Source organism: Anolis carolinensis, chromosome 1 (assembly GCF_035594765.1).
Source record: "Anolis carolinensis isolate JA03-04 chromosome 1, rAnoCar3.1.pri, whole genome shotgun sequence".
NCBI classification, from domain to species: domain Eukaryota; kingdom Metazoa; phylum Chordata; class Lepidosauria; order Squamata; family Dactyloidae; genus Anolis; species Anolis carolinensis.
The window spans coordinates 266,497,045-266,785,402 of record NC_085841.1 but is presented as its reverse complement, the minus strand read 5'-3'; the positions used below and the strand labels follow the sequence as shown (position 1 = coordinate 266,785,402).

Genomic DNA, 288,358 nt, shown 5'->3' with positions numbered 1-288,358 from the left:
CCTCCACTTTCCCCCATATGATGGGGAATAGGGTGGCTGGACAATGTGCATTGCCACACGTTGCTGCCCTTTCTCCCCCATCTGATGGGGGAATGACGGAGGGTGAATGGGGCACCACGAGGTACCCTACATGCCTTCTCTTTTGCCAGCAACTGCCGGCACAACAGCACGGCCCCCGTGGTCCGTGTGAAGAGATCCCTAGTCTTCTTCTGATTTCTTGGCTGCCTTATTATTATAGACCTCTTTTTATTATTAATGTTTTTATTGTAAACACAGGTAAAATATCAAAATCAGTCACCATTTCAAAATGCATACAGATTATTGTTCTCTTAATTTTCTTAACATTGCTGATTCCACATTTATATCCCAACTGTGTTTATCAATATTTCTTCCCTTCCCCCTTTCTTTCCCTCCGCCCTCCAAGAACAGTACTTTCCTTCATTCAAATATTATTTAACTGATCAATTGTGGAGAAAGTATGGTTTAATTCTTTATATTTTCCTTTTCCTTTGACTTTATCTATCAATCTTCCACATTTCGGCAGATCTCTTTATACTTACATTTCATTTAAATTATACTGAGGCATGCAGGTGGTGGCACCCATCGGGGTTCAGATATATCTACAATATCTACAAGGAAATGTCTAATGTGTCAGTGTGACAGGCCTTTATTACCTTAAATATTTTTTTCTGCTTACTGATAGGCAAAAACCAGGCTAGTCCATCTGAAAGATAGAAAATAATCTCACAAAAGGACAGCCAGAAGAGAGTAAAAATCTGAGCATATTGAAACTATTACCTGCTCAGCAGCTAATTTTACAGGAAATCCATTTCAAATGTGTGGAAAAGGGGAAATAGAACAGTAGGCCAGATCTTCCACTTCTGCAAATTGAGTGCTAGTACATTACATAGCCCAAATGATGTTCCATGTGTACAGCTTCCTTACCTCTGGACCACCTGCTTGTACATCCTAGCCAAAGGTGCACAGTTTAGTTTTGGGTACACCCAGAATTCTATCTTTCTTTTTGGAACCTTCACCCTTCCAGACTTTCCAGGCCTCTTTTTTTCTGGCCAAAGAAAATGTGAGTCAGCTACCTGGGTCCCTTTTGCACAATATAATTATAGTGCTATGATTCCACTTTAACTACCATGACAGCTTCATATGGAATCCTGGGGAGAGCTATGATAATTCTTGGTCAGAGAGCAAACAGTGTCACTAAACTACTCTTTCAATGATACCATAGGCTGCAGCCTGCAGTCATAACCATAGCAGTTACAGTGGTAATATGCAAGGGTCCTTAGAAATGGAGAATCGTCTTTTAAATAGGTTGCCCCCACCCCCATACACTATTACATAAAATGAATACCCAAACTTTTTGCCAATTCCATTTTTATTTTTTGACATTTTGGTCCAGCAAGTACCCAAGGTAAAGCACTGGACTCCAGACCAGCTAAAATTCTCCATTGCATAAGTGAGGGTGTAAATGTGACATATTTTTTGTTGCTGTTGCTACTACTGATGGCAAATACCCACAGTCTTGAACCTCAGTCTTGAAAGCATGAGTCAATTAGTGGAGGATTGCCAAATTTGGTAAGCAGATAAAGACTCTAGAGTGTTAAAAGTGCTCCTGATATGGATGAAAAGCAGAGGCAAAAATAACTAGTGTAGAACTTGCTAGAAAGGAGGGGCATGAAGTGAGGAAAACACAAGGTTTTGTTTACAAAGTCAGAAGAATTGGAGAGTAGCAAATAGCAAAGGCCAATGTTATTTCAGTTTCTTTCTTTTCTTTTCCTTTCTTCCCTCAAAAAGTCACTAAGACTTGGATACTTGACTGCACTGAACGTAAACAAATGAGGAAGGACACAAAGAAGCAGGGCAACTTCAGGGGTTATAAAAATATCATTTTGTATAATTAGATTGAATCAAAACACATGACTCTCCATTTGGAAGCAACACTTGTTTTTCTCTCATTTTTTAGTCTTTTTTTAATTTGCAAAAAAGAAAAGAAAAGAAAAACCAAGATAAACACAAGCCCTAGGATATTGGATGGCTATTGCCACATTGTTCCAAAAGTAACCAAACAGCAAAAGCACATAGCTTTGGGGTTTTGTGCTGACTGCTTGGTGTACTCTTGTTTTCGTCATCTTGCTGTGCCACACACAGGACAGTTTCATTTCATTAGTTCTTGTCCAGGTTGCTTTTGCTGGGTGCTTTTCAACCTCACCTCAGTTATCCAACTGCAATCGTATTTTGGTGGTGAGTGAAAGGCTTATACTATTCTACTCCTACAGTCCAGGCTTTTGCCAAAAGCAAGCACCACTTTTGCCCTCCAAAATGCCTGCATGGCCTTGCAGTATTCATTCCTTTAGTATTGAATTACCTTTGAATCGGAGCTGGTTCTGGTCCATTTAAACACATGTCCTGGAAGATGCCAAAATAAGGGGTGGTAAACAACTAACCTGGACTGCCTGCTCTCCAGTTTTAGACATGCTGACCACAATCTAGAGATGTTTTCATGCAGTAGTTGGCTGCTTCAGATGCCAGTTGGAAAGAGATGGTAGCAGGAACCTGATTTTCTCTTGTGCCTTTAACAGAATTCAGACTAATTGGTGAGGCTTTTCATAACACAGAGTTGGATTCTTGGTGTAGCAATACTATACAATTATTTCAGTATTTTTAGTAGTTCTGCTCAGTGATGTGGAATTTTGGTTTGTTTGTTTTCTCATCATTTTGAGATTTCTTTGCTAGAGAGTATTATTAATGCCATACTATAGGGCAGGGGTCCCCAAACTAAGGCCTGGGGGCCGGATGCGGCCCACCGAAGCCATTTATCCGGCCCCTACGGCACAAGGGCTGAAGGGGGTTGGGCTAAATGACCTAAGGGTTCTCTTCTTCTCTTACAACCATTATTATTATTATCATCATCATCATCATCATCATCATAAAAGCTGTGTGGCCATCTGTCAGGGTGATGACCGAAACCCCGGCTTTTAAATTAATTTAAAAGCGCAGCGGAGAGTTCCGCAGATCACTCACCAAAGGAACGGAGCGGGACCGCAGCAGACTATTATTAAAAGATTTTTTTTCTTTCTTCACTTTCCCCTTCCCTGAACTATGTAACAAATCCCCCAATAAAAGTAGCATTTATTTTAACAGTAACACTCTCTATCTGGTTATTTTGTGTCATTCTCTGACTCCTTCCTTTGCATGCAATTTCTCTCTCTCTCACTAACCCGTCTGATCTTTAAAAACCCTGGCGGAGGCTTCTCCGCCATTGATTAATACGGCGGGCGGTACAAATTGGCTCATATCTTTATCAAAACTACCCCTAGCATGCTCTTCTTTTAGTCCTAATCCTTTCTAAGGCTCCTGACTCAAGGACCACCAGCGGAACCGAAATCGGTCCAGTTCTCGGCACCTCAACAGCTGACTGTCAAACGGGACCGACTGCTCCTTTCAAGCCAAACTGCTGCCTTATCCCGGACTTTCCTCTCCCCGCGACCCGCGGAATGGTTTTAAGAGATCCCTAGCCCCTTTCTGTGAACTGGGGATGGGGGGATCGCTCTCTCGCTGGGGAGACATAGTTCTCCAAGGACCCTCACCCTCTCTACAGCTGCCAGGGGGTGCCCGGACGGGCGCCCTCCACGTTTCATTCATACCTTCATAATTTTATGAAGGAGAAGAACACTCTTCCCCAGACCTACCCCTGGACTTATGAAATCCTATACTTCCAAAGACTGCAACCCACATGTGCCCCTTCCCCATGCCATCTCTATGAATTCCTTCCATCACAGATGAACTCTTTTTCCTCATGTATCCGTGAATTTTCATATTCTATGTACCTGGACACCCTCATGACTCACTGTTGTATGAATTTCTAATCGTTGGGCTAACTTCATGAATTGTGAAATCATGCTGCTAGAACTCCACTCCTATGACTTTCCATATTGGGTTCCCCAGATGTTGTGAACTTCGTTCTTATCAAATGTTTTCAATTGTTTATATCATTCATGATCCCCCTTTATGCAATGTAACCCACCTTTATGGATTCTCCCTTACTTCCTTGAAATCTATCTATCTGCCTATATGTATTTGTACTCTTTGGGATCCCCGGAAAATATGTGTTTTTCCCAGCTGGGTTTACGCTCCAACTTTATTTTATTTTTCATTTTATTTCACATAATTGGCAAATCATGAAATCAAATGGGAAATATTTTGACCCCAACATGAACCCCAGCTCCTATGACCCAGGTTTACTTCCCCCAAAACAAAAGGTTAATCCGCTGCCGCATAACCTAATCAGAATCAGATTGCATGGACAATATAGGGCTTGGGTCGCCGAATAAAAGGTGATTCGCCCTCAAGGCAAACATTGTCATATCTCCTCCAAAGGGAAAACCAGGACGTCTCAGGAAGACGCCCTGCTGCGCCCATTGCCACCCATCCTTACTTCCCCCCTGACACCTTAAGGCATATCTGAAATCAGTGTACATGACAGGAACCCCTGATGACTGTCATTAATCCCTTTAGAAATCGGCCGGGCAAGGACTAATCTGATATTTCCTGCCCTGTCACTTCATTGTTTCAATAGCTCCCGCCTCCTCCTCTCTGATTGGCCCGAGTGGGGACAAAAAGCGGCTCCCCACTGGGCCAGCAGAGCAAGGCGGGAAACGAAAGCCCGCCTCGTTCAACCTTCTAGCCTATCCGCGATCAGATGGGCGGGGGAGCGGGGCGGGAAATTCAAAGGGCTGTCAGACCGAAACATTGTATAAATATGGCTTTATTTGAAACATATGATACGCTAGTAGACTGAATGATCGCTACTAGTGTCCTTTTCAGCTGAATCGCTCAATAAAGACTCCTTGGCGGATTTTCCTTCAACTTTGGCGGACCTTCTTCATTTCGGCTCCAGGTTGTATTGCGGTTCATATTCTCTTATTGGCTCCGCCAAGGTCCGTTCTCTCAGGACCGGATCGGCTCTCCCCTTAAGGGGCCCGATCCCCTAGAAACGCGGTCGACAACAAGGGGTGCTTTGCTTGTGCTTTTGGTCCACACAGGCAGAAGGGGGTTGGACAAAATGGCCCAAGGGGTCTCTTCCAAGCCTCTTTATTATTATTATTATTATTATTATTATTATTATTATTATTATTTATTAACATTGAGGCTGGGTGGCCATCTGTCAGGGGTGCTTTGCTTGTGCTTTCGGTGCACAAAGGCAGAAGGGGATTGGACTCAATGGCCCAAAGGGTCTCTTCCAACCTTCTTTATTATTATTATTATTATTATTATTATTATTAACATTGAGGCTGGGTGGAAATCTGTCAGGTATGCTTTGCTTGTACTTTCGGTGCACAAAGGCAGAAGGGGATTGGACTCAATGGCCCAAAGGGTCTCTTCCAACCTTCTTAATTATTATTATTATTATTATTATTATTATTATTATTATTATTATCATCATTGAGGCTGGGTGGCCATCTGTCAGGGGTGCTTTGCTTGTGCTTTTGGGTGCACAAAGGCAGAAGGGGATTGGACTCAATGGCCCAAAGGGTCTCTTCAAACCCTCTTTTTATTATTATTATTGCTATTATTATTATTATTATTATTATTATTATTATTATTATTATTATTATTGCTTGGTGGCCAACTATAGTCCGGCTCTCCAATGGTCCGAAGGATTGTGAACTGGTCCACTGTTTAAAAGGTTTGGGGGCCCCTGCTATAGGGAATGAGCAACATACCGGTAGTCTAGTTATAAGTCCTCAACTAGACTACAAATCACAAGATTCCATAGGGCCCAATGACAGTGGAATCAAATTGCTATAATTGTGCAGTGGGGATACAGGCATTATCATTTACTAACTGATGGTGATCAAACTAATTTCATAGTAGCTGATTGTACAGCTGGCATGGCTGCATTCCTACTGCCATGCTTAAGAATGGACCAAAGATTAGTTCTGACAGGTCTGATTACCTAGGAGAAAGGGAACCTGTGCACTCCCCTCTTAATACAACAGACACATCAAAATCATGATGGAGTGCTTTGATTGTGTGTTCCTGCAGGACAGGGGATTAGACAAGATGGCCCTTGTGGTTTTTTTCAACCATATGTGTAGAAAGGATGCCCTGTGTCTGAAAATTCTCCAGTAAACCAACCACATTCATCCAGTCTTCCTGCTGGCTTCCCCTGCTGCATTTTCAAGCTGTTTCTTTCTGTTGGAGGACAGGATTGTGTATGCCCTACAACCTGTTCTGTATTTCTTCAGCTATCCTCCTGGTTCAGATGTGCTAGAAAAGAGCATCTCCATGACAGTGTGGGAATCTGATTCAATGGCCAGGCCAGTCTTCATCTCTACATCAGCTGGAGACTTCTGTCTCAGGACGTAAAATATCTTGGGCCTACCCTGCATAAAAGAGGCTATGTGTATGCCTCTTGGAACCAATGCAAGAAAGGAGGTGATGTAGCTTTCAGAAACCAGGAATGAGCTGGAATGTGGGTGAGTAGGATTAGGATTTTCTGAATCAAAGCAGTGAATGTGTATTCTATTTTTATATGAAGACACAAGCTATTTCCCAGCATTACTATTTCTATTTCACAAAACGATGACCAAGAACTGAACACTGTGGACTGGAAGGTTCGGGAATGAATTTCCTCACTTTTCACCTCATTTAGGATCTCAATGGATCAGACAATGAGGAGACGGTTATCTCTCCATTCCTAATAGTGGTACATACAAACATTTTGTTGAAAATGTAAACATAGATCTATATGCCAATCTGCATTCCTCTTGCTTTCTGCTTTTCAAAAGCACTCTTTCCAACACAGCCTCCTGCATATATTCATCCATATTTCATGGATGAAAGTGTGTGTGTGTGTGTGTGTGTGTGTGTGTGTGTGTGTGTGTGTATGTGTCCAATTAAGCTGTAAGGCTATATAAATAGGATCTGGATTAGTTTTCACAGTGTTAGTTATTTCCCATTGACTTCTACAGCACCAGCTCAAAAGGGCAGTTTGGAAACATTAGTTTTGGCATTACAACTCTCCAAATCATCCAGACAACATAGCTAGTGTCTAGGGTATTCTAAGAATTGTAAGCCAAAAAATACTTTTGCCCGTTATGCCAAAGTGAAGTAATTATTTTGTGGCATGGCTGAGAAATCATAAATCTTGGTATTACCAGAAAGAATATGTTTGGTTTCCACAAGCAGAATTAGCACATGGCTTTTGCTTATTTTCTTCCATTAATGGCTACAGCTACCAGTTGCTGAACAGAAAAGTGTGATGATTACAGAAACTTGGTAGCAATTAAATTCACATCCCTCCCACCCAGCTACAGGTCTGGAAGTAAATTGATACCACAGCCCAAAGTCTACAACCCATTGCAGCAAGATTTCGCACCCATAAGAAGTAGGGCATTGGATGAGACCAAAGACTTATCTAGTCCACTTGTCTGTTCCACACTGGCCCACTAGATGAATGGAAAGCCCACAAGGAGGATGTAGTGTCTTGGAGTCCTCCTGATGGTAAAGGGGAAACAAATAATCCTGTTCTGCCTCTTTTTCATGGATCCTACTTGTTAATAATGATGGTGTCATGGAATTAAAATGATGCTAAAGCATGACGAAAATTGTAAATGGGGAGGTAAAAGGGAAAATCTCCTAGCATTTACCTAACCTTTCAATATTCTTCATCATTAAAATCTGAGCCAGATTGTATACTCATTTTCCTATACCCACAAGCAACTGCAGCCTTTTCACGGCCACACGTGCCCACAATGATGTAGCACATGCTTATGGGACTATGCATCATGGCATACATTGGTACAGCCAACAGCGATTCCCACTGTTTCTGCAACACTGCTATTCCAGGAACTGCCACCACAAGATTATTGTAGAGATCCAATACCCATTAATATTTCTCCTGCCACAAGAGCAGCATTCCAAGGAAAATCAAGAGAACTACTTATAGAGGGGGGGGGGGGGGGTAACTGTATATGAATCAGTCCTCAGTGGGTATGTTTACTGATGAACAGTCAGGACTCCTTGCCACAGCATTTACATCTCACACGTTATTTAAAAAGCACTACATTTTGGCTGCCCTCTGCCGACAAAATTAGAGAATGTCAGTTGTTGGAGAGGCTCATTGGCTGAAAATATTCTTCACCCATTACATCTATGCCAGTCCAAGGAAAACATGAAATAAAAAGTCAGGGAGCTGAGTGGAAAATGTTACAGTAGTCAAAGCGGTTGTTCCAATAATGCTTTTCTACCCACAGGTATTTCTAATGAGGATGAATGAAAAAAAGAAAAGAAAGATAAATTGAAAGTGAGAGTGTATAAGAGAGAGCGCTCAGTGTTTTAAGTGCTGCTCCCCACTCCCCACACCTATAAACAAACACAGGCATAAATGTCCCTCCTGCAGGGAGTGCCTGAGGCTCAAGAAAGACGTAGATGAAGGATTTGGGTAAAATGGCTCATTAAATATTCCTAGTGCATTTCCAAGTAAAGCGAAGAGTTTGGACAGAATTTGTAAGCAGTAAAGAAACAGTGATGTCTATGTGCTGTGAGGTCATTTGCTCAGTTCCTACCACATGTTTGTATGAAATCCTTCACCCAAAAACACAAGAGGAATTCAAAAGTCACCTTAACAGCAAGTCTGGGGTTGAAAATTGGGCCTGCACAGCCACTGCTCTTCACAGCTGGGGAAACAGGATCAATTTCTCCTTGTGGGTTAGATGGATCATATGCCTATGCTCCCTGGTGGGCAGATTTATTTAGTTGGTTCAGATGCTCAAATGGAGTTCACTTTCTCTGAAAGACCAGGTTTGCAACTTGGGGGCTGCTCATGGATTGCTCTTGCAAGGCCAAGCTGTGCCAGGAGTGCTTTTGTTCTTCATCTGCAATGCCAGTCAGCCTTCTTCCTAGGAACGACTGATTCATGACTTAATTCCCTCCTGACCCCTGTTATGCACTCTATGTGGGAATACTCTTGCAAAGTGTTCAGAAACTAGAGATAAATGCTGCAGACAAAGTATTGCCTGGTGTGTGCTGCAGTGCAGTGCAAGTCAAAATTGTGGTCTGTGGTTTGGTGCTGGTCCTCAAATCATCTGCTGCCAGTCCCTGGAGAACTTCCAAGAAAAAGAAACAACCAGAGACAATGGGCTCAAATATAGTATTAGTCCCTGACATATGGCAGAGTTGGGGAATGCTAAGCTTCTCAGATAAATCTGTCCAGAATCTGAGATCTTCAGTCGAGGCCTTGTTGCATACCTTAAGACATCACTACTCTCTCTTACTTCTACCTTCTTGATAGCAGCTGTGGGTCATTTCTTTCTGTGCAATTTGTCTGCTAGCTTGAGTTGCTGTTCTGAGGCTTAAAGTCATGTTAATTGTTATTAATGTTTTCTGTCATCCACCTGACTCCAGAAGATGCCTAGACATGTATTAAAGCAAATGAACATTTTTGAGTTCATGGCAAAAAAATAATAAAAAGCCAAATATTAAAGTCCAAGGAGGCAGCAGATTGAGAACCATTGCAGCAGCTGGTACTGATGAAGACCCCAGAACAATCACACCGGGACTATAGGTGAAAACTGAGGAAACTGGAAACTGAGGTGTCTACAACTGGTTCAACTAATCCAGTGGTTCCCAACCTTTGGGCCTCCAGGTGTTTTGGACTTCAACTCCTAGAAACCCCAGCCAGCCTACCAGCTGTTAGGAACTGTGGGAGCTGAAATCCAAAACACCTGGAGGCCCAAAGGTTGGGAACCACTGATCTAATCCAAGTCCTACCAAAGAAACCATGGAACAGGAGCAAAGACAAGAAGCTGTGTCATTATTAGACCTTGGACTTTAAATGAACAAGATTGTTTCTGATGATCAAGTGAAAGCTCAATTAGTACAAAATCCACATACTCCATTGCCAGGATATGTATTTCCTGTGGATAAGAAGAGGCATCTAAGTTTTCAACCCAAATGGTTCAGCAGATTTTCCTGGTTAGCCTACTCAATTCATCAAGCTGCACTCTGTAAGTACTGTGTGGTGTTTGGAGGAGAAGTTGGAATAAAGGTGGTCATCAGAAGCTTGGTGCATTGGTTGCATTTGCGTTATTGAAAAATGGAATAGAAGTCTTCAATTGATATCAAAACGCAAAGTACCATCAGAACAACTTCTGCTTGGCCGAAAACGTCCTGCTAATTCACAGTGGAAAACATTTTGTTGTAACCTGTCATCACAATAAAGGAAAGCTGAAGAAAGCAGAAGAAAACGAAAAGAAACATCTGCTAATGATGGATACTATTGTCCTTTGTGGCCAACAAGAACTGTCTTTAAGAGGGAGCAATGATTCAGGACCTATTACTTATGAAGAACCTTTGCACAGTGATGGTAATTTCAGGGCCTTTTTGAGATCTCATGCCAGATTAGAAGACACTGACCTGAAAAGTCATCTCAAAACTGCAGCTATGAATGCATAATACACTACTCCTCAAATACAGAATGAACTAATAGACACTTGTCATGACAAGATGGTCCAAAACTTGTTGAAAGATGCAATGCATCACAGTGTTTCTCTATTTTGGCAAATAAAACTTTGGATGTGAGTACATTAGAACAGTTACCACTCTCGGTAAGGCATGTTGATTTCTAAGTTGCAGAAATAAGAGAAGACTTTATAGACTTTTTGAAGATAAGTGATGTGACAGGTGAAGGACTTGCAAACATTATTTTGAAAACACTGGAAAAATGCGCTGAACTTGCAATATTTGTGTGGACAGAGTTATGATGGAACTGCTAGTATGAGTGGTCATATCAGTGATGCACAGACAATTATATCGTAGAAGTATCCGATTACTGTCTACATCCACTGCAGTACTCACTCACTAAATCTAGCCTTAGCAAGACTTGTAGCATCTCACCTGTCAGAAACTGCCAAGGAACAATATCATCTGCGTGCAATTTCTTCAGAGCATCATTCATCAGACTGGAACTGTTGAAGAAAAATATAAAAGACAGTTTTCCTGAATCAAGAGCAAACAGACTGTTACTGCTTTGTGAAACCCATTGGGTTGAGCAACATGATATAGTTTTATGTTTTGTTGGACTGTACAGTGTGGTGGTAAGAACATTTGAAAAACTAAAAGAGAGTCCTCTATACAACAATGAAACTTCTTCCCAGGCTGGACACCTTCTTTTAGCTGTTCTGAATGCTGAATTTGTAGTAACCATACACATCCCAAGAAAGCTTCTGTCATCATTTCTTCAGCTTAGCAAAACATTACAAAGAATAGATATGAACATTTTGGTAGTCTGCAACATGTCAACAGTCTCTTAGAAAAAGCCAGGGAGATGCGCACGGAATCTGTGAAAGAATTTCAGGAGATCTTTGATAGAGCAAGGTGAGTGGTGGGGTCTATTGGTGGAAAAGTTAGGATTCTTTGCATCTGTTCAAGGAACAACAATTTAGCATATATGGAACACTTTGAAAAACAAGCCCTAGAAACAGCACCAAAAAAGCCAACTGTTTGGTTCAGATACGTAGATGACACCTTCACAATTTGGAGCCATGGAGAAGAAGAACTCAGCAAGTTCCTGGACCACCTTAACAGCATCCACCCAAACATCCAATTCACCATGGAAAAAGAAAAGGAAGGAAAACTGCCATTTCTAGATGTTTTGGTCATCAGCAAACCCAATCAACAATTAGGCCACACAGTTTACAGAAAACCTACACACACAGATAGATACCTTCATAAAAACTCCAACCATCACCCAAGTCAAAAAAGAAGCACAATCAAAGCCCTGACAGACCGTGCACAAAGAATCTGCGAACCTCACCTCCTCCAAGGTGAACTAAACCACCTAAACTGGGCTCTACAGGCCAATGGATACTCCACCACAGACATCAGAATAGCTGCAAGGCCAAGAACAAGCCATGAGAGTCAAGACAAAGATCCACCCAGAGGAAAGGTGTTCTTACCATACATCAAGGGAACCACTGACCGCATAGGCAAACTGATGAAGAAGCACAACCTACAAACTATCTACAGACCCACAAAGAAAATCCAACAAATGCTACGGTCAGTGAAAGACAAGAGGGATCCTCTCTCCTCTGCAGGAGTCTACCAGATACCATGCAGCTGTGGACAAGTCTACATAGGGACCACCAAACGCAGCACCCAAACAAGAGTCAAAGAACATGAAAGGCACTGCAGACTAATTCAGCCAGAGAAATCAGCCCTAGCAGAGCACTTGATGAACCAACCTGGACACAGCATATTATTTGAGAACACAGAAATGCTGGACTACTCCAACAACTATCATGTCAGACTACACAGAGAAGCCATTGAAATCCACAAGCATGTGGACAACTTCAACAGAAAGGAGGAAACCATGAAACTGAACAAAATCTGGCTACCAGTATTAAAAAACTCTAAAATCAAAACAGTAGATGGGAACCAACACTCTGAGGGCAGAGGGCAGCTAATGACTGAACAAAGGATGCCCCCAAGGCAAGAGACAAAACCTTTCCAATGCTAATTAGGGTGATTAACTGAAACATTAATGCTGGCTTCCCAATGACAAAGGACTCTTGCCACACCCTGGACTCTCCACAGATATATATATATTTCCTTTCCTTGCCTAGTTTATCCATGCCACACAGCCTCTGAGGATGCCTGCCATAGATGTGGATGAAACGTCAGGAGAGAATACTTCTGGAACATGGCCACACAGCCCGAAAGACATACAACAACCCCGATTTAGCATTTCTCTGGATGTGACGATACTCCTGAGAAGGCAGCAAACAGGGGACAATGGGAAGATTTCCTACATTTACTGTGCTTGTAAGCTATGCTGAGTTTCTGTCTTGAATCATCTACACAAGAACAAGGGAATAGAAATCTCATATTTCCTGGTTGATAATTGTATGTTCCATTGCTGTCCAGTTTATGGACAGCTTACAAAAGACACCCTTAAATTTGCAGTCAAGATTGTAAAGAAGAATTTCCAACAATAGATGTATGAGGGTTTTTTTTTTAATTACATATAAGGAGATGCCATTTCAATAGGAGAGTCAACACACCAGTGATAAGGTAACACAATCCTTACTGTGCACAGTCCTCTGAAGACATCCTCCATCTGAAGGGCTGTGCAGTTCAAACTTTTTTCAGATAAACAACCACTTTAAAAGGCTGTGTAGTATATGAACAGATGTTGTGTAATTAATCCATTAATCTGTTCTTTTCATATGAATAAATAAACACCAGCAACAAGAGCTTTTGGGTCTCCTTGGTTGTCATATCATATTTTGGGTGTTTAGTTTTTACATTTGCAGAGCTATAACAGAAACAAACACACAAATACTTGCACACATGTTTTCCTTTAAATAAATGCTAAGTACACACACACACACACTTAAAGTCCCCTTAGTATCCATGCAAACTCTCAGGAGTCTTGTTACCTGCTCTCTTAGTTACGGCTGAGAGAGATACAGATTGGAGTACGGTCTTCTTATTATAGATGGGTGACAGAGAGTATTATGGCAATTTACAAATTTGAACTAAAATGTATGATTCATGTTGGCATATATACACCTTGTTACACGGGTGTTATAGCTAGTAATTGGTATGCTTAGTGCGTGTCCCCAAACACCCACATACATTCACCAGGGAGGGAGGAGGACGACCTAATCAGTTCTTCTGGAGATCTGTCTGTTTAATTTATGGACCCATGTCTGTCATTCAAACAGTATGAGTTTCCTTTAAAGAAACATTATTTTAACGTTTGTGGCTAGTGGCCAGCATAAGGGCTGCACAAAGAGGTGTTGAATCACAGTCAATCACGACTCCATCTTGAATGCTGCTTCCAAAGATTTCTAAGAAGTCTATGGAGGTAATATGAGAATTATCTAGTTTTTTAAAAATAGGAAGCAAAAATAAAATCTTCAAAACTGTAGAGACATTGTGGCTGAAACGGGTTCAGCCCTGCTCAAGGAAGCAAGCTCTGGTTGTTATTAGTTGTGCTGAGGATACAGAAGAGAAGGGCAGGCATGCCAAATCCTACTGCAAAGCATAGTGATCACACACTCACATCTGGCCTTCATTAATTTTAAATACTCTGCTGTGGGCAGAAGAATGAACAGCAGGGGGAGGGAACTAAACACCCTACTGAATGCTTTGGCTTGCAGGCTGCTGCAATAGGTTTTGTAGAAACTTGTTTCTTCCTGAACAAATCTATTTTACACGCGTATTTTACAAATATATGTTGACTGGTTGCCTATATTCACACATAAGGTTACATCCATGCTGCTTATCTATGGAGGTCAAATTTTTAGTTGAAAACCTAATCAGTATTCACACCGATATCTCATAAAGGCTTTTACATGGTTGCCTTAATAAACAAAAGATGTGTTCTTATTGTCACTCTCTGAAATGCAGTCTTTTACAATTCACTTTTTACTTCATTATAATTTTGAGTGTGTATATTTCCCACAGGGGTATCACAGGCATGTAGACATATGTAACAAGGAACCTGTGAAAATGTGTAAATGAATTAATTCTGGCCGTTGCCAATTTAGTTGACAAAATAGATTAAACTATTTTTTTCTCATCTTCAGATGATATCTTGGCAATATGGGCTAAGATTGTCTCACACCATGATGGAGAACACAAAAAACACATCAAGATGTGCATTAAAGCATTTTGACATGTAAAAACTTCAAATGCCAGATACGCCTTTCGAAGAGCAACGTATGGTAAACAGCTGAGAACAATTTGTGGTATCTTCTTATATAGACCATGCGGATCAGGTAAAATGAGTATAAATTTAGGCCTCCTGAAATGAATGTGATACACAACTACTTAAAAAAATGAAACATGTTTATAATCTATATTTGCAAAACATCTGTAATTGAATAGTATGACCTCAAGTATTCTAAAACATATAAACATTTCATAGAATCATGGAATCATAGAATAGTAGAGTTGGAAGAGACCTCATGGGCCATCCAATCCAACCCCCTGCCAAGAAGCAGGAAATTGCATTCAAAGCACCCCCGACAGATGGTGACAAGTGGAGTGCCGCAGGGTTCCGTCCTGGGCCCGGTTCTGTTCAACATCTTTATTAATGACTTAGACGAAGTGTTAGAAGGCACGATCATCAAGTTTGCAGATGACACCAAACTCGGAGGGATAGCTAACACTCCAGAAGACAGGAGCAGAATTCAAAACAATCTTGACAGACTAGAGAGATGGGCCGAAACTAACAAAATGAAGTTCAACAGGGACAAATGCAAGATACTTCACTTCGGCAGAAAAAATGAAAATCAAAGATACAGAATGGGGGACGCCTGGCTTGACAGCAGTGTGTGCGAAAAAGACCTTGGAGTCCTCGTGGACAACAAATTAAACATGAGCCTACAATGTGATGCGGCAGCTAAAAAAGCCAATGGGATTTTGGCCTGGATCAATAGGGGAATAGCGTCTAGATCCAGGGAAGTCATGCTCCCCCTCTATTCTGCCTTGGTCAAACCACACCTGGAATACTGTGTCCAATTTTGGGCACCGCAGATGAAGGGAGATGTTGACAAGCTGGAAAGCGTCCAGAGGAGGGCGACTAAAATGATTAAGGGTCTGGAGAACAAGCCCTATGAGGAGAGGCTTAAAGAACTGGGCATGTTTAGCCTGCAGAAGAGAAGGCTGAGAGGAGACATGATAGCCATGTACAAATACGTGAGGGGAAGTCATAGGGAGGAGGGAGCAAGCTTGTTTTCTGCTGCCCTGCAGACTAGGACACGGAACAATGGCTTCAAACTACAGGAAAGGAGATTCCACCTGAACATCAGGAAGAACTTCCTCACTGTGAGGGCTGTTCGGCAGTGGAACTCTCTCCCCCAGACTGTGGTGGAGGCTCCTTCTTTGGAAGCTTTTAAGCAGAGGCTGGATGGCCATCTGTCGGGGGTGCTTTGAATGCGATTTCCTGCTTCTTAGCGGGGGGTTGGACTAGATGGCCCATGAGGTCTCTTCCAACTCTACTATTCTATGATTCTATGATTCTATGTGCCTAGCCATTTCCATACAATGTTCCTGTTTAGAAAAATCTGACTTATGGTGACTCTGGTATTTGACTTATGGTGACTCTATGAATGGAAGACCTTCAAGGCATCCTGTTGTCAAGCACCCTGATTGGGTCCTGTAGACTCAGAGCTGTGGATTGTATGATTGAGTCTATCCATCTGTAATGCCATCTTCCCCCTTCCTATTGCCTCGCACGTTACCAAGCATTATCAAGTTTTCTAATGAGTCATGTCTTCTCATAATATGTTTAAAGTATGGCATTGCTCTCCTACCAGTGAAACCAAGAGACAACACAACACATGAGGGTTTACTAAGGGCAACATTATTATATGTTACCAATCAATATCTGTGTGATCTACCAAACAAAAACAAGGGTGTGAGCATAAACTTGAACTTGCCCTTAAACGTGAACTTGACTTTGATAAGCAGTAAACTTAAGGCCTTGACCCTCCAAGGCCCACTCATACACCAATGGCATGACACCACACTCCTCGAATGCAACCCACTTGTTGCGCCTGATGAGACAAGTACCAGTGACCCACTGGAGACCTCAATATCGACCTCCACCCTCCTGTGGTGCACATCGCTATGTACCTAACCTTGTTTTAACTCGTGATGCCTAATTATACCCATCCTACACCTAATTTGCCATGTGCTAAACAGTGTAGGGTAGGCGGGGGAAAAACCAGCATCATGGGGGGGGGGGGGATTCCTACCTGGCCCCTATAGGCAACCCTCACAAGTGCACTGTTTAAGAGGCAGGTGGATGGGTCAACATCCTGGAAAGAATTAGCTGGGCGGGATGAGCCTCACCTGACTCACCCCGCCCACAAGTAGTCCCAGCTGGGACTATTTGCCTCTCCCTTCACTGGGAGGGAGCAAAGCGCTTCCCTGCCCCCATGCTGGGGGTGGGAAAGGGAATTGCTCTCCTACCAGTGAAATCAAGAGACAACACAACACATGTTGTCTACATGTTTACTAAGGGCAACTTTATTATATGTTACCAATCAATATCTGTGTGATCTACTAAAAATAAGGGCATGAACATAAACTTGAACTTGCCCTTAAACTTGAACTTGACACTTGACCCTCCAAGGCCCACTCCTACACCAACAATGGCATGAAACCAAACTCCTCGAACGTAACCCACTTGTTGTGCCTGGTGAGACAATTTGTCAATCAGGGGTGGGAAAGGGAAGTCTCAGTGTAGTCACTTTGGTTTTGAGGTAGAGGTCAGATTTGATTTACTCTAGGAAACATTTTTTGGCCATTTTGGCTGTCCAAACTCTATTCCAGCAGCAGGTTATGAGTGACTGGATTTTTTTTCTGCCATCTTTTTTTCACTGTTGAGCTGTCACAATCATACATAGACATTGGAAATGCTATGGTCGTTTCATCAATCCATTTTTCACAGCTGACCTGAGAGAAGAACCTATAGGGATACAGAAACCTGGGTAACTATTTCATCTCAGAACCTACAGGCAAAAATGATATATTAGACCATCTGTTCCAGAAGTCAAGGTTTCCCCTTTGGGAATTCATACAAGCTCAGGGATAGAAAAGATGGAATAGTATGACAAGGATATGAAGATCTCAATAACAGAGTAGTGGTTATTCCACTCTATTCCCAAACACAACATTTTTGGAATCTGAACCGCACTTCTGTTCATTCTTAGGATAATATTTGTTGTTATGTATTCCAGTAGTTCAAAAACTAATGACTCAGAGTTCTGGCTGTCCCTCTCCAAGTTCACTTTAGCACATTCTAATATAGCAAATGTTCATTCTACAGAGTTTGTAGAAATACAAAATATAGATATTTTCCCAGTGACAGTATTGTATTTCAGTCTTACATAAAACTAGGACTCACACAAATAATAAGTTTCAATTCTGTTTATTTCTGAAGGTCTTTTAAGGATTCTGGCAGATTTTCCGCTGAAATAACATCTTGTTGATACCAGTCGTGACAACAAACAACTAGACTGTGTTAGGGCTGTGCTATCGGTCAATAAAATGTTTCAAAGTTCATTACAAAATTAGGGGGTGCTGGCATTTCATTTCTAATGTGTTTCTAAAGTATTGTTAGTAAAAGTTTCGTCACTATAACAAGATCAATGAAATTTTGTTACTTTTTTAGGTAATTGAGCAAGTGGGGAATCTTCAGGGCTCATTTCTCCCTCATTTTTAGAACTATTGTGATGAAACTTGCTTTAATTGTACCACACAATTTCCACTGTTAGCTCATCAAGTTTCAGAATGTTACACCTATCCTTGTTAAAATGTTGTTGCCCAACCTCTCCTTCTCCATCCGAATCTGGTGGCCAACTGATCTCTGTTGAATCCATAGCCATAATATTCTCTCCCTTTAAAATATCATGCTGTGTAGAGGTTTTTTTTACCAGCAACGAGATCCCTTTAAAAAGGGATCTATTTTCTCATTCAGTATTACCAATTGTGACAGAACGAGACTAAAGGACCTGCCCATAAAATGACACAGCTGAGACAGTTCATAATTCCCATGCGTTTCAGTCTGATTCATTTTCTAATATCTTCCCAAAACTCTCAAATAGTACCACTCAAGTCCTTTCCTAAGCTTGACCTTCCTGATAATCTTCTCTTTCTCCCTTCCTAGAAACTTCCCATCCTACTCTCTGCTATTTATATACTTTCCACCAACATTCTTATTCACTATTCTAACCCTCACACATCTTCCAGAAACCATCAAATAAACCATATAGCTAGCATACAGGGACTTATGAGGAGTAATTATAATTTTGCACAGCCCTAGTTCTCATGTTGTGTACAGGTCTGTATGTGGACCTGTTGTCAGGTCCCTGGATTTTTTGCTTCAGTTATAAAATGCAGATTTTTGCACTGCCTGGAAGTACCCCCTGTCTCAAATCCTTTCTGAGCTCTCTTTAAGATGCTGCTTCAACATCCTATAATACCGAATATGGCTTAAACCTAAAATATGTGACTGCTTGTTGTCATCCCAAAGTTTTCTCCAAACAAATAATCAACACAAATACCTGCCTAAGCCTAACAACATTGAGCCAAGATAGGGCCAAATGAGTTTGCAGAGATATTTTGTTTTTCTAGATATTTGTTCACTATGGAAGACCTTTCCTTTCAACTGTCTGGTCAATCCTAGCTATAAATCAATTTTTCATGTTTGCAAGATTTTTGCGAAATTTGTACTATGTGTTGGTTACATGTTTTTAATCTGTTGTTGTTTGTCCTGAGAGTTTTGTAGGAAGAAACAACTTTAATATAGACAAAAAATAATTTAATATATGAAATGGCATTTAAGCAACTGTACATGATCAGTCTAGGGTGTTGCCCTCACCATCTTTTTGGTCTCTGAGTAAGTAACAGAAGCTGTGTAAATGTCAAAGACATCCTAAATACCAACATCCCATGTGCTAAAGGGCAATTATTCTTGGCAGTATTACCACTGACCACATTTTCAACATTATTTACTGGCTGAGGAAGTCAGTTTTACAGGAAGAGAGCATAAGAGCACAAGCCATTGATTCCATTGTGCTCAATAATTTTCCGGAAATAGTAGGCCTGCTGTCTTTCATATGTTTTCTGTACCAAAATGTTTCTTTGCACATCTCATAATAGAGAACTACAGCCATGAAGTAGCAGAAGAATTAACAACCAAGGGGTATATGTGTGGTATTAAAGCTTTAAATGGAATAAAGACTCCAAGGACACACTGCATGTGCACCAAAGGCATCATTACCGAACTCTTTAGTGTTCCAAGGTAAAAGAAGATGTTGTAAATGTCTTCCATGGTTTATTTTCAAGCTCAATTAACATACGTTTTCCTGTTATAGGAAAAAGAATATTTTAATACTGTCCAGTTCCTAAAGAGTGGTCAAACTCTTTTTAAATGGACTACTTCAGTAGCCAAAATGGCAGGTGTAAGAGGGACTTGAAGGTGCTATTCCTTGAAAACCAGACCCCTTGGCATGCCACCCACCAGTTAAAGAAAATAGTAATAATAATAAAACTTTATATACTGTCCTATCTCCCAGAAGGAACTCAGGGCGGTTTACAACAATAATACACAACATACAATACATAACAATATAAAAAACACATTATTACACAAAATAAAAATTTACACTAAAAATTAGTCAAGTAGGTTGCTTATCTGATGAATCATTGTATTTATGAACAGATTTGCAAGACAGGAGTGGACACAAAACCCTCTTCAGCCAATCCATCAGAGAACTGTGTTAGCAAGCTGCTTTAACTACCTCTTGACAGCTATGTAGTCTCCAAAGAGAATAAATAGCCCTTCATAAAAATATATATGTGGTGAATGTTTCTCCATGATAATTGGAGTCATCTAGTAAACTCCATTCTCACTGTGATCACATGTGTAGACTAACAGAGGTGGTGATGTACTTCTTACAAGTAACACATTACAGTTATAGTTTCCGCTTCCCAAAACTAGTTATTTATCATGTAACTATAATTTGAAAGAAACATTTGCATCCTTTTTTCTCAAAATTAACAAAATTAAAAACATCTGCTATGTGACAAGCTGCTAGCCTCTGGTTTCGTTTTAAATCAACACGAACACAACCATCTAAATTTGCTGTTAGAAGGGAGTGGGTGATGATGACAAACAGCAATTGTTGTGTTGTTTCCCTGTATCAAAACAATTATTTTTAAAGCAGTAACAGAACAATTTTGGGGTGGTGGAGGAAGGGTTTGCTAAATAGCCAAAGGAAGTTTATTCAAACCAGTTAGCAGTGACCCTAATGTGAACTGGATCATACAATCATAGTTGGTATGAGCACCATAGACTATGAAGTTCCACCCCCTCACGTTATTACTTTGATTTTCTTGGCAGCTATGATCCACTTAATACAGGCTAAAAACCATTTTACTTATTTGCCACATCATCACATTGGTGGGTCATATTCAATTGATGATCAACAATAATCTCAATGTTTTTGCACCAGAATTTACCATCCTATAAATGTGCATTTGGTTGTTATGACCTAAAATGTAGAATTTTTCATTTTTCCTTGTGATCTAGAACTTCGGGCTCTGTTGCCATGAGCTTCAGAAATGGAGCCCCACGGAGTCCCATGGAGGCCATCACATGACGTAAGGGCACTTCTGGTAGAACTCTATGGGGCTCCATTTCAGGAATAAGTAATGTGCATTGTCTTTCTCTATAAATACCACACCATAAGATTTATAGATTTCTGTGTCTGCTTTCACTATACCTTTCTCAGTGGAAATCTGGATTTTAAAGGCCATTTTAGTGTATTTATTGTATTTTAATTCTGTTTTTACCACACTGTTACCATTTAATTGTTTTTTTAAGTTTTGTATTGCATTTTAAACTTTTCTAGTGTAGATTGTTAGTTGCTTTGAGTTCCCATGAGGAGAAAAGTGGGGTAGAAAAAAATAATCATCATCATCATCCTCTTCCTCCTTAGGAAATCAGAATGCTACTGTATTTTCAGAAATCACAATGCTGTGGTATTTTCAAATGTAAGAACACCACTCTAATATTTCATGCATCCAGCATGTGAGGTGGTAGAATTTCATTACTTTACCAGTTTGGATTCACACTATTAATATATCAATAAGAAGGCTGAGTCATTAACACATTTCCCTGACATCTGCTTTTTTGATTGCAGAGAGTTTATCAATTGAGATAGATATTCATCCAGTCTTTACCAGCCACCATGATCTCATCCAAGAATGTATTTATCACTTTGGCTGTTTTTTAGAGTGAACAGGGCCTGAGAAAGAAATGAGGATGAATATACTATTCACATTTTTATAAGAGCTGAACAAATTGACACTTCCTGAATCAGTGTGTGAACCTTTTTACACTTCTTCATTAATCCCACTTTTCTTTTCTTTCTTTTATTTTGCTGTGCTACAAGCAAGACAGAATACAATCACTTTTGTTTTAAAGGAAAGTGAATATAAAAATATATGCATCAGTGAAAAATGTCTCAAAAACAAAATTAAATTCAGAGAGAAATGGCTTGCAAGGAAATGTGTACGTGATGTTGTGTATAAACACTGTGTATGAGAGGAAAAGTTAATCCAAAGCTTTCATCCCAAAAAGCATATGCATTTTTGGTTACACTCCAGACTCAAAAAATGGTATGGAAATGAGACAGGCAAACAAAAGATAAAAGAGAATTCAAATTTCTTAGCTCTAATACCTATCTGAAACTTCTGTCTACAACGGGTAACAATAAAAATAAAACTAGCAGGGGCTTCATTACAAAGACAGAAAGGGGCAGTGAGGTAAATCTGTTCTCTCTCTCTCAGCAATGCTTTCCCCATCACACAGGGAAGCATCGGCCTTCCAAGGAGGACCTGTGCTGGCTCTTGTGTTGTGGAGGAAGCCTCTGCGATGCTTTCATCCCTGTTGGGGGCAGAGCCGTCACCAGAAGTCAGATGATGTTGTACGATGGCCAGCATGGACTCCATCCAGAAGACATGGTGAAAGCCTGTGAGTGTGATGAGCTCATAGGTCTGTATCCTAAGACAAGCTGCATTGTATTATCTCATTCTCCTCAAAAAAGCTTATCTCTGTTTCACTATAACCAACCTACACATATTGCTATTAAGAAACATGGCAAGTTAGGTAGAACAGAATCATATTTCATTACGGCAAGCATGGCAGTGACACAAGTATAAGGATGTGTGAGTCAGAAAATGAATCCAGTTTGTTCTAGGGTAGGGCAAACTTGTTTTACCTAATTTAGGGGCTCCCCAAACATTGTGGGCTTGACTATTACTAGGTTACTGTTTCATTGAAAAGGAAAATATTTATGGGGGAAGAGAAAAGAGCACAGAAAAATATTGAAAGGAAAAATAAATATTGTATAGAGTGAATATGGAACCCACACACATTTGTACAGGGTGGTTTTTTTTTTAACTAGGTCTGATTCAAAGCTTTTTCTTAGCGAGTGAACACTATTTTAACTGAAGGACCCCTTGAAATAGGAGTGAAGTCATATGTCAAGGGAATGTGGTTTGAAATTCCAAGAATATATAATACTAATATTTCCACGGAGGTGTGCAAGAGAGGGATAGGGTGGAGAGATTAATTAGCTCAAAGCGGTTTTGTAAAATATGGATGGAAATTGTGATTTGAAAGGTACCTTATACCAAATACATATACAATTAGATGAAATACCTTCTCTGATACACAATGATGAATGGATTCTCATGTTGATGAAATTAAAAATGCAATAAAACAACACAGTGAACTGTATCAATGCACATCACAATTTGAGAATGAATATAGACATACTCTGCAGAACTGTGCAAGCAACACCAAATTGTTAAAATCTGCACACAATTTAGATAATGATTCAAGACTCTACATAATGTATTTAATCAATTCCAAGACTCCATCAGTTGTAAATCACACTAATTTCAGTACCACCAACAGAAAAAAATGTATCTATCTACCCAATTTTAAGATGTACCCCATTTTTAGAGATGTTTTGGGAGGCTGTCTTAGAATCAAGAAAATGCAGTACTTTGGTGTCATAGTACAGTTGTAACTTCCTAGTCCTGGAATGTGTAGTTTGGCAAGACACTAGAGACCTGTGTCTAAGAATTCTAGATACTCTTCCCCTAACTACACATCCCAATATTGCATAGGACAAAACTATGGCAGTTAAAGTGGAATCAAAGTACTACAATTGTGCAGGTTAAAATGGCAATGATGATGATGATGATGACGATGATGATTGTTATTTGTTATTTGTTTGCTGCCTCCCCTCAAGGTTCAATGGTAGGATTTAGAAGAGAAGACAATCTGTATCATTTGCAAATCTTTTCAAACTGTATTACCACAAACGAATGAGATTTTGATCGAATAATAAGAGGTGCTGCTTCAAATAACCAAGTCACTTTTCCACATCCATGCAATCATAGTTGGAAAAATGCTTTGGAACATTGATACAGATGTTAGATACTGTTTGCAGCAATATTCATAGCAAGTCGCCCATCTCCTTCCATAGTGTTACACTATTTCAGATGTATTTGTGTTCAATTCCAAGAACAAATTTGAGCCCAGAAGAGTTGATAACAATAACAATGCTTCAAAACATGAAAACATTCCAATCTGTATCAATTTGATATCAAAATTATAGCAAATGTATCCAAGAAATGCAACAAAGACTCAACAATTCTGCCATCAATTCAAAGTACAAGTACTAGAAGAATTCAAAAATAGTTTCTCATCAAACAAATACTTAATACAAACATTAGCAATTAAAATAAACTACATCCGCAGTTTAATAATAATAACCTACCAAATACAAAAATGCAGAATGTAAATTGTAAAGCCAATTAAATGCAGAGGAAGAAAAACTAAAACATTGATCACTTTGACTTAAATAATAAACATGGCATATGGAATGGACCATTCGTCTTCATTTTTTTTCCAATTGATGATATGTGTTACTTGAAATGATTAAGTATAGTTACAAGGTCTTTAACCTTCTTTGCCAAAGAGCGCTGGTGCCAAACTATAAATCCCAGGATTTCATGACATTAAACAATGGCAGGTAAAGTGGTGCTACACTTCAGAAAGTTACTGAGTTAAGGAGGGGAAAATCACCATTTTTATGCGCACACCTTGCATGGAACCTAGGATAGTTTCTTCTGGGCAAGTGATTTCTATCACACTCTACAAGGAAACACTATCTTTATCAAATAGGAATTTTTTGATCCTCTTGGCCAAGCAAGACATAGGAGCAAGACATAGCATTATTTAAACATTTGGAATTAGTCAACAGGGAAGCCAGGTTTGAAGTAGCCCTTTAATGACTAAAAGCACAGCGAATAAATAACTCAGCTGAGAATATCCAGTTTTTTTAATAAAGAACTATGACTACTTAATAGAGCATTTATCAGGTGGGTGGGAAGTGTAGGATGTTTAAAGAAGGAATAGAATGTTAAACAACAGCTCTCTATGAAACACCAACGGCTTCTTGGAACGTGATTCACCAACCTGCTCCCATAGGCATTTCTGGCCATTTTTTAACTATATAGAGAGCTGAGATATCCAAATGTATCCCAAAATAATGTATTCCTCTTACTCACTCTCCAATGAGATTAGCTCATACATTTCTCAATTACAGAAAAATGAGATTGGAGAAAATATTGTTATGGAAACAAGTGAAGTCACAGATGTGTAATGCTGTATTGACTAGCCATCTTCTGAGAGCCACAATACTTGAGACACAATTGCACCACTTTTATGGCAAGACAAACTGTTTTTGCTTTACTCTCCTACTCATTCTTCTCTTCCTTGCCATGGAAAAATAGAGCATTGGTGGCCTAAAGCAACACATACTTGCTTGTGCCCCTTCCTCATTTCTTAATACCCTTGTCTTTATGCTGTGGACCTATCAGTCACAGCAGGCTAATGAATCAAGTGAGCCAACACACAACTGATATAACAAGGAATGCCTACCTATAGCTGTATTCTGCCTACAGTTATTCAGAGCCATTGGGGCAAGAATTGAAGCTCTTGGGGTTATTCTCAGGGGTTTTTTTTGCAACTGGTTACATAACACATACAAATGAAGTGGTAGAGTTTCTGCAATGGAAGAGTTTGTGCACATTTTGCAATGAGGCAGAGTTAAGTATCCCAGAAAGACTATAACTGAATGCTCATGCTGTTCAGCTGCATAGATCTGCCTGGCTGGCACAGAGAAGGGCAGCAGGTGATAGTGCTTGTGCTATAGGGTATATAGAGTGGCAGTTCGGATTTGGTCTTTGTTGAGATCAGCATTTGGAACCTGCTACAGCTTGGAGCTCTGATTTCTTTGTGTGCCTTATCGTGTTTTGGACCTTGGATTACACATAGTCTTGGATGATTTGGTGCTTTGGAATGGACTATTGACTACAACTTTTGGATTATCCCTGCATAGGTGTTGTCTGAATCTGCACTGGCTTGGATCCCAGACTGGCTGACAATGAGAATAGTGAGTGGCTGCTTATACTGAGAGATGCTGTGCAGAGTTGTGACAAATGGACTGAAATGGGATTTGATATCACAGCTCCAGTTATTATAATGTGTGACAGTCGGGTATACAAAAGGGTGCTCAAGGTTGGAGCATTTCATTGGAAGCCTCAGGGGTCAAACTTGGTGACAGGGATGAGGAAACATTCCCAGGAATAAATCAGATGATATCATATCAAGAAAAATAGGAAATAACCTGAAGGATTTTGCATAATCCCATTGTGTGTCCCATATGGCTTCCTGAAGAATTGTGAGAAGATTAAGTTAACAAAAGTGTTGACATCCCCTGAGGTCTAAGTTGTGTAAGGTGTGCACAACATTCTGGGGTGAAGGGGGTAATGAAAATAACTCTAAAAATTGGGTTCATCATTTTGGGGTCTGGTTTAGACAACATAATTAAAACTTTTTAATGCAGAAAATAGGTTTTTGTACAAATGAACTATTTTCTTTGTTCTTAGTTATTTTGTGATAAAAAAACATTTTCTGCTCAAAAAGTGTTTTTATACAATTGATCTTCTCTGCAAAAACAAATTAAAATGTGTTTTTTTTAAAAAAAAACACTCAAAACCTATGCCCGTCCATGACCTCACTATGAGGGCTGTGAGGGAAAAAGTGGAGCCATTTTTGGCCATGGCTGGGTTGTGGGGGCTCTACAAGGTGTCTGAGGGAGTCCCAAAAAGTGGGACCCCCAATCAGATATATGTAATCTTCAGACATAAACATCAAGGCAATATCTGGAACAATATAACTGTCGTCATGTGCTCTTTAAAGGAGAGGTAATTTGGATGTGCAGGGCCATAGCCAGAAAAAAATTTCGGGAGGGGTTTTGAAAATTTCGGGGGGGTTGAACCCCTAGCACATACCCCTCCTCGCTACAAACCTGTCAATATCTGCTTGAGATAGTGCCTGGAAGGACTCTTAATGTTTTGCATCTCATAGACTTAGCATGGGGATTTGGTTAACCAGTTAAAATTCATGAGTAAACGAGATTTTTTTTATAACTTGAAAAATTTCGGGGGGGGGGGGGTTGAACCCCTAACCCCCCCCCCCCTCGCTACAGGCCTGTGGATGTGAGTTGTCTTTGCCACAATCTACTTAAAGTAATTCTTAAGTGCCAATGATTCTCTTTTCTTGTTAAAAATTTGGATGTATTCTGAACTTAAGGTTTGCTTTATGTCATGAACATATGATTCAGATATCCAGAGGTACATGCTTCTTGATTATCATTAGAAATACAAAACACAAAAATGAGACAACTAAAACATTTTTCTCCTTCTCATAATGGCTTAAAATTTGCAGCTGTAGTTACAATTAAACTGGCTGAAGCCACACACAAAGACGTTTGGCGTGTTTTCTGCAGAGTTCCTTTAAATTTTAATTATTTGAAGGGAACTATCAGTAACATGGAACCAAATAAAATTTGGAGGGATATTTGTCCCTAGATTAAACCTGGCAAAGTTCATTAAAAGTGTCCATGGAGCTTTGCATAAGATCATTCTTTTCTATTAAAAGGTTTCATTAAAAAGATTGTGATGATCCCATTAGGTTTCCTGAGGACCAGGAAATTTCTAAAGCCAAGACCATTTACTTTATTGTCCTGTTTTGTGTGTGCATGTGTTTATGTAAGATAGTGAGTGTATTATCAGTTTTAACTCTTATATGCACTTTATTCTACAAAAAAAAGAAGACAGAACAGAGGTGGCCTTAAAGAAGAAAGTGTCAAAGGGATAAGTGTGGTGGTTTATATTGCCAAGGGATGGAGGGAAAAATAATTCAGTTCTCCTTCCCTCATTTCTTAGGGAAATTGTACAAGATTTGCACATGTTATACAGTTGTCACCAGAAAACAAAGATGATTTTAGAATAGGTGCAAGGTCAAGGAGGTTGTGGTGTTTTAAAATCGTTTCAAAACTTTTTAATAGTGAGATATGGTGGCATTGGTGCAATGACCAATGTCCCCATCATTGCCCCTCCCTTCAAATAAAACACAGAAATTTAGCAGCCTATCATAAAATGGACCCTAGAATTAGCAGGTGAACCTGTCAGTCAGTAAACACTGCCCACTCTTCTACCTCATCCTGAGAATTTTCACAGAAACGAATCCTAAAGGAGCTTTCTAAAATCTCAAGCCATAACGAAATTTCATTTTGGAGTACAGTTTGTATTCTACTAGCTTCAATGAGATGCCAGCTTTGCTTTGAGAAATGCCAAAGCCAGTCAAAACGGACATGATGCACGTCATCTAGGATTCATCTGAATGCAATGCATATCCCTATTAAAATGTGTTTGGCGAATCACAACATTATAAAAAAATACAAAAGTAAAAGAATTATTGAGAAGTTTTGCGACACCAAATATGTTTTGTGTTGCTTGCTTGTTTTTATAACCACCTGCCTAGGACAACAAAGGTGTCGCCAATCCATCTTCATCAAACAAATAATTTGGATTCAAGATAAAAAAAGCCCAAGAGATGTGATTTCTGGGAGCCTGGAGTCAATCAAAATGAGATGAGTCCAGCTTTTGCTTCCATGCCCCCATTTCAGGGTAAGATTAAGTTAATTCCAGGAATGGGCTTGGATGATACCTCTGAGGACTTGGAAAAATACTTCCTCTGGCTATGACAATTCAGTTATAGTTGCACTTAAAGACAATGGGGCTCTTCAAAAGGAAGTGGGGAAGAAATACAAAACAAGGCCAGGATTAGAAACTTGAGACCATGGGGATTTCCAGAACAGAGTAAATCAGTGGATTGAGTTGTTTGGTATTTTCTTTCCTAAATAGTTATCTGTTTTACTTGGCTCTGCATACTGAAATGATTAATTTCCTTGACATCACCAGCAGGTTACCTGCCAAAGAGTTCCATGGAAAATGGCACCTTTCCCCATAGGAGTTTGATCACCTACAGCTTAGAGTAAAAACACCTGTGGATTGTGCATCTGGAGCCTTCCTATTGACTTTGGATTTAGATCAGAGCCCAAACTGCTTATAGAAGGAGTGGGGTGAATGAAAAGACTTGAAATGGCTCACACACGCACAAACACACATGCACTGATATACACACCCTCTAGTTTGGAAGGCTTCAGGCCTGGAAGAAAGCCACTGCATCCCAGAATAATGAATATGTTTTTGGAAGGTAGAATGGACAATAAAGACATTTGCCCTGAAGACCCGAGGCTCGAAACACATGAAAAATAATAAGTAAGAAAAGAAACAGAGAAAGGAAGTGTAGACTGGTGAGGAAGGTCAATAAAAGGGGGATTTCTGGGTCCCAATTTTTAAAATTTTCTTTAGATAAACAGAAAGGCAAGACTTGAGCCTGTAGGCAATTCTACACTGATCAATAACGCAGGGCCAGAGTTCTCACAAGAGAGTAAGAAGAGGTACTGCAGCTGGCGACAGCCATCACACGGGATGGGAATGACAAGGGAATGCCATTCCATGTCCCTGGGCCACCAGAGCCCAGGTAATGCAGGATGGTAGTCAAGACAGCTGCCACCAGTTCCAGTTAGGGACTGGACCAGTTCTCTTGATTGTTCCTAACTTGGGGAAGAACCCAACTCCTGGTACAATATTCGGGTTTTCCCCCAAGTTAACTTACACCAGAATTAAGGCAGCCTTGCCCTAAGTTAAGCAGGATCAGCCCCAAAAGGCACTTAGCCTTTGCTGACCTGATCTGCACACACCCCAACCTGAGTAATTAGTGTAGATGTTCCCTATGTTTTGGTTTTTCTGGTAACAAGATAAGACCTTCCATGCTTTTTAGTTCTTTGTTCTATATAGCCCATGTTTATACTGTTCAGATCAGGGGTCCTCAAACTTTTTAAACAGGGGGCCAGTTCACGGTCCCTTAGACCATTGGAGGGCCGGACTATAGTTTTTTTTAAAAAAAACTGAACAAATTCCTATGCACACTGCACACATCTTATTTTGAAGTAAAAAAAAACAAACGGGAACAAATACAGCCTCAATGTTAATTATCATCATCATCATCATCATCATCATCATCATCATCATGAAAATAATAAAGAGGGTTGGGCCATGTAATCCAACCCCCTTCTGCCTTTGTCCACTAAAAGCACAAGCAAAGCACCCCTGGCAGATGGCCACCCAGCCTCAATGTTAGTAATAATAACAATAAAAATAATATCAAGGGTTGGAAGAGACCCCTTGGGCCACTTAGTCCAGCCCTCTTCTGCCTTTGTGCACCACAAATTAAATAATAATTAAAATACCTTTGTAAACACAAGCAAAGCTCCAACTCCAGGCAGGCACGGGGTGAGGAAGGAGGCGGGAAAGGCTTGTGCAGGGAGAGGGAGGAGCCAGGAATGGCTGCAAACGCTTTTGCAGGGAGAGGGCAGAAAGGGCTGCAAAGGCTTGTGCAGGGAAAGGACGGAGCGGCAGCATGCACCTTCCTCCAGGGAGGAGGAGGAAGCCACTGCCGCGATGGCTGGATAGATGCCTTCCAGGGGCCGCCTGTGGCCCACGGGCCGTAGTTTGGGGACCCCTGGTTTAGATCTTTCAATACTCTTCACCTTACTTTCTTCTTATTATCTATCTGTTTAAACTTTTTTAGTGTTTATTTTATGTTTTGTTAACATTTGTAGTTTGTGCAGTTTATGACCTGTCCAGACAACATCAGTTGTTGAATGATTCTGAAGGTAACACACAAACATAAAATAACAGCATCATCACTATTTTCTAAATTGATGGTTTACAGAACATGATATAATTTCACCAACAAAAGTATATTTCTGTCATATGTTAAAGTTACCGAATCAAATAAGCTATCTTGGCCAATGTTTCTCAGACTTTCTGATGTGTGGCAGGGGAGAGGAGTAATTTTAACCCTCAGGATCAGTATCATATTTGTACTTGTTTGCGATACTGTAATTGTTTCTTTAGACCTCTTCACACAGTAATTTTGGGCCAGGTTATTGTACCAGCAATCACCAACGAAAGGGAAGGTGCTCAGGGTGGTTTGTGGCACCCCGTGTGCACTCCCTCCTCCCCTTATCATATGGAGGAGATGGGACAAGGTGCATTGGCACCCTTTCCTTCCCCCTATCAGATGGCAGAAAGAGTGGCAACACACATTGCCCTGCCACCCTTTCCTCCATAACACAGGGAAATGGGGAGGAAAGTGCAGGTAGCTCTGTTGGAGCTACCGAAAATACACTTTCCTCCTCGTAACTGTGGAGGAAGTGCCTAATGGAGAGAAAGGTGGGCAGGGTCTGCCATGCGTTGTGTGATGGTACATGGCGGGCCCCATCCTTGCCATGAAGCAAAGCGGCAAAACGAGGTAAAAATAACCCATGTGAAGAGGTGGTTTCTCAAAAACTCACCGAAGACAAACAGCTGAAAGCTCACAGACCGCCATCAATTTATCAGCCTGCTCTTTGAATACCACCGGGTTTTTTTTTCATGTCAGGAGCAACTTGAGTCGCTTCTGGAATGAGAGAATTGGCCGTCTGCAAGGACATTGCCCAGGGGACGCCCGGATGTTTTGATGTTTTTACCATCCTTGTGGGAGGCTTCTCTCATGTCCCCGCATGGAGCTGGAGCTGATAGAGGGAGCTCATCCGTGCTCTCCCCGGGTGGGATTCGAACCTGGCAGCTTTCAGGTCAGCAACCCAACCTTCAAGTCACGAGACTTTTAGTCCACTACACTGGCTCACCTCCCAGCCCCCGGCTCCATCATAGCTATATCACCAATACATTTTCCTGCTACCATTTGTGGAATGAACTTCTGAATCTGCTCTTTGGAGCCATAGTTGGCAATGTAAGGCATGACAATGTCAGAGTGTAAACTGAATCCTGGTCCAGTACAGTTAGCATACATTCTGGAAAAGAGCAAAACTGGGGAGAAAAATATTAAGAAAAGCACCTTCACAATGGCGTGGGGCAAAATTTTGCATACATTCTTGAAACACACATAGAAATCATAACTATGAAATATTCCATACTTTCAGGTAACTGGAATTTTATATATTTTGGCTGATAAATGAATCAAGGGAGCAGAGTTACTTATCCCAAGATAATGCTCAAGAAGACCTCCCGGGGCCTGGGAGGTGAGCCACAGATCAAAGTGATACATGAACTAAACATTAGGGTTGCGCATGGTATCAGCTCAGCATTCCGTATTCTTTTCTTTCTGTTTCTGCCTTCTTACATATTTTCTTGCTTATCTCATTGAAAATAGAAGTCTGAATGCTCAGTAAGATTGCAGAATCCCAATCAGCAAAACAAAGACATGTGCACTAGTTTCCTTTTTGGCTTGTCTAATAATTTTATACCAAATATCATACAAATGAATCTTTTTTTAAAAAAAATTATATATACTTCTTCTCTTTCATCACAATTATTTTGGTACTGTTGCAAATAATGAGGAAAAAACTTTATAAGTTATGGACAGAAAAATTGTTGCCAAATATCAGTGTCTGAATTTTATGTCTGGGTTTTACTCCCCTGCCTCGACATCCACCTCTGAAATTTATGATCTGGAAACAGCTGATATAGCTTGGGGCTAGGCTCTAGGCCAAACCATGTCAGTTGTCCTGATAGCTCAACACAGCATCAAGGAATTTATAAGAGTAATATATTGTGAACAGCACTTTGTGTTACTGATCCAACCAGTAAAACAGCATTCTGGCAGACATCTAACATTAGACTCTTAAAAGCCAATAACCAGAACAAACCTGTCAATATTTGCTTGCTATGGTCCTATTTCCATCACAATGATGTCCAAAATACGCCACTGGATGGGGAAACCTTTATTTTTCTTCCTTCCCAATTCCTCATCCTTAACAAAATCAGTATGGAATGGGATTTTCCTTGAATTATAGCACCCTCAGAATGCTACACAATTTTCTCTCTGTTTTACATACACACAGAATTCTCCCATGAATCATTTTAGATTCCCTTTTAAGTTTTAACTTTCCAAACGTATTGCAAAGAAGCTATCCTGGCTTGTAAATGTTGGATGGTAGGGAATGGGTTTGAACACTATGGGGAGGAAAATATTATTTGGGTAGCTACAATGGAGCTACCTGCACTTCCTCCCCAAATCTCCATGTGATGGCAGAAAGGATGGCAGGGCAACATGCGTTGCCATCCTTTCTGCCATCTGATGAGGGAAGTGAAAGGATGCCAAAGCACCTTCTCCCACCCCTCCATGTGATTAGGGCAGGAGGGAAGGCGGGTAGGGTGCCACGAGCCAACCCACGTGCCGTCCTTTTTGCCGGCGATTATTACAGCAATGGCATGGCCCGAAAGGGCTATGTGAAGAGATCCCAACATTCTTTGGAGGAGAAGGTGAATGATCTTGTAAAACTATGATTCCCAGGATTCCATTTCATTGAACTTTGGCAGTTAAAGTGGCCAAACTGCATTAATACTATAGTGTGTGTACCCCTCATTAACAATTAATATCTGCATACTTATTATGACCACACTCTGGAGCTTTTTCAGCCACATGTACCCAAGTATTTAACTATGAAATACTGGAAGCTATGCATCACTATCTGATCTCTGTTATATTCTGTTTCAACCATTCAGTTGCTATCCTGGCTGCACTGGACCTAGCCTGCTCAATTTTGCTCCTTGCCAGAGGAGCAACCTTACTGAATCCATTTCAAGAACCATGGCATCCATTTCAAGAAAGTCAGGAGACTTTCTGGCTCTCCAGCATCAAAGTGGCCAAACTGCATCATCAAAGCACCTACATTTCCAAAGGTGCCCAGATGCAAAGAATCTAATTCACTCCTGATTACTATACTTCCTTCAAATATATTGCACTATTGATTGGAGGAGGTATCTGACACAGTGTTTCCTCCTTTTATGAAAGGCATTACTTCTTTTAAATTGGGAGTTTTCCATTAGAGTTGTTTCCACTATTTACGTTATACATTCTGGATTGTAAAACAGGCCTGTTGCTCCCTTGTTTATATATTATGCATTGCTTTATGGAGATCCTTTTTATGATACCATTGGAATTCCAAACTGACTGCCATGGCATTAGTTATATACTACACTTCATATTGTAGAACACACTTCTTCCTAAGTCACAACATTTATGTTTTAAGTGGAGCTACAGTACGATCCAGCATTTGACTGAAAAGAGAATTTGGCTCACACCTAAGAGTTTCCTAACACAACAACAACTGTGTGTTAAGAAAAATCTAAGATCCCTGGAAAATACTAATGGCCACAAAAATATTTTTTTAAAAAAAAAATCTGAACAGTTCGCTTTGCTTTCAAATTGTGAAGGGCATTCATCACAGGATATAGGAAAGTAGATTTCAAATCTTGACAAGGAGGTAAAGGCAACAGTGGGAATTGCAATCTACCAAAGAAATTGACATGGACTATGAAATAAACTCTGGGATGTGGATGGGGAGAGATTTAAAACACAAAAATAGACAACCTGTCAGGATTGATAATTATAGCCATTTTCAATAGTATGATAGTTTCTGTGCAATCTTAATGAGCAAGTATACATGCATAAAACTGGGAAGATCACTTGGGAAAGTACATGGAATTAAGGACCTCTTTGCTTTACCTGAAAAATGTTGAACAAGCTATCACCCCTACCCCCTTCATGTGAATTCATAGCCTGGAGTAGACAACCTTTGGAAATGGCAGAGTTCTAGAGTTATGAAAGTTTCAACTTTTATTATTTCTGTTACTGTAATGGACACCTTTGTTAGATCAGTAGTATTAACGTGTTGTCGAAGGCTTTCATGGCCGAGATCACAGATTTGTTTTGTATATTCCGTCACAACCTCTGAGGATGCCTGCCATAGATGTGGGTGAAACGTCAGGAGAGAATACTTCTGGAATATGGCCATACAGCCCGGAAAACACACAACAACCCAGTAGTATTAACAATTGTTAGATCAGAAGCTATTGGGGGGACAATTTATTTATGAACTGATATAAACTCTTGAGAGTTGAAGCCAGCTCATATTGAGGTTAATGGAATACAATCTATTGACTTGAGAGGAAATTAGCTTGTAATTCATGGCAAACCATTGACTTGAGGAAATTCTAAACTATAACATCTTCCTCTGACTAATATCCTTTGGAACACAAAATTGAAAACATCAAATAAAACAACCTCCCAAGCCTTTGGCAAACTTAAATCATATTAAAGACTCAGGGGAAAACAATAGAATATCATGATGTAGCAGCTACAAGGTTGGAAAGGAGAACTGCTCCCCTATATTCAACTGTCTTTCCCACATTTTAAAAGATAGCACATCCAGGGGACAAGTCCTAGCCAGGTTTCTTCTCAATGTACTAGTTTTCATATGCGAGGAAGTTTCTTTTTATCATGTGGTAAGAAAATAAAATGTGAAGTCTTTCGCCTACATTTGGAAGCCTTAGTTCACCAAGGGAATAAAGCATATGATTATTAGGCAGGCCTGATTAATATTTGGACAAAGCTGTGAAAAAATGCCAGGTAATGTAGACTATATTTCAGAGGAAGGCTATACAAACCACCTATAAGTACTTCTTGCCTTTGAAGTGCTTATGAATTTCAGGAATCAAAAGACAACCTGAAGACCAGGGCCATAGCCAGAAAAAAAATTTGGGGGGGGGAGGGTTGAAGTAGTATGGTTTATTCTATATTTTTATATAGACTTAATTAAATCAATTTTCTATTTTAATGTCCACAATGTATGTTGGAAACACTTGAAAACTGTGTAAATAATACCCTATGACATAAATAAGGCTCCATCGATAAACTTCAGTGGACACTCAAGGGTGAAAGTCCAGTTGTTCCCTATTGTGCTTCTTATGTATGGTTTCAAACATTTAAGAATTGAAAACGACATATACTAGCTTTGCCCAGCCACACGTTCAAATCAGATAACCTGTATTTTACAGGCAGTGTGGATCAGGCCTAAGTGCACTCTGCCTCTGCCCTGGGTGCCATTTTGGCTGAGGGAGTTGCTATGATACGAAGAGGGCGGGGCCTACAGGTAGCCGGGGGGGGGGGGCTAAAGGCAGCAGAGCCTACCTTTCTAACTGGCAGTTAGGGGGAGAAAGGCTCTTCCTCATCCTCTGTAATTTGGGCTATTTTTCTAGAGTTTTTTATCGAAAGACATTTTTTGGATGACTGTCTTTTGTGGCCAAATTTGGTGTGATTTGGTTCAGTGGTTTTGTTGTTTACTCCATAGTAAAACAAACATTCCATTTTTATATATAGATAGATATACATGTATACACACATTTTAAATTGGCATATATAAAAATCAAGATCAATAACCCATATATATATTATCACATTTTTGGAAACTACATAAAATACCTTTAATCTGGTACCTAATTATTACTTGATAATTTAGGAGAGATTAAAGTATAAATTTTTAAAGCAAGCACAAATTATCACAATTGTTATATTCCTGGAAACATCATAACGTGTGTTTAAACTTACATTTTTCTTCTGGAGTTTTTTGTGATTACAATCCCCCAAATGGATGAGGTTTGGCATAAGACAAGAACACAGCCCTAAAAGACACTGCCAGGATATTCACCATAATGAATATAAGTAATATAATGAAGATTTAGATTTAATCTGAGTGTATGTATCTTACTCTATGGCTGAGAGAGTTTCACTGTGCCTTTCAGGGGATTAGACTATGAGCCTGGACAAGTAGGAGCTGCCAAGTCCTCTCAAACACTGTAGAAAATGGTAGCAAATCGAACTGCCTCTTCCAGGAAAGGCCCAACATGCAGCCTAGCATGAGGTAAAAATACAGTGAAATATTAACTATGAATATTTAAATATGAAACCCTATATAAATATATATTTATAACTAGGTAAGGTAAAGGTTTCCCCCTGACGTTAACTCCAGTCGTGACCAACTCTGGGGGTTGGTGCTCATCTCCATTTCTAAGCCAAAGAGCCAGCGTTGTCCGTAGACACCTCCAAGGTCATGTGGCTGGCATGACTGCATGGAGCACCGCTACCTTCCCGCCGGAGCGGTACCTATTGATCTACTCACGTTTGCATGTTTTCGAACTGCTAGGTTGGCAGGAGCTGGAGCTAACAGCGGCCGCTCACGCCGCTCCCGGGGCTTGAACCTGTGACCTTTTAGTCTGCAGCTCAGTGCTTTAATGCACTTTGCCACCAGGGCTCCTGAATATATAAATATGTAACATAGCACAAGGTGAAAATCCCACCCCAAACCAGGCAGTTGGCCACATAATGAAGATTTATATTTTCCATAGTGTGTTCGTACCTTGCTTTGAGGCCAAGAGAGTATGACTGCACAGCTTCCAGAGCAGACCATATCTGATGCCTTCTAGTTTGTTAGGCCATGAGCCTAAGCAGACAAAACCTGAAGGGCCTCTCAGATACAGGGAAAGACCACATGGCCTCCTCCAGAATGGTCCCAGCCGGAGGCAACCTCAGCCCAAAGGCATGGAGCCTGACATGAGTTCTGAACAAAATGGAGACCTCCAAATGAAGGCTTCCTAATATATTGGCAAAGGCAATAAAGCTGAACATGAGGCCTAAAACAAGATGGATGCTGCCCAATATAATGGCAAGATTTAAAGTGTGACGGCGCGAGTGGCGCCATCTATATGTCAAACTATAAGTTGCAAGATTTGAATTGTTGTATCATGCCTGATTTTGCCCTTACCCTGTAAATGTAGTTGGATTGGTTATTTATATCTGTCAATCAATGTTGTTTGCACCTGTTATATTGCTCACTCAGCTCAATTGTTTGGCTCCACCTCTTCCTGGAGTAGTACAGTGTTTCCTCTTTTCATTCCACCAGCAAGCTCTCTACCAGATGGACGTGTGAGAGACTTGGCTCTATAAGCCCTTGAAAAGTTACCTCTCAGCACCAATTCTGAGGTTCTTACCCTTGAGACCTACGCTTCATGTTCAGGGCCAACCTGAACGACGTTGAGGAGTCTCAAGCGCCTTCATATCAGTCTTTTGGCAACAGAGGAAGACTGTGTCTTCAGACATAGGTCATTGGACTGAGGCTGAGTTTGCTCCGGCATTCACAGCCAGAGAAAGACGGAACTGGAAAAGCTTCTCAGCTTCAGAGCTCCTTGGACTTAAAACAACCAAAGACTGTAATGTATATTTTCTTTTACCCCTTTGTGAACAATAAACCCAGTTTTTGAGTTATCTACAGTGTTTTGGTCCTTGGGAGTTCCAGTTTCCCTAAAGGAGGGCAAGAAGCAATCCCCTGGGGAAAGATGTCACGTCCATGCCTCTTTCACAAAGAGTTATAGCCCCAGGCGCGACGGCACATAAAGCCTAACATGAGGCAACAAAAGAGAGCCTCCCAAATACAATTGCAAGAGCTTAAAGCCTAACATGAAACCAAAGCTTAACTCTTAACATGAGGCATGCAATAAAATGTAGGCCTCAGTATGTGATGACACAGTTAATGAGTCGAATTGCCTGTGCCTTCCTAGGGCTGAGAGAGTGTGACTCCTTCCAGACAACAATTCATTAAGTGTTATTTTAAAGGAAGGAGCTATCTGCAACCTTCTTCTGTGGCCTAGAAATGATGACTTGAGGCTTGAGGAAGCAGTGTGACTCATTCAGGCAACAACTTAATAAGTTTATTCTAAAGAGAGAAGGGAGGGCAAACCTACTCTGCGTGCCTTCCTTCTGGAGGGGAACTCTGCTTAATGCAGCCACCCAAACCTACAGCCCAACCCTTATGGTCTGCTGGAAAATCCCTGCAGAAACTGCCCAAATTGTAGGATGTCTCCCAGGAGCAAAGGCATAGCAATGGGAACCCTACTATCCAGAAAAGGGGAGGGGAGAGAGAAAGCAGGGAAAAGCCTAATTCCTCATTAGGAACCTGCCTCCCACGTCACGCTGAAGCAAAGAACACAGCAGGGAAGCGGAGTAGCCTCAAATAGACTGCAGCTCTGCCCCTGTCAACGTCTCCCACCAAATCTGGCCTCCTTCATGAGGGCCTTCAAATTCCCCCATGCCATAGGTTTTGCTTGCCAGTTATTACTTCCACTATATCAACTATTACTGCAAGTTATGATAGTGTGAATAAATTGTCCAAATTTGCTTGGGATAATGCTTGCAGTTCTGGAGGGACTCGTTTAATTTTTGTTTCTCATAGACTTAATATGGGGATTTGATTAACCGGTTAAATTTTATGAGTAAACCAGGTGTTTTTTAACCTGAAAATTTGGGGGGGGGGGTGAACCCCCCTTGGCTACAGCCCTACTGGAGACATATTGCATACATCAGTAGACAATCCTTCTGAAGTTTCTTGGATTCACATAACAGAGATGGAAACAGAATTTTGGGAATTGAAAGATTGGTTTGATGTCAGTTATAAAACTTCCATCCTTACAGCAAAGCTTTGATTTCCAAATTCAAAGAATCCTAACTGACAAACATATGACACAAATATTACACAGAACACACCATGGGCGAGAGCAGCTAATCATATCTCATTGTGGATTTCCCAGAAATAAGATGCAGAACATGCTTAATATCATTATTACAATCCACCATTTTATTCATCTCCACAACCTACTGAGGGCAAATTCCTTCAGCCACCAGCAAGCAAACATGAGTGGCAATGGAGAAAGGACCAACGGGAACATGGATTTTTGCCACAGCATCTGGTAACTTACTGCAATGAAGGAATGAAAACCTGGTCAACGTGCCCTGAGGAAGAAAAGAAACAAAAATGCTGAATCAGAATGAGATAAGTAAAAGCAAACTAGGTTGAGTAGTATCCTTCCAAGAGGCTCTTCCTGACACTGATCCAGGCCTACTGAAAACCCTTCCCTACCTTATGAAAGGAAACTTGGGATTATTTAACAGACAGTGCCACTATAACACAAATACTCTTGTGGCTGTCCCACCAGTTGCCAATTTCCAGTGATTATTTTTATAACACTGTCCCATATATGTCTACTCTATATTCCGGGACCTGATCCCAGGTTTTCTGTTTATCCCAGATTATCTGGCAGTTCGGACTCATATAATCCAGTTTAAAGCAAAAAACCTGGGATCAGATCCTGGTCCTGTCTGGAAGGGTCTTAAGTAAAACAAATATGTACATCAAATAATTCTAAATGGACCCTAGCCAAGTGTGTTTTTTCTCCTTCATTGGATTTTTATTGTTGCAGATGGACATAGGGTACTGTTTGTCTAGGAAGGCATATTGTAATACAGATTGTTTTCTTGTGGGGGTACTCTAGTCCAGATGACCATTAAAACACTAAAAATAATTTAAGAGTCAATATGAGAACTAAGCCAAAGAGAACACATTGAAATAATAGGAGCATTTGTCATTGCAGTGTTCAATTTAACCCAAGTCAGAAACATTGAATTAATTAATACACATGGCACATGTTCTGCTCTACACAAATAATTCATTTGTGCACAGCGGCAATATAAAAGGTCCTTGAAGTACTTCCATTTCAAATTCCCTTTGCACAGAGAGAACTGTAGAAAAAGTGTACCAGAAAGGCCTAACAGTGTTGGATAGCAAATCTGTCTTCACTTGACCTCTATTCATCCCCACATAGCTTCTCCTTCCCATATTTTCCACCTTTTTTAAAATCATACCTGAGAATTGTAATGCTTCTGCTCTAAGTTCTCCATCCCAGTCACTTTCCTAAAAATCTCTAACATCTCAAGGCTCATATTCTATTTTTCTGATTGAAAGCTTCAAATACTTCAACTATCCCATGGCTGTCAATATATTTCCTTACTGCTGACTATATGGGAGACATGAGAAGGGGTGTATCCTCCCCCCAGACTGAAGCCAATATATTGTGAATACAAACAAAGAAAACCAAAATGTAATAGTGTGAACTGTACAAGAACTCTAAAACCCATTTGCCTGGTGGCAGATGCTGAGTTCACTGCAGATACATATATGATCCCGCCTGCGTCGCAAGCGCGGTTGGTGGGGACACGAGACAGGGCCTTCTCCGTGGTGCCCCCCCGACTCTGGAACACCCTCCCCAAGGATCTCAGACAGGCCCCTACATTGGCAGTCTTCAGAAAGAACTTGAAGACCTGGCTGTTCCAATGTGCCTTCCCAGATTAATAGGAAATCTCCAACACCAAGTCCCATAAGCACTTTATTAGAATTAAGATCGCATATCACACTCTGCACTTGCCCTATAAGCCTTATATATCACCTGTCACATCAGCACTTTTAATCTTGCACCCATTACTCTGGCCCGGCCCAGTTCTATTGTATTCTAGCGTATTGTTATTGCTTGTGGTTTATACTGTTTTAATTCTTTTAATTGCCTTTGTTTTGTATTGTTATATTGTGTGTTGAGGCCTTGACCTTAGTAAGCCGCATCGAGTCCTTCGGGAGATGCTAGCGGGGTACAAATAAAGTTTAATAATAATAATAATAATAATAATAATAATAATAATAATAATAATAATAATATGGGAATATCCAATAGAATTCACTTCTGAATAGACATGTATGGGATTGTACAATGTAAGAGAGCTAGGATTTCAGGAAGTGGTGATTGATATGTTTCCTGGGAAGCCCTAGAACTAATGAAAATAGTGCAAAAACATCTGTGACTTATTCCTATCATTTTGGGAGGCAATTTACTATTTTTTACTTCAAACATCCTAAGAAAATATATGCAAGACTTACTGATTTTTATAATTAAAAACCCAATGGTGGCTAGTGGTTTCCTCTGAGGTTTACTTTGATTTTAAATGCACTGTCCAAAGTACTGAACCAAATTAGGCATGGGGTTCACCACCTTGCAGAGTTCATTGAAAGTTCAAATTAAATCTTGGATTGGAGTCACTACTCTAGTGACATAAGAGTATAACACATGAATCCACTTCCACTGTAGTTGCACTATCACTAATAGTGGACACATACCAGGTTGAGCACTTTCAATAGAGCATCTGTCTTTCGTTGCACAATTTCACTGATTTGACCATTCATGGTCCTGTAATCATGTTTCCACATACCCTTGTAACTCCAACTTCCAGCACTAAAAATATTCCATTTTTAATTTTTTACTGCAATTTTTAAATTTCAATTTTGAAAAACAAAATAAAAAGGCAAATATGAATATAAAATAAATGGAAAATCGACAGTTTAAGGATAGCGAGGGAACTAGGAGGAACATCCTGTCCTGAGATTACGTTACTTTATGTGAAGTAGTCACTAGCTATTTTTAATTCCACAAACATCACCCTACCTAATGTAGTCATCTTTCTAATACTAGTTTAATGTCTGCTGTTGAAAATCTTTCCCCTGCATGGTTGTAAACTCTGCAGCACAACATCCAAAATCAGAACTGAGTTGAAATTTCTCAGAAGAAATGTCTCCAAGCAAATCTCTAAGTACAAGTAGTTGGTATATTTTAACTGTAACAGATATATATATATATATATATATATATATATATATAGAGAGAGAGAGAGAGAGAGAGAGAGAGAGAGAGAGAGAGAGAGAGAGAGAGAGAGAGAGAGCGCTAGATAACTTTGGATAGCATAGGGGAGGGTTAACACCCTTGTGGAGTTTGCTGTCTGTGCCCCTATTCAGAAGATCTCGCCTCACTTTCTGTCCCTGTGATAATTGTATTTGGGGGGAAAATGGCTTGCTATGGAAACAAGGACTGGTGAGAAAGCTTCAGTGGAGGCATCTTTTCCTCATGATAACTCTTCCAGGAGTGGATTTCCCTTCCTTGGGGTAGATTTCTCTAACTTCCTGTTGCCTCACCCCCGTAAGCAATATTACATGGATATAGCCAAAGGTCAGTAACAAATGTGACGTGAGAGATTAAATCATCAGTGAATCATCCCAGAAGGATGTGCCTGGCTTGTTTATTGAGACCATGAAATTAATATGTCTACAAAAAATCAGGTAAATATCTGGAGGACACAGACTGAGCTATCGTGTCACTAGTAATGTCTGTCCTCTGTGTGTGCATTAAAGGAAGAAAGGACACATTCATTTTTCACCTTTTCTGCCCCATAAATATATTTTTAAAACTTTTTTTCTGGCTCGGATGCATTACATTTCATGAGAGCTACAAATCAAGGCATGTTTTTCGTTTAGCAGAAAACTGTGTTTGTTTGTTTTTTAAAGAAGTCCCGTAGCAGAATGGAAAGAAGCAGGCAGGGAATCTCTGCCATAATGATTGCATCAAGTACATCAATGAATGATGCAAAAAAAAGAGGAAAGAGACACAGGAAAGGAGAAGATCTGTGGATAAATTAACATGCAGAAAATAATTTAAACATGAAAAATGGTGGGGAGGGAGAAATATATTGTTATTCAGTCTACAGTCTGACTTCCACATTTGCTGAGGTTAGGGGCACTGGTTACCTGTGCAAGTGAACAAAATGTAAATATTGCTACTATTTACCTGAAAAAAACTCAGTCAACTTCTGCAAGATGTGATCTATAGAATCACATTGGATAACTTAGAGATTCCTAGAAAGGTGTTCTCTCTAGAAATCTTTAGGTCCTCCAGCATGAGGGAAGGAAGTTGACCATAGAGTCACACTGGGGGACCTAGAGATTCCCTGAGATAATGTTTTAAAACAAATCTATGAATAATCAAATCCACAAAGGTAAAAAATGCAAATATAGAGGGACAATTTTGCTGACATTTGAATTACCAATACATTGGCTCACAAATATGTTAGCAAATGTCAACAGATGCATTGAGCAAGTCTAATACGTACATATGGGGGTGGAAAATGAGAGATGGATAAAACTTTATTTTATGTCAGAAGACATAATTTGACTATCTTAGCTTTATTATCAAGCTGGCTGAATTTCTACTAGAAGTCAATACAGGCAGTCCCCAAGTTGCGAACAAGGTAGATTCTGTAGGTTTGTTCTTAAGTTTAATTTGTATGTAAGTCTGAACAGGTACATTTTTAAGTGTAACTACAGCCATTTTTGGATAGCATAGGGAAGGGTTAATACCCCCATGGGGTTTGTTGTGTTGTCTGTGACCCTGTTCAAAATTTCACCTCACTTCCTGTTGTCTCACCCACGTTCTTAACTATAAGTCAATTGTAAGTCAAATGTGGCCCTACCTTTTAGTCTGATAAACTAAAACCTTTTAAATCGGGCAAGAGTGCAATCCCACCCTTTGATGCTCCTCCTTCACTCTCTTTACACACTATTTCACACACATCCTTTACACGCATATAATCTGGTTTTCTCAATGATTGTTTTCCAACTGTGATGGCACATCTTCCTCCAGATGAAAATAGCAAATGGAAAAGAGCCACAAATAAATACAGAACAAAGCAAACAAACAGGTGAGTGTTCCTGTTAGTCTGGGACAGCCCAATCAACCCTTTACAATAATAATAATAATAATAATAATAATAATAATAATAATAATAATAATGTCGCCATCCCAGGTGACAGTCGCATTGACGAAAAACAACAGGAAAAACTCAGCCGCTATCAGGACCTCAAGATTGAACTTCAAAGACTCTGGCAGAAACCAGTGCAGGTGGTCCCGGTGGTGATCGGCACATTGGGTGCCGTGCCAAAAGATCTCAGCCGGCATTTGGAAACAATAGACATTGACAAAATTACGATCTGCCAACTGCAAAAGGCCACCCTGCTGGGATCTGCGCGCATCATCCGAAAATACATCACACAGTTCTAGACACTTGGGAAGTGTTCGACTTGTGATTTTGTGATATGAAATCCAGCATATCTATCTTGTTTGCTGTGTCATAATAAAATAATAATAATAAATCCAGCATATCTATCTTGTTTGCTGTGTCATACAATGTCGTTGTGTCAACAACAACAACAACAACAACAACAACAACAACAACAACTTTATTTTTGTATCCCGCCTCCATCTTCCCAAAGGGACTCGGGGCAGCTCACATGGGGACAAGCCCAACCATCACAGTTAAAATAAGGCATAAAATGTTAACCCACCCACGCAATCAACAAAGAAGGGTACCCTTTCTTTTTGTGTTGATCAGGAGGTGCAACTGTGATGGACAGGCTTTTGCAAGAAGCCATAGTACTAATACAAGGATGACCCAACTTCTTCCCGGGACTGATCAGCAGAGGGGAAGGGTAATGACAATGTTGTGCTTCTAGATTGAGCCAAAACAAACCCAATCCAGCTGTCCAGATAACAACAAACTCCAAAGATACTCTGGAGTTTCCTGCAAACTCTAGAGCACTGGTTCCCATACTTTTTTTTTTTTTGATGTTTTAGGTTTTATCCCCCAGGATTCCTGGCTCTTACCTATGCTGACTGAGGCTTCTGGAAGCTGTTCAAAACTGCTGGATCTAAGTTTGGGAACCACTACTCTAGAGCAGCTGTTTCCAAACTATGCTCCGTGGAACCCTAAGTTCCACAAAAGCAACATAGGGGTTCTGTGGAAAAAATCTTTAAATTATTTTTTAACTTTTTTGAAAGTCTGAGACAGAATATGAAGATCTTATTAAAATTCAATGTACCTGTGCTTTAAAAACAAATTTCGAATCTCTTTATTTCTAAGTCTACTTTATACAAAACATCCAGGCAATAGGAGTAGATGAACAAAAGAAGAACTTTATGGATTCACAGTGTTTAGAGACAGAGTTAGGGTTCCACGGGACGAGGGGCTTCTTCTGAAAGGGTCCATCACCAAAAAAGTTTGGAAACCTTTGCTTCAGAGTATCCTCCGACTTTGCTTACTGCAGTGCAAAATCAGGTTTATGGCTAAAATGTATGGATTTTTTCCAGAAGCCATTGTGCATTGCAAAGACTACCAGTGCCAGCCTCAGGGTGATATGATTCTTTTTTATTCATGTAGGCATGGCATTTATTTGTTTTAGGCTGCTTAGCACTCTGTTGCAACTGTGATTTAATACTCAAGAACCACGTTAAACACTTGAAAATGAAGCCACTATAAACCAGTATTTCTAGCAAGGGTTTTAGTGTTCTGAGAAAGATAATCATTCTTGAATAACTGGAAAAGATTGACCTGGATTTCATGGCCTAGTTCAGCCTGGGAAATAAGAAAGGCAGAAGAAGAAAGGCTCCAAGGAGTTTTAAGCCAAGATACACACTGAGATTTTGGACCTATTTTAATTATCCTTTCATTTCTGTACCTCATTGAACAGAAACATGTAATAAGCTGTTAATATGTCCTGCCCCTGTAAACAAGCAAAACTGACTTTTAAAAAATCAATATTGTGCCTTCTAGATACTTCTTATAACATACCTCAGCTTTATTTGTTGCTTTGTTATTCAAACAAAGACAAATAAATCTAATAACCTATGCTTTAATTCAAGCATTTAGTCCATATGACTGTGAAATAAATGTAGGTTTGGGGAAAATTACTGAGAGAAGCTTTGGGAAAACAAATTAGGTTATAGTAAGATTTCTGTGGGTTGTCAACTTCATGATTAGAAGAAACAAGATAAACTGTGCAAAATATGTGGTTATATGCAAAATATTTAATTTACATAAATTATAAACACTTCAGGATACACTTTTTTAGATCCAGTATTTCAGATACTTTAGTAAACCATTTTGTTTTGTGATTTTCTTTCTCCTATTCTGGGTATATAGCACAGACCACATAGGAGATGGTTTGAGTGAACATTTAAAATGCTAATATCCTTCATACTGATTATCATAAAAGCAACAAAGCATAATAGATTGAATCCACTCTTATGGCTCTTTCACACTACACGTATAGCATTATGGTTCCATGTTAACAGTCACGGCTGTATCTTATGCAGTTCTTGGATTTGTAGTTTAGATAGGCACTAAAACTTTTTGGATAATTTTTTTTAATTCTCCTCCAAACATTACTCTAAGTAATTGGAAGAGATTCGACAGCTAAATCAGCTGTCAGAATTAAAAACTCATCTGAAGACCTATTTCTTCTGGCAGGCCAACCCAGTCAATTTTGACTTGTAAAATTTCACTTGTGAAATTTAACTTGCATTTTATCTGTGAATTTTAACCTGCATTTTTTCTGTGTGTATAGTGCTATATGTATTTAATAGTCTGGTATTCAACTCTCTGTTTTAACCCTGTTGTACCCCGCAGAGGTGGATAATAAATTATTAGTATTAGTGTTATCATATAATGCAGTTTAACAGCATTGAACTGCATTATTATTTATTTACTTTATTTATATCCCACTCTTCTCATCCCGCAGAGGACTCAGAGCATTGACAAGGTCATTTAGCCAAAAAAAAAAAAAAGGTGAGCATTAGATTCGTGTAAATTCAGTATTTTACATACTGCGCCAAATCATTTTGCTTTCACTGAAACATACAACAAATGGTACCCCATTGATTTTGTTCTAGAAGTTCAATGAAATTTGTAATAACTGTATTAAATTAAGGCCAGGGCTTTCAAAAGCCAAAAAAAACCCAACACCTTAAGTATGCAAGTTTCTGCATTTACCTGGAGATCTCATAGGACATAACTCCGAATAGACATGTTTATGTTTGATCTGTAACTAATAGATATGGGATGAAGAACATGTTGGACTATAGCTCATAGCATCCCTCACCATTGATTGTATCCGGTGGGCCTCTTGGAGGTTGCAGTCCAACAACATCTGGGGGGAGCAGGGCATGAGTCCTCCACCTTGCGTGTTCATGCAACTTTCCTTCAGGTATTGGTTTCCAACAACAACCCCCAATCCAGAACAGCCCCATCACTGTAGTATATTATGAGCTGCATTTTCCACTGTTATGCTTCCTCACTCAGTATCCACAAAATGTGAAGGACCTGCTCAGTCCATTTTTTCTCCCCCACATTACACACAACATTGGACTTGATATAGCTTAGAAGTAGGAATTGTATGGCCTTTCAGAACTTGTAGCATTCCTCAACAAAGACTGGGAGTACAACAACATCTGGAGAAGCACATAATTCCCACCCCTGATAGAAACGCTGCAATTCATAAGCTAGTTTTCTCATGTGGGTGCAACAATGATGCCTCTGTGCATGTGTGGAAATCTTGTATATACAAACTAGGTCTGTGAGCAAAGGCCTTTTTTGTAATCAACCTTGATATATATATATTTAAAAATAACAACAAAAACTTGTTAAATAACTAAATAATCAGGGGTCACTGCTCAATTATCTCTTTCAAGCACAATAGCCGGAAATGAATTTGTCTCCTGAGCCATACTTCGCTGCTTCAAAATCAATAAGTTCTCATACGAAAACCAGGCAAATTTGAAACTGCATTGAATGAAGTTAGCTGGCAAGCTACTGTTTCCTTTTCCCCTTTTGGTGAAAACAGCCTCCACAGCAAAGAAAAACTCTTTTGCCTTCTTTCCCCCCTTTCTCACTCTCTTTCACAACCATAAGTAGCATCTGCAGAATGAAACCAATCAAAGCCAGATGTGGGAAAGGTTGCTTGTTATGACTAGGAGAAACACTATTGAAATAATAAAGAAAGGAGGAAAATGATAAAACAGAAATAAAAGGGATGAAAATGCACTACAAATGCAAAACAGGCTGTTCCAAACCATATGTGTTCAAGCCCATTTGAGGGGGTTCTTATGTGTTTTGCAGAATTTTAAGGCCTCTGGGAGTTTTTCAAGAAGAACCCTTTACAGTTTACTATAGAAGGCCAATGATGAAGGCAAACATATTCCTGTCTGTTGGATCACACACTCAAAACCAACAATTGAAAGACAGGCAGTTAAAACCTTACTGCTAAATACTTTCCCCCTTACTACCTCCTGTGCTAATAACATAGAAGTGCTTTTCCTTCTGCTAAGCTTAATTTTCCTGTCTGAGCACCTTTTTGCAATTCTTGAGGTGAACATAAAGCTTTGCGCTGCTGTGTTTTAATTTTCAGCTACACAACAGTGTGGAAACATAGCCTACAAGAATGTCGTTGTCTTTCCCCATTTTCCACCATAAGGTGCATCTACAACAGACATGGGCAAACTTTTTTGCCTTGGGGCTGCATTGTGGGCCTGGCCAGGAGGGCAGGGCCCCTGGGAGAGGGAGGGGACCAGGCGGGACAGGGCCAGGAGGGGCAGGGCAGGGCCCGGGTCATCCTCAGGTTGTCATCCCATCCTTATAGCGGGAGGAAGGCGGGGCATAGGGTGACAGCCCCAATCCTCCCCCCCCCCCCCCAATCCTTGCGCTGTCCTCTTGGCATTATGCTGGAGGAGGGTGAGACAGGTGGCAGCCAAGAGTGCTCCAAACGGCTCTCAGCTGCCGTGTGCCTCCTTCAAGCTGTCCTCCTGGCATAAGGATGGGGCCGCTCACACCGTCCTTATGCCGGGAGGAGGGCAAGACACAAGATGGCTGAGAGCATTTCAGAGGGCTCTCAGCTGCTAGGTGCCTTCCTCTCCCATCTTTTTGGCATAAAGACACAGCGGGCTGCTGTATACTTCTGCCAAGAGGACAGGGAAAATGAGGAGGGCCTGAGGTAAGCATCCAAGGGGACGCATCCGGTCCCCAGGCCTTAGTTTGCCCATGCCTGATTTACACTGCAGTTTGATATCACTTTCACTACCATGACCCAATTCTATGGAATCCTGGAAGTTGTCATTTTGCCAGGTCTTTAGCCATCTTTGCTGAAGAGTGCTAGTGCTTCACCAAACTACAACTTCCATGATTTCATAGCATTGAGCTATTGTAACGTCAAACAGATTGTGAGCTATTAACAACATTCCAGAAAAGAAATTTACCATTGAAGTCAATGTGCATAAATATGGCGCCAGTTCCTGACTACGGGGGGGGGGGGGGGGAATCCTGTCAGTCCCCCTACCTCACAGCACATTATATAACTTAAGAAACATTGGCCTAGATTGTCCTGCTACCTGGTCTTTCTCTAGGAGCCAGATTGCTCATTTATTAAATTTTACTTACAGTATATATATCCTGCCTTTCTCAAGCAGCTTACAATTCAATAGAAATGTTAATTTTAAAGCAATTAAAGCACATTCAAAGCAAAGCAAACACAGCAAAGCACACTGCTAAATATCCTTCTGCCTCAACCAAGGGACTGTTTGACTAAAAAGCATCCAGCGACCTCTTTTGTTCTTTATGAGGTTAAAGCAGCAGAAGCAATTTCTTACTGGCCTTTTATTATCAACCTATCCAATCTCTAAATGTGAGGTTAATGGGAACACTATATGAAATGCATAATATTTTGGGGAAATGATTGAGGTGAGAAGGGAAGGTCTTGGGGCAAGTAATACATTGACTAGCACTAAGTGTTCCAAAAAAACACCCACCATGTTTGACTCCAGAGTTCCCGGAGCCTACTCTAAGCAAGAAATTAATCATATTTTCACTTCCTAAGCCAAGATAAGCAAAGGGAAAATTCTAAGTAGAAAACAAATGATTAGGCTTGAGGGAGTATTTGTCCTTACGAGACTCAAGACTGATGAATATAAGCAATGATAACTTCTAGCACAGGTAGTCCATAACAGCCTGTAAACATGTAGAAGGAGCTGATGACCTTAGTTTGCTATCTTAAATACTGTTTCAAAAGAAAGGCAAAGGTCATACTAACTCTATCTTTCATGGCAAAAGAAAACACTCAGTTAAGGGAATAAAAATTAAAAAGCTTTACTGTTGGTTAGAGTATTTAAGGTCAAATGATCAAGAAAACCCACTGTAGCCATTCTCTGGGCCCATTTGATAAAGAGAGATATTTACTTGTGATTGGTGTCCTATATTTGGGATCTGAGAGGGAAAACAGAGCAGAAACACATCTTGAAGGGATTAATAAAATTCAAATTGCAGTTTGATGCCAACATTTGCTTTCACAAATTGACATCTAGCTTCTGAAATACAATAAGGCATCAGAGGTTAATCTTTTTCTATCAAAATTGTGAATGAATGAATGAATAGGTGCATTGTATTATATTCAGTTGCCTTTCAGTTGTCTGATGCTGCTAATTTTTAATTTACTTTAGAATTATTTTTATTCATAATACATGCTGGGTATAAGAAATAAAAACAGCTCCATCCCGACAATAACAACACCAAAGGATCAGCAATCTACAATCAGAGCTGGATATAACAAATTTAATGCCATTTTCATAATCAATACCAAATCAAATAATCATACTTGTGATCAATATTTAAAAAGTTAAACCACACACAAAGTAAATGGTGACCAAACTTCAGCAAATTTGCTGTCTTTAATTTCACATCTGACCTGTTGTAATTCATAAATTAATATTGCGGTTAATGCAGTAGTCTATAACCTGTTCAACCATCATCTCATTGAAAGCGTTTGCAAATCTTGTTGCCTCCATATTCACTGAACACAAATTCATACCATGTATATGAGTTGTTATTTTTCCTACAAATATGGATAACACTAATCATACATCACACAACCGTATGCTTTTTCTTGTAATTAAATTTCACAACTCAGCAACCTCTTTCGAGAAATCAGCAACTTTAGGGTAATGCAGCTACATATTTTCTAAGAACTTTCTAAGATTTTTAGGATCTTTCACCAGCAACTGCAGAAAAATTCCCAATTAATTCTATGATATTTTACATGAATAATGAAACCAGCTTTGAAAAAATAGTGACCATTGCTTACATTGTGCTGACACAAATGATGGTGGTGATAAAATGATGGTGACAATGAAGTTAATTTATACATAAAATTTGCCCCAAAACTGTATATGGGGTTTTCCATTGTAGGTCAGTAATATAAACTGCTAAATCCTGGTCAAAATGACCTTTCAATTTAGATGTTCACCCAAAACTCTATCTGCAATTTCCTTAAAATTCAGATACTTGTCCTTTGATACTGTTGTCATTCCAATGCAACATAGTTCAAGATTTGGTATGGTTGGAGGTGATCCCAAAGTTCTATATAAAGTAGTTAGAAATGAAATAATGTGAACTGAGCTACCTATGATATCCTCCTACTCTTTAATTGATAGCTGTTTTAACATTAAAAGCTTCCCCCTCAAGCAGAAATCCCAGATCTTATGCAAATCTTTGTTTTTCCATGGTGCTAATTTTTTGAAGTCGTCATCATGTTTACATTTAGAGTTTAAGAAGGGATAATGTAGGGAAATGGCAAATGACAAGATCCTCACACATTGACATCAAATTCTCAAGATTGCAGTGATACTAAATATTGCAATACACAAGTCTGTTCATTTTTCTCCTTCCATCTCTGTCAATGATACCATTACATCTGTTCTGTGGGGCTGAATCAGCTATTTAAGATGAAAACATATGCAATGTTTTTTCTAAGCTTAGAATTATCAATTTCTTCAAAAAGTTGGTCCAGATGGACAGACTTCTTAAACCTTTCCACCTATGACCCCTTTATGACCTACTACATTTTTATGTGACTCTGGGAATATAGGTATATAAAATAAGTATAAAAATCAAAACTGTACTGATAACAAATCAGCATTTGCAAAGCTTTCTAAACATGCTGACCCTTTTTTATGAAGTACAGCTGACGCATCTTCTGCAGGTGGGTGCTGCTGCAATCCAGTGGAGCGGTGGTGGCCACAGGTACATATATCTTTCTGTTTAATTGCTATTAAAAAAAATTTAAAAATTAATTTCCAGGATGGTGAGTAATATTTTTTCTGGAAAGGGGGCAGTAGGCCAAATAAGTTTGGGAACAACTGAGAGTGTCACTGTGGGTTCAAAAGGATATGTGTGGCTACTTCTGGATTTACCAACCAATGTAGGCACAATGTAATAGTAGGTATTACTATATCTCCAACAGCATTCTTTTAAAGTTTAATTAACATCACAACCACAAATCATGTTTGCATTGCATACTGGATACAATTGTATATCAGTTAAGAGATTATCAAATGCACAGTCTCAAATCCAGACTGCTTTGGAAAGCTAACTTCAAAATGTCCTGTTTTGAGTGTTACTAGAAATTCCTTATGGGTCAAAAGTAATGCTAAATACCAAATATTCCGGGAAAAATATTCTCCACCAACATTAGTAGCGAGGGGAAGACAATTTAGAGTGAAAATTAGTTTCAGATCCAGAATGAGTTTTACAACACTGCCTTTCCCCCCCCCTCTCTCTCCCCCCCCCCCCACCACACACCCCATGGGAAACAGTAATCACTTATGTTCTTTATATTAGACTCCTAGACTCCTTTTTACTGCTGCTTCATTGCCATCTCAGTTAAGTGGGTTTTGCATGTTTTCCATCTAGAAATAGTTTTCCATTTTTATAGGATACAATCACTTTACATGTACAATTTTTGAATGCTCAAATTGGTTCCCTCCATATAACTAAATGAAGGGCTTCCACGTGCAAAGTAACTACGCATGCACGGTGAACACTCTCTGAATTAAGGTGCATTATTTGTCTAGATTTCACACTGCTGTTATGTCCAAGAAACCAAGGGAAATGGTTTGGTATTCAGAACAGGGCAGTATACAGAAAACCATTTCAATCTTGTTGCTATATACGTATGATGTTGCAGCTTGCTGTACTGTACTTTTACTGTATTGTTGTTCTGTATTTTTAACAAGCAAAATGACAGGCATCTGGATTTTTAGGATCTTTCACAAAAGATTTGGAATGCTCCTAGTCTCCCTACTCCTCCTTTCCCTAACCTTTTAATAAAATCTTTGCATGCAAAGCAGCTTCCCATGCATCTGGACTTCTCTCTAGCAAAGTAAACAACTTTCCTTGTTGCAACCAACTAACAGCAAACAAGTGAAGTTGGTGAGGCGGTGGGAATTGCATATCCCTGCCAATTCATTTACAATCTGGGTTATTTTGTGACAGACATAAATTATGCCTAGGATCGAAATCCCTTTCTTTTATTTTCCTTTTTCCAATCTCAAAATATTTTCAGTTCCATACCCTTCTGTACCACATGGTATCATGCAGATGTGTCATGTTCCTCGTGAGGAAAAAAGGGGTTGGAAGTCCATGTGTCTTGCAGAAGTATGGTTTTATTTTTGTTTGTAATCTAGAACAAGAGAGAGTATTCCAAGCCAAAACCTTTGTATTTATTTATCTTTCAAGTCAACTGTTCTCTCACTCTAGGATAAACAGGATGTTTCCAACTTTGCCCACTATGTTGACCAACCAATTTGTGATTGTCAGGGGGCTATGAATTCCACATGGTATGACCCAAATAGGAAACATGAAAAAGGAAAAAGTAGGACCTCAAAAATGCAACTGCTTCCATCTGAATCATCTAGTGATAAAATATATTTACATATTTCAGACAAACAGAGCTCTTCCTTGCCTTGTCGTTTGCTTCTTTGAACAAAGAAAATGAGGCATTGCTCAGTGAAGCTCTGGACCACAATCCATTGCAGAGTTAAGGGCTCCGGATTCTTCGTGAATGGGATTCAAGTGCATTTAATTTGGTCTACTAGTGACTTTGGAATGTCATTTTATCACATCTTCCCAGAGACTGGTTACAAAACTAAAATGGGAACCAAAAGACCTGTGTTTGTACATTTATTTGATTTTTACTGCTGCTACTATTACATTATTTTGGTAGCTATGACAATTAACAAAGAGTAAAAATTAAAACTTGAGAACATAGGTTATAGATCTAAATTATGTTACTGACTTTTTGCATGATCTTAGGAAATTTAGGGTCTCATCAGATGGGGTAAATTTAGTGTCCTTGGATACTTCCACATGTCTTGGGGACAGAGCCCCACAGTGGATATCACACAACATTGTGTGACTTCCTACAGAGGCTCTGCCCCAACCAGGGTGAAATTGGAAGCTTCTCCCACCACACAGGAGCTTGCCCATGTTGTCCTTGCTCCAATGGATCCAGCACAGGTCCTTGCCGAGAGGGCGACTTTTCCCATGTGTTGTGTGGGAAGTGTTGTTGCAAGGGAGCGCCAAGCGGGATGACGCGGGGCACTTTTCCGGCCTTTCTGATGAAGTCCTTAGTTTGTTTTCTAGGTGTGTTTGTCTTCTCCATGTAATCATGAAATGTCAAAGGTTTTGAAAAAAGAGCCCCTTCCCCCACTTCTGTGGACACAAGTACAGTAGAGTCTCAGTTATCCAAGCTTCACTTATCCAAGGTTCTGTATTATCCAAGGCAGTCTGCCTTTTAGCAGTCATTGTTTTTGTAGTCAATGTTGGAATGTTTTGGTGCTAAATTAATAAATACAGTAATTACTACATAACATTGCTGTGTATTGAACTGCTTTTTCTGTCAATTTCTTGTAAAACATGATGTTTTGGTGCTTAATTTGTAAAATCATAATGTAATTTTTATGTTTAATAGGATTTTTTCTTAATTCCTCCTTATTATCCAAGATTTTCACTTATCCAATGTTCTGCCGGCCCGTTTATCTTGGATAAGTGAGAGACTACTGTACAAGGACAACTCCTTAATCACACCAGTTAGTATTTGTTACAATTTTGGTGCATAAATACTGCCAATCTTTCTTAGAGCCTTTTCCATCACACTACCACCCAAGGCTTCACAAAAAACCAGCCAGATCTCATAATCTATGACATAAATAGGTGGTGGAAATAAGATTGGCTCTCAACTCTGGAATCCTTTGCTCCACAATGGTATGTTAGTAGCCTTCTTGACTGCATTTCATCTTATGGCAAAAGCTTTTTTGTTTAAAAGTGCATTTCTTTCATGAGTTTTAGCAATAGTTCCATGATTATGGTTTTCATTATATTGTTTTGTAAAGTTTGTGCATTTATTATTGGTGTAAACTACTGTTAACTATACTGAGTTGTGGACGAACACTAGAAGAGTAGGATATAAGGAAAGAAAGATAGATTATTGGATCTTGTGGGGCTGCAGAGCAGATCCTGCTGCTTTACCCAAAACTATTTTACTTAAATTGGTTTTTTAAAATATATATCACCACACACCTCTCTTTTGTGATTCTTACTGTACCTATAATTTCCACCTAAGAAACATTACGTGGATTACCAAATGTGTCATACCATTTGGTCATCCAAATTACCAAAAAAAAATGATTTCCAGAATTTACTATGATGAGCTTTCCCAAAAATCTGGTGGGACATTGGCTCTTGATCCAGAAAAGAACAATTTCTAAATACCAAACATTGGAAATCTGAAAGAAATAATGAGGCCAGCAACCAAGAATGAGACAAGAACCTGGCAACTCAACTACCTGCCATATGTGGTTTAGCATAAATGAACTCCATCTGAGTATCCAATTGGAAAAGCTGTTGCAACTGGTACCTGATGTAGATGTGGAAATGGAAATGTAGGACAGCAAATGAAAGCTAAGTAATCCAGACTTAATTGTCAGCTCACCACAGCCGCTCCTGAATGAACACACGAGACTCTCTGTGGTATCACCAGGAACTTTTACTGTAGGAAACATGAACATCAGAAAAGCCAAGAATGGGAGGCTCCGGCCAACCCTCCTTTATATACCCTCCCCCTCATTTGAACAGTCTCTTCCCGCTCAGTAAAACCCCGCGCAAATTCCCCGCCAAGTCCATCAGCCGTTTCTCCTCCGAGTCCTGGGACGCAGGTGTCTTATCAATGTCAGTGACCCTGAAACTCAGAGCCACATCCAGGCTCTAGTAGCAGGGTTCTGACATGGCGTCCTCCTCCCCTTCGTCCTGGAAGGAAAAGATTAAACACAACTATTGTTCTCCGCTGTCCAGAGTTCCTTTATACTTTTTTAACAGGCTGCAATGGAATACCGGGTGTACCTTTCCTAGGTCCTTTGGTAGCCTCAGCTCATAGGTCACTTCGTTTATTCTTTTTGCTACCCTGAATGGCCCTATATAGCGTGGAGCCAATTTCTTGGATGGGAACCCCAATTTCAGGTTTTTTGTGCTCAGCCAAACCAGATCTCCTTCGCCCAATTTGTCCCCCTCTCGGCGCCTACGATCCGCAAAGAGCTTGTACTTCTTTTGTGTTTCCCGCAATGCCTCTACCACGGTTTGCCACCCTTGCTTGATTTTGGCCGGCCATTCCTCGTCGGTCTGGCCCTCCCCTTCCTTCCACTCGGGTAGCCTGGGGAAAGGTGCCACCTCCTGTCCGTATACTATTTCGAATGGGGCACGACCTGTGGCCGAATGTACGGCCCCGTTAAAAGCCATCTCAGCAAACGGAAGAAGGTCCGCCCAATCATCCTGTCTATAATTGGTGTACATCCTTAAGAATTGGCACAGTGTCTGTTGGGTACGTTCGACCCCCCCGTTGGTCGCGGGATGGAAGGCCGAGCTCAGGTTCCTTTCTGCTCCTAACAGCTGTAAGAATTTTCCCCAAAATTTTGCAGTAAATTGGACTCCCCGGTCACTAATTATCTTGTCGGGACACCCATGTAGGCGATATACATGCTTCACATACAAATCAGCGAGCTTTTCAGCCGAGGGGAGTTTTGGCAGAGCCACAAAGTGTGCCTGTTTTGAGAATAGGTCCAATATTGTCCAAATGTATCTGTGGCCTCTGCTGGGGGGTAGTTCGCCTACAAAATCCATGGCTACGCATTCCCATGGCCTCATGGGCTCCACCACCTTCTGCAATAGCCCCTGGGGCTTCCCCGGTGGTGTTTTTCCCTCTGCACATAATTCACACTGCGTGACGTATCCCCTGGCGTCTTTCCTCATTCCGGGCCACCAGCATTGTTTGGCCAACAGTTTAATAGTCCTGGTGGGGCCTAGATGACCCGCACCCTTGTTATCATGGTACTTCCTTAACATTTCTCGTCTTAAACATTCAGGAATATACAATTTCTTATTTACAAACACCAAATCCCCACACAATTCTCCCTTTTCTTTGTTTGTTTGTAACCATTTGTCCATTCCATACGCTCGCTTCAACTCTTCCTCCCATATTTCTCCTCCCCCCGTGGAAATGGCAGTACGTTTGTTTTCTTTGGCCGCTTGTGCTCGAGTTAGTACTGCCAGGCCCCATTGCTTATCAAGAAAAATACTCCCTTCAGATTCCTGAATTCCTCCCCCGTGCTGAGGCATCCGAGAGAGAGCGTCAGCGAGTATATTATGTTTCCCCTGGAAGAATCTGAGTCTGAAATCAAAACGGCTGAAATATTGGGCCCATCTAATTTGCTTCGCTGATAGTTTACGAGGGGATCTTAGATACTGTAAATTTCTATGGTCAGTCCACACCTCAAACGGTGTTCCACTTCCTTCCAGAAAGTGTCTCCAGCACTCTAGTGCTTTTAGAATCGCTAAGGCTTCTCTCTCCCAAATCGGCCAGTTTTTTTCTGTATCGCTAAACTTTTTTGACAGATAGCCACATGGCTTCAGGTTCCCCCCCTCGTCTTTCTGTAGCAGAACTGCCCCATATGCCCGGTCTGACGCATCGCAATGTAATACAAAGGCTTTAGACATATCAGGGTGCTGTAGGACAGGCTCCTCAGTAAAACGCTTTTTAAGGGCTTCGAAAGCTTCCTGGCATTCTATTGTCCAGGTCAGTTTGGCCCCTGGGGCCTTCACTTTGGCTGTTTCTCCCCTACCTTTAGTCTTTAACAAATCCGTTAATGGCAAAGTGAGGCGCGCAAAGTCCTTGATAAATGTTCTATAGAAGTTTGCGAACCCTAGGAAGGATTGCAGCTGCTTCCGTGTTTTGGGGGCTTCCCACCCCCTCACGTCTTCTACCTTCGCAGGGTCCATCGCCACTCCCTGGGAGGAAATCCTATACCCCAGAAAGTCTATCTGGTCTTTATTGAACTCGCACTTGGCAAGCTTCGCATACAGTTTTGCTTCTCTCAACTTTTGCAGGACTTCCCTGACTAGTTCTATGTGTTGCTCCTTAGTCCGAGATACTAACAATATGTCATCTAAAAAAACAAAGACTCCCTTGTACAACAATGGATGCAACACTTCGTTGATTAATTGCATGAACGCGGCGCCTCCGCCGCACAAACCGAAAGGGAGCACACGATAATTGAATAATCCGAATGCACAGGAGAAGGCCGTCTTCCACCTGTCCTCTGGTTTAATCTGCAATTTATGGTACGCTTCAATTAAGTCCAATTTAGTGAATATCTGTCCCTCCGATAACTGGGCGATCAAGTCCTTCACTAAAGGTAGGGGGTATTTATTTCCAGAACTGATTGCATTCAGGCCCCTGTAGTCAATGCAGAGCCTCAGCGTTTGGTCCTTTTTGCGCCTGAACAACACAGGCGCCCCTAGAGGGGAATTTGAAGGCTCTATGAAACCCCTCGCTAGGTTTTTATCAATGTATTTTCTCAGTTCCTCCTTTTCCCTAGCCGACATTGGGTATATTTTTGCCTTAGGAAGCTCTGCTCCTGGGACTAGCTCTATCTTCACTTCAACTCTCCGCTTCGGTGGGAAACTGTCTGCTTCCTTCTCATCAAATACGTCCACAAAATCCCGATACTCTGGGGGTAATTTATCTGCCAGTTCTGCTATCCTGATAGAGTCTTCCTCCCCCCTTTTCCCCGGCTCCCTTTCCACTTCCTGGCTCCCTCCTTCCAACTTCATCCTGAAGATCATGCTCTTATCCTCCCAGTTGATTTGCGGGTTGGCCTGCCCCAGCCATGGCATGCCTAGTATAACATTATAGCTGGCTATTTGTGATATCACAAATGACACCTTTCCTTCCCAACTCCCTATCTTACACTTTACATCTTCGGCACTGTACTTAGCTAATGATCCCGATGCTGTGGATCCGTCCAACTGCGAAAAAGCTATTGGGGATTCTAGGTTCGTTCTTTCGCATCCCAATCCCTCGGCTAATTCAGGGGAGATGATGTTCCTGGAACATCCACAATCCACAAATGCTTTGCAGGTTGCTTGTTTGCTGCCACTTTCCAGCTGAATGGGGACCACTATCATGGCTTTGTCCTGACTTACCAACCCCCCCGAGTGGTGCCTCATCGGTGGTTCTTCCTCGGCGCGTTTCCCTGCCACGGCTCTTGGTTTGGGCGGGCCTCCGCCTTCCCCTTCTCTCTGCCAGCACTCGGCAGCCCTGTGGCCCAAACGGCCGCACACGAAGCAGCCCCTCCTGCTGGTGCTCACGTTCCCTGTCGGCTCCGTTCTCCTCCCGGCTGGGGTTGATCCCTCCTTCCGGCTCCCCTCTTTCATCTGCGGCCGCTGCTGTAGCCCTCCTCGGTGCCTCCTCGCCTGGGCCAGCGATGTCTCGATGCGCCCCGCCAGCTGAATCCATCCGCGCAGTGTGTCAGGCTCATCACGATGCACCGCCCAGGAGAGGATCTCCCGCCTGAGCCCCTCTTTGAAGAGTTCTATCTTTGTCACTGCAGACCATTCCGGCACCTTTTCAGCGAGGCATTGGAACTCCTCCGCATACTCAGATACCGACCTCTGCCCCTGGGAGACGGTCTTCAACTCCTCCCTCGCCCGGATCTGCTCCAGTGGATCTCGGAAACGGGTCTCCAGGGCCCCCATAAAGCGTCGGAGTGACCCCAGACATGGGTCGCGCCGCGCGTGTAGTTGAACGTACCAGCTGGCCGCTCCCCTCTTCAACACTGCACCAATGGCCCGTACCCGGCTGGATTCCGTTCTAAAAGTGTGGGCATTGTCCTCCATATAGCCCCTCACCGTGGTCAGGAAAAAATCCAGTTCAGAGGACTCTCCCCCAAACTCGATCCTTAGTTCCTCTCGTCTCGGTAGGGGTCCCTGTGGTGGCAATCCCCAATTCTCCGCCCGTCGCAAGCCCCCTTGCGGGCCAGTGGGCCCCGCTGCTGCTTCCCTTTGTCCTGTGCCACGCCCGGCATTCGCCAGGGGCACCAGGGTCTCAGTTGGGAGCGTAGCCGGGATTCTCGGAGGCTTTTCCCCTTCGTCGTCACTCTCCTCCACCCGCGTCAGGCTCGTTTGGATCTTGGGCCGGGCACCGGGCTCCTTTCGCATTTCCCTTCCCTTCGGTGCTGGGAGGTCTGCAAAGCCCTGGCTGCTTCCCATGCTCACGTCCCACATTGAGCTAGCCCGGAGTTCCCTTCCTCGCTCCGGCTCCGCCAAAACCGCCAGGCGCTCCATCGCCCTCGACATCACTGCCAGGGTGGTCTCCATCGCCGACATCCTCTCCTCCAGAAACACCATCTTTTGCGGGCCTGGGGAAGGTGAACCTTCCTCTCCTCCGGTGCTATCTCCCCGCACCACTCCGCGCCTCTGGGTTACCCCATTTGGCTGGGCATAAGCGGTGGATGACGCCAGGGCCGCCAGCTGGTGGAACTCAGCGTCCGTCTCGGGAGTGGCCCTTTCCGACCTTCCTCCTCCGGCGCCCAAGAGCTCTTCATCCTCCACTTGCATGTTACACCTCACCGCTACAGCGGGATGGTGTCCGTATTCTTGGCTTAGTGTCAGCTCACCACAGCCGCTCCTGAATGAACACACGAGACTCTCTGTGGTATCACCAGGAACTTTTACTGTAGGAAACATGAACATCAGAAAAGCCAAGAATGGGAGGCTCCGGCCAACCCTCCTTTATATACCCTCCCCCTCATTTGAACAGTCTCTTCCCACTCAGTAAAACCCCGCGCAAATTCCCCGCCAAGTCCATCAGCCGTTTCTCCTCCGAGTCCTGGGACGCAGGTGTCTTATCAATGTCAGTGACCCTGAAACTCAGAGCCACATCCAGGCTCTAGTAGCAGGGTTCTGACACTTAATTGCTTTATTGTGTCATGAGAACATGTTGCTGTGAAAAAGTGCTCAAAGTCTCCCATAGGGAGCTCAAGTTGCTATACAGAAGAACTGGCTACCAGAATGAAGCATAAAGCAAGGATTACTTGAGCAAATACTATGAGCTGACTTAATAACCTCACTGCCCTTTCTTGGTCTTAAAGATGTGCAGACGCAGAGTCATCTGGCCCATGTAGGCAAAGCAAGACACCATAAATCCCTTCATGTTCGCATTGGTTCACTTTCTATCAAGGTTGTGTGTCTGGAGAGCCAGAGGGGGAAAGGATCCATTCTGAAGCTATGCTACTTGACAGGAAGGCCAGCAGCTGCATCCCTCTTGGTGCCAAATGGAAGAAACGGCTTTGTGCGTCACTCCAGAAATGGGATTGCTTCATTCCAAGTACTTCTGTGAAATAATCATTTTACTCCCTGGAGACATGCACCCATTTCTGTGTCCAGAGCCTGACCTTTTAAGGTTCAGCTGCTGGCCTCCTGGGCCACCAAAAGGCAGCCAAATACTAACTAGCAGCCGAGTTGCTTCTAATCTCCCACAAGGTATTAGCATGTTTGGGAGTTTGGTCCAAAAAAGTAACTTCCACAGCTCCTGTAAATGGATGTAGCTGGGGCCGGAATGTGTGGCAAAGAGCTAGATGACCTAGGGTAAATCACCCCAAACATAACTGTTTCAACCTACTGCATGTAAAAGGGGAGGCCAGGGTGGTATAGTGATTTGAGCGTTAAATTAAGACATGGACTTTTGGGAGATCAGGGTTTAAATTCCACTTGGCCATGGAAACCCACTGGGTAATTCTGGAGGTCATACTCTCTCAGCATCTGAGGAAGACAATGGCAACGCCACCCTCTGGACAAATCTTGTTCTGAAATCTCTATCACTGGTTCACTTTACGTTCACCATTAGTCAGAAACAATTCCAAGGCAGACAAAAACAAATTGAGGAGTGGTAGTTGTGCTTGAAGAGAATACATGATAGTAGACAGGCTGTCACTCTAAGTCATCCTGTTAACAAACAAGCTGTTACAATTTGTACCATAATTCATTTTTTTTCCTAAAAGGGTAAGGAACTCCAGGGATTTGATCCCATTTTTTGCCATGCTTTGGCAGACAGCTGTACAACTTTCTACATTATGCTACCTAAAGCTTTGGGGGAGAGGGGGAGAACAGTGAGACTGGAATTTGCAAAAATGTTTGAAGTACCTAGTGTCAGCAAGCAAAATCCAGTTCATAAAAATGATGAATATCTTCTGGCAGTGTCTGCATATCTTATTTCTATGGAGAAGGGGGCTCGAAAGAGGGGGAAAATGGAATGTCAGTTTGGTTCCTATTCAGCTTATATTTGCATTTGACCGCTAGGATTTCTTCTTACCAGTGGACTTTTTATTCTATTAGTCATTGTATTTTAATCAGTTATTTTGTTCAGTCTGTACAACTCGGGGCCCCTTTTTTAAGGAGTCTCATGATTTTTCTAAAAATCTAGATTTTTCTTTCTTCCTGCTTATTCAGAAATATGAAATATCAGGCAGAACTTGAAAATATTGCTGTTTTTTTTGGGGGGGGGTTAGGGGATGGGGGGGGGGGTTGGATTGGAACTACAACTCCCTGAACATCCCACCTGGCAGGGTACTTGTGTAAGATGCAACCTAAAATATTTTTCTAGCTCTACCGGGAAGGACATGGCAGACCCTGTTTCTAAATTAGAACATCTGTGTTTTGATGCAAAGCTGATGTTGCATTCAATAAATAAAACTCCTTGTTGTTGTGTGCCTTCAAGTCATTTCCTTGACCCTAAAGCAACCCTATCATGTTTTTTTGTCTTGACAACGTTTATTCAGGAAATCTTTGCCTTTGCCTTCTTCCAAGGCTGAGAGAGTATGACTCGACCAAGGTCACCCAGTGGGTTTCCATGAGTGAGTGGGGATTTCCACCCTGGTCACTACAATCATAATCCAGTGCTCAAACCACTTCACCACAGGTGCTCATACATGAGAATTCTTTGGACCTTGGGTGCATGGCTCTGGAGTGAAAGTTCCCTCACACCACCTCTTATTGTATGGGAGAAGCAATTTGCAAATAAAAACCTGGTTTGGGGGCTCAAAATGACAGGAATGTTTTTTAGGTATAAAAGACTATGGAGGATAATCCATGTGAGCCATTAATTTGTCTGAAGTGATCTGCAAGCCCTGAAGAGAGGAAAAGACGCAGATAAGACAAAGGCTTCAGTTGCCATCTTGGCCCATCTGCAAATATTGTCTCCGCTACATAGCTGAATATCTCCAAGATAAAATGTCCTTCAATTAGCATTTAAAATCAACTTTACTGCAGTGTGAATAGTGGGAACCTTCTCAAAATAAGGCAAGCTTGCTACTTTTCATTTATAGCTGTAAAATTCAATCAAAATATTTAAGAACTTGTTAAGCTGAGGTAGACTTCCTCCTGCTCCTTTATTATTCCAATTGGAGGGCAGCAAAACCCAGCTAACCCTGAATGGGAAATTGGATGGTGCTTTTAGATAAACCCCAAAGCTAAGATGCTCTGAGTGATAAAGACTGTAATTAAAAGCCTGCAGTCCAGCAGATGTGATAAGAGAATAATTTATGACATCTTTCCATAGGAAAAGCAGAAATCCAAAATCTGAACAGGACTAAACTATTTCAACAGCAACTAATTCATGTTAGCTATTAACCAGAAAGGCTGTAATTAACCCCTTCCTTGCTCAAATATGTCACAGATTTTAACAAATTTTAACAGTTACAAAACTGGAATAAGAGAAGGGAATAACAGGCCAAACAACAGAAAAGAGTAAAGATATAAGAGACCAGATTGATCAAAGATAGTCAGATCATAATAGAAAGCCAGCATTTGAGCAACCAGCCTTCTATAAACAAATTGTGTACATAAATGAAATTGAAATGGAAGCAGACAAGTTGATACAAATTCATCTTCATCTTCAAAATGAGGAAAAACAAAGAATTCCACATAACATTACAGAGAAGAAGACGTTTACGTTTACTGATTTTACCAAAGGAAACAGACAAAAGTTAGTATAAAAAGTACCATTTGCAAGAAAGCCACTGTGTACCTTTTGAAAGTTCCCTTTTATAGGAGAAACATGTTAAAATCAAATGGCCATATTGCCAGCTTAAGAATGGCTTGATTTACAAGAAAAACATTGAGACTGGGCTGTGGAAATGAATGGAGAACTCTAGAAAGATTGAAATAACCTAAGGGCTTATTTTTATTGATGAGAAGTTGTTGGAAGATGGCAAATTGATGAAATAAGTAAAAGGAAAATGAAATATGAAGATAAGATTACAAGAATTGATCTTTTGATAAAATGTTTAAACTACTGATAGCAATTTGATCTTGAAAAAATGTTGGACTATAATAAGATTAATTGAGATCAAAAGGAAAAATGAGGAATATTATAATAATAACTTAATTTTTATACCCTGCCAGACCTGGAGCGGCTTACATGCGAGACCAAGCCCAGAGCAAACAGCAGAGTTTACCAGCTAAAACAGTTAAAAACACAATAACATATCACAGTCTAATCAAACCAATTAAAAACAGCAGGGTATAAAAACATCATTGAAATGGATCAAAAGCAAACCTCCATAATCAGTAACTAGTAATATAGTGGGCATAGGCTTGTGCAAAAGTAGACTATAGGTTCAGGGCTGGGGGCAAAGTGCTGAGTGAAATCAGACATGATGAATCTAAATGTATTCAAAGTAATACATTTGGTGGAGGTGAGGGGATATTGTGTGATGGACCCATCTATTTCTCAACTGGCTGGTAAGCATCCTAGGATGCTTATCTGGTAAGTGTAATGTGCTAATAAATCTACAAAGAATGTAAATTGCACAACAATGCACACAAAATTGTATGTATTACAAGAATTCATAGTAAAAGGAAATAAAATTGGGTGAGATATTAAAGTACTAACTAAAAACAAATTGGAATTCTAGTCGAAATAGATATATTTTTGATACAAACATTACTCGTGGTTATACACAAATTTTAAATATTTTGGTTCATATTTAGCAGAATTTGAAATGCAATTATATAGAACTAGAAGTTTGATAGTCGCCTTAGCTTGAAGAGGGGAAAAGTCAGTTGTGTGTTTCCATTGTGGTTTTTATTTATTTGTTTTAATTAATTTATTAATTAAAAGTGATATGAATAAATAAATAAATTTATTGTTTTATTTTCATGTATTCTATTTTAAATAGGAGGATGGAGGTTGGTTGTCAGTGTGTGTTGGTCAGGATGGATTGTGTCGTTCAATATCATTTGGTCTTTGTTTTGGAGTTTGTAATAATATACAGTGTTCCCTCACTTATCGCTGGGGTTAGGTTCCAGGACCACCCCCAATAAGTAAAAATCCGTGAAGTAGGGATGCTATATTTATTTTAATATTTATACATTATTTTAATAGTTATACACTACTTTAAGTCTTTATCAACCAATTGTGTGTTCATACACAATTCTCTTCCCGTTGCCGCTTGGGCTCCTTTTCTCTCCCTTCGGCTTCTCCTTCCTCCCTTCTTTGGGCAGTAAATTGTAATCTTTTATGATTTATAATAGTCTTTTAGAGTTTATTGAAAAACCGCGAAACAGCAAATCTGTGAAACGTGAACTGTGAAGTAGTGAGGGAACACTGTGTGTGTGTGTGTGTGTGTATGTTTTATATTTAAATAAAATAAATAAATAAGATTTTTTAATGTTCAATATTTTGATAGTGCTCCTGTGAGTTCAAAGCACTATACGTACAGCACTTTCGCTATACAAGGGTAGACACTAGGTATTTATTCAACTAACTAATTTCTATCCTGTCTTCCTCCCAATAAGGGATCAAAGACTGCCAACAATTTACATTTAAAACAATATACAGTTAAAACTATAACTAGTAAAACATTTAAAAAATCTAAGCCAAGCCACATTAAAAACATTAAGACATAGTTAAAATATAGACAACAGGAGCCCTTCCACTGGTGTTGGACCAACAGAGTTGTAGGGTTATGGGAGATACAGCTCCACAACGTCCCCAGGATCACAACCTGCAGGTTTTTGCCTTACAACAATCTACTCAGTAGCTCAATATTCATACCATGCTGCAGATGAGGAGAAAGGTTGAGGAGGAATTATTTCCCAAGGACCACACAATGGCAGACCTGAGATTTGAATGACTGACCTCCCAAGATCCACCGCACAGTCTTGCCTACTGCTTTATGCCAGATATCTTCCATACTTAGCACCAGCTCTACTAGAAAGCAGACTGGGGTTATACATTTGAGTGGCAGATGCTATCATGAGGGGGAAGTAATTAAATGAATAAAAAGTAATGGTAAATTGTTGGAGTACAAATCTATGTCCACCGTTTGGGCTACCCTGCACCCCTTGAGATAAAATGTCATTTTCAGGTATAATGAGAGGAGTTTTGCAGTTACCAGTGCTGAACCGGATTGCCAGAAATTTCAGTGCCCAAGCATAAGATATAAGGACGACCCCTTGTGATGTCATTGAAGGCAAGCCCTAGTGATGTTGCCGAGGCAGTCTCTGGTGATTTCATTAGCCATGAAATATTAGGTATCAACCACTGTATGCCATTTAGATTTTAAAATACATAAAGTCTAACAAATAAAGAGTTTTCAAGGAAGTGCATGTGTGATAAAACTTCTCCCCATTCCCTCTGGAAGAAGGCAAGCCCGGACTACTGGGAACCGTAGTGCTGAATTAAGATTCAACTGCCCATTCACATCCAACAATAAAATGCCTTAGGCTAGCCTTGCAGAAGATATGACTATGCAGATATAGATATTTGGTATCTGATACAGGATTCTACTGTATAGCTCTGACTATGCTCATCCATGGCTGCCCCACGACACGTGTTTTAAGATTCGCTGTGGGTGGACTTAGGACTTTTCTCGTTAACTGCTGTGTGGCAAGATCCTCTGATCACACTCTGTTTGTGATCAACCTGCTCTCTTAAGTGGATCATGACGCACTCTGAAATATTTGTTTTGGTTATTGGACACGAAGGGGATACGCAGCTCATAAAGAGTTGCAAGCAACAAACTACACATCGGGCTGTCAAAAGGGGAAAGGGGTGTGGGGAGCAAAAGGCAGCTAATGAGCAGAAGGGGTGTGCGTAAAGTCCTATTTAGAGTGCCTCTCAGGGGAACAGCTGTCTCCTTGTAAACATTTTATGAGTTGCTCTGATTTCAAGTTTCAATGAAAAACATTTGTTGTGGCCAAGGGCAGAAGGGTTGGGGAGAAAAAAAGGTGTCCGTGGGGAAGATTTGCTGCTTTTCCAAATAGTAGTCGGGCAACTTCAAGTTGTATATATAGTCAAGTAAGTCTCCTTAAGTTCCCTCTTCAGGGACCAGAGAAAGAAAGCAAAAACAGTGTAGCTGGGCATTATTCCAGGCAGCGTAGAAGCAGGGCCTGAAGACAGCTGCTCTCCTTCATTGTTTGTTCCTAGAAGATATTATTCAAAGACTGAATGTATAAAAGTTACATTGCAAAAAATTCTAAAATCATCTTGTCAGCATGGCCACCAGGCCATGATTTTACTGGATTTGGGGTTCTGGGAATTGTGGTCCAAAGTAACTTTTCCAAACTCTGTTCTTCTTTCAAAGAATGAGATGTCATGTCTACCAAGCCATAACACTGAATATTGATGGGATCTCTTCATCTTACAGTATTAGGGTGTTAGCATTGCTTTTGTTCCTATTCAAAATGAGGTTATTTCCCTTACAACTCAGTATTACAAGCGAGAGAAATCTCCATCTACTCTCTGTATGATTCATAATTTTATGAGCCAATATTATGTCTCCCACTCAACATTACATCAGTTTTCCCCAAAACTAAAAAAAGGCTCAAATGATGTAGACTTTCCTAGTAAAGACAGTGCTCCCACATCACCCTTTTCTATTATGTTGCTTTGGGGGTTGAAGAGTCATGCCTGAACTTTGGCGATCATGCCTGAACATGATGAGGCAGAATTGTATTTGCACCTCCCGTTTCCTTCCTTTTTTCTTCTCAGCCCTTTAAGACACTTTACATGCATGAAGGATGACTAGAGGCTTGCACATGAATATGTAAACTGGTTCTCTTGAAAGAAGCTGTGTTTAAAGTGATGTAGGAAAACAGAGAAATTTATTCCGTGGTTGTTAGCCAAGTCAAGAGCCATTTGCAGACATGCTTTGAATACCCGGTGATAAGCCCTTATTCTCATTTGTATAAAGAATTTTGATTCTGTCTCCTACCCAGTTGGGATAAGGACAATATCATTCCATTTGCAGCAACTTGCCAAATTCATAATTTCCAAAATCAATATTTACAACTCTCATTTTTTGGTGCAATTCTTAAAACCAAACCCACAAAGATAGTATGAGTTACAATATGCAAAAATATGCATATTTTAATAACCACAATATGCCGAAAGCACACTAGAGACCTTATCACATGCCCCCCCCCCCCGCCTTTAGCCAGTACACGTGGCAAAATGGCAGGCACTTCCCCCATCACATGGGGGAAGCATTGCCCAACTGGGGAAGAAGTGTGAATCCTGGCTCAGAAGTGTACATTCCGTGCCAGTTAGGGGCAGGGCCTCTGCCGGAGGTGAAGAGATATTGTGTGATGGACTGCGTGTCCATCCATCCCTCAATAGGCTGGCAAGCATTCTAGGATGCTTAAATTGGTATGTGTGATAAGGTCCTAATAAAGAGACAAAGAATATATATTGCACAAAAATGCACACAAAATTGCATATACAGTAGTACGAGAATTACCAAATTATATTACCAACATGCAATGTAAATTACCAAATGAAATATAAATACATTTTGGTCCATACATTTCTTTAAAAGTCACAAACTTGTGTAGAAATGAGGCAGAACAAACTGAAACGTGGAAAAAAAGAAAAAAAAAACAGCAGTTTGAGTTTCCAAACAAGATGATATGGAAGTTACTCCTATACACATTGAATGAGACCTGATGATGGCAAATGATCTTTCACAGTTTACTACAGCAAAGTCTAAAGAGGCAAAGATATCAAATAAACTGGACCAGACATTTTCAATGTATTACAGTCAAAGAGGTCCTATTGCATACTTTCAAAAATACTGCACCACTGACTTCATTCTTGAATTCAGGGCTATATTTACTATGATAGGAAGGGATAGTTAATATGCTTGCCTATTTGTACAAAAGTAAATGAAAATGACAACACACATTTGTGTATATTCATGTTTCTAGATATACTGTCTTTGCATCTGAATTTTTTTTGTACTAGAACTTTTTATACCTGCAGCAACAGTACTTTTTAAAAAGAATAAAAAAGGGTTATCCTCCACAGAATTAACTTGAAGGAAAGACACATCATCTATTCTGAAATACAAATTGCACTTCACTATTTGGAAATTTTCATATATTGGAGGCAAGGAAAAACAGGAATGGAAACAGTACTATTCTCACCCCTAAAATTACCCTCAAAAATAGAAACTCTGCCCACTCTATGCATTTTTAAAAAGCTATTTGTAGTTTACATGCATATATGTTTTTTCAGACTGAGATCCAAGGCACTTTGATCTGTTCTGTACCATCTGGACAAACCAAAGCCTAGCAGTTAGCAACAAATATTGATTTCATTGTTTAATTATAGCTTCCAGGACACAGTGAAGTTATATTCAGGTCCTTATCAAGTCGAAGCAGAATGCTGTTGTAGCATACTTCAGGAATTGAAACTAGCAACAACATTCAATAAATGTCATCCCCAAACAATCTCCACTCCAGCCATCCAGGCTCCTGTATAAAACCTATGGGTGTAACCAAAGCAAACTTTTTGGGGCTTAATATTCTTTGCTCATTGAATAGTCCCTTCCACCACCTTCAGGTCAGAATCACTCTTTATATTAGTATGTTTTCTTTCTGACATATGTTCACCTGAAATAGAGTTTATATCTTATGTAAAAATGAAAACTAAAGCAAGCTGTTGATTTAGTTTCATTTTCCTATTACATGTGGTCTAGGAGAAATTTGCGGTAATTGAATTCCCAGGTCTAAAGCCTTGCTATAGAGAAGGGAATGAAGGAAGACAGATGTTCTCATGACGCTAAATATCAGACGTTGGGTATATCTTTCTTCTATCTAAGCTGAATTCTTAAAGTTTGTTCAATTCAAAATAAAGGAAAATTGAGGCATTCCTTCCACTTATTATTTGTGAAGGAAAAACACATTTGTAAAGTGAGGTTGTGTGAATTAATACTAAAGGTCGTGTCCCGGTTATGAACAAGATAGTTTCTATAGGTTTGTTCTTAAGTTGAATTTGTTTGTAGGTTCGAACAGGTACATTTTTAAGTATGACTCCAGATATACACATATATGGGTTCCCTAATATATAACCACTTTTTTTTTCAAAATCCAGTTATCACAGGGACAGAAAGTGAGGGGAAATCTTCTAAACAGGGCACAGACAGCAAAACAAACGCCACAAAAGAAGAGTTAACAAACCTTCTTTATACACACACACACACACACACACATACATAAAGGAAGGGTTGTAATAAATAATAATAATAATAATAATAATAATAATAATAATAATAATAATAATAATAATAATAAATGTGCCTTGACCAGTCTGTTTTTTCTCATTTTGTTGCATACTGAGCAGAGGCATAGGCGGTGTTAAACTAAAGAGATCTGGTGAAAGCAAAAACTCATGTTTACTAAAATACACTGCTGGTTGAAGTAGTAAGATATACCTCTGGGATATCCAACCACAGACCACTACATCTGAGCTAGTGTTTCTCCAAAAAACAACAGAGCTAAAGTTCCACACAGAGGCTGGTTCCTGATTCACTGTCGATTAAAAACAGACATGTGAGCCAGAAAGCAGAGAACAGAAATGACCCCCACTCCCATGAATGAATGAATGAATGGATGAATGGATGGATGAGCAAAAGGGGGTTAGGCTGATTGGGTAAACATATGCCTAGACTGGATCTAAGCAAAAAACAATCCTTCCTCTGAATTTGCTGGAAGTGGCTATCACATCTGAGATAAAGTACAACTTCATACAAGAATTGCAGAATCTCTGCATATGCTATTACGCAGGTATTTGAGAATCAACACACAAATGACCAAAAATAGGGAAGGCTAGGGTCTTTTATTGGTGTAGGTTCCACTGGTACATTGACATGTTTTGAAGCTTCAGATATCTCTTTCAGACTACAAAGACATGCAACTTCTTTCTCAAACAAAGCACCATTATCCTTCTAAATGGATAACCGTGTTTTTCCAGAAAGACTGTGAAACAACAACTTTAGTCACTCTAACAAATGAGAGGTAACCTGCCAATTTGATTGTTATAGTGCCCCCACAATAGTAAACATCAGACTCATTTTATTTTGCCTGTGAATGGAATTTCATCAACCTATCCAAAGCTGGAAGAGACAAAAAAGATGATCTGGATAGTATACCCCTTATATGGATACAAGAGGACAAGTTCTGTTTCACATATGAAAACATGATGATCTGAAAATTTAAAGTACTAGTACTGATTTACCCCTTTTTATGATTTCAAACTTCCTTGCTAACAACAAGGTATTTGCTACCAACAAGGCCACACAGCCTGAAAGACATACAACAACCCAAGGTATTTTTAATTGGCTTTTGAAAACGGGATGGAATATACTGCAAAATGTGCACCCATCTTAGATGTAATGATTAAAATTTCTCAAAGCTACCTAAAACGAAACAGCATGTTTATTCCATCAAAGTCCAAACCAGCGAGAAATTCCCCCTTGTCTCGGATCATCTTTCTGCCTTTGCTTCTCATCTTCCATAAATTTCTTCTGGATGTCTTCAAAAGACCCAGGTTCAATGGTTTCTTCTGTTTCTGGAAACAAGTCTGGAAACTGAAAGGTCTGTCCCCCAGCCTAAAGAAAAAAACAAATGTTTAATTCCATTAGTAGCTGCAACACACTTTGGACAGTTGTGCGAAGTTTCAGCTGGTCCAGCTCTACTGCCAACCTCCATGTGATTCAGCAGAAAACTGAGGAAGTGAAGCGCCAAATACGTACAGTCTGCTCTCAGTATTCATTGGTTCTGCATCCACAGATTCAACCAACCATGGCTTGAAAATATTAAGATTTTTTCACCCCCCAAAAAACCCTTAATTTTGCCACACACTTAGCTAATGTGTAGGGACACACTGATGTAGCCTCCCACCACTTCACAGGACCCCAGTTTCTCTCCAGCATTTGTTTGAGTTCAGCCTGTCTTACTACGGCATTGTATATAATGACAATTGTGTGTCCACAGATTCTGGGATCCACAGAGGATCCTACAACTGAACTCAATGAAGGGCCAACTATATATGCATATATACATACATGTGTGTGTGTCTGTGTAATGAGCTCAACACAGAGACATAAACAAGCTTTAAATGATCCCTCTGCATTCTTTCCTAGCAATCTTACTGAAACAGCAGCTGGCTCAAAAATGAACTTCATGTTTAAGTGGAGCTTTAGATTTGGGATTAGCTGGTCACTGTCTGACACTCTCAACACTGTGATGCACTGACTCCCGCCAAGCTGCAAACTAAACAAAAGGCAGATAGGGTAAACTCCCAGTAATTGTACTCATGTTGATGCATGTGTCCATGTAGGAAACAGAAATATGGTACAAGTGTCTGTTGTGCCATCTTAAGAAGTAATTCCCAAATCAACATTAAAAGCAGCCCTTAACTATACAGAAGATCAAGTTTTGGAAAGAGAAGTAGTAACTTATATCTGCACAACATCAGCAGCAAGTGTGAGGCGATTGCGTGGATCTAGCTGAAAGTTATTTGATCATTACAGAATGTTATTCAGCTTCTGAGGGAGAATAGAGAAGCCTTAAAGAACCATCACATTTTCATATAATGACTACCGAAAGACAGCATTTGCAAGGAAGTGGTGGGGGACAGCACAGTGCTCCTAAGTGTCTAGGTAGTCTGGACACTCACTTATGGGTTATTGTTGAACTCATCTCCAATGAATCCATCAACTCAAAGGATAGATCCAGTCCACCCCCAAGCAATCAACTGGAAAATAAATGATTGACTCGACAACCTTTTCCTGCCAATACTAATATATTTTGCCTTCCTCTAGGCTGTTGGGTCTTGAAACCATTTCCAGCTTGCCTCTTTCCTGTCCATTGAGAGAATGGCTATCGCAGTGCAATCAAGGAGATTCTAGCCAAACAGATGGAAGGAATAACAACTGAAGGAACTCTGGAATGGAGACAGGTGAAGAATACATCAGGAAGGTGCACTTTCATGGATGTTTCAATTGTCTATAAAGAACCTTTCTTCATTATGATACAATATGACCCCCATATCCTATGAAGGATACCCATGGGTACCTGAAACTGTGGATAATGGCAAACACTTTATACTTGGACTGGAAGCATACCATGGAATCACAGTGGAAGGGCTAGAAAGACCCATAAACACTTCCAAGATTTTGAAGCATGGATAAGTAAATCTGTGGATATCAAATCTGTTGATAAAGGGATCTGACTGTAATTACAAAATGAGGGGAAGACAGCTACAGTTGAAAAAAAATCAATGGAGATACAGCTCAATGATCTTAGGGATGCTTGTGTACTTGTTAAAGTATTGTCCGTAAACCTTTTAGTGCCTCATAGGCTGCTGAGCAACAGACTGAAAAAATGACATACTAGGTAAAGCTTTATACTGATATGGAATAAAAAGTGATTTGTGTAATTCACGTAATTCCTGAAATGCAGCATTAAAATTTACAGCAATCATTCTCCATAATGAAGAACATTACTGCCAACACAGAGCATTGCCACAGACTCAATGTCTCCCATTTGGAAAACAATCATCAGCTGACCTTTTAGCTTTTATTTAACAGCAGGAACCTATTATTCGAGGATAGCATTCTATTCAGTTGACATTATCTCTTTATTTTTCCATATTGTGTGCTGTGTTGACAACCTCATTAAAATCAACCCTGTCAGCTTTCCATTCACCTCAGGTAGAAGATCCAGTATAATAAAATTATCAGACAATAACATGGCAGAGAAATATGTGTTGTAAAAATAATGTCTGGAGCTATTTTGAAACTTATTTTTAATTGTTTTAGTTCACCCGAAATATCTTGGAAAGAAACAACATATTAAACTCAGAAAGCACAAGTATTTTTTGCTGCCATTCTACAAATCACATTTTGCTTTATAAGCTAACCAGCTTTTTTCAGTTGTCAAAATAGTGGTTATTTGTTATTATTTTGGAATGAGAGTATGTGCAAGACATTTAGGTCAACAGAAGAGTAGGTAAATTATTCATTGTGTTTGTTGATGCACTCCAATATAACAGGTCTTGTTTCCTAAACTTTCGCAAAATATATTAATTTATGGGATGCCATAGCATTTAATTGAATGCATTAACAGGAGATGGATTAAATTATCTTTGAGGTGTCTTCTTATTAGAATTAAAAGGAACTAAGTCTCAATGTACTACGAATGATCATGAAAAGTTCTAATTCTGATCCAGAACAGTTCTGACAAACTCTGGTTAGAAGCATTTGTTAAACTGCAATTCCTATAAGCCTTCATTAGCATACTCAAGGAAGGATTGGCAAAGGGGATTATTGGAGCTGCGGTTCAACATATGGATGACCACACAATTCCCATCTCTGATCTAGCTGGCACAGTCCCTATATAACTTGATATCATCTTCACCTCTGACTGAATACTGCAATCTACAAAAAATGTAATTTCTTGACATTTTCCAATAAACTTCCATTAGGAAAGACCAAACAACATTCTAATAACTGTTCTATAGCCTCAAAGTCTCTTCTCCTGGAAGACTATGCCTGGACGTTTTCTAGAAGTCACACAACATTACTTGTTTGTTTTGTTTAAGGGGAAAATCTGAAGTGGCTATTTTATTTTGGTGGTTATTTTATTTTACCTTAAAGCAGCAGATGCCTGTTTTATTTCTAAGGGATCAGGCAGGGTAGAAACCTTTTCAAAATATTACTAAAACAACAAAAATAACTCCAACATCTCACCAAGGGCAACATTGGAACACCATCAAGCAATGTTTGCATGGTTGCCATCTGCCCCCTTATACTTGCATGTACAACGTGGTCATTGAGTGGTGTTGCTACACATACTGGGACTGGGGTAACTGCCAAGCAGAGAACTGGGAGGCCTTGTCTACCATAGACACAGCCTTTCTGTCCTCAAAGGGCAAGGATACGGCTTGCAGTGATGAGCCAAGGTGCCAGTCCTTGCACCTTTCTTCTACATTTCCAACATTTGTCACTACAAGTAGAGCCTGAAGGCAAAAGAATTTTGAGCAGATGTTTTGATGAATTCCTACATGTTTTCCATCCTCTTTTTGTTTTGTTTTAAGGATGAGGGCATGGAGAGTGCTCAGACATGACAGTGATACTCAACAAAATACTCTTTCAGCCCTCCGATGAAAAGAGCTCCCAGGTCCCCTTTTCAAGGCTGGGCAAAATTAAATCATGAGCAGAAGTCAATCTGTATCTGGAACCTTTTAATAAATAAAAGTCAGTGCAGACAAGTTGGCTCTTTCCACCTCTTGTTTTGCCGAGAAATGCTGATCTTGGCTGTCAGCCAGACAGGCTTTGAAAAAGCCAAGACATTACATTGAACTCTCAGAACTGAAAGCCTTATAAATCCTCCACAATACCATGCAGTAATTTTGCACTGGTCAGATTCTCAAGTGTTGAAAGCTTTATGAAAAATAGTCACCATGCATGTTCAGTAGCTAATGTGTCTCGACCATTTTGTAATTTCAGCCATATCCAGGAATAAAGATCTATACAAAGACCCTGCCTGCTAGCATACCAAAGGCTTAAAAACAAAAACTCGTTTCAAGTCAGATCATAAGATCTGCTACTTTTACAAGTATTTGGCTGTGTATAGAAAAATCCAGAATTAACTGAAATTCTTCATTTCAGTTAATATCTATAGTTACTTGACATTAATCCCTTTAAAAGTACATGCTGCAAAAGAGGGAGATATGTATACAAGAGGGTACATTTTGCTCTTATGTGGTCCTAGCAAGCCATAATTGACAAGAGATGGGCTGCTGTGCTATATGCCAGCTGGAATTCCCATTAAGCCATCAAGGGCACTTTACCAAAACCAGTATTTAGGGAAGGGATGGCTGTAACTCGGTTTAATTCAGGGGGAAGCATGTCAGCTTTTCCATCAATGGAAGTTACGAGTTCTACAGTAATTTGATGAGTAACAACTCTGTATCAGAAGAAGCAGGTTGCAAAAAATGGATGCAGGTGGCAATGTTGTATGTAGCCTGGGAGCCCCTTCTCCTATGTTGAAGAATTCAGTGAACCACTCAAATGTAACAGGGTTCTTAGTACTATTCAGCATGGCCATTAGCCTCCAAGTCATCCACTTCAAGTGATTTAGCAGCAGTATGCATCCATAAGTACACCAGAGTTCAACAATATGAAAAGGAGAAGAAATTCAAGGCAAAGAACAGAGGTCTCGAAGGCACAGAAACTTCTTTCACAAAGATAAATAACCCAGCTCTAGCTTTTTGAACATGAGGAGAAAGCAATAATTCTGTATCATAACCAAGGTAACAAAATGTTTTCTCCTTGGGAGCGTAGGGGACATCTCAAGAACAGACTGAAACTACAGAAGGTGAGACTGACCACATACACAAATTTGAGGTCATTTGTGATGGGAGATAAATACCACCTGTGCCGAAAAACCTTGTTTGCCAAGTCTGGAGAAGTCTTCAATCTTCACAACAACTCACTTCTCGAGCATAAAAGTCTATTCTCTACTCTCACCCATAGAACTGTATGTTATATGATGTCCAACACATCAACCTTTTCATCTTCCAACTCTTGAATGCAATGATTAATGAGTGCATATTATATTGCATAAGTTGGCCTGGAAACCAGAAGCTGATGATTTCCAGAGTAGGGAAATGTAACTGCTGCCTTCAAGACAAAACAATATTTCTCTGATATATAAGAACACTGGTTAGTGACAAAACTAATGCAAGGAAGAATAATGCTGCCACCTACTGATCCTTTGTGGCAGCCAGCATGAAAACCATCCCAAACAGATGGTTTCCTTTCAGGATTACCTGAAACTTGCAACAAACATGAACTTCCTCGAACTCTGGATTTGTTTACGTCAACCAACGGGTGAATTGGAGGATGAAGCTTTGAAAAAGGAAGGCAAAGAACCTCTGAATGACCAAATATTCTGAACTAATTCTTTCTGAAAATGATACCATAGTATAGTAGGTAAACAGTGGACCAAAGGCATGGGCAAGGGTTTATGCTAGAACATCCTGCTCACCTACGTAAAGAAAGTCTAGGTGAGGCTGTTGATTTAGGATAACCACCTCTGTTTGAAAAAGCACAGTATCCCAAGTAATTTAAAACAGAGCCTTGAAATGTTTTCCCTCTCACCTCATTCAGAAGTAATATTAATTTTATGTAATATTGAATTACAGGTTACCCAGATAGAAAAACATAATAGAAACTTTCAGGGATTAGCAACTGATTAAAAACTAATCAGAAGTGGCTTCTGGGGAAAAACTGGCTATTACTTCAAAGGCTTCCCATGAGAAGCCAAAGAAGGCTAGTCATTTTGTATAATAGTGGCAAGAAACTTTTGACCCTCCAGATGTTTTGGATTTCAACCCTCATCAGCCCCACCCTGCACAACCAGGGATTATGGGAGTATGAGATAAGGGATTATGGGGGTTGAAGTCCAAAACATCTAGAGGGCAAAAAGTTATACTTTTCTGGTTTATAACAGTATCAAGGCCAACCAAGAAATGTTGAACAGATTAGCAGAAACCAAATAAAATTGGATATAAAATGTTCCTTTCCTCTTTCAAAATGTTATTGTGTGCATATGTCAAAAGATAGTTTTAAAGCCATTACAGATGCCATAAAGATATAATGGCAATGCCTTAGGGAACAAACAGATGCAGACAGGTCACAATACCCAGAGGGACTTCCATTCTGCACTGCTAAATCAAGCTTAAAAAAAAGGCAGCAAAAAAAGTTAAGTGAAACCTTTAAAAATTAAAATATGATTGACCACAATTCAGAAGTAAGAACGTGAAGAACTCCAAGAACGCCCTGTAAAACTAAGGATATTTCCAGATATGAGTATTTCCTTCTCCCAAATCTCCCAACCTTCCTTGAATGAAGGAGAAAGCTCAGCCTTCAGTCACACTAAGCTTCAAATTAAGTGCATGGAAGCATGATTTCTCACTACTTCTGAAGCCTTATGAAACTCAATACATTCAGCTCTCTTAGGAGTCGGTCAGTGACAACTAAAAAATTCAGCTAATCACTAGGGATACCAGAAAAATTAACAAGGTGTATAGAACAACAACTACCAATATTACTACTAAATTTAAATTAATAACTTCTTTTCTTTTAAGGTTTCTGTGTTAGTGACTGCCAAGGGATCAGAATCCTACAATGTGACAGACAAAAAGAACCTACTCAGTTCTGGAAGAACTCAAGACAAATTAATATATCAATTCACCATGGGCCCATGAGCTAAAATACAAATACAGAAGCACATAGGAATGGATGTCCAGACTGTAGTACCAATTCCTGCCATCCTGTTACCACAACAGCTACCATTTGATTTATTACTCCAATGGCAAAAAATTGCCTGTGGGCAAAGGTACCTAAAAGTAATTTTTACTCTGGACTGGAGTAACTAAACCCAGTCTCTCCTCTCAAGAACATAAACAAACAAACAAATGTTTGCTTTTTAAAATTATTTTATAAAGATTTAACAGGAAATTGTACTATGGGAATTACAAACATTCTGTGGATTTATCTAAAAGGAGTTTATGAAGTTAATTATTCCATTTATAGAATTTTCTGTTTTGAGACTAAGAGTCTGTAGACATTATTTGACAAAAGGAAAGGTAGTGGCTCACCACACCCTGAAGATACAAGAACTAATGGGAAACTTCAAAAACAAAACAGAACAGTATTACAGAATTTCATAATATCTTGTGAAGTCTGGAAAGAAGTCGGTACTAGTTTAGTATTTTAGTCCAGGTCACTCAAGAAGCTTTTTCTTGAGCAATCTTACTGGGCCCTTTTGTTCTGATAGACAGAGAAGATCTAACTTGCAATATGATTAATACAAACAGAGAAAAACTTTTCAGAACTTGAAAATGGCTTTAACCAGTTCTCATAATTCACACTCTCTCGGCAACAGATTCCTACAGACTCAAGAGGACATATCTACTTATCGGAATAACAGCAGCCATGCCAATTCAAACCAAATGCCTATCTGTCTGTAATCCTATTTCACACAGCAGCCAAGCAGTAGTATTCAGTGCACTTTAGACTAACCAGTGGCATCTCAACACACACATATGTTTATACATACAATTCAGAGGATGAATGCAATCATCCTGGCTAAATAAATGTCCTCCAATATCCTTCCTTTTCCAGCTTGAAAAGAATGCAATTACTCACCAGTTGTACATAGGCAACTTTGTAGTCTGGCTTCTTGATTGGTCTATTTTTGTGGTCTCTCCGCTTGTTTGAACCTGTTAAAATAGATTAAAGCTTTTCCTGATTTTTCATAAACCAACCATTGCCCTCTCCCCTTCCTTGCAAAGGGTCTTTCGGGTAAGATAAGTTTTTATTTGTGATGGAGATCAGCCTTGTAGTTAAGGTAGGCATATTTTCATGATACTCCAAAATGGTTCCATGGCTATTTCCACCCAAATGTAGAAAACAACAGTTTCTTCTTTTAACCTTCATTCAAGCAGAGTATTTTCTGTTCATGGGAGTATTACAAAGTTGTGAAGCTTAGATATAACCAAGGATTGATTTCACATGCTTTGTATGTCCTAATTGCAAAAAGTCTAAACACACACACACACACACACAGCTCCCCAAAAGGGGGCAGATCTACTGACTACCAAAATATGTCACTTCTGCTTTTCAGCATCATAGTTTACCAAAAAATAAAACAAACAAAAAACATGGGTTTCTCTCTCTTTTTGTCTTAATAAATTTCATTGGCTATGGGAAAATGAGCCCATAGGGAAAAAGTAAAAGATTTTCTAGAAAAGATTCCATGCCAGATCATTTTTGTCTAAAATATCTGTATCTATATCTCATATACAAACATACAAATGGCTGAAACCCAGATACTCAATTAACAGCTTTTCAAGTGACAAATATCACAAAATGCTGCTGTAGGTTTGATTAATTCTGTGTGAATTCTGCAACAAGATTTTGAGGAGCTAGTGAGGATGAGTGGCATGCAGAATCATGATACTGATAAAACACAGAACATACAGAACAATTTCAGCTAAATTTCCATTTACTTTTTATTGTAATTTCTCAGTTCCTACTCTTTCTGTTTCCTTTCTTAACTTTAATTCTATTTCTTCTTTAGTTATAAGTTTTCTGATGTTATTATTTTGATTTGTGTGAATTTGATTACGGCATTGAATGTTTGCTTTTTTGTATGTAAACCACCCTGAGTACCCTTGGATTTATACATAAAGTATTTATTCCACCCACCTGACATCACTTGACTTGCAAGCAAAGCCAGCAACTAGTGGCTCAAGATTCTAAAGAAATTAAGACATCAAATGCAAATTGATGGTTAGCAGTGATAAAATTCATGGAATTGCTATAAGGATTAATAAGAGTAACACAAACTAGAAACCTGTTTAGGGCTTTTGCACAAGTCCTGTTCACCTCTATTGGCCTTGGCAATGGTTATAGCACAAAAAGCTTTGTGTGTGTGTATATAAAATTTTAGTTGGCATTATGTGTTTTCAAGGCATTTACAATCTACTGCAGGGTTTTACTGGCAAAATTTGTTTGGCTGAGAGAGAGTGACTTCACCAAGGTCACCCAGTGGGTTTCCATAGCAAAGTGGAACTGCAGAGTCCTAGTTCAACACTCAACCCATTAAACCACACTGGCTTTCATGTTTTCTTTTATTCAATTAATATGTTTTAATGCAGATTTTGTTTTATTGTTTTACTTTGTTAATTGTTATGTACACTAGCATGGACTAACATCACCTGGCTGTGGCGCAGCTGGTTAGCAGCCAGCTGCAATAAATAATTACTGACAGAGAGTCATGCGTTCGAATCCAGCCCGGGGCCCCGTGAGCTCCCGACCATTTAATAGTCTAGCTTGCTGTTGACCTATACAGCCCAAAAGACAGTTGCTTTATGCAGGGAGGCTAATTTAACTAATTTACAACACCATAAAACCTTCCAGCAGCATGTGGAAGAATGAGGAAGTACTCCAAATGGACTTGGTGTCACAAGTGGCTGGAATCGAGCATACCCTCCTGAAACCAGAAGCTGGAATGTTAAATTGCTTTTTGTCTGTCTATATATGTCATGTTGTCTAATGGCATTGAATGTTTGCCATGTATATGTGCATTGTGATCTGCCCTGAGTCCCCTTTGGGGTGAGAAAGGCAGAATACAAATACTGTAAATAAATAAATAAATAAAATAGATTCAATTGTAATCTTCTCCAAAAAGTGTCAATTGTATCAAAGTAGGTCGGTTTTTCAAAATCCTAATTATCTCTATTGGACTATGCTGAAAGATAAAACAACTTACAACATTTAGTAGTGGTGGAATAATTAAAAATGAGTTTTGGAGTATTTTCTGTTCTTTTGGAAATTCCAATATAATGAAAGTTAGATAGTCAAAGACTTAACTTTAAATGTTGAGACCTCACCTACTTGCTACATTATTTATAATTTATTTCTCTAATTTATTTATTCCAATCATTTTACTTTTTTTCTTTCTTCGCTTCAAAATCTAAAGATTTCTATCTTCTTTAGCTGATTTGCTTTTTAAATTAACTTTGCTGTATTTATTCTGTATGGCTGGCTTGTGCATATACTATGAATATTGCTCAATGAGTATTAAAGCCATTTCCCTTTTGTTTTTAGTCTACTGTGATCAATATAGCTAATTTATTTTTTAAACAATTGAAGAAATATCAGCAATAGTTGGAATGTACTGTCAGCCTTCCACATTCACTGGGATTAGGGGAGGAATACTCTGCATGAAACTGGGAAAACAGCAAATAAGAAACAGTCTTTTTTGTACCTGAGAGAAGGACCTCTGCTTGAGGCTGACCACAGAATCACTATGGAGGAGCTACAAATGCACATAAAAGTGCCCTCTCTGGGAAACTGTAGGCCCTTCAACAAGGTCCAATTTACAAAGAAACTGCTAACACCTCAGTGCATACTTTTGTTGTTTTCCTTATTGTATAGAATCCAATAATTCCTAGCAAGCAATGGTCTCTCCTAATGAAGAATTTTGAAAGAAGGAAATATCACTTAAATGAGGAGTTAGTCTTTTTTTTGAAAAAAGAGAAATGTACATATTCTTCTCATGGAAACTTAAAAGACTCACCATGCTGTATCCTGGTTCTTATAGCTGCCACAGGGATACTATATATACTTTCAAGGTAATCCTTCAGTTCCACTCTGGTCATCCTGTACCAATTACAATACAGGCAATTAAAACAAGAAGAAATAATGCATACATTTAAATTTTAGGAAGGTCAAAAGAGATAGACAGGGAATCATATAAGCCATGATTTTTGAAGATAAGTATTGCTAGAGGCGGTTAATTGTTCTAATAAAGAAGTAATACATAATGCAAGCTTTTAAACCAGATAAGACAACCCAGGAGAAAATATTTAGCCTAAAATTATCACCACCACCATTTCTTTCCTTTAGGCATTAATGTTTCGAAAACTTCCTTGCTGAAATGAAATGTCTTCTCCAGCTAAGAGACAGTCAACAAGGAGGATATGGAGTCTGTACTCCCTTAGAAATAGCAGGCTTATGATTTGGAGCCAATCCTGTTCCTAGATACGGAAAAGGATCCAATTGCTTCAATTGGCCAGAATACCATGACTAAGGTTCAATCTGGAGTAATTCAATTTGATCATGGTGTAGTGGTGCCACTGGAGTACTCTAAGAGCCACCTCTGGGCTCTATTCAAAGTGATGGTTCTGATACTTAAGAGGCCTAAATAGCCTGCACCCAGAATATTTCAAAAAAAAAAATATCTCTCCCCTGCCACAGCAGCCTTCCAGAATATTCAATTTCATCTTTGAGAGGAGGGAAGTTTCTCTGCCACTACTTGTACAACAGCCAAGCAACCATAAAAAAGTATTTTGGGTTGCAGGGACTTTAGCTCCACCATTGTCCATTTTTAGGCAAGCAGTGGAGGCAATCTGTCTTCAGCAGACCTTTTTAGAATTTAGATTTCCTGACCAGAGTTTTTACTGCTGTTCCTGTTGTTTGTCTGTTTTAGACAATAACTTGTTTTTGTCTTCTTTTTTGTTATTGTGAAGCTGCTCTGCTGATTTTTCACGGAGCTGTTTTGCTTCTTGTATGCCACCTTGAATGCTCCTGTGGAAAGGCAGGGTGGACATCAAAGGACATTTACACTACAACAACTGAGGTCCCAGAGGGCCCATTCCAATCACACCATGACACAAAAATTCAAGCAGCAATCCTTGCAGCAAGTCCAGGACATCTGCTAGAACATGACTTCAGAGCAAATCTTAGCCACGTTAAAGAACAGCCACGGGCAAAAGTATCACACTGATTAAAATAGCACTGAGTGTGTTTACTTTAAGCAAACTACCCTTGTTGGCTAATAGCTATTGGCACTTCCAAAAACAGGCTTATGACATGCAGAACAAAATTCCACATTCTTGCTATTTCATCTAATGCTGACCACAAACACTTTTATTTTGTAGCATGCCCTACTGAAATCAGTAGTTTACTTTCAAGAAAACATGGCTAGAATCACTGAACAATAGCATCCTATGAGTGTCATGTAAGAAAAAGGCTTCCATGTTAGCTTTTGATGGCAAAGAGAAATTTAAAGAGCTTTTCAACTGACATAAAGCATTAATGTACAGAACTCACACTTTAGTTTCCATAAGAATATTCACACTGAAATACCAGTTCTTGCCCACCTCTCTAGAGTCTAAGCTGATCTTGCTTTTTTTAAAATGCTCAATTTCATTCCTTACAATGATTTTTACCCCACTTTTCAGAACATAAATACTTCAAAACCACTTTACAGCTAATGTTAGTGTACACTATTGTATGTATTAATTTAGAAGATGAATGGTCCTCAAGACAATGTATAACAAACTACTATAAACAGACACACCCACAAAGTTTACACTCACAAACTTTACACCTTCCCTCATATGACAAAAGTGTGGAGATTGTTCCACATCCCAGGCAAAATGCCAGCAGGAAAACCCTGGAGACTTAATGACACTGGAGGGTACCATACCCCTATGTCACTCAGCCATTCCCATTCCCCACCAGCCTGCACTCTTGAAGCCTACTTCCAATCTCTGTTCAATTTTTTTCATGGTTCCCATTCATCCCTTGCCACATCTAGACAAAAAATAAGACTGGTCAGCATCCCTTTTTTCTGAAAACCATGTGACTTATGGTAAGCAACATTTTGACTTTTATATCCTGAAGGATCTGGTGAAGAAATAGTCTTTCACATTTGCTCAGGTTAGGGTACAAGATCCTTATGAAAGTGAAAATGCAACAAATAAAAAATATGCTTTCTTAAAAAAAATCTGAAAGAACACCCACTCTAGGAATCTCTAGGTGCTCCAGAAATACCCTATGATCAACATTGACCAGAAGTTGGCCATAGAGTCACACTGGAGGAACTAGGGTTTCTTAGAGAGAACATATTAATTAAATCTGCAAATGTGGAGGCCCAAGTGAATCAGATTTGTTAATGAAGTAAATGTGTCACAAGTGATGCAAAGTATTACTGTCCAAAACAAGAGAGTCCCCTAAGTATTTTGGGTCACACCAGTAGAAAGTAACTGAATTCTTCTGGAGAAATGTTTTCCTCACCCTCATTTTAGTGGAGATTCTGCAGGGATTAAAGCAGGGGTTCTTAACCAAGGGTCCCCATTTGAGGTCTGTGGAAATATTGTATGTGAGCTGAAGAAATATATACAATATATTGTGAACTTAGTGTGATTGTTATTTTCATGTAACTTGTTCTAGATGCAGTGGATAACTGCCTGCAAAAAAGTTGATAAGGATGCCAAAGATGGCTTTAGGATGCCACAGGAAAACTCTAATTTCTAAATGTTTGCCAAAAATGACAATTTGAACAGAAGTTGCACCAGACATTGAAATAATGGAAAAGTTGTACAAAGTAATTTTGAATAATTCTAAAATTTAATTTAAAGACATGACAATGTGGAGTGCCATGAAAACTATCTGCCACTACATTCTGAGAAAGGATCTGTGGTTTTTGCCTGACTGGCAAAAGGGTCTGTGGAACAAAAAAGGTTAAGAATCCTTAAGGGGATACATATGTTAGAATACTCTCTCCAATCTACCATATTGTACAGCCAAGAGGGAACAGTCATCTGAGATCGGGGTACTGGGCTGTGTAAGTGTTGGCAAGGAAAGTTCTTGATCATGGACTGGGACACTCTGGGGATGCAGAGGTCATTCTGCTGAACAAACAAACATATTTTCCCTGTATGTACTTACTCCATGGGAATGCGGAATTGCACAGTATCTTCTGGTTGTGGAATACCAGGCCTCACCAACGTTAAGAAGTAATCTGTCCGAAAAACCCGCAGTTGAGGATTTCCATACTGGTATATGGGATAACTGTAGATAAAAAGGAAAAGAAACAACAACTCAGAACAATACACTAAAGGTTACAGTTAGCTTTGGAAAAACTTGCTTAATCCATTCATTACCAGTATGTTAAAATCAAATGGTCTAAGTGAAAATGTTTTAAATAAGCATGCTCTGTAGTCTTATCCGTATTTCTCAACAAAAGTGAACATATTGTGTTCACAACAATCTGATATGATGCCACAAGATATAGATATCTCACAAACTTCATTGCCTGATTGAATTTATTTTCTATTGTGCAATGTATTACAACACAAAATGGCAGATACAATCAGCCATCCGTATCCATGAATTCAATTATCCACTGCTTGAAAATATTACAAAGAAAAGAAGAAATCCAAGAAGCAAATGTTGATTTTAGCCATTTTTATCTAATGACACCACTTTACTATGCTGTTGTAAATAATGGGACCTGAGCACTCATGAATTTTGGTATCCAAAGGGGGTCCTGGAACCAATGGTAAAACCACTTCACCATGCTACTGAGACATGTGGATGGCACTTACATTTCAAATAAATTTCAGTGTAGTTTTTAACTTTGAATATTTTAATGTATTTTAACTGTGAATGTTTTAGTGCTGTTTGTGTTTGATTCTGTTTTAATATTTGCATATTGGCATATTTTAAATCATATGCTGATATTTTGTAGCAAGCTGCTTTGAGTCCCCTTTGGGGAGCTAAAGCAGGGTATAAATATTATAATAATGATAATAATAATTTAAAAAAATACAGGTGATGCTTGCTTTATAAATTACTCTCTTATTGTATTTTCCAGAATAAACCCTGATGTGTTGCTGTGAGTTTTCCGGGTTGTATGGCCATGTTCCAGAAGCATTCTCTCCTGACGCTTGGCCCACATCTATGGCAGGCCTCCTCAGAGGTTGAGATTACAACCTCCTAGGATGCCTGCCACAGATGTAGGCAAAATGTCAGGAGAGAATGCTTCTGGAACATGGCCATACAGCCTGGAAAACTCACAACAACCCAGTGATTCCGGCAGTGAAAGCCTTCAACAACACATTAAACCCTGATGCATGACTAATGTCTCTGGACCACTGTGACGATGCTGTAAATGGAGTTGGTAGCAACATCATAGGAGCATTACTGAGCTGAGGAAAGTGAATTGTTTTTTTTTTTTGGGGGGGGGGGTTGGTGGGTAAACAGTTTATTAATGAAATGTTACATAACAATCATTTTGAAATGTACATGCATATCTACATTAGTCAATCAGCCTGTTAATTCTAACACTGAGTACATATTATTATCTGTTACTCAAAACATATAGAATTGCTCTTTCTACATGTTATCCACTATTTTCAATCTAGGTTTCTACTCTTTTTTTAAAATAAATTAAATATGAGTTCACGCTAACATTCAAACAAAGACATACAACGTATTACACACAACAAACCCTGCACGCACCCAAAGCCCCTATCCCACATAAAATAATATAATAATAATATAATAATAAACTTTATTTATACCCCGCCACCATCTCCCCAACGGGGACTCGGGGCGGCTTACATGGGGCCATGCCCAGAGCAATACAATATAACAGAACATAAAAACAACATATCATAGTACAATTAAAACAATACAATAGATAATAATATACATTACAACAAGAAGTCAAAGAAACAGTAAAAACAAGGGCGGGCCGCATGAACACAAAGATAAAAACTCGGGGTGAGAGAGACAAAGGAATAAACCACAGGGAACAGGGACATATGAAAGTGGAACAGTCTAGAGCAGGGGTCCCCAAACTAAGGCCCGGGGGCCACATGCGGCCCTCCAAGGTCATTTATCCGGCCCCCACCCTCGGTTTTAGACTTAGGTTTGCCCTAAGTCTGAAATAACTTGAAGGCACACAACAACAACAACAACATTAACAACAACAACCATCCTAATTAACTTGACTATCTCATCAGCAAGAAGCAGGCCCACGCTTCTCATTGAAATCCTGGTAGGTTTATGTGGGTTAAAATTGTTCTTATTTTTAAATGTTATATTGTTCTTTCGTGTTGCGCATTGTAGATGGTAAACGGAAGCTCTTACGTGTGCCCATGAGCCCAGAGTCACCCTGCAGAACAATGATGCACCACTCAGATTTGCAGAACAAATAATACAAGGACTTTACTAATTCTAAGAGATCCAAAGAACAATAGTATTCACAATGGTCCCTCTGATTGCTTACAGAAACCCAGCAGTCATAAACAGTCCTTTTTCAGTCCATAAATCTGCTTCAGTGAAGAATACAGTCCTGGTTCTTCGTCCTCTTTTCCCAGTAGCAAACAAGGCCTCAGAAATAGCAAGGACTCTCTGAGTACAGAGCCATCTTCCCCAGGCAGTACTTAGTCACCACACAGACTCACACTGAACAAAAACTTGTTCAAACCGGTTCTCCAGCAGCAGAACAGAAACAGTTTCAAATCAAATTACAGGTCTTTGCAGGTTCAGCCAATCGGCTTCATGCACTTCATTTTCCAGTTAACACACAAATATAGCACAGTGCCTTTGCAAACCATAACATTTTGTTGGCCTTTTTTTTGCACTACAAATAAGACATATGCAGTGTGCATAGGAATTTGTTCATATTTGTTTTTAAACTATAGTCTGGCCCCCCAACACTCTGAGGGACCGTGGACTGGCCCTCTGCTTAAAAAGTTTGAGGACCCCTGGTCTAGAGGATAGATGTTGGAGGGGAGTAACAAAGGAATATATGACAGTTACTCTCCAAAAGCACAGCGGAAGAGCCATGTTTTTAAGTCTTTTTTAAAAGCTAACAGAGTGGGAGTTTGCCTAATCTCAATGGGCAGTGAATTCCATAATTGGGGGGCCACAGCAGAAAAGGCCCTCCCCCTTGTACCCACAAGGCGGGCCTGGGATATAGGCAGTGGCGATAAGAGGGCCTCCCCAGACGATCACAGAGATCGGGCAGGTTTGTGGTAGGAGATACGGTCACGAAGATAGGTGGGTCCCAAACCGTTTAGGGCTTTATAGATGATGGTCTGCACCTTGAATTGGGACCGGAAGATGAACGGCAGCCAGTGGAGCTCCTTAAACAAGGGAGTAGATCTCTCCCTGTAACTTGCCCCGTGCCCCTTCACCATGACTTCCAACCCTGAAGCACTATGAAGCCTTTAAGCCAATTTACCTATCCTTGTTAATAGTAACCCTAAATTCCTAATAGAACTCCTCTATGTTACTGACTCCTTATTGAGATATGATATGGCCAGCTTCCATGTTTCTAAAAAGTCCTCATTACTTTTGTTCTTCCTATTATTGGTAAGTTTGGCCATTAGCATATATTCCTGCATTCTTTCTCTCCAATCCTTTTTAGTTAAACCTTTTTCCCCTTTCCAGTCTTTGGCTATGGTCAATCTTGCTGCCGCAAAGCTATATTGGTATATTTCTTGGTCCTTTCGATTATTGTTTTCTCTATGTAGACCTAATAGACACAATCCTGGGCTTTTTTAAATCTTATTATGTAGCATTTTATTTGTCTCTTTAATTACCTTGTCCCAAAATGCCTGTATGGTCACACACGTCCACCACATGTGGATGAATGTCCCTTTCTGTTTCCTACACCTCCAGCAAATACCTTGTTGTGATTTATCTATTTTTGCCAATGTTGCTGGGATGATATAGCATTTATAAAACATTTTATATTGATTCTCCCTAACTGATCCAGATATTATGAATTTGAATTCTTTGTTCCATAGGTACTCCTAGTTATCCAATTCTATTGGCCTACCTAGGTCCTTGGCCCAGGATATCATTACTGTCTTGACTGTGTTGTCCTCCATATTGTAACTTAATATGTATTTGTATAATCTGGATATTAACCCTTTGTTTCCCTTTTCCCATATTCTTTCCAGTTCTGATTTTTTAGCTGTGAAACTAACCCTCATATCTTTTTATAGCTTTCATGCAATTGGTGATATTGAAACCAATCATTAATCTCCAATTCTTCCCGCCCTTTTAATTTCCATTCTTCATTTTCTCTAATAAGGTATTCTTTATATGTTCTTGTTTCTACGCTTAAGGTTGGTCTTATAACTTCTAGTGGCCTCAGCCAAAAGGGTGTTTTCGGTTCCATACCTTTTCTGTATTTTTTCCAAATGTCTAATAGTCCCCCTCTAATTATATGTTTATTAAAGTCTTTATTTAATTTGTCTCCATCATACCAGACATATGCGTGCCAGCCAAATCTTAATTCATATCCTTCCAAATCTAATAGGGTCTTATTTTCTAATTTTATCCATTCCTTCATCCAGGAGAGCGCTGCAGCCTCGTAATAGGTCCTTAGATAGGGTAAGCTTAGCCCCCCTCTTACTTTACTGTCAATTAAATTTCGGTATGTTATCCTCGCTCTTTTTCCTGCCCAAATAAAATCTGTAATCTCTCTTTTCCATTTCTCAAAAAAAAATTATTCCTTTGATAATGGGTATATTTTGAAACAGGAATAGCATTTTGGGGAGTACCATCATCGAAAGTGAATTGTTTAAGACTTTCAAAAGACTGTTAACAGCATCCTTAAAAGCAAGCCCTATGGAGTTTGTGTCCTACTAGCTTTACCAAAGCTTAATAAAGGTCAGGACATTTGTAGTGCATTTACAGCCTCTGTGATTTCCAATGGAAATGGACTACCTGAGAAGACAGATGAACCATTGGAGTGATTTTCAGTGGGATGGTATTAAGAACTATAAAGAAAGAAGATGAGAAATTAAAAAAAAATGGAGAATGCCAGTCGGAAGGCTTCCTCACAACCTTGCTGACCCTTCTGGCTTCAGTTTGTTTCAAATGTCACAAAACTGCAACACTTAAAATGATCTAGTAGAGAAAACAATGTGTAATCTAGTCTGACTATCCTAAACTTTTTTATCATGTCAGAAGCGACTTGAGAACATACTGCAAGTTGCTTCTAGTATGAGAGAACTGGCCACCTACAGAGACATTGCCAGGGGATGCCCAGATGTGTTACCATCCTGCTGGGAGGCTTCTCTCATGTTCCTGCATGGGAAGCTGGAGCTGACAGATGGGAGCTCACCTCATCTTGCAGATTCGGACCAGCAACCTTCAGGTCAGCAACCCAACCCTCAGGTAAGCAGTCCAGCCAGCACAAGGGGTTTTTTAACCCACTGCGCTACTGTGGCTCCCTATCCTAAACTGTTCCCTGTGTTATCATGGAGGGTTCATTTGTTACAGTTTGTTTTGGACCAGGATGGATCCAATTCACATCTCACATCTACCCCCGAACGCAATGTATTTCCAATAAGAAATCAATGCATTAGCAAACTTGTAATTGGACATATGAAAAACAAACAACGACCAATGCATTAAGTGTATACATTTGAAAATAAAGACATATTTTCTAAAATGTAGTACACTGAGGGGAAATGCATCCTTTCCAAATCATGGGAGTTTTGGTTTGGTGAGGCCCCAGCACTTTTTGGCGGAGAAGGCAAAAGACCTTGTGAAACAACAATTCCTATGATGGGTTGCTGTGAGTCTTTCAGGTTGTATGGCTGTGTTCCATAAAGCCCGAAAGAGTCACAGCAACCCAGTGATTCCAGCCATGAAAGTCTTCGACAACACCATTCCTATGATCCTTTAGTATTGACCCATGGCAGTTAAAGTGTAACGAACTGCAGTGATTCCAGTGTAGATCAGGCATGGGCAAACTTCGGCCTTCCCTCCCTCCAGGTGTTTTGGATTTCAACTCCCACAATTTCTAACAGCCTCAGGCCTCTACCTTTTCCCCTTCAGCCGCTTAAGGGGCTATTCACACTGCACAATGACACCTTGACAGGAGAAACACTTGAGAAGCTCTCTGCCTGAGACTTCTAAATGCCCCTGCCTTTAACTTCTCGGGGATTCCATGGGATAGAATCATGCCTGGGAAAGCAGGATCATAGCGCTATAAGGCTGCAGTGTGGACGCCCTGTAGCTCGACATGCATTCCCTCCCCCCTCCCCCCTCCCCGAAACCTGCAAAAGGAACCAAAGCTAAAAGGACCCGAGGAAGGGCTTGCACCAAGCATGGAACAAGAAGGAAGACTCCTCCTGCGCTACTCACAGGATCCGCCTGGCCATCGCAAACCCCGGCCGCAGCTTCCTGAGGAGGACATCCGGCGAAGGCGGAGCCTAGCGACGAACCCGGAAGTGAGATACAGTCTTGGAGTCTCTATAATAAGTCTGTGAAAAGGAGGCTCGCCATCTCTGCACGCCTCTGAGTTTTGGAACTTCAACTCCCAGAAGGCTCAGCTGCCTCGGCCAGTGATCAGGAATTCTGGGAGCCGAAGTCCAAAACACTGGGCAAAACAGAGTTTGGAAAACTCTAAAGTCTTTCTCAATAACTGAGGATAGGAAAGAGGTTCCTATTCGCAGGTGAAAATGCACAGAAGGGGAGGGGGATCCTCCTAACCTGGTGGATAGCCCTTCCTGTCCCTTTATTGATCCTTTTAATGTAATTTATTATCCACCAGCCTTGCTTTCACCCGGAAGGCATCCTAGGCTCACGTGCGCTTCCCCCCGCGTCGGACTGCATCTCCCACCCGCCTTCTCTAGCATGGCACATCCCGCGGAAAGGAGTGGCACACGTTTCCCATCCTTGCTTTATACGAGGACTAAGAAAGGAATTGGGGAAGCGGGAAAGAGTTTTTTCCCCCATAAGTTATTGATACTTCTCTATCTCTGGATTTATTTTTTAAGAAAGCAACACAGTTTCATCACGTTCTCTTGTGATTGTGAGCTAAAATCATTATGAAAACTATGTAAACTTCAGGGCAAGCTGAAAGATGGCGTCAAGCAGCCATTTAACTGCAGACCAATAAGCTATTCACCAACTTTGTTTCTTCGGCAAGAATGTAAGAAGTGAATGTTGACTCAGGGTGCATCTACACTGTAGTATTAATGCAGTTTTCTAGGCGCGAAGATGGCTGCAGACATAGACTTGGTTGTGCCATAGGTTTCTGGAAAGGCATTTTTGTTTTTGATTTCTGCCTGTGCAATAGAAGCATACAGGTCTGGTCATTCAACCACCTAGCTTGGTATTGTAAATTCTCTAGGGCTTCAGGCAGGATTCTTTCCCAGCCTTATTTGGAAATGCCATATTTTATATATTTATTTTGTATATTTAAATCCCTCTCCTCTAATTTGAGCGGTTTTGTTAGTATACTAGCTTTGCCCGGCCACGCATTGCTGTGGCTTAATGGGAATCCTTTGTTGGCCAGGTGGAATAGCAGTGAATAGCCTTGCAGTCTCAAAGCCTGGCCGTTTTCTGGTGTAGCTGGAGCTTTTTGTTGTATGAACGTAGAGGCATGGATGAGGGGTTGTGCTGCCAAGTTTAGTGTTTCTGGGATGTGTAGTTTTGTTGTTTTGTCCTAGGCCGAAATTTCATTACCCTTATATATATACAGTAGAGTCTCACTTATCCAAGCTAAACGGGCCGGCAGAAGCTTGGATAAGCGAATATCTTGGATAACAAGGAGAGATTAAGAAAAAGCCTATTAAACATCAAATTAGGTTATGATTGTACAAATTAAGCACCAAAACTTCATGTTATACAACAAAATTGACAGAAAAAGCAGTTCAATACGCAGTAATGCTACGTAGTAATTACTGTATTTACGAATTTAGCACCAAAATATCACAATATATTGAAAACATTGACTACAAAAATGGCTTGGATTATCCAGAGGCTTGGATAAGCGAGGCTTGGATTAGTGAGACTCTACTGTATATAGATTCTGATGTCCTCTATATGATGTTTATTATGTGACGTGCTTTGTTATGTTATGTTTTATAGGCATTGAATGTTTGCCGATCTTTTTGTTCTACACCGCCCTCAATCCCTTTTGGGAGATAGGGCGGTATAGAAATAAAGCATTGTTGTTGTTGTTGTTAAACCTGGGATTTTCTACTTCTGTTGTACCATTCAGTAGTGACCTTCCCCTACAATCTTTTTCATAGCAGCTGCACACTGGGGAAAATATTTTCATTTGTTTATCAACATCTACCAAGATCAGTGCTGGGCTGTGGCACAGGCTGGTTAGCAGCCAGCTGCAACAAATCACTCTGACCAAGAGGTCATGAGTTTGAGGCCAGCCCGGTGCCTGCGTCTGTCTCTGTTCTATGTTATGGCATTGAATGTTTGCCTTATATGTGTAATGTCAGTCCCCTTCGGGGTGAGAAGGGCGGAATATAAATACTGTAAATAAATAAAATAAATTATGGGCTAGTGGCCATCAGCGTATATGTGAACATAGGGGTTTTTTTTATCCCACTTTACAGTCACATGTGTCATTCTGATATCCATTTCATCTCCTTGGAGAGATCCTATTGGAATTTTTGGTATTCCCTTTTTGTTTGACAAAACCATACAACCCTCACCATGTCCACAGAGGAAATGTTTCTGGACTTTGCATGGATACTTGAGACTGCAGATAGTAGCAAACCCTATTATTGAGAATAATTCATACAAGGGGCCCTAAGTGAATAAGTGAAACTGTGGATAAGTAACACATGTTTATTGGTTCTGCAGATCCAGGGGTCCCTATAGTTCAATGTTGTAAATGGCAAACCTGACAACCTTGCTATCCATAATAGAAAGCCCACATCGGCTTTCTGTTCCTTAACAATTTTCAGTTGTAATTCCATCACAATTACATTTCCTTAGGGCCATTCAGTGAGTAACTTTTGTCAAAGGCCTTTTGGAAACTAAGACTGTAAGCAATTTAGTAGGGTCCAGTCCATCCTGATGTTTTTCTACATCCATCTGGAAAATCAGTTAACTCAGTAGCAAATAGCTAAGCCTTCAAGAATTTTAGAAAGAATAAAAGCTCTCAATGTGTCATTATGTTCAATGTATGTTATGATTGAGCCTCATGGCTCTGCTTCTGGCAGACGTGGACGTAAGACTCCTCGAGAGTCAGATACTCTCGAGGAGCGAGAAAGAAAGAGGCTGCGAGATATCTTTGCAGAACCATCTGACGAAGAATCTTTTAAGGGGTTCACGGAAAGAATGGAGGAAGAGCTGGTTAGCTCGGAAGAGGATGAGATGGATTGGTCTCGGGTAAGGGAGGAGTTGGGTGCCACTGGCAATGATGGGATGGAGGATGATTGGGGACCTTCAGGATTAGACCCATGGACAAGCTGGAGGAATGGGACGGGATCCACAGCTGGGGATGCTGTGGGGCGTAGTCAGAGGTGTTCCAGCTCTGATGAGGAAAGTGATGAGGAAACGCCCGGGTTAAGGAGGGCAGCTGATAGTGATGAGGATTTGTAACTGGCATAAAATGAGGCTTGGGAGCAATTGCAAATTGCGTTGGGCAAGGTAATCTGGACGAACGCTTGGGATCTGTGTGGGACGCTTTCCTGAAGACTGGTGTGTTTTCGTGTGCTGATACGTAAGTTGTTTTGGAATTTGGGTTCAGACGGCGGGAGGAATTGTGTGGGCTTTTGTTTGTGCAAAACCTCTGCTTAATCTCAATAGCTTTGACCTTCCGTCGTCTTCTTGACGGACGCCATCTGCTACTCTGGATTTACGGACTGAAAACTGACTACGGGCTCGCTTTCTCCTATTGGACTTGGAAAACTGCAAACGTCTGATTCTGCCTCTCGACCTTCGGAACGAACTGGGACTACGCTACTGCTTCAATCCTTGGCTGCTGAGTTTGTATTGGAAATTTGCCTTGCTGTGTGAAGGAGTGACTCCTAGTTACTCAAAACATAGTGCTGGCAGCAGAGAGGCATCTGCTGCCAATTAGTTGCATTCTTTTGAACTCTTTGTTTCCCAGCTTCTGTTTGTTTATCCCCAGGCTGAAGCAAGCTGTTTTGATTTTACCCGGATTAAACTCCGGTTTAATCCGGTTTATCTTTTGAACGTTTTTCTTGCCCCTTTTTGTTTTTAAAGGCTAAAGTTGCCTTGCCCTTGTCTTTTACGGGCATTTTGAGTTCTGTAAATCCAATAAACTCTGTTATCTTTGATCTTGTGGCGTTCTGTCCTTGACAATGTATGCTATGTTATTACACACTATTAAATCTCTCACTGAATTTTAATGGCAACTGGAAAAGCGGATTGACAATATACTTTATCTTTGTATTTTTAAAGACTGCGGCCATGCCAAAACGTATTTCTCAATGCTATTTAGTTAGAGCCCTACAAGTCTCTGTTTCATCTCAGGCATTCCAACAAATATTTTCTGTTCCAATTGTTATCCAAGGTAACTGGAAGCACTATATGGGTAACTACTTTGAATTTAACCGTTTCAAATTACTCTTCAAAATGACATTTTGCATTAGAGTTGACATTCTCTGCCCTTTGTTTTAGTATATTCCTTGGTTTGGCCATTGGATTTAGTATCTTTACAGCAGAAAGATTTGGCTTTCATCCATCTTCCAAGAATCCTGAAGCTGCTTTCAGAATCATATTAAGATCAACTTGTTTCCCTTTCAATATTCCCATCTATGGTGGTTAGACTGTATGCATGGTGTAGTGGTTTGGGTATTAGACAATAGCTCTAGAGACTAGGGCTGAATTCCTCACTAGCCGTGAAAATCTACTGGGTGACCTTGAACAAGTCCTTGCCAATAAATCTTTGGAAAAATATATATCCTTGGTCAATTGTAAGAGAAGGCAAAGAACAGCTAACAATGAAATTTATAGCTGAAGTATCTCGGTCACACTTTATTTACAAAACCAAAGGACTCATACACTGCAATCTACAGGGCAGCGTAGGGTTGGGAAAATAAAGGACACAACGCAGCAGGTAGTAAAAGGTGTCAGCAGGGAGTCATCTCGATTCCAGACCAATGGTTCTAGAAGATGTGTGAACCCTTGAAATAAGCAGTAGGCAATCCAGGCTGTTGTTACAACTATGGTTTTGCTTAGGAGAGGGAACGCATCCACATTTGAAAAGGGAAAGAGAGGCCAGCGATCTTTAACCATGCCACCGCCAGTGATGATTCTGCCTGCAGGCACCTTCCCGGTCTTTACTTCCAGCGCCCTCCAACTTTGCCTTTGGCTCCGGCCTTCTTGCTGCTGTAATGCAGAAAAGGAGAAAAAACAAGTCAGTGTACCTGCCACAGTTATTTCTTTTACTGCCCTTAAGTCTGCCATTTCATTAAGAAGCTTGGAATTTCTTATTAACAGTACAGACTGACCAGAAATCCCTTCTGTGGGCTTCATTGGCATTAAAATGGATGAAATAAACTCCAATTTTAAATGTTTTCTGAAAGCCACTACAGTTTTCGTTTGAGTGATCCCTACGGCCAAATTCAGCTCCTGGAGCAATTTTATCTCAACCCAAGTCATCCTATTTCATGGATGATTCCTGATCTATGACCGTAATAATACAATTCATTCATATATCAATTCCCATATTGTTGACCACAACACCAATGTGAATGCTGGCTATAGTTTCTGGCACTTCAAGTCCAAGAACATCTGGAAAGTAATATGATTTCTACCCCCTTCCTGTTATAAACCTTTGATGGTCACCATGTGGTGTTAAAAACTGGCCTGTGGTTTCACTAAAGACTTGTAAAAAAATAAAAACACCCCCATAGGGTATTGTCTCATATTCTAACAATGATTCAAATCGTCTCCATATTGCTCCATTTGACATGCAAATGGGAGAGTACCCCAAACATGCATAACACTTACCTTCCTGCTGTGAGGGAGGTATATGAGTGAGTTCCAGATGAGTAAATTAATCTGTTAGAATTTCTGAACTGCAGCAGCAACAGATTCCTCTGGCTGGGTAAATATTTGCATGCTGTTTAAATGGTATTACCTTGCCCAGCCCGTATACAACCACAGGTTTTGTGACCTGTGCTTTGAATATAGGCTCCTCGAGAAGATTCCAGTAGGAAAGGGAAGGAGTTCATATTCAAGAGCAATAAGGAATATCTGAAAGCCTTACATGGTTTCCAGCGCCAATGAATCTGTTCAGCAGTAATTTCATGTACAGGAGGAGCTGTCTCAGTGGCATACACACATGAGCACAGACACACGCATACACAGAGTGCATACTTTACCTGTCAAGTTAACTTAGTAGGGCAATTCGTTCTGAAATCAACCTTAGACGTGCAAGACAAGCAGCTGCCATGTCCTTTTCAGAGTACACAGATTACTGGAACCCTAATCCTATACTTTTTCTGCTGCCATAGGTAGTAGTAATGTCTACATAAGCATGGCTTATTGTTACAGTGAAGTTACACTGGCACAGAAGGTAAATTATATGTGCCTTGTTTTGAGCACACTTTGCAAGACCAAAGATCGTGCTGATAGGATTCACAAAGTTGAAAATCTGTACCCATCATCATCCTGCTGCACAGTAGGTTTCTGTTTACATTCAAATACAGTGTAAAACCCTTAGTACCTGTTTCAAAATTGTCAGATAATAGCTGCTATCCTGTATGGTTCCACATAGCACTGAAATTTTGCCAGAGGAACTGGGCTACAGATCAGGGTTCATCAATTCATCAATTTCTAGACCTGCTACAGAGTTGTTGCAGCCCCTCTCACACCATGGCTATTCTGTGCCTTGTGAGAGTCGAGGGGAGTTACAAAAACATTTGGTTATGTCCCTATAGCAAGACATGAAATGATTACATCATCCACTGATCTCAGACATAATCATTTTGTGTTTGGCTATAGAGCATAGCCAGATGTTCAGAATGGTCATGGAGATAGGTGCAGCAACTCAATAGTAGGTTTGCTGGGGATTTTGTCAGTGTAGAAGGAGGAAGAGAATTCCAACCTCCACATAAACCAAAGACCATACACAGGCATTAAGAATGACTGTGCCTTAACAGGATGCTACCCAACCTGTGCTATATCTGTTTCATGGTAACAGACTGTTTTTCTCTCCAGAATATCACAGCTTCTTAAATCATTTTAAACATCAGACAAGTACTGTTTTGTCTTTAAATTCTAGATAACATTGATCCCTTTGAATGACCCTGCAATATTCCTTTATACCAATAAGGTATTACTGTTTAAAACATTGTCTGTTAATTAGAAGGGCCACACTGTAAGACTTAATACACATTAAGTGCATCTTCAAACATCTTAAGCTCCATGTACTGATTTAAAACAAACGAGCAAAAAAAAAATTCCCTATTTGTGATATCTTGGTTGTTTTTCTTCCCTTGGTGAGAAAATAGTGTGTGTTTTATGGATTTTTATGGATTGCATGTGGCAGATCTCATTACTCCCTTGGAACACAATGCTCCGGTCACCAGAAAACACTGGCAGTGCTATAATGTTCTACTGATAGGAAAACAAGCCAGCGTTTTTCTTGCCTTTCCGAGTAATACTCTGTGACCCTGGACCTTGAACTCTTGCTGATTTTGCATGAACCTAATGATTTGTGGGAGTTCTTTCCTACTTCCTTTCCCCCCAGAAATGTATGCTCTAAAATTCCCCTTTTTGTTGGACTACATTTCTCTTCCCAGTGCCCTTTATCTCTGATGCATTAATGGGCACATGCAACAACAAAGACACAGAACAAAACAAGCAGGGAGAAAACTAAATTAGATAGAGAGAAGGGAAATGGGAAGGTCATAGGACGACCTGAAAAGAACCAATCAGCCATGGCCACATGGTACAATTGCATGTGGCAGAAGCAAACCTGGATGTGATTAGTGTTTAGGTGGTATCCTGTTGCTTCCAATCTCAAAAGTGGCTCACACTTTTTGATAAACGTTGCTTTCATTTCAAAAATACCCAGCAACATAGTAGTGTACTGTACTGACAGGTGAGCTTTTCAGAGATCGACCAATAAGACTGGGTTCTTTTGCATGAGGGTTATAGGTTTACTTCAGTTTCACCAACATTTTCTTAAGGGAAGGGAATAGGGTAAAATTTGTACCCCTGTCGGTACCTTTTCTCCTTCCATGAAGAAAACAAGGGTAAGAAGACTGAAGTGTCTTCTGCAAAAACCCGAATAGTTATTCCAGATACATTGGGCTGGCAAAGGGATGTGGGTTAGAGTTACTCACTGTTTCTGGGCCTGATCAATCCGGTTCCTGAGGGTGGTGATCTGCAAACAACATATATGACTAGGTTTTTAAAAGTGATCTAGTTTCCCAGAGTGGAGGGAAGGCTTTTACCTGGGAGGAGAACCACTTCAGGTGGTTGCGATGAGATTCTAAACTCTGTCTTTTTGGACTGAGAGACACAGACATTACTAACTGGCAGTAAACTTACCAGAAAATGTATTATTTTCATGACATAAATGACTGAGTAAACTAGGGACCCCAATAAGAGAGAAAGATGATTTATCCTGTCCAGAGCTTTGAAAAATTATCATGCTGGCTGGAGGATTCAAGGAATAGCAATCCACAAAAATTTTCAAGCATTCAGTTGATCCTTGATTTAAAAAATTCTTATTTTGTATATTTCATAGAACTATATTTTCTACAATATGACTACTCAAATTGTAACAGGGAAATCAAAACTGATCTTTTTGAAAACTCTAAATTTGAATTAACCACAATAGAAGTATCATGATAGGGATTCTTTTAACCCAGAGGTTGTCTATTACATGTAGATATGTATGCTATCAAATTAGGCTTAGCCCATTTTTCCTAGTGGTCATTATCTTTCCTGGAGATTTACCAGCCAGTTAGAAAACACTTATTGAGAAGACAGAAATTGACCTGTATTGTTGATGAAGACTGAAAAACAGAAAGATGTTAAAGCCAAAAGGCTAACTAGTTAAGTTTGCTCAGCAGCAACAAGTTCCAGGTTTCCCTTACTAAAGGGACATAGAGATTTGAATACCCGCATTTTCAGGCCAGAACCAGGATATTCCCGCAACTGAAAATCTTGCGTTTTTTTGGCCTTTGGAGCAATTCCTCCTGTGTCCTCAGGGAATGTCATCTGGCCACCCACCATTTTGAAGTGGGAGCTCCTAGGATAAAGGTACTGTCTGGATGGGCCCTAAGTTACTATATTGGAAGAAAACTGCATTGGTTTTGACTCTTCAGAACTCAAATGTCTTCAGAAGGGGGCATTTGGAAAGAAAAATAGTTGGCCAATATTAGATTGAGAGGATTCTTAAAAAAAAACCCACAATGACAATGGAAATTCTTTGGTGCATATATAGACACATTTCATAGTCATTGAAACTGCCCTCTACACAGTTGAAACTGAGGGTCTCTTCATATATTACCACAGCAATACAGTGGCAGTTTCACCAACGCTTCCTTTCATGACTATCTCAACACAACAACATTTATATACACTATGTTTCCCCGAAAATAAGACCTACCAATTTCTAAGCATGTGTGTAAAATAAGCCATACCCCGAAAATAAGACATAGGCATGCGGACCGGTGCGAAGCAGTAAAGAAGGCAGCTTCCCCTTCCCTCTGCCATGGCCACAGCTGACTTACCAGCTCACACCAGCACGCCCTCCTCCCTGCCCAAGCAAGGGAGAGGAGCAAGGCACTCCAAAGTCTCCCAAACAGAGGGAGCAGGAGAAGTGGCAAGCCACGATAAGGGGAAATGCTGCAAATGGAAATGCCCCCACCCTGCCTACATTGCAGCTGCAGGGCTCCTCCCCAGCGCTCTTGCTGCCAGAGGAGGATGCCGGAATGGTACTCGCTGGGCCACCTCTCTTGCTGTTGTAGGGCTTGGGCGCCACAGCGTTCCCTCCCTCACAGAAGCAACAGCCCCCTCTGCATGGAAAGATGCATCTGGCCATCAGGCCATCTGAGCACTTGAGCACTAGACATGGATATAAAAATAAGACATCCCTTGAAAATATGCCATAGTGTGTCTTCTTGAGGAAAAATAAATACAAGAGAGTCTTATGTTCAGGAAAACATGGAAGAAGCATATAAAAATATAAACCTTGTAGGCAAGGACATGGCTCCTTCTTATCTGAGTGATATTTGGTTAGGAGTAGACAATGTGATTGAAAAACTCATGACTGGCTCAATGTGTATGGTTCCAGTTGCCAAACATGACTGTACAACAGCATAGGAAGAAGCCAAAGAAAACCAGCTCTTCTATCCCTATGGTAACATATGAATGGGTCCCACATAAAGGGACAAAGCGTATGATTCTTGTGAGTCTTGATCAGATGCTCTATCTGTTAACCATGACTAATTACTTCCTGAGCAAACTTGAACCCTGGTAAACAGATCCCCCAACAACATACTCTCTGATACTTGGAAAAATACACTTTCAAATTGAACCAGAGTTCACATTTTGGCCGTTTCTGCCATCTTGGATTTGCATAATGTTGGTTCTTTCATGGGAAGCAAAAACAAGAGACTCTTGACACCAGAAGTAACAGGACAACATGAAAAAGGAAAGCTCAGTCACCTGATATACTTACTTGTTGATTTAAAATCTGTCTTGTGGAATTGAATTCACTAATGGCTCTTGATAGTTCCTCTCAGATGAGGTATTTATTAAAGAACCAGCTTGGTTTTGCTCATCAGTTTACTCTCCTATAACTTACCTTCATTGCTAAATTTGCATTTAAGTTGAAGACAGCAGGCATGGCACTCATTCTCCTGATCATCAAAGACTGGCAAGAAAGAGGCAAGCACTTGAGTTTGCTTGCTGTTTCTCTAAAAGCAAAGCTTTCTTTCCATAATTATTTTATTTCTCATTGTGTCTTTTGTTTGTTTTTATGGAGTTGCCCCTATACCTTGCTCATGGCTTTACTGTGATTGATATACTTGCCCATCTCCATAATTCTCAGGTCAATAACAATTCCTCCTTTTATCTTTAGAACTTGAACAATTTAAGAGGCAATAAAGGAAGAAGTACCTTCTGGGATCAAGCCCAATATTCCTCATTAAGTCCAGGGGTGGAAGACCACTGGTGGCCTCCTTTTAGCTCCAGCTAAACTTATGAGAGCTTTTAGCATGCCACACACCATTTGAGAGATGGTGACCCTCCAACTTCTGTTTTAGGAAACCAACAAGCCAATATGAAAGTGATGGCTTTTGACCAAATCTCAGTTCTGGATTATTGATAAGGTTGTGGGCAAATCAATGAGCCTTCTGAACTAGTCGCTGCCTTTCATTAGTCTTTAAATTTCAAACATATGGAATACTCCCACAAATAGCATCTATACTGCAGATTTGGTTCAACAGAAATAATACTATTGATTATTGTTTCCCTCATCACAATTAGGTCTTTTACATCTGTGCTCGGATTCTATTAAGCATGTATTTAATATGACAGGTGATTGTAGAGACCAGACTCATGTGTTCATGTCTTTGATGATGTGGCCGTCATTCTCCTATTTTGATAACATTATTTAGTTAATTTAAGGCATGGTCATATAACAAGTCTAGAAGTGCAGAGGATGTATTTATGAATGAGTAGCCATGCAGCCCTGTTGTATTGCTTCAGCTGCTTTGAATGAATAGAAGAATCATTGGTATGGAGAGGGCAAAGCAGTTCGAGATTCACTTTCTTGTTCTCTTTGTCAGGAACTGAGTGCCAGCTTGCTGTTCATCTCTGTGAACTTGAACTTGCAACATGCAAGAGTGTCATGCATGTAAACTGTTTTTGCTTTTCAATTTTTTTGGTCACTTGGGTGAACTCTTTGTACTTACAACTTGGACAGTGCCTCCACCCTGCAACGTAGTGATAAAATCTAAGAGAGATCAAGATAATTACATTGGCTTAGGGGTACTTCACAAATCCAGATGTTTGCAATATGTACTCAGAACAGTTCCAAACAGCATTTTAAGGCTCTCAAGTCCCTGTTTTATCTGTCTGTTATTTGATTTAAAACTGTCTTTTTGGGAACGTATCCTGCAATGATAGGTTACTCGTTACAAATTTTAAAGGTATCCATTGTGTCACCTATAAAAAACAGCTTCATACTATCATTCTAGGGAAAATTCGTAGATACATGTGTCACTGAAATCAAAGGTGCCTTACAAATGCAGATGTTTGCAATCTGTATTTAAACCAAAGCAATCCAAAACAACAAAGCTTTTGATTTCCTGTCCTAGAATACTCTGTGAGAAAATTTCAGAAAAAGTCTTATTAATGTTCTGGGTCCAAGCAAATGTTTAAAGAGGAATGGCCTCATTGTCTTATAACCCCAGAACAGACTCCAAGCACAATAGAAACATGGCAGGAGACTTTTTATATATTTGTCAGTTTATCTGCTCTCCTCTGTTTAAAGGTTCAGCTTACATAGATGCATTGAGTATAAAGTATCGATTGCCTCCATATGTTCATAAGCTTGATCATGTGTGACCAGTCTGCATACTATGTGGATTTATGCAGATTAGATTTTTACATATAGAGAGAATAAATAATCCCCCCTTTCACATTGCTGGAGAGGGGAGACAAAGTTCACACTTTGTAGAGCAAACTGGATTATTTTCTTTTGGCCAACATGAAGCAGAGGTCTCCTATATTCTTTTAGTCATGCATCTAGATACCATACAAGGTTAGGAAGACAACAAAACTGCTATCCATGAGAAGAAATGAAGCAAGAGAGGCAAAATAATAGGTTTCAACATAAGACCCATTACCCATCTACTACCCCACCAATATTTCAGCCCAGTGCTGGTTTTGATGGACGGATGAGGATTCTGAGCAAGTTCTGTTGGTTTCCTCTGATGGAATACAAAATCGTGAAGTTAGGCATCTTATTCGTTATACTTTATGGTAGAGGCTGGCTATTTCATGTGTTTTAATGAGACATTAAGAAGAAATAAATCTTCCTTCTTGGAAAGCTAGGTTTGTTCTGAGTATATAGATCAGACTGGGTTATATTTCTCCTGAATGAAAATGTAAATTCTGTTGACAATTATTTTTAAATGATTTGTTGGGCCATGCCTCTCCCAGGAGGACCATAACTGTTGGGCTTGACAACAAGAAGAATTACAACCTAGATCTCATTTGCTACTCACATCATATTTTTGCCTCTTGATCTTCTCTAAGTACTCATACTTCTCAGTTTCCAGTGCATATAACCAGTCCCATAGCTCCTTTGCTTTTTCCCTGTATGTTTATGAAAAAAGAAGCAGAAAAGCAGTGTGCGGAGTGAGTGGAAAGGAAAACTGAATATCACTTAACAACATTATGTAGTCCTCATATCACAAGAAATCCAACTTCATGGAGTACAACTGGAGAACATAAACAAGTCTGAGGTAACATCTAGTGCGAGATGGAGTAAATAGCCATTTACCTCAGTTTGTCTTCACTAAGGTGGTCAATGTTGAGGGGTTTGCGTCTTTCTGCCAGAACCTTCTTCTTAAGTTCTCTTGCAGTTTGTTTCTTTCCTCTCTTCTGATCAGCCTGTGAAGAGAGGAGTTTTCAGAATACCATAGAACATATATCTGTGTAAATACCAACCTATGAAGCGAAGGTTTGCTCCTTTATGAAGGAGAAAGTCAAACTATGGAGCACCTTACAACTAACCTTAGAAGACATTTAGGGCAGATATACTTGAGGAAAGATACAAATTCTTTCTCTTGTTGCATTTCTTGATTCAGACATTTACCAGCATTTTATTCCACATTGAACTTGGTGTAGGGAATCCTTTGTTGAACCACTAAAATAGTATGTTATTACTAAACAAATACCAAGATACTGGATAGGGTTCTGCAAAGCATGATCAAAGGGGTGTATCTACACTGTAGAATAGATACAGTTTGAGGTGACTTTAACTGCCCTGGCTCAATGCTATGGAATCTTGGGAGTTGTAGTTCACAAGGTTTTTAGCCTTCCCTGCCAGATAGAAGTGGTACCTCACCAAACTATAAACCCCAGGATTCCATAGCATTGAGCCAGGGCAGTTAAAATAGTGTCAAACATTAATTCTACAGTGTAGATGGACCCCATATGAACATGGTCTTTTACTCCCTCAAGATAATTTCTTCTGTATGTTTTTCTTCCTGAATACAACAGGACTGTTTACAGTACAAGAATATGACTCAGAAACTGCCAGAGCCAAAATGAGAATATCTTATGGCAACATGTCTACATAACAAAGTACTCTAAGCCACAGACTGACCTCATTCCAGCAGGCCGATTATTAAAGGATTAAAAACCTTTCATTGCTGATGAAAGTTCAATAATATTTCTTGGGAGCCAAGTATTTTTTTCCCCAAGCTTTTCCTAGGATGGATTGAGGGAATGGGCGAATTTCTAGAAATGAATGAGACTGTTCATGAGGTTTTAGGATCTTCTAAATTTTTTTAAGTTGCTCATCTATTATTACATTCCTATTTCCTCAATGAATGATTTGATTTTATTTACCTTAGCCAGGTAGCTGCTGTATGAGGCACCCATGGAAGAGAGAGCCTTCTTCTTCTTCAGGTCATCTTCAGCCCGTCTCTTGGCATCATCTTCCTCTCTTTTTGCCTTTTCTTCCTATGAAATGCAAAAGATAAAAATAGTCTTCATAAAATTTGGAGATCACAAATGCAGAATACACAATTGGAACTTGAACATCCTTTTTAGCAGAGAGGAAGCTAGAGTGAAAAGTATGAGAATAATGCCCCATGAAGAAGATATTTTATTGATAGAGCTCCTTGTGCAGGACAATGAAATATGAAGGAGAACAAGATGTGGCGAGACTTACAGCAAGCCTGGATTGACGCTCCTTTTCCTTCTCAGCCCGGATTCGTTGCTGCTCTGCCCTCTCAGCTCTACGCTTCTCCTGTCCGTTGCAAATAGAAAGGAAAGAAACAGTAAGTGGTTTCATTATCACTCTGTTAATGCTGTTAGCTAAAACAAATTGTCTTTAGCAACTTCTGTCATTATTTTGGTTACCTATAGCCTTTTTTATACTTGTATCTAGTCTCTTTCTTGAAATACTGAAGGCTTCTTTCTCTTTTCATATTACACATCATATCTAGTCTTGTGAAATTAATCAGAATTTATTTCCCATGAGTCCTTTTTCATAGAATCATAGAGTTGGGGGAGACCACATGGGCCATCTAGTCCAACCCTCTGCCATGAAGGAAAAGCACAATAAAAGTATCCCTGACAGATGGCCATCCAGCCTCTGTTTAAAAGCCTCCAAGGATGGAGCTTCCACCACACTCCAAGGCAGAGAGTTCCACTGCTGAACAGCCCTTACAGTGAGGAAGTTCTTCCTAATGTTCAAATGGAATCTCTTTTCCTCCGAGGGCAGCAGAAAACAAGACTGATCCCTCTTCCTTATGACATCCCTTCACATATTTATACATGGCTATCATGTCTCCTCTCAATCTTATCTTCTGCAGGTTAAATATACCCCACTCTTTAAGATGCTCCTCATAGGGCATGGGCTCCAGACCTTTGATCATTTTAGTCGCCCTCCTCTAGACTCCTTCCAGCTTGTCAATATCTCTTTTAAATGTGGTGGTCAAAATTAGATAGCTACAATTTTCTTTTAGGACAAAGTGTTGGAGCTTGTGTAATAGTCTCATATCTCTAGGGTTTCTGGATGAAACAGATTATCTAGATCCATCTCAATCAGGCTTGAGGCCTGGTAATGGGACAGAAACAGTTATGACTGCCCTGGCAGATGACCTATGAAGGAAACTAGATAAGAGGAGTGTGTCCCTGTCTATCCTGCTGGACCTCTTAGTGGCTTTCATTACCATTGATCATGGTATCCTAGTGAGAAGGGACTTGAGGGCCCTGTTTTTCAGTGACTTTAGTCTTTCTTGGAGGGGCAGACACAGAAAGTGGTGCTGGGGGATGCCTATTTAACATCCTGGCCACCACTTTCAAGGAACCTGTTTCTGTACTAAATCAGTATCTGCTGTCACTAATAGACAATCCTAAAATGGCACAATCAGGCTTGGCTGAACATGTGATCACTCATAGGAATCTTCTCCTTGCGCACTTTTTTGTGAGAAGGAAATGTACTTTGTATTTTGTGTCCATTAAAGCATTACTTTAAGAATCTTAAATAGCCATTGCATACTACTCCTTTGAAGATAATCTTGGACAGATCACATCAGTGCAACTTACAATTCTTTCTTTGAGAGCCAACAGCTCCTCCTCTTCTTTCTTCCGGCCTTCAAAGTGATTATCAATCAAGGCCTGAAGCTCAATCAAGTCCTTGTTCTGCCTCTTCTTTTGGATGTCCTGGAGAAAAGACAGAAGATGTTGTGGTGGAAGCTATGAAGACAATGACAATGATGATGGTAGCAAAGCAATCATTCAGTTATTATAGATCCTTCCATTCTGGAATTCTTTAGTGTTCCCATTTATTACATCTCAAAAGATTAATGTCTTCTCAGAATTAGAGGGGTTACTTAGAAAGGTCTTCAAGACTGAGATTTTTTTAAGTTAAATTACTTTCAAGGTTGGGAGGAGATAGTAGGAGAACAAGACTTTTGTTGGAAGGTGACAGCAATACTTACATCGAAGTCTACTTTCTCACCCTCTGGGATCTTAGGTGCACTCATCCTTTGCAGAAGGGGCAAAAGGAAATAAAGATATATAAGCATCAGTAACAATTATTTTCAAAAAATTAAGTGGTGGGGCTGTTTGGGTAAAAGATACCCCCCTACACACAGGAATATGTAATGGAAATAAAGTTTGACTAAGCTTTGAAAAACCTAAGTAGAAACGCTCAATTTAGTGTTACATTGTGACAACTTAGAGCTCTGGTTGTCACATTCAAAATATTGAAGAGCCAAGTTATCCAACCAAATTTCTCTTTCTATAAAATGTCATCTCTTCTCAAATTCAGCATCAACTCCATTTCAGTTTGACACAGCATTATGAAATGATTTGACATGGGACTGGGAAATTAAAATAGTCCCTGTGGCTCCAACAGCATAACTATATTCAAACATTTAGAAGATTAACACATTTAGAAGGAAGGCCCTGAGTGCTTCCAGTCAAAAGGCATTGTGCCGCTAATCAGTTTTTCCTCTTTCTTTAATATATATTTGGGGGGGGGGGGGGGGGGGGAATATAGACAAAACTGTAAAAAACAAAACAAAACAGGAATTACAACTGAAAGACATTATTAGGTCCTCTTCTAAAATTCCATGAATGAGAAGAGGCATGGTGATTGCACGATAAAGGCCTTGCCTGGAAGTACCCATGATTTTTGCCAGCAACAGTGAAAAAACATATTTCACCCTAAAATATTTGTACCACAATATACCTGTCAGCTGCTAAACTGTCAGCGATTTGGTCTCTATGTAGTAATGAACTGCTTTAAAGTATGTGGCTCTTTGCCAACACCATCTTTGGCACCCTTACTTGATATTAAGTGTGGTTCCAAGTGAGAAGGCCCTGGCATAGGTCACCTAAAGTTTGTTCTACCAGATCCTGGATTTATTGTGACTGTTCTACATCACTTTTCTATGCATGTTTAAAAATCCTTCTGCTCCATGCAACCTGTCTCTTTTACTAGACCCTTTTCAAGCTCTTATCATCCTGTTTGCCTTCCTTTCATCATCTAGAATATTTGGAGTCAGGGCTTGGAAAGGTTTCTTCTTTGCACTACAGTTCCCAGAATCTCCCAGCTAGTTATTTTCCATCTTTTTCTCTCTCCTCTACTACATCCCTTCTCAGAGTCTTAGAATGTTTTTTTCATTGTATATTGCTAGGTAAGCCTCACCTGTCTTCATTCTCAATATGTAATTATCTAACCCTGACATCTTTTCTCGCTTTTGCTAATCCCATTAAAATTAATAATTGATGGAAATATTTCTGTATATTCTTGAATGCTTCTTACATAGACAAAAATATGAGTGGTTTTTCACCAGCTGAATGTACACATCTGCTTTCTATTGGCTGGTCTTCATCTGTTGCCTTTGATGGAAATCACATTTAATCATAGTGGGAAGTATAAAAATGTCTCTTTGACATGACAAAGAAGTATAACCAGCGAAATATGACTCATTGAACAACTGGGTGACTGTGCTTATTCACAACACCTGAACCTGACTACATTTGAAGTTTTTAAAAGATTTAATGTAACAACTAATATATTAAACATCTGCTAGTACACACTTACGGTGGTGGTCTGGGTTTCTTCTCTAAATATAGCAGTGCAGGAAGGAAACAGACAAAGGAAGAAAAGATGAAGAAGGTAAAGATTAGAACCACAGAACACATCATTATCTGATTTGCTGCAACAAGTGAACCAACACAGTTGTTCAATCTTATGGAAATACTCCAAAGGCATTTGGCTGCACTTCTGATATTTCATATAGGTACACTCCTTGGCAAGCCAGTTTTACTCAGAAGTAAAACAATAAAATTAATCAAAAGACTGCATGAAAGATTCAACATAGCATCTGAAAGACAGGAGTTTGCTTCAGTGCAGATATGGGCAGCAGTGACCTTCTACATGTTAGTCCCCCGCCAATGGACAGAGATGGTGAGAGTTGTTGGGCCACATATCTTCTTTATTACACACAGTTTTGGCTGTTGACACTTGAATTCATATTTTATAACCACATGGTATACATGAATTCAAGGAATTCTATCATACATTGCTCTTTCTATGTGACTCATTCCCTCTTCCCTACTTTGAGGTGAGACTTCAGCAATAAAGAGCTTGGTGCCTATTGGACAAAGTATTGATGGTGCATCTGACTTGAAGGAACTGTGAAAATTTCACTTCTGTATTTACAAGTGTAGTGGCACTCTGCACTATATATTTTACCAGGTGGTTAAACATTTTGTAGGTCTTAAATTTTCTCTTCTACTAAGCAGTAAGCTTTTTAATTGGCAATGGCTTTAAAATACAAAATTTGAGGACACACACCAAAACTGTTTTTCATGAATGTTATTCAGAAACACACAAAGATCTAGGTCTAATTTTAAATCTCAACTAGAGAAGACCATTTAAATCAATGGAAGGTTAGCTAGTAAGTCAACATTTTGATTCAATGAATCTAGTTGGAATTAAATTAAAGCTCCCTGTGTTCATGAAAATGACTATTGTATTCCTACTCTTTCGTCAAACTACACATTACTGTACAGCAGTGGTTCTCAATCTGGGGTCCCCAAATGTTTTTGGCCTTCAACTCCCAGAAACCCTAACAGCTGGTAAACTGGCTGGAATTTCTGGGAGTTATAGGCCAAAAACATCTGGGGACCCCAGGTTGAGAACCACTGCTGCAGAGAAACCTGTTTCAAAATCTGTTTGATGTGTGTGGGGTGTGAGGTGGGGTCTGTCCATTGCTTACAATTAACTCTGATATATATATATATATATATATATATATATATATATATATATCTCCAAAATAAATAACTGCTCATATGTTTTGCGTTCATAGGAATAATTCCATGAACATATGATTAAGAAAAAGTTGGTTTTCTGATCCTGGCATAAAAAGAAACATTTCACTGCTTCCAGGATACCAGAGGGGCTTCCAAATGGAGGCATTCTAATACTAAAGATATTGTGCTGTTCCATCTTTTCCTTCATGATAGCTGAATGTGTGTGTAGGAGTGTGTGTATGAAAAGAAGAGGCAGAAGCAACACTGAGGCCAGGATTAATCAATGGAAAACTTTGTAATCTATGTCCCTGGTAAAAAATCTATAGCCTCATTTGGAAGCACCCAATAAAAGGTAAACAAAAACAACTTTTTTCCAAATTTTTTTTTAGCAGATATGCCCTCAAGTGCATGACACAACAAAGGGTGGAGTCTATAAACTGAAACCTGGCCTATTGTTAGGGATTTGTCTAAGATAATCTTATTTCTGTCATCTTCTTTAAGGAACTGGGAAAAAGAAACACATAATCATCACTGCAAAATCCTTTCTTTTGATGCCCCTTCCCTTCGGTCAGTGACTAGACTACCCATATACAAGTGCTGTGAAACACAATCCCTGCAAAGCTCCTGCCAAAAAAGGTGTCCAACAGCCACTTCTCATAACATAACAGCAACAAAGCTAGAACACAAGCTTTTTAAAAGTAAAAGTAAACTGAAGTGATCTCGTGTAAGAAAAGTCTTGAATTCGCCCTTCAGAATCTGAAATTTAGAACACATCAGAAAAAAATGGTTCAGTGATTTCTGCTAGAAATTTTCATATCTTACTTTTAAAAAATCAATGGCCATAAATGTCAGATTATAAATGAGGACCCAATATCAGGAGATGATTTTCTGTTGGTACAAATGCCTACTTCAGAGAAGGGATTATTATTTGGATTGTGGGCAGGCAGTAAGGGAGGAAGGGGTTACATTCCATCCCATGACTAACTCCATCAGCAACCACTGCATATTTGTAAAAGGTCATGTTAATTGCAAAGATGCATTTTATGTCACTTCACATGTATTTTGATCCTGAATTTGGAAATGATGTCAAATGTGGGCTGGTGTGACAATTGAGATAAAGTGACATAAAGCAAATCCCTGATAACATGGAGGCATGAAAGGTTGTATTTGCAACTGTGATGATTTGGCCCAGTTCCTGGTTTTACATTGAGTAAGGATTAGAAATATAAAGAAAAGGGTGTTAGAATGTGCTTTTTCCAATGATAGACAACAAAATACCATCGTAATATTCTCCTTCTTCTCTAGCTGCAGATGGAAGGCAAAGGAAAGAAAGTAATCCAGTCAATGTGCTTCTAAAATGTTGGGATTCTCCACTATATTTGTTCAACTCCTTACTTTCTTTGGACTTTATTGCACAAGGCAGGAAAACTGGCATTTTAACTGAACTGTCATCATCCACTGTCATTATTATCTCTTCCTCCTAATTAACCCATCACTACTATTGACATGAAAAACCCATCAATAGTTCACAATTCCACAACATTCCCATCACATACTGTGTGATGAGCATGTTCTGCTTCTGTGCTGGCAGTAAAATGATGCCAGGAGGCAGAATTCAGCTTCTCTCCCACTCCCCACGCCCCTTACTATTCTCAGTCTGGGTCGGTTTAAAAAAATATTTTACAGTTAGTGTATTTGCTTTTTTTCATAGCTAAATGTGCAAATGTGCTCCCAAAAATGCGAGAAAGTGAAGGTGTGGGAAAGCAGGGTCACGAGGTTATGTGGAAATACCATCTTGAGACCACGAATTGGCATAATTGTGCCAGCAGAAAGAGATGCAATATCTAAGGTGCTCATCCCAGTATGTGTCTGCTATCAATGATAGCATGACTATTGTGGAATAGCAACTACACGCAATGAAGTCCATAGTCTCACCCTTCCTATGTCCAGATCCTAGAATGATTACTTCTCATGCAGTGTAAACAAAGAACAGCAGTAAAAAAGGATGTCTCAAAGGTGTTGGGAAATTGTGAGTTACAAGTTACAGTACTGGAGGGAAGGTCATAAAAAAAATTTTTTCTTCACTGAAGCTCTTTTAACCTATCTTGGACATATATTTAGGTTTTAAACTCCTGGAGACAAGGACATCTCTTTAAGGCACTATTTATTTTACTATGCAGTAGCAATAAGTATTTGTCAACTGAAAAATCTAGTAGCAGTTTCTGAAAGTCTGGTAGCACTATTTCAAACACCATAATCACAGACATTTCTTTTGCCCATGTCTATTGCATGTTTATTATTTCTTATGGAATGTGAATCATGAAATTACTAGCACGTGTCTTCATAATAGAAGAGTAGCAGAATAGGAGTCTCTAATTATGGCATTTTGTGCATCAAGACACAAAATATTGGTCAAAGACCCATGTAAGAGTTATGTTAAAGTCTCCTGGTAGTCTAATCGATCTGCATGGCCTATGATTCACCAGATATAACCTAGTTGAATAGCTTTATGTAAGCCACATATAGAAAAATCCACCAGAGCTAAATCAGGGTGGTCAAAGCAGAGCCTACTAGATTTTGGGCTGTAATTTCCCCAGTTCAAGCCAGTGTAGCCAGTATAATGAGTGATACTAGGAAAATCAACAGTATTTGAAAGGCTCCAATTTGCCTGGCGCAGTACTAGATAGATCTCTGGGTTTGCTTCCTCCTGCCCAATTTTATCCTCATGACAATCCAGTGAAGTAGGTTAGATTCAAGAACATTCTGAGGTCGATCTCTCTGGCTATATCAGTTGGTAGGGGATGCCAGATGAGGGTGTAGTTACATTATGTCCTACTGATGAATTTCCCATAGGCAATGAGTTGACTATGTTGTGACCAGAGTACTGAACTAATTAGACTTTTATCTAATCTTATTCTTAATTATCCTATGCATTCTGGCAAAAAAAACAACAACAACAACTCAGTACAGTACAGCTGGCCAACTCCTTTTCAACCTGTGGAACCTAAATAAAAGATCAGACTGTTGTCAAACATCAATTGTGAAATCCTAGAGAAAAAGAGAAGAAAAATAGGTCCCAGAGTAGAAAGCACATACCTTCTTCATGGACTTCTTCCAGTGGGAACAAGCAGTGATGAGAAGCAGAGAGTAAAGGAAAAAGAAGATGGATGTAAATACTTTTGAGATGACTCTGATGGACAAGGAATGTATAAAGGAAAAATAGAACAAATGGTAGTTAAGAAAAAGTGAAGAATGGTGCAAAACATGGATACCTAGAGAAACTGTAGGAATGTGCGGGGAAAACATCAGCAGAAGATTAATAGAGCTGTGCAGGTCAAGCACTCAAGGAAAAACACGCTGTAAGTGATCATTTGTTAATAGTATTTGTTGATCTTGTTTCTTCTCTTCCAACATCCCGTTCACACATATATATTGTGTACATATCAGATCTAATTAGAGGAATTTGGAAGTTATGTCACATACCTGGCTCATGAACTTCATTGGGTGAGAAGTGTCATGGAACAAGATGTAACGAACAGCAAGAGAATGAAAACAAGAGGAACAATGTTAATATGACAAACATAGGGTATTTGAACTCTTCTGTATGAGTTTGAGTCCAGTGGGTAGTGGGGAGGATAGTAAGGCATATCTGTAGTCAGTGAGAAATAAAATTAATAGCACTTAGACTGCAATCCTATATGCAGTTACCTGAGAGTCCCATTGAACCCAATGGAGCCTGTTTCTGACTAGATATGTATAGGTTTGTATTGTTAAAGAGTCATAAAAAGGCAGCCAAAAGGAGAGTCAGAGAAAGGGAATGGTAGACATTGGTAGACAAATAGTAATGCCACACAGTTTGCAAATTATTTGTCAGCACAGCCAAGAGGAATTTTCCACTATGTTTTGTAAAAGTTTCTCTTGGCTGTAAGCATGCATAGAATGATGCTCCAGTTGAAAACAAAGTGATCCTGAATGCAAATCCCACTTTGTTCACCTGGAATACAGCAATACAAAAAAACTTGTAAAAGACTATCTCAAAACAACACAGAAGTTCAGAAATGGGCACATCTCTTTCTGGTTCTTTTTCTGGGCAAATATTTTATTTAATCCATATCAGAACACATTTAGCATAAATTTGCATTTGCATGTATTGCTCCTCATAATAACTGCTCTTTAGGTTTTCACATAATAAACCAGAAATAAGAACAACATCTGTAACCATTACAGATCTAAATGTTAGTATCAGGGTAGCCATGACCTTCATTTTAATTCCCCCCCCCCCCCCGAGATCAATAGCCATGCAAGAGTACAAGCAAGAAATGTCAATGGATATCTACAAAATATCCCATTGATTTATTCTAATTACAAGACCACATATTAACTTATGAATGCTGAATATTCTTTGCACATAAATGGCTTAAATACCATGCCTCAAAAATAGGAACCCAGTTCCAGAAAAGACGCCGTCCTGAATCAACCTATGCTCAGGCCAAATCAGACTATAGCACAAAGTTACAAAAGCAACTTTTTTCATTTTTATTCATGTACAAGAAATATTCACTCATGAATACACTAACTTTTCAGTGTAATATATGCATGAAAACTCTCCAAAAGGGGTTTTTAACACACCACCTCTCTTCTCATCTCTAGATGAAAACAGATATCAAGGCTGGAGACTTTACCAACTGATATTGTTTTCACCTTCTATGCATATTCAGCAGAACATGCAAACTGACTCCCTATATTATATGGAAAGCACTTTGGGGACAAGAATACAAATATTGTCATCTTGCTTGCCCCTTCACACATATATACTGTTCTAGGTATATGAAACACATCCTCCCTGGCCTGACTCATTTCTGCTATTAATAAAACCCTGTCCCTTTTCTCCACTACATTCAGTTAACTCTAATATGTACTTACTGTTTGATTCTGATATTTAAACATGAAGGATGTTTATTAAATCAAGAATGTTATAGTAATGTGTTTATTAGAGTAAGAATGCTTTAATCAACACAAGGATGTTTTAATAATTATAAAACCAAGTATTATTTATGGTTAACGCTTGTTTCCTTGCTCCACCTTTGAATTCCTGTACAAGCCACCCAATCAGAGAATCAGAGGAATTCAGAAGTCATGTCACATACCTGGTTCATGAACTTCGTGAGGTGGGGGAGGGAGTGTCAATACGGGAAAAGGAAGACAAGACAAGTAAGACAAACAGGATTGAATACAACCTTGAAATCTTGCAAATCAAGGTTGAAATACTTAATTTATAGATAGGTTAAAGTGGAAAACAAATCAAGTATTTATTTATTTTTTTAAAAAACTAGGCAGTATGATTGAGACAAGACAACATGCACACATGAAAATGACTTGCAGATTAGTGTGCTGTAAGAATAGATTAAGCCCTCTTTCATACTGCACAATTAAAATAGTTTGATTCTACAATCTGATCAATAGGATGTGCATTTCCAATTTTGAAAGAAATGGAGTATTCAAACCCCATGTCTGAAATAAAACTCATTGAAAGAAGACAAATAGCCATTTGATCATATCTATAATTATTCTACCAAATGTGTATGGGACAATGTTTTTTCTACACATGTTCAAGAGAAATGCGACTTGGCCTGATTTAGCTCTTATTCTACCTTTAAGCGTTATGGAGTTAAGAATCATGTGTTTTATAAAAGTCCTTCAAAAGCCAGAGGTTCTTAATTGGCCTACATCCATAAAGCAAATGAGATAGTTAAGGAAACTGAGTTTCATTTATACTGAATGTCTGGCTTGATGCATACACAATGAAGGTTTTTTTGTTCTTATGCATGACAAATGCCACTATTTGTTAATCAGAAAGATGGGGGGGGGGGGGGAATGGTGAGGAATTAGAAACAACAAATGTAAAAGCGAAGGTAATGTGTTGCTCTCCTGTTCTCTTCCATTCTACATTCCTGTGCACACACACCAATACAGGATGGAAAGAGAATACTTCAGAAGCCATGTCACATACCTGGTTCATGAACTTCACCAGGTGGGAAGTATCATGGATGCAGGGGGGAAAATCAAGCAATAAAAAACAAAGTTAGCAAAAGAAGATTATTCAAATCATTCAAGACAGTGACGAGAAAGAAGTTAGCTCATTACAGGAAAGCACAATATTTACTATCACATAAGCATCACAATGATTAACTATCTCTAGACAAATTCAGAAAGGGGTATTGTAAAGAAGGGGACACAAGGCGCACAGATGTAAAAGATCAGAAAATGGAAACAGTCCAGACCATGCAAAGGGATTGTAAGCCACAAAGTGCTAACATTTCAGAGACTGGGTGAATTTACAGAAAACACGTAGAGTGACAATATGAATCTGTCAAGGCTTCATACCTTGCTGTTCCCTCACACACAAATATTAGTCCTCAAAGATAGCACTTTCCAGTATTGACACAGCAGTGCTACCTGCCTCTATCAAGAACAGCAATTTTTTTCATTACATGTTCCCACAGCCACCAACCAAAAAGCAAAGTAGATGTTATCTATATATTCTTCCCTTCATTCAGTCAATGTATTTATACTTTATTAATCAAAAACATATTGTAGATTAAGTACACACTGGATTCAAAATAAAACCTATATTAGGGACCGGTATAAGCTCCTACTTTTTTGCCTCATGCAAGTCCATACTGATCACCTATTTTTGTAAGTTGTGTATGATTACAACGGACACATCAAGCTATAAAAATACAGTTAATTTTTAGGTTGAATCTGAACATTTTATTTCTGTTGTTCCAACAAAAGAGGAAATAGATGTTTGTATTTTTAAAATTTAGATTCTATCGTTCTCATAAGAACTCAAGAAAGTTAGCCATTTGCATGATGTTAAGAAATTCTTAGCTATAAAAAATATTACTACAGTTATTTTAAAGAAAATGAACATAATGACATGATGAAGCTGTCTATATCTGAGCAGAAGTACTGATATACTCTTTAGTGTTTGTTCTACTAACTCTTGATTTCATTCATCCTTGCAGGTGCCAAGGTTCAACAGTACACTGAAACTTTTTAATTTGTACTGAAGGTTGTTTTTAAAAGAGTCAGTCTATATTTTGAGCTAAAGGTATACAGATTTTGGCACAACCAGAATATCTTACATAAGCACTGGATAAAATTCAGCAACACACTGAAATGCAGCACAAACCTGGCAATTAATTATATAAAAGAGTAGAACTGGTGTCCGTTTTAATTGTGCGACAGTTCTTCTTTCATATTTTTCACACAAAAAAAACCATACACATGACCAAGTTGTCTCAAAAGAGAAAGCTCATCTCAGGTCACTTGGTTGACATACAATATTTCATACTAATAAGATCACAGTTTGGGCTGCATTTTTCTAAAAACACATGCTAGTCTTTCACCAAGGGACTGCTGTTGTCCACCACATCATATCGTAAAAAGCTGGTTTCAGAAACTGTTTTAAGCTCATAAACAGTCATAGAAGCTGCCGTCCCAAAAACAAAAGTTGATGGCATTTTTTGTTCCAGTGGGTTTTTCCCCCCTTGCTTGCATTATGGATTTTTCAGCCAGTAGGGAATCCCATTGCACTAGAACTTTACATAACATAAACCAATGGAAATAATTACTTGTTAAAAGACAGACTGTGGAATGAAAGTGTGAGCCACACACTAAAATCTATCCGATTTCTTATTATCAGGTCTCTTGTAGCATAGGTAGTCCGAGTGTTGGCAGTGCAGAATCAACTATTCGATTTCAATAGCTTAATGACCCATCTCTAGCCCTTTGCATTTGGTTGGTAATGACAACAGCCACACTTTCTCTTCCACAGCCATTAGGAACACAATGCTCCACTACCTCCACCATTCAAATGCTCAAAACTGAGATTCCTCAGCACATACCTTCCTCTTGAGCTTCTTCAGGTAGGAAGCATTACAAAAAGAGCAGGAAAAAGCAAAAGGAAGAAAAAAGTTACAATACAATACACGAAATTAGAATCCCTCAAACTATGTGAGGGGTATGAAGAGGTAACAATAAGAGAATCACAGAAGAGCAAGAAAAATAAATCACATATAGCATACACTGAATTGAAACAACCCTGGTAAGCAGCAATTTGGAATGTATATCTGGAAAGTATTAACATGCCAGGTAGAAAGCAATCCATATTTGTCCATGTCTGGATTAAATTATCCTAAAATCCCACATTTTGATTAAAAACCCTTTACAGTCAGCCCTTTACAGGTGCTTCCAGCAGGGCTGTATCTGGGGTGGGGGGTGGGGGGGCAGGTTAAAAAAAAACATGAATTTTAACTGATTAACCAATCCCCATGAGTGTCCACTGAAGTTTATCTGTCTTGAGTGTCCTCTGAACTTTATCGATGGAGCCTGATTTCTAAATTATTTTGCGTTATGGAACTACTCTTCATGATTCACTAAAAAAAAGGTTTCAACCCCCCCCCCCAATTTTTTCTGGCTATGGTCCTGGCTATGGTGCCTATCCACACACACCCCAGAAAGGGCTTTCTGGGGTGGGTGTCCAGATGTTCTGCAATTTTCTGGGAGACACAAAATATTGCTCAAAGACCCATGTATGTGCCAGGAGAGTTGCAGGACCACTGTAATGGAGCCCCAGTAAGTTATTTTACTTTTTAAAAAGGCTTGGGGGGCTTTTGAGGAAGGGGGTTGTTGTCCTCGCGGCTTTCTGGACTAATTTAGCCCAGAAAATCTTGGGACTCAAGTCCAGACAGCAGAAGTAGTTGGTTTAACCTGCACTTTCCAAGAAAGCGCAGAATAAACCCACTAGCAAATTAATTAGCCACAAACCAGGTTTTTATTCATGACTTTCATGGACGTCATTTAGACAGCCCCCCTTTTTGTTGCGGGAAGTCCCACATTAAAGGGGTTGTCTGGATGCTCCCTTCATTTGCTGAAGTTAGGGTTGAGGGATCTCCATGAAAGTGGGAAAACCATGAATAAAAAAACACTGAAAGAACACCTCTCCAGGAATCTCCAGTGTTTAAAATTAAGCCTTTCTATGAATCTCTACGTCCTCCGGTACCAGAAGACCTGGAGATTCCTAGGGAGGCCAACAAACAAATCCAAGAAAACTCAGATCTGTGTGCTTAACAACACTCAGTCAAAAAGAGTCCCAACTTTGTAAGCTCATTAAAGTCTCTGGCTCATATATGCTAGCTTTCATACCTAGTCTATGAAAATATTATTCTGTTCCCATGCATGACAAAGGTCACAATTTGTTAATCAGAGTCAGAGGAGGGGGGAGGGAGAGAGGGAAAGATAAAGGGAGGAGGGACCAGTAATGAAAAATACTGCATATATGTTAAGGTAATGTTTGCTGTCCTGTTCCCTTCCATCACTTTCCCATTTCTGTACAAACAAATATGGGATGGAAAGAGAAGTGTTCAGAAGTCATATACCTGATCCATGAATTTCACCAGCTGGGAAGTTCATGGATGGAAAAAAATCAAGGCAATTAAAAAACAAGAAAATTAGAAAATTAGAAAAAGATTATTAAGATTAGTCAAGAAAGTATTCAGAAATATGTCAGTTCATAACAAGGAGCAAATGAATGCAGTTAAATAGGAACAGAAATGATGAACTCCGTGTAGTCAAATGCAAAATACTATATTGTAAGGAGGAAAATGTGGAACAGGCAGATGTAAGAGAGGAGAAGTGTAAACAGTTAAAAGCATGCATAGCATTTGTAAGCCACAAAAGGCACATCAAAAGCACATGTATACATTTTAGAGACTCAGGTAACTCATGGACTACATCTATATAATTTTACTGTGCAACATTAACCTTTCCTCTTCCTCTTTTTTTTAAACTAAACACATTTTTATGGCAAAATGTCAGCTTCAGTTAATAAACATTTATTTTGATGTCCACATAACTAAGTTGCAAAGACATATTGACATCAAATCAGTTTCCTCAACTTAATTTTTTCTCTTTGCTTGAATACCATTGGATCACACCTTTCTTGTGTTTGCTCCTTTTCTGCTAGCCCTTTGGGATTCCTGTATGCTGACAAAACACTTTCTGAAAGGAAGAGATAGAATTCCAAAGGGAGTATCACATACCTTCTTCTTGTTCTTCTTCATGTGGGAGATGTCATGGGGACAAGAAGCAAAAACAAACAAAAATGAATATGTTAAAATAGTTGGCAGAACCATAACAGCTCTTTGTGAGGTAAGGCTGAAGAAAAAACTGGATAGGAAAAGAGAATATGTGGAACATGAAATTGCAACCTTAGACAAACACAAGTATAGGTCAGGCAAAGATGAAAATCCAAAAACCAGAAAGAAAATGAAAAATAAAATGTTCTTCAAAGGAAAAAAAAATCATGCAGGTTAGAAAGAAAGGAAACACCTTGCCAGATAACCTCACATCGAAATTATTTTTTCCATCCAAAAAGAAGAAGAAAGGAAGTTAGATAAGAACAGAAGAAGGAAGAAAGGGAATTCCTCTCCTAAGAGGTTGCCTGTATTAGGTTATCACTCTTGATTATCTCTTTGTCGATTTGACAAGCAAGTGAAGATGGAGTTTGAAAATTACTTTCACTCACAACAATCCTAGCACACAATTGTACTTTTCTTGACTACTTCTTCATCATGTTATTGTCTTAAAACACTCTTCCAGAGCAACAAAGGACCAAGAAAGTAGTAGTAATATTTCTAGTATATACGAATAGGATTGATTTTATGTCATTTGTATACTGTGGTTAGATTAACCTCATTTTCTGGAAGTGATATTCTTTAGTTTGAAAGGATCCATATTAGTGCAGATTGAGCATATCTGAATGCTAAAAATTCCCAAATGTCCACATGGGGTGTCTGAGATAGTGGCATCCTTGCTATCTGGTAGTTCAATGTACACAGATGCTGTTTCATACACACAATTATTTTAAAATATATGAAATTAACCTTCAGGCTACATGTATAAGGTGGATATGAAAAATAAATCAATTTCTTATTTAGACTTGAATCCCATCTCCAAAATATCTCATTGTGTACATATATGCAAATACAGATATTCCAAAGTCCAAGAAAATCCAAAACCGAGAACACTTTTGGTCCCAATAATTTAGAATAAGGAGCATTCAATCTATATTATATTTTGAACACTATAGCATTCCTGCTGAAGCGTAGTTGATACATATGCAGATTAAGAAAGTAAAGGTTCCTTATATAAGTTGGAGGCTGAACGTAGTCAGGTTTCAATGGCTAATACCTAATAGCTCCTTGGAGAACAGTATAGATAATAATATCTGATTGACACCCCAGTCCATATTCATTTCCTTATGGGAGTGGGAAAGATAGCAATCTTCTAAATGCAGTCTTTAGGACTGTGGACTTTATATATCACCAAACATCCAAAATTCTCAACATTATGAAGGTGAAGAAGAATTCATTTCCTTTTTTGTCTTTACAATCCGAGACTAAATTTTATCATCTTACATTAACAAACTATAGCTAGCAATCTCTTCAAAATATCTGAGTTGCTTTTATTTAATGTTCCCAAAAGAAACCTTTGAGCTAATTAATTATATTATCAGAAAGCAATGTTAGCATATCTGTTTTTGAATACCAATAGTTAATAAACAGACAAGGCGTGGGCTCCCTGATCTTAGATACTCTGCTACAGAAAAAAATCCTACCAAACAAAACAAACAATTATGAACCTTAGTGGGAAAGAATCTTCTAATCTCCATCTTCTAAAACAATCCTGTCTTGTCAAAATCATTTGTTCAGCTAAAAATGATACAGAATCCTCAGTCTTATAAATAAGTGTGCTTAATGTATTGCACAAATAGTAACCTGTTTTGGACTGCAGTATTTCAACAGGATCTTTTACCAGCACAAATACAAATTTATAGTCTCTCTCACTATTTGCTTTAAATGCTGCATCCTACAGAATGCTAGGATTTATAGTTTTGGTGTAGCTGCACTTAGAACTAGACATTTCTAGTTGAAAATGCTAAATACAAAACTACAAATCACAAGGCCCCACCAGAATGCAGCTACAGCAGTTAACATGACATCAAACTGCTGTCACTGTCTAGTGTGAAAGAGCACTATTATCCAATGGAGAGGGCTACCAGATGTGAATGTAGTTACTTGAGCGTAAGATGAGATTACACTGCACATCAAGATGTGCATTTTATCCATGTGAATTGAACTTCACTCAAGTTTTCATCCTAAAGCACATAGAGTGGTAATTTTTTGGCATTTCAGATCATTTTTAGCAGACAGTATCTAAGAGATGAATGAATAACAGGCAAAGTGGGAGCTGACAATTAAGGGGCCATGAAGGAAAGAGAAGGTACATTCCAGGTGAGGTTTTGTTACCTTCTTCTTCATATTCCTCTGCATTGATATAAAGAGAAAACAAGGAAAGCAGCAGAATCAACAAAATCGCTTAGCACTTGCAACACAAGGACCAAAAGTACTAACATAAAAGATAAGAAGTCACTGAGAATATAAAACACTTTTCTTTAGACAGAACAAAAACAAAATGAAACAGAACAAAAAGATTTCCATGATCTTCTGAGAAACCTTAATTGAAAGGTCTGGAGGCAATCAAACTCCAAACAGATAACAAACAGACAAACAAACATACAATAAACAGGGCATTGTTCTCTGCAAGCAAAGAGAGATTTAACTCAGACTCCAAAGAGAAATTAGAGTTCTAAAACGGATCTACTGCATCCTGATTTAAGAATCAGAAACTCTACTGAAATAATTAGCAGCATTCTTCCTTAAAATAAGTAATAGGTTGAAGTATGCTTGTTCCAGAAAAGTAATTCTGTTAGATGCAGTCATGTACTTGTAGAAACAAGTTTCTATTGGCCATTTATTGCTTGTTCTGTTCTTTTCTGATGTTTTCAGGTAGAAGAGAAGAGTTCAAAATTCAGTAAAGGCATAAATATACATAAAAATACTTTTTTATCATGTCAGAAGTGACTTGAGAACATACTGCAAGTCGTTTCTGATGTGAGAGAATTGAAAGATGTTGCCCAGGGGACACCTGGATGTGTTACCATCCTGCTAGGAAGCTTCTCTCATAGGAGCACCACCACGGCTCCTAAAAAAATACTTAACATACATCCTGAAAAGGTATCTTTCTGTCAGAGTGAATCCTAGCTAATTAAATCAAGATGTTGTTGTTTTCAAAGCTAAAATAATGATAAATAATGGTTAATGAAATGACAATGGAATTTCCTTCATAAAAGCCTGTCAAAATCATTGGAACAATTCCTCTGGAGCGATCATTTCCATAAAAAGCTCTTTAATGTTACTGCTGTTTCAACAACCTGGGTTTGTTTTACTTAAAGTATGTCTTATTCCATATAAGCTTCTGGTCACCTGTTTTGTTCCTGGCATAGCCATTACTGGTTTCACAGCCTCAAATGGAAAAAACAGATAAAAAGAACTGATTTCTTAGGGAAAATCAAAGGCAGATGAAAGAATCTCCCCCTGCCCATGCATGCTGTTTAAATTGTTGCAGAACCACTGTATTGATTTCAGGTCTGCAAAAGCACTGTATGCAGAGCAGCAGGACCAGGAGAAACTTTTTTTGCATCTATTCAAGATACAAGTTCTTTTCGGTTGAGGGTGCATTCAAGCATATGATCTCCTAAATGCATTCTGAAGTGGTACAACCATAATCTGGCTCCTTAATTTTAAATATCCTAACCTGGAAAAGACCCACTTGTTCAAATCCATGTTCTCTGTAAACACAGAAAAGGTGCAGTGATAAATAAGATCCAAGGTAGATGGGCAGAGGTATTGCTCGAGCTGAACCCGTTTGTCATTAATTTACAGTGTGGAAGGTCCAGAATCAATAAAAAAGAAGTTGATACAATATTGGTCTTTGGTTCTATTTGAGTTTCACTGCTCTGTGATCCAAGAACCTTTGAAAACAGGATCATCTTGAAGGAAAGATTTGCTAAAAGGTGATAGCAGCAGTCTTCAGTACAAAGAGACAAATAGCTATGCTCACATTAACAGCCACCTTTTGCTGATAATGTACTTTTGCATTTGGCTACAGAAAAACAAGTCTATGTCAGTAGCAGTTGACTTTTTAACATCGAATATGCAGCATGAACATGAACAAACAGAGCAATGAGCATACAATGCATATGTTCATATATGTTTTTTGAAATATTTTAATATACTTACACCTATAATCTTGCACATTGGAAATGAACCCAAAATAGAACTCCATCTAATAAATATTTCCCAATCTATTAAAACATCTATATTATAAAAAAAGGTGTACAAAAAGATTTTTTTTAAAAAAAAAAATTCAAGTTGCCAAGATTGGAACTAATTTAGTTTTAAAGCATCTACTTCATTTAGGATATTGTTTGTAATGAGTGTCAAGACATATGCTTCATGTACAGTAATAAAAAAACATAGAGAGCTTGAAATGAATTAGCAAAAAAAAAAAGAGAGACACATTTCAAAGGGCTCCTTTATTATAAAATCTGTTACCAACAGATGGCAGCAGCTATACAGCAATAAGGCAAAAAATACAGGACAGGAGAGAGAGATGTAATGCTCAAGATGCACCATCTTGCTATGGGGTGCAGCAGGCAATCCAAGCACGTGAAACAAGACCTTGACCTTGAGGCAAAGTCAGCACAAGTCAGAATGCCCAATATGCTATGGAAGTAATATGAAAAGGTTGCACACAGATTCTGGTCCTAATGGCTTACCCTGCTGAATAGAAACTCAGAAAACCTTGAGCATAGGAGCTGGTTTGTATGACTATGTTGGGTGGCAAGCTAGGCTCTATCCAATATAGCCTAGCTCATGAAAAGCCAGTACAGACATATGTGTGAGTTTCAGTCGTCTAAGTAAGTGCCCAGAACACAGCATATTTGGGAAGGTGCTTTCCAGGCAAGAAATACAGAACTGATGTTATCTTAAAATCCATAGATTAGCTCCACCAATCCTAATGCTAGTGTAGCCATATTGTGCCAATATTGTACAAAACCACAATGAAGCCCCTCTCCTATGGGTTCCAAGAGACCATAGAAGATGATTTGGGCAAAAATTATTAACTTTTTTTTTTTTTAAGAAAATAGATATGGTTAAAGATGCTTTCAAGGCTTCAATGCCCAAGAAACAGCTTGTAGTGTATGCTTGATTTTAGTAAATATTGGGCAAGAGCAGTCTAGCTCTCCCTTGTTTGGTTCATCACAGATGCAATACATCCTGCAGTGGCACTGTTTATATAGCAAAGACTATCAATGGGATATTCTTTCTTGTGCTGACTAGTTGCCCTGTCAAACTGAAAGGAATCATAGTTCAGCATAAGACCAAGAATGAAATGAATTAAGAGAAAGTTTTATAATATCAGTCACTGGAACTTAGCTAAGGAGTAAAAATGTATGTGAGTTTGAGAACATAATTCATTCATGTTTAGGTACATTAGATAAAGCTATTATCAATGGGAATAATCAAGTTCTTAAATGAAGGCTTTTATAACATTTATATATAATTAAAATAAGTATACTTACCCTCTACTTGCTCACTTTGGGAAGAAAAGGTAGGAAAGTAGGAAGGACAAAAGAAGAGAAAAGAAAAGAAAGAAGACTATGTTAAGACATATTACCATGGCAATAAACCACTCTCTGTATAGTAAGGCTTACTTCCAGATAAGTATTTATCTGAATCCAGTCTAAATTCTTAACTTATTATGTAGTTATGTCAGTAGTGGCTGGGACACCACTTGAAAATGTGATTCAAATATTCTGCCACTCTCAAAGAATGGAAATAACCAATTATATAAAGAGAGGAACTAGGAAAAGAAATATATTACAAGAAACTAAGGTGTTAGTTACATCATGATTGCAACTTCTATGTGGTACAAATTATCTTATTTCATGATGTAACAGTAACTGTAATATTTCCATAAACATAGCAGAGCTAGCCATGTTGTGCATAAAAAAAATTCCAACAAAAAAGGCAGAAACATGCACATAAGTGTCTGAGATATCTTTAGCAGTTAAAATGTTACAAATAGTAGGCAGGGAAGACAAAAGCAGCAAACAACATTAGATCTTAAAGTTATGCATTCTACATGATTTCTTGAGACAAATGAGGAAGATGTAATGAGCCCCATTTGAGAATCGGCACCCCCCCCCCCCCTTTCATCAATTACACTATGTAATGCGATTATTGTTCCTGGGTTATAAATGTCATTTCCTATTGGATCTATCATAAAACTGCAAAAACTTGCTTTTTATGGGACATCGTGCAGCACATTTGCTATCATTTTTCAATGAATATCTCATCGAGTTTCAACCAATTTGACATAGTTTGTGGCAGCCACAAAACAAAGTTTCTGGAATATAACAACTACTTTCAAAGTACATATCACACAATTAAACAGGAATAACACTTTCAAACCAGGAACAGATTTTTTTTTAAAAAAATGTTACATATTGTTGTCATCTATATGCCTGAAATTCACTTCAGCATAACCTAGAGTTTATAATATGTAGCAATATGTAGGGATCACAAAAGTCTCCCAATCCTCATTTATTTGGAAGCAGCTGCTGTGATCTAACATGGAGAACTCCTGCAGAAGAGAAGGCTGAAAGGAGACATGATAGCCATCTATAAATATGTGAGGGGAAGTCATAGGGAGGAGGGAGCAAGCTTCTTTTCTGCTTCCCTGGAGACTAGGCCATGCAACAATGGCTTTAAACTACATGAAAGTAGATTCCACCTGAACATTAGGAAGAACTTCCTCACTTTGAGAGCTGTTCAGCAGTGGAACTCTCTGCCGCACCGTGCGGTGGAGGCTCCTACTTTGGGGGCTTTTGAGCAGAGGCTGGATGGCCATCTGTTGGGGGTGCTTTGAATGTGATTTTCTGCTTCTTGGCAGCAGGCTGGACTGGATGGCCCATGAGGTCTCTTCCAACTCTATGATTCTATGATTGATAATCTCGAGTATGAGGGGGAATTACAACAAGGACCTCACTTCTACCTCACACAACGGAGATTGCTCATCAGAGAAGGTGGGAACACCAATCAGCTGCCTCCCATGTGACAAGGGAACAGACCCATGTCAATAGCAGCAGCTGCTACCTGGTAAATAGGGATTGGGTAGTTTGGGCCAGGATTCACGATGTAGCTGTATAACCTTTGCACATACACTTATTTAGGCAACAAATAACTATGATGTCATAGTGGGTTAATAATATACTTATCTTATAGAATATGGGGTACTGCTGTTTTGGGATTCTTTGACTATGGTTTTGGATGTTTGGGTCTACCAAAACCGAGACCATGCAATCCCATTACACTAATTGGTTCTTCACTTCATAGCCTTTTGAATAAGACTTTGAATGTTATACTTGAAGAAGTCAGTAACCTGGGGGTAAGAAGCACTATGAAGAATTGTTCTTTGTAACTAATTATTGTACGGATGTGTTTCTACTTACACGTCTTCGGTATCAGACATGTTGGCAGTAGGTTTCTAGATAAAATAACAAATGAAAGCCTGAATGAATGTCATATCACAACACATTTATCACTGAAAATAATATCTGATCCTGTCTACTGAAGGTCACAAAATTCCTCAATGCTTGATTTATAGAGTAATAGCAATTTAGCTTACTGAAAATGACATTATTTTAGCAGCAAACTGTTCACAAAATTCATAATCAAATAGCATGCCAGCCTGTCAGCACAACCTGTTTCTCTCCTTCTTTACAGTACTCATGTATATGATACCCAGTGGAGAACACATGTCAACACATTCTCACATTTCAAACCCTTCAAAATATTCTCACACCAGAGCTCAGAAAAAAATACAATACTAGACAACAACTTTGGACATGCTAACCAGATTCTGGCAGTCCAGATGAGTAACTTTTCTAAACTCTGTCAATCTCAAAGAACAAAACAAAACAAAAAAGTCTACACACGGCGTTATAGTATATGGTCATGTCTGTTTCTGACAACAGCCAATGATCATCATCTTACATTAGTAATATAATTATGCCATTGTATTTAAGGGGACTTGAGCATCCACATATTTTGCTATCCATCGGGAGTTTGGTGTTGTTTATTCATTCAGTCGCTTCCGACCCTTTGTGACCTCTGGAGTACTGGAACCAAACCCCAGTGGACACTGCGGGCACACTGTACTTACTTATGAACTACCTAAAGCACAATGTGCATTACTGCTTTACTGCTTTATTTCCCTATATACCCTCACAGTAATGTTTGAAGGGAAATCTAAACACTGGGGACCTGAAGATGAAAGCTGGTGAGGTTGGTCAAAGCTTTGAACCAGGATAAAATATATAATAGCCTGCATCTGTGATCCACCTTTCTTCGTGGGCAGCCAAGTGGAGTGTGCATGTTCAGGTGAACACATTTGTTATTGTTAAGGTGAAAAGGCTTGTATTTGTATTTTAAAAAATACATCCAGATCAATTGTATGGTTACTTTTTAAGGAGTATATGAGGAAATTTAAGTAATATTACTGTCTGTTTTCTACAGCTAACTTTCATAGCATAGAAAAAGTCTAGAATCATGATAGATTTTTGTTCTTACTTGGGAACTCAGGGACATCTCAGTCCTCAGCTATAAAGAATGGCTCTGCCCCATTAAACACAGCCAAGGGATACCAGTGTTGCACAGGCAGCAAGGAGGTGGCCTTCACAGTCTTGTGTTTCATGACAAGGCAGAATATCCTACAAACGCTGCCCAATGCAAGTCTTCTCCAGAGAGAAGTAGTAGCCCCAGAGAGGGCTTAGAAAAACAGCGACAAAGGAATGGACCAATTCTTCTGGTCAGTAACAAAACAATGCCCTTCTAGAAGTATTTTTAAAGAGTTAGAAACTCTCAAAGGGATTAGGAATAACTCTGCAGGAAGGAATTTATCCCACATCCACCTAAACCCAGGATGGATGGAGCCTTACTTAGGAAATAGAGCTCCTCCTTCAGGAAATCCAAGCCATGTTTTAACTTCATTACTCAGCTGATACTTGAGAGGAGTCTTGAAGGAGCGGGCAGATGGATATGCGTCCTAAAAGAACATCTGCGGCTCACCAAGTTTCTATTTCAGAAGGATCTCATAATCCCAGAGGCAAGAGTCCTGCCATATAAGGGTTTCTCCCCAGCTCCCAGTAACAACACATAATGATACAATGTAAACACTCAGAAGGATATGTGCTTAGTACACAGACTCTTGCACTATGATGGGAGGCTCTTAGTGTTCATCAGCTCCTAATAACCAGGGGGCATGAAGGCACTCGACATTACAGGTTGAGTATCTCTCATCCAAAATGCTTCAGATCAGAATTTTGTATTTTGGTGTTTTTGTCCAATTTTTGAAATACTTGTATTTACTTATTGTATGCACATAGTTAAATATCTTGGAGATGGGACCAAAATCTAAACATGAAATTTATGTTCCATACACATGTTATGCACACAGTCTGAAGGCACTTTTATACACAGTGTTTTAAAATAATTTAATGCATGAAACAAAGTTTGCATATATCAGAAAGTGAAGGTGTCATCTTGGCCACCCATGTGGATTTTGGAATATTTCAGATTTTGAAATTCTGAATAAGGGATGCTCAACCTGTATTTGCTTTAGAAAAGGAAGAGAATGGTGTATCTAGTCCATAATGAAGAGAAAGGGACAGAAAATCCAATAAAGATTCCTTCCGTAAGTCAAAGTTGAATTGAAGGCATATAACAACAATGTACCAAGTTTTTCTAGCTAATACATCTATTTTAATCTTCTAGTCACTACTGAATCTAATACTTTATATATAAAGAGTTAAAAATAGGAACACACATACAAGTATGCCACGCTTTGTATGTATGTCAGTGCATGCAAATTATAGAGATACATTTCTGCTGATTTTAATGGGATTGGAAACCAGTTTAAGTGCATCAAGAAGGAGAAGGGGGTCAGCAACCAATTTTTGCTCTTTGGAAGAAATTTGCTCATTGGTTGAAATTCATGTTACCTTATCTGACACTGCTGGATGAACAGCTGAAAATGTAACTATAAGTGTGAAGGAAATAATAGTACAGTGGGTCCTCGGTATCCCCCGAGCTTTGGCTCCAGGCTCATCCATAGCTACCAAAATCTGTGAATAGCTACCAAAATCCATTATATACAATAGCATAGAAAAATGGCAAAATCAAGGTTTGCTTTTTGGATTTTTTGAAAATATTTTCAAACCATGAATAATTAAATCCATGTTGCAGAATCTGTGGATATAGATCAGGCCTGGGCAAACTTCAGCCCTCCAAGTATTTTGAACTTCAACTCCAGCTGTTATGAATTATGGGAGTTGAAGTCCAAAACACCTGGAGGGGTGAAGTTTGCCCAGGCCTGATACAGAGAGCTGACAATACTCTTCAAAGTTCCTGACATTTGTTCAAAACAGATTAATCACTGGCTTATCATGGTGATGATCAACACACTTTATTTCAATAAGGCACACACATTTTCACAGATCATATAAAAGCATTCTAAAGACACACCTATTTTTCAGTAAACATATGTAAGTTTTCAAGAATGTAATCCATTAACTTATTTTTCCTCTATTGACACTTTGCTGAAAGTTCCCCGCTGATAAGTGATCTCTCGATGGTTGGTCACAATAGCTTTATGGGTGGGCTGAGAACATAGCCAAAGAACCTGCATTTTGTTTAGGAGCTGAAACTGTTAGGAGATTCTAGACAGGGGACAAAACAGGATATATAGCAATAGATATTTTTTTCTATATTGACTTTGAGAGACTAGCAAAATTCTGATACCATAGAGTAATGTGTCTCTCTGCCCCACATACCTGCTTGCCTCTGATGTCAGGATGTGGGCAAAATGTCCTAGAACAATGATTCTCAACCTGTGGGTCCCCGGATGTTTTGGCCTTCAGTTCCCAGAACTCCTAACAGCTGCTAAACTGGCTGGGATTTCTGGAAGTTGTAGAAGTTGGGGACCCACAAATTGGGAACCAATGGACTAGAAATTACATGAAAAAAAACCAAATGGGTTGACACTTCTTGACATGAAGCTGCAAATCCAATGTATGCTATAACTGAAAAGTAGCATTTGGATCAACAGTGATATAAAAACAAAAGCATATTATGACTCACACATACAAGCACTATTCTACAAATTATACAACTCCTGCATCCAAAGAAAAACAAAACAAAACAAAACAAAACACAATTGCTGTGTATTTGCACATATGGTTGCAATTAACCACTATGTGTGTTAAGCAATAATTTGCACATATGCAAAATTGCTGGCCAAAAGTAGCTATAGCATAAAAAGGGTTACACTGCCATGTTAGGTTATCTTAGGAAATGTGAGAAATGAAATACAATAAGTCTTCTAAAGCTGTGATAATTTTTTTAGTTTAGTAGAAAATGCCAACCCCCCCCCCCCCCCGGTCCCCGAATATTGCTGCTTGAATGCCCCTGTACTCCAGGTTAAAAAAGTAAAGGTTTCCCCTGATGTTAAGTCCAGTCATGTCTGACTCTGGGGGTTGGTGCTCATCTCCATTTCTAAACCGAAGAGCCAGCGTTGTCCGTAGACACCTCCAAGGTCATGTGGCCGACATGACTGCATGGAGAGCCATTACCTTACTGCCAGAGCAGTACCTATTGATCTACTGACATTGGCATGTTTTCAAACTGCTAGGTTGGCAGGAGCTAGAGCTAACAGCGGCCGCTCACACCGCTCCCGGGGTTTGCCAGGTTAAGACTGTTCAATTTCTTTGGGCACTAACTCTTTCTAATGATAGGGTTCCCCCTGCATGATATATGAATGTTTTCTTCTCTGCAAAACTTCCCCTTCATTTCCAGAAATTTGGGCGAGCATGAAAGGGAATAAAACTTGTTATGAAGCACACTCCCTGACATGCATTCAGTTCCCCTTCCCTCAGAGTTTCCTGGCACCTAGCATACAAGCAGTAATACTTTAGGGAATCAATCATTGCAAACCTATCAATGGCAATGTGGAAATAGCTTTTCATCTTAGTAACAGTGACATCACCATTTAGCCCATTATATCTAGATACATGAGGACATCTCTAAGAGAAGATGGGAGTGACAACAGGAGTAGTACTGATGTCAGAAGTGTATTTGTGTATTGGAGACTTTATTCATGACAAAAAGGACCATTCCTGGATATTAGCCTAGGCCTAGTCTGTCATCTTCTCCAGAGAGACACTATTGCATGATTCAGGCAAATGGCATTGCAATTGAACTGTCACCTTCTGATGATCTATCATACAAAGTGTGTGCCTTCCACTTCTGGACAGTCTCCTAGGAATATCCAGTACTAGTTCCCAATGCCACAACATTCCCATCACCTACCATGGTATAATGGTCCTTTCTGCTTCAAAGCCAGCTTGCCAGAAGTAAAGTGATAGCAGAAGATGGGATTCTCCCCATGCTGCCTCATCAGAACATATCACTATTCTGATCTACTTGCCTAATTTCAGGCCACCATTTCCTCTTGAGTGTTGGACTAGGATTCTAAGACCAGAGTTTGAATGCCCGCTCAGACAGAAAAAAACATTAGGTGATCTTGAACAAGTTAGCTTCTTTCAGAACCTCATCACATACTCCATTTCTGAGACTGAATGGGACGAGGTCTTCAGGCTTGGAGGAAGAGAATAGCAGACTTCCTCAGAATGCATCTTGCCAAGAAAACAATGACAAGAACATTTACTCCTCATTGCTTCATACCTACAGTATGAAGGGATCTGACCTGCTTAAGCCACCCATGCTTTTTCTCCAATTTACTTCTTGCTGGCACAGACAAAAACCACCCAAAGGATACATAATATTAATGTCTGGATAGAATAAGTGTAAACGGGGGTGAAAATACCTTATGTTCACTTGCTCTTAAAAACAAATGTCAGATTGTTATATCAGATTGTTATCTTATAAAGTTGTTTTAAGTTGATTTCTTCAATATTTTCAAAGTATCTTCCAGCCCTGTATGGTCTAGCAATTGAAAGTATACTTGAAACGTATTCAAAAAAAATGGTGGAAAAACATGTTCATTGAGTGCTGAGGCAACATTAGGAGAAGATTCCTGGAGTGATTATAATTATCACAAATCTGAATCTATGTTATGCAGGAAATAGTATTTCTATGCAGGAAACAGCAGGAAATACTGTTTTCTTTGTAGATAATGCTATTTCTTGCAGAGAAAGTCCTTTATTTGCTCAATTGCAACATTCTGACATGGGAGATTTGCATAGAAAATAGCATTTTCTGCATAAGAAAATGCTGTTTCCTCCTGTGCATAACATTCTGGTTTCTTTGTAAATCAATCATATAGCAATTTTGCACAAAATATTTGTCCTGAATTTTGAATCTGCTTTAAAAACTATAATGTTTGAAGATTTTCTTGAAGCCAGAAGAAAAATACTAAAATAACACATTGCTTCTTTTTAGAAAAAATAAGCAAAGAATGACATTTGTAATCTAATTTGAGTTCTGGTTGCTTATAGGATCATCCCTTAGATGCACCCTGGGAATTAGGGTGTGATGTTCTCCCCCCCCCCCCCAGGTTTTTTTTTTCTGTGTCAGGAGTGACTTGAGAAGCTGCAAGTAGCTTCTGGTGTGAAAGAATTGGCCGTCTGCTAGGACGTTGCCCGGAGGACGCCCGGATGTTTGATGTTTTTACCATCCTTGTGGGAGGCTTCTCTCATGTCCCCAGTTGGAGCTGGAGCTGAAAGAGGGAGCTCATCCGTGCTCTCCCTGGGTGGGATTTGAACCTGGCAGCCTTCAGGTCAGCAACCCAACCTTCAAGTCACAAGGCTTTAACCCATTACGCCACCGGTAATATCCCCGCACACCCCCCCCCCCCCAGGTAATATCCAGGTTTCAATTGCTAAACATAGGATGCATTTGGGTTTATTTTTCCATATATCTTGAGGATATGGATAGTTAGGAGTAAAGAAATGTACTGGACATAGTGTACATTTTCACAACCTATTTAAACAATCATTTATATGCACTTTAGTTGAGTTCCCTAAAACTGACAATTTGATCCAAGGGCATGTTTGCACTATTGAATTCTTCAAATCTGTTGAACAACCACATTGACTAACCAACATTTCTAGCCTGTCCCAATATTTCAGTGCTGAACAACTCAAGAGAAAGCTCACAACCTCTTAGGATGCCTGCCATAGATGTGGGGGAAACATCAGGAGAGAATGCTTCTGGTTTGGATGTCCCAATTTGCTAATCTTCAGGAAACTATATAAGACTTTGGGCTAAAACACAAAATATTAATGAAAATTTAATCCCTACTAGTATTAAGACTGGCATCCCAACCTACACAGCAATATGGATAAGGTGTATATGAGCCCTTCCCAGAGTTGAGAAAGTTATGTTTTTTTTAAAACTCGGGTGAGTGGTTGTAGCAGCTGGAATTCTGGGAGTTGTAATCCCAAAAGGAAACTTTCCCCAGCTCTGTCTTCACCTCTGTCAATGCTATTCTGGTGGAAATTGGAGCATGAATAGCTTTCTTATCATAGAAAAGTTGAGAGATCAAAATACAAAGGTTGCGCAATTTGTCTATTTCAGTAATTACTCTTTTTAAGATAGCTTGGGCTACAGCTTCACCAGACTTTAAAACAGGATTTTATAATGTCTGTTGCCCATTCCATGTCTTTGAAACTAGCAAAGAAACCCCTACAGTAATAGCAGTCAGGTAGCTACACTTTATATGCAATTGGAATGGACTCTTCAAAAGCTCTTTGAGTTTGACAGACCTTTTATGAAATGCAGGCGTGATAAATAAATGTTCAAGGCTGAGCCAAACTGAAGAAGACAAGGTGGATCATAATTCTGTCACATAAATCCCGAGGCACATCTCTGCTTCCTGCTCTGAACTATATGTTCCTTTTGGCCTAAACCTATTCCAATTCTTGGCTTTAAAAGCACAGTGCCCATCTCCTCGGGAACTTCTTAACAGCTGAGAATGTACCCATCTTCCCCTTGATAGATTGAATTCACTCCCTCACACCTCAGAGAACATTTATGAAAATAGCTTTCCTCCTATCAATCATTCCCTCTCCTTAGCCATACAAGGGAGGTGAAGCAGAAGGAGTACGGCAGGAAGGGAGAACAGGAAAATGGACAGGCAGTTAAGAAAAAACTTGACAGGTATTGTTGGATATCTGAGAGGAGGGGGGTGGACTCAACAGGAAAACCATTTGGCAGATAATAGCCCCTGACGTGATATCTTGTCAATCTTATACATGTAATAAGTGCTTATAATGGCAGCACATACACTAAAATTGATTGTACATATGTAATAGCATCATGTGTGTGTGCACACTATTAGACATGTCATACACGCACACATGCATACACTTGATTGCACTCTTGTCTATTTTCTTTCTCTTACTGTCTCAAATAATTTTTTCTTAGCCACTTAGCTGGACTGCAATGTGATTCTATATTTGGGACGAAGAACCCAACAGCTGGAGTTATTTTAAAAAATAGCTTCCAAGTTGTTCATTCTTAATCCCATACATTTGTGCCCTTGGTCGCTTATGTTCTGCTTGTTTCCAAAGCACAGAGTTAACTAAGAATACAAAAGCCTCAGAAAGAAACCTGGTCAGGCTCCGGTCCCCTTTTACACAGTTGCACCCTCTTTGGGAAAAACTTTGTGACATTTCTGTTAAGGTTTGTACTGGAGAAGGTTTCCAAAGCGACTGCAGATGGTTAAAAACGTGCATCCCACACAAATAAATAATACATCAGTAGTTTGGATAGAAAATGAAATGTCCAGCAGCTGACATGTCATTCAAAGCTCCAGAAAGTTCTTCAGGAGGATTTCATATCACCCTGCAGAAAGCCATTGATACGCAAAATAAAAATAGTCATCCACTGACTGTGGAGATGACTTGGAGATGTGTCTCCCTCTCTCCGTATGGATTCCATTGGATGCTGTCCAGTTTTTGTCACTTCTCAAAAGATACTAGTCAACCTAATAAGCATACCCAACTTGGCCTTACACTTCAGCATGGGAGGAGTGTTTGAGGGTGGGCATCCAGTGAAGCTTTTCATATCTTCATGTTTTAATGGTAAATCAAATAAGAGATGTTCTAGTCCACAATAACTGGTGTACCTTATCGCTGCCACACTGTAGCAGTCCTCATCTGATCTGCTTCAACAGCCCAAAAAGGCCTGCACGGGTGTGTAGAAAATGATCCAATTCCCACTATACACATAATGATTTGCCATATGGAGACTGCAGTCATACAGAGTCATTTGAACTGGTTTGCATAAAAAAACTGCAACATATGTACTGGTTCTCATCTCTCTTATAACCTAGCTAATGCCATATTCCAGCAGCACAGTATGAAGGATATTTCCACATATACTAAAAATATAAAATAATATGCTAGTTCAGTTTTAATCACAATGACTACAACTTATGTAAATATTTTAAAACAGCCTAATTGGCCATAGATATTATTGAGAATGCTTCTATTTTTCTTGAATAAGAAAGGCTGATCACTTTTTGTGCTCATGCCTTTTCTCTATCATATACTTTTTCATGGTCCTCAAAAGGGCCACCATAAGGAAAAGGTAAATATAAAGATTTTCCCCTGACATTAAGTCTAGTCGTGCCCGACTCTGGGGGTTGGTACTCATCTCCATTTCTAAGCTGAAGAGCCGGCATTGTACACAGACACCTCCAAGGTCATGTGGCTGGCATGACTCCATGGAACACTGTTACCTTCCTGCTGAAGCCGTACCTATTGATCTACTTATATTTGCATGTTTTCAAAATGCTAGGTTGGCAGAAGCTGGGGCTGGGGCTAGCAGAGGGAGCTCACTCTGCTCCCCAGATTCGAACCACCAACCTTTTAGTCAGAAAGTTCAGCAGCTCAGCCGTTTAATCCACTGCACCACTGGGGGCTCCTATTTTCCAAGGTAGCCACTATATATTAGCCAGTTCAAAATAAAAAAAAAATATTGCTACTTCCATTAGGATTTGTTTGTAGACATTGGGCAAACAGCAAAACTTAAGAGTCTACTCCTGACTAATTCTAATCATATCAATCATATTCTGAGGTCTGACTCACAAGTTATGTTACTCCCATCTGAGTAATCATTGGTTATGAGCAACACGTCTCTCTATAAATCGCATGTTCCCTATTCCTAGAGTTCAGCAATGAAATGTATAATTTTCAAGGAAACCTGCAGCATTTACTGTGTTTGAAAAATCGCTGGGTCAGTAAAATACATCTTTGGGAATAATTCATGAGACTTGATCACTAATTGTATCATGCAGTTTAGGACTGGAGTCAATCAGCCTCCAAGCCACAATGTTTTAAATGGAGCTCTGAAAACTCTCAAAAATATTTTTCAATAAAACATTATCTCTCTACTGAATTCAGTTCACTGGCATACAGTCCTGCTTGAGCTTAGAACCAAAAAAACACACTTCAAAATCAAATTAACTCTTGTTTGAAGTCAATGAAATATATGCAACTGAATTCTTCATTGCTATTTGCTGTAAACATTACATCAGCTACCCATTGTATCCAAGTACTTTAATACGTTTACACTCAGATTCACCAACTTTCACTGTCAATGAATGCTCCACTAGATGTATAAGGAATGATTTTATTAACCCTTCTCAAAGATCCGCAACTCCTTGTTTACTGAATTTGATTTATGAGTATAGCCACACTTGGGGTATGAGTTTCAGTAGACAATCTTCTAGTATTATATGTATATGGTGCACATGTTCCATGATCACTATTGTAACCATGTAGTTCGTACTCAAGGCCCTACTTTTGATGGATTTCCCCTATACTTTGTTTTAATGGAACACTACTGTTTATTTCTGCTACCTAGAAGCAAGCCTCTCTCGGAATAGCAGAAAAAAGGTGAGATCTAAATAGGAAAATAATATGTGTGCCATTATTCTAGGCCCGCAAATATCTACCCATTATCCTTATAGGTCTTCCTAGTCTTTGTACATGCGATTCCTTCCCTGATCCCTTTTACAGATAGACTTCTTGCCTGAATCTCATTCTTACCTGAGAGGGGGAAGCTGAGAAGCAAGGAGCTTTCTGCCGAATGGGACAGGCTGCGGGGGTCTGCAAACCTCACCAGGCGATTAAGTCCTCCTGTTATAGTGACATTTGATCTTCTAGAGAATCTCATTGGTCATCAAGCACAGAACATGATGGAAGGAAAGAGTAAGGAAAGGGAGAGGGATGGAAAGGGGGTGGGGTGAGGAGGAGAAAAGGTCATACCAACTATAGGAACAGCTGAAGGAATTGCAGCAGGCAAAGATGGGAGGGACACATATGGGGCGGGAGGGAGAGAAACAAACATCCTATGGCCTCGGTTTCTATATTTATAACCCAACCAGGCAAGCAAAATTAAGAGGGCTGCTCAGTGCAAAGAAGATACAGGCTCCCAATCATAGAGCCTAGTGTTGTTTTGTAATTTGTTGTTTTAAAGCCCGTTTTACCCCAGAATCAATAAAGCTAGCTGCATGCATCATCACCCATATAAGTGTTTTCTTGTTCATTGATTTAAAGAATCAGTTGATTGTTTTAAAGGCACGCTCTGGCGAATATGGTGATGTTCAAGACTGCTGCAAAGGACTATAAAGCACACACTCTCATTACATGTACAGATGTACAGATGAAGACCAGATTGGCAACTGAACCCTACTCTGACAATTATGACAAACAAGCATTTCCCATTGACTTTGGAATAGCAAACCAACTTCGGTGATGGTATAAGACACCTGTTCTGTCCTCCAGTATTATCCTCTTGCCATAGTATCTGGCACTTAAGTCGGTTGCCTTACTTTGCTTAATGGTAAAGTCATCCTTGTTGTTGAGATTCAAGAGCTCTGTTTTCCAAGCACAATACAATTTGAATAAGGAATGAAGACAATATCTAATTATGTGGGCTGTAGCCCATGAGATACCTAATAACGTAGGCTGGTCCTTAATGTGCAAGTCTTTAAGACACTGTTGTTTAGAGAGCAACAGATTAACACAGCTACCTATCTGGACCTATCTTATTTGAACTGTATGGAGAATTGGCTGAGAATGGATTTGGGTCCTCACAGTGTCTTACTGCATCTTGCAAATTTGGTAGGGAAGTGAGGAAGCACAGCTGGGCCTACCAGATCAAACTGTAAAAAAAAACCCAAAAGACAAGGAGCACTTTGCACCATATTTTCTCTTACATATGCTCTAATAAAACTAGTTAGCCTAAAAGTTCCAAAAATTTATCAAAGGATTTGCTGGAACAGACTATCGTCTCTGCAAATGTTATGGCTCTGAAACAACACACGAAACTACACAATTATCAGTTAGCATGTTTTTCTAGACTTACATATTTATCTGTGACTACTACTGGCAGTTAGTCATATGCCCTGCTTTACTATAAAAGTATGTGACAATGTATTTGTTATCAAGTTGAACAATGAATATCCTTTTTCTGTGATATGTAAACCTACCTCAGAGTAATTTCCCCAGCCTCTGGCAATGTTCAATATCCTTTGGGTTTAAAACTTGGAGGGGTTACCTTTAGGAGGAGTGCGCAATGTATCTGCTGAACCCCAATAGATACTAAAATCCATTGATACTCATCTCCCATTGTATAGAAGAGCAGAGTAAAATGGTTTGGCTCCAACCCAGTTCCAAGATCCACAGAATCCACAGCTTCACAGGTATAGTGATTGGGGGGTTTCCCAACTCCCCCGCCTACACTGCAATGTGATCACCAAAGCACCAGTCCCTTAATCCGTTTTGCCATGCAATATGGTTTACAACTATATGCACTGATATGCATTACAATCTCTATTTTGGAGTCAACACCACATCTTAGGGATCTGGATATGTTTAGCTTGGCAAAGAAAGAATAAAAGCACGGTAGCCATGTTGAAATATTTGAAAGGGTGTCACATTGTTTTCTGCTGTTCTGGAGACTAGGACACCATGGAGCAATGGATTCAAATTGCAGGAAGAGAGGTTCCCCCTAAACATTAGGCAGCAAGAGCTGCTACCTTGGAGAGTGATGGAATCTCCTTCTCTGGAGGTTTTTAAACAGAAGCTGGAGGGCCATCTGTTGGGAGTGTTTTGACTGAGCAGGGACAGGGATTTGTACTTGTGGACTCTTCCAATTCTATATAACACTATGTAACAATATTTAAAAAAATCTGTTCCTGGTTTGAAACTGTTAATTTTTTTTGTTTAATTGTGCAGTACTTACTTTGGAAGGAGTTGATCATATTTCATGAGGTTAGTTTTTTTGTGGCTGCCACAAGCACTGTTGAATTGGTTGAGACTCTAGGAGATATTCACTGAAAAACTATAGCAAAATGTGCTGCAGGATGTCCCACAAAAAGGAAGCATTTTGCAGTTTAATAAACGTTTTCCATGTTTTTATAATAGAATCAATTAGGAAATGACATTTATGACCCAGGAACAAAAAGCTTGTTACATAGTGTAATTCTTCAATCCACATGAAATATTGCCGAAGTCTTTAATGGCTGGAATCACTGGGTTGCTGTGAGTTTTCTGGGCTGCATGGCCATGTTCCAGAAGCATTCTCTCTTGGTGTTTTGCCCACATCTATGGCAGGCATCCCTAGACATTGTGAGGTCTGTTGGAAACTAGGCAAGTGGGATTTATATATCTGTGGAATATCCAGGATGGAAGAAAGAACTCTTGTCTGTTTGAGGCAAGTGTGAATGTTGCAATTGGCCATCTTGATTAGCATTGAATAGCCTCTCAGATTCACGATCTGGCTGCTTACTGCCTGGGGGAATCATAGACTTGGAAGAGACCTCATGGGCCATCCAGTCCAACCCCTTTCCAAGAAGCAAGGAATTTGCATACAAAGTACCCCTGACAGATGGCCATCCAACCTCTGTTTAAAAGCCTCCAAACAAGGAGCATCCACCACACTCCAGGACAGAGAGTTCCACTGCTGAATAGCTCTCATAGTGAAGAAGTTCTTCCTAATGTTGAGGTGGAATCTCCTTTCCTGTAGTTTGAAGCCGTTGTTCCATGTCCTAGTCTCCAGGGCAGCAGAAAACAAGCTTTTTCCCTCCTCCCTATGACTTCCCTTTTGTTGGGAGGTCTGAGCTGGGCCTGACTGATTTATGTCTGGAATTCCCCTGTTTTCTTCGTGTTGTTCTTTATTTACTACTAGCTTGGGGACCCGGCAGTGCCCGGGCTATTAGAAAAAGGCACTATTTGTTTTGGGGTGTTAGGAAATATCACTTAAGTTTGGTACAGATCCATCGTTGGCTGGGTTCAGTGCTGTCTGGATAAGGATGAACTACAATTTCCAGATTCCCAAGACAATCACCCCCAAAGCAGGCCTGTGTGCAGAATTGGCCATCTTGGGTCTGTGTGCCAAATATGGTCCACATCTGATGTCAGCAGGGTTCAGTACTTTATGGATGCAGGTGAACTATAACTCCCAAAATCCAGGTCCATTCTCCTAAACCCTGGCAGTATGTTTAGTTGGTCATGGGGCTTCTCTGTGGCAAGTTTGGTCCAGATCCATCGTCAGCTGAGTTCAATGCTGTCTGAATAAGGGTGAACGACAACTCTCAGAGCAAAGGTCAATTACCCCCAAACCATGCCTGTATGCACTGTTGTCCATGTTGGGTCTGTGTGCCAAGTTTGGTCCAGATCCATCGTTGGCTGGGCTCAGTGCTGTCTAGATAAGGGTGAACTACAACTGAGCAAAGGTCAATCATCTCAAAACCAAGCATGTAAGCACAGTTGGCCATGTTGGGGCTGTGTGCCAAGTTTGGTCCAGATCCGAAGTCAGCTGGATTAAGTGCTGTCTGGAAAGGGTGAACTACAACTCCCAGCGCAAAGGTCAATCAACCCGAAACCAGGCCTGCATACACATTTGTCCATCTTGGGGCTGTGTGCCAAGTGTGGTCCAAATCTGGCGTTGGCTGGGTTCAGTGCTCTTTGGATGCAGGTGAACTACAACTCCCAAAATCAAAGTCCATTCCCACAAACCCCTGCAGTATGTTCAGTTGGTTATGAGGCTACTCTGTGCGAAGTTTGGTCCTGGTCCATTGTCGGTGGGGTCACTGTTTCTCTGGATGCAGGTGAACTATAAGTACCTTTTTCCCAAACTTGTCCAATATGTTGTATTGGTTATAGGGACTCCGTGTGCCAAGTTTTGTCCTGGTCCATCATCGGTGGGGTTCAATTGCAGGTGAACTATAAATCCCAGTACCTACTACTCCCAAATATCCAGGCCAACTCCCCTCAAAACCCACCAGTTTTCAAATCTGGGCATATCAGGTATGCATGGCAAGTTTGGTCCAGACCATCCATCCATACCTCACAACCTCTGAGGATGCCTGCCATAGATGTGGGCAAAACGTCAGGAGAGAATACTTCTGGAACATGGCCACAAAGCCCGAAAGACATACAACAACCCTGAGACCCATCATTGTTTGGGTTCATAGCATTCCGGGTGTAGGTGAACTACAAGTCCTCTAAATTCCCCAGTAGGAGTCACAGTGCTCTGACTTGATGCAGGGTGAACTGTAATTTCTACCATGCGGAGTCAATCCTCCAAACTCCTCCAGTAAATTTAGTTGCTGGTCATTTCTGCTCTGTTTGTTATGCAGACAGATTTGAAAGGGAAGGGCAGTAGGTGGGGTCGTGCAAATTTCACACCAATGGAGAACCCTGGAATGCCTACCTGTGGTGGAGGAAAATGCAAAATCTAGGAAGAAAAGGTCCCCAAACGAAAGCATTTCTTGGGTGGTGGGCCGTAGCGTTTGGGAAGGACATTGGCAGGTTTGGGGCTACATGTTCATGGAGCTCGCTGTAACCGCAATGCCAGTGGAAGGGAGTGACTTGGTGGCTCCTCAGCACTGGGAACTATAGACTGTTTGTGGAGGCCAGAGGCTGGCTGTGTGAGCGGACACCTGTGCCACATACACACATATGGGTTTTCACTTTTATTATGGATATAGATATAGATTTTAGAGGTTTTTTAAGTACTGGTAGCCAGATTTTGTTCATTTTCATGGTTTCCTTCTTTCTGTTGAAATTGTCCACATGCTTGTGGATTTCAGTGGCTCCTCTGTGAAGTCTGACATGATAGTTGTTAGAGTGATTCAGCATATCCGTGTTCTCAAATAATATGCTGTGTCCAGGTTGGTTCATCAAGTGCTTTGCTATGGCTTACTTCTCTGGTTGAGTTAGTCTACAGTGCCTTTCATGTTCCTTGATTGGTGTTTGGGCAAAGCTGCGTTTGGTGATCCCTATGTAGACTTGTCCACAGCTGCATGGTATATGGTAGACTCCTGCAGAGGTGAGAGGATCAACACACAGAAGACAGGAGAATTCCAGACAAGAAACAATCAGGGCCAGTTAACACCTCCCAACAAAGGATTCCCCCAGGCAGGAAGCAGCCAGACTTGAAAGCAGCAAGGCTCTTCTGTGCTAATCAAGCTGGCCAACTACAACATTCACACTTGCCTCAAGAAGAGAAGCCTGTAGCCAAGGGGGTGGTTTAGGAGTTCAAACCACCCCTGAGATGCCTGCCATAGATGTGGGTGAAATGTCAGGAGAGAATAATTCTGGAACATGGCTATACAGCCCGGAAAACTCACAGCAACCGGCCATGAAAGCCTTCAACAACACACCTCTGAAAAGTTTCAGGTTAAAAAAAAAACCTTATTTACTCATGAATTTTAACTGGTTGACTAAATCCCACTGCTAAGTCTATGGGAAGCAAACATTAGAGTCCCTCCAGAACTACAAGCACAATTTCAACCAAATTTGGATTATCCACACTATCATTACCTACCTTTCCACCAACTTAGATTGCAATAGAAGTAATAGTCAACATAGTGGAAGCTGCCAAAATGTGACAGCCAGCAGGCAAAGCTTAAGGCACTGGATGGGATGAGATGGGAGATTTGACCTGGATTGCAGGTCAAAACTGAGGAAACTGTGGAAACGGAGGTGTCTCCAACTGTCCCGGTGTCTCCGGGAGTCCAACTGGTCCATCTAATCCAAGCCCTGCCAAAGAAACCATAGAACAGGAACAAAGAGAAGAAGCTGTGCCATTGTTAGACCTCGGACTTTATATGAACAAGGCTGTTTCTGATAAGCAAGTGAAAGCTCAATGAGTGCAAAATCCACAGGCTCCATTTCCTGTGAATAAAAGAGGCACCTAAGTTTCCAACCCAAATGATTCAGCAGATTCCCCTGGTTGGCCTACTCATGTCATGTGCAAGGTGTGCTCCCTAAGTATGGTGTGCTGTTTGGAGGAGAAGTTGGGAGCAAAGGTGATCATCAGAAGCTTGGTGCATGGGTTGCTAAACCATTTGTGAAATGGAAATATGCAACAGAAGTCTTCAATAGATACCAAAAAACAGAGTACCATCAGAACAACTTGTGCTTGGCTGAAAATGTCTTGCTAATTCACAGTAATTGATGTAATGTCTTGATGTAATCCGTTATCATGAGAAAGGAAATCAGAAGAAAACAGAAAGAAAGTTCTGCCAATTGTGGATACTATTGACTTTTGTGGCCGAAAAGAACTGGCTTAAAGAGGGAGCAATGATTCAGGATCTGTTACCTGTGAAGACCCTTTGCACAATGGTGGTCATTGCAGGGCCTTGGTGAGGTCTCTCTCCTGCCAGATCAAGAGACACTGGCCTCAAAAATCATCTCAGGGGAAAAAAGTTTCAACCTCTCCTGAATTTTCTTTTTGGCTATGGGCCTGCCTTCCACAGATATATAAACTCCACTTGCCTACGGTAGTTACCAACAGACTTCACAACCTCTGAGGACGCTTGCCATAGATGTGAGCAAAATGCCAGAGAGAATGCTTCTGGAACATAGTCATACAGCCTGGAAAATTCAAAGCAACTCCATGTTGAATTGGTCAAGACTCTGAGATATTCATTGAAAAACTATTACAAAATGTGCTGCAGAAAGTAAAATCATACAATCATAGAATAGTAGAGTTGGAAGAGACCTCATGGGTCATCCAGTCCAACCCCATGCCAAGAAGCAGGAAATCGCATTCAAAGCACCCCCAACAGATGGCCATCCAGCCTCTGCTTAAAAGCCTCCAAAGAAGGAGCCTCCACCACAGTCCAGGGCAGAGAGTTCCATTGCCGAATAGCTCTCACAGTGAGGAAGTATTTTGTATTTTGCAGTTTGATAAATGTTTTCCATGTTTTTATGATAAAACCAATTAGGAAATAACATTTGTAATCCAGGGACAAGAAGTGTGTAACATTGTAATTCTTCAATCCACATGAAGTAGTCTAGGTCACTCAGCGTAGACCTGGCCTGTGTGGTAGTTGTTGTTGTTTCTTCGTTCAGTCGCTTCTGACTCTTCGTGACCTCATGGACCAGCCCACACCAGAGCTCCTTGTCGGCCATCGCCACCCTGAGCTCCATCAAGGTCAAGCCAGTCCCTTCAAGGATGCCATCCATCCATCTTGCCCTTGGTCAGCCTCTCTTCCTTTTCCTTCCATTTTCCCCAGCATCATTCTCTTCTTCAAGCTTTCCTGTCTTGTCATTATGTGGCCAAATGAGTTTTGCCTCTAATATCCTTCCCTCTAGTGAGCAGCTGGGCATTATTTCCGGTAGTATGAACTGGATGGATCTTCTTGCAGTCCAAGGCACTCTCAGGATTTTCCTCCAGCACCACAGTTCAAAAGCGTCTATCTTCCTTTTGGTCCAGCTCTCGCATTTATTATTTATTTATTTACAGTATTTATATTCCGCCCTTCTCACCCTGAAGGGAACTCAGGGCAGATCACATTGTATGCATATAAGGCAAACATTCAATGCCATATACACATAGAACAAAGACAGAGACAGACGCAGAGGCAATTTAACCTTCTCCTGAGTGGATTTTCGATTCTGGCCACAGGGGGAGCAGCTGCTTCATCATCCACTACGACAGCACTTCCTCATTCCAACGGTGGCTGGATGATTTTTATGGAATTGTAAATTAGTTAAATTAGCCTCCCCACTTTATAGGTAAAAGGTAAAGGTTTCCCCTGACGTTATGTCCAGTCGTGATCGACTCTGGGGTTTGGTGCTCATCTCCATATCTAAGCCAAAGAGCCGGCGTTGTCCATAGACATCTCCAGGTCATGTGACCAGCATGACTGCATAGAGTGCCGTTACCTTCCTGCCGGAGCACTACCTATTACATTTGCATGTTTTCGAACTGCTAGGTTGGCAGGAGCTAGGGCTAACAGTGGGCGCTCATTCCGCTCCTGGAATTTGAACATGGCACCTTTCTGTCCGCAAGTTCAGCAGCTCAGCGCTTTAACACACTGTGCCACCAGGGACCCCTCCCCACTTTATTTCCTACTTGATAGATGCAACTATTTTTCGGGTTGCTAGATCAGCAACGAGAAGGGGCTATTTTTTATTTTTTTTAATTGTCGGGCGCTCATCCTGCCACGGGCTGGCCTCGAACTCATGACCTCTTGGTCAGAGTGATTTATTGCAGCTGGCTGCTTACCAGCATGAGCCACAGCTCGGCCCCTTGCATCCAGGCCTGTAGCAAAGGGGGGGGGGGGGTAGGGGTTCAACCCCCCCCCCCCAAATTCAGGTTATAAAAAAAACCTGGTTCCCTCATGAATATTAACTGGTTAACCAAATCCCCATGCTAGTCTATGAGATGCAAAACATTAAGAGTCCCTCCAGGCACTATCTCAAGCAGATATTGATAGGTTTGTAGCAGGGGGGGGGGGTGCTGGGGGTGCTAGGGGTTCAAACCCCTCCCAAATTTTCAAAACCTCTCCCGAATTTTTTTTCTGGCTACGGCCCCGCTCGCATCCATGTGTTACAATGAGGAATACTATTGCTTTAACTATGTGAACCTTCGTTGCCAGTGGGATGTCTCTGTACTCTTCATTATTTTAATGGAGATTGGGCATTGCTCTCCTCCCAAGAAGAAAACGTCTTCTAATTTCCTGGCTGCACCTAGAAATACAAAGTCGGTCACTGCCTCCACGTTATCTCCCTCTATTTGCCATTTATCAATCAATCTGGTTATATGGTGTTAGGTTTTTCCCTGACGTAAAGTCCAGTCATGTCTGACTCTGGGGGTTGGTGCTCATCTCCATTTCTAATCCGAAGAGCCGGCGTTGTCCGTAGACATCTCCAAGGTCATGTGGCCGGCATGACTGCATGGAGCGCCGTTACCTTCCCGCCGGAGCGGTACCTATTGATCTACTCACATTGGCATGTTTTCGAACTGCTAGGTTGGCAGAAGCTGGAGCTAACAGCGGGCGCTCCCTCCGCTCCCGGGGTTTGAACCTGGGACCTTTCGGTCTGCAAGTTCAGCAGCTCAGCGCTTTAACACACTTCGTCACAAAGTGTAATTCTTCAATGCACATGAAGTAGACCTGGCCTGTGTGGGAGGCAAGGATGCAATGGCGCCGCTCCGCCAGTAGGGGGCTCTGCGGCACCAAGAAACAGGTGCGTCTTGGCGGCCCGTTCTCCTTCGCTCCTCCAGGCAGCGCGCCTTCCCCTCCGGCTGCGGGCGAGGACCGACAGAGGCGCCTTTCGCCCAGGCACTGCTGCAGGGAGCGGGGGGCGGGCAGGTGCGTGCGGGGCATGTTTTATTTTGGGCCGGGATCCCAGCCTCTCCCTCCTTCCTTCCCTCCCTTGGAAAGGGAAGAGTCCTCCCGGGCCAAGGATGCGCCGGCAGGGCTTTCAACCCGCGGAGCTGAAAGCAGCGAGCGGCAGCCTGTAACCACTCACTCGGCGGCACTCCCAAGGTAACGAGACCCGAGCGGCCGCCCCCTTCCCCCTTTCCCCTTGCTTCTGATTGGGGTGTCGAGGTGGCAGCAGGGGCCCTTCCTAAGCCCTTGCCAGGGGTGAGCACCCGAGGCGCAGAACTAGCGACTGATCCATGCTCTGGGGTGGTGGGATGCCATAGCATTGAGCTCTGACAGTTTGAGTTCATCCTGCATTACTATAGATGAGGCATGGGCAAATTTGGACTCTCCCTCTAGGTGTTTTGGACTTCAACTCCCACCATTCTGCACAGCCTCAGGCCCTTTCCTTTTCCCCCTCAGCCGCTTAAGCGGCTGAGGGGGAAAAGGAAGGGGCCTGAGGCTGTGCAGAATGGTGGGAGTTGAAGTCCAAAACACCCTGGAGGGAGAGTCCAAATTTGCCCATGCCTCATCTCTAGATGCACCTTAAGGATGAGCATCCCAGGAAGCACTCCAGCGATGGTGCTCTGCTGGCAAAGTTAGAAAGTTGGCTTGTCAAGCTGCAGAGGGGAGCAACTGCATCCAAGGATAGATGGGTCTGTTTGTAGAGGGAGGCGGTTTAGCACCTCTAGTTCTCGCTCCCTCGGTTATCTTGCATGTGCGAACACCATGCCAGGACACCCCCATCCCTTTTGTTGAAAATGTTCCTTTTCGGAAGCAATAACAGAAATCCAGTGTTGAAAAAGCTTGATTTTGCAGCCACGGTGTGACTTTTGTGATGACATGCAGAAAGAAGAAAGATCTGTTCAGTTGGCTGGGATCAGCTGGTAGCATCAGGGGTCCTTTTGCTGCCAAAAGCTTTAGAAGATGCAGGAAAACAGGACACATCTCTACTTCTCACCTGATATGCATGGATGTGACTTGAATTTAGAAACATGTCACTGCAATTTATCCCCAAAAGGAAGCCCCTGTTGGCGCAATGGGTTAATCCCTTGTGCTAGCAGGACTGCTGACCAAAAGGCCAGGCGGTTCTAATCCAGGGAGTGGGGTGAGCTCCTTCTGTTAGCTCTAGCTTCCCCATGAGAGAAGCCTCCCACAGGATGGTAAAACATCAAACATCCGGGCGCCCCCTGGGCAACGTCCTTGCAGACGGCCAATTCTCACACCAGACGCGACTTGCAGTTTCTCTTCCTTCTTGACACCCCCCCCCCCCCCAAAAAAAAAAGTCCAGAATCTCAGGGTAGATGGTCTTCATTTTAGCTGCTGGGTGCGCCTGCTGGATTGGAAACTCTTGTTGGGTCTTTGTCCATTTGAGATTCTCCCCAGATATACTAGCTGTATTTCTCTGCAACTGAATGCAGTCAGCTCTCTGTATCCATGTATTCTGCATTCATGAAGTTGACTTTCCACAGCTTAAAATTCGTCAGAACAAAAGTCTAGAAAGCAAACCTTAATTTTGCTATTTTTATGTAAGGGGCATCATTTGACTGCAGGGAGCCATGGTGACTCAATGGGTTAACCTCTTGTGCCGGCTGGACTGCTGACATGAACATGATGGTTGGTTTACTGACCTGAAGGTTGCCAATTCAAATCCATGAGACAGAGTGAGCTCCCGTCTGTCAGCTCTAGCTTGTGCGGACATGAGAGAAGCATCCCAGCAGTATAATAACACATCCAGTCATCCCCTGGGCAACATCTCTGTAGACAGCCAATTCTCTCACACCAGAAGCAACTTGCAGTATTTTCTCAAGACGCTTCTGACACGATTAAAAAAATCATTTGACTATGCCATTGTCTATAATAGGACTTGCGCGTCCACATTTGTTGGTATCCACAGGATCCTGGAATCAAACCCCAGCAGATACTGAGGGCATACTGTACCCATTTGGGTTGGAGAAAGAGCACTGAGCTCAAAAGTAATGTCATTAGTTGCACCTGACAAAACTACTGCAACAATCTGTAATGATGAACATAATTATTATATCATAAGTGCATGCTGTACCATGTTACACATGAGTGGTTTATCCTTCTCTTGGGGCTCTTTCACATTGCATAATATAGCACTCTAATCCCACTTTGACTGCCATGGCAACATCCCATGTGATTGGCAGTTTAGAGGGGCCTTACAAATTCTCAGAAAGCTCCTCTAGTATCTCCCGAATGACAAAAACTAGGATTTCATCAGATGTAACCATGGCAGTTAAAATGGAATCATAGTACTGCAATGGTGTGAAATGGCCCTTGATATAATTGCTCCACATTATACAGGTTGAGTATTCCTTACCCGAAATGCTTCGGACTAGAAATCTTTTGGATTTTTTTCAGATTTTGGAATACATACACAATGAGATTTCTTGCAGATGAGACCCAGGTATAAACATGAAATTCATTTATGCTTCATGTACACCTTATAACCTGCAAGTAATTTTATACACAGTATTTTAAATAAGTGTATGCCTGAAATGAATTGTCTGCACTTTTAACCATCGGAAATCAAAGATGTCATTATTTCAGCTACCCATGTGGACAATTTTGGGTTTTGGAATACAGTAGAGTCTCACTTATCCAAGCTAAACAGGCTGGCAGAAGCTTGGATAAGCGAATATCTTGGATAATAAGGAAGGATTAAGGAAAAGCCTATTAAACATCAAATTAGGTTATGATTTTATAAATTAAGCACCAAAACTTCATGTTATACAACAAATTTGACAGAAAAAGTAGTTCAATACGCAGTAATGTTATGTTGTAATTACTGCATTTACGAATTTAGCACCAAAATATCACGATATATTGAAAACATTGACTACAAAAATGGCTTGGATTATCCAGAGGCTTGGATAAGCGAGGCTTGGATTAGTGAGACTCTACTGTACTTTGGAATTACAGATAAAGGATGCTCAACTGGCAGATCCCCAAGGTCAGAGAGCATCAACTAGGAACTTCTCCAAGTCCTGTATCTTTTCCAAACAGTTTAATCATTACTTTTCAACATGTAAGAAAAAATCAGTAGTCCTACCTAGTGTCAGTAGATCCTAAATATTGATTAACCTCTACCCTATGAACTTGTGTAGTAAGAAGGGGGCATCTATTCACCTATAGAGATAATTTACCCAGTGAGAAAATTAAATGTCCCTATTCACAGGACTTTATAGTTTTACAAGGGCAGGCAATACTTTAAATGAGCAAGGTTGTTAGCTCACATTCAAGTGTGGTATTCCAGGCATGCTGCATTTGCAAAACCCTTTACTCATTCTGTTTAATAGGGCCCGCATACCTGCCCCAAAGGCTTGCCAAATTGGCACCACTACGTGCATCTTGGACTTTTGGAAAGGCCAGTGGAAAATGTTATCTAATGTAAATAAATAGCTGCCCTTGTGATTACCAGACACTTAGACTATGTTTTAGATACCCCCCCCCCCCCAATGCAGATTTAATATCTGTGGCTTAACTTACCAAGACACCAGAAAATATATCCTTCCAGATGTTTTTGTGGGCCTTTCTAGGTCCTCCAGTGCAATTCTGTGGTATGCTTCTAACTCAAGTGTAGACAAAATATAAAGTTCACTATGATCTACGGTTTCAAGTATCCATGAGGGGTCTTGGAATGTATCGCTTCTGTGGATATGTGGGTTGTATTATACATTTATTTGTGTGCGGCAACAATGATTTATTCATTTTAATTTCAAATATGTCTTTCTTACGCTCACGGCAACTCATGCTTAATTCAAAAGTTACAATATAAGATCATAAATAAAACCCGTAAAACTGAGAAAGCTATAAAAAGCAACAGTTCAAAACATATTTTAGAGGTCAAATTAGGAAGAAAGTGTCCTGGCATAAATGTTACTTTCATTTTTCACTGAACTTTTTGTAGTCATGAGAAGAATATGGGTAACAGAACAGTCTGATCCATTGCTCATTTAGAAATTTCTTTTCTTTCTTTTTAAGTACAGTAAAGTCTCGCTTATTCAACATAAATGGGCCGGCCGAATGTTGGATAAGCGAAAATATTGGATAATAAGGAGGGATTAAGGAAAAGCTGTGCGTTGCTGAGAAACAGCTGTTTTTCTAGGCAGCAATGTGCAGCAGGCCCCTCCAAGCACCAGGTGCTTTCTGGGAGGGATGAGATTTTCCTTCCTGACAAGCACCCAGCACTTGGAGAGGCCCGCTGTGCGTTGCTGCCTAGAAAAACAGCAATTTTTCTAGGCAGTAATGCACAACAGGCCTCTCCAGCACCAGGTGCTTTCTGGGAGATAAAAGTCTGCGCCGACCGCATCTCATCCCTTCTGGCAAGCACCCAGCTTGGAGAGACCCACTGCATGTTGCTGCCTAGAAAAAACTGTTTCTCAGTAATGCGCAATGGGCCTCTCCCAGCGCTGGCCGCCCACTGGGAGGAGCAAGATGCAGCCAATGTGTTGGATAATATGCGGTGTTGGATAAACGAAGGTCAGATAACCGAGACTCTACTGTAGTTCAAGATTCCATCATTTGTACATCTCAGCTGCGATACCTCCCAGCCCCTGCTCCCATCGATTATACGTTAGACGGCAAGCAATAAGAAAGGGTGACCTTCAAATAAAAGGATGTCAATTCTTGCTTCTCTCATTCATAGCTGTGAAAATTAGTCATTTAAAAAGTTTTCTCCCTGTTGAGTGAAAATATAAAAGTTGTTCATTTTTTTAGATCATTTTTGTAATTTTGAGCTTCTTATTGAAGAATTCATTTGTGCAAACACTTGGTGTTGTTTTTTGTTTGTTTTTTTGCAAAATTCCCCACTGTATTTTGTGTAAAAATACATCATTTTTTAAAATCTCAAATTATATATTTTTAAATCTTGCAATGGTTGTTCATTTTCTCAGCAGGATACCTTTATTTTTCATTTCTAGCTAAGGATTAGAAGATTTCCATACCATCAAATTATAGCAGGGGTTCTTTAATGAGCTTATAATGGGATAAAGAGATCCTGTAGCTCAGAAGCAGAACAGTAGGCATCAGGTATAAGGGCTAGGAAGATCCTGTTTCCGCAGTTTGTTTTAGTTGGGGCAGATTAATCCTTCTCAGCCTATCTGATGTGGGGGACTGGCATTTTCCCCCCTCTATTGTGCCAAGGTCTTGCATTATATTTGTTCCCATTGCTGGCCATAGTTTCTTTGGTTCCTGGAAACTTGCTATAAACTAGTAGCTTATGCACTAGTCTTGGTCCAGAGACCACTGTATTGGATAGTTCTGATTTTACAGCACTAGGCTTGATGGCTTGGAGTACATATCCACTGTAGAATTAATGCAGTTTTGCGCTCCCTTAAATGCTATGGAATCTTGGGAAAGGTAGTTTTACAATCATTGAAACTTCTCTGCCAGAGTGCTGGTGCCTCACCAAATTACAAATCCCAGGATTCCATAGCATTGAGCCCTGGCAGTTAAAGTGTTGTCAAAATCCATTAATTCTACAGTGTAGATGTATGTTTCGTGAATGCACTTATGCACCATTTAAACATGATAGACCAGGGATGGTGGCTATAAAGATTAGCATTTATGTGCTTATTTACTTTTGTGTGCATCATCAACAGAATCCACAGCTTCACTCAGGCTTTTATACATGATTCACTCATCAGACAGATTGCCTGTCCTGTTTATCACTGTCTTGTTTCCTAAGATATCATTTAATGCTTCTGAGTGTACCTTTAGTGACATGCATCACAAAGAAGGCAGCTGCCTTTCTCTTTCAATCGTCTTTCAATATGATCATTCTGAAGGACAGATTGTTAAGTGTATGCACCAGCCTTTTGCTTCAGCAGTAGGTATTTCCCTGTATTATGCTGTTTAAGTTTCCTGTTATGTTTGTAACCTCAGGGTCATTTCCAGCTATCATAAGAATTTCATATATGATTCTTATTGATATGAAATGGTGTGCCATCCATGCATCACTTCCCTAAGCAGAGACATTGTGCTTAGGGGTGCTACAGTGGCATTAATTGTGATCCACATAATATTCTGAAAAATAATTCAAGGATAGTCCCACAGTCAAATCATCCTGAGTCAGAACATAGTCTTCCCTTTTCTTTGATCTGTCACCGTTGCTTTTACTTTAACCATATCCCACATTCAGTATCTTTCATTATTCATAGGTAGATTTGTATTATAAACGCTTGTCTCTTTCTTTTTGTCAGAACCTAACAATCTAAAATGTGATCTAAAGGTAAAATACACCTCCATATGCACAGAAGTTATTTCAAAGACCCTCCCATGGATACCTGAAACCAGGGATTGTAACAAATCTTATATTTTGGCTATATCTGGAGCACAAGCATACCATAAAACAACACTGGAGGATTTAGAGAGGCCCACAAAGGCTTCCAGGAGAGAATAGATTTTGGAATGTGGGTAAGTGAAACCATGGATATTAAATTTGAGGAAAGGGTGTTCATACTCTAATCAGGTATATACTCTTTTCCAGCCTTTGTTTCCCTGTGCTGCCCCACTCAAAACAATTCTCAAAAGGGTGTGACCCCAGTTCTTTTCCTGGTTACTGGTCTCTAGGAAGAGAACTAGAGCTGTGCCTCTCCCTCATCCTTCCCTTTTCCATAACAAGTGAATTTCAGCAATCTGTGATATGTTAAAACATGTTAATATAATATTGCAGTGTTGGGAGTAGGGGTGTGAATCTTTGATTAGTTCATCCTTGCAAGAAAGGATAAATAATAATTACTGTAGTCTCCATCCCATTGTGAGAGAAAATAAATATTTTGTGCAGTTCAGTGTGTCCTTAGTATCTTCTAAGGTTTGGTTCTAAGAGCCCCAATAAATAGCAAAATCTGTAGATGATCACATTCCTTTGCATTAACTGGTGTGGTAAAATGATGCCCCTTATATAAAATGACCAAATCAGTGTTTTGCCTTTGGGATTTTTTTTTAAAAAAAATATCTTCAAGTTATGGATAGTTGAATCCACAGATGCAGAATCCATTGATACAGAGATATGACTATGTCCTCCCTTTGTTTGTTCAACATTTTTTGTGCAGAATAACATTTGGGTTTCTTGTCATGTCCACCCCACCCCCCAAAACCCCCAACTACAATGAAGAATGTATGATGTCATAAATGCATGTTGTACCATGTAGTGCATTAGTGATTTACCCTTCTCTTAGGGTCCTTTCTGCACTGCATAACTGTGGAGTTTGTTTCCTAGAGGTACCAAATTTTAAAAAAATGAAATTGAAAAATGAATTATAGGTGTGAGCATGTTTTTTAGGCATAAAATATTATGCACAAATCAAAACTATCAAAATGTATCAAATCCACTTTAAATTATGCAAAAATGACACCAGAGTATATATTGGAATAGAAAGTGTACAGTACTCAAAAACTCATTTGTGGAAGTTCATTTTTATAGGACACTAACTTTGTAATGTAGAACTTTAAAAAAAGTGTTGAAGACAAAATTAAGACTCAACAAAATTAAAAACCAGATACAAATAAAGCCACAATTCAATTATACAGGTAGTCCCCGAGTTACAAACATTTGACTTACATGCTACTTATCGTTAATAATGGAAGTGAGAAAACAGGAAATGAGAGAAATCTACCCATAGAAATAGAAAATCACTCCTGAAAGTGTTTTCATGGAGGAAAGGGGTCTCCACCGAAGCTTTCTCACCAATTTTTGTTTCCATAACAAACCAAACATTTTCAAAATCAAATTATCATAGGGACAGAAGGTGAGGTGAAATCTTCAGAACAGGAGCACAGTCAACAAAACAGCCTTTCCCCATGCTATCCAAAGCATATGCACTTGAAACCTATTCTGATTTGCATACAAATTCAGCTAAAGAACAAACTTAAAGAGCTTATCTTGTTCATAACTTGAGGATTGCCTGTACAGTGCTATTAAAATAAAATTATATATATATATATATATATATATATATATATATATTAATATTTAAATCAAAATAAATTAAAAACAGTGTAAAAGAAAGATTTTTTTTTTAAAAAAGAAAAGAAAATGTAGCATTCCCCTCTTTTAAAGGCTCTAAACCCCAGCAGGCAGATGATAGCAATAAGGCTTCCTAAATAAATAAAATTTCCTTGCTGAAGGAAATAAAATGGGGTTGGGGGGAGGGGTAGCCTATCATGTTTTCACAAATCAACACCTCCCCATCCTTAAGAAAGCCCTTAGAGCCTTTGCTCACTGCAGACCTTTTAACAAAGACTGAGCCACCATGCATATTTTGAGATTTCCTTCAACCTTTCAGCCATTACCAGCCCCGAATATCTACCATTTAAGTAGTTGCAAGACCCCTAAATGCTTTTTCTTCAGCATTCTGATTTTTATGTGCTTTAGACCAGGTCCCAAACTATGCTTTTGGTCACAGAAAATGTACCACTGAATCAGAAAGTGGTAGTTTCCTTTCTTAGGATCCTTGCTCCTATGGTACAGCAACAGCAGAATGAATAACTTAAATAGGAGCAGCAGAGTCAGGATTGGAGTGGGATCAGCGGTTAAATAGTTGGAGAGTAGGATAAGTTGGTGGGTGTTTATCTAGGCATCCACGTTCAGAGAATAGAGTGTCACTATTTTTAAAAGATTCAATGCATGTATGCAAGTATCTGCGTGTTCAAGGATAGCAAGAGAAATCAGGAGGAGAGGATGAGGAGGAGGTACATTTTCTCTGTACCCCACTTCCCTTATTTTTGGAGGCACACCAGATTATTATTGTTATTATTATTAATAATAATAATAATAATAATAATAATAATAATAATAATAATAATAATAATAAATCTTTATTTATATCCCGCGTTTCTCCCTCATGGAATCCAAAGCAGCTACAGGATTCAACTTGCTTCTTGTGAACCAAGGGGAGGGGGGGAAGCAAGAGAGAGCAAGGGAAGAATGCCTGGTCCAACTCCTCTCAGGGCGCTTCCAGGCAGACATTTACCCCTTAAACATTCATGTTTAAAAAACGTGAATGTTCCTGGGTGCCCATCCACACACACCCCAGAAAGCCTGTGCTTTCTGGGGTGAGTGTTCAGATATTCTCCCGGAACTTTCCTCGAGAACATTCAGACACTGTAACCCCCCCCCAAAAGCCCACCAAACCACTTCAAAAAGTAAAATATCTCCATTAGAGTGGTCCTGCAGTTCTCCTGGCACATAGGAATGACATGCTAGGAGAGTTGGGGGGGGGAGTGATTTTCCTCCCCCTGCCCCCAAACAAACCAAAATTCAAGTCCAGAAATCCAGCCAGGAAGTCAGTCCAGAGTTCAGAATCAAGGATTCAGAATACAACAATGTCTAAGACAAGGTACAGAAATCCAAAACAGGATTGTAGGAACAAGGCTAGGGTAACAGCCAAGATCCAAGACACAAGTACCAAAGTAGGACATGATCTGCTACAAAAGATATATCTCTTATGATCCCCTTTTTATCCATAGATCTAAAATACTGCTCATTTCAGCAAGCCATTGCAGATTATCCCAGAAACCTGTGATGTTGTTTTACTTGGGGAAGAGGTCAGGGTAACCCTTTCCAGGCTTACTGAAACACCCAGGCCCCATCTACACTGCCACAAAAAATCCAGATTATCTGCGTTGAACTGGATTATATGACAGTGTAGATTCATATAACCCAGTTCACAGTAGATAATCTGGATCAGATTTTGGGATATAGAGCAGTGTTGAAAGGACCTCAAAAGAGTCCTCTGCTGAAGACCTGTCCCAAGTAGCAGCTGAGCCAGATAAACAAACCGCTGGCCATGACAGAAAAATATTTCCCTTTGAATCTCTAGATCCTCCAAAGCAACTCAGTAGTATGCTTGAATCTCTAGTCTTGTAATTTAATGATGTTCTGTCATATCTATGGTTATAGCTGGGAATGTATCCCCTGTGGATGTATAAATGTATTGGAGGAGACTTTGTCAGTTCCCACTGTACATATTATTTTACTTACCATCCCTTCCAGAAGTTTTAATGAGGTCAAAGAAGATGATGGTTGTCACATTGTCCTAGCAATATAACAGCAGTGAGATGCTACCCATGCATCCCTGCCTACCTCCTGCCACTTAATAGCCATGTAAGTGGCTCTAGAATCTTCAAATCACAATAGTACTGGGCAGTGAGTGTTCAAGAAGACATTGAATCCCTCCTTCTGGAATGTCCCCAAAAGTATACATGATGGCTTAACCACTTGTTGTGCCAGGATTATTTTTTTTTCCCAACAGGATTCCAGCCTTAGCCAATCTGGCCAAGAAAAAAAGATGATAGGAGTTGTAATTGCTTGTAGAGTCATTCCCAGATCAGGTAGCAGGTGGGACCTTCTGCATGAAAGGTATCTACCCCACCTTTCCTCTTGAAGAGTTAGCTTTCACATGAGTGTGGGGAAAGATTTTCATATGAGTCATTTTCACCTGAGATTTTGAGGAGTCTCTTCCATCCAGAATAGACCATTCTGTTTTAGGGATACTGATAGTGAAGCAGCTGCAGGGGCAACAATTTTCCATAAAATTAATGGAGCCACAAGATCCTACTGTATCTAAGGATCTGATAGCCAGTACCAATGTTCCTGAACTGTATCTTATTTTTAGATCCATGTTCACCTGCCCTAGAATAACTAAGCAGACAGCACAGCTAAGGGACTGGTAATAAGATACAGACCTTCATGAAATGGAGACTAGGTCAGAAGAGGCCAAAACTTCTCAGCATGTGAAACTCCAAGCATCCTTTCTGGCACGTGTTGGAGATTTCTCCGTGCTGTTTCTAACAAACATGGATAAACTTATCAAAATGGCTGTTGGGCAATGTGCTTTTGTTGTAATGAATATGGAGCCAGAATTGCAAACAAATGTGCAATCTGGTCAGGATCTGAAGCTTGGTTGCCACATATGTAAGCATATAGGAAACAAAGTGTCAATTCACTTATTTGTATTTGTTTTGATATGCTGCAGTTTAATTTTTGTCCTCTTCCCCAGTGCACAACAAATATTAGCGGCCTAATAGTTTAAAGAAAACAAAGAATTGGGTTTTGGAACTCTTGTAGAAAATGTCTTGCAATTTAAAAAAAAAATCAAATAGCAGTTATACAGTGAATGAGAGAAACAGACCCCTTATTCTCCCTGCCAGGAGACCAAGGAGCAGGTAGTGCAGTGGGACTGGGAACCCCTTCTCACATTTCCTTCTCCCTGTAACCTAGCAAGCAAAGCTTAAATTGACACGGGTAAACTCTAAATAACCAGAGACACTACTTTAAAAAGGGTACCGCTGGATTCAGAATGTCTGATGAAATGCATTAGGAAAATGCACTGAGTTTCAAAAAATCATTTTGCATATTGTTACTTTCATTACAAAACTATTCTGTACCATGAGCTGTTTTGTATTTGTGTGAAGGAAAGGAGAAAAACAATCTAAGCAAATAGGATTGGGGAGAGAATGCAATATTGTAGAGAAGGCAGTGTAACAGATTAGCCTACCTTGCAGGATTGATGTATAAGGCAGTTCAAGGCCTTGATTGGAAAAGTTGAGCCAAGAAAGGGGAAGAGTCATCAGGCAGCTTCATGTGAGTGCAGCCTGATTGGTTGTTAAAATTGGAGGGAGTTGCTTAGCAACCAGATGTGGGCAGAGCCAGGGAGACAGTTGGACCTATTTAGCCAGAGAGTTAGGTTAGATAGGGTTTGGTGTTTGTAAAGTTAGTAAGTGAATTTTAATGAGGAAGAAAAGAAAGTTTTGGGAACTGTTTGAGAGAAACATTTTTGAAGGAAAAGTAATTAGCCTTCAGTGAGAAATGCTAAGAAATGTAGTGAACCTCTAAGTGTTTAGAGTTTGGGGCCTCTGAGAAAAGGTCTCTAAGGTTTGAAAAGCTTATTAATATTCCTTTGTGAGGGAACAATATTTTTCAAGAAACTCCAGTTTAAGAACAATTTACTGTTAAAGCAAAGCCTGTTATTTTTCTTGAAACCAATATGCAACATTTCTGTTCAAGTACAAATAAACATCCTAATTCTGTTTTACTTCACTCCAAGTGTTCATGTGTCTTCCTGAGAAACATTATAAAGAGGTGGCCAGTCTGCTTATTTAACCATCGCTCTATAAGACAGAGTTTCCCACCATCTTTGTGTTTCTCTGTGTCCTGGTAGTGGAGAACTGTGGCACATTTATGTTATAAATGGTGGCAGCAAAAGTACTTAATTATTAATTGGTCGTAGCAAAGAAATAAATAATATAATTTGGTGGCAGCAATTGGCCGCGTCCCTTTTAGACAGCTTTTCTGTCCCTCCTAACCCTTCTTCGCCAGACTCAGGAACTGGAAAATGGATGGAACTAGGAGCAAGATATTGGCCCTCCAGCTCCCATAGATGCAGGATGCCATTTAGACCTTCTCCCAGTTGTCCTCTAGATAGGAGGCAAAAAGCTATCCTTCACTGATTTTCTTAACATACACTTGGATCAATTACTCTTTCTAGGGATTTCTTCATTCAAGTGACTATGATGCTCTCATTGAATGTTGAATGTAATAGCTCAAAGCAAGGATATATAGTCCAATATTTTCCAGTTCTTTTAAACTCACATGATCCCTTACCAGGGATCATGTTGGCCACAGCCTGCTGGAAATTATAGTCCAAAGCATCAGAAGAGCACCGTTTACCTTATTATTATGTGTCTTCAAGTCATTTTCAGTTTATGGCAGCCCTAAGATGAATCTAGCACAGGGTTTTCTTTGCAAGATTTGTTTTTGTGGTGGTGGGGGGAGTTGCCTTTGCCTGCCTCTGAGACTGGGAGAGTGTTACTTGTCCAAGGTCACTCAGTGGGTTTCTATGGCTGAGCAGAGATTCAAACCCTGGTTTTCAGAATAGAAGTGCAGCACTCAAGCCACTACCCAATTCTGACTCCCAATAGATTGTCTACCCCTGACTTATTTGTGACTTTATAATTTTCTCACTGTGGTAGGTAGACCACAGTTGATTATGTACCAACTGCTAACTCTTTTACACACCTTCAAAACTTTTCTCTCCCCCCCCTCCCCCGCTTTTGCTGTTTTGCACTGGCACAGTATTTCCTACTTTTGAATATTCTTGCTTTAGGGCATACCTCCATTTGTATGTATAGCAAACAGCATAAGAGCTGAAAGTAAATTTATACTCAGTTCTACACACAGTTTTACACTATTTCAATGGCACTAGCAGACAGAACCCAAGGGTGCCACCTATGAACTTTCATCATATGCTGCTTCCTTAGAAAAGTTTGGGCAGATGCAAGCTTCAAAGATGTTGGCCAAGATCCTGTATCAGGAAACAAAGCTATGACAATATGCCTTTCTTATCATAGGTACACTCCCAGTGTGATATTCCCCCCTTAAAGGCTGGCAGCCATGCCAGCATGGAGATTTGCAAGACACTGGAGTACAGGACAGCCTATGAAAAAATGTCCATCCCTTTCTCAGGAGCCAAGCATGTTGTAAATGAGAGATCAGGATGCTTCTTCATTCACAACCATACTCAAATGCCTTGGAAATCTCGATGTCTGACTTGGCCATGGAGATCCATGCCTTAGTTACCTCCAGGATGGATTATTGCAATGCACTCTACATGGGGCTGCCCTTGAAGATGGCCTGTAAACTACAACTAGTCCAACGATCAGCAACCAGACTGCTAACTGGTGCAACTTACAGGGAGTGATCAACTCCCCTGTTTAAGGAGCTCCATTGGCTGCCGGTCAATTTCCGGTCCCAATTCAAGGTGCAGGTAATCACCTATAAAGCCTTCACGGTTTGGGACCCGTCTACCTTAGCGACCGCCTTTCCCCTTATGAGCCCGCACAATCTCTTCGATCTTTAGGGGAGGCCCTCCTCTCGTTCCCATCACTATCGCAGGCTCGGCTTGCTGGAACGTGGGAGAGGGCCTTCTCTGTAGTGGTCCCTCAGCTCTGGAATTCCCTCCCCAGGGAGATCAGACTCGCCCCAACTCTGTCTGTCTTTATCAAACAGCTGAAGACATGCCTCTGCCAGCATGTGTTTGAATCACCATCAATCTGATAGACTGCTATCACTGATGTATACTTTTCAGCACTTTATTTCCTTCCTATTTATCCTACCCCACATTACCCCAGCCATCTCTCTGACACTTGTCTATGCACTTTATCAAAAGCCCTTGGAATTATGTATTTTTTTATGCCCGACCCTTTTTATCCATTGTGATGATGTTTGTATTATTACCTCAACTTGCTTGGTTATTCTATATTTTATTATATGTGATGTTTTAACTGATTATTTTACTTGATTGCTATACTATTGTTTTTACTTAATGATATGTGTTTTAATTTGTTATACTCTGTTTCTGTATTGGGTTCAGCCCCATGGTAGCCACCCCGAGTCCCCCCGGGGAGATGGTGGTGGGATAGAAAAATAAAGTATTATTATTTATTATTATTATTATTATTATTATTATTATTATTATTATTATTATTATTATGATTATTATTATGTTTTGAGGCTGCCTGGCTTATTTGGTAGGTTTTGGGGGGTTATTGCAATGATGCCACTTCTAGAGAAATGGATAGTAAAAATAACATGACACTCCTATTAAATGCTGTGGGACTAAATATCCTAAAGCCATCAGCTTCTATCTTACCTAATATTAGCCAGCCCAGACTAATATTGTACTGGAGGAGACTGTTAATGAACACCACATGCTGCAGGCAATATTTCAGAAAAAAGTGCTAGCAAACCACCACTATTCCTTGCCCAGGAAAACCCTATGAAAAGTTCATGGAGTCGACTTATTCAACAAGTATCTTAACCATAAACTAATACATATTAAGTGCTTGGGACTACCATTCCAATTTCTCTTCCTGTTCCAGCTGATTTCAGAAAAGCAATGCTGCCGGCAAAACCCTTATCATGAAAGAAATCCTTTCTTCCTAAGATAAACTTGAGGACATGATTGATTTTCCAAATAGTATGCATCTCTGTGCTATTCTTAGGTTCTGGAACTTGCCAAATGTTCATGAGGATGGGTTTTCATAAAAGTGACAACTGTAAATTGTCCCTACTGTAAATAGCAAGCAATTGCCAATTGTCTCAACAGATGTAACTTGGTATTAATATTACAGTAAGTGATTTGAATTCACAGTACCAAGCTATATGTAGCTGTATGTGTGTATAAATAAAGACTGGAAGCTGAAAGCCAGTTACCTGGATCTTGCTCAATGAAACCGCTAATCCTAGCTGAAAGGTTGTTAAAGCCAACACTTCCTGGGATCTGTTTGATAGCAATAGCTCCTGCTTCCTTTGGGGTACTTGAAATACAGCACAGGTGGTTTAGGTTGTAGCATCCCCATTTTTTATTTCATAAGAATGTAGAACACTTACTGGCCTTCAACTCCCAGAAATCCTAACAGCTGGTAAACTGACTGGTATTTCTGGGAGTTGTAAGCCAAAAACACCTGGGGATCCACAGGTTGAGAAACACTGTGCTAAAGGCTCTAGATCCCATTTGATTTTTATCAGCTAAATAGGGTCACTCCTGGTTTGTACTTGGATGGGAAACCATCAACAAATACTTTGTGCTGCAGGCTGTTTCAGAGGAAGGAATTGACAAAACCACCTTTGAGTATTCTCAGCCTAAGAAAATCCTATGAAATTTATGTGACCCTTATAAGTCCACAAGGCACTTGAAACCACACATACATTCATTTATTGCTGCATTGACACTTCAGAATTTTCTTTGATGGCCACTTTGTAATTGTAAAGTATCCTTTAAACTTCCATTGTCAGGCCTAAAATTAATGCATCACACATATTACTAAATCTATCATCTATTCTTCAACTGATGCAGAGAACTTGCATGCTTAGCTTTAGAAATTAAGATTAAAGAATGTATGGTTTAAGAAAATGCAGAATAGAATCGATCCTGATTCACATGAATTTAGAATAAAAAATAGAATTGATTCAAAATAAACTTTCTTCACATTATGTTGTACTTTCAAATTGTTGTAAAAGAAAGGGGAAAAGGGAATGGAATCTAGAAGCACATTTCACATTAGCAATCTTTCTTGACAGACTTATACCATCTACACTTTTTAAAGATTTATGGCCAAGATCTGAAGGTTTGACATATTGGCATCTTTCTGTATCACAGGACATTTTAATCCCATATCCACAATCATATACTGTTAATAGACCTGTGGCATTAATTTTGTACTCCTTCAATGCATGTAAGGGAATGGGTCGAAACCCATGAAAGCTCATGCTAAAAAAAATCTGTCTTAAATATGCTGCTTTTCCTCCTGGTTCTTCTTTTTATGCTGAAACATGCTAACACAGCTTGATGTTGTTGTGAGCTACTATCAAGTTGACTTTGACATGGTGACCTTATGAACAAGAGACTTCCAAGTCACCCTATCCTCAACAGCCCTGCTGAGGTCTTGCAAATTCAGAGCTGTGGCTTCCTTGGGTGCATCTATCTGGAATACAATCTTTCTTTTTTCCTATTGCCCTCCACTTTTACAAGCATTGTAGCCTTTTCTATTGAGTTTCTCATGATATAGCCAAAGTATGTTAATATTAGTTTAGCAACTTAGCTTCTAAAGAGGATTCATGCCTGATTTCCTATAGGACCCATTGATTTGTTTTTGTAGCAGTCCATATTATCTGCAGAACACTTATACATCTGCACATCTCAAATGTGTCCATTTTCTTCCTATCTGCTTTCTTCACTGAATATAGTTGCATTGACCATCCAAACTTCAGTGTTCAGTGATGTATCTTTACACAGCTGTAAAGATCCAACATGCCATTCATGAACCAATTTTCTGCTCACAAGAAAAAGCTACAGGAAAATAGCTAGCAGTGTGATTGTTGACCCCCCTCCACTACTTGACAACATGGAAATGGTCATATAGAATGGGGACTACACTGCTTAAATTGTAGGTTTTGAGTGGTTGGGCACTGAATGCTCGAAACAGAACTCCAACTTTAAGATGACTATTTACCCCTAGTTAAGACCTTTTTATTTAGATGGATTAATATTTTATATAAATGTTCTGGGGGGTCAGTCTAGACAGTCTCTTTGCATTTGAAGCCTCCGTTGCCCTGCCCCTTTAAGAATCCCCTCAGGGGCAGAGCCTCAGGCAAGACACTTCTGGTTCTTGGAAGAGTCAGCTTTTTCATGACTGGAAGGTAAAGAAAGAGGAAGGCTGGAAGGTCTACAAAATAGCACATTCTGTCAGAGCTGTATGATCTGTATTCAAGTCCAGTCGGAGCTGTATTCAAGTCCCGTCAGAGTGAAATATTGAGACCATGTTAGAGACCATTGAACACCATACAAGAAAGAGACAATAAGAAGAAATAAAGATTCAAAAGCTTCAATTTGGCCAAAACTGTGTATTTCTTAAAGACTTTACCTCTTCTCATAAAGACTTTATAGTGAGTCACAGGAGGAGGTAAAAAAGTAAAGGTTTTCCCCTTACGTTAAGTCCAGTCATGTCTGCCTCAGGGGATTGGTGCTCATCTCCATTTCTAAGCCAAAGAGCCAGTGTTGTCCATAGACACCTCCAAGGTCATGTGGCCGGCATGACTGCATGGAGCACCGTTACCTTCCTGCTGGAGCGGTGGCTATTGATCTACTCACATTGGCATGTTTTCTAACTGCTAGGTTGGCAGAAGCTGGAGCAACAGCGGGTGCTCACTCCGCTCCCGGGATTTGAATCTGGGACCTTTTGGTCTGCAAGTTCAGCAGCTCAGTGCTTTAACTCACTTCACCACCAGGAGGAGAGAAAGTATAAAATTGTCAGTTAATAAATTCTTGTTTGATTCAACTATATAGTCTCCGATCTGTTCCTTGCACAGCCAGTTCATTTTCCAAGTAGTTAAGATAGCATGGGGACAGATCAATGACCAAGAAAAGGGAATTTTGACAACATAACCTCAATTAATACAGCCTAATTCATAAACAGGGTCCTAGGCAGTTTTGCTCCTGTCGATTTATGAAAAGTAGGGAACAGACCAGCATTATCAAAGACTTCAGAACCAAATAATACCACACAAGCCAAGTCTTTTTTTTTCAAAAATTTTATTAAATGCTTATAGAACAATTTCAGGTCACACTTAAAGCTAATGGGAAAAAGGACATTAAAGAAAATAACCTTGACTCTTGAGATGCAAGATTCCAGTTTTAGGAGAGCAGAGGAAGTATATTGTGACCAATTTTCATTTCTAGAGGGGAGAAAAATATTTGATGTTGGCAAACTAAGAAAGGCATTCAAATCCCAAGGGAGTAGAGACCCTTTGTATAGAGTGAAGTATTCCACTCAAATATTAACAACTGTATGTGAAAGATTATTTTCAAAACCCAGTTTTTCCATTGAAATTCACCCCAGTACCCATCTGGTACCTTTGCCAAAAGCAGTCCCCCTTCAAGGTAGAAGTAGTTTAAGTGCTGAAGGACAGAGCTTTACTGGTTTCTCATTTGCTTGATGTCTCAACTCATGCTCAAGACTGCCTTCTGTATCAAACAAATTTATTTGAGAACACATTTCCCAAGGAAATGGCTCTGTGTTCCAGTGGAACCCAACTGAAAACTTAATGACCAAGGAAAAGAAAATAGGTGACTGAACATAAATGTAGGAATTTTAACTATATGCACATGACTCAGCTATTGTAAGAGAACCCAGGGACAGACAAAATTGATATTTTAGGTCAGATAAACACTTTTGGAGAAAAAGATTTCCTGGAATGCCTTGTGATGAAATAGTGGGACATATAACTTCATCACATAATGTATGATAAAAGTTCCTCTATCAACCACAAGGTAGAGGCATTACCTAGCCTATCTGGATGACTGGGAAAAACAGGGAAATCTTTTAAGTGAAAAATACTAATGTGAAAAGTGACCCTCTTGACACTTAATTGTTTGTCCCCCCCTTTTTAAAATTTCATATCGAGAACTTCAGAAGTGTAGCCTCATCAGAACACCAAATTATAGTCAGAAGCTGCAGGATGCATTGCAGTTTTGAAGACTTGTGTGATCGAAGTTTAAAACAGTATATGAGTACCTAGAATCAGCTAAAGCAAGGTCAGGTAACATTTGATTCTCCAGATATTTTAGACTACAACTCTCATAAACCTTGACCACTAGTCATGCTGGCTCAGGCATCTGGGAAATGATATCCAAACCATCTGGAAGGCCAAAGATTTCCATCCCTAAGCCATATAGGCTACTAATTTTTACCCTTTCTATAACTCTTGACTTAATCTTTATTTTCACATTTGTATGGATTTCTTACTTACAACTCAAAAAACAAACAAATAATGAAGATTTTTCCTTGATTACTGAGACAGTAAAAAGAAAGGTGTGCTTAATTCTCCTAGGCAAACCTAGATGCTAAATTCAGAAAATCAGAAGGACTCAGAATATTACACAAGCTAATTCCTCAATGGAGAGAAAACTCAATCTAAAATCGTTATTGCCAATAGAGTCAATGCTGTATCCAAGTCCACATTAAATTGACTTGGAGAGATGTGTCCATCTGTGAAAAACAATAATCAGTAGCAGGGTTTAGGAGAGGTTGCCAATTTGAGTAGGAAAGAAATATGCTTCTCTTTTAGCAGAGGAAACATCAGCGTTGCACAGAAGTATTGACTCCAGCATCCAAGCAAGGACCAAGCCAAACTGTAAAACAAACACATACAAAGAAAATAGCATTAGTACAACCATAGGTAAAGAGCATTTCCAGAGGGGAAGTTCGGTGTCTTAATACATATATGAAGGAAGTATTTGCTTCATACGGTATAAACATCAGTTCAACTACACATATTCCTCCATGCTAAGGAAATAGCGATGGGTCTTATTGGATCTGCTGGTCCCAGAATCCTCAGGTAGCCTAGACACTAGCCATGTAGCCTGGTGATACTGAGATTTGTAGTACCCAAACACACCTTGATATTTCTGCAGGTGGCCCTACGTGGACCCTTGGTATCTGCTAGGATTTTCCTGGAACCCAGCAGATAAAAAAAAATCAATAGATGCTCAAGTCCTATTATGTACAATGGTGTAGTAAAATGGTGTCCCTTATATAAAAAGGAAAAATCTATGTTTACTATGAGAGGAGGGGTATTTTTAAGCTGTTGCTGGTTTAATCAGTGGATATGATTTAATGTTTGTATATTTTAAATTGTGTAATAATACTTTTGCTTTGAGTCCCCTTTGGGGAGATAAAGTGGGGTATAAATAAATATAATAAATAATAATAATAATAATAATAATAATAATAATAATAATAATAATTGTCTGACATGTGATCCAATACAAAAGCTAGCATAGTGATCTTATTTGCTGTGTACTAATCTTGTGTATCAAACAATAATATGGAGGGTGGGCTGTATATATATGAGTTGTTCCAAGAAAAATATTTACAGCAAGGATTAGTAAAGTACAGCCCTATTGATGCAGATGGACTGCAAATCATAACATTGCTCACCAGTAACTATGCTGGCTAGGCTGGCAGTAGTTGCAGTCCAATATTTAGACAACTGGATTTTGTCCATCCCTGTTTTACAGACTATGCCTTCATCAAAGAAGTCAGGGCTACTAAACATGGCACACCTACATCCCTAATATCTCCTTAGCTCTGGCTTCTGTCTTGAGAAAGTGTACAACGTGCAGCCAAGTCTGAGAATCTCTGTGGGGAGTGTCTGCTCTTTGCTACCCATTTCTATTCTTGCTTCTCACTGCTGAACAAGCAGCACACAGGTGGAGGCTCAGAATAGCTGTTTTCTGTCCAGACAGCTGCCACCATCATCTGATCTTTGCCTGCAGTGAGGTCTCTCTGTTGGAGTCCCAAACCTATGGTTGGAGCCCAGCCTCACATCTAGTTTTTGTAGTTTTATGGTCTCCTTTTTAAAACTTTTTCCATTGCCTAAACAGTGTATGCTGGATTGGTTTTCCACAATAAAATGGTGGAGTTCTCCCCACCATCAGGAAGAGTTGCTGCTTTTAGATGCCAATCTGAGCCTAAGCCTTCAATCTGTTGCTCAAAAAAGAAATGTCTATCCTCCAGCATTCCAGATAAATATGTATTAAAAAGAAACATGTTCACACTAAATTACCAATTTGCTATCTCAAGTCTTCACATTTATTCCACTGTGAGAGGGATAAGAATTAAAGCCAACATAGGTTTTCCACTTCTTTCCTAACTGCCTTAACAGTTACCTAGACAGCTACATTTCGAGAGCTTAAAAGTAATTATAATTACACATGAACTATGTCTAATTAGTTTTTCCCTCACAAATAATGCATGACAAAATCAGGTAACCACACCAAGAGAAAGATGAAATATTAAATGGCAACAACAGCTAATAACATGATGCTTCTGAAGTGTATTCAAACTCTTACTTTTATGGATACTGGGCTGTGGTCTTACATAATACAGGGTATTAAGTGAACAATATGGTAGATAGGAGGAGTGTGTTTTGTATTATAGGTCAGTGGTTTCTTGCATTCATATGTTGAACTCCACAGACATAGGGTTTAGATCTATTACATACCCTTCCCATTTCACAGATGAAAACTGGGACAAGTGACCAAGCAACATCAATGTGTGGTCAAGGAAGCAAAACTTATTAAGGAGGAAGAACACAAGTGAGGAGAGATTGCTGCAGTCTCCTGGAAAGGGCAAGAGCCTGTTTCCATCTCTCCCTCCTGCTGAGTGTATTTTGCACTTTGACCTCAGTTTTCAGTATACAAAATAAGCTGAGAACAAAGGGGGAATGTGGAAGGAGGAGGAAAAATGGGATATTTTTACAACAACTGAAAAATGAAAGGACAGAGGATTCTGATAAATTGGGACAGTTGTAGGGTATTCTGTTTTAGTTTTCAGAAATTGAGTTAAAAGCAAACTTTTTTTTTAAAGTCATGACAGCAAGTATTTGCTACTTGGAGAGCTTGGAACTACATCTTGAGCTCAAGAGTTAAATTTTCAAGATCTGCCTAGAGCAGTTGTTCTCCCCAGATGTTTTTGGCCTACAAATCCTAGAAATCCCAGCTAGTTTACCAGCTGTTAGGATTTCTGGGAGTTGAAACTTCTGGGGACCCCAGGTTGAGAACCACTGGCCTAGAGCCACTTCTTTGTTCCCAGTTACATAAGCAAGATAGCACAGAGGGTGCATACTGTATACATTGTACAGTTGTTGCTTTGGTAACAGTTGCTGCCAATGTTTCAGCTTCTTTCCTCCTTTGAAAGGAGATGGATAGACTTGTTCAAGCCACTGCAGACAGAGAGGGACTACAGCAGGGGTCCCCAAACTAAGGCCCGGGGGCCGGATGTGGCCCTCCAAGGTCATTTACCTGGCCCCCGTCCTCAGTTATATAATATAATATTTTTATATCAGTTTTAATAATATAATATATTGTATATACATATAATATTGATAATAATCTTATGTTATACAATATAATACTAATAATAATACCATATAATAATATTAATTATATGTTATATATTACATATTATATAATAGTATAGTGGTATAGTTCAATATAGTAATATATAATGCTAATATTGTGCTATGCTAATAATATAATATATTGTATGTACATACAGCTGCTCTGAGTCCCCTTTGGGGTGAGAAGGGTGGGATATAAATGTAGTAAATAAATGCAGTAAATAAATAATTTTAGACTTAGGCTTGGCCAAAGTCTGACATGACTTGAAGGCACACAACAACAACAACAACAACAACAACAACAACAATCCTGATTAACTTGACTATCTCATTGGCCAGTAGCAGGCCCACACTTTCCATTGAAATCCTAATAGGTTTATGTTGGTTAAAATTGTTTTCATTTTTAAATATTGTATTCTTTCATCGTTGTTGTTGTTGCACTACAAATAAGACATGTGCAGTATGCATAGGAATTTGTATTTTTTTTTTCAAATGACAATTTGGCCCCTCAACAGTCTGAAGGATTGTGGACCGGCCCTCTGCTTAAAAAGTTTGGGGACCCCTGGACTACAGTTTTGCCTTAGCTGTTCAGTTGCAGGGACACAACTATCAAGTTTCCGCACATCACATTCTTCTCTCCAAGCAGAACAGCTGGTTCGGTAGTTGACTTAAGGACTACAAAATGCTTTTCCATCTCTCAGAAAGCTATTCCTTCTACAACACTGGCATTCCACTCTCTGAAGCTGATGGTATGCAGCTGATTGAAGGCTTAAAAATGTAAACTGACACACAGTGGAACAGCAATGCTTCCCAAGATGCAAAAGCAACTTGGCATCAGTTTAAGAAAAACACTTGTTAATCCCTGGTCGCCTCACACTACTCCTTCTTTCATTTAAATTTCAGCTTGCATGAGTCCCAAGCTTTCTGAGGTGTTTGAAAAGCTACTCGGCTGCAGAGCCATGATCATTTATTTATTATTTAATGGTTGCACTTAATAAGGCCACACAAAATACCAATGTTCAGACATGTGTGAAGAATTGTGAGTACAATTTGGTGCAAGAGGTTGGAGTGTAGGAGACATAGATTTTCTAATCCTGTCATGGTCTTTTGGGGGGGGGGGATACAGTTAATGCAGGAGCTCCTACTATTAACCTTGGCGCAGAACATGAAAAATGATATTAAGCCAGAATCTGAAGCTAAAATGCAAGCATTTAAGTCACAGATTTACAATTTGGCAAGACTGGGACTGGAAAATGTAAACAAGTTCTCAGAATAACCATAGTAAAAACTTTATAGACTGAAGACTGCTTAGATACAAATAAAACATCATGCCCAAGAGAGGATAGCCAAGGTTTAAAATACTAGTGCCTTCCAGGGGGCACATCTCTAGAGATACCCAAACACTCTTCAGTAATACGTAAAGGTCATAGAATTGGGAAGGACCAAAGAGATCACCCATTCCTAGAATACATCACCATGGGAGGCCTGAGGACCACATTAAACTGACTTTCCAGCTCTCTAGATCATTTTTTTAGGGTTCATTTTGGGGCCAGGAAGATTGCTGTTTTTGGCCATCCAGGAGGGCTGCAAGCCCATTTAAAAGGCTTCAGATAGAAAAATGTGTCCATAGCAGTTTCTGAAAGTGTGAATCTCCAAATGGGAGAACATTTTTAAGTGATGAAACACCCCTAAGTGATGCATTGTGGGTCTGCAGAGTAGAAGGCTACCCATTGACACCCAGATCTGTTCTAATTGCTTTTTCAATAGCAGCAGCCTCCACAGACAGTTCATAATCCAACCTCTTATTTAGGGGTGGAAATCCTGCAGCCTTCCAGATATTGTAGGACTGTAGGAGTCTTACACTGTGCAGCCAATGGGTAAGAAGGCTGGGAGTGCCAGTCCAGCATCATCTGGAGGGCTGCAAAATTTCCAGTAGAGGTACTATTTTCCTGTTTCTAGGCAAGCTGAGCAATAATTTAGAATCCAAAGCCATATCTCTATTTCACTACCTAGTCATGAGTATAAGAAGAGCAGTTAAATATGCTGCATGTTTTTAAACTTAATTTTGCTGGCAGCAGTTGGTGCACATATCTATTACTGCTCACATAGCAACACCCAACCTTTTTCCAACGAGGTAATGTCTACACCTTTAAAATGATTTATTTTGATCATTGAACTTTCCCAGGCTTAAGGATGGACAAAAAGAAAAACTGGGGTCTCATGGAAGATCACTGAAAGGTTTTCAGTGGTCCAACAAAATTTTCAAATTCCAAATTGTTTTCAGGATGACAACAAAAGGCCAAATCTTTGGAATAATGCTCCTTGATTAGCAGATGTGGACTACAATCTCATGTCATGTCTAGAAATTTCACGAGGAAACCAACCTCTGTGAACAAACTATGGTGTGTTAATCAGCCACAAATGACAATTGTTGTGGGTTTATAAATGGCATATAGAAACCATCATTTGTTGTCAAAACCAAATCAACAACTGTGGCTGAAAGCAGAAGTAAACAGAAGGGACATGAAAAAATAAACTAAAATGATGGAGGGGGGACAAGTAAAGGTTAAAGTGTCTACTCTGTGATCCATGATTCAAACATACTATGATTGACATAATCCATGGCTTATTATGATGTACAAACATGACTTAAAGATGTATAGGCCACCTTGGTGTTTGGCTTGGGAAATAATAGACAATTGGCATTGTCCCTTGAGCTGTGATTTGAAAAATAACAAAAAATGAGCCCACAAAGTAGATTCACCCATGTTACTTTAAAATCTTCTGGACTGGTTTCCTTCCATTCTGTGTCATATCCAGAAAAGACAGAGGCCAGACTCCTGCTGATATATTGTATTTGTATGAATTTTGTCTTGTTTAAATGTTTTCAGTTAATTTCGTATTTAAAAACAGACTTCTAACTTAGCACAGAGAAAGAGGACTAAAAATATGATGAAACAGTTGCCCACATCCCCATAAAAGACAATTTTATAAATCTGAAAAGGCTTAAAAACCACATGCAGACCCTAGGCTATACCTTTACCACCCTTATTCCAGTATGTTCAAAAGAGGGGTGCTCATTTCTCTCCTACAGAGTAATTGACTCTGTTCCAGTATTGCAAATGCATTTTTCCTATAGAAAACTGTTCAACAGTTACAAAGAAAAGCATACAACCCATACTCTAAGGACTGCATACATGTAGTATGTGTATATGCTGCTTTCTGAGTTCTACCCCCCTGTTACAGCAGCTCCACTGGCTGCCAGTCTGTTACCAGGCACAATTCAAAGTGCTGGTTATGACCTTTGAAGCCCTAGATGTTTCAGGTCCAGGTTATTGAGCTGACCGCAGACACTTGTCCGAACCTGCCCAGGCCCTGAGATCTTCAGGAGAGGCCTTTCTCTCGGTCCCACCTCCATCTCAACCATGGTTGGTGGGAAGGAGAGAGTAGGCCTTCTTTCTCGGTGGCTGCCCCTTGACTCTGGAACTCTCGGCCCAGTGAAGCCAGAACAGCCTCTTCCCTGCTGTCCTTCTGGCAACAGGCAAAAACCTTTCTATTCAGACATATGCAACTGAATGACATCTGCTCTGTGCAGCAAACCACCATTATGCGCTGGCTTGCTTGGCAATATTTATAGTTTTCATAATCTTTCTGGCATTTGCAGTCACATACTCCTACTTAACATTTCTGGAAAAGTCCAGTGCAGCTTTGTGCATGCAATTTACCACACAAATAGACCGCAGTGTTGTTTTCTGAAGCAAATCTCAGCCAGTGGATTGGATGTGTAAATTAGCTTTAGAAAATGTAATTCTGAAGAAGATGCTATCTCAGCCTCTTCGCTAAGACCAAAAAGTCCTCTTTCCAGAGGAATAATTAGCTTGCTCTGAAAGACAAATTGCAACCTAGGCAGAAATACTGTATGAACCACTTGTGTGAACTCAAGTGGAAACATCTGTTCTCCATATCAAAGGCTGAGGATATGAACGAAAGGAGTTGGGCTTCTCTAGCTCTCTGTCTGCTTTCCGCCTCCCCAAAGGACCTGTCATCCGCTGAGCTATGAGTTTTGGCTTGCAGACCACAGCAGCTGAAATAAGCACACAATTCACCAAGGAGAAGCACAGAAGGCCCAATAGAAGGCCGAATAGCCCTGATGAACTTTTACAAGTGATACTCAACACCATCTCTTGCTAGGAGCTAAAATTCAATTTGGACGTCAAGCTTCTTAGCTCTCATGTTGCACAGCTCACCTTTAGCTGACTCTTGGTTCATAATCTAGCAGAGCTGGGGCAGTCAGTATGCAAAGCAAAATTATGCTCATTCTTGAAATGCACCTCACAAATAAAATAAGACATAAATCATACCTGAGAGTGGCAGACCTGGATCTTTAAAGTCTGTCCCTTTTTACAGATAAAGCAGTGGAACAGAGAACAGGATTTTTTAAAAGCCAGTTCTGCCCATAGCCTTTCCCCCTTTATTTCACAAAATAGATTTGACAGTTAGCCTCACTTCTAGTCAAAGCTGACCCATAGCATTTTGCTGCCTGAGGCAAAAAAATCCAGCACATGCACACGTGGGCATTTCATGTGCAATTTTTTTTATTATTTCAATGCAACTGGCAGGCTATCTGAAGATAGGAAACCAGCCTAAGGGATACAAAATAGACCGTGTCTTCTCAAGCACTTTCATGTCACCTCCCTATTCCTTTGGCACTGTGCTTTGCCTAATAGTAGGACTAGCCATTTTTGCTATCAGAAAGATGTGCCTTCCACCCAAATGTCCATAGACTGAGCAAAAAAAATTGAGAAGTGAAGGCATTTCTATCTCTGTGTGTGCAGACTTCCTTGGGAGTTCGAACCCTTTGTAGTAGGACTCAGCAATTTCTGTGGGTATGGGGTCTACATTTCCCCTACTTCTACTTTTGAAAAAGGTTTTTTTTTAGTTGACTATTAATTCACAATGTTAAGAAGTAGTGTCAATCCTGGTGCTTGTGTGAACCAATGTTGGAAACATTGTGCCTGAAGCACTATCAGTTAGTATGGAGGGTCTTGGTTACATGATTTTAAAAGGATACAAATAAATAAACCATCATCATTATTATTAACAACAACAACTGTGATGTTGTGATGTTATGTTATGAGAAAAATAATTATGTAATTCAGACCAAAACTGCTCCAACACAGGCTTTGTACTGAATTACCCTACTCTCTCCAATTTCCTTGGTATTTTTAAACAATTTTTAGCCTGAAATATTTGTACTAAGACAATTATTTCGTATGTTATTTATGTATTTATTATTTATACCCTGCTTTTTCTCTCTATGACAAAGACTCAAGGCGGCTTACAATAAAACGAATGGAATACAATTTTAAACCCAAAAATATACAAACATTAAAATAGAATTAAATAGCAATGATATTAAAAACAGGTAAAATCCTTAAAACTCTTTAAAATGTATTCAGAGGTACACTGTAATATGTTTTGGACCTCCCTGTGGAAAACCCAGGGTTCAATTCTACATTTGTATGGGCCTACATCACAACTGTCAGAGCTATTACAACAAAAAACAGAAATAAAATGTCTTTTGTTTTCTTGTTTTAGGGGGACAAAATGCTGATAACCGTAACACCACCCCATGAGCCAGCGTCTCTCCACCCCCATGCTCCACCCCCTCCTATTTTACCAAAGCCTGGAATAGACAATCTTAAACTACAGAGACTCTTGAAAAAAGCAGCAAAGAAGAAAGCAGCACTATCAGCACAACAAGCCACATCATTCCGGTCTACTTTGTCCCCTGTCAGTGAAGCCAGCCCAGACCTGGAACACAATGAACGCTCTTCTCCACTGAAGCCTACTGAAGCTCATACACACCTCACTATCAATCTTCCACCCCGCTTTTCCATCAAGCCTATTGTCCAGCATGGTTCATCTCCCTTTCCTAAGGGAAAGCCCTTTACGTTCACAGTCACAGAGCAGAGGAGCCTTTCTGAGCATCTCAAATTCACAGTCTCACCTGCAGTCTCACCACTTCAGAGACGACGCACTCCTGAGCCATCATGGCAGCCCACAGGACATCTACCAGACACACACATTCAGGCTCCCCCTTCAACCACTGCACACTCGATTTATGTTGTCCCTGGACATCCTGTTTCCCCAACACCTGTAGTAGAGACCCCAGTGCCAGTTACGCATGTTGCTGAAACCTATGCCCATATTCATAGACTCCAAGTACCAAGAGATAAAACCTCACTGTTAGGTCAGTCAGTGAACATTCCTGATAGCGAAGATAAGCCCTTGAAGGCAAATAACTCACATCCACCACCAGATAACAGGGAAGTCACACATTTCATAAGCCTGCCCGCTACTCCTAAATTAGATGTTATCTCGGCCCCTGAGTCTCCTGTCAGAACAGTGAAAACGGAAATATTGCATGTTCCAAGGCAGCATACAGGGGTTACATCCCCAGTTCTCCATCACAACAGGCCTGTGACACCAGAAAGCAGAAGCCATCAGCCATATAGTGAAGCCCAGAGATGGCCAAATACCACTATTCCTCAGAAGCATATCACAACAGAGGCAGTAATACCTCCTCCTCCCGTTTTCAGCAGTCATGTGACTTTGCCAGAAGAAAAACTTCCACATACTGCTCCTTCAAGTACCACAAACACCTTGCCAAAGCCAAAACCAAAACCAGCACTGCCCCCCAGAAACAAATTTAGTGGTTGGTCTCATCTCAAGAAGCACTTGATCGTGGAATCTGAAGAACCTCAGTTTCCCATTTCAGAATCCGAGACAGCTAGGCCTGAACAGGGAGGAAAAAAGACAAAAGTGGAACAATCTCAAGATGACAGCGATCCAGACAAGGGAATAACCAAGTCAAGAGCAGTCAAGATGTGGGATGCCATCTTGTACCAAATGACAATCAGCAAGGCAAAAAAAGAGCAAGCAGAGGAAAAAGAAACGAGGAAAGAAGGAATGTTTTCATTCCGGCGACGTTTACCCCTTTTTCTCCACCGTCCACGCTTTGATGCACGGAAGCTAAAGGAGCTGGCATCCAAACCCATGACAAAAATCACAACTCTATTTGAGGTACGCCGAATCCAACACAAACCACCTGAAGAAACCCAGATGAGTTTTAATAGGGCTTCATCTGCATGGTAGATGAAGGGAAGCAATGAGTGAAATCTTCTTTAGGTGGATGTGCACTGAGCTTGGAAGGATTTGAAATAAAAGCAAAATTTTCTGAAAAGAAATCACTTGAATGGCAAAATAATAATAAATAGAATCCTCTATAGGATTCCTGTCTGTCCACCAAAAATGTACCTACATATAATGACCTTTAGGTTAGGACATGAGAGGAAAACTATTCAACTATTGTTTTATTTTGTGAGAAAATTTATTTAGGAAAGATGAAGTGGCTTGGAGAAAGCCAGTAGCTTAACCTCTCTGACAGGCTGTATTATGCAGTTGAATCAAATGTGTACACCGTATTTCTTAAGGGATGGTGCCTTAAGCAAAGTATGGATACTACAGAAAATCCTACTATAGGTCTGTATTAATAGAGCATACTTTTTCATTCTACAATAGCTGTAAAACTTACGACATTTTCTCCATATCCTACATGTAGAGTGGTCTTGGATATTCATTTTGCTTATGAATAGGTGATATCACTTATCAAGTCACAACCTACCAAAAGTGGTGAAAATTGTAGCCCTCTTGAACTTAGTGGACTGCAACTCCCATGACTATATGGAGGTACAGACCAACAATTTGGGGGATGGGTCACACACTGCTCATGGATGTACACATGCTTAATTTTCTCTTACCTTTCCATGGTCTTTGATCAAAGCCTTACACATGTTTCTACAATGCTTGACCAGTTGGTGACAAAAATGAGCATGAATATTATGGGCAGTGACAGGTTTCCAAAATAATATACAAGCATTTGAAAAGCAACACATACTAAATTCAGTCTCAGACAGAATACAGATTGGAAGAAGTTCACCTAGGCTAGCAAATTTTGGAAACTAAGGTAAGATAGCTCAATAATTTTGACATATCATGTATTTAGGACTGCTGCCTAGATACATGCCTAGGACTGTGTGCAATTTACAAGGCATACAGCTCGCATATTTAAAGCTACAGCAGTAAAAAAAATATAGTAAGTTGAAAGACCTGCAAATGTGAGATGGGGTGCTGGTCCAATTGAGAAAATTGGAAAATGTTGCCTGTAATTAGACCACCAAAAGAACCCTGCTCAGTCCATTTGTAGAGTTAGCAATATATATAATCTAGAGCAGACTCTCAAAACTTAATGAACAGGCTGGGAATAGTGGGTTTCATATCAGTGGGGCACTAAATATACTCCAGGTTTTAGTCTGAATTTTAAAGGAGCTATCCAAGAAGGTAAACTATCTTCCACATAATTTTAGCATCTTGAAGACTCAAGCACATGATATATTGAGCACCCTACAGACATGGAAGCCACCAGCTGCTACTGTAGCCAGACAATTTAGGACTTGTTCTCATGCAGACCTTGCACCCTGAATTGTGCTCAACTAAGACAAACATGACAAATGTCCACAAATCTTCCCTGAGAACTACCTCAGCAAGAAGCTTGGTAGTAACAGTCCGCAGAAGCTGCATGTTCTGGGTAGTTGATTGTAAAAGGACACTGCAGTAATGAGTTTGTAATGGCAAAGGAAAATGTCCTAGTGTCCTCAAGCTGTCTGAGGCAAGGGACTGTTGAGTATGCCGGGCATCTGCACAATATTTAACCCCATTGGCGATAGCTATTTATTTCTTTCCTTACACTTTGCCAAGCAGCAGTACTGGTCAATGGACAATCATTTTGAGTGGCACTGATATGTAGAAAATGGTCATGATAGAAAAATGTCTTGGTTCCTAGTATTCCTGAATTTACTTGCAATACAATTCTACTGGCCATCCAGAACAGGCTCCATTGAGGAGCACACAGGAAGGCTGTAGCATTGTACGTCTTGCTCTGGCAGATCTTCCTGGATGGCTGACACCCTTCAGGACTGTTTTCGGTTTTGTAGTTTTTTCCACTTTGAGGAGAGGGGAGACATGTCTCCAAGATGTTAAAAAAAGACTAGTGTGAATCCAAAATTGTTCTGACAAACGCAAGACCTTCAGCCATTTGCAGTCATTGTAAATATTGCAAAACATTAATATAGACTGAAACAACACTCAGCAGACAAGCAGGTAGCAATCTTCCGAAATGCAGATATAGCAGACCTAGGCAAGACTCAAAAATGAATGTTTGGTCACTTTCAAAAGCAAACTATCCTCAGCCACATATATTGCATATGAATGCAAAGAGGGCTAATTTGTACCATGAAGAGAGCACTCCGTTACCTGCAGTCATGGCTGCTGCCTCTATATCACCAGATTTCTGCCTGCCATTTCTCATAATAGCTGGAAGTTGCTTGCACTGAGAGTAGAGTAAGCTGGTTATATGTGTGAGATATTATATCCAGTTGTTGGTTTGAATTTGGCTTGTTTAACTTAATCATTGCAGCAGCGAGTTAGATGACACATTTTGGCGCACCAGAGTGCACATTGATAATGTTGCTGTTTGAATAATGGATCAAGTTCTCTATGTGGTTCCCTACATTATTCAATCCCTAGTCTCATGTTTATCTTAGCTGCTTTTGTAGTAGCTTGGAGCTCACCAGCAGCTTTACAACATTTCAGTTACAGTGCATCATACATACAGCAGTTTGTTAGTGCCAACTTTTGCTTTTCTATATCAGAGTTTTATCTCTAAAAACTGTACATTTGCATAATGAACAACGCTGCTCACAATCTCTTAAAGACTAATTGTACTGTGTAATAGTTCTACTCAGCTAATCAAACATCATTCTTACAGTAGGTTCCAAGCTTACTACAGTACTATTATCAATGCAGAAAGATAGAGTAGTTCTGAAAAGACCATTCTTCCAAGCTTGAGTTTAGCCATTCAAGCTTTTCAGGCAAAGCCCAAAATTCAATGGGCAGAAGTTATCCCTACTACAGTATAAGCCTAAAGGATTAAGGGTTACTGTTATTCGCACAGCTTCTCAATTGTTGCTGAGTGATGCCCGACAGGCTACTGTTGTTTAGCTGGGATAAAAGCATTGCACATGGAGATGCAGAATAGCTCCTTCTACAGTGTCCAAGGAAGTACTTATGATGTAATCCAAGTCACAAAATATCACAGAATAAATTTGCAAGAGAGCTGCTATCAATTCTCCTGTGTTCCAGAGGAAGTCTGAATAGGGTGATTGCCTGAAAGATGGTTAGGTGTGAGTTTCAGTTCCATTCTGTGTCTGCACTGGCACTTTCAAAAGTGTAAAATGAGTAGTGGTTTCTAATATCTTATAACTTTCTTTAGGCCAGTCCTACAGGCCTCCCAGGAGTGCTAGGTGTTGTCCCCTCATGTTGTGCTTTTCAGGTCGCACTGGAAAAGGGCCATGCCTCAGTTACTCCCAACCACTGAATTCCAAAATACCATCACAGACTGCAGTCAAAAGCAAAACATCGGAGTGAATGTTGTTCTCAGGATCTTCTCCTTGTGCCATTTTGGTGATGCAACAGGAATGATCTAGTCTCAAGAATGTTTTTCCATGTGAAGTGAAAAACAATCTCGATCAGTGGTTCTCAACCTGTGGGTCCCCAGGTGTTTTGGCCTACAACCCCCAGAAATCTCAGCCAGTTTATCAGCTGTTAGGATTTCTGAGAGTTGAAGGCCAAAACATTAGGGGCCCACAGGTTTGGAATCACTGATCTAGGGAGACTGGCAGGTTTTAGCAGGAAAATAGAAGAAGGAATTTTATATTAAAAAGATTGCAAGATATAAACTACACATGACTAAGTACTGTGGATGGCTGGAATCTAAGACAGTTCTTCTGAGAAGCTGCAGTTCTTTTCCTAATCCCAGGAAAAGATTTAGTAGCCTATTTCTGTGAGAAACAACCCTACTAATAGGATTGCAGTGTATTTTGCACTGTTTGCAAGGTTGCTCCTGAGGCAAAAAAAGGGGATTATTTTTAAAAATCACATTATCAATAGGGTAAGGACACTTACTGTTCTTTCTTAGAAATGGCTAATAACTTAATTCCCTTGCTTCCAACCCATTTGTTTTTCTGGCTAGGCCTTATTGTAAAAGAAAAGTAAAGGAGTTGTACATTTTGTTCATGCATCTAATGATGTAGATGAAGACTACAAAAGCTTATGCTGTGATTTCTTTCCCTCAGTCTCAAAGGTGCTAGATGATCTCAGCTATGTCTTTGAAATATACAGTAGCTGTTTTCACCCTCATGAAATGAAATGCTTAATGATTTGAATCGCTTAAAAGTGTACTTTGAAAAGTGAAACAAAGCTTAATAGTGTTCAAGTGCAGTTATGGCTTAGACAGAAGGAAAAGACAGAAACAGGTTTAAGAAGTTGGGACATTTCACATAGAGAAAACAGCCTCCCCTAGGTTTGTGCCCTGGTCATGCATAAAACAGACCAGCTGCCTACAAATGCTCCAAATGGACCACACATCAGACATGTAGCACTACCTATTCTGGTTTTAGAATTGCAGAAATTATGTGCTCTCTTCTTTGCATTCTCAACAACATCTTAAGGCTGGGGAGCTCAAGAGCATATGGAAAGACTACCATTCCCAATTCACAGTAGCAAAAGCTAAAAATGAATGAGTAACGATACAAATTTAATAGCATCACATGCTTCATTAAATAATTGGGAAGAAAGCCAATCTTCTGCAAGTAAATATAGTCTGAACCATCTCAGCTATCAGCTCTTTTTCTTTTAAAAGGTGTATGGACAAGTAACAGTTCAGCTTTAGAGTCAGTCTTCATGGATGTTCTTTATCCAACAATAGCTTGAATGAAATGGAATTCTAAATTAAAGAAGATTATGCAAGTTGTACTGGAACTTCAGATGTCTGGATGAGAAATACAATACTTTGAGGCAAGAAGATGGAACTGCAAAGAGAATGGATGCTAAGTAATAAGCAGACATGTTTGGAAACTGAAAGAGGTGAGATAGGACGTAGTAAGAAAGGGAAATGTGATTTGGTAGGATGTGCCTGTGTGGAGTTTTTCTGTAGCTGATAGTTAAGACACTAGAATTTCATAGTAAACTCTTAACCTAGATTTCCTTCCACAGCAATGCATAGCCTGTGAACCCAAGCTGCAGTTCCTGTGAAATCTAGCTGCCAGAATCAGAAATAGGGTTTATTTTTAAATTCATGTTATACATATATACAGTTTGAATAAACTTCTATGAAAAAATGAGCATTCTCTTTCATAAATCAGTATGTGAGAGATTGAGGCCACACATTTCTGTAAGGCTTTATGTTGTTGTAAAGAATTCTTTTCCCCCACACAATACAGAGATTATGTTCTTGCTGCTGAAGACACTGGGATCTTAGGAATGGTACGCAAACAGCAAGCTCAAACCTCAAGTAATGGGGACTAGTATCGTTCATGACTAAGAATAGTAAAGCATGTGTTTGGTGCATGTCCTAATAAAGTATTAATTCAACAGATTTCCCATGGACACAACAAACGGCTGAATTTCTCTTTCCACCTATGGAAATAATAAGCAAATTTACAAGTTTGGGATAATACAAAATTCCTAGGAGTAGGACTTTGAGCATTTAGAAAAGCCACTTAATAATGAATGTATTTCATTATTCACCATACTTGCCTATTTGTTTCCAGCCTAGGCAGGCTATTTTTCTGCTGATGTCTCATCTTCGATCAACACCTTTTTGTATTTGCCATGTCCAATTGCCACATACCTATACTTCTTGCCAGGAAGCTTAACCTAAAGTTGAGCAAAGAAAAGTAAGTAGTTTTAGGGCTGAGATTCAAGTACAGTAAGCTCTCAACATATGTGGGTTTGACATTTGAGTATTTGATTATTATGATCTCTCTAGGAATCAGGTCTATCAGTAAAGTCTGTGGCCCACTTCCAATAGAAACTGACCACAGAGTTGTGTTGGAGGCTCTAGGGATTTCTAGAGATAATCATAAAAAATAGCAAGCTACTTCCCTGGGAGCCCTGCACCCCTAACCCTAGCAATTGTGGAATCCTTTCTTATTACTATATATACTCATGTAGCGGTCAACCTTGTGTATAAGGGTAGAGTTTGAGGCCAAAATTACAGATTTTGATATTATCCATGGATAAGGCTGGGAAACACCAACACTGTTTCAGGTGGCCAGCTGTCCCTGATTGCCACTGCTGAAATTGTCCCATCCACACATTCAAAAAGGCCTTTCACCACTCTACTCACAGATTGAATGGTTCCTTTTAAAATAAAATGTAGGATATAGTACTATTTGGGATGGGCATGCCATCCTCTGAACAGTGCCAAAAGATTAAAGTGAAGTTTGTACTGGGAACACCTAAATATACATTGACATCCTCTCACCTTTTGGGGCTCCTTTGTGAGGAAGTACCCAAGAGCTGTCCTACAACCATTTTCCCACTCAGGCATTTAAAAAGAGCACAAGCAGTGCTGTGACAGGACATAAGAAGGGTCAGTGCTTCCTTTAGGTTCTCCCAGGATGGACTAAACTCTTGCCTTTTGCCGTTCTACTCAGAGAAGAGGGTGGTTCTTTTTTATATATAAGAATTAAGGTACAGTATTTACATTGACCCATGGATCAACTTAGGTTTTTAGGTTGATTTGTTGACTAAAATTTCTAAACTTATAACATATATACACAGTATATTCACACTCTTCAAGTGCTTTCTCTTGTGCTGGCTGTCAAAACAGCTTTGGTCGCTCCTCTTCTTCCATGAAACCCCCTGTACCCACTACAAAGGAAGAGGGAATGAGAAAACCATTGAACTGTTGTCATATGACTACATCTGAGTTGTATTGCTTTGGAACAAAGCTGAACACATTTAGCCAGTGCTTTAAGAGCCAGCTAAGTCTTCACAGCTATTGAAAGTTCAAGTGAATGGAATTCACTTTTCTTTTACTTTCCCATATGGAGAGTGAGAGAGCAATAAAGCTATGAGTACTCATCCAGCACTTTGGTATCAGCCTTGAATCTTGAAGTCCTAGCTCAGTGTGATTCAAACCACTTCCTTTTAGGGAAAGTAAATAAGTGAAACCAGGTTCCTCAATCATGGCATAATCAGGCATTTCAACAACATGGTCCAAGCCATGGATAGCATTGAATAATGCTATCCAATCTATTTCTGACCTGAGTTTCCTCTAAAGCAAACAACTCTTACCTTTGCACTTCCATCTGCATTTGGGCTTTCTTTCTGCTCCCAAATGCTTCTCTTACTCACAATGTCTCCAGCCACAATGTCCTAGGAAGAATATGGACACAGCGATTGGATTTTTAACCAACCATACTTGCAAGACACAAACTGTACCCAGCAAATCCAAGAAGAGTCCAGTTTCTCATATTCTGATCCCACATCACTAAGGGCACATAATAGCATTCATGCTTCACAATAAGTAATGGTTTTTCAAGACGTACGGTGCTTTCTTCAACAGAAAACACACTAGATGTCTTACCTTACAGGGTGTTGTCTTCACAGGAGACTGAACCACTTCACCAGTCTCCCAAAGATTTTTTGTGCTGGTCACAGCAGCACTGTTGGCAGGAAGGTCAATGGAAAGCTGGCGCACTGGTTTGGGTGTCTTGCTGGAAGTCTGCAAAATTAGAAGAGCGAAGAAGCACCTTGTGCCGTATCAACTCATCCCTTAAAATGAAGGCTCTATTTTCATGGACTTAATGGCTCCACCCAACTGACTCCCATCTCCAGATTTACCTACATTGTGATGATACACCTTCTCTATCTTAATGTAAAAGGAATTATAGACTATGACAACCTTTTGCCAATGCATACCCTGCCAGTGGCATTGCAGTGTAGCTCCTGAATGCAGCAGTCCAAGCTCAACCTTTGTTTTAAAGTAGACACATACAGTAATAGCAATACAACTGAAAAAGTTTCATGACATTAGGGAAGAGAAAACATAATTCCATTGTAGCTGTAACATATTGGCCAGTTCCAAGTGCTTAGATGTTTGAATGCTGAGCATGGGTCAACAAGGCGGATAGAGAGACACTTGCATCAGATGCTTCACACCCTACAGTGAGCTGATGGTCCACACCCAGCACAAAAATAGGACTTCAGTTCTGGACTATGACATATGCATAGGCTGAATCCTTCATCTTGGAGAGAAGTAATACTCATAGAATCAGTACTACCATTTTGTCCAGTTGAGCTTGTCAATGAGCTTGTCCAATGGTTGAGAAGCCTAGCTTTGATTAGTAGTTACTACATTTAGTGTGGCGGAAACATACATAAGTCCCATCTACTCCTTATGCTGATGGAGAAAGTTCGGTAGTAATTCTCTAACTCCATTTTGATGGATGCCATTCTACCCCAATATGGTGAAGTGGGAGTCAATGGCCCTTTTGAGGTTCCTGTTGCTCCCACACAGCAAAAGTAGGTGCTACTGCCTCAACTGCCAAAAGATCCACAGTACCTAAATTGGCAGTGTCTGTGCAAAATGAGGTGAGGATTATTTCTCACTGCATTCCAGTAGGGAAGAAGGAACTCTGTCCTGCAGCCTGGGAGGCATCTATGGCACTAATGGGTTTTCTAGCATCCTCCTACACCAGTGGTTCTCAACCTGTGGGTCCCCAGATGTTTTGGCCTTCAACTCCCAGAAACCCTAACAGCTGGTAAACTGGCTGGGATTTCTGGGACTTGTAGGCCAAAACACCTGGTGACCCACAGGTTGAGAACCATTATCCTACACTATAGAGAGCTGCCATAGTTGTCACCACATGTCAGTGGGGAAAAATTAGCTGCCATCAATTCTCTGCAATTACATGTATCTTGTTGAAGATGCAGGCCCATTTGAGTTTCTGAGTCTCCAATATGCCACTTCAACATCAGAAGGTTGCTCAGCCTTCATCCTAAGGATCCTGCACAAACCCACAGGAAACCTTGATCACATGGAGAACTGTAACCCTGTTCATCTGCTTGCCTTTACAGACTTACTACAAACCTTGTCTACCAATACAGAGAGACAGACAATTGAGTGAGAGTAGCCAAAACATATCTCCCCACTTTGTCCTTGTCTCACTTTTTATTCTTTAATTCCCGAGTAAGAGATATGAAATGTAGAAAAGCATTGAAGAAAGGAATTTATCTTAAGCATGGTTTTAGAAAGCCATCTTAAAAGAATTAAGGAACTTCCCTCACCTCAATGGCATGTGTGTACTGTTCAAGTTTGTCATCAATTTTTGCAACAGGGAGAGGTGGTTGTGTCTTCTTCACGCTGTTACTGGAAGGATAAAAAATACTTGTGGAAGGGGAGTCTACCAAACACCTAGATATTTCAAAGACTACCACATCGTTATTATTTTTACAAGTGTTTGAACACTTTGCCAATAATATCAGTGTCACCTCCCATAGCTTGCAAAATATTTTTTTGGGGAAAAATAATCTACACAAATTATATAGATCTGATTACATGTGTTATTTATGAGATTTGTTGATCATTTGTTAAGCATAATAGATAACTAATAAAGCTTAACTAACAAAAAGCCAACGTTGACAGATTAGTATCCATCCCTTAAACAGAAGTTACCTTTTCTGTATGGAGCGGTTCAGACATTCAGTTCTGTCAGTAATCTAAAGGAAAGACACAATGCATTTAGCAGTTTGTACGTTGTCTAAACTGCACAAGAGTATGCTGTAATGACATTTGTGGAGGGGAGAGAAGAGGAGGAGAACAATGTCTGTTCTTTCTCGATCACATCTCTACAATCATGTATCTTTCTGTGTCATCCATCCCTTGTGCCTAAAGGTACATAACACTTATATTTCATAAATGCATTGTTTCCCAAGTTTCCCAATATCCACTTATGCAGAAAAGTGCATACCTTTAAAGTAGGACTTAGCGGGAGCTCACCCTCTTCTTCATTGCTAGATGTGCTTGGAGCTCTTTGTCGCTTTTCTGGTGCCTCTTCCTCCTCTTTCCATCTTCTTTTCTTTTCCTAAAGTAGAAAATGGGTGCAAATTCACTGAGAGAGATCAAACATTCAAGAGACTGTAGCAGCTGACATAAAATCAACTATTATCAACCAATAGTGATAATCTGACATTATCACTATCAGTTAACACAGCAGTGAAAGCTGAGTTATGCTGAACAACAAAGTACTGCATGCAACAGGGCTGAGCATAGAGGTTCTAGCAGGTGCAGATTTAGTGAGGATACAGGCCGAGTATATTTTATCCAAAATGCCTGGGGCTAGAATTGTGTTTTGGATTTTTGAAGGAATTCTTGAATATTTATATATACATAATGAGATATCTTGGAGATGAGACACAAATATAAACATGACATTCATTTGTTTCATATACACCTTATGCATGTAGCCTAAAGGTAATTTTATGCAAAACATTTAAATAATTTTGTGAATTAAACAAAGTTTGTGGAAGTGGAACCAACAGCAAGTATAGGCATCACTATTTCAGCCAGCCATGTGGATGATTTTGAGTATTTTGGAATTCTGGACAAGGGAAAATCAATCTGTATTACCATGCAAACCAAATTAATATCTCAACCACCCCTAGCTTCATTGCCACTGCAAAGGCTCAGAAGTAGTAGTGAAAGACCAACTGCCTCAAGGACAGAATCAGGGCTCCCCTACACAGGACAAATATGTTGGAGGTTGCCATGTTTGTTGATGGATATTCTTGGGGGGGGGGGGGAGAGAGATTTAAATATCCTAACAATACTTCTATTGTCCCAGACTTTCTGCTGGGTGGAAAGAGGTGACCTCAAAAATGGTTGCTTAACCCAGTAAATACTGTGACTGCCTGCACACTTACTCCCATGCAGATCCCAGTGAATTCGGCATATTTGAAAAAGATCTTTAGATGGGGATGCAGTCAACACCAGTGTTATATGTATCTACCAACATTTCCACAACTGTTTTTCCCCTCCTATGATTTTTCCATGTGCTCCTGTTGATTTCTTTTTAATGTAGTCTGTTGGTTCTTGGATATAATACAAGGAAATGCATTATCAGTCGAACTTCACACATTTGCTTGTATCTCTTTGTTCATCTTGAACGGCAGTGAAACTTACACTAGGAAAAGTTACTAAAATATCTGAACTGTTTTCCTTTTGCAGTTTCCATTTTGCAAAAGACAAACAAAAGGAGTGGCGGGGAGAAATAAACGGAGTTTTCATTCTGACCTCCTGCTTTTCTTCCTCTTCCTCATGTTTAATTTCTTCTTGGACTTCTGGGAATACTTCGGCCATGTCTTGGTTCTCTTCTCCAACACAAGCTGTTTCAATAAGCTTCTGCTGCCCCTCCAGCTCTGCTTCAGGCTGCTCTTGGGACACTGAAGTTGAAACAAACTTGAGGAAGCTGGAAGGCCCAGGTGTAAACCGGATGAAGGTGGGGGAGTCCTGACCTAGCTGCACCTGCTCTAGTTTGGCTTCTGCTTCCATCAGATTGCCATCTTCTTCACAGGAATGCTTTGGTGACCTAGGATTCAGAATTGGCAAAAGAAAGACAAAATGAAAAAAGGAACAAAAATCATTTGGTAAATTTAAGCTTTAAGAAAAAATACAAACTTTTGATGCTTTTGAGATGAGAGACTTTTAATACTAATTTAGAAGATAATAAAATCTGCTAACTGTAAACATTAATTTGTCTTCTAACTTTAAAGTGATGGCTAATTCAATTTGATTTCTGTAAGTATATTAATAATTATCCATATAAAGCCATCAGATGCCAAGTCACATTTTTAGTTTTCCTAGAACTCTTCAGAAGATTTAAAGTGTACTGGATAGAACTTTATGGACTACTCAGTATAGCATTTCTATAGAGTGCAGTTCCCATGGAAACAATGAAATTTAGGCCATCTTAATAATCAAAGCAAAACAGCCATTTGTTCTCATCACTAAAATGTGCAAAAACAAAAACCAGGTTCTTTCATCCAAGATTTTCAACTATTTCTCCCTTGATGCAATTGCCTCCTTCTGCCTCATGGTGGGGCTGATTTTATAAAGTTTTAATTTACCAGACCTCAAATATACGTGTGAATCACAGACACCAGAGAAGAGAGATTCTCCCACTAGAACAAAAAGGTAGATGAACTGAGGCACAAAGTCTGAGCATAGAGAAGAGAATGGTAAGAAATTATGTGCTGCAAATTACACAGTAGGAAATATTTTGCTTCCAAGTACATCTCCAGTCCCACATGCTCATTCCTGCATTTCTGAAGTTTAACTTAAAGCCTTCTCAAGTCATTCAGATTGGAGACGGTAGGTTTTGGATCATGGCTGTTTATTGGCCAAGGCTGCAGATCACATTCACATCTCTGTGCTATTGCACAGACCCAAAGCTTTCCTTGAACCAGTTTCTGTGTACTATAGCAAGATTATATTGAATGACAGGGATACTATATTTTTACAATAGCAGTGAATAGCTATAGGATAACTATTAAAGAGATTAAAATCAAAGATGGTGTTCAATTTAATATCTTCATTGCTTCAGGTGGTATGATCAGATTTAAAGACGCACTTATCATATCTTGAAGTAATACAAGTTTGTCAATATTGTTCCAATCAAACCTTCTCAAGGAAAAATAATTCGTAGTTTGTCCCTCAGTCACACAGCTTGTCTGTATTATGACTTTAGTACCTCAGTGCCAAGCTGAAGTTGATTTAACCTGAAGTTGACCCATGATGCTCATACCAAAAACATCTGGGAATGTGTGAAGGCACCACAAGAAATTGTGTTTATACAATTCCTTTGCACTGCTGAGAAAAGGAGCAGATGTTCCTACCACAGCAGAACATGATACAAACATGCATGATGGAGATACACTTTCAAAATTAACCTAATAAATGCTAGCAGTCTCCTGGACAAGATGGTATGTTTTCTCTCTTTCCTTCATTCCATCTGAAATGAAATATAAATACACCCAAGAGTTCAGTATCACTAGCCCACACTAATACCAGGAAGCCATTTATGCCTAGTCTGTGGCTCTCCAAAAGTTAATGAATTATTTTTCCCATTAGCTAGAATAGTATGGGATGATGGAAACTGGGAATCCATCATCATGTCAAGGGCCACTAGCTTGGCATCAGCTATGAATTACTTCCTTGTATTAATATCTATTGAGTTGCATAGTGGTCTCCAACTTGCATCTGTATTTTATATTTTTCCCAGTCATAATGAAAGGCAAACCCTCTTGCCCAAAATCCTTGCTGTTGGGCATCTTCAAATCTTTTCTGACTTATGGAACCCCTAAAGCGAGCCTATCATGTTTTTTTCTGAGACCAAGCATGTAAGACTTGCCTAAGTCATCCAAAGGGTTTTCATAACCAAGTGGGAGAAACTTGGAGGACTCCCATTCATAAGGTCACCATAGGTCAAACTCAACCTGATGGGAGTTAACAATAAAAATCTCCATCTTGCATGCTTGTGTCTGCATTGGGCAAACAGGGAAACTGTTGTATTGAGCTAGAGATGGTGTCTTCAACACTATTACATTTACCCAAAGGAAGGATGACAATGCAACTATATATATAACCCACATTGGATATGGGATAGCTTGTTATTCCTGTCTAATCAGACTGCAGAATCCTACTCTTAAGGGTAATTATTATTATTAAAGTATATTTTTCAAAATGGGACTCTGTGCCATTATATGCAATAAGTTTTCTTTTTCATACGCAGTTATCCCTGTGAGCAGGAAAGTGTATCCAAAGCTTGCTTATTTAGCCATTTAATATATCCTTCCTTTTAGCTACTTTATAGCCTTCTTGGCTCCCAAAATGGATCCAAGGCCTGCCACCTATGTTCTTATATTTTCTATCATTGGGAAGTAGTTACTCTCAAAGTGTCTCTAAAGTCAGGTTGCAGCCTCACAACTGGCATTCAGAGTTATCCATGCCTTGCTCATACCCTCCAATATTACACAAATAAAACTGGGACACATGTGCCCATACAATGTCAGAGCATGGTAGAAATGGTGAAAGTTGTTAATCAGGAAGAACATACTGGTTAAGAGAGGTTGCTGTAGATTGCTTTTACCTGACCATACCTCAAAGAGAGTGGGGCAAGATTTTGTCAATTACTTTCCTCTTCCCCCTACTAAATGAATGGAGTGCAAATGATTTTCACACTTTGAGTTTGCAGCAACAGAAAAAGCTGAAAACAACAAGGGAAAGCATGAGAAGAGAAAAACTGGGGCATTTTAGAAGCAGCTGAAAAAGCAGGAAGAGAGAAGATTAATCTGGACTATTCCTTGCCCAATAATGATGGTTGATGCATATGCTTCTATTACACGCAGAACTGCAACACCGTAATAATGCCTTTTGCAGCATGTATCTTACAACAGTCAGTTTGCACAGTGAATATGGCAGACTGGTGGACAGGGCTATAACTAGAGAAGACATAATTTGTCGGACACAGATAAATGAAACTATGAATATCAGTTCTGGTGTCATACTGTACAGCTATTCATGCTGGTTCAAGATTAGCCTCTACCAAAACTATACCCACTATAATCTGCTCTTTATTTGGGTGTCTCACATCTTGCATTGACATCTATTATTCCAGATAGATGTTCAATGCCCTTATCGACTTTAAAGGCAACAATCCAGGAGATTTGGATTTTGTTGTTGTTGTTGTTGTTGTTGTTGTATCCCGCCTCCATCTCCCTGAAGAGACTCAGGGTGGCTCACATGGGAACAAGCCCAATCAACAGAGTTAAAATATGTGTTGATTGTATCCAACATTGTATCTCAAAGTTGAGGTATATGACAGCTTTAAAAACTTTAAAAACAACCCATTTCTGTTAGCTATAGTGTATAAATGTCTTATTAACTATAGTGTTAGAAAAGTAGTTCATTTTATTATTAATTACATTGCTGGCTGCTTTTACAATATTTTTCATTTCTTAGAAAGGAATTGAGAAAATGGCATAAATCTTGAACAGGTCCTATCAAAAGTGTCCTTAAAATGTATGAAAGTAGCATTTAAAAGTAACCTTCAAAATGACCTATAAAATTTAACTGTTTGCATCAAAAGAGGAAGAGAGAAAGAAAGAATATTGTTCTCAACTTTTGTAGAGAAATTTTGTTCTGCCCCCTTTATCAAAAGAAGGGGAACTTGTTACAAATAACTAACTATACTACTGGTTACTGTTAAGCTTCTTTTAAAAGCGCAACACTTCTGTAAAGAAAGAGATAGCAACAGTAACATCCTGAGCCTAACAAGTATACAGATATTGGTGCCTGTATTCTCCATTCAGGCAAGTATTCAAGACGCAAAACAAAAGCAACACTACTCTCATTGAATTCTGTGGATTCAAGATTTACGGTTCAAAATGGTGCTGCTCTCTTTCCCACATCAATGATTGCGCTTAACAGGTTGCCATTCCCCTTAAAGAAATCCAGAGGTTTCTTTACCTTCCTTCCCATGTTGTAGAAGTCACCTGTTGGGCTTCTGTACATTCACCATAGCACGTGCGATATCCATTTGGTGCTGCTTCTCCCATTTCTGCCCATCTCTGCTTGCGTTGCTCAAGCTTCAGGGACCAGTCACTAAAGCCTTCATCTTCCTCCAGTTCTGAAGTTCCAGCTGGCTTTCCATCAATCCTGGAAATTCGGGGGAAAGAAAGACATTAAACACAATATAACACGCCAAGCACCCTGGGTTTTTTTTTTCTGATTAGGTACAAACCTGCCTGATAAACTCCTAATCTTCACATTCTCCTTAAGTGAGGTTATAGGTATTATCCCTGTGTATCTCTTGGCCCTAAACCAGGATGAGAATCACATAGCCTTCCAGCTGGATTGCAATTCTCAGCACTCCTCACCATTGGCTATGAAGGTTGTGGCTACTGAGAGTTAAAAGTCCAGCAACATCTGGAGGACCTTGTGAGTGGTTACTCTAGACGAGTGTTCCTGAACTCTGTTTTTTACAAGTGTTTTGGACCTGAACTCCCAGAATCCCTGATAATTGGCCAAGGTAGCTGAGGCTTCTGAGAATGTAAATTCAAAACTTCTGGAGGAATCACTGCCCAAGACATTGGTTGACTTCCTTCACAACTTTCCTGGAAGTTCTTACATTCACACTTACATTTTACTAAATATAAGCAGATCTTTAGTTATTTTCTTTCAAACAGGGCTGGCCCTAGGTAATTGTCAAGTGTAAGCAAACAATATTTTGGTGCCCCTCCCCAAATTATCACTGAAAAATACACTTTATATATACTATGTATGTATATATATCACACACACACACACACATACACTTCAAATCTATCTATCTATCTATCTATCTATCTATCTATCTATCTATCTATCTATGCCGTACCTTTATATATACCATGATCCTAATAATAATAATAATAATAATAATAATAATAATAATAATAATAATAATAATATACACTGTGTATACACACACACACACACATATACACACACCATACCTTGGGACCCAAGATATGATCCTAATAATTAAATAATTTTGTGCATGGAATCAAAATGTGCTTTTCTATTGCACTCAATGTGTATATATTTAAATGCCCCACAAAATGGTGCCAAGAAGGAAAATAGGGGTGCCACCTATTCCTCTGCGTCCGCCATTTTGTGCCCCTGTTGAAATTGTCCACATGCTTGTGGATTTCAGTGGCTTCTCTGTGTGATTTCTTCTGTGATTCCCCCAGGCAGGAAGAAGCCAGACTTTGAAGCTGTAAGGTCATTCAATGCTAATCAAGCTGGCCAATTGCACCATTAACACTTGCCTCAGATAAGTTTTCACTCACGCTGGACCTTCCTAGTTTCCAACTGGGAACTGATGCCCAAACCCTCTGGAGCGCCAAAGCCTCGCATTTCATCTGCACCCTTTCTTTTCATGCCCCAGAACAACACATCCCTCCCTTCTTCTCACTTCTCCTTACCAATGTTGGCCAAAGAGGCCAGCAGGATCCAGAGCGTGATCTCGAGGAGCACCTACACGTGGGGGTAATCTAGGGTGAAGTCCTGGGGCCGGGTCTCCTCGACGGGGGTGGTGCTGGGCGCCGGTGGGGTCTCGGCGGGACTGGCGCTGGCACCCAGCACTTTAGACACACCTTTTCTTTGTGGAATGCCCTTTGTTTATGATCTTTCTCAGGTTCTTAGTTTACTAATAATATCACAGCCTGCTGATTTGGTAGGGACATTCCCAATCCTCTTTCATATCATCTTTCAGCTGCTTTAAAAATATCTGAGTTTCCCTTTCCTCTTCCCATTTTCCTCCTTGTCCTCAGTTATTGCAATTCCTCAGAAAAAGGATGGGGAGGAATTAGATTTGAGCCCTTCCCAACACAGACAGGCCAAGGCAAACAGCAGTAGGCTGTTCTAGCTTGTGTGATCTTTCTCATTAATAACTTTTGACCACATTCTGATGTTGCCTGGCCACAGATATCAAAGTTTTCATCTTTGAAATGCTGGACGCTTTGTAATTTTTCTTCCCCTTTCTCTCTGCATGTGTTTGCATATTCCTCTTTTTCTCTCGAAGTTTTGGAGTGACTAATATGGAATTTAACCTTCATGGGACTCTTTTTGGTACACAAAATAAAAATATTTCTTCAATGCAAGTTGCTGTTGTTTTAACTGATATACGGGAACTTGTCCTTGGTAAATCCTGACAGTGCATATTGCATGAGGTTTCTGTGTGCCTTCAAGTCACCTATGGTAGCCCCAAGGATTCCACAAGGTTTTCTTAGGCAAGGTGGCTTTACCAGTTTCTTCCTCTGAAATAGCCTGGTATTAATTGGTAGCCTTCCATCCAACTACTAACCAGGGGGGTGACCCTGCACAACATCAAAGTCAGATGAGATTGGGTGCCTTCAGGATATTTAGGCTTAGTTTTAGGAAAATGTGACTGCAGCCTTCACTTGACACTGTGTTGTTATATGTATCAGCTCAAATGTTTCATTCAGATGTCTCCCAGATAAGTGAGATTATGGCTTGAATTTCCCATTAAAATTAATGGGACCTCAAAATATATAACTTTTATTCCATGTGTTTGCTGATAATTGTTATTGCTAGGGCACCAGAAAAATTATCTTGCTTTGCTCCTTGCTGAACTCATGATTCACCAGTAATAGCAGTTCAGGAAATATAATATACTGTTTATCAGCCAAATGACTCTGAGTCAAATGTGTTTTTTAAAAGGTAATGGAAATTTCTTTCAAAGTGAGAAGGAAGTGTTCCCAAGACATTACATGGATCAGAATGATATCCTTAAAATCCAGGTGGTTTTCAAAGGGATCCTTACTTGGCTAGCACACAAATTTCCCATTGCATCACTTATCGGTAAGCACTGATGTAATTCACACCTCTTTACAATCAGAAACCATTAAAGTGTTCAGCACGTATTAGAAATGAGATATTTAGATACCTAGAAATTTAACTTTTTTAATGTTAAGGGCACATGTGCCTAGGGGCGGTTCAACTGCAAGGAAAATTAGGCAGTTGCCAAAGGCGCCAACCTCTATGGGGCGCAGTTGAGGCCGGATGATGGTGCCTTCAGCAACCATTGAGGCACCTCCGCCCAGGCGTGGCCTTCCTCAAGCTGCAAGAAGAGTCAGGGAAATTATTATTATTATTTGAAACACAACAAGATGAGACCACAGCAGACACTCTGCTGGCTGTTGTATTGGATCACATGTTGGACCCTTCCCAAGTGTCTAGGACTGTGTGATCTATCGGCGAACAATGCATGCATATCCCAGTAAAGTGGCCTTCTGCAGCTGGCAAGTAGTGATTTTGTCAGCGCCAATTGTGTTTAAGTGCAGGCCAAGGTCTTTAGGCACTGCACCCAGTGTGCTGATCACCACTGGGACCACCTTGACTGGCTTGTGCCATTATTATTATTATTATTATTATTATTATTATTATTATTATTATTATTATTATTATTATATTATGCATTGTAGTTAAGGGTTGTATGGTTTCACCACTTAGGAATGTTTGTGCCACTTTCCAGTGGCTTATAATATTCTAAAGGGGGGGGGGGGGGAGAGAAGCTAGTAGTTTTTTAAAGTATCTATTTTTGCTCCTTTTGAAAACTATGAAAATAAATTGTGTAACAATTGCAGTAGGTAATTTATTTCCAGAAATTTGGAACTATAATTGTGAATGATTGTTTTTTTTTAACTTCATAGGATTGGCCTGTGATAGAGAGGGAGACAGAAAGCGTGGAAGAATATTTGTGCCAGTATTAATGAAAAGGACAGGAAAGGGTGGAAAGAGCATTTACACTCCACTGGCAAAAGTCCGTCATTTGGCCTTCAGAGCACTGTATACAGACTGCATTCCAAAGCTATGATCAAACAAAACGGCTGCAATCTAATGCAAAGATGCACAAACCTCTAGACCAAAGAAAAAGCATCATTAGACTAAGATGTACAGTACGTGTTTGGGTATCTATGCATTGGGGGGGGGGGGGGAGGAATTGTTGGATCTCTTTTCATCCTTTTCTCATTTCCTCTCCCCAGGGCATCCTTTAGTCTTCAGACTAAATAGTTTTCATGAAGGCAGCCACTTTTAGGTCTTTACTTTGAGTGAGTCCTGATGAGGCAATAATACTAATCTTTATGCCACAGTATACAGCAGTGGTTCCCAACCTTTTTTTTTTTTTTTTTTTTTTTGACCAGGGACCACTTGACCAAGAATCACTCTCTAATATTGGTATCAAGGGGGTTACAAATCAGTTTTTGGTCAACTTTAGATTTGGTATGGTTATTTGGGGTGCTGATTCAGAAAACTGCATTGGATAGACCACATCAGCTCTAGTTTCTGATATAGAACATGTGCCATCCAGTAGTCGCATCTGCTTGCCCACAGAAAACCATATTTAATCATCTAGAACTGATGTGGTCTATCTAATGCAATTTTCTGAAATTACCAAAATAACCCCAAGAACAGGCCTAAAAATGAAGACATGAAGGCACCCCCGTTTCCAGGTGCCACATGGAACAGCTCCACTCGGGGAGGGAGGAGGAGGAGAAGCAGCAGTCAGGAGGCTTGTTGTCACCCCTTTTTCATGGTTAGTCAGCCTCTCCCCTCCCGACATCCCCATTGCCTCGGCACTATAAGAGGATTTTGCAAGACCAGTTCTCATTGCAACGGTGTAGTAACAGTGAGGCCACAGACCATATTTTAGTTCTTGGGAACCACTGGTGTACAGTCATTGCATGAACCCTGGATTGGGGAACAGGGTTTGGTAAGAAAGTTTAGTTCCCACAAATGATCTGGCAAAATTGGACCACCAAGAATCCTCTGTCATTGAAACTGCACAAGGAGTGTACTAAATGATCAAACAAGCACTAAGAAATATTATGTCTGCTGTTGTCATTGAACCCTTTTGGGAATAACAAAGACTGCAATCTATTCTATGCAAATTTCACTTGAGAGAAAGCCATGCTAAAGCTGGCCTAAATATACTAAAGGAATTTCCTGATCTTAGAAGATAAGCAAGATCAGCTCTTATTAATACTTGAAAGGATGACCACCAATGAATAAAAGGTGCTGTAGGCTATATATAAAGGGAGGAGCTAGTAAAACCTCCTCTGAGTATTCCTTGCTTAAGAAAACCAATTAAATTCACAGGGTGACTTGAAGACACATTCATTTCTTTGTTTTATTGCACGTGTACCCCACCTTTCTCCCAGAATGGGATTCAAGGTAGCTTACAATGCTAAACAATAAAAAAATATGGGGAGCACTTCTAAGTACATGACATGGTCATAAAAATCTTCATATTTCGGGAAGCTTTAATGATAAAATTGGGGAAAGCAATTCATCACCATCCCAGAAGTACCTGCAAGTACACAACATAAAGAGCACTCTGCCGGCTAATGTTGAGACTTCCCTTTAAAAACATTTCTGGGATACACTTCTCAACCTAACTGGGCAGCCTAGAATATATTAATCTAGTATCCCTTGCAGCATTTATAATGCAGTACAAATACATTAAACAGTCTGTATTGAATTCATAATGACTCTCATGGGAATTAAATTTTGCAGAACAGAAAGGATTAAAAAAATGGCATGCCTCAAATAAAATATGTGGATAATTTGAAGTATTTGGCCACAAAGGATTGAAATGAAACTTTGTACTGGGGGTGGTAAATTGATCAAATGTTTTAAAACAACACATGTACCAGATCTGGGTATCTATTCTGAAGAAGTTTCACTGGAATTTGTAGTGTTCCAAAATAAAAATAAAAGATTCCTACCTTGTTCCATCTCATGGGGCCAACTAAAATACATTAAATATATACCACTAGCTGCTGAATTCCACGGATGCAGGAAAGGGAAAGGAACCTGAGAGGCAGTGAGGTATAGTGATCCGAGTACTGGGTTAAGATTCTGGTTTCAAATCCTCACTCAACAAAGGAAGTAAAAGCATAGGATCAGTTCCTAGATCAGGGGAACATAGCATATAATTCCCCCGGGTGGAACTGTGCCATATCCATGTTTTATCTTCTGCAACCCCTCCAAAGTCGCTATCTTCTAGACAGTTGGAAACAATGGGTGGTCATGTAGACTGTTCCTATAGCTGCATAACCAGAATGTAATTCTCCAGGATCCCCAAAGGACCAAATTCCCTGCCAAACCCATCTTTTCCCTGCTATAGCCACTCAATAGCTAATTACTGGTTAGTGGAGAGTGCTAGGTGGCAGAGAAGTGTCAAAACATTTTCCTACAGTTGGACACACAATGGCATGCCATCTTCCAGGATCATCCAGCAATCCTCCACAGTTCTTCAAGATTGTGTAATTGCTGTGTGTCCAGTTGCAGAAAAAAGGTGAATTTGAGGGAGTTTGGTCATTGCATGAACTCAGTAGAGAGTTCTGATTTCCATAATGAACACCCCCCCCCCATTTATGCAAGTATAAATCAATACCAGGGTGAAATTTGAAATTACAAAGCACTTTCTACCCAAGAACTGTGTTTGCCCCTACATCATAAGTCCCAAACCCTTATAATGAAGAACATAGTAGTTTTTCTCTTTACAGTAGCCAACCTTAAATGTCCTTGATAGCCATTCCTGAACTATTTGCTACAAGCATTAACTAAGCAGAGTTGTTGGATTTCTCAGCATGATTGAGAATCACATTTTGTGAGATTTGGATGCTCTGGAACAAGTGCTAAAGCAAGGAACCTACAGGAAAGCTATCACAGATATTTGTTAAAAGCTGTTGTTCAGGGAAATGACAGGCCTTCTGTTACAATACAAGCTACAGTGAGTAGGTAAGTCACAATAAGGAAGAGCTGTGTGTATATAAGAGAAAACCAATATGAGCAGGCTGACCAGCTACAGAAAAGACCAGGGAGCAGAATGAACATAAAGTGAAAGTGAACATGGGGAGGGAGGGAGTATGCTGTGCATTGTGTAACATTTCTGTACATTAACTGTTAATAATTAACATTTCATCTTCTAGTCTAAAGTGGAAGGGTTCATTTTTGGTTAGAGGGCATTGGACAACACATGGTCCCAATCCAGGAGAATGAGAACAAGGAAGTATCTTGTGATGGTTGACTGGGGGTGGCAAAACAGTTGCATAGCTATATACTAGTGTTGCCCAGTTGAATACAGGACTAGGTTCCTGTAAGTTCTACATGCACCATTTAAGGATCTCTTGCAATTGCTTTCAGCTCACTTGCCCCAAATTTCCTCCTTACAGTGTTGAAGCTTGACCAAAATATGCAATTATTATACACAGTTAGGAAATCATATCCAGGGGAGAAATGGCAGACAAGAAAAGGGTGAAGCTATCCGCTGGGTTCACCCTGCAAATTGTCTCTCCCACTGCCGAATTTGTCTTACAAGTACATTTTGTATTATTTTGCAGACAGTGAGTGGGGCATATGGAATTTCACAATGTTGTGCACTCAATGTTTGATGTTCTGGGATTTTCTAACTGAAAGGGAAAGCACTTCAGGGCTGTCTTGCTCAACAGTTAGACGTTCTGTCCAATTTAACTCAGTCTGTGAGTTAATTCAGGTAAGACTTAACTTGTGACATAACAACAAATACCATCAATCAGGAGAAGGCAATTAGTTGATTACACTCAGCCCTAAATGGCCCGGGGCTGTGGCGCAGACAGGAGAGCAATGAGTCACTGACCAGGAGGTCATAAGTTCGAGGCCCGCTCGGAGCTATGTTGTTCGTCTTTGTCCTGTGTTAAAAAGGCATTGAATGTTTGCCTAATATGTGTAATGTGATCTGCCCTGAGTCCCCTTCGGGGTGAGAAGGGCGGAAATATAAATGATGTAAATAAATAAATAAAAATAAACTGCACTGCTAATGGAGTGGGATGATGGGAGTTATGGTCTACACAGTGCCCTGATTTTGGCAATAAAAGAGATTCACGGTCAGACTATTGGTCTAATAAAGGCAGGCTCTGCATTGCAGGCAGTATGGGTGACTGATACCCCAATTATTGGCACCACAGATGCTAAAGGAAATGAGTCAGCAGCCTAAAATAGTGAAATTGCAATTCTTCTGATTTGCGTTTTCATTTCTGAGAGAAGGCGGGTCTATACACAATGATAACCACTTCATGGAGGATGGCCAAATCAGTATTTTAGCTCTTCACCAAGTCTGCTCAGCTTGCCCCACACCAAGCTGAACAAGGCCCACTAACTAGGTATTGTACCCTGCCAAGCAACCTATTGAGACTTTTCTGGGTTGTACAGCTGCAAGGCAGGAAACAAAACCAGAAGGATGAGCAAGCTGATTGAGAACCACAAAAAAATCTGGTCAGTAGACTGCATTTAGTGTATGAGGCAGCTGCTCAATGTTTATCCCACAACAGAGAATTTACCATAAATACTCATGCATACGCTGAGGGCATGTTTTGGGATCAAATTTATCACTTTTGATATGATTCCTGGATAAGTCAAGGATCATTGCAGTGCTGCCTCGAGGAAATCAACTGACTCTGACTGCAGCTCTCAGTTTCCCACCCAAGCATCCAAAAAGGCCTTTTGCCAGTCTACTCAGAGAAGGAGATGGTTCTTTTTTGATAAAAGTTAATGTACAGTATAAAAAGGAGTAATTGCCTTCTCTGAATAGAGTCATGTAAGGAAAGAGCTTAGCCTATCCCTGTAGAGTCTAAACGAAGCACTGTTTCCTTCTACTCTTTCAATGTTCCTTTGTGAAGAAGCAACAAAGAGCCACCACTGCTATCATTTTTTCACATAGAATGTGTGTCTAAGAAGACACTATGAAAAGAATGAGATTGCTATAAGCCAACAGGTAACTTGAAGGCACACATCTCAAAACCTGTTCAAAGCTTCAATGGAGACCCCTTTTCCCCATGATAACTGTTTTAGTAGGTAATGTCTGTCCCTAGGGGTAGATTTCTCTCACTTCCTGTTGTCTCACCCCAGTTCTTAACTAAGAATCATTTGTATGTCAGATGTTTGTAACTTGGAAACTGCGTGTACTGGTGCAGGCAGTTACATCATTTCTAATAGCAAACTGGAAAAAGTTGAAGAGTAATTTTTCTCCTCCATTGCCTCTTACTGGCTTTCTTGTGGGATCAGCCCACTCTCGGAAGACGTGCTGGTGCTGACGAGGCCTTCTTCAGCCTGAGATCTAAGTTGTCTCTCACGTTCCCTTCGTCGGCGTTCCCTTGCTGCTTCCTCTTCATCTTCCACACTCCATTGTGCTGTCAGCCTGCCAATCAAAAAGAAACTAAAGTCAGGCCAGCTAGAGAAGTACATCATATAATCCAGATATACTGAGAGGTGTTGAAGGAAGGATGCACACAATTGCTATAATGTTATAACATATTAGCCAAGATCTCGGATCAAATGACTGAAACATAATGCTCCAACTGCACAATTGTGTGACCTTCATGCACTAATAATGGTCTCCCTGTATAGATAAGAATGTACCCTTATTTTCTTTCCCCTCAGAGATGGGATTAGCTGCATCTTTTACCTCTGTGCTGGCTCCCTGATTCTCTCATTCCCCTATGCCTGTAAGAAATATTTGGATGAATTATGAAAGGGTCAGAGAATAGATCCCAAAAGAGATCTAAATACACATAATCCACATGTGGACATATTTTTAAAACTCTCTCTCTCTCTCTCTCTATATATATATATATATGTGTGTGTGTGTGTGTGTGTGTGTGTGTGTGTATCCCCACCTGAATACCCTAAAGCAGGGGTCCTCAAACTTTTGAAGCAGAGGGCCGGTCCACAATCCTTCAGACTGTTGTGGGGCCAAATTATCATTTGAAAAAAAAAAAATACAAATTCCTATGCATACTGCACATGTCTTATTTGTAGTGAAACAACAACAACAACAATGACAGAACAATACAATATTTAAAATGAAAACAATTTTAACCAACATAAACCTATCAGGATTTCAATGGAAAGTGTGGGCCTGCTACTGGCCAATGAAATAGTCACGTTAATTAGGATTGTTGTTGTGTGACTTCAAGTCATTTCAGACTTTGGCCAAGCCTAAGTCTAAAATTAATTAATTATTTACTGCATTTATTTACTACATTTATATCCCACCCTTCTCACCCTGAAGGGGACTCAGAGCAGCTATATGTACATACAATATATTATATTATTAGCATAGCACAATATTAGCAATATATTGAACTATACCACTATACTATTATATGTTATGTAATTATTATTAATATTATTATATGGTATTATTATTAGTATTGTATTGTATAACATAATATTATCAATACCACTATACTATTATATGTTATGTAATTATTATTAATATTATTATATGGTATTATTATTAGTATTGTATTGTATAACATAATATTATCAATATTATATGCATCTACAATATATCATATTATTAAAACTAATACAAAAATATTATATTATAAAACTCAGGGCGGGGGCCAGGTAAATGACCTTGGAGGGCCCCTGCCCTAAAGGAACCAGATCCTGTCTGATCTTGGAAGATAAGCAGGGCTAACCCTGGATAAGACTATGATGGGAGAATGCCAAGGATACCAAGCTATTGATTCAGAGGAAATAATGGGCAAAATCAGCTCAAATAATTTCTTGCCTATTAAATTTCTGGGATTGCCATAAGGCAACAACTGGTTTGAAAGCAGAAACATGCATATTTTGTATACGGAACTTATTTGCCCATTTATTATTTTCTGCATCAAGTACAATTTCTTGGGCATACTCATATTTCTATATACATACTCAGAGGTTTGTTTGGACTTTGTATTAGGCCTAGATGTTGTATCTCTTACTATCTTAAGAGGCATCAATAGTGTGAAGGTAATCTATGAGAAACATTGGATGTGTTACACCCCTGGGCAGCGAGAGCACTGAAAACCAACACAGAGACCAATACAATATAATATCTTTATTGAAGAAAATCAAGTTCCAAAAGAAAATAAGCAGAAAAGTTGAACAAGAAATTGACCTTTCAGGAAAGATCAAAATTAGTCCAATAAGTGAAAGTCTTATGTCCAATATTAAGGTCCAAAGTCCAGAAACCGAAACACACTCAAACTCAGCTTGAGTATTGAGTGGGGAAAAGGAGCAAGGTAGCACATATGAGTTCTCTGGAGTAAATGTCCAAAAACAAGATTCCAAGGCAAGGCACGAGCTGGATGTGCTGGAGCTGAAATGCAATCCAAACTTGGGCAAAAAGGTAGACCAGTGCCTGGTCTACTCAGGAGTAAGCGCACCATCAGACCACTTGGAATTCAGGAGCTAGAGACGATGATGCTTCTCAGTAAAAAGTAACGTTGACACCGCAAAGGAAAGTTTCCAGCGCAAAACTTTTATTGAAGTCCATAAGCTCCCCTAAGCCAGGTGCCTGACTCCCTAATTCTTCCCAAGAGAACTGAGCTTAGCCATAGTCACCACGCTCCGCTAATCTGGCACTTCTCAAGTTTTGTCTCTGCGATCTCTCTGTTTTCAAAAAAGCCCTGCGATCAATCACTAACCCGTCTGGAGAATCTGGGAGAGCCGGCACTGTTTCAAGGGCATCCTTAATTGGAGCTGGCTCGGAAATGTCAATAGAAGGCATCTGGAAAGGAGTTGAATCTTGCTGACGTGGGAGAAAACCAAAGTCTTCTTTGTCCTGGTCAGCAATGGCCACAGGGTCAGGGGCCAAAGGTGCCTGAGGTATCACAGGATGTTTCTTTGCACCTCACAAATAGGCAAGTTACTCATGCCTGGCATCAGGGATCAGCATTATGGAGTGAGTGCCAAAACTCTAAACTCTCTGGAGGACCCACCAGTGTTACTGTAGCCATCAGTCTCATCTCTCTGATAGAATGATGTTATGAAAAATCTATTCCATCAGGGCAGATTAGATTGTCCTGGTTTAAATGTACATAGTTCACCCTAGATTTTCAATTAGGGAGCTGGGAAGGCGAGAGCAACTAGCCTGAGGATTTGGACTAGGAAGGGATGTAGCGCAATAAAGTACCCTTTAACTTTAATGAGTTTGCATTATTGCTACAAATAACTCCAAGTCTTTCGATACAACATTCCTCTTCTGGGACAGACTAGAAGGCGGCTTTGCTAACCCACTGGTAGGGGAAAGCCTTGAACAGCCAAATTTCTCTTCTAGTCATATGGGTTACTATGGAGCTTGTGGCAGCAGTATAACTGCCTAGAAGATGCCAGTCAAGTGAATAATCTGTTCCCACTAGAGCTGGGCACTTGTCATTTTGGGGCTCCACAATGAAATGACTTCAGGTGATATATTGTCAGACATTTAAAAATGGGGAGTTGCCCAGCCACAACACGATCTAACCTCCCATTCAGTTCCCCTCTTCCAAACACTTACAGTATGGACCCTGAACTTACAGAACCGAGACCTATGTCTGCATCAACAACTGCACAGATGCTGCTGCCAATGACAACAAAAGAAATGGGAAAGAATGGATGAGAGAGACAGATCAATGTTAGGGGAACCCGTTCATGGAAGTTTTTTAGAATTTGCTCAAGCCTGGCAGCAGCACTGAAATTAATACTAGGATATAGAAATGCAGCATAAAGAGTGACAAAAATGCAGGATTGAACTCAGGTTATACCAACTCTTTCCATGAAAATCAGCAGCAGAAGGCATGTGGATGGATTTTCATGAGATGCCCCTGATGATGCAGTCTTGGAAAACTGAATGAAATCCCAATACTTATTAGCACTACAACTTCAAATGAAAATAAAATTCACTGACATTAAGAAAAGTAAGAATGCTTTAAAATGCACAGTTCAATAGTGAGAGGCTAAGAAAACAACCAAGAAGCCTCAACTTCCAATTCTGTCTGCAGAGAAAAGATTTCTAAATGGTGAAGGGCTCTGGCATGTCTTTTTAAAGAAACATATTTTCATAAGAATTCTTCAGCCAAGCTGTTCTCTTGCCAAAAATGGAAGAATGAATTTTGGAAGAGTGGTACTGGGCTCTATTCTAATAGAGACAGGCCCCACCCTGCCCATCTCTGGGCTTTGCACTGTTTTCTTTCCTCCCCAACAGAAGATTAAAACCCTGCCATGGCTTCTCTCAGAATGCTAGAGTCACCAGATAATAAATTCTCTGTCAGCAGGACTACCCTTGAGATCCCAGTGGAAATTATAAAGTTTCTGTGACATTCCAACATGGGTGATAACATGATTTTTAGTGCCAGTACAATTCCTTCCCTTCTTAAACAGTAGTAGACATGGAAGTAAAGCCAACCAATAGCAATTCCTGCCAGAATACCTTACATCTAAAGCACACTCTAGCATTGCAAAAACAAAGCATGTGGATATAATTGAAATGTAGGTATCCTTTTAGAAACCCTTTGGAGAAAGGTTTGGGAGAAATCACCAAAGAAGAATTCAAATGAATAACTAACCTTATGAAAAGATTCACAAGGCTAAAGCACAAAACGAGCTCAGGCTTGCTAGGGACATTAAAAACAATAAAAAGGGATTTTTTGCTTACATTGGTAGAAAAAGGAAGAACAAGGAGGCGATGGGGCCTCTGTGAGGAGAACAAGGGGTAATGCTGACAGGGGATAGGGAAAAAGCAGAACTACTTCATGCCTTCTTTGCCTCAGTCTTCTCACAATAAGAAAGCCATCCTTAACCTCAGCAACATGGAATGGACGATGGATTAGGGGCAGAGCTGTCCCGAGGTAATTTTCGGAAGTAGGTGACCGGAATTTTGGCACCCTTCCCGAATTTTGGCGCCCCCCCCCCAAACAAATTGCTGATAAATACCGCGGCGGTGGCAGGCCCAGCCACCCATCCACACGGCTGCCCTCCTGCTCTCCCTTGCTGTCTGAGGACTCCTCGCCCGCCACCCGTCCATCGATGGGCCTGTGCGCAATGGGCACACGCACAGGCCCATCGACCATGCTTTTTGGGTGATGGGCCTGCGCACACGCAAAGGCTCATCGACGGGCAGGTGGTGGGCGAGGGGTCCCCGGACAGCAAGGGAGAGCAGGAGGGCAGCCGCATGGACAGGTGGCTGGGCCTTCCACAACTGCCGCCTTGACAGCGCCCCCACATGGTCTGTGCCACAGGTGACCGCCTAATTCGTCTCATTGTTGGACTGCCTCTGATTAGGGGAAATCCAACCCTAAATACAGAAACAAGTCATCCAGGAATATGGCTGCTCTAAATGAATTCAAGTCCCCAGGGCCGGATCAACTACACCCAAAAATCTTGAAGGAACTAGTGAAATTATTTCAAAACCACTGACAATCTTCTTTGAGAGTTCTTGGAGAACTTGAGAAGTCCCAGCAGATTGGAGGAGGGCAAATGTGGTCCCTAACTTCAAGAAAAAAACTTCAAGAAGGGAAAAAAGATTATCCAAACAATTACCATCCGGTCAACCTCATGTCAATATCAGGCAAGATTCTGGAAAAGATAGTTAAAGAAGTGGTCTGCAAACACTTAAAAAGGAATGCGGTCATTGCTAATAGTCAACTTAGATTTATCAAAAACAAGTCATGCCAGATGAATCTGATCTCTTTTTTTTATAGAGTTACAAGCTGGGTTGATGCAGGGAATGCTGTGGATGTGGAATATCTGGATTTCATGCAAGGGGTGATGTTCCATAAAGAGGGGTCATAGCAGAAAAAGCCCTCCCCATATCCTTCTGCTGTGTACTGCCATAACTGATGGGGCGCAGGACTCCAGGAGACCTTAAACTTCAGGCAAATATATATGGAGGACATGGGACCCTTCTAGTACTTCAGTTCCAGGCCTTTTAGGGTTGTAAATGGCATTACCAGTTTCTTGAATTCACTAGATGCATATCGGCAGCAATGCCAATTCCTATAAAAATAGTGTTATATTATTTTTATATGATGTTCCAGTAAATTTATTTCTCTTTTTGGCTATCTGTAGAACTCTCCTCCCGCATCAAATTACAAATAAATACATTCTCTTTCTGTCAAATTTTTTTTTTGCAGTATCTAGCTTTCTGCGCTGCTATAGGCACATAGCTGGATATCCAGCCATCCAATCTATATCCTTTTTAACAGTTTATAATAAAAGATGTTTAAACAAGCCATCATGGTAATATATAAATCACAACTAAACTCAAAACATAAAAAATCCCAAATGGAATGGCACTATATGCCCAAGAATTCCTCAATAAAGAAGAGATCTTAATAGACGAACTGGAGATGCTATAGTCAGCATCTATCAAATATTCAGGTGAAGGCATTTGAAATGGTAGACACCAATGCAAAAATAGTTTGTCGTAGTGGTTGTCCATATTCCACCTCCGCATGTGGGGACTGACTCCATGAAAACACATTTTGTGTAGGGGATATGACGGTAACAATGCAGGAACCTCAACTGATGAGAGGACCAAAGCAAAATACCTCAATTCAGTATGCACGACTTCAGTAGCAAGCTGAGATGTTAAAGCCATCAAATCACTGTTTAGTTCAGGCCATACACACTCAGCATATGTTTTGTCGAAGGCTTTCATGGCCAGGATCACAGGGTTGTTGTATGTTTTCCGGGCTGTATGGCCATGTTCTATAAGTATTCTCTCCTGACGTTTCGCCCACATCTATGGCAGGCATCCTCAGAGGTTGTGAAGTATACCTTATGTACCTTGTTCAAAAATGAAACATTCTCTTCTGTGATTAGAATAGCAAAATACTTTTTTGAATGTCTGGGCAGAAAAATGATGGCAGTGGTAGTCAGGGGCAGCTGGCCCTCTGAAGCAGCTCAAGCTCTTTCCCTTCTCCATGAAATGTCTCTTGATTTACCCACTGGTCATACTAAAATGCATAATTTTGACCCCAAAACCTGCAATAACCTTATATGCATTGCTAGGTCAACTTACACATGTGTTGTTGATACAGCAGTTAAGCTCTTTCTGCATTGACTATACATTACATAGTGCTTGCTCAACAAAAAAGGTGGTTAAACATAAATATTTGGCATGAGAAAAGTTGAGGGTTGGGAAAGGGAGTGAGATTATAGCTTTCTTCCTTTTCTTTTCTTTTTTTCATTTCAAAGAAGTCAACAAGCTAAAAACACAAAACTTTATGGAATTCAGAAAACCAGGGCAAAGGCAGTACTGGATTTGTCAAGGTGAAGCTTTAAAGGACACCAGTGCAGGGAGGAGGGATAACTGTTGGGGTCATGACTTTCTCTCTCACTGTGTGGAGCTTATCAAGGAAATGACTGTCATTACTAAAATGAAAACCCTGCATATGGCTTTGAAGGATGGGGGTTATTCACGATATGGAAGGGCGGGGGGGGGGGGGGGGGGGGAGAGAATAAATTGCCACCTTCTTTCCCAATTCAATTTCCTGACTTCTCCCCATCCCTTCAAGGTCAGGGTTGCTCAAAAACAAAGAAGACAAACCATTTAAAAAAAAAGACCTGAAATCCCCCCTTTTTATTTATTCTGCACCCATATTTACTGTTTTCCTCACAGTTCCCATGGAAATAGTTGTCTGAGTTCTGGCAGGAATTCAAAGTGTTGTGTTTTCCCCCTTCTTTTTTTAAAAAAGATCTAAATGAAGTAATTCATTACACTTCATCATGACCTCCAACCCATATGTATGTGACAATACTGAGTGAAATGTGTGATTCAGAAGTACTCTTAACCCCACATTTTCCAGCTCATCTCTTTTCTGGGGTGGGGTTGGTATTAGAATTATTTGCACATCCAGTTTTCATTTTTCTTTTTGAAAAACAAAACAAAAATAAAACTGTGCTGTCGTCCTCCACCTTCATGCCTCACAAATTCCAGTCAAGAGCTTCAAGTGGGAATTACAGGAAGACCCTCCTAGCCTGTATCCTTGCTCTGAAGTATTCCTCTGGGAGTCCACTGGAATGCCATGACAGACATTCTTATTGCCAGCATATAGCTTCCCTTCATCTCTCCCTTTCTTTCTTTGCTGGATGTGACAAATTTTCTCTCCATGACCTCAGAAGCTTACAATCTGTTGCTATTTCTCTCTCTCTCTCTCTCTCTCTCTCCCCCCCCCCCCCCCCCACACACACACACACACGCTACCTGGCATGTAACTCAAGGGGAGTGCCACACACAGCGTGGAAAAAAAAACAAAAAACCTGCTAAGCGAGATTTTGAAAGCTCCATCTGGACTATTAAAAGATGGGCTCCTATTATGCTTTGTCCGATTGGCATCCCTGCAACGAGGTTCTCTCCTGTGGCTGCCACCTGTCTGTCTTTCATCAGGTTTCTGCACCATTTGGCCATTTCCCTTTTCATTCAGTGTTAGAAGCAGAAAGTAGATGGTGCTTCTGTTTGCATTATTTATATACATGGATAAGCAGTGCAGTTTTGCTGTTTGAGAGTACTGTTAACTTTGTCCCTTACATCAACAAAACAACCCTACCGTAATGCAAGCTGTGCTACCTCCTGACACCAGAAGAAGGAGAGAAATCTCAAGATCTTCAGACTAAAATGACATGTGATCTTGATAGAAATGATTCCCATATTTCCCTCATAGATGGGATGATTCACAGTGACTCATTACCAACAGCTGGGCAGGAAATTGTTTGTCCCAGATTGGAACAATATGGAATTCTGGAAACACTATTTTAGGAAAAATATTTTCAGGTTTCATTTTAATGAATAAACAAACCAACCCTTTTTAATGAAATAAGTTGAGTTCCTCTTGAAACTCTGCATTGCCCAAAATATATCTTGTGCATGTTCTTGGATTCAATCTGCTTCTGGGTTTGAAATCACAGGGTATGAATGAACTCACTGGATTCCTGTGGGACACCATACACATCATGGGTAGATCCATATCTAGTTTTTATGTGTCCCCAATTTTGAAGTGCTCCAAAATGTTTGATATGATTTCACTGCATTTAACTGACTGCAAATCCCCCATGCTATTCTATTATTTTTAATTATTGTCCTTGAGATGTTCTTTTATGTGACTTATGTACTTATTTATCTTTGTGCATTTCCCTGAGACAAGTGGGTGCAGGACAAAAAACAAAACAACAACATGACAAATACATTATAAGTTGGATCCAGACATTAGCTCTTTTCAGGAGTTCAATGATAGATTAAAATAATATACAAAAAAGACATTGATTTAAGATAAAAATGAAATGCACAGATATAGGATAGGTGATAACTGCATTGAAAACCGCCCCTGTGAACGTGATTTAGGAATCTTAGTAGACCCTAAGCTGAACATGAGTCTACAGTGTAATGTGGCAGCTTAAAAAGCCAAGGCAATTTTAGGTTGCAGAAATAGAAGTACAGTATATTATTTAGATTGAGGAACGTCACAGTCCCACTCTATTCTGCCACATCTGGACCTCATCTGGAATACTGTGTCTAGTTCTGGGCACGGCAATTCAAGAAGGATATTGCTCACTGTTTCCTGTATGTATGTTCTGGTGTGCAGCTTCCTTTACTCTATGGTTTCTGTGAAGTTATAAGAGGGGCTGCAGACCACATGCTCTTTCTCCCTCTCCTTTTGACTATGTGACCTGTTGATAGCTGTTTTGTTACAAAAGAGATACCCTGGCCAGCTGGCACAGGGAACCGTCTCAAAGATATTTGAAACTGAACTAATACATTTTTGGTACCTGTGTATGCTGAACAAATGGAAGTTGTAAGTAAACCAAATATGTTATTTCCATCAAAGTCTACTTCATTCTGTCTCTTGAGTGCATGATATGAAACAAGTTATTTTATGGGACAGTTTTTTTTGAGCACTGAAAAAGAAAACACTTCTAAAGTTCTGTTGTTTTTATGCACTGGCAAATCTGTCTGACAGATCAGAAATTGCAGGTTATTCAGTCTAACAACTGAAACTATCACCTAGCATAATTATGTTTGGTTGTATACTACAAGAGAAGATTCTGCTCCAAAGAGGGCGGGGTTTTTTTGGCTCTTCTCTAAAAGGTTATGCTCTCTAATATATACTGTATTTAACTTGGGGGTGGGGGGAGGCTGAGTGGGGAGATGATAGTTATGTTTAAGTATTTCAAAGGATGTCACATTGAGGAGTGGGCAAATTTGTTTTCTGCTGCTCTGGAAACTAGTACATGGAGCAGTGGATTCAATTTAGATTCCACCAAACATTAGGAATAATTTCCTGATGGCAGGAGCTATTAGAGTATGTTGCTTTGGAGTGTGACAGAGTCTCCTTCTCTGGAGGTTTTTAAACAAAGATTGAACAGCCATTGGTTGGGAGTGCTTTGATTATATTTTCCTGCATAGCAACAGGTTGGACTGGATGACCCTTGATTTCTTTCAGTTCTATGATTCTATGCCCTATCAATTTCAGTGAGTCTGTTGGAAGTCAAATAAAATCTGGAGCCAACATTCTTACTTAGTTATAGCTTGCCAAGGCTGTGGACAGAGGTATTTCCCAGCCTTTATCCCTCGTTAAATGCTGAATGTGAAATCTTTCAAGTATGAAATACAGACCACCTGTAAGCTATGATCCCCTATTCTGTCTGTAGTGTATAATGATCAAGGGAAAAAGCAGAGAGAAAAATGACACTGAACGCATCATTTTCTTCTGGTTTGCCCTGCTTTTTTATAGCCAGTTGACCTGGGATAACAAGAACTCCTTGATTCACTTGCATATATGCCTTGTTTACTTGAGGGAATCAGAGGAAGAAGAAAATTGAAAGAACATGACCAACTCTCTTTTTTTTCAGTGATAAGTGATCCTGGAGACAATAGCAGGCTTGTTATCCTCTGCTATGCAAATGTGAATGGAATGCTGAGTAATCTCAGACTTGGGGCCCACCTAGATGTAACAGGGCAGCCTCACTTGTTTGTTCTCGTGTCTATCTTGTTTGCATGGAAGAGGAGAAAGAAATACAAATCTGGTTTTATGTTTATTTACAACAGATGCACATGGAATAAGTTGGGTCTAAACCCTGCTTTTTTCCCAACCTTAGCTTTCTCTGAGATCATAGCAGTGCATGAACTTTCTGCTTTCCCCTTTCCACAGCCCCATCTCAACTCCCTTCTGATATAGAATCATAGAGTTGGAAGAGAACTCATGGGCCATTCAGTCCAGCCCCTGCCAAGAAGCAGGTTCTTTCTGAGGCCCCTTCCACACAGCTGTATAAAATCCCAGATTATCTGCTTTGGAGTGGATTATATGGCAGTGTGGACTCAGACAAACCAGTTCAATACAGATGTTGTGGCTTATCTGCTTTGATATTCTGGGTTATATGGCTGTGTGGAAGAGCCCTGAGCCTAACTAGGAGAAAAGTGCCTGGAGCCATGCATTAGGTGGCATTAAAACAGAAAAAGTGGGCAAGGTTCCAATTTTCTCCTTTTTAGCTCACTTTGTGTTGCCATGTTGATTCTATTGCAGCACCCAATGGTGCAATGGGTTAAACCCTTGTGCCAACAGGACTGCTGACCAAAAGATCAACAGTTCGAATCCAGGGTGAACTCCCATCTGTCAACTCCAGCTTCTCATGTGGGGACATGAGAGAAGCCTCCCACAGGATGGTAAGACATCCAGGCGTCCCCTGGGCAATGTCCTTGCAGACGGCCAATTCTCTCACACCAGCAGCGACTTGCAGTTTCTCAAGTCGCTCCTGACATGGGGGGGGGAGGGGAAAGCAGAAATGACTAATAGTCTTGGGACAACTAAAAAACTGATTAGTGAAGCAGTAAGATATTTAACTGAAAAATAAAGTTAGTATGTATTTCCCATTTCTGTGCATAGTTGTAAAAATTGGACAGTGAAGAAAGCTGATAAGAAGAAAATCCACTCATCTGACATGTGGTGGAGAAGACTTCTGAGGATGCTAAAAGGGTGAATAAATGGGCCCAAAAGCAAATCAAGCCTGTAGTCTCCCTACAAGCCAAGATGACAAAACTGAGACTGTTTTGCTTTGGACATACTATAATAAGGCTTTCCTTATCAATTGCTTGGAAGATCACATTTGAGATGGAGTCAAGCAATCCATGGTTCTGATTCATTAAAACCTGAACAGAACTGTTAATGATAGGCTAAGTTGAAGTCTCTCATTCATTAATCAAGTTGATATGACAACAGTTAACAACAAATGCAAGGTAGACGCCAGTAAGAAAAAGGTAGACTGCCTTCCAGATTGCAAGAGCCCCCTATTTTGCATATTCCACTTACTTTCCCCAAGCAAGTGAAACTTTCAAGTGTGTACAATTTCCCCAAATTACTTCCTGGCTAGAGCAGATGAGGTCTGTCATCCAGCACATCTCACAAGTTCTTGGTTAGGGAAAGGGGACATTCTTCAAAGCATGGTACCTAATAATCTGTGCAGTTACTTTTTGCCACTGATCTGGTGCATCTCTTTTTTTCCTCCCTGCATTTCATCTCCCTTCAAACACAACAGCTCGTTGGAATGATGGCATCCACTTTGAAAAGTTCTTTCAAAATGCCTCTAAAATGCTCTTTAAAATTACTGGTACTTTGCAAGAACAACTATAATACATTCCATGTTCAATTCTATTTGCTGCCTTTTCATGTGATCCTAGGAAATTGTCTGGTTGCCCTTCATTTGTTTTAGCAGATATAGTATGATAACACCAAATTTTATAATGGACATTGTGTCACAAACAATCTCATCTGGCAATTATAATACATTATTCATCACAGAAAAACAGCTACTGCTACGTAATTCTGTAACCAGAATTTGAAATTTAACTCCAGTATGCCTTCATCCCATATACTTGTTACGGGCAGTTGTATTACTTTAATCCATTGTTTCCTGCTTTTGTCAACAACAATATATTGTTGTGATCTATCCCAGATATAATGCCTAACATTTTGGGCTGGAAAAAAACAATGCAGACACACAAGTATAGATATGAATCACTCACTGCAGCTGCCTGCATTTTTGGGCTCTCCTTGGACTTGTGACTATGCTGAAGGTTAGGATAACTGCCTGGCCCTTGAAATTCTACACTACATCAGTGGTTAGAGTAATGCACTCAATGTGCGTCATATCTGAACTGTGCACATGTGTTTTTTATTCACATCACTTTAAAATACACTAGAGGGATAATTAAGAAAAGATTCTGTACATTTTACAATCTCAATCACAATTTATAGAGACAATTGTCTGAAAATATTCAGATGTGAAATTCAAATACAGTATGGGTGGCTCACATATTTGAGAGTGAAAACATCATCTCATTCACAGCAATGCCATAGTTTCGTAGTTAGTAAAGGAATGAAAATATTCCTGGCCACATGGATAGAGGATGCTGTAAGGTTGTAATAATACAGAGACAAGAACTTCAGAAGCCTTGACTATTAAGCCTCTTTGGACAAAAGGTGAGATACAAATGAATTTTTGAATTCACCTGGCACTTCATTATTATATGTTTTATGTGTCATATGAGTAAATACTCCAAGCCTTTCCTATACACAGCTAGTGGCCAAATACTTGGAGATGATGAGATTTTCATCAAACACATGTAAAACAACCAGTTTGAAGAACATTGGGTAGGTTATTATTTGCCAAAGTTCAATTTTCAGTAAAAAAAAATTAAAGGTATAGTACATACTTGTTGAAGGGGGCAACTTTGTATGAAAATATATTTTCCTCTACAGTTTTCCATGTTGATCACCAGGCCTTTAACCAGTGGACTGATTTCTCATCCATCATTCAACCTCTGAAGTTAGGTTTAAAGAACTAGCTATCTACTAATGTCTCTCTGCCAAAATCATAATCCTTTTCATGCATGATTCATTCCCTTTGTGCACAAAATGTGGGGTCACAGTCTGGGAATTATGCCATCTAGATTTATTGTTTTCTCCCATTGACTAATGAGTGGAAGCGAGGTGAATATAAATTTGGTGAACAAAATGTAGTGATTGTGTGAGACATATGGCATGAAATCACAATACAAGATCCTTAGAAAACTGAAATCAAAGGAAAGCCAGATGATACACTGCATAATTTATTTACTGTTCTGAAGGGGAGTGGAACATAGATCCCCTAAACACATAAATCACAATCAGCCGCATTAGAGTTTTCCAGAGAGAGGATGCCTGCCATAGATGTGGGCGAAACGTCAGGAGAGAATGCTTCTGGAACATGGCCACACAGCCCGAAAGACATACAACAACCCTGTGATCCCGGCCATGAAAGCCTTCGACAACACAGAGAAGATATTACTTGGCAAAGTGATGGGCAGTGACATCCCAAAATGGGTGAATTGGAAATTCTACAAGTAAAAAAACAAACAACATATTTCAGAATGCAAAATATGAATGATGAAACTGGGCTCAGAAGAAGACCCCTGGAGAGCCTTTTCAGAGCAGCAGGCCTCATGACAGAATAGGAAACATATGCTGCCTGCGGAACTCTTTGAGGATGAAAGCCAAGTAGCCCCTGGATTGACTTCCATACTATGGGAAGACGTTATTGTGTGCCTTCAAGTAGTTTCTGACTCATGATGGCCCTAAGGTAAACTTAATAAGAGCTTTTCTTCTTGGCAATATTTGCTCAGAGGAAATTATATTGATTTCTTCTGAGACTGAGAGAGTGTGAGTTACACAAAGTCACCCAGCAGGTTTCCATGGCTGAGTGGGAATTTGAGAACATGGTCTCCTTGAGTCCTAGTGCAACATTCAAACTGTGACATCAAACTAGCTCTCTACTTTGGGGAGACCAAATGTCAATTCAGGAACATTTAATTCAGTGAGTCTATTGTGGTAGCCAAACACTATGGCAGATTAAAGTATACAAAAATGATGTTACAGACAATCACATAAAAAAATTTCAAAATCACCATCAACAAACTTAAATGAGTATTCTAAATCTCTCAAACAACTTGTAGCACATTTACATAATTCTCTCTTTCTAATTTGTTTGCCAGCCAAAACAAAAGGGGCTACTGGGTGTGTGTCACATAGCCATTGGTACTGCGCATGAAAAACTGATCTGATTCTACATCTGATTCAGCCAGTTTTCAAAAATCTCTCTCTTGGGCCACTATAGTTATATATAAACAGAGTGTGTATTTGTAGCCATGTTAGGCAGGAGACATTGTTTGCTATTTGTTTATCCTTTTTTGTCTACTAATATAAGAGAGATATGTTTAGTTTTCTATTTTGTAAAGAACAATATTCAAAACTCTCCCAGACTTTCAATCAGATTTTACATTCGGTATTATCCTGAGATTCCAGAATTCAGGAGCCAAGGCTGATTCTGTAAACACTAAACAGGCCAGCATGGTTATAATGTCAAAAAGCAGCAACATTGATTGGGTTGGGCCAAATCCAGATTGTCACCAACTCATAGCTTCTATTGAAAGGCAATTATATGGTCTATGGTTGCAAACAGCTCTTGAAGGAGTCCTTTCCTTTCCCTGCTCTTGGCCCCACCGAAGTTTTCCAATTGTTTGCTATTCCTGACAGTTTCTGGCCCCACCTCTACCCCAATCAATATGCACATCCCACCCCAAAAATTTTAGTTGAAAAAAACTATACAGAAGCTATTTCTCAGTCATGTAGCTTGCTGAGGTCACATTCAAGGGTTTACTGATTTCCTGCCTGAAAGTTCTACAGATCATAGAATCACAGAGTTAGAATTGATCACAAGTGCCATCCAGTCAAACCCACTACCATACAAATACTCATGATCAACGCAAATCTCCAGAAAAGGAGACTCCACCACACTAAGACAGTATATTCCACAGATACTACAAAATGCCAAAAATTCAAATAAATAAGTCCAGAAGCAAATGAAGCCTGAACGTTTACTACCCTCTAACTAACACACAGGTACAAGAAGCAGAAAATCCCCAAACACCTTGGCTAAAAAATGACAAATTAAGTAACATTTACCCTATTTTGAAATGTAAAATCTGCTGCCCGAGGCAACCACCTGACTAGGTCCATCATGAGAATGTGGCTCATTAATGACAACAGACCAATGACAGGTCCCTCTGTGTGGCACAGCAATCACACACTCTGCCTAAAACATGCTGAATTTGTCATGAATATATGCATAGATTGTGAAAAAGACATCCATCTCTGAACACTCAGGAACACATGGTAGTCATACACTGGAGAGCCATAACTAACTCCTGTTCATTTGCATGTGTCCATGACAGGTTTTGATTTCTCTACTGATTCTTCAAATGGTGTGAAATATGTGTGTATATGTGCACACATGCATAAAATGTCTGAATTAACCCTGAACAAGGACCTCAGAGTAGGGAGAAATGGTGAAACGGAACATACCACTTCAGACTGCAAATGGTCCTTCTCTTTAAAATTAATATATATTTATATGTTTACAAACTACAGTTCCAAATGGAAGGCATACCCTATTAATTTGACAGTAAGCCAAATTAAAAAAAAACAATTATAAAGAAAAATGCCATAGAGTTCACTACTATCCATGGTTTCCTGCTTCCACAGTATTTTTCCATTGTGGATTCAACAGTTATACTGTATATCATTTAGAAGCAGACTCGGTTAAAAACAGATTTAAATAACTAGGTATCCATCCACTCTACACATTTATAGTACAATAAATATCCAGTACTTTAACTCCCATGGCAATGCAACATAGAATCCTGGAACTGTGGAAAAGGGGAGACATTGAGAATTATGAACCAAAGAGTTCCTCCTACAAACATATGATCTTAACAATTATTTTCAGCCTTAGCTATGCAGCAAAATATAAAACACACACCATAGGGATACCCGATTAGGCCAACTAAAAGGCATAAAATTGGCTCTAGATATATTTGATGTATTTCCTGAAACTGGTATCAGAAGAGTATCAGCATTGATGTAAGAGTGCATTTTGCCAGCTTTCAAAGCTTACTGACTTCTTTTATCAAATAAAGATGTTGAAAATCATGCAGGAGCAGAACTATGACCATGTTACTTCTTCTAATCTTTTGCTCAGATTTAAGAACTTGTTGCTGTATTTGTTGATCTCCGAGAAATAAAATCCCACTTAGGCCAATGCATATTTGTATCTGTTGAATATTTATCTGGTTTTGAGGCAAAGTGATACTACTGTCCATTAACACCAGGCATGTCACTTGGCGCCCTTGTACATATCTAGAGGAGTGACATAAAGCTAAGGGTTGAAGACAAGGCAGCTGCAGGGCTTGTGACACACCCACCGGTGATGTCTGGAATAGCTGAGAATTAATGCATACAGTGTCACAGAGAGGGACAGCTCATATTCTTATCCTGTCAAGAGATGAAATTGCCATCAGGCTTCTGAGGGACAGGTGGGCATCAAGTGTGGTATAGGGGTAGCTTATGAATGCCCATCTAAAGAGCAACTAGAATGTTTATATATGACCTAAATTTGGATCAGGATACTTTCCATCACAGAAAGCAAGACTGGTCTCCTTGTATTAGAAGTGTCCATCTCTGTCTATACTCTATTCAACGTATGTATCAGCACCACACTGATTTCCTGTTATTTGCATGAGGGGTTTTTTAATGTGAAAAAGCACTTTGTCCACAATGATCAGAAATGCTTGTTCTGCTCCTCGCATTGCCAGTGCTTTGCCGCATGGTATCTGGTGGTATATCTGTACCAGAGATATTCCACTGGTTTGATAGCCATTCTCTCTTGTATCAGGGGAATTCTAGAAATTGTAGCTCTATGAAGGAACTGCAAGCCCAATAGGCTAAAACTACCTGGATTTTTGGGGGGGGGGGGGGCGGGGGGGCACTCTTTTGTTGTCAACTTGGAGGCTTTAGGCAACTCTCCACCAAATTATGCATAATGTACCTATTCGGTATTGAACATCAACATTAATATTCACCCCAAATTGGCCTTTCGATGTCCACGACCCGAAAGCTCCGTATTGTTCAGAATGCGGCAGCCAGGCTACTCACAAGAACACCCATGAAATGCCACATAACATCAGTGCTGCAGCATCTGCATTGGCTTCCAACTGATTACCGTGGTCTATATAAGATGCTAGTTCTGACCTTTAAAACTCTTTACGGCCAGGGCCCATCGTACCTTAGGGACCGTCTCTCCTTCTCCCATTATCGGAGGTCGCAACGACCATCTCAACGCGACTTACTTTACATACTGGGTCCTAGAGAAGTGCACTTGGAAAGGACCAGACGCAGAGCTTTTTCTGTTTCTGCCCCTGCCTTATGGAATGCCTTTCCGCCCTATATGAGAGCCATGCGTGAGTTAGGGCCTTTTACCCTCGCACTCAAGACCTGGCTCTTTACTAGAGCTTTTAATCTATGTTAATTTTATCAATATTTATATGTATGTATTTTTATCCTTTACAATTTTATCTTGTAAATCGCCTAGAGCATCTTGGATGAAGGGCGATTAATAAGTAATTAAATGATGATGATGATGATGATGATGAAATTCCTCATGGTGAGCCAAACTACTCTTAATGCTTTTCTATGAACGTTTTACTGAGGTGTGAGTATGATACATTTTAAGATCAGAAGTACTGTATCCAGTTCTGGACACCAGTTTCAGAACAGCATCAACGAGTTGGAACATAATCAGAAGAGGATGAACAAGATTTCAAAGGACCTGGAGGCCAAGCCCTGTGAGAATTGGCTGAGGGAAGTGGTCATGTTCAGACTGGAGAAGAGCTAGTCGAGAGCTCATATAATAGCCATCTTTATATATTTGAAGGACTGTAAGACAGAAGATAGATCTATCCTGGTTTCTGTTGCTTCAAATAATAGTAGGTCTCTCTGAGTCCCTTCAGGGGGAGAGGGTGGGTTAAAAATAAATTATTATTATTATTATTATTATTATTATTATTATTATTATTATTATTATTATTGTCATTATTGTCATTATTATTGATCCAAAGGATTAAAATTACAAGGAAAGATGGTGATCAGTGTGATCCATTCCAACTCTACATTTCTATAACTCCAAGTTCAGTATAGCCATATTATCTCTTATATGGCTTAAACCAAAAAATGTCTAGATCTAAGCCCAGAATGGCCCCTAAAATTGGGACATATCCAGGTAGGAATTCAGCCTGAGCATTTAAATCCAGTACTGGACAAAATAAGGAAATAATCTAATTAGCTGTTTGAAACTTTGACAATTTGATTGTCAAAACTGAGAATTAAAATATCCAGCCAGAAATTGTGATCTCACTGTCTACTGAGAGGGCCATCTCAGACTTTCATCTGCCAATTGCTATGGAACGCAAACAAGAAGATGCTATTGCTTTCACAGATAGCAGTCTCCTAATTGCCTTAGACTAGGAGTTGCACCTGTCCCATGGTCATGCAATGGCAGCAAAAGAAGGTAGGCAAAAATATGCCAGCTCCAACCAGTCTATTTCTCTAATGCCTGGTTTTTTCTATGGTCACTGTGTCCATGGCTGTGTACCACCTAGGTTAATGTGGTGATGTCAATGTTTCACATCAATAATATTGATGCTTAGGGTCTGCATCTGGGATTTTCCTAGTCAAAACAGGATTCCAAATTAGATTCCAGCAATTCTGTTACATTACACAGCCCCAGATAGCATAGTTGCTTGATGCCCATCAACTGTGTGGAAGAAATATTGGCCTGACAGACTTTACACATGCTGACTGTGGAAGAAGCCTGTGTTAACACTGATATAGCTATGGAAAACTCAATGTTCACATTGTGACATGGTCTGAATGTGGTACTTGAGGTGGTTTTTGTGTCCATTGCCTCCTCTTTGACCTTTGAAAACTGACAACAAACATAGCTTTGCATGAAACACTTGCCAAAAGAACTGTGTCATTTGCATCTGAAAAGCCTGGCATTTGGGAAATGCCCATCAAGGGATGGGAGCCCTGGGTACACTGTGTGATTGCCTGGAGAGCTTATTGCCAGTGACTGTGTAATTAACTAGAAATGACATTGGAAAAGAATGGACAATTACCATCTTATCTAACTCTCATCTTCCCTTCCACTGTCTGCCAGGCTTGTTAAACAGAGCCTTTGTTATATGGTAAATTGCTTCAAGTTGCTTTATACCAATTTACAGTAGGTAAACAATGACAATAATGCCTAGCACTTCTGGGGGGTGGTATACAAACTTCCCCTTAAATTTTCTCATAGCTCACCCTTGTATGCAGACATTAACTTATGCAGAGCTTTTATTCAGGTCAGGTTTGTCTCTGTTTATTGCCTCCCTTTTCAAGTTAACACTTTATCTCCAACATTAATCCAGTCTAGGTAGATAGCTCTTAAGGATGTAGTTCCTAAAACACATATTTCCAAGTAGTTCCAATTACTGCAAATGTGATCAGTCTGATAAAGAAGTTTGAGGTGCATACTCTGATCTAAAATGTGGCCAAGATTTTATTTTACTTTTTAAAAAAATGATTTATTCAAGGTTTAGCTAATCTTTCATTTCTGACTACTTGTTGTGGATGATACCACCATTGTCAATATGCTACCCCTGCTAAGACTTTTGCTGTTGAGTTTTCTACCATACACACACTGTTCAATGAGCTGACAGAGCAACTTCTTCACATACATGCATGCAGACACATATGGTTCTCCATCACCAGCTTTCTTTAGTTTTGTTTAACCCATTCATGGTAGATAAAGCTTCCCCTGATTTTTCGGTATTGCTATATACTCATGCAAAAGCTTAGAAATTTTAGTTTAAAAACCTGGGTCACCTTATCCACTGGCCAGTGTAAGTACTGCACCCTGACCATTATCAAAAAATTGAACCGTCCACTTCCCTGAATACAATAATGAAATGTGCAAGTTTAGTCCAACCCAGGAAGCACTGACCCCTCTGCTCTCTCTACCATGATGCCATTTTTTGAATGTCATGGTGGGAAAATGGTGGCCAGAAATGGCTGGTCTCCCAAGAGAGTGCTGGCATTTTCCTCCTCATGCCCTCCAAGGAGAAATCGATTTGTTAGTCTTTAAGGTGGGGCTGGTAAGAGAGAGATTACAATGCACTTAGAAGCCTGAGGAGGGTAGATCCCTTACTCAGAGGTAAATGCCCTGGGGCACAATCCATACAACTGTGCGGCAATTTCAGGGTAAAGTAAGAGACTTCTCAGTTAGGTCTAAGATTTGCTGCAATGTCCTCTCACATAAAGCAAAATGGTTTACGTTCCTCTGTTTCTCTTTCTGTTTCTCTCTCTCTTCTATTTTTCTCTCTCTCTCTTTACATAAACTCAGGTCTGCCACTCTTTTTGCATTCTGACTGCTAGCAGAGTGACCAGGCTAACTGAAGCAGAAAACTGGTTAAAAAGTCCATGTGTTGTTTGGAATAGGTGTAGGATCAGTGAGTTGTACAACACCAAAAGTCTTGCATGCCAAACTGATTTATCACACAGCTTGCCCATAAAATAGGCATTGACTCTTCGGATTTAGATTTCCAGAATCATTCCAAGTAATGATACAAACTTATTAAAATATTATTGTCACATCAATCATCATTAGACTAACCACTCTGAGTACTAGTCAAGTAAGGTTTTTAATGTTGGAGAATGTTAATGTTTAATGTTGGAAAAGTTCAGTCATGGGGCCACATGGGTCCCCCAAGCCTGTTTTTGTGGTCCTCAGTCCCTCTAGGCCAGGCATAGGCAAATGTTTTTGCCTTGGGGCCACATTGTGGGCCAGGCCAGGAGAGTGAAGGGCCAGGCACACACTGGGTGGGGAGGGCTCGGGAGAGGGCAGGTCCAGGAGGGGGCAGGGCAGGGTCAAGGTAATCCTTTGGTTGTCCTCCCAGCATAAGGGCAGGCCATTAGGTGGGACATACGGTGAAGGTGGAAGAAGGTGGGACATACGGCGACTGCACTGATCCTTCTCCCCCAATCCTCGGGCTGTCCTCTTGGTATTATGCCGGGAGGAGGGCAAGACAGGCAGCGGCTGAGAGTGCTCCGGGGGGCTCTCAACTGCTGCATGCCCTCCTCAAGCTATCCTCCCGATATAAGGATGGGACCACTCACAGGTCCTTGTGCTGGGAAGAGGGCGAGACACACAGTGGCTGAGAGCACTCCAGAAAACTCTCAGCTGCTACATTCCTTCCTCCCCCATCTTCTTGGCATAAGGACATGGTGGGCAGCTGTGTCCTTCTTCCAAGAGGACAGGGAAAATGAGGAGGGCCTCAAGGAAGCACTCAGGGGGCTGCATCCATACCCGGGCCTTAGTTTGCCCATGCCTGCTCTAGATCCCTTGTTTCCGGCAAAAAAAAATTGCAATTCATTTTTTGAATAGTTTGCATCCAGACTGTTTAACTTTTTAAAGAAAACATTTCAGAAGCAGATTCCTGTCGCTTTATAATTTACTATTATTGTATTTGAGTCGGTCTGTGCAACTCCCTGTGGCATCCCAGCAGCAGAAATGCAGCCCTCCAACCCACCACAGTTGCTCACGTCTTGATTTATTAATTCAATTTGAAGCAATGTGTGCCTTATCAAAACTTCAATGAAAATGTCAGAGCCCTCATCCAAATATAGTGGCCTCCTGAGCATTCTGCAGACTCTATTGGGGGGGGGGGGAGGGGGATTTAAAGGCAAGAAGCAAAATGTGAGGTTTGTTATCCTGTCCCTAATGCCTCGCCATGCATAGCCAGTGGACTGTGTTCAGCTCAGTGAGTCATAGGTTGTGCGGGTTTGTTAACAGTGTGATTGGTTGTCTCTTTGTGTGCCAAGAGAGAACTTCATCTCTCCTAACTGGACAGATAGCCTGGGCAGCCACATCCCTTTGTTTATCACTGGAAAAAAAAATCTCATCTGATGCAGAGGGGAAAAAGCAGGGAGCCTATTTTTCTGTTTGTTGTTTTTATGTGCCCTGAACTCCCTGCTGATTTTTGACAACCTTGTCTTAGCTAAGAGGTAATTCATATTCACATGAACATTCATTGCTTACTCCAGGTGGTTCAAGTCTTTGATAAGGAGTTACAAATGCATGCATGTAAACTAAGTACAGCAGAATGCAACCTTGTTCTAGTGTGAGTACAGGCTGAGTATCCCTACTCTGGAATTCTGAAATCGAAAATATTCCAGAATCCAGTATTGTCCACATGATTGACTGAGACAGGGACAACTGTGCTTTTGGATGGTTCAATGTACAATACACAAACTTTGTTTCATGCACAAAGATTTCTTGAATTATTGTATAAAATTGCCACTAGGCTCTAAGTTGTATATAGCTATAAAGCTATAAAATTTATATGGAACATAAATAAATTCTGTGTTTAGATTCACATCTCATCTCCAAAATCCCTCACTATGTATGTACAGGTATATACATAAGTATTCCAAAATCTAAAGAAATCTGAAATCCAGAACACTTCTTGTCTCAAGCATTTCACATGTCTTATCTTAGGTCCATTTCAAACTAAACAATTACATGTTAACTGCTACAGAAACATCCCATGCAATCTTAGGATTTGCAGTTTTGGGAAGTATACTTAGAATTCCCCGTTAGGAAGTTGTAGTGTTTCACCAAACTAAAAAAAACCAATCTTCAACAAGATGTTGCCATAGCAGTGAAATTATAGTCCTATGGTTATGTAGCAGGAAATAATTCTTAGGACTAAAGTTCTGGATTTCTTTTCCCCAGGAGTCTACACAAGAGGAGGAAACAAAACTCCCGACATTGATTCTGAGGGTTGTTGTTTTAGGAATGGGCAGAAGGTGTTGCTTCAGTCTTCAATGTTTGTTCTTGTGTGTGACATCCAATGTCACTCACGTCCTGATTATTGGCTTCCCAGAGGCATCTGAGGAGGCACTATGAAGAGAATACTACACGATACAAGAATTTACTATGATCTACTGTGACTCCTAAGTTTTCAAGCAAGGTATGCCTAAATACCCTAAAAGCAACAGCACCCAGATCCATAGCCAGAAAAAAAAGGGAGGTGAGACTTTTTTTAAGCGAATCATGAAGAGTAGTTCCATAACGCAAAATAATTTAGAAATCAGGCTCCATCAGTGAACTTCAGTGGACACTCATGGGGATTTGGTTAATTAGTTAAAATTCATGAGTAAACCATGTTTTTTTTATTTAAAAAAAAACCCTGAAAATTTCATGGGAGGAGGTTGAACCTCTCACCCCTTCCTGGCTACAGCCCAGTTAGCACCTATGTGATCTTGGAAGCTCAGCAGGGGCAGCCCTAGTTAATACCTGAAGGAGAGCACAAATAAATACGAGACACTGTGGGCTGTATTTCAGAGGAAGGAACTGGCAATCCCACTTTAGAGCATTCCTTGCCTTAAAATATCCTAGGATATCCATGGGGCCATCATAAGTCAATAGACAACATGAAGGCAAATACTTACAAACACACCTTCATTCTTCCCACTTTTTGCTTTTGGAACACTATAAAACTTGAATAATGATGTTGACGAATCTGTTGGGGATGTTCAAAAATAATGAAAGTTGCCTTCATGTTGGCAGCTGATCTAGAGCCTTTTTTGGCTCTTTCCAGCCTCATGATTTAACATTTATTTATGTAGACTTTGTTATCCTCAGTACCTAACAAGGCATTTTTGTTAAGGTGCGTAATGTGATGAGAACTGGGTGGCCCATATTTTTTTTGCTTAGCTAGTTTTACACTCCTTTCTTTGCCTGCCCACCCAATTGTACTTCATTTGCTGTGCACAGCATAGCCCTGCATTTCTGAGACTGTTGGAATTGCATCTGACAGCTTTGTGACACTTGACGTTATTTACATATCCCAGGCCAGCCACAAATGGTGAGATTTCAAAATGAGATTCCATGCAATATAGCAGTCTCTTGTGCCCCATGCTGAGAAGTGGGACTCTTTTTTCTTTCTTTTTAGATTCCCTTTTCAGTCTAGATTCTTTTAACCCTCTGAGCTTTGAAGTCTATAACGGTTTTTAATTTAAAAAATACAAGATTTGGAAGCAATTCAAAAAAAGGGGGAGACTTGTTGAGGCTCTGGTGAAATCAGATAGATTAAGACTGCAATCTTAAACACATTTATACATAAATAAATCCTGCAGAATACATTGGGACCTATTTCTGAGCAAACCTGCAAAGGATTGTGTATGTGTGTGCTTTCAAGTCATCTGATAATTTCTGGTGACTACATGGATTTCATAAGATTTTCTTACTTTAAAATATAGCCTACAGGGCCTCATATTAGCTTGCAGTCCCCCATCCAAGTACAATCAGGACTGACCCAGCTTATCTTCTGAGAGCAGAGATGATCCAGCATCTTTACAATATTCAATTTCTTGGAAAAGACTATACTATCAGGCTATATACTACCTAATATCCTCTAACCTGTAAATAAGTGCCATTAAACTCAATGGGGCAGATTTCTACACAGATGGGTATAATAGGGATGGGAGCCACAAACTGCATTAGCATGTTCATTTCTGGATGCTGAGGTGTTCAAGAAATAAAAAGGTAAACCATTATGTACTCCCATGGCTTTGAGCAATTCTTGGAGAATTATGTGAAAATTGTGTCATTTAAAAAATGTGGGAAGGGCTAAAGAGTGTCAAGGGCCTACCCTCCAACACAACATATATGAAAGCCACACTACATGTGCCCAAGTAACATCCGAGTGTGATCAAGATGGTAGGTTAATAAGCAAGAGAGGGCAGGGCAAAGCCCCCTGGACAGATTTTTATATAGTTTCTCTGTTTGTCTTCCATGTTCAGTTAAGATGTCCATTTAGACTTGTAGTAACAGGACACCTGCCTTTTTAAGTGAAGAGAAATAGGCTCTTTGACTTATCCAATCTATTCAGGACTGGTCTTGTTATTATACTGCCTGGAAGATCAGTGACTTTGAGTAATTCTTGGAGCAATGACAATAGAAACCATCAAGCTGACATCAGCCATGCATTAAAAGAACACTTTGAGCAACCCATTAAATCTTAGATAGTTCTTAATTTGATGTGATTGTATTCACTGTAACATTTTAGCAATTGTGGATGTAACTTTTAAAGCGAACATGTTAAAATCTCATTGGAATCAATTGTGCTTACTGTACAAGGCTGTGAAGGCCTGTCCAGATGTTAAGTACCATCTAGTTCAATGGCAATCACAAATATTTGCCATTATACATTAGGAGTGGAGAAAGTACACAAACCCCATCCCACTTTTGAGCCCTCAATCCCATTTCATATAATAAAGTGTTTCTATGGATCCCACTGAGACCATTTTAAACAATGTGACAAAAGACAAGTTCTGAAAGGAGTCAGTAAGTGTTCCGTTTAGTAACTTCAGTACCGAGAATACTTGGAAGAGAGCAACTGGAGAATCCTTTGGGAAAGTGGGGTGGGATGACATCCTGGATCAGATTTTCCTTTTCTAGTATTGTTGTGGTTACCACTCGACTTGTGTACTATTTAGTCCAATGCTGTTGTTCTAATCTGCATAGATACGATTTCACCTGTTCTTTGAAATAAGTGCATTTCTGATCCTTGCATGAGTATTGTAGCCTTAAGTATTGGTCAATGTTGTGTCAAAATCTATAGAACGTGTATATTCCTGTGTGTGCCAAGTACAGTATGTGAAGACAGATGGCCACTTTCACTTATTGTCACTACTTATGGTCAAACTGCCTGGAGATCAGATCACAGGGCAGAAGTTAAGACTCTCACCAAATTCTCATAAAGTTCGCCATGAATGCAGTCCAAGTTTATAGACCATGAATTCTGTCCTATACATGAAGCCTTACTCTTTTGGACTGCTGTGTTCAGAATTCCCCAGTCACCAAAAGCACTTCCCCCTTCCACACAGCTGTATAAAATCCACATTGAACTTGATTATATGGCTGTGTGGACTCAGATAATCCTGTACAAAGTATTGGATTATATTATATATTACATTACTTATACAAAGTATCCAGTACAAAGTAATCCAGTATTTTGAATTATTTACCTTGATATTCTGGGTTACTGTATATGGCTGTGTGGAAGGGTCCACTGTGGCCTTGCTGGCTGAAAGATTCTGGGAGTCTTAGCCCAAACAAGGAACTTTTCCAAGTTGCTGTCCTTCTTGCTTTACATTCTCTGACTAAGTTCTTAGATAGTGGGGTCTGGGTGTAGCTTTGTGACAGAAGTTGTCATTGCCTTTATAGAAACTAAAACATTAAATATTCTATTAAATACTGTTGGGTCAACATTAATTAATAACACTGAGGAGAAGCCTGAGTGCTTTGATTGTATATTACTGCATGACATGGGGTTGAACTGGACGACCCTTGTGGTTTCTTCCAACTCTAAGATTCTATGAGGCATGTCCCATTGGATAGTAGCATGCTTCATGAAAAGTTGTCTTTTAAAATTGTTCAAACACATCTTGATATGCTCAGTGAGTTCACCATCTAGATGGGGTTTTTTTTAATCCTTTCTCGACTTCAGAGAATGGATTTCATAGAAGCCCATAGAATAATATTAGCAAATGCACAGTGTCTAGGAATGCCTGCTATACCATTGTCTTCTCCTCTTTGTGGGGTAGCACCCTTTAAAACCCAGCTTGCAGTTAAGTAGACACTGGCTTAATTAGAACAGATCAAACAAATCAAATGCGGAACAGTGAACCAACATTTAGATAAATCCCATGGATTCTTTGGCTCTCTTAGGTACGACTATCAATTGAATTTAGGCCAATGTTGCTTTGTTATCTCTACCTTTCCCGTGTGGAGGCAACTTTAGGATAAAGAGAATTCGTCCCATCTTTCTCTGAGCACAGCCCACAATTTTTGTAGATGTTTACATGGCAAATATAGGCGTGATTTACTTTCTCAGGGGTTCCTTCACATTTTAAAAAAAATCCATCCCATGTAAATGTTTCTGCTATCTCAGAAACAATGCTCAGTTCACCTAAGGTACTACTGTGTTTCCTCGAAAATAAGACAGTGTCTTATATTATTTTTTGCTCCCAAAGATGTGCTAGGTCTTATTTTCAGGGGATGTCTTATTTTTCCATGAAGAAGAATTCACATTTATTGTTGAACAAAAAAATGAACATTTATTATATACTGTACAGTAGTTTTCATCACAAACCAACATAACCAAACCAGACAAACTGTGACTCCTGTCAAGAATTTCTTATTATTACCATTATTTCCATGTACAACTCGTATGTACATTTACCAATCCTACATGCTCTGGTGTTCTGTTTGGCAGGCATGCTTCCAAACAAAAACTTTGCTAGGTCTTACTTTCAGGGGAGGCCTTATATTTAGCAATTAAGCAAAACCTCTGCTAGGTCTTATTTTTTGGGGATGTCTTATTTTCGGGGAAACAGGGTACTGGTGATTATTTATTTATTTATTTATTTAACATATTTGTATCCTGCCTTTCTCAACCCTGAAGGGGACTCAAGGTGGCCTTACAAAGGCAACAATTCAATGTTGCATGTATACATGAATAATGAATAAACAGAAGATTAAAACCAACCAATTAAATCATAACATTAAAACCAGAATTAAAATCACATAATCCAAGTCATATTCCAAGGCCAGTCCAGGTCGTCATTAAATTAATGGATAGTCTGTTTTTACACTGCTTCCATTATTGACCAAAAGCCTAGTCCCAAAGCCATGTTCTAGTTGTTTTCTGAAGGCCAGGAAGGAGGGGGCCAGTCTAATTTCACTGGGGAGGAGGTTCCATAGACAACGGGGCACCACTGAGAAGGTAAGAAAACAAGCAATCTTTCAGTGGAGTAAAGATCCCGCCCAGATTTTGGTGCGCTGGTTTCCTTTTCAGATGCCAAACAGTCCTCACTTCCAGCAGTTGATGACCTGTCCCTTAAAAATTCTTGCCCTTCACATTTTTAGTTCAAGTTAAGAGTTGTATTCAATTCCATTGTCTGTCCCCAGCCACCCACACCCCAAAAACACAGACTTTCAGAAGTGGGATGCATTGGCTTGGGCACTGGGACCAAGCCTCTGGAGAGCGAGGTTCAAGTCCCTTCTTAGACCCACAAGGTGTCTTTGGGTAAGTAAAAGGAGAACTGTAATGACCAAAGTAGCATATAGTGACACCAAAATCCCCAATACAAAGCTCAATACAGTAGCATGAAAAATACAATGAAAAAGGTGCAACTGCTCTCAAACAGTAAGTATCTCAGTCTGATATCAGTCCCCCAATATATGTAAGCTTCGGGGGTCCAAGTTCGATGAGAAGTTCTTCCAGAACTTTATTGGCGAAGACTTTTTGTTTTTGAGAGGTGTGCTCCATTATTATCTTCACGATCTTGCATATAGGTATGTGACCAACTGTCTGTTCACTTGTTCACTTCTTTTGGAAGAACTTCTCATCGAACTTGGACCCAAGAAGCTTACATATATTGGGGGACTGATATCAGACTGAGATACTTTCTGTCTGAGAGCTGTTGCTCCTTTTTCATTGTATTTTTCATGCTACAGTATTGAGCTTTGCATTGGGGATGTTGGTGTCACTATATGCTATTTGCTCATTACAATTCAACCCTGCCCGCCCCCCCAAAATTTTTCTGGTTTAAAAAAAGACCTGGTTTACTTATGAATTTTAACCGATTAACCAAATTCCCATGAGTGTCTGCTGAAGTGTGTCTGTCTTGAGTGTCCACTGAAGTTTATCAATGGAGCCTGATTTCCAAATTATTTCATGTTATGGAATTACTCTTCATGATTTGCTAAAAAAAAGTTTCAACCCCCCACCCAGAAATTTTTTTCTGGCTATGGTCCCTACAACAAGTATTCTTTCCTCAAAGGAAGATAGGGGCCAACTTGAACTAATCCTGCTGAGAAAACCCTGGGATAGGCTCACTTTGGAGTAGTGGTGGAGGCTCCTTCTTTGGAGGCTTTTAAGCAGAGGCTGGATGGCTACCTGGGGTGTGTGTGTGTGTGTGTGTGCTTTGAATGAAATTTTCCTGCTTCTTGCAGGGGGTTGGACTGGGTGGCCCATGAGGTCATAGAATCATAGAATATTAGAGTTGGAAGAGACCTCATGGGCCATCCAGTCCAACCCCCTGCCAAGTAGCAGGTCTCTTCCAACTCTACGATTCTATGATTCTATGATTCTAGACATGAGCAAACTTGGGCCCTCCAGGTGCTTTGGACTTCATCTCCCACCATTCCTGGCCTCAGGCCCCTTCCTTTCCCCCCTCAGCCGCTTAAGTGGAAAAGGAAAGGGCCAGGAATGGAGGGAGATGAAGTCCAAAACACCTGGAGGGCCCAAGTTTGTCCATGTCTGATTTTGAGCCAAGATAAGTCGGAAACGACTCCAAGGCGCACAACAATAAGAACAGCAGCCAGGATGCTCATAGCAAATGCCAACCCTGGAAAGCCAGGTAAAACACCAGAGGGGAGTGTGTGTGAGAGAGGACAATATACTCAATCGGGACTGAAACCCAATTCCTGTTCCTCCTTCCCGGGAGCAGCGTAGCAAGAAAAGGCATTGCTTTGGGGGAGAAAGAAAACCCAAGCTAAGGGGCCCCGAGACCAAAGCAGAAAGGGGACCAAACCCGGAGAGGGGCTGGCGGCCCCGGTCGGGGAAAGATCCCTGGGCACGTTGGGAGGAAAGAGGGTCCCCTCCCCTGCCCCCTTCCCCTCGGCTCCCCGGGGCGCGCCAGCAGCCGGGCGCCCTGCAAACAAAGGAGCCCCGCTTTGGGCGCCTTCCCGGTGTCTTTCCCGCCTGCGCGCAGGTCAAGGCTCACCTGAGGAGGTTCTGCAGCCCCTGCTTGCTGGAGTTCCGCCTCAAGAGCGCGCTGGTCATGGTGGGGGCAGAGGCGCCCAAGGCAGGCTGAGCAGCACTCCTGCCCCACCGACCTCCTCCTCCTCCTCCTCCTCTTCCCTCTCCCTCCTCTCAAATAATCTTGTTAGTGCACGCGCTCGTTGTCTCAGTCTCGCTGTCTATTTGTCTCTTACTCACTCCTCACTCTTTCTTTCCCTGTTCAGGAAGTTCTGCAGCTGGTTTCCTTTTGTTTCTGCAAAGCCCACTATCCCACTCCCCTCCTCGCTCTCGCTCTCTCTCTCTCTTTCTCTCATTTCCACCTCAACCTCCTCCTTCACAGCCCAGTGGAAATGTCAGGGGGGAAACAAAATCTTCCAGAGAACCAGCAAAAAAAGGATCCCGCCTTATTACTCTCCTCTCATCCCTTTGCGAAATGACTTCAGAGGGAAGTTGACTTCTTGGAAGGCTTCTCTGCACATAATATTTTCCCTTCATAAAGTCTTCTTTCATCTCTCAGCATTCATTTCTCCCTCTCTCTCTCTTGCCATATCTTAATAATAATAATAATAATAATAATAATAATAATAATAATAATAATAATAACAACAAAGTATTATACAATATATTATACAAAGTACTAACAATACTAACAAATAATAATAACAAATAATAATAACAAAGATACTGTGGGACTTCCAAATACAGACTGACAAAGTTCTGGAACACAACACACCAGACATCACAGTTGTGGAAAAGAAAAAGGTTTGGATCATTGATGTTGCCATCCCAGGTGACAGTCGCATTGACGAAAAACAACAGGAAAAACTCAGCCGCTATCAGGACCTCAAGATTGAACTTCAAAGACTCTGGCAGAAACCAGTGCAGGTGGTCCCGGTGGTGATCGGCACATTGGGTGCCGTGCCAAAAGATCTCAGCCGGCATTTGGAAACAATAGACATTGACAAAATCACGATCTGCCAACTGCAAAAGGCCACCCTACTGGGATCTGCTCGCATCATCTGAAAATATATCACACAGTCCTAGACACTTGGGAAGTGTTCAACTTGTGATTTTGTGATATGAAATCCAGCATATCTATCTTGTTTGCTGTGTCATAATAAAATAATAATACTCAGCCACTATCAGGACCTCAAGATTGAACTTCAAAGACTCTGGCAGAAACCAGTACAGGTGGTCCTGTACTGTGATCGGCACATTGAGTGTCGTGCCAAAAGATCTCAGCCGGCATTTGGAAACAATAGACATTGGCAAAATTACGATCTGCCAACTGCAAAAGGCCACCCTTCTGGGATCTGTGCGCATCATCTGAAAATACATCACACAGTCCTAGACACTTGGGAAGTGTTCGACTTGTGAGTTTGTGATATGAAATCCAGCATGTCTATCTTGTTTGCTGTGTCATACAAAATAATAACAATAACAATAACAACAACAACAACAACTTTATTTTTGTATCTCACCTCCATCTCCCCGAAGGGACACGGGGAGGTTCACATGGGGACAAGCCCAAACAACATATATTTAAAAATATACCTCACAACCTCTGAAGATGCCTGCCATAGATGTGGGTGAAACATTAGGAGAGAATACTTCTGGAACATGGCCATACAGGCCGGAAAACACACAACAACCCTGTGATTCCAGCCATGAAAGCCTTCGACAACAAATTAAAACATAGATCAGTAAAATTAAAACATTATAACCACATCAAACAACATCAAACAGCGATTTAAAACCTGGACAGTAATGGCTACTGAACATTCAGAGGGTAAGAATGTGTGTATAGAACAAATTCTTGTGTATAGCCAAGCAAATGTCACAAATGACAACCTGGCTCCCAATGAGGAATTTAGGCAGCTTTAAAAGCACGTAAGGTATAACTCAAGGACATTTCATGAAATATCAGTGGAACTCAGTCAACCAAGACTGATTGAGCTGAGGAGTCAGCATGCCCTTGAAATCAGGGCTTTTTGACAGATGTTCTCAAATCCTTCCAAGAAGGTGTCTCTAGAAAGCATTGATGTGCCTCCAGTGTGTCAACTGTTGTATGTGAGGACATACAAGATGGGTTTGCTCATGGGCAGTTTCATACTATACATTTATAGTGCTATGATTCCACTTTGACTGCCATGGTTGCATCTAATGGAACTTCTGAGCATTGTAGTTTGGTAAGACACCAGAGGAGCTTCTCAGTTCCCAGAATTCCTCAAGATGAAGCCATGCCAATCAAAGTGGATAGTATTATAACTATGTAGCATAAAGGGCTTGCTGTCCATTTGGTGCATTTACACATGCACGCTATACACAAGGGTGTGCAATTGTCACAAATGTTAAGCTACAGGCAAAGCCACCATGTACAAGATGAGGCCCTTTTTACTGTTAAGGGAAAGTAAATACACATATATAAATGGGTGGGGGATTTTCTTAGTGGAATAATGAGATTGCAACATTAAGAAAATGGGAGCAGGGATTCTAGATTGAGGACTTCTGATACCACCTTGGGCAGCTCCTCTTACTTTTTCTCAGTAACCACTTTTAATGCACTTTGTCCATTTTAACTGTGAAATTACCTTCCCCATTTCGGCCCATTTCGGCACATGTTGCACGTTGCCTGGGTTCTATGAATTAGTCTCCAGTGTTAATATTGTATGTTTTATGTTGATTTTAACTATTGTTTTTACTGTAATTGATGTTTTTATTGGATAACTGTTTTATTGCTGTGTTTTGATATTTGATTGTTTTATCGGGCAAGGCCCCATGTAAGCCGCACCGAGTCCCTTCGGGGAGATGGGGCGGGGTATAAAAATAAAGTTGTTATTATTATTATTATTATTATTATTATTATTATTATTATTATTATTAATAGGAAACAATCACAGAGGCCTAAATCCAATTGTATAGGATACCTGCTAAATCAATGAGAATTTGGAAAGTCAAGACTTACGTAAGCTCCATTGATCTGATGGAGCAATTCCAATTATATTAGCAGTTGGATTCTGGCCAGAAGAAGTGGTGGGAAACAAGTGGAAGACAAATGATTATTGTTCTGCCTCAAACTGCTGTAAAATTCCATGAATGAAGAGGTTGAATGAACTGGGGGGAAAGGAGAAACTTTCATCTGGTCATCAGAAATCTTTCCTAGGTCTAGAGAAGGGTTTGGAAAGTTACTTTCAAAAATAATTTGTTACAATTTTCATTCCAAGTTGTGGGGAGTGCTCTAGTTCTTACTTTTTAAAAAAGAGTTACAATTTACTTTATCAGCAATAGCACAAATGTTGGTTTTTAGTTACAGTTTTAAAACAATCTGACTCCCTTTCAACTCTACAGTATTTAAAGAGCAATGCAGATAATGGAAGTGGGGAGATATTCTTCATCTCACATTTTCCATCAAGGAAGCCTCACCGAAATCCTTCCTAGAAATTTGCAGATTGTGCCAAACCAATATAATGATACAGCGTAGCTGATAGGAACTGCAATGGAGATGAGAAGTGGAAAGTTCCCATTGACTAAAAATAAGCTCTCTTCTGACTCTATTGCAAGGACAGAATTTCCCAGTTCCACTAACTGCACAGGCACCAATGAAAAAGCATGACATCCTTTGCAGTGATGCTTGTTGACTTATGTGTCAGTGGAGCAATTTTAGTCTGAACTGTAAGTCATTTTATAAATGCCTATGATACATATGGATAAAAAGAGGTACAATTGTCATATCCTTCCTTACCCCCATGAGAATCTTGGGAATTTACTGAGCATGTGGCGAGCACTAACCTTCCACATAGAATTCTCCACATCCTTAGTCAATTATATTCTAGGAAAGGTATTGGAGAAGATGTAAGAATCATATGGGTGTATCTGTGTTTGTGTCCAGAGTTCCCAGTCTCTTAAAATAAACCCACTGTCTTCAAAGGAGTTACTCTGAAGTTAGCAATGTAGAAGCCACAGTTGTGGCAATACCAGCAGTGAGTAGAGATAAATGACAATATAGCCCGGCAGTCACTGTGATCTTATTATAGTCTGGTATGCAGCATAAGTCATAGTATACAGAGGAGGGGCAGAAAGGAATGTAGAAAGCTGACTTGAAGGGGCAAGAGGAAAGTCAGAAACATAAGGCCATAACAGGGAAGAGAGTTGAGGGTGTGATTGGAAAAGACCATTTAGCTTAAGTGCTCTCACCAAAGAGTTTGGACAGCCTACACAGGTCTCATAATTCTCCTTAAAAGTTGGGATTTTGCACCTATATTCTAGCCAGACTCCTGGTTCACAAGGATCATTGGGACTAGATGTGCTACAAGAGAAGAGTCTGGAGAGAGGAGTCATTGGACTCTGACTCCTAGAATATTCTAGCTAGCATGACACCGATGGCTATAGGATTTCAAGACATGTAGACCAAATGTAGCGCCTCTATGTTGACAATGGATGGAGCTGTTGCTCAAAAGAACTGCCTTTGTTAGTGAACTGCACCTACTTCTAACACCACATCACCCCAATTTTCTCAGATACAATGACAACCAGGGTGCATCTACACATAGAATTACTGCACTTTAACACCAATTTAACTACCATGGCTGAGTGCTATAGAATCATGGAAGTTGTATTTGGTAAGGCAGAAGCACACTTTGGCAGGGAAGGCTAAACGTTTTGTGGAACTACAATGTCCATAATTCTATAGTGTTGAGTTGTGGCATTTGAAGTGTTGTTAAAATGTAGATCAAGACTTAGTGGCTTTCTTATCAATGGGGCAGGGAATTCAGTCTTGTAACATTTTCAGAAATTGTTGCACTTTGAATGTAACGGCTTTTTTTCCAGAGGCAGTTGGAAGTACATTGGAAATTTACAGAAAAAAATACAATATTGGTGTCAAATGCAGGTCTGATCTGTTTCAAAAATAAGTTCACTTGAGGTAGAGAAGCTTTTTTTTAAAAGGATATATAGATACTACATAACTTCCGTTGTCAACCTTTTGTAATGTTACAACATTTATAGATGGTACATTTGATATATGTACACTATTTTCTCCTTTGTCAAAAAAAAATCCTCTCTGTTACACTTTTGGTGGTCTTTCCAGATTGAAAGTTAGTTTGTTATTGTAAGAAAATAAAATTAATTGGCTATAACTTGGCTAAAATTATCAGGTTTTATATATTAAAAATAAAGCTTATTGAGATATAATTCCAAATTGAACTTATTTTTTATTGTATAAATGGAGCTATAAGGTCCTAAGAGACTCTTGAACTACAAGGAATCTCTTTTGTTTTGGTAGACAAAAAAAAAGCAAACAAACAATAAAATAGAAGAAATCATCAATGCTAATCAAACAGAGAAAACCATTTTGCCTCCATTAATTTTCCATACTTTTAGCTGGAAACAAGAAATTCATTCCTGCACTGAGAAACGGAAACTAAGATTAGGAATTGTAATGTTCTTATACTGTACTTGTTCTCACATATATGATTTTTTTTTAAAAATTTTTAAAATGAATCATAAGTAAGAAATGCATAAACACATTGTTTTAATTACGTTGTTTTAAATATATTACTTATTATTCTAAAATAAAATATTTTGTAACCATAAACCATTTTTATCTAGGGAAAATACCTTGCAAAAAAGGGAGAAATGTGATTTCCCCCCAGATTTTTCTACTCTGGGTTTAGTTCTGAACTTGGAAGACGGAATCCAAATTGCAGAACCCTATTTGTCAAATACGTTCAGTACCTTGGATAGTTCCTTTTGCACTAAAACTTGGAGCAGATCCACCAACCCACTGGCATGGAATCCACCAGCTGCCACTGCACAGACAGCCTGCAAGCCTAAAAGATATTTGGATGATTGTTAGCCAGCAGATGGATTTCCCAAAGGATCAAGGAGAAGTCAATAAGATTAGTGGCCTAGTATGAGAAGCAGGGGGTGAGTTATAGGTGAAAGCATGAGGAAAGAGAAAAGGGATGCAGTCATTTCAGATTAATGAAGGATGAATTAAAGTCCTTTATGTGAGTACAGGCAGCAATCAATGGAGTCATTTTAGTCCAAAAGTTGGCAAGGAATACTTCACCCTAGGCAGTCATTATTTTTGCTTCTTCTCTTTTTCCCCTTCTATATGCACACAAATGTTTCTGTTCCCATTTGATTTCTCACTATCCATTTCAGCCCAGCTGATGCAAAGCACCTTCCTACATAGTCTTGCTTGCTGTTGTATCTTACTCTAGAGAAGAAGGAAAATTGTTTACGCAACACAAGACAAAAGTCTGCAAATGCGGTAGACTTTTAGATGAAGGCCTCCTTATCCCAAAGATATATTCAAGGAATAGCTCTATTACTCCATTGCTATTGATTCTGAAAATGATTTCTGCTGTGAAGGGACAAAGACAGGCAGAGTGAGGCAACCGCTTCAGATAGCAGATGCTGGGGGCAGTGAAGAAGTGCAGTGAGACAACTCAAAGGGGAGCAGACATAAAAACTGGAGCAGAGGAATTTGAGCATTTGGTCATGGCCACAGGTTTCTGTGAACAAATTATTATCATAGGAAATGATTTTTAAAAAAATCACCCAATGAATGCATTTTAATTAGAAAGCATAGTGTAAAACTTCTTTAAAAAGTAAATCATTTTAAAATAAAATCATTCCACATGCAAAATTGTAACAGAGATTAGGGAATAAATGTGCATCGTTAGTAAACTAGAACACACAATTATTTATCTTCAAGTCTGCAGAGAAACAGTCCACTTTAAATAAGTTACTTTCAACAGCCAAAATTAGTACAATTTGATTTTCTCTACTGAAGCACTAAATGGTGTCAGCATCTGTGTTAAAGCTGGGAATTGCTTTCCCCACATTTGCAGATACATGATACAAAGCATACATGCATAGAAAGTCTTCCTTGTACATGTAGATTTTTTTTAAGATAATACATGTTGTATTTGTGTCAGGTTTTGCTGTATTTTAATATATCCAAAAAGTCATTTTAAAACCTAAAATCCACAAAAGAGAGATACCTTTATAGGTCAATTATTATTATTTATTTATTTATTTATTTATTTATTTATTTATTTATTTATTTTTGTATCCCGCCACCATCTCCCCGAAGAGACTCAGGATGGCTAACATGGGGCCAAGCCCAAAGACAAAACATAGACAAGGTTAAAAGCATATATAAACAATCTCAATGACAAGTAAACATAAACAGATTAAAGCACAATAAAACAATATAAACTCAGTCATAGTAAAAAGAATATGGTAAAATGACATATTACAACACCACCGCTAATGGTTAGAATGGGGAGGGAACGGTCAAGACAAAGTGCCATTATGTATAGTTATAGGGACTAGGCTTGCTCAAATAATTCGTTTTCCCCGTTTACCGTTATTGATTCGTTTTTTTCGATTGTTTTGAAGCAATATCGAACCTTGGTTGTCCACACGTCTGGATATCGCGGTTTCGAATCGCGAGAGGCCGTTTTTTCTTATTTCTTCGTTTTTTTCGAAAAGAAAAAAAAGCTTTTGCAAAGCACCCAAACTCCTTTCCTTTTGCCCCTCAGCCAATGGGAGGCTCAGCCAATGGGAGGGGGCGAGGGGGAAGGAGGCCGAGGAGGAGGAGGAAGACGGAGGGGGGAAATGGCCACCGCCGCCGCCGCCTCGCCTCAGCTCAGTGCATTAATTAATTGGGCCTTAATGAGCCCCCTTCCAAGCCAAACCCACCAGAGAAACACCCTCAATGCAAACCTTGCAACGTCCTTCTCTCCTTCTTGGACACAAAGGCAAAGGGAGGAGGCACTTCGGGTTCCCAAGCGACCTGAAAAGAGCCATAGAGAAAGGGAGAGCCAGTGCGCATGCTCCACCCTCCAAGGCACACAAGGGGGGAGTTCGCATGGGAGCCGGAAGTGTTGGGGCCTCCGTCCCTCCCTTGCTTTTCCTCTTTGGTCTCCCTATCTTGAACACAGAACACGCATGAAAAAAAACACACCATAATTTCACAATATATAGTTTAAATAACAAAAGGAAGAGGAAGGAAGAGGCCCGGGATGCGAGGGGGTGTGGGCCAGGCCCGTCCTCGGCTGCTCCCAGGGGCCCAGATTCGCACCCTCCCTCCCCCCAATACAGGTCTCCAGTCCATACTACGCTACATGAACTTGAATGGATACTGTGGTTGTGTTGTCGAAAGCTTTCATGGCCGGGATCACACTGTTGTGGTATGTATTCCGGGCTCTATGGCCATGTGCCAGAAGCATTCTCTCCTGACGTTTCACCCACATCTGTGGCAGACATAGAGGTTTTGACGTCTGTGCGAAGCTAGGCAAGTGGGGTTTATATATCTGTGGAAGGTCCAGGGTGGGAGAAAGAACTCTTGTCTGTGGGAGGCAAGTGTGAATGTTGCAATTGGTCACCTTGATTAGCATTGAATAGCCTTGCAGCTTCAAAGCCTGGCTGCTTCCTACCTGGGGGAATCCTTTGTTGGGAGGTATTAGCTGGCCCTGATTGTTTCCTGTCTGGAATTCCCATTTTCTGGGTGTTTCTGGGAAGGTAATGGCACTCCATGTAGTCATGCCGGCCACATGACCTTGGAGGTGTCTATGGACAACACTGGCTCTTGGGCTTAGAAATGGAGATGAGCACCAACCCCCAGAGTCAGACATGACTGAACTTAACGTCAAGGGAAACCTTTACCTTTACCTATACACACACACACACACACACACACACACACAAGCAGGGACTATATATATATATATATACACAATATATATCACACACACACCAATTTAACAAAGTTTCAGCCACAAAAGCAAAGTTTCTGAAGTAGAACAATGACTTTCACAGTAAAGACAACCCAATTTAACAGGAAATAAGACTTTCAAACCAGGAACAGATTACTGCAATTATTAAAAAAAGGTTTATTATAAAAGCTATGAAAATTTGCCAAAAATCAGAGGATAAGGGAAACGTTCCACATTTTGGTGAGCTATCACTGTTAAATGTGTTCTACCACTGTACCAAGTTTGAAGAAGATCACTCAAAAAATGAGGGCGGGAGAGCCCCCTAAGTCCCCCCCCCTTCGGGCTGTTTTTGGGCCACCGCGCATGCGCGTCCGCCATTAACGAATTGATTTAGAAAATAACGAATTTTCGTTAATTTCGAAAAATTTTGGGGGCCAAATTCGTTATTAGCAACAAAAACGAAAAAACTGCCCCCTCTAGTATTGAAACGAGTTTAGAATCAAATTTTTCATGGATCGATCAAGCCTAATAGGGACCCTCATAAAAAGTGCCTAGACAAAGTGCTAAAGTGATTTTCTACAAGAATTTGGGGTGGGGTATGAGATGCACAGAATACCTGAATCAAGCTTTCAAAGCTCTACTGGCTTCTAAATACTTAAATGCTCAAAATTGAGGGACAAGAAGAACATTCAACATGGGGGCAGAATTTTATTCGTTGGAGCAGTGCCCTCATCTTCTCCTTGGCCAATGGCAGCAACTGCCTTATTCAGACTTCTAGCCATTCCCCTCCATTTGAGAAGTCCTGCTATCCTCAGCTTTGGTGGAACACATTGTTCTATCATAAATGTACAAGATGTGACTCCTTGGGCTCAGATTATTTGAAAGACTGGCTCCTCCTATGTTAACCTGCCCAGAATCTGAGATTTTCAACAAAGGCATGTCTTGTATGCAGGCCCGGTCCAACATGGAGGCCAGTGAGGCCCCCGCTTGGAGCGCAGGGTCCCCTGGGGCGCCGTTGAGGTGTCTCCCCCCTCCCCCCCCACGGGGATCACCGGCTCAGTTGAAGCCTTCCACCTTCCGCAGCAGCGGGCATGGCTCTCTCTTCCTCCCTGCTTCTCTCTCTCTCTCTGAGAGGTCGGAGGGAGAGAGAGATAGAGAGAGAGAGAGAGGTCGCAGAGAGAGAGAGAGAGAGAGGTCGCAGAGGGAGGGAGAGAGAGAGAGAGGTCGCAGAGAGAGAGAGAGAGGTTGCAGAGAGAGAGAGGGGGGGGAGAGAGAGAGAGAGGTCGCAGAGAGAGAGAGAGAGAGGTCGCAGAGGGAGGGAGAGAGAGAGAGAGAGGTCGCAGAGAGAGAGAGAGAGAGGTTGCAGAGAGAGAGAGGGGGGGGAGAGAGAGAGAGAGAGAGAGGTCGGGGAGAGAGAGAGAGAGAGAGAGAGAGGTCGCAGAGAGAGAGAGAGAGAGAGAACGCAGGGAGGGAGGGAAGAAAGAAGGGAACCAGCACCAGCCTCTTTCTCTTTCTCCCTCTTAGGAAAAAAGTCTCTTCCCCGGTTTGGTTTTGCTCTTTCCAGACTTACCCAAGAGCCAGTTAGCCTTAAAGGGGAACACCTGAGGCAGGCAAGCCTTTCTAATGGGAATCCTTAAGAGCCAGAAGATATCCCTTTAAGAGATATCTCCAGGAGGATTATGGCACCAGCTCACTTGCAACAGATTCAGTGCCATGTAATCATGTGAGTTGTAGTTTTTAAAAGTCCCTAGCCTTCCCTGCAGAAGAGAGCCAGTAGCATGCCAAACTACAACTCCCAGTTTTCTGTCAGATTGTTTTGGATTTCAACTCCCACAATTCCTAACACCAGACACGGGCAAAGTTTGCCCTTGCCTGGTATAGAAGCATTCTATTCTTTTTCCCCAGACATGCCAACAGTTTGTATATTAAGTGAGAAAATCCTGGGCATTTTTTCCTTTGATGCTAAAAGTGCATAGGTTGTTCAGCAACAGCCTACTGGCTGGGTTGCTATGAGTTTTCCGGGCTCTATAGCCATGTTCCTGAAGCATTCTCTCCTGACATTTTACCCACATCTGTGGCAGACATCCTCAGAGGTTATGGGGTCTGTTGGAAACTAGGCAAGTGGGGTTTATATATCTGTGGAAAGTCCAGGGTGGGAGAAAGAACTCTTGTCTGTGGGAGGCAAGTGTGAATGTTGCAATTGGCCACCTTGATTAGCATTGAATAGCCTTGCAGCTTCAAAGCCTGGCTGCTTCCTGCCTGGGGGAATCCTTTGTTGGGAGGTGTTAACTGGCCCTGATTGTTTTCTGTCTGGAATTCCCATTTTCTGGGTGTTGTTATTTATTTACTGTCCTGATTTAACTTTTCTTTAATACTGGTAGCCAGATTTTGTTTATTTTCATGGTTTCCTCTTTTCTGTTGAAATTGTCCATGTGCTTCTTGTGGATTTCAATGGCTTCTCTGTGTAGTCTGACATGGTGGCTTTTACAGTGGTCCAGCATTTCTGTGTTCTCAAATACTGGCTGTTAGGAATTGTGGGAGTTGAAGTCCAAAACATCTGGAGGGCCAAAGTTTGCCCATGCTTGATTTAGATCCATCTCAAAAAAGGGTATATTTGGCAATCCCTTTGGGTACGACCTTGGAAATATCTGGCTATAGTGCAAAATGTTCTCAAGTGTTGGGTTTTTGAAACTGCACAAGATGGCTTTAAGGCAATTTCTGCCCCCTCAGCCAAAACATATACAGCCAACTTCAGTAAGCTGGAAATAGTCTTAATCATGTATCCAGCTCAATAGCAGATTGTGATGGGAAAGTTCTGGAAAGTGCAGTATAGAGCAGGCATGGGCAAACTTTAGTCCTCCAGATATTTAATAATAATAATAATAATAATAATAATAATAATAATAATAATAATAATAATTGTTATTCTATTTTATTTCTAACCTGCCCTCTCTCCCCAGAAGGACTCAGGGCAGCTTCCAAATGCAAAGGCAAATATTCAATGCCATATACAATAATAAAAACACAACACAATAAAGTCACAAATAAATAATAGCTAAAAGTGCATATAAAATTGATTCTATAGGGAGGATAAATGATTGGATTTCAACTCCTACAGCTTAGCTTTCTCTGCCAATAATGGTACCATAACAAACTACAGCTCCCAAGATTCTGTAGCAGTGAGCCATCTTGGATATTGCAAGGGATGATTTTTATATTATTATTATTATTATTGACACAACGACGTTGTATGACACAGCAAACAAGATAGATATGCTGGATTTCGTTTCACAAAATCACAAGTCGAACACTTCCCAAGTGTCTAGGACTGTGTGATGTATTTTCGGATTATTATTATTATTATTATTATTAGGCCTTGCTCCTGGGAAGGTTCCTCCACTGTGGCTCCCTACTTATCTATCTACCTTTCCACATATTCTCCACATTGTGTGTATGTGTATGTATACATACACACACACACACATACACAAACACATATGCAGGGACTATAACACACACACACATATATATTCTATTCACCTCTACATTCTACCTTTTATTTTTCAGTGATTGGTTTCAGGAGGGGGGGAACCAAAATGCTGCTTGCTTACACTTGGAAATTGCCTAGGGCCGGCTCTGCTTGTATGCCACATCCTCGCATCAAAAGATTAATTTGGTGACCACATGACATTGGACCTCCACTGTTGAACTTTTTTCCCAGTGAGAAAAGGCTCAGACCATCTTTCTGGAACTCTCTGTATGCCAGTGATTTCCAAACATTGTTCCTCTAGCTGTTTTGGACTTCAATTCCCAATAGTCAGGAACTCTGGGAGCTGAACATCTGGAAGATCAAAGTTTGGAAAATACTGTTAGTAATCAAACCTTTATTATTCTGTCTGGTCTTTGGTTTTTAGCATGTTTTCAATTTTAGCTTTCCAATATTAGTCTCTTTTTAAATGACATTTTCACACATTTGGCAGCTCCAGTGGTCAGAAAAGTAAGCAATTAATTAATTAATTAATTAATAATTACAATAATGTTTACATTATCATACATTAAAATTACTAGTCCAGTTAGCTTTTATACATGCAATGTGTGGAGCTGAAATGCCATTGTGTCCAGTGTCTCAGCTACAAAAGTGTCTTGGGCTACCTCTGGAAGAGCCAGCATGGTGTAATAGTTTGTGTCAGACAAGGACTGCATAAAACAAGTGTTCATATCTCCACTTTGCCATGGAAACCTACTGGGTAATCTTGATGAAGTCACGCTCTCTAAGAGAAAGGCAATGGGAAACATCTGAGTAAATTTTGCCATGAAAGCTCTCAACTGGGGATCAAAACAATTACTACCCTCCACTTTGTATTGTGAGGGAATCATTGCCTTTAATTTGGGCAAGTAGCTGGGACAGATTTGCAGGAATTGATTTATTGGAGAAAATACCTATACTGAATATGTATGGGAGATGCTCTCAGGGTGCAAATACCCTCCTGAAGCATTTTTAATAGTGGTACGAAACCACTCCAGTGGTTTTTTGAAATGCTTTACTGTGAGGCAGGCATATACACATGGACTCTGAAATAGAAATGTTTACCAATATCTATTTTACAATGTAGAAACAGCTATGCGAATAGCATTAAACTGGGAGTCCAACTTCAATTCATGGCAGAAGATGCAAAGTTTAATGGCAAGGGAAACTTCAAGGCAGGAAGTGATTCAATCTTAGTGGTGGGAGGGAGAGAATCCCCTGAAAGGCACACCAGACTTCATCAATTACATAATCCTTTTGCTATGTGGGACTGGTTGCAAAATCATCAGAAAGCTAAAACATGTTTGGCAAGAAGGACAGAGGATTTAAGCCAGCCAAAAAAGAAGAAAAATCAATGCTAGCTGCTAGGCCTTTTTTTTTTTTTTTTGAAAGATTGCCTCTCTCGATGTAAGTCCCAATTCAAAGGGACAGAGAGCCTTCTAACAAAGCAACCTGGTGGCCTTTTACATCTATCATAAAGGGGGGGGGGGAAAGGAAATAAACCCCATCCCTGAGGAAAGCCCACATAAAACAATGCCAAGAACTGAAAAGGTACCACCCAATGAGAAAATACATCTTTAGCAAGGGCAACTGCAATAAACAAGACCACATGCCCTGATGGTGATCCTCGACAATTTCTTAATAGATATATCAAATTAATTAATGTCTTCACATCACATCTTCTTTCAATATCTAAAAGACTGCCATGTGAAAGATGAGACAAGCTTATTTTCTGCTACTCCAAAGGAAAGGAATGAATAGCTGGCAGCATATTTGCATATACATAACTTTAGGGGCTTCTGTAACTAAATCAAGGACTTCAGTCTTCTTTACCATTCATGAATAAATATCCTGAAACAACATACTATATTATAAGGATGCAGATTAGTTTCATAACCACAACCTTATCACTAGCCTGTTGCTCTCTACTTACATACATAGCTGAATTATCCTAATGATGAGAATATACAGGGAATTGAAAAGGAGAGTTAGAAGAGCTGCTGCCCCCTAACATTTGCTGCTTGTTGTTGTTTATTCATTCAGTCGCTTCTGAGTCTTCTGAGTGACCTCATGGACCAGCCCACACCAGAGCTCTCTGTCAGTTATGGCCACCCCCAGCTCCTTCAAGCTCAAACCAGTCACTTCAAGGATACCATCCATCCATCTTGCCCTTGGAGATACTGACATATCTCTGGTTGTACTGATCCATTTAGTTTTCATGGTAAGAATACTGGGTGGATTGCCATTACCTTCCCCAGGGATCGTAATCTGACTTCTCTGCCATGACCTTCCCATCTTGGGTGTCCCTTCACGGTTTCGCTCATGGCATCATTGAGGCACTCGTGTTCCAGCACTGCAACAAGGTAATGATCATTTGCAGGAGATTTGCTGCTCAATGCCTCCTAATTTTCTTTAATGACAGAGCTGGCATTCTGAGCATTTATATGGCAAAGAGTTATTTATGTTCTAGAAAATTCTGAAGAAGTTATCACATGGCCATGACCTTTCACCTGTTAGGATAGGTCACCTCTTTTCTGCTTTAGAATCAAAGGTCTTTGGCCATCTCTAGTTATCTTCTCCTTTTCCATTGTCTTGCCTTGATTCTCTCGTAGTCCTCTTTTATTTTCACTTCTGATTCCGTTGCCAAAACCACTCACAAGCTTCCTCCATCACTGCTTTTCCATGCTCTTTATCCTCCATCTGTACAATCCACAACTTTCTAGAGGAGATCACATCCAGTGTATCATTCATCCAGACATGGGTCTATACATCCATAGTCCTCACATAGCAGTACAGCTGGATATCTCCAACAAAGTGATCAGATTTAGACCCCACTCTTCAAACACAAACCTGGTGGCTTTCTGCAGATTAGAGGTGGGCAATTTTGAGTCTTCCAGATGTTGGACTACAGCTCCCATCAGCCCCAACCAGCACTGCAAGTTGTTAGGGAGAGTTACAAATCTCCCATCTCTGAGGTAGGTGAACTGGCCTCATACCTGTATTTCCGGGATAGCAGGAACCATTGGAAATATTTGGGTAAATTAGTTTGAAAGAGGTCCTCTTAAGCTACTATATAGAATGAAAGGAGTCAGATGTCTATAAAAAGTAAGCTCTGCTAATTCAAGAATGTGTAACTCCTTTTTGGAAGACATTCATCTGTATGTTCTATATAGGTTGGAATGTTGCAAAACCTTATGTGCTATTCTTTCTGTCCTTCTCTGATTACATGTTGATACATTTTCCATGTGAACTTTATCACCACATAGATTTCTTCATAAGAATTACTATGCCTTCAGCATAGTACTTCAGACTGAGTACCAGCCAGGAGCCAATAGCACAATCCATTCAGAAGTCCAAGTACAGTCAGCCTGCCATATACACAGGTCTAACTTTTACAGATTTAAATTTGTATGGGTTTAATTTCTGCAGATTATTCACAGATTTGATAATTATGTCCTCCAGGACAATGCTACAGTCTTGAATGTAGAGATTCCAAGAGAGAACATTTCTCTAGGTATCTGTAGTTCCTCCAATGCAATTCTAGAGAGATTTTTCTACTTTCACAAGAGTTCTGCATCCATAACCTCAATGAAGGTGAAAGACCACTTGTAAATGCGAAGATGTGAAGGAGAAGTCTATGGCAAAGCCCAGGGATGCATTAAGGTTTTTGTAGGTTCTAGGTACTCTCATTACACAATTTGAGGTCCATATAAGTCAATAGGACAGTTTTGGGATGATCTCTTTGCCTATCTCTTGGGACAGGCAAGAAATCATCTCAAAACTGTCCTGTTGACTTATAAGGACCTAAAATTGTGCATATCTGATAAAACCAAAAGTCAAAAATATCTTTATTTTGAATTTTTGTTTTTCTTTGCAATTCCTGTAAATGTATGTTTTTGTGGGCCCTAAAATTTTCATGGGCTCCAGGCACAGTGCTTAATGTGCCTAATAAATAAGTTGGCCCTGGAAATGCAACTACTAAATCAGTGTTTCTTTTAGTCCTCCAGGAAGTGTCAAATTTCTGTTCAGGTATTTCTTCAACATATAAGATAGTCCTTTTTCACTTGTACTTTTAAACTATCATGTTTGTCTTGCTAATATTTAACTCCTCTGGGCTTTCCATACTTGTTTATTCAGTTCAAGGGCATTTTATGCTCTATTTAATTTGCTAATCAGTTTTCTGTTTGCAGTTCTGCCAAAATACCTGTACCCTCTAGCCAATCTTGTCTGTAAATGTACTGAACACTAATACCAGTGCTATGGATGATTCTATATGCTTTGGCTTGCTTTCTTGCTATCTCCATCTATTTGGTTTGTATTCTGAATAATAACATGGGAAAATGGACTGTGCTTCTAGGAATTTGTCTTGGTTTCAATGAAAGCTAATGTCAGTTAGTTTTAATCCAAACTAATAGAACTAAGAGACAATTGCTGGATCTGCACTACCAAATAATGCAGTGTAAACTGCATTATATGGTCAGTGTAGACCCATATAATGCTGTTAAATGCAGTTCAAACCTCATTACATGGGTTTACATTGACCCTATAATGGAGTTCAAACTGTATTACTTGGCAGTGTAGATCCAACCAGAGAGATGCAGTTGTTTCAAGTTGAAGTAAGACTCCAAGAGATTAGGGATCCAACTTCTTCTCAGCCATGAAAACCCACTGGGTGACTTTAGCTAGTCCTGCCATGAAAAATCTATGATGGAATCATCCTAAGTCAGAATTGACTTGAAGGCACAAAACAGCATAAATATGTTGAGAGGTGTCCACTAAATGGATTGGGTCCATTATATTTAGGCTAAAATTATTTTTATAGCAATTATATCCCACCCTTTGGCTAAAAGGTCTCACAGGGCCTCTTAGAAATCATTATATCAACCATTCTTTGTCTTCAGAATTGCAATTTAACTAAGACAGAACATACAAAAGAAAGAGAATGGCAATGGGAAGGAGATTAGAACAGCAAAACCTGGCTGCTCTCCTCTCCCAGAAGCCAGAGCAATGGCAGTTGGAGCATGGAGGGTGACTTCTCAAAACACAAAGCAGATACCATGCTGGCCTGGAAGCAAAAAGCAGCTATGTTTCCTTTCTATAAAAGGGACTGAATATGAGCCCAATACTTCCTACTCCAACTTTTCATTTGGTACTTTCACTGGATGCTTCCACTTTGATGTTTTAGGAGAAAGAAGATTGTAATATCAACAGCTAAAATCTGCTGAAGAAACTTGCAAATGTTTTGCAAGAAGTGAACTCCTTGGCAAGTAAATAAGCATAAAGATAGTGGCATCAAGAGGCTGCTGGTTGCAAGTTAAAATGGGATGTTCAAAACAATTGGATCGCTGGAACTGCAGGGATTCTGGCATGGTTGTCAGGTTTTCTTTTTTCTCTCCAGAGAAACCTTCTGCACCCTACCATTCTGCTTTGAAATTTTCATTTACATAAATGTGTGACAGAGGCTCGACTTGAGTTTCTCTCTTTCTCACTCCCTAAAGCCTGGACATGCTATTTGAGGCTTTAGTCTAACCATTAGACTCTAATGGGTATGTACTAATGTTTCTCCTGCTCTGGACAACAAAACAGGGATTTGCTAATTATGTGTCAATTGCCCAGAGCTAGTATCCTATTTAATACAATCCCTTTCATTTAACAGGGGCTTTAGGTTAAAAGGCTGAGCACTTTAAAGATAATCCCCATGAAACCGAAGCTTTAACTGCGCACATGCTCCGTTCTTATTTCTTCATAGCATTTGTTTGCAAATAATGTTGCAATTCTAACGTTGACACTGTGACACATGTTCCAAACTGTTACTAACCCAGGGCATTTCTTCATGTACACATTTGCATAGTCATAGTGGATTGTACAAATGAAAGGCTGTTTTCTAATTCCTTACTCCGCCCAGGTTTCCTGATACCCAATAATCCTGAGATTAGAGTCCATATTTAAACAGTTACTGTGTACCGCAAGCAGACAACAAACCAGACTGAAATACAGCATACTTAACATAGAATAAGCTTAGTAAAGTAAACTCTTTACTCTAGTTCAAATCTAGTTCACACCAAAGGGGAAAGGAAAACAGCAAAAATTAATGAAATTTATTGTGATGAGTGTGTCAGAAACAAGTGCCTTAAACACTAACACACTCTGCACAGTACATTTCATTATTTTTTGCTGTTTTCCTTTCCCCTTTTAGTCCTCTAGACACCTTCCAGCTTGTCAATGTCCCTTTTGAATTGTGGCGCCCAAAATTGGACAAAGTATTCCAGGTGAGGCCTGACAAAAGCAGAATAGAAGGGCACCATTACTTCCCTTGATCCAGCCAGTCGTCACTCATCATGTATCCTTGCATTTCATTTTTATGCCTAAGTGAAGTAGCCTACTTCTCCTTGTTGAAATTCATTTTATTAGTTTTGACCCAGCCCTCTAATCTGTTGAGATCATGTTGAATTCTGATCTTGTCCTCTGGAGTATTAGCTATCCCTCCCAATTTGGTGTCATCTGCAAAATTGATAAGCATGCCCTCTAAACTTTCATCTCATGAATAAATATGTTGAACAGTACTGGGCCCAAGACAGAACCCTGAAGCACTCCACTCATCACTTCTTTCCAGGATGAAGAGCACCCTTAGAGTTTGGTCACTTAACGAATTACAAATCCACCTAACAGCAGTATTGTCTAGCCCACAATTTACTAATTTGTTTGCAAGAAGATCGTGGGAGACCTTGTCAAAGATCTTTCAGAAATCAAGATATGCTACACCCACAGCATCCCCTGCATCTATCAAGCTTGTAATCCTATCAAAAAAGAGATAAGATTAATCTAACATGTCTTGTTTTTGAGAAATCCATGTTGACTTTTAGTAATCATAGCATTCTTTTCTAAGTAATTACAGACATCCTCCTTAATGATCTGCTCCAGAATCTTTCCTGGTATTGATGTCAAGCTGACTGGATGGTAATGGTTTTTGGTCCTCTTTTTTCTCCTTCATGAAGATAGGGACATTTGCTCTCCTCCAGTCAGCTGGGAAGTCTCCTGTTCTCCAAGAATTCTCAAAGATTATTGCCAGTGGTTCTGAAATGACTTCTTAGTTCCTTCAATACTCTTGGATGTAGTTTATCTGGCTCTGGAGACTTGAATTCATTTAGGGTAGACAGGTAATCCTGGACTACTTCTTTACCTATTTTGGATTGCATTTCCCCTATTACCTCCTCCTCTCCATATTGCTCAGGTTGAATCTCAATCTCCTTTTGGGACAAGACTGAGGCAAAGAAGGTGTTGAACAGCTGTTCTTTCCCCCTCTCCTGTTAGCATTTCACCATTTTATCCATGCAGAGGCACTACCATTTCCTTTTTCTTCCAACATAATCAAACAACTCCTTTTAATTGTTTTAAATTTCTCTGGAAAGCTTGAGCTCATTTTGTTCTTTAGCCTTTTGGACCTTTTTCCCTACATGTTTTGATAATCTTGAGAACCCGTTGGAAAGTTGCCATAAGTCAGAGTTGACACAGCGACAAGTAACCAAACTAGACTGCAATTCTCTATGTTCTTTGAAAATAGACCAAGATGGTGATTCAATGGCTTAGATTTGAGGTATCCATATGGCTGTATATAAAGAAGCAATTTGTAGCTGAAGCATTTGTTTTAAGATCTTGAACTAATGTTTAATGCAATGTGTACTTAGATTGCAGGCACAAAAACATGCAATACATTTTATTTTTCTTTTAGAAAATGGAAAAATTGATTTCTGGACCTTTTAAATATGTATGAGTCTGTGATACAGTTATGTGAAAGTAGCGATCAAATGGTAAATTAACTGGTTATTACACACACACACACACACACACCATAAGAAAAACCCTAAACAAAACACTGACGAGTTCCTCTTCCAGAATGGACTGTAGCAATGAAACAAGCCCATTGTATTGGCCACATAGTTTTGAAATGACTAGGAACACTAACTAGGCTAATCCCAGATGATAAAAGAGACACGAAGGGTCAGTCTGAAAATACCATACTTTCAATTTTGCCCAGTTCCTGCTACACACTGTTCTGCTTAAATAGGAGTCCAAGAGAAAGCTTTTTTTCTTCAATGCTAGAATCATGCAAGGTTCAAATGGAGAAGATGCTGCCCACTGTGCTGAGACTGGATGGACGTGGGCCAGGCATGGGATTATGTCTAAAGCACTAAGGAAATCAATGTGATGCAATGGAACAGAACATTGAACCCCATCTTTTTGTACTGCCGGCTGCATGGATTCACCACTACCTTATACTGAATTGCTTGGAGGAAGGGCAGGATTATGAAGGTAAGAAATAAATACACCCCACAAAGAAGTCTTCTTAAAAAAAGAAAGAAAGAAGAATTAAACTGATTTAAGCATATCATTCAGTGTAAATCCAATTCAATCTGCCCAAGTCCTTAATGTTGCAGAAACGTGTTGAAGCTTTTTAATCATTTTTCAAAATAGAAGCCTTGTCTGTGATCTTATCCTATCAGTAAAAATTCACTGTATATGTCCAGCAGACAGACCCAACCTTTCCTCTCGACATTTTGCAAGGAGACCAGTCTTGAAACCCTATTTTATAATATTCTAAAGCACTGCAATGAGCATAAAATAACTTATTATAGTCAAATGCCAACTGAAGCTTCATTCCAGTGCTCTGTTTTGCTTTGAGAGTTGCCACAGCTATTTTAAATGTAATGTCCATGTGCATATATCATCATAGTCTACATCTTCAAAAAAGATGTGTGTGCCATCAAAACACTGCTTATGATATTATATAAAGGATCACAGTCTTGCAGGCAGGATTGCTTGATCTCAGGGCCTGGCTGTGTGTCCATTTTTCATGAGACACCTCCAGGTGGGAGGCAAGTACAAATTCTCAAGTTTGGGATATGACTCAGTACTCAACAACAGCTGTGTACAAATCTCTAGTTAATCTAACAGAACACCTAGTTGCCACAATGTGCAAAGCTTAATTAACTATTTGATGCTGCAACTTACAAAAGCTCTTGTATTTACTTGGTCAACCTCCTCCTTTTCTCCCAGACACAGGGACATGGGGTCTCAATCTTTGCACTCTTCGGCATCCTCCTCCTAGCTAAAAGCAAATGAGCTTGCTTAAATATTACTTCACATTCAGTTGGGTTAGGGGTGCAGGACCCCCATGAAAATCCATGAATAAAAATGCTGTTTTATCTCAGATAATACATTTCTAGGAACCTCTAGGTTCTCCATTGTGACTCTTATGGTCAACTTCTGCGCAGTGGAAGTTGACCATAGTATTATACTGGAGGACCTAGAGATTCCCAGAGTCAACATATTCATCAAATCTACAAATAATCAAATCCACAAAAGTTAAGCATGCAAATGTGGAGAGCCAACTGTAATTCTCACATTTCACATTGATATGGGAATAGAGCCTTTTGTTAAAATTTCCACCTCAATAACAAGAGCACATGTCCTCCCTCCATATATGTCAGTGGTTCTCAACCTGGGGTCTCCAGATATTTTTGGCCTACAACTCCCAGATATCCCAACCAGTTTACCAGCTGCTAGGATTTCTGAGAATTGAAGGCCCAAAGCATCTGGGGACACCAGGTTGAGAACCACTGAATATGTGCACAGGGTCTATGAGAAGGAGGTTAAACTGATATATTAATCTGGAGTAAAAGAGTCAGGGAGGGGCCCATGAATTTCCTGTGCCTTTCTGACAGCAGGAAAAAAGGACAGCAGACATTATCTCAATCACCTCCCCAGGGCTTAAAAGCAAACATGTTCCATTTTGCAAAATCTCTCTCTGAGTCCCTGTATGTATACATGTTTTTGAATGACAATTTTTGTGCAAACCTGGTTAATGCCTAATGCTTGACATTAAATGACATCATCAGGGGCCATCTTTAGCCTTTGGCCCAGAAAAAACCTCAGGGCTGGTGATGCTCCTCCTGAACATACAATCCTAGTGGCAGGGATGGTAACTTCTGGGAGCGGGTTGTTGCCATGCATATAGTTAGAGTGCTGAGCATTAGTCATGAGCTCATCTCCTGAAAAATACCTTGTTTCATGTAGTTACATTAACGCTAGCACTGGAAAAGTCTGGTGAATATATACAAAAACAGAGAGAGGGAAGGAAAGATAAGAAAGATTTATAAAAGGGTCCTGGTACCCCAGAGCTGCTGACATAGTGCTTTAGAAAGAGGGGGTCTGTGTAGGCCAAGTTATTGCAAATGACTTAGGTTTGGGTCTGTGACAAATTGAGATGAAGAAAAAAAAATGCATATTTGTGGCCACTGCCCAGGCAGTCAGGAAAACTGAATGTAAATATTTTCATAGCAAGTCTGAACAGCTTTGTGATGAGAATCAGTATGTTTTTCAGCAAACGTATAGAACTAAGAGAAAGGCATGAGAGGGGAAAGAAGTAGAGAATCGTGATTTCAAGGACTAAATTTGCTCGCCCCTCAGACATTTCTTTCCTCTTTTCTAGCATCTCTGGGCTGCAACCTCTATCCATCTTTGAAAGCCTGGAATGAAACCCCTGGTATTTAGAGGCCAGTATTTCTTCACCTAATTCACAAGGCAACATTTAGTGTTTAATTTCTGACAGGTTATTAATTGCATGAGTTCAAAAATCCTCCCAGAAAGGATGTTGGCTTTGGAGAATGGGTGAAGCACTCTTTTTTAATGTCCCAGGGTTAGAAATGGTTCTAGCTAAACATCTTGAATTAAACATATTTCTCCTATCAATTTTTTTGCCAGACTCATACTTTTCATTTATTGTTGATATTTCTCCTGCTTATCTAGCTAGTGTCTAGACAACTAGTGACAAAGAGACAAAATACTGAATCTCCTAATCTTTTTGCAGCCTTTTTTCTCTGTGATCCATACCTAAGTAATTGCCACCTTTTCAATCTTGCCAAGATCCATCCTGATCTGCTTTAATGTCCTTATGGTTGTTTTCTCATCAGCAAAGATGGTAATGCTTAGCAAAGTGGAAGGTAGTAGGACAAGAGGGAGACTACATTACGGTTGAATTCATTTACTCAAGAAAGCCAAAACCCTGATCTTGCAAGATCTAAGCTTTTTTAAGATGATTAGGATTGTTGGAGTTCTGTCATTTCTAGGGTCACTATCAGCTGAAGCCAACTTGATGGCAAATAAGAACAAAACAATTCTTGTTTTCTAGACAACAGAATTTGTGTAGCCCTTAGAACATAGGTGGTGAGGAGGAGAAGGACTGTGCTCCCTAAAACATGGATGACCCGCCTGTTGCTTGCATGTCACAAACTGAACAACTATCCAGATTTATAGTATGCATGAAGGGCCTGGGGTTTGGCTATGTCTTGTCTTTTCAGTGCTGTTCCTGGGCTTGTTCTCTAACTCATTGGAGAAGAAGCAAAATCATATCAAGAAATAAGAGTAGATTCAAAGTCCCACTGAATCATGAAATTCTACTACTATTCTGAATCTGTCAAAATCAAAGAGTGATGGAGCTTAATGGCATTGTTACAGGACACAGACAACATAAACATAAATAACCAATTAAGACAAAATAACTAATTAAACACCTGCAACATGCATCTGATTGTGTTGCTACAGTGGGAAAATATCAGTTTTCACTACTTTCACCTCAAAAGAGTGTCAAGCATGGAGTGGAAGATCAATCTGATCAATATATTATTGACTGTGAGAACCTTCCAAAGTAACCCAATTGGGAAAGAAGAGATGGAGAGAGGGCTTGAAATCTGTTCATGAACTGTGCTTCCAATTGCACTTGTTCTAGTATCATGCAGTGGTGGCAAGGCAATGTTGATGTCCAGCTAAGATTTTCTCAGCCCAACGTGTTTCCCTTGAAAACTTGTTCCTGGCTGCCTGATTCCACTGTCACTGACTACGCCACTTCAGCTTGACTGCAATGGGATGTATTCAGCTTCAGCTGTATTACTGGAGGAAAAGTAACAAAGATTGCCTTCTTTGATCTCCAGCTCTGAGTAATCAATTTTTACAGAACCCTCTTTCTTTCCTGGCTGCTGAGTTTGTAGACTTCTTCTACTTACACTGGTGACATTACACTGGAGTACTGCAATGACTGAATACCAGTCTCAGAGTCCATATTTCTGCTTATGATCTGAAAGAATAAAAAATAATCCACACATTTTACTGTGGTTTAACTATCTTCATTGACCCACTATTGTTTGACAAGCAGTAAGTTGTCTAATCCACTTCTGTGATCTGGAACAATATGGAAGGTAAGAGGCTATTTTCTTTTTAGAAAGTAAAAAATTACTTGTGAGCAGACAGCATGGTACAAACTCAAAATGGCATTTTCATGAAATGATTTCTCTTTCCAGGAGAGTGAGAAATGAAGGCTATGACGGATTTGTCAGTTTGTAATTTTTCAAAAGAAATCCCAAGCAGCCACTACATTCTCAGCCTATTACATAAATTCTATTGGTAAGGAAAGAGCTATCTTTTTCTCTCCCCTCCATCCTATGCTTGAAGGGGGAAAATATTTTTCATATTGTCTGGACTGTAGAGTGTGATAAAGGGAATAACACATGCAGGTTGTTTAACAGCCAGCGTGCATCCAGAAGAATGTACCACAGGCTTCTGGATCCCATGACCTAGGGTTGTCAGGTCAGCAGCACTCCATTCCCTGTGATTTCAGAGCCAAAACCTGAGATTAGGGAGCACGTTTTTGAAATACATGGGGTAGACCTTTCTGATGGCACAGAGACAAGGCAGGCCAATGTTGGCAAGCGGACTGGAATACTTTGGCTGATTCGGAGAAACAGATACAGGGATAAATCTGGACCTGTGAAGCAATGATCAACCAGAACTAGGATATGGTAAAACAAAGTTTTTTCAGCAGATAGATAAATGGCAAAAAGCATCTAGCAATTGCCACCATTCCCATGAGGTCTCACATACCACATGGGCTTGCCTACAGAAAAGCTGGGAGGTTTTTCTAGGCTCTATGTCCCTCTCAATTTTTTATTTAAATCCTTTTGCTGTTGCTTCCAGTTCTTATAACAATATGATATATGAATCACCACAGTGGTTCTCTATCCCCAGCCTTGTTCCAAAAGGTACAGTGGATTCAAGGGTATACAAGGAGCCACTTCTCCCCCCACCCTTCCCATTCCTGTCTTTTTTGGTGCATCAATGTTTCACAGGTAAGCCTAAGGGTCCTGGTGCCAGGTGAGAAATCAGATTACATATAATAACCTAATGTTCTACTCTTCTAGTGCTGAGACCTGTTTGTCCTGGAATTTTCAACTTACCCTGAGACCTGACAATCTTACTGTATCTGTATAATATAAAAGGCATTAGCACAGAATTTAAAATATACAAATATATATAAAAAATACAACAGAATTAAATACATCAGCACTAAAAAAATTGAGTTAAAATAAATCAAAACATATTCAAAGTTAAAACCACAGCACCTCATCTTTAAAAGCCTGCTTGGATAAAAAGGTTTTGGCCTGCTGCCAAAAAAACAGCAGGGAGGGGGCCACTCTGACTTCCCTTGTCAGGGAGTTCCAGAGTCGAGGGGCAGCCACTGAGAGAGAAGGCCCACTCTGTCCTACCCACAAACCAAGCTAGAGAAAGAGGTGGGACCGAGAGAAGGGTCTCCCCTGAAGATCTCAGGGCCAGGGCAGATTCGTACAATAGCTAAATAGCCTGGACCTGAACCCTATGGCTTTAAAGATCATAACCAGCACTTTGAATTGTGCCTGGAAACAGACTGGCAGCCAGTGGAGCTACTTCAACAGGGGGTTGTCTGCTTCCCAGCTGAAGTTTTTGAGCACTCTTCAGAGGCAGCCCCATGTAGAGTGTGTTACAGTAATCCAGATGGGATGTAAGTAAGGCATGTACCACTGTGGCCAGACCTGGCTTCTCAAGGCCCCCCAGTGGATTCAGGCCAAAGCAAGCTACTGCAGTCTCTCCTAGTGTTTGCATTCTTCCTCATCAATAACTTTTGCTGTCTTGACCACAACACTGGTGCTGCTTGGCCACACATGTCTAAATTTCAACCTGAAATTCTTAAAGATAGGTCCTATCTCCCATCCACATTTTAAGGGCCACCACCATTCTAGTTCTAATGTACAACAGAAATTATATGCATGAAAAAGTAACTTCGGCAGCACTGCAGGTTTCTATTCACTTCTTTATAGAGTCAACATTCACTAGAGTTAGGACCACAAGAACCTGTAAAAGTGAAAAACCAGAATTTTTAAAACTGCTTTTTAACCTACAGATCATGTCTCTAGGAATCTCTAGATCCTACAGCATGTCTTTATGGTGTATTTCCTCCAGAAGCTGACCACTGTATCCAGGACCGGCCCGAGGAAATTCGAAGGGGCACGCAAAATTTTTTTTGCACCCCCTCCCCTGCGCCGCAGGAGGCGTGGCCAGGACTGGCCCCACCCCCTGCGCCCTAACCCCGCCTCCAACGCGGGCAGCCACGCCTCCCGCGGCGCGGGCGGCATGGGAGGCGGGGCCAGGGTGCGCGGCACGGGAGGCAGGGCCCCGCCTCCTGCGGGGCGCGCCCTGGCGCAGCCAAGCTGCGGTAGGAGTTCTTCCAGGCCGCAGCCTGAAAGGACTCCTGCTGCAGTGGGCGCGCGCCGTGGGAGGCGTGGCTGGTCCTGCCTCCCGCGGGGTGCGCCCTGGCACAGCCAAGCTGCAGCAGGATTTCTTCCAGGCCGCAGCCTGAAAGGACTCCCGCTGCAGCGGGCGCGCGCCATGGGAGGCGTGGCCGGTCCCACCTCCCGCGGGGTGCGCCCTGGCCTGGCTGCGCCATGGCGCGCCCCGCGGGAGGCGGGGCCAGAGCTGGCCACGCCTCCACGTCACATGGCCCCGCCTCCGCCAGGTGTGGCCCCGCCTCCCAGGGGTTCAATAGCGCCCCTGGGAAGGTGGCGCCCAACGCGGGGGCGTGGCCAGCGTGCCGTGTTGGGCCGGGCCTGACTGTATCACATGGAGGACCTACCACCAATTCCACTGAGTTCTACACTTAAAATCTAGTATTCTGTGGGCCCACTACATTCGTTTTGGTTAAATTACAGTTTTTGAGTCTTTTAAACATTGAGGGCAGCATTTTTTCCAAAGTATCAGGAAGAGGTGAGGAAATGGATTTTTCTCAAAACTCCGGATGTTTTGCCAAATTTTGAATGAAGTAGCCCACGTTGCTCTCAGGTTAGAATCACCCAATATGTGGGAGGAGTCAAAATAAACTTTTTTGGGCAATTTCCGGCATTACCTTTTGCTCCCCAAGCAGGAAGGTTTGGTTGTAAGCTACCTCATAACGCTTCTACTTAGCAAAAAAATAAAGTAGCCTTTTAGGGTACCTGTTTCCTTCCTTCCATGATTTGTCTGTGTCCTCTGTTGGGAGGGCCAGTGCTGTTACAATTCCAAATGGGATTCCCTGCCTCCCACCCCTTTTCTTTCTCTCTCTCCCTCTCTGCTTTTGGGAATTGTAGTCCAAAACACCAGCGGAGCCTCTGCCTCTGCCGTTAAATGGGATTCCCTCCCACCCCTTCTCTCTCCCTCTCCCTCTGGGCTGTTGGGAATTGTGGGAGCTGAAGTACCAAAAAGCACAGAGAGGGATGGTAGGCGGAGCCAAATATCTGCAGTGTGGAAACCTCTTCATTGAAAAATACGCAAAACAACTGAGTACACTAAACAGTGTTATCCCAAGGTAGGGAAAAACTCCTTTTTATTACGGAATGGACTAAACTCTCTTCTTCTGAACACTTCCCAGTATAATCTGATGCCTAGAAATTCCTAGAGGTGTGTTATTCATGGATTTGATTACATTACACTCTCTTAGAATCTCTGGTTCCTCTGGCAGAAGTTGACCATAGAGCCACACTGGTGGACCTAGAGACTCCTAGATAAGATAATTTATTCAAATCAATGGATAATTAAATTTGCATAAAACATATCCTAAAATCTAGAGAGCAGTTTGCAAAAAATGTGCATGACCATATCAGAAGTAAGATAATTGTTCCTCACTAGTCCTTACAGAGCTACCTAACCTTTCTGTGTTCAGCTAAAGACAACCTAAGGAGGATTAAAAACAACTAGAAGCAGCCACAAATTGCTGAGGACATTTCTATGCTTTCTTTTTAAATGTACATTTTCGGTTTCATAATAAACACAATCGGTTCATCTTTTCTCTCTCATTTTGTTGTATTTTTCTTTCAAAGTTGCATTTTAATTATGAAAAATATGAACAATCTTTAAGATGCTGTCACTAGGAAATGAAGGATAGTCCCCAGAAAGGGTATTCATGGCAATTAGGAATTCTGTGTGTCATTTGCGTTATATATGCCATTTTTGCAGATATCTATAGATTATTATTTGTGAGATAGTTAAGGGGATGTGATACAGCAGTCTTGCCATAATTTTCATCTATTACTGTTTTTTTTCCAGAATCTGACATGAAAATGTAATGCTTGTTATGCTCATTATTTGCATCTAACGGCACAAATTAGCAGTGGCTCCATAACTCATGGTGTGGCATCTACAGTGTTCAACAACTTGCTCACTCCAGCTGTAAAAAATATACATAATTTTCTGGTCTTTCTACATGTCACCATAAAATGAGAAATGATGACACTGTCAACTCAGCTCCTAGTCTCAGTCTCATAAAGTAAATAAAAGACATCAATATTTTCTAAAACTCTACTTTTAGTAGCTTGAAGGCTTAGAAATCTTTTCTTGTGTATGGAGGAAGGGCCATTAAGGAGAGTGTTTTTTCACCACTCTGCCCCTATTTTTCATCACATCAAATCCCCAGAGTCTCCAGCCATCTTACTCCTATGAGAAAGACAACTCCAAACGATTGAAGCCTGGGATTAAGATGCTGAAGCAAGTGACTTGTACATCTGGAATTTATTAAACTGGATATACTGACAAAGAAAATATACTCTAATCTGAAGTGAAAAAAGTTAACTCCTTCATTCCTGAACTAGAATGGAGAGAACAATCATACCATTGTGGCAGAGGCAATGGATCGGGAACTGGAAAACCAGGGTGCAAGTTCCAGCTATTCTACCAATTGCCTAGACACAATCTCAGACTAACAACAATCATGTACAAAAAGAACCTTTCAAGAAAATGAAAATGTCCCTGAATTTCAGTATGGCAAGAATTCAATTCCACAAAATCATAGAATCTTAGAGCACACCTACATTAATCATTTAATGCACCCTGAAGGCAGCAATAAAACCTTAAATTGAGATAAGCAAAGTTGGGGAATATGCTGAAATAGAGGTGTATTTTGCATTTGTGAGCTCTAGTGTAAACCTCATTGCATGGCAAAAGCAACTCTGCTAAATATGAATTGCAGAGCGGACATCCAAAGCATTCTACTGATCACATATTACACATTCTGGGAGAGGCATTGGGAGAGTTCTTAAAAAACATTATTTACATTTGTTAGGCTGTGGATATTGTGAACCCTGGATATGGTTAGAGGTTGACCTCTTTGGTGAGTGCAAAAGCCATTTGTACTTTGAACAAGTTACAAAATTGTCATTTTATTCATATGCATACAAAAACCGCTTTCTTCTATTCTGGTTTCAACCTGGATGAAATGGTCATTGTAGATGCTCCTTTAAAGTTATCTAACTTTAAAGGAATTAGACCGCAAGAGCTATCTAATTCCCAATTTCTAAATTCACTAATACTAAGTGCACACATCATAGAAAAGGCAAGTGAAATGGTGTTTCCATTGGCATCTGTACAGTTTGTTTTAAAGCATGAGGCAAGTGGTAACAAGCATATGGAAACTGCAGTTGGGTGAGTCTAGGGGCCCTTTCACACATCCTAAGGGATCTGATCCCAGAGTATCTGCTCCAGACTGGAATGTATGAGTCCCCACTATGAATTTAAGTTCCTCTAAGAATTTAATGTTCTTTGATTTTACATATCATTCTTTACACTGGTACTGCAGCTACATGTTTTAGCAGTCTTCTTTTTAAGAGCACAAATGCTCTTGGTATAATACATTTGTCAGTCTTTAAAGTGCTGCAGGACTCTGGTCCCTTCCACACCGCTGAATAAAATCCCACATTTTCTGCTTTGAACTGGGACATATGGCAGTGTGGACTTAGATAACCCAGTTCAAAGCAGATATTGTTGGATTTTCTGCCTTGATATTCTGGATTATATGGCTGTGTGGAAGGGCTGTCTGTGGTTTTGCTGCTTCTTTTTGTCCTCTGGTTTTAGAAACATGATAAAGTACAGGCTGCCCCCTTGAGGCAAAGCATGAAAGTGCTTCTGATGTTTAATTCCTTTTTTTGAAAAAAAAATCCAGCAAGAAGTCTTGTGGTACTTTCTAGAATTGAACAAGGCTCTGGGGGCATAAGCTTTCAGGAAATATGTCCCATTTCATCAGATGGCATGAGCCATAGTCAAGATAGAGTGACCTGGAAGCTTCTGCCAAATAAATCTGGCTTCCCTACAAGGCACTATAAAACTCAATTCTGCTTTGGCTACAACAACTGCTATTTGGAAATTAAAAGAGCACATGTGCCACAGGCAAAGTCACAATCTTCTCTCTATGTGCAAATCTGAAATAAAGCCTGACAGATGTATAAGCCATGGCACAAATCCCTCTAAATCCACATAGTGTGCCATAAGTGCCGATTGTACTGTTAATTAATGAGGCTGTAATAGAATACAACCATATACATACCCACTCAGAAATAAGTCCCACTGTCATCTAGGGGAAATACACACAGATAGGCATGTATAGGATTGCCATCACAGTTCTGACTTTATATTACTGAACACACATGCATTTTCCCTATTGCCAAGAAACTGGAATGTAAAATATTGGTTTCAAATTCTTTCATCAATTTATGTCAATGTCATGTAGAACTTAATTCTGTTTTAAATTTTATACTGCCACCCATATTCATAATCAAATATTACAACATGCAAAGGTCACCTATATTTGCAATTCACTGATTCAATTAGCCATGGTTTAGCAACATAACACAGGCACTGAGGTCTCAGAATCAGTCCCTTGCATTTCTAATTGGATTATCAAAGGAGTTTATCACACAGAGCCAGCAAATCGCAATTCCAGTGTCTTTGCCTTGAACTTATCAGGATGCCATCCCTTTCTCTCTGTTCCCTTGATAGGATACAGCCTGGACAGTAGTCTTTTACAAACACAAAAGGTCCATTAATTATCTCCTTTTGTAAAATAATGCCCTCTGATGTTTTCCCACCATGAAAACAGCAGGAAAAGTGTGGCATCATGTCATAAGTCCAAGGCAAATAAGCTGTTGTACTGCTGTAATCATGGTTTACCTGCCTAGTGTGATAAACCCCTTAGAAAAACTTTAGGCAAAGACCTTAGAAAGTTATTGCCCATAAAACAAAACAGTCACTCTAGTCTGACTAGGCAGAATATCAGGCAGATAAGAAATCAGAAAGTTACTTGGCCCATTCAGTGCAGGCTTCTTTAATGCAGATAGCTATATATTGCTCATAAAAACAGTGATTTATATATTATTTCTAAAACAATGCAGTTACTGTTCCAAAGGTGTCCAAAGTAGTTAGTTTTCATTATGGTTGCAGTTTTCAAAAAGTAACTGATTTCTTTCTCATTTATTGAAACAAAGTAAAATATTTACATAAAAAATTAAATATCAGAAAGTTATAAGTCACTTATTTGTATGACGAAGTGCACCAATGTGGTGGCGCTGGACCCCTCTGTTACTATAAAATAACTGAGTAACAGTAATACTACAAAAGTAATCTATGTATATCTATCTATATCTATATCTATCTATATCCATAATAAAATTGAAAACCCATATGTGTGTATGTGGCACAGGTATCCGGCCTCCACAAACAGGCCTTAGTTCCCAGTGCTGAGGAGCCACCAAGTCACTCTTTTCCTCTGACATTGCAGTTACAGCGAGCTCCATGAACATGCAGCCCAACCCCTGCCAATGTCCTCCCCAAACACTATGGCCCACCACCCAAGGAATGCTTTCATTTGGGAACCATTTCATCCTCGATTTTGCATTGTCCTCCACCACAGGCAGGCATCCCAGGGTTCTCCACTGGTGTGGAATTTGCATGACCCTGCCTACTGCCCTTCCTTTTCAAATCTGTCTGCAGAACAAACACAACACAGGAGGCGTTTGGGGGATTGACTCCACATGCTGGAAGTTGTAGTTCACCCTGCATCAAGTCAGAGCACTGTGACTCCTACTGGGGAAGCTGTAGTTCACCTACACCCAGAACACTATGAACCCAAACCATTATTTATTTATTTTATTTATTTCTATCATTTCTACCCTGGGTCTGGACCAAACTTGCCATGCATACCTGATATGCCCAGATTTGAAAACTGGTGGGTTTTGAGGGGAATTGGCCTGGACGTTTAGTAGTAGTAGGTACTGGGATTTATAGTTTACCTGCAATGAATGAGCACTTCGAACCCCACCGATGATGGACCACGACCAAACTTGGTACACAGAGTCCCCATAACCACTAGAACATATTGGACAAGTTTGGGGAACAGGGAGTTATAGTTCACCTGCACCCAGAGAAACTGGCCCACACCGACAATGGACTGGGACAAAACTTCGCACAGAGAAGCCACATGACCAACTGAACATACTGCATGGGTTTGTGGGAATGGGCCTTGATTCTGGGAGTTGTAGTTCACCCACATCCAAAGAGCACTGAACGCAGCCAACGACAGATCTTGACCACACTTGGTACACAGACCCAAAATGGCCAACTTTGAATACTGGCAGGGTTTGGGGAGGATTGACCCACGATTCTGGGAATTGTAGTTCACCCACTCCAAACAGAATACATAACATTCAAAGACAAACCATGCCTTTTTCAAATAACCCAGGCATCGCCGGGTCCCCAAGCTAGTACTTAATAAAAAGTAACTTAATGACCTTAATACAATTGCTATATCTCACTTGAACAAATCTACTGAATCAATAAGATCAATTTATTAACTCTTTTCCACTCTTTTCCAGCAACTTATTCAGAACATCTTCGGGAGTTGAGAGTAACACAATTAGATATTAACCTCCATTTGCAATTAGTTACTTCAAAGCAATGTGTTAAGGAAAGTGTTGTTTTATATTTGAATTGTGCATCATTCATCCAAAAGCCAAATGTTCCATTGATAAGCTGACAACATTAATTAAACAGAAAAACCCATGAAAAAGAAGTCTATGATGTGTCTATATTAAATGTACAACCTCACCTCAGAGGGCTACTGTATGATGGTGGAAAAACTGTTGGCAGGGACAGGAAATGATTGATAGCCACAGATGGGATTATTTCCTGTCTACGTAAATGAGCTTATTTCCTGTAAGTATGGAGGAGTGTTTCATTCAGTTTGCATTTTGATATGAACATACCCAATTTCACACTTCTCGAATCAGTGTGCAAACATGTTCTGAATCAATATGCTAACCTTCCTTATTAAAACTCCTCTGGATTTCCCTATTATTTCCCCATGCATACATTAAAGGAAAGTGTGCACAAAAATGCAGGTTTTGTAAAACAAATATACCCCCATAAGCATTATATAAGAACAAAGTACTCGTAAAAATATTTATTGCAGATAAAGGTTTACATAGAACTCACATGGGTTTTTAATGAAATCTATAACAATATTTCAGAATCATGCAGGGACAGGACATTATGAATCAACAAGAACACCAAAGCAGTCTACAATAACATCAATTTGAACATTTTAAAACAACTTAAAACCACTCACAGTTGGACATTTGGAAGGTCAGATAAATAGAAAGGGATAGATTAATCTATTTCTAATTCTAGTCTGCATACAAAATGTTCCTCTCTGGACATTTATATAGGGCTGTCAGAAAACTGCACCTTTTATTGGATGCATAGAAGCAACTGCTATGCAACCAACTAAAGATCCAGGAGACACCCCCAGTTTTCATCCTAGCAGCCCTACACACCAAATGAGGACATACACACTTTCTTAAAAAGAACACATCTGGGCCTTACTTAAAGAAAGCACATGTGCAACTTTCTTGCCTGTTAGTATACTTTCTGCTGGAACCTTTGAACGTCTGCACGTACCTTCAAAGCTACAAAGGGGCCGGGCTGTGGCGCAGCTGTTGAGCAGCTGCCTTAAATCACTCTGACCACGAGGTCATGAGTTCGAGGCCAGCCCGTGGCGGGGTGAGCACCCGTCAATTAAAAATAAAAAATAGCCCCTGCTCGTTGCTGACCTAGCAACCCGAAAGATAGTTGCATCTATCAAGTAGGAGATAAGGTACCACTTATAAAAAGTGGGGAGGCAAGATTAACTAATTTACGACCTGGTATGAGGAAGTGCCGTCAGTGTGGATGATGAAGCAGCTGCTCCCCCCTGTGGGCAGAATCGAACATCCCCTCAGAAGAAGGTTAACTTGCCTCTGCGTGTCTCTCTCTGTCTCTGTTTGATGTGTTTATGGGCATTGAATGTTTGCCTTATGTGTGTTATAATGTGATCCGCCCTGAGTCCCCTTCGGGGTGAGAAGGGCGGAATATAAATACTGTAAATAAATAAATAAATAAATACACTGGAACCAACTTGCTTTTTTGCCAGTTCCATCCCTTACACCTTTGAATTGATACTGGCCTCCCCTAAGAGGCTTCACATTCCAGCTCTATCCTCTCAACTGCTGCTTAGTTATAGTGTCTGAAGTAAGTTATATTATAGTACAGATTAATTTTCATATCACTTTTCCCCCAAGGCAGCCAACCTATTTTAAGGAAAGTACCCTTTCTCACTCTGTCTGACACACAAACACACACACAGGTGAGATCATTGTTTTTCACTGCTTATGTAAGGAAGTAAGATGCTCTTCAAACAAGTTTCTTCCCATCACAACTAACAAGGGAAGTAATGCACACACTTTTCAGGAATAGTGTGTACCCCCGCCGCCTGTGTACACATGCAGCTGGGGAGATGGACCATCCATGACCTCATGGGATGTAGTTACCAAAGGAGAAGAGAGGCAAAATGAGAGCAAATAAGAATTCTCTCCCACCCCATTTTTTCCTTCTTCTCCCAAATTTTTGGCATGAAAACATTTGTACTTGCTGTGTTTGCATTCTTAATCACTTTACTTGGCCTTTTAAAAATGTGCTGTATTTCTAAAACTTTCTACTGAAGTTTTAAGTTACCACAATGCTGGAAATTTAGGGTAGACAAATTTCATTGTGGGGAAGAATTTCCTTTTTGGAGCAAGATTTCCCTCATTTGCACCCCTCCCACTTCAAGCTATAGAATCATAGAATCATAGAATAGTAGAGTTGGAAGAGACCTCATGGGCCATCCAGTCCAACCCCCTGCCAAGAAGAAGAAAATCGCATTCAAAGCACCCCCGACAGATGGCCATCCAGCCTCTGTTTAAAAGCCTCCAAAGAAGGAGCCTCCACCACAGTCCGGGGGAGAGAGTTCCACTGCCGAACAGCCCTCACAGTGAGGAAGTTCTTCCTGATGTTCAGGTGGAATCTCCTTTCCTGTAGTTTGAAGCCATTGTTCCGTGTCCTAGTTTCCAGGGCAGCAGAAAACAAGCGTGCTGTCTCCTCCCTATGACTTCCCCTCACATTATTTGTACATGGCTATCATGTCTCCTCTCAGCCTTCTCTTCTGCAGGCTAAACATGCCCAGTTCTTTAAGCCTCTCCTCATAGGGCTTGTTCTCCAGACCTTTGATCATTTTAGTTGCCCTCCTCTGGACACATTTCAGCTTGTCAACATCTCCCTTCAACTGTGGTGCCCAGAATTGGACACAGTATTCCAGGTGTGGTTTGACCAAGGCAGAATAGAGGGGTAGCATGACTTCCCTGGATCTAGATGCTATTCCCCTATTGATGCAGGCCAAAATCCCACTGGCTTTCTTAGCTGTCGCATCACATTGCTGGCTCATGTTTAACTTGTTGTCCACAAGGACTCCAAGGTCTTTTTCGCACACACTGCTGACTAGCCAGGTGTCCCCCATTCTGTATCTTTGCATTCCATTTTTTCTGCCGAAATGAAGTATCTTGCATTTATTCCTGTTGAACTTCATTTTGTTAGTTTCGGCCCATCTCTCTAGTCTGTAAGATTGTTTTGAATTCTGCTCCTGTCTTCTGGAGTGTCAGCTATCCCTCCCAGTTTGGTGTCATCTGCAAACTTGATGATCGTGCCTTCTAACCCTTCGTCTAAGTCGTTAATAAAGATGTTGAACAGAACCAGGCCCAGGACAGAACCCTGCGGCACTCCACTCGTGACTTTTTTCCATGATGAAGACAACGCATTGGTGAGCACCCTTTGGGTTCGTTTGCTTAGCCAATTACAGATCCACCTAACCGTAGTTTTGTCTAGCTCACATTTTACTAGTTTGTTTGCCAGAAGGTCATGAGGGACTTTGTCGAAGGCCTTACTGAAATCTAGGTACACTACATCCACGGCATTCCCTGTATCGACCCAACTCGTAACTCTATTGAAAAAAGAGATCAGATTAGTTTGGCATGACTTGTTTTTGGTAAATCTGTGTTGACTATTAGCAATGACTGCATTTGTTTCTAAGTGTATGTCCCTACATGACTTCCAATCTGCTCCCTTTTTGCCCCACTGGCATCAGAGCTCCAACATAGATGTTATTTAGGGGGTTTTATGAGAATGTGGATGGAGCATCTGAAATCAGAAGTCCTCTCTCCCTCCGTCTTCAAAGATAGGAGATCCAATGCTTCCTTATGTCTTTGAGATCTTCCAGAGACCACAATACTTAAACCTTTATGAAAAATTAGCAATTAATATCTCTTCCCAGTTAAACCCTTTTCCTCTTTCTGTACTGAATTTTATATTGCAGGTTCTTCCATGTTTTGTACGCTTTGCTACATATCCATTTTATTACATAAATAATCCATTTTGTTACATAAACAATTCAGTAGCAGCAGTGCATAGTACTTGATATCAATAACATGTATCCATTCTTATGCTCCTCTATATCCTGCCGGTTTTGCTAGAATGCCATGTATGTGTGCTTTATTACTGACTGCACTGGTATAGTTCTAAAACCTTGTTTGAAGATATACTAATACATATTTGATATCACATATGATTGTACTAGTATGTTGTAGTGGTTTCCGTGAGACCTCATCCACTAAGACTGAAAAGTTTCTTCTCCTCAATCCTCTCCACTGACAGAACGGAGTCCCCTGGAGCCCATCATATGACGCAGGGCTAGTTCTGGCAGGGCTCCATGTCAGCAGCAAGCCAGCAGTGCAGAGAAACATAAGGATTTAGGTGTACACCCAGCTCCTCATAGAAAAAGCGAAAGAGGAAACTGGAAAAAGAAGGGGACAGCAGGGAAACATCATGGGAAATGATTCCATGACCCCTGATGGTAAGGGAACACAGCATGACACTGCCCCACGATTTCCCCTGCTGTCCCCTGGCTTCTCAGCCTCAATGTGATGAGGAGGCTCCAGGACTCTGGGAGACAAGGGCTCAAATCTCCACTCAGCCATGGAAATCCACGAGGTGACCTTGGGGAAGTCACACTTGCTCAACTGAGAAGAAGACAGTGACAAATCCCTCTGAATAAATCTTGGCAATAAAACCTTGCCAAGGAGTCAGCATAAGTCAGACAGGCACAATAACAAATACTGAAATGACTTAGTTGTCCCGAACTCTTGAAATAAATGCCTACATAAGATTCTTTCATCTGTCAACCTCCTAGATTGAACAACCACATATTTTCCCTCTATTTTTATTTCCTACCATCTGGTGATTTTAACAATTTAAAAACATGTCCCCTTCATAAAGGAGTGGACAGCTACTATACAACTTAATTGATTTTCCTATTCCTGTGTTTCCCTTGGGAAAATGTGACTGCACATACACAATGTTTATATGTTTAGAGATTTTAGTCAAAAAAATTAAGCCGAAGAACCTGAGTTGGCATCCACGGGTCAATGTGATAACTTTTCCTTAACTCGCAGCATGAAAACAAGGAGCCACCCCCTTCTCTGGGAACTAAAAAAAAGTAATGACCCCTCCTCCCCTCACCGCTGTGGTAGCAGTAGTGGTTCTGACCTTTTTGAGTGAATGAGGGGGGAAATGGCGATGGCAACTGGGGCAGATGGCCCTGAGTCAGCATTGTGCTTTCCCTTCTCTGAGGAATCTCCCTTGACTTACCCAGGGGTCATGCAAAATCCATAATTTTGATCCCAAAGTCTGCCCTCAACCTATGGATGAGGTTGACTTATACATATGTAATACGTATGTATGGTGGCTAATTTGGATATTGAAGATGTTCGTTATGAAAAAAAATTCATTATGAATATCACAAATCATCTCCTTGTGAAAGAATGCAGAATATACAAAGTTACACACAGAACAACATCTAGACTTGTTAAATTAGACGTAAGTCCTATGGGACTTACTCCCTAGTGAGTCTGTAGAACTGAAGCCTAAAATGAAACAAGAGAAATAGAGCAACATTTGCATTATCATGGAGTGTTCCTAATGCATAAGAGTCTAGCAGGGTGATACTGCACTACTTCCAGAAAATACATCGAGCTTATCAAAACACCATTTATCTAGGAGTATGTCTCAAAGGGCCTGATCTACATACACATTTTATAAAGGTTTGCTATTGTGAGCTCTTTTTAGTTTCAGAGCTACATTCCTGAATATTTATCGAAGCAATCACAAATGTTCATGGTTTTAACTGAACAGATTTTACCAGGAGTGTTAGGCTGACTCTCAAGAGCTTCCCTTGTTCTGAGCTTACAACCTCACTATCATGCTAATTGTCAGCTAAGACATGACTGGAATTTTAGCTGCATAACTCATTTTTTACAAATAAAAAAATAAAATGTTTTCAGGGATTAGAAGCAAAGAAAGCACAGGAAACTTCACCAATTAGATCAATGGAAAGCGGGATTTCTTGTAAATTGTATCATAAAATACACCTCTTTGCTGAACCCATTCAGCTCTTTCTTTTATTGCCCAAAGTAGAGCATGTTTCTGTTCATGGTTTAACTTGAGTTAAACATAGAACAGCAACTCCTCTACCCTGTCCCCTGGAACGCAGTTCCGAGAAGTCCAGGGATACTTTGCTAGGTATCAGCTTTCCCAGACAATCTCCTTCCAATGCTGGATATTCTTAGCAATTGCTGTAATCTGACTTAGGACTCTCCAAGTCTCCTGTAAGGGATCTAGAAAATTCAGGACAGCTGAGGATGAACGTGGCAAGGGACAGGATGGGGCCTGCTGGCACAGCAAAGCCTGTCTTAAGCAATGACCATACATGGGCATCCTCAGAAGTTTGTAGAGCGCAGGAAATGAGAAGCCGTAGGAGGGAAGCAACCTTGAAGGTTGTGCACAGATAGTTGATTGTGTCTGTAAGAAGCTTTTTCTAGTCAAGGACCTCACAGCTTAAAGCTATGTAACTCTTGGCTGGAAAAACCGCTTCTTATACACACAAACCTCACAAAGTACTGGTCAGTGCAGATGTCATTATAATATGCACTCTCTCTTGTAGCATCAACTTGTATTTGTGTAAAATGTAGCAGTTAAGTGACTGGTTGGTGTGAGACACTGGATTTACTTTCTGTAACCAAGAATAATTTGAAGTGCTGTGTTTAAACATTAGTGAAATGCTGAGGAACCTTGAAGAATCTGGGCCTTCCCCACCTACATTTCTATAGGGTTTTTCTTTGCCAGCCAAAGTAGGAGACTTCAGAATATATCTATCTCAAAATGTTCAGTGCCTTAGCTTTGCCTTTCAAAATAAGGTGTTGTGTTCTTTTATCCCCCACTTGCATTGTGTTTTTGTATATACTACAAGTCACAGATGAAAAGCAGGACATGTAGCCAGGTAATATCAGAGTATGGTCAAGGTAGCAAAAGATATTAAGGAAGAAGAACATTCAAGCTAAGAGAGGCTACAGCAGATTAAGGAAGGACAAACATCTGCCTCTTCCACTTCTCTCCCACCACTGAGTTAATTGAATGCAAATTGTTTTGCACTTTGAATGCAATTTACAGCAATTGAAATAAATAAAGATAAAGGGGAAAGTAGAAGGAGGAGATAGAATCTCGGACATTTTAAAAGTGGCTGAAAAAGTCAGATGACAAAGGATTTTGGTCTGCCCCTGCCAAACTGGATAACTGGGTGACGCACCAGAAAAAAAAACAACATTTTTTCAAACACTGTAAGATTAATTTCCCCACCAAATTAATCCCAAATCTCCAAATAATCCAAACTCAAGGCCTGGGACTGGGTTGTCTGAGGGGAAACCCATTTAGTATCTTACAAAATATATCAGATCTTCAGGATCAGAGAAAGCCATTCCATAGGTCTTCAAAAGAAAGTTGATATCAGTGACTGTTGAAGTACCTCACTACTATTGATGCCCTGTTTGTGGAATGGGCCTTCATCACAGAATGTTTGGGCACCCAATCTAAATGTTTGCCAACATTTATTATTCATATTGGCTTGGATGACTATAGAGTCTACGTCACTGATTCTCAGCTTAGTCTTGGCCTTCAACAGCCTGTGGGACGTCTTGGCCTTCAACTCCCAGAAATCCTAACAGCTGGTAAACTGGCTGGGATTTCTGGGAGCTATAGGCCAAAACACCTGGGGACCCACAGGTTGAGAACCACTCGTCTAAGTGAAAAGAAAATGGATGGCTATAGAGGCTAAGTCAGGGGTCCCCAAACTAAGGCCCGGGGGCCGGATGCAGCCCATCGAAGCCATTTATCCGGCCCCCATGGCACAAGGGTAGAAGGGGGTTGGGCTAAATGACCCAAGGGGTCTCTTCTTCTCTTACAACCCTTATTATTATTATTATTATTATTATTATTATTATTATTATTATTATTATTATGTGAAACACAACAAGATGAGTCCACAGCAGACACTCTGCTGGCTGTTGTACTGGATCACACGCCAGACACTTCCCAAGTGTCTAGGACTGTGTGATGTATCGGCAAATAATGCGTGCACATCCCAGCAAGGTGGTCTTCTGCAGCTGGCAGATGGTAATTTTGGCAGCACCAATTGTGTTTAAGTGCAGGCCAAGGTCTTTAGGCACTGCACCCAGTGTGCCGATCACCACTAGGACCACCTTGACTGGCTTGTGCCAGAGTCTTTGTAATTCGATCTTTAAATCCTCATATTGTGTCAGCTTTTCCAGTTGTTTCTCCTCAATCCCGCTGTCCCCTGGGATTGCAACATCGACAATCCATACTTTGTTTTTTAACACGATTGTGAGGTCAGGAGTATTGTGTTCCAAAACCCTGTATTATTATTATTATTATTATTATTATTATTATTATTATTATTATTATTAACATTGAGGCTGGGTGGCCATCAGTCAGGGGTGCTTTGCTTGTGCTTTCGGTGCACAAAGGCAGAAGGGGACTCAATGGCCCAAAGGATCTCTTCCAACTCTCTTTTTTATTGTTGTTGTTGTTGTTGTTGTTATTAATTATTATTATTATTATTATTATTATTATTATTATTATTATTATTATTATTATTATTGCTCGGTGGCCAACTATAGTCCGGCCCTCCAACGGTCTGAAGGATCGTGAACTGGCCCCCTGTTTAAAAAGTTTGGGGACCCCTGGGCTAAGTAAAGAGAAAATGGTACATCATCGGTGTTTTCAATTGCTGTTTTATCAGTTGTTTTTATTTGTTTTAAAACCCAATTCTCTTTAATCTCTATTAAAGTCCTTGTATGTTAATGCCATTGGTCTTCTTTTGTATGCACATTTTCCGTTTTTAAAACATGTTTTAAACCTATAAAGTAAATAATGGCTGAATTACCACCATACCTACTTAATTATGAATGTATAACCCAAACCCCCAGATCTGCTCTAACAGCCAGCTACTGCAAGGAATGATGAAGGTTGTTGAATGGGACACAGCAGGATCACGTTTCCATCCCTCTCCTACCAGCAAGCAAGACGGTGACAATCAGAACCAGGATCCCTGTTGCAATTACTTGTCACATCCCAGATTGCTGGTGGAGGGGTTGGAAATATAATCTTGCTGTAACCCAATCAGCAGCAGAACAGATTTTTATTGTTCAGAGCAGCTGCTGATGTTAAGGTGGGTAGGAATTGCAGTTATGATTGCAAATAAGTAGTACAGAGCAGTTACAGTGTTGTGACTGACTGCTATGAATCCATAACTGCAATATAGGATGCTGAGCAATTAAGCAAGTATGAGGGGGGACTCAAACACCCCAGCTATTCATTTTTCATAAATTTGGAGCCTTTTAAAGGGCAATTCCCTCTTCTCACAGTACTGTACCAAATGCGGTTTCTACATCTTCAAATATTCCTTCCTAATTGTAAGGAGTGAGTAATAATGCTTTTGATCTATCAAACTGGCAAGGTAACTACCTTTGGAAACTGTGACAATGACTGCATTTGGCATCTCGGTTTCCATGACATGTATACAAATGAACAGATACACATGTACAACAACTTCTCTCGGTTGACCCTGAAACCAACAACATAAATTGCAGTCCCAGGGCCCTTCCACACAGTCCTATATCCCAGAATATTAAGTCAGAAAATCCCACATTATCTGAGTGTGGACTCAGATAACCCAGTTCAAAGCAGATATTGTGGGATTTTCTGCCTTGTTATTCTGGCATATAGGGCTATGTGGAAGGGCCCCCAGAATACCCAGACATTCTTTTTCTCCACCATCAAATTGGTGAAACCATGAAAATGCATACCTGCTTTAAAGACCTTGTAAACGAAATAGCAAACTCTTGCAGATCATTTTATAGCCAAGATACCACTGTTTATGTACAATAACACTAAGGACCATTCCACACAACCATATAACCCAGAATATCAAGTCAGATAATCCATAATATCTACTTTGAATTTGGTTATCTGAGTCCACACTGCCATATAATACAGTTCAGGTGGATTTTATACAGCTATGGGGAAGGGGTCTAAGTTTTCCTATAAAATAAAAAAGTTTTGGGGAGGGAGGACCTAAAGTGAAGAAGAAACTCATGCTTACTGGTAGGTGAGTTCACTGTTAACTCTTTTCAGACGCATGTATCATAACCTATTAATTTTGTATTAGACCAATGTTTGCTATTTGTAAAAGCCCATCTTCTTTTATATTATCTTTTAGATTATGTTCCTGTAAAATGATATATCCTGGAAGAAGGTGGCTGGTGGGCTAAACAACTGAACAATAGCGCATCTTGTTTGCCGGTTCACCTGACTTCCACATTTCTGACTCATCAAAGTACTCAAGTTGTTTAAGGAGATTCGGGTAAAGAATGTGTGTCGTTCAGCAGCTTGCATTGTCTTGAGTTTACATCACTGCACCTGTTTTGTAACTTTTGTTATCTGCAACAAATGCCATGGATTAAGTTGGTCCAAAGAAAAAGGCAAAAGAAACTAGCATTGTGTTGCACGTTTAGAGGGGCACTAGAGACCTAACCATGAACAATATCCTACAATATAATCCTATGTAATTTACTCAACAGTAAATCTCACTGCTAAAATAAATGTTGTAGTACTATAACTATTTGGTTTTACTGTATTATTTTCCTTTTCCAGATTTAAAATCTCGTATGCAATTAGAATTATTCTGTATCCAGGAATGTGATTCTTTATAAGAATTTTAAATTTGAATTAATTTGTAGGAATCCAGAAACACAACTTCATAGAAAATGTTTACACTTTTTGGACTTTTGTCAAAAACAATTGAAAAGGTTAGCAATGTCACTTGAAGTATCTTTTCACCAGGACATTGCTTAAATCTTGAAAGAAATACGCATATGTAGCATAACCTTATATATGTATCCATATATATCCCAAAGGTTTAAAGTGATTCTGAGTTGAAGAATGTGTGATGTATCAAATGACTTTGGACTTCAGTACCCATTGGGCTTAGCTAGCCTCATCTGTGATGGAGGACATTGTGAGTCACCACTTGTCAATTACAGTGGGGTCACGTGTTTTCCAGTAGTAGAATAACTAGGAGGCCAAAAAGGGTGGATTTAAAGTGTTTTGTTGATGGGCAATCATAGGCAAAAATTGAATTTATGTTTGGCTATATGCATGATGGATGCTTCCATAGTACACGGAAGCATCCATCAACTGTAGTCTGAAAACCACTTTTCAGACTACAGTTGTCATAATCCTGCCACTAGCACAAGTATTGGCCATGCTGGTTAGGCAAATTCTTTGTGCTTTCTTTGCAAAATAATCTTTTCATGCTCTAGAATTTAATAAATCACGAGGAGTTTCAGTACAGCTGATTTGGAGGTTGTGGCTTCCACACCCAATACTGGTTAGTCGCCAAGTATGTAGAAGTACAGGCCAGTTGAAATGGCCATTTAGTCACCCCAGCTATAGAACTCGATAGTCAGTGAACCCTTTGAGAGAACTGTACCAACCAATTTCAATTGCTGCAAAATATACCAGCACTTCTACCAACAAAACATTATGAAACAAGAGGAAAGGGAAATAGGAACTACACTAAACTAGTCTCGTGGTTACGCTGACAGGAAATATGCTGTTCACAGATTTGGTGTCAAGAAGAAATATGTAGAATCATCATAGAGGATGTTTCCATCATTACAGTTCAATACTAGGCATTTTGGACATGTCTAGAGTAGAAGTGGGTGACCAGAAATACAGATGGGAGTCTTTAAAAACAAGGCAGCAGTGTGGCATTCTGTAAAAACCTTGGCATTTTCTCCAGTAAAACATCTGAGCATAGTTGGATTTCAAAAATCTCCACCAAGTTTCTCTGAACCGTTCTGTACACTGTTTTTCAAAATGGAGCAACAGAAAGGAGCTTAATATACAAGAGGTTGAAGAAGCTCAGTTCTCGACTTACTTCCCTCTCACATTTCTCAAATGTGAGACATGTGGCCAAGCAAAATCAGAAAGGGGGTAAGACAGCAAAAGTTACGAGTGAGGAAGAATGGCTATATTAGGAGAGGCGACAGCAGTTTGTTTTCACCTGAGTCTAAGGGGAAAAACAAGCTTTCTCTGCTGATTGAATTGAGCACAAATGACTTAGTTTGCAGCAACTGAAGTAAGCTTCAAACTAAGGGGAAAAGTGGAAGGAGGAGAGAGAAACTAGGATCCTTTTATCATTTGATTACTTTAAACACAGGTTTGTTCAAGCAAAATTATGGAATTTACAATGCTAGTTTTAAAAGTGGAAAATTTTCCTACTGGTTTTTAATATATTTTCCTAGGAGCATTCATTTCAGCCCTTTATCTCTTGTTCACCTTGAGAGTCCAAATGTGTATGAAATGTAAAGTGGAATTCAAGAAAGTTCAACCACACAATTGAGATAGGCTGCTAACTGTCTGCCCAAAATTGTCACCTCACATTTGTTTGTAATGTTGAGCTGACAGATCTGTGCCTGAATTATTGCAGGGCTCAGACAATAGATTTGCCAATAGCACTTCAGAGTCAAGGCTGATGAAAGATGCCAGCTTGGTTAAAGTATAAACTGGCAGTATGCCCAAGGATTACATGAAAAGCCAGTCATTTGCATATGGTGATCTTCATATTGTTTGTCCATTCCTAGATAACTCCTTCAATTGAAAGATCAGAGGAAACAAGCAAAGCACTATAGTTCTATTTATCCAATTCTACTTATTAAACATATTGTAGGGACCATAAGCCAGAAAATAGTAGACTATTGCCTATATAGCTTTGCCTCTGCATATGTCATATAGCCTTTATATAGACAATATAAGCACTTTGTATGAATCAAAGTAGTATGTGCAACACAGGGCCTGTGCCCCTCCTCTTTCTATGAGCTGGTGCCTTTCTTCAGGAAGTTCCAGAGGGAGAAGAAAGCTCAGAGTAAACAAGTTAGGTCATTGGTATCACTTGTGCCAAAGTAGGTGTGGAAGGTGGGGAAGACCCTCAGCCATTGGTCAATTCTAGATAAGGCTGAAATATAAAATCCTTTGTTTGCTACGCACATGTTGCGATGGCCATTTGGATGGTACGGACCCACAAAATGTGGGTACCTACGGCTGTTTTGCCTTATCATCAGCTATGATAATAAAAGGCTTGTTTTATTGCTCTCCTGGAATTCTCTCCTTTACTCCCCCTCCGGGCTAGTCTCCTACAATATGATTCTAATTTATGACTGTAGTCCTCCTGGTGATTTATGCCACTGTACTCAGAAGTTACATCATTGTAATTACATTTTCAGAACTTGTGTAAGATGGTATCTGGTACTTCCTTGGGCAACAGTACCCCTTCCTCCCACAAGCAATGCAATGGAAGCTGGACACCAGGGCCCAGCTGTGTTTAATCCCACCTGCCCACTCCACAACCATTGCTTGACTGGGATGCAGGGGGAGGCCTCTTTCGCACTATTAGCAGGCTGCCAGCTGTCACCCTTCTGCATGTGTAAGTATGAAGGTGGGATTTATTATCTGCCAGCATCAAATAGATTTCAACCATAGTCTCATAGAAAGTCATTGGTTATGCTGGCAGTTTCCCTTTCAGGGTCATGTATACATAGAGGTTGGTGTATATTTTCACTAGGAGGAGAAAAATTGTTCAAAATGTTGCAGTGCCAGTCCTGATCAGTAAAGTTCAACACACATACACACCTATGTGGATACTTAAAATCCTCTTAAAGAGAAGAAAAGAGCACCACAAACTGATTCCCTTCTTGAATTTCAGAATTTTGCTGTGAAAAGAATACAACATGGACCCTAAGTATTCTGTTAAGAAATCTTGGTGTGTAATTACTTGTTCTTAATAGAAGCTATCAATGAGGTTCTTCTGTGAAGGTAACAATTTATTTATTTATTTTCAACATTTGTATCCCGCCCTTCTCACCCGAAGGGACTCAGGGCGGCTTACAACAATGGCAACAATTCGATGCCCACATAAAAACAATATCAAACAATAAATAAAATTAATTAAGACTATTAAATACAATATAAAATTACAATATATAAATTTAAAAATGTAGATGTTTCTGTGGTCATGGTGTTCATTGCACTGAGTAGATGCCATGAAGCATTTACAAAAGTGAAGATGCATTGTCAAGTTACATATATTGCAAATATATGCAAATAACTTTAGAAGTAATACAAGATGTGGATAAATGAGTCAAAGAATTTGGTCTCCAGATCATCCACTGACTGAGCAATACTTGTATCCCCTCCCCTTTTCTTCCTTTTCTTTGAGCTATCTCAACAATTATTGCAGCCATTTTAGAAGAATTAGAAGCCAAAGCAATGAAGCTGAACAGTTCACAAAGCTTCTTACCTTTCTGTTTCACCCAGGTCACCTTCCTCCACACCGATGTCACTCTCAGGGTCTTTCACACATTCCTCTACGTGATCAGCCATGTTTTGCGCTTTTTCAGAGTGTAATTCAGTTAATTTTCTTTAAAACTGTTTTGCAAGAACACAAGAGTGTGCAGTTGCTTTCTCCTCACTCTTCCTGTATTGACTCTAAAGGCAGCGGTACCGGAAACCATGTGAAACTCTGAGTGTGAGCTTTGGGGTTTTTTTACTTACAAAGAAAAAGAAAACTTAGATGAGAGCCAATCCCACGAAGTAGTAATCCAGACCACAAGGGGAACAAAGGGTAATATCAGCTCACAGAACAATCTTTTCTCCTGGATCTCACAAGGTTGCAGCAATACATTTGTAGCTGCATGTAAGGATTCCTCCCATTCTCTTTTCTCATCTTATCTGTGTTTTGTCTACATTATGGTCCTTACTGCAAATAACAGGGCTAAGAGATAGGGCAGTTGCAACACAACTTAGCAAGTATCCACAAGCAACATATTTGAGACGACAAAAGAAGGATCAAAGTTCTTAGCCTCGAAACCACACAGAGAAGCAAAAATGGATCTAGAAGTCCATCTGAGAGCAGAGGGTGCTGTTACATTAACACTAATAGCACAGTTAATATGCTGTAAAAAAGGATCTGACCTGTCAGTAGATAAGCAAGGCAGGGAGTTAATTTTGAGTATCATGAAAGGGTCTCCAGATGTTTCGGCCTTCAACTCCCAGAAATCCTAACAGCTGGTAAACTGGCTGGGATTTCTGGGAGTTGTAGGCCAAAACACCTGGGGACCCACAGGCTGAGAACCATTAATCTAATCTGATATGAATGGGGAGGGGGTAATCCCACAGAAAGAGGGGTTTAACTTGTTAGCAAGTGTTGGATGTTAAATACTTTGGCAGCAATGCATTTATTATTCCACCTCAGGCATGACAATATATTTGTAACCAGCCCTGTTTAAATATGCAGGGCTTTTTTTTTTTGCCTTTTCCAATAATTCATCCAGTGAGATTTCTTTAGGAATCATAAGGCCATTCACTTTATAAGAACAGCTGAAGTTTTATCTGACCATCTCTACAATGCATGACCTCTTTCTTTGTAAACCTTCTCAGGATTTCTTCCCACAATTACTTCTCTTACAAAACATACACACATACACCCGAGTTCCCCAGCTTCCAGATCACTCAAGGACAGCAAAACCACATCACTCCAAAACTCTAGAGGGGCTACCATTACTTTCAAAAAGCACAAGACTGCATCCTTTCCACCAAGCTGGTGTAATAGATTGGATTATAAATAAGACATGCCTAGATACTACCTACAGATGTGGAATGCACATATGCTGACCCTTCTCCAGCTTGGTTTGCTTTTTCCCATGCCTCTTGTCACTTGACAAGCCTACCGGAAGCTCTATAGATGCTATCCAGGAATGGCTATTAATGGCCCATTTATTTAGAAGTCCACAACTTTTTCATCTGCAGTTCCAATTATTTTTACAAGTCTTTAATTCTAGGATACAAAACTGAGGTGGGGAAGTGGAGGTAAAGTTACAATGATTTATACCTAGATTGGTTTCTACTAAAGAAAAAAACGAGGGAGTTATGTGGCAACTACACACACCAGTCCACCACTTCCTTTATCCTCTTTTCCTATGTCTTAATATCGCCTACTCAAGTTTCTGAACCCTGCTCGTGCATGAAGCAACTCCTCTGCAGCAAGAAGGCTGCTTCTGAAGATACCTCATGTAGTTTTGAGTATAGATTTTTTTAAAGTCATGAATACGTCCTATTCTATGTAATGGCACCATAAATATGGACAATCCATAGATTGCTCTGGAGAAGCCTACCAGACAAAATTGTTATTGATTTTCCACCAAGACTATTCACTTCCCATTTACCTGATGTCCCGAGGAAATCATTTAACCATGTTTTGCTACATTGTGCGAGAGTTTGCAGATTATAACATTTTATAATATTTGTTTATTTACATACATACATATAGTGCTTCTACAGTGCCATAGCTATGATATCTTTTTAAATACATAGGTATAGTTACTAGTAAATATTGTTAAGTAATACAAGTTTTATCTCTGAAAAAAATTATATCCATCACTGATCAAATATTAGCACAAAGCATTAAAAAAGTTGCAAGTGTCTTAATTATGTGTGCAAATTTAGACACAACTATGATTGTATATCTGTTTTGTGGATAAAACCAAAATAAAAATCTAGATATTGGACCTGCTTAGGCTGCAAATTCAGTGAATTATATAACATTGTCTCTCTTACTGAAGATATTGTGTGGATACAGATTTGTTTTAGAATCATAGAATTATAGAGTTAGAAGAGACCTCGTGGGCCATCCAGTCCAACCCCCTGACAAAAAGCAGGAAAATCACATTCAAAGCATTTTGTTTTTTTGGAAAACACTTTCCTCCAAGGTGGCAAATAATCGTCCATATAAGGATCATACTGTAATACTTGCATAGGCTCTCTGTCTTCTTACAATAACAGTGTATCAGTTCATAGGGCTTTTCATGAACTTGGCCAGGGTATCCCACTTTGGTGGTCACCTTTCCTCTTTCACAAACAGTATGAAAGGCTTAAGAGCCACTGGTCTCTTTGAAATATTTCCCCTTGTCCATGTCCTTCCTCATAGGCTCTATGCACCGTGTACTGTCTGAGAATTGTCTGTGATAGCTGAACATACTCTAGGGATAGAGATCATCTTGAAAACAGATGTTGCTTTGTTTCATTGGCTTTTCACAATCCAGTGGTTTTATCATACCAAGCGTGACACTAGTGTATATGCTCAAGGGTAAATATCGGGGCATCTATTACTGCCAAAAATTCAGTTGTAAGCTATTTTCAATTTATTCCAAGTCTGAACATTCTGAACATAGTCTGAACATTCACCATCTTTCAATGAAGAAAAAGATCATGGCACACCCAGAAGTTGTGGACCTCTGTGCTTGACTGTGCCCAAACAAAAGACCAGATCACTCGGAGTGAACACTCTCCTATGTACATTTTTGAAGAAATATTATTGTTGTTATGAGAATTCAAGTGGTTTCCAATTCATGAAAGAAAACTTATTATGAGTCTTTCTTGGCAATATTTTCAGAAGAAGTTTGACTTTGACTTCATCTAAGGCTGAGAGTGGGACTTCCCCAAGGTCACCCAGTAGATTTTCATGGTTTTGTTGCCTATCTACCATTCACCCTCCATTTCTTGTTCTCTAGAAACTATATTCAACATTTTCTCAACATATGGTAAACATTTTCTTCATGGTACATTGATTGAAAGAAAACTATGACATTGATTAGCTGATCTCATCTTCCATCCTAGAGGATCACTGCTTACTATAATCATGTCAAGAAAATGGGGCAGCAGAAGTCTCTAAGATTGACATATTTATTTTAGCATGAGTTGTCATAGATTACAATCCTGTAGTGTATAATCTCATTGTATTCACCCAACCCTTTTTATGCTGAAACAGAGCTGGTCCTTTAAAAGTAGCTAGAATATCCAGAGAATTGCAATGTTGATTGACATATCAATGTGTCAGGTTTCATACTTCTAAAGAAAGTCCACACATTTAGAGTTAACCATTTCACTAATTCAGAACATTCCAGAGAAATCTCCAGCCACTAACATTCCTTTCACTTGATAAATGGTAAGGCCAGACCAGCATTCAACATTATGCTAAATATGCTTAGAGGGATTCATTTCAGGAGTGGATGATCACTGGTGCTACATCCAATTTTCTCTTCTTGCTGTTAATAAGAATTTCATATTTGATAATGATTTTATACTTAGTTTCACAGAATCTTATGGAATTATTTTAATGTTTCAAAGACTGTTTCAGGCATCAATTGATAATTAGGCAACTCATCCTTTTCAAAACTAGGTAATCACTTACTCATACATGAAAAACATTTGTTTCAAAGGCCTCTTTCACTTTCATAAATAGACCCAGCATGGTGCAGTGGTTTGAGCATTGAACTACGATCTGGATAACAGGGTTTGAATCCTTGCCCAGCTATGAAGCAATCTCAAGCAACTCACACTCTTGTATCCAGAAAACCCTGTGATAGCTTTGCCTTAGGGTCACCATAAGTTGAAAACAACTTTATGGGACACAAGAACAAAGCTTCATAGATAAAAACTCACAGTTTGCACCACTTACAGGCAGAGTAGGAGTGGAGAAACAGAAATAAGGAAGTTGTCCATATTACCTCATAGTCCAGTCAAGACATATTTATATTCTTTGAAGGAGGGCCAGAAAGAAGAACACTGAGGAATTCAGGACAAGGGGCAAAGGCATTCATTTCTGATTTGACAGGACTGGATGTGTGTTTTTTACCACTCTTTAAGCCCCTGGAGAGAGTCCACCTTGCACTCTGATTAAAAATGAGAAGGAAATTTGGAAATATTTGAAAAATCATCCTGTGGTGGAACAGTTTTATTAGGACTGACAAAAATACCAATTTCATTGGTTCTAATATGTTATCAACTATAAGACACATATTAATTTCAATAGCATAATCAACAAAAAAACTTTATTGATTTAAATAAAAAAACCATTTGTGATCCTAAGATGCACCCCATTTTTCAAGATGTTTATTTGAGGAAAAAGACATCTTAGAGTAGATGAAATATAGTATTACAAAAACATGTGCTTGAGCATTCTCAAACTCCTTGTCAACCAAGAGGCTTTTGACATTTTAGGAAAGAGAAACAAAAGGGTTCAGAAATAAGGCAACATGTTGCAGCCATGAGGTCTTCAGTTGGCCTCACGATGGAGGTTGTAAACTGATTCAGTCTTTGGGGGCACACTCAAACAGCACTTAAAGTTGCACCCTCTCACGTTTTTCCCTGGGGTGTCCAAACGATGTCTCAGGGAATAATGAATGCATTTAGTACAAAGCAGGAAAACCCTGCTTTGTGCCATACTAATTTGCTACTGGAAAGACCCAGGTCTTCTTGAAAGACTCTGGTTAAATACAGTATGGCCGCTGTCTGAACTGCCCCCTCGGAAGTTGTAGGACTTCTGAGGGGGCCATCTGCACAGTCATCTCATGTTTTCCGGGCTGATCAATGACATGCCAGGAGAAGGGAGGGGGGAGGAAAAATCACTCCTGCCCCACTTATCCTGGCACACGATTTCTACATGCCAGGAGAGCTCCGGCAGCTGTTTAATGACTGCTGGGTAAGTTATTACACCCCCCCTTCATTTTAAGAAGTTTGGGGGGGGTGAGTGTCTCCCTGTTCTCCTGGAAGGTTCCAGGAGGGCATGTGGATACACACACACACACACCCAAAAAACATGCACTTTCTGGGGCATGTGCAGACTTCAATCCAGGTGCACATTTTTAAAACGTGATTGCTTCCGGATTAAAAGGCTATGTCAAACCACCTTGATAAGTGTGCAAGTATCAAGTAGCCCCAGCAATGCAATCTGGGGTGATTAGTCTCAATTTTTTTTCATATAAGCTGCAGCTCAGATATCTAATTGATGCTTTGAGTGAGATACGCAGGTTTCTGGGTCAATACAGATCAGTATCACCCAAAAATGCAATGGTTTTAAGTTTTGTTAATTAAATCTGGTTATTCCATTAGGTTAAAAAAATCTGGTCAAATTTTAGTGTTACCCAAAAGTTACCTGGTTTGTCCCACATTCTAAAAACACATTTTCAGTCAGTTTACAGCAATGTTTTCCAGCCTGATTTCTAATTTTGAAAAAACCCTCACCTGATATTAGAACTTTCCTTTATTTGCAGATGTAACAACTGATCCCCCCTCACAGTTTGAGATGCTTTACAGTGAATACTTTAGCTCCAGGGGGGTAACTAACCTAGCTTGACTTATTGCTTTTTGTTTCACATTTCAATTCTTCTATATTTCAGAATATGAGAATGCTTACTTAACTGTTATGCATCTCTGGATGATGTCTCTAAATGATACTGCCAAGAGATGCATGCGGAGAAACTCTGCTGTGAAAATGTTTGCTTTGTAAGAGGCATGTCTCTGTGCAGAGAACATTTATTTGCCAGACTAATAACCATCACTTCTTTTAAGCTTTCATTTGTAGCAACTACTAACTTGGTGCACATTCATATATTTACAAGGTTGGTCGAATAGAACAGTTTATGGATGTGATTGTACAAAATGGATCTGCATGATTTGATTATATGAGAAACTGGAACCAAAGTTTTTGTGAAAAGTGATCCTGTTCGTCCATGTCTTCCTTCCCGCTGGTTTGTCATTCCCTTCCTCCAAGCTCTCCAACCCATGACTATGTTCATCCACATTTTACTTTTTGGAGAACTTACCCCCTCCCCCCCCCCCCACCACCCCATTCTTTTCTTCCCATTTAAAACACTTCCGCAAAACATGAATTTTCCTAAACCTATCATTGTCTTTCCTATGTATATATTGTACACATAAAGAGTAGCATATAGAGAACTGAGGTCCCTTCCACACAGCTGAATAAAATAGCACATTATCTGCTTTGAAATAGATTGGCAGTGTGGACTCAGCTAATCCATTTCAAAGCAGACATTGGGATTTTCTGTCATGATATTCTGGGTTATATGACTGTGTGGAAGGGCCCTGAGACAGCATTATTATAAGCGTGATAAAGTGAGGCAACACAAAATATCAAGGACAG

The 288,358-nt window shown here is 40.1% G+C and overlaps 4 protein-coding genes and 2 long non-coding RNA genes across 17 annotated transcripts; 3 read left to right on the top strand and 3 right to left on the bottom strand.

Moving 5' to 3' along the window:
• Nucleotides 1–71,845: 71,845 nt before the first annotated feature.
• Nucleotides 71,846–92,731, bottom strand: mrpl23 (mitochondrial ribosomal protein L23). The gene is made up of 5 exons (XM_003214759.4): nt 92,575–92,731; nt 86,344–86,466; nt 83,186–83,268; nt 80,248–80,321; nt 71,846–72,636 (listed from the first exon to the last, which is right to left on the bottom strand). The coding sequence occupies exons 1-5, from the start codon at nt 92,589–92,591 to the stop codon at nt 72,472–72,474; spliced, it is 462 nt and encodes a 153-aa protein (XP_003214807.1). The 5' UTR covers nt 92,592–92,731; the 3' UTR covers nt 71,846–72,471.
• Nucleotides 92,732–92,814: 83 nt separating this feature from the next.
• On the top strand, nt 92,815–96,485 carry LOC134295366 (uncharacterized). The gene is made up of 2 exons (XR_010001909.1): nt 92,815–95,905; nt 95,992–96,485. It is a non-coding gene; the product is annotated as an uncharacterized LOC134295366 (long non-coding RNA).
• Nucleotides 96,486–97,157: 672 nt separating this feature from the next.
• On the bottom strand, nt 97,158–139,988 carry tnnt3 (troponin T3, fast skeletal type). Of its 10 annotated transcripts, XM_062967640.1 has the most exons (17): nt 139,799–139,988; nt 129,176–129,208; nt 127,244–127,257; nt 124,065–124,082; nt 121,797–121,811; nt 119,601–119,615; nt 115,174–115,185; nt 114,787–114,801; nt 110,474–110,495; nt 108,861–108,906; nt 108,466–108,582; nt 107,084–107,161; nt 106,759–106,872; nt 105,686–105,795; nt 105,408–105,498; nt 104,091–104,131; nt 97,158–97,539 (listed from the first exon to the last, which is right to left on the bottom strand). In XM_062967640.1, exons 2-17 carry the CDS (start codon nt 129,193–129,195, stop codon nt 97,491–97,493), a joined length of 777 nt encoding a protein of 258 aa, XP_062823710.1. In that variant the 5' UTR covers nt 129,196–129,208; nt 139,799–139,988; the 3' UTR covers nt 97,158–97,490. The 10 variants fall into 10 exon arrangements, with proteins under 10 accessions (XP_062823710.1, XP_062823712.1, XP_062823711.1 ...); XM_062967642.1 differs by lacking the exon at nt 114,787–114,801 and having other exon boundaries at nt 129,176–129,210; XM_062967641.1 differs by lacking the exon at nt 115,174–115,185 and having other exon boundaries at nt 129,176–129,210; nt 139,799–139,987.
• Nucleotides 139,989–149,286: 9,298 nt separating this feature from the next.
• prr33 (proline rich 33) lies at nt 149,287–184,209 on the top strand. The gene is made up of 2 exons (XM_062967635.1): nt 149,287–149,541; nt 177,506–184,209. The coding sequence occupies exon 2, from the start codon at nt 177,515–177,517 to the stop codon at nt 179,063–179,065; it is 1,551 nt and encodes a 516-aa protein (XP_062823705.1). The 5' UTR covers nt 149,287–149,541; nt 177,506–177,514; the 3' UTR covers nt 179,066–184,209.
• Nucleotides 167,684–281,857, bottom strand: lsp1 (lymphocyte specific protein 1). 3 transcript variants are annotated; one of them, XM_008108037.3, is made up of 11 exons: nt 281,660–281,857; nt 203,527–203,679; nt 194,403–194,591; nt 190,170–190,464; nt 188,848–188,961; nt 188,553–188,596; nt 188,165–188,246; nt 186,462–186,599; nt 186,170–186,250; nt 184,625–184,744; nt 167,684–169,136 (listed from the first exon to the last, which is right to left on the bottom strand). In XM_008108037.3, exons 1-10 carry the CDS (start codon nt 281,740–281,742, stop codon nt 184,649–184,651), a joined length of 1,275 nt encoding a protein of 424 aa, XP_008106244.1. In that variant the 5' UTR covers nt 281,743–281,857; the 3' UTR covers nt 167,684–169,136; nt 184,625–184,648. The 3 variants fall into 3 exon arrangements, with proteins under 3 accessions (XP_008106244.1, XP_062823706.1, XP_008106251.1); XM_062967636.1 differs by lacking the exon at nt 281,660–281,857 and adding an exon at nt 234,271–234,408; XM_008108044.3 differs by lacking the exon at nt 281,660–281,857 and adding an exon at nt 234,056–234,246.
• LOC103278437 (uncharacterized) lies at nt 254,166–277,884 on the top strand. The gene is made up of 3 exons (XR_010001908.1): nt 254,166–254,637; nt 258,681–258,783; nt 277,520–277,884. It is a non-coding gene; the product is annotated as an uncharacterized LOC103278437 (long non-coding RNA).
• Nucleotides 281,858–288,358: the final 6,501 nt, after the last annotated feature.

Coding starts and splice junctions, on each gene's coding strand:
- mrpl23 (XM_003214759.4), bottom strand. Junction 83,269..86,343: donor CAATTCCGCATTCCCATGGA/GTAAGTACATAC, acceptor TAATTGGTACAG/GATGACCAGAGTGGAACTGA. Junction 80,322..83,185: donor AAGAACCAGGATACAGCATG/GTGAGTCTTTTA, acceptor CTATTTTAACAG/GTTCAAACAAGCGGAGAGAC.
- tnnt3 (XM_062967637.1), bottom strand. CDS start 113,155: ATGACAGTGGATGATGACAGTTCAGTTAAAATGCCAGTTTTCCTGCCT. Junction 105,499..105,685: donor CTTAGTGAAGACAAACTGAG/GTAAATGGCTAT, acceptor ATAAACATACAG/GGAAAAAGCAAAGGAGCTAT. Junction 104,132..105,407: donor TCAAGAGGCAAAAATATGAT/GTGAGTAGCAAA, acceptor GATCTCTCTTAG/ATTTTATCACTACGTTGCAG.
- lsp1 (XM_062967636.1), bottom strand. CDS start 234,386: ATGAGAGAAAGAGAGAGAGAGAGCGAGAGCGAGGAGGGGAGTGGGATA. Junction 188,962..190,169: donor AAGAGGAAGAAAAGCAGGAG/GTCAGAATGAAA, acceptor TTTCTACTTTAG/GAAAAGAAAAGAAGATGGAA. Junction 188,247..188,552: donor AACCGCTCCATACAGAAAAG/GTAACTTCTGTT, acceptor TTATCCTTCCAG/TAACAGCGTGAAGAAGACAC.
- prr33 (XM_062967635.1), top strand. CDS start 177,515: ATGCTGATAACCGTAACACCACCCCATGAGCCAGCGTCTCTCCACCCC.